General features: G+C 39.4%; 3 protein-coding genes and 1 long non-coding RNA gene across 6 annotated transcripts; 3 read left to right on the top strand and 1 right to left on the bottom strand.

The window, feature by feature from the left end:
• LOC110393251 lies at positions 12256-17095 on the top strand. The gene is made up of 3 exons (XR_002434907.1): positions 12256-12328; positions 15145-15205; positions 16899-17095. It is a non-coding gene; the product is annotated as an uncharacterized LOC110393251 (long non-coding RNA).
• ATP6V1H (ATPase H+ transporting V1 subunit H) lies at positions 26221-65428 on the top strand. Of its 3 annotated transcripts, none has more exons than XM_021387456.1 (14): positions 26221-26419; positions 27614-27740; positions 33745-33847; positions 34873-34962; positions 36894-37007; positions 39412-39516; positions 40414-40467; positions 43089-43186; positions 44736-44928; positions 48513-48691; positions 49265-49390; positions 52108-52209; positions 55901-56014; positions 64652-65428. In XM_021387456.1, exons 2-14 carry the CDS (start codon positions 27637-27639, stop codon positions 64710-64712), a joined length of 1443 nt encoding a protein of 480 aa, XP_021243131.1. In that variant the 5' UTR covers positions 26221-26419; positions 27614-27636; the 3' UTR covers positions 64713-65428. The 3 variants fall into 3 exon arrangements, with proteins under 3 accessions (XP_021243131.1, XP_021243132.1, XP_021243133.1); XM_021387457.1 differs by lacking the exon at positions 26221-26419 and adding an exon at positions 26529-26723; XM_021387458.1 differs by lacking the exon at positions 26221-26419 and adding an exon at positions 27019-27061.
• On the top strand, positions 68880-165966 carry OPRK1 (opioid receptor kappa 1). Its single transcript, XM_021387816.1, has 8 exons — positions 68880-68974; positions 100636-100840; positions 101232-101313; positions 113377-113509; positions 142136-143552; positions 144051-144377; positions 157615-157967; positions 164277-165966. Exons 6-8 carry the CDS (start codon positions 144118-144120, stop codon positions 164807-164809), a joined length of 1146 nt encoding a protein of 381 aa, XP_021243491.1. The 5' UTR covers positions 68880-68974; positions 100636-100840; positions 101232-101313; positions 113377-113509; positions 142136-143552; positions 144051-144117; the 3' UTR covers positions 164810-165966.
• Positions 223255-225308, bottom strand: NPBWR1 (neuropeptides B and W receptor 1). The gene is made up of 2 exons (XM_021388081.1): positions 225190-225308; positions 223255-224605 (listed from the first exon to the last, which is right to left on the bottom strand). Exon 2 carries the CDS (start codon positions 224562-224564, stop codon positions 223569-223571), a length of 996 nt encoding a protein of 331 aa, XP_021243756.1. The 5' UTR covers positions 224565-224605; positions 225190-225308; the 3' UTR covers positions 223255-223568.

Here is a 267862-nt window from a genome sequence, read left to right as displayed (position 1 = left end):
GGGCTGCCGGGGGAGGCAGAGCCCAGCGGCAACGCAGGAGGGCGGCGAGCGGGCAGCAGGGAGCCGTGCCGCCGGGGGCCGGCAGAGCCGCCAGAACCAGGGGGCCGAGGCGGGGCCCCGGGGCGTCCCGACGGGGCGCGCAGACGAAGCGCGGGCGGGGCCGGTGGGAGGGGAGCTGCGGGCGGAGGAAGGGGCTGGAGAGCAGCGCTGAGAGCGGGGAAAGGGGCCCGGCGGGCCGCGGGGGCTGCGGGGTGGCGGGGTGAGAGCGGGAGGGGGAGAGAGAGAGAGAAAGAGAGAGAAAAGACATGATAAAATAAACAGCATTGGGGGTCCCTTCCAGCTCAGGATGTTGTATGATTCTGTGACCCGCGTAACAGAAGAAAATAAAGCAATAAAATAAGCACAACAGAACCGTTAAAGCAGGAGTCACCGCGGCAGGACCCTGTCCAGGGTGCTGAACCCGCCCGGCTCCCGCTCGGGACTGGCCCGGCTGCTCAGCAAAGCCGCTCTTGTTTCCCAGCAGCAAATCAACGCGATTTTCCCCTTTCCCAGCCGAGTCGCATGGTCCCTGAGGGGAGGAAGGCACCCTGCTACAGTATGAGCCCAGAATCGGAGAATCGGAAGATGCAGAAATTACTCACGCCATTCAGATTCTGCCTCCCTTTTCTCTAGCTGCAATTTCTCTTCTCGAATTCTGGGCTCATTTTATTTGCAGCCTTTCTACCTTCCCTTTTTCTGGCCCACAGCCATTGTCTTGGCGTCAAAGAGATGGAGAGGAAGTGAGGCCTGCCTAGTGTGAAGACAGCCTTCCCTGCGGTGGTGTGCTCTCCCCCAAGGCCTACACCATTGTCACAACGCTGTTGGTGCGAGGAGAAGGGGCTTGCCTGAGTTGAGGCTGCAGGGAAGCTGCCATTCTGGCACACACGGAGCCTGCTGTTGCTTGGCAGCACAGGGAGCTCTCTTAGGTTTGCTCAGAGGGGCAAACTAGGAAGCCGAACAATGTTCCCAGGAGAGAGAAGACAACAAAAAGAACATTTCTACTGCCTGGTGGCGAGAAGCCCTACTGGAAATCTCTGCCCTTTTTGTTGTGGCACAAAGCACGTGACTGGGATGTTAAATACATTTCTGTATTGAATTACAGTTGTCAGGGCCTGGTCAGGACGTATGGAGATATCACAGGCTTGACAATTAGTATTACATGGCCCTGCCTCACTCCTTGGCAGAGAAAAGGGAAGAAAGACTCAGTGAGTGTGCCAGGGTAGTTCTTGTGTCCTGAGATCAACAGCAAGACACTTGCTAATACCAGTGGCCTCTGCCTCCAGCCCTGAGCCGTTCTACAGGGATGGGCTCAGGGCAGTGAGCTGGAGTGAGTCCCCTAAGCCCTCTCTAGACCATGGGCTCAGGTGGCTTGCTAAGCATCAGCAGGTGTGTTTCAACAAGGGCACAATGGAAGCCCTCCTTTGGGAGGTAAGGGCTTGCTCTGTTTCTCTTAGGTGGTCATGATCAACAGCATCTATTTAAAGATGGCCAGTTTCTTCAACATGAAGCGATAGCACATAGTCTCAACTTCAGAAGTTGAGATACATATAGATTCAGTCTCTGCCTAAAATGATGTGCTTGTATGAAGAAAGTTCCCTCAGACATCGGAGAAGCTTGAGCTGCATGTGCACTGCTGTGACTGCAGTCCCAGTCCCCACTGCTGCCTCACTTCTGCATATTAATTCAACTTCACTAGAACAGAGAGAAAGCAAAATGTGTACATGTTGTCAACCTATTTGTTAGTCCTGGGTCCAGGTCTTGGTTTTGTTCTGGGAAATATGTCATGGAAAATTGGCCGTTTACACATGAACTGTGTATTTAATAAAATTATCCTAATCCCACATAGTAGCACCTCTTTGTAACACACAAGGTAAATATTAAATCACAACTCAATTTCAATACTGATATCATCTATTACTATATAAGGCATTATACATAAATACATATTTATTAGACTCTCATGAACATTTGTGGAAATGAAGGAGCCTGTAATTATTATCACAAACCTGAACAGTAACTTTTTAAAAACTTGTTATCGTTGAAAATGTAAAGATCATGTTATAATAAAGGCAATATAGAATGTGCATCCGTCTTTTAATAACATTATTATATTTCAGCATTCTGTCAATCAGACTTAATGCCATATAATGACATAATGCCAAAAGGTTTTATTTATTGCCTTGCCTTGCTTTAAGGTTCTAGGACAGACTGTGGGCCTCACACCTCAACACCCACTCCTTGCCCAAAGAGAGCTTTTGCACATTTTCATGTGGAGGAACAGGTAGCCTGCTTGCTTTATACATACCAATCTATTTTGCTGTTTCCTGCTCACTTAGATTGTTAAGCAGAGATTTTCCAGACTGTTGAATGGAGCTGATTCATAGTACATTAGGGAGCAATTCAAACAGAGGTAAGGAGCCATGTTTGCCTGTTTTCATTGACGTGAAAGTGCCTTTGCCACAAATTACTTTGAGGCTTTGTTGGGAGAGGGGATATTCTCAGAAGTAAAATGACTTTACTTGAACTTCTTAGGTTTTTTTGTTTGATTATTTTTGTTTGTTTGTTAATATCAGCAATATTCTAATATTTGATATATTTTATTCATTAATGAAAACTTAAAATGTAAATACATATTTATAATCTTAAAAGATGCATTTGAAGTAACCGTAGTTCACTTGCAGTGAGCTTGTTGCAAATGACATTCTGGGAAACAGCTTTCTTGAACTTCTAGCTATTAGTGTTCTTTCAACATTAGTTACTTACAGGTGAAAGCAACTTTCCTTAATGGACCCATTAGTAGCTGATTTCAAACAGAAGACTTAGGATCAAGGCTGATGGGAGGCAGAATAAACCACAGTCTTCCAACTTGTAAAACAAGCTCTACAGCTGCATGGAGCAGTCCATAGAGAAAACTTATCCTACGTGCAGGGCCTGCATGTTAGTGCTTGATTTTTTCACAAACATTAATGGAAATGCATTCATTTTTCAGCCAAATTTATTCTGTGTTGTGAAATTCACACCGGGAAGAAGTTCCTCCTGTGGTTATTTCATTTACACTGCTGAAGTGTAACTGTTCAGTAGGAGATACGTAAAGCATAGAGTTTTACAGACTTATGCTGGTGCTGTACTAAAACTTGTGATTGCGTTGTTAGGTGACTGTTAACACTGTTAACTCATTCTTGAAAAGTTACTGTAATTGTTACACTTGCTTAGATCTCAGTGCAGCCAGAATTGTTTGCTATCAATGGCACTGCTGAGAACTTTGCTAATTATTACGGCTCCATAAGGTAGTTTTCCAGGGCGATGTACTGTCCCAAGGTTGGCTGAGCTTTGGTGTATGTTCTGCCAAAACTATCAGGCTCTATTTCTTTCTGTTACATAAGGATTATTTTTACATACTCTTCTGCCAAAATTGCAGCTCATTGCTTGAAGACGTGTCTCTGTATGCAGTTTACATCTGAATCCATAGTGACTGTTTTATTTTAGATAGTGGTGAAAAACATTTCTCCAGATACATCAGAGACACTCTTTGGAAACTAAAGAGTCAATCCACAGCTGGTGTGAATCACAGATCTGTTGAGTTCCGTGGATCTCTGAGTATTTCTATCAGTCAGCGCCTACTCTGAAGTCTCAGGAAGTCTGGAAATCAGCCTCTGCTGTCTCCACTCACAACCCTGCTCCTTTTCCACTCCTACATATCACATTTTTGTTATTTCTAAGGTTGAGGCAGCTTCAGGAGAAAAAAAAATCTTTGAGCCAGAATTGAATATTAGAAATAAGGAGTGGCTTTCCAGTAATAGGACTGAGAGCTGGGTTTTAGAGCATCAGTTAGCCCAGGGATGGCTCTGCTCCTGTTCTGGCTCCCATCCAGCTGATGCTTGCAAGCACCATAGGGTAGGGTGTGTGAGCCCTCCTACTGAGGTCTGGGGCACAGCCCATGTGCTGAAAACCCTTGTTGACTCAGAGTTGCTGGCAGATTGACAGGCAGACTACTCAGGGAGCCGGCAGCTTGGGCAAAGAGCATCTAATTAGAAATTGCAATATGACATGTACAAAAATGAAATTTCTGCTGAAAGGCTGCATTAAGAAACTATGCCATTCATTTAATTTGCTGTGTTAGGCCAACTGATGTCCCACTGTATTTTGTCTGACACTCTTCCCTTATCCGTGTGAATAAATAGTTAACAATGTCACGTTAACTGCATTTTTTTAAATCATGAGCTTAACATACATCTCTAATTCTATCCTATTTTTTTTTCCTTTGCATAAACATTTGAATTATTTGTAATCATTAAACCCTACATTCTGGAGCTGACTTTCGAGCAAAACTCTCCCATCAGGACGAAGTTCTGCTACTATATGTCCCAATGACATTAGGGAATGTGTGCCAAAGATCCGGCAAAACATCAGCTTCTACATATGAAATCTGTGAAGTTTTCAGATGATGGCAGCTGCTCAAGTAACGTTCATATCAAACTTCCAGAAGGTGTCACTGTGCACCTACGATTTGAATGGGGAACCTCACCAGTTGAGAATTAATAAGGTTATGTGCCAAAGCGCTATTCCTATTAGGGGTCGTCTTCTCTGCCCGTAATGCAAAGCAGCCAAACTAGATCTGGGAACACAAAATATTTTCCTACCTTCATGATTAGCAAAGGAACAAAAATAAGTATCAACATCACTCAAGAGATTCATATCCAGCCGTGACCTTCAGAAATGTTCCCAATATTCTGTGTCATATGTAAGTTAATTGTTATGCAGACTCCTTCCTACTCCTTCCTATTGATAAATACTAAATATAGTTAAATTATGGAAGAATCCAAAAGTGACATGACTGCAACTTTAAGGTCTGGAAAACTACAAAAGTACTTTGCAATTATATTCCAGAACAGATTCAGAAAGGAAGACTGATAGATTAATTTGGAACTAATGCTCCCAAACATCTTGGTTTTTCAGAGTACTTCAAAGTGCTTTTGGAAACCTGGTTGCACAAAGTGGCTGCAGAGTAATATTGTGCCTTCACAACAGTCCTGAGGAAGACACTGGGACTTGTGCTACTGACTTGTAATCAAATTTTGGGCCTTAGAAAATCTGGAGGGATTTGGAGAATCATGTAGACCTATGAAAAGACCAATAGGAGAAAATAACATTTACTTGCAGGATGTAGGGGAGAACATGAAAAGTCATAATGGCTAAAATACACCATAATTCCTTTGAAAAAGAAGAACAAAAGGAAAAAAAAGAGGGCAATAAGAGACTGCTAAAGAGTACGGGGTTAAAAGGAATAACATCACAAACTAGAATGTTCTTGGCTGATAGATGCTGGCACAAAGAGCAAATCCTGCATTTGCTTCATTGCAGACTAGTTTGAGGTGGTGACTAGCAGTGTTACTCCAGCACGATGTAGGTGGGCACATCCCTGTTCATTGCAGGAGAGTTGAATGAGATGAGCTTTAAAGGTCCCTTCCAACTCTAAGGATTCTATGATTCTATGATTCTACAGTATTGAAAAAGATCTTTGAATGATGATTTGAAGAAGGGGAGCAGATCTGATAGGAAGGATGGTGAGGAGCAGCCATGATTGTATTTGGGAAATGGGAATGCTTTAGATGGTATTTACTTCAGCATACTAAATTTTCAATGGCAGATAACAAGGACCAATTTGGAGAGGCCAGATTATCCCTATCGCATAGATATTCCTATGGAATCAAGAAGAAAGCCCTGTGGCTTCCTTGAAGAATCTCTTACTAATCTTTCTCAGAAATGCCCTATACCCACATAGGCATACATGCCTAGATTACACGAACTGTGACTTCAGATAGCACAAATTACTGCCTAAATGTCATGCTTGCTTTAGGCTTAGGAGCAGCCTCACAAATGGTGTCGGTTCCCAGGTGTTCTTTCATGCCATAAATACCGTTATGGACACAGAGGACGTGTTCTGAGCTTTTGGGGAATGTATGTGATTTTTCCCATGAAGCCACATTTCTCCCATCTGATGCTGAGAGAGACAGGCACTCCTTCCTGCAGGCCAGTCCTGTTCCCCTGGCCACCCCCCAGCTGTCTGCCACCTTTCCCCGTAATCACGATCAAAAACACAATACACTTTACTGTGAATGCTAGAACTGTTTTACGAGAGGGAGAACAGAAGTCCAGGTGGGTAGAAACTGGGACAAACCCAGTTTTATATCTCCCCTTTATGCATTGCTGTTCAAAGTAACTCATGAAGAGATTGGATTGGTGGCAGTTTCTCCGTGACACCGCTGTTTCTGAAGACCACCGCCTCCTCCTGGGCAGACAAAACATCCCTCCCAGTCTCCTTTCGGCAGTTCATTTCAAACCTGCCCAAACACTGAGAAGACAAAGTGTCCCCCAAATTGTCCTGCCTGCAACAGCCTGTACTTTCTTCTCTGATCCCTTACACCTTTATGTTATTTTCTACTAATGATTTGAAAAGGCTGCTAAAAATCCAGTGTAGTTTGGCTTTTCTTTCTGTTTAAAGGGTGCCTGCTTACCAGTCTGATACTCAAGGGAGCACAGATTTTTATGAGACTGAAACAATTTTGCAGTCTGAGCACTCTTGATCAGGTAAATCACCCAAGCAGATGCTGTTCTGTTACTTAAGTGAAGTGCATGCATTCATCTGCACAGGGCCTGCACCAACACAATGGGGAGTGCAGCAAGGAAGGCTGGTCTGCCATAAGAACAGCAATCATCCTTCAGAATCAGATATTTCAGTGAGCAGAAATAAATTCTAGTTTGAAGAAATGTCCTTGTCATTTAAGGCTGTGACTCCATTTATCAGTCTTTGACAGAGAACCAGCCTGCTATTCCATGCCAAACCATCCAGATGATCTGGATGAAAATGCAGAAACATTCCTTTCTGCTCTTATTTAGCACCATTTGTGTGAATTTGAATACAAGTTCCAAGTACCAGAAGCTACAAAGAGTGTGGGTGTCAGAGCTTATTTGTGATTCTCAACTCCAGGATTGGTAAGGAGTCCCTGAAAGGATATTCCTTTCCCCAGAGACATTCCCAATATTGTGTTTAAACCAATATGTTTGGTCATCGAATGAGAAGAGTATGTTTTTTATTTCAAAATTAAGTACTGCAGTGCAAGAAATTGGATACTTTAAAATATTATAACTCCCTACTTTTTGTAATAAATGCTGATTATTATTCAGTTCAAGAACAAATATTTTATCTTATCTCCAAGGCTGATCCATGGGTTCTATTCTTGTTATCCCGATTACCCCCAAAGCAAACAGGTAAGTTGAGAGAACCAGTAAGAGCTGCCTTTGCCTTTGTTGGGAAATCACAATCAGTCAGAAAGGAGGCACAGACCCACTAGGAGCCAGGCTTCCCCGCTGCACATGTTCACAGATCCTTTCAGTTTCACAGGTGGCAGCTTTCAGCACATCTTTTGGATGTGACTATTAGAAAAATAACATTCTGCCTTCCTCAGAGTTAAGTTATGCTTGTGATGAAACATACAGCTCCCTGTATAGTAGATCAACACAGTGCTCCTGTTCCCCGTGTGGACTCTGAGAGAAGTGTGATGGGCTCTTTCCTGCATATCCTGGCTTGGTAAGGGAACCCTAGCAACCTGGAGCTGGGCTTTGAAATTAGGGTGTTTGCAGTACAGTTTTATTGTTTCCTTTTGCATTTTGCTTTTGGCTGGACAAAGGTGACTTATAAAGAGATGTAACTAAAGGTGAGCAGAAATCTGCCCTGCTTCTGCAGGAAAGGGGTCAGAAAACATAGGGGTGGGTAAGATTTGAACAGACTGAAAGAAACATTTATCTGTCCCTGGAGTCTTTTAATTTTTTTGCAGAAAGAAACTGCTGTGAAAAAGCATATTTGTGATTCATGAAGGTTGTGTCTTTGCATCACTCGTGGCAAACAGGTCAGACAGTGTGCACTGTATGCAGATGGGGAAAGAATAAACTCCTCTTCATGCTCACTACACGTTCAGCAACTAATAACGGATTTAACCTGCAGGCAGGGATCTCTAAATTAAAAATGGGTTCTTAATAGTAGGAGCGTGAAGCAATGGAGCAGGCTGCCTAGACTGGGCGGTCTGTGTTAGTGAGATTTTAAAGAGCAGGTGAGAGAAATCCATATGAGGAAGGGCTTGAGGATCCTAGCAGTAAGGGTCAGGTGATGCTATCAAGCTCACACCCAGAACTGCCCTTGGCAGTACTGCACCTGTGCACTGGAAGGGTGTGTTAATTAAGGTGGATTGGCTGACACCTGTCACCCAAGCACAATTTATTCTGGCACACAGAGATTCCTGTGACACTCAGAAATCACTGACAGCTCTGAACTCAAAAAACCATAACCCACTGCTATTCCTCTTTCTTATTCCGTGTCACTGAACTTCTATTTTTATTTTCAAGTGGTGATCATTTAGTTTCATCCATCTGGGTGTGAGAGACACACAGAGGACTAAACATTAGTTCCTTCTGTCTCACAGACACCAAACTACCTGCCTTTTTAAGAAGCTACCTCCAAGGTCTTCCAGAAAGAAAGACCTGCTGTTTTTCGTCTGTATCTTTTAGCTAAACTGTTGATTCTTGCTGGTAGAAGGAGATCCTAAATTAGTGCATTTTTAACTACAAAGTTACCCGTACCTTGAATTGGTTCATTAACCCTCAGCTGAGCAGGTAAGATATTAGTCAGTGTGATATTTTGTTCCACTCAAAGCAGGTTGTCATGTATTAATGACAATAAACTGTAACTCAGGCCAGTCTAGGATTGCTTTGCTGACAAAATTCTAGAAGTATTGTAATGATTTGGCTTTTGTGATTGCTGAATTCTTTCTCTGACAGTAATATCCTACCAGCCCAGCCTTTGGCATTTTCCCTTTAGAAGGTGCACAGCTATAAAAGGAATTTTATTGTTATTTCACAGGTATGATATGTAAATCACTAAATTGGAAAAACACATGATTGCTAATTAGTACAAATTATCTCTGAGGACTGGAAAATTTGCACATCATTAATATGCAAGCAATCCACACATTAATGTGTAGTACATTATTATTTTGACAGCTTTTACAAAAGAATGCCCTCTGATTTTTGTCAGCACAGCAATTGCTGGCTTGCAGAGAGAACTGAACAATACAGATATCTGTTCTCTGAGCAGTGTTTATGGATGCAAAAGAAAAATCTCTTATAAAGTAAAAAACGATTATGCCAATTAGATTTAGTAATTACAGAATAGTTTAAAAGCAGTTTGTGATGAGCTCTTTGTTTCACGGAACAGTTGAAGCTGAGAGGAGGCTTCTGGAGGCTGTCTGGTCCAACCTTCTGCTCAAAGCAGTCACCCAGAGCAGTGCCACACAGGGACTGAACACCTCTAAGGATGGAGGCTCCACCACCCCTCTGGGCAACCCGTTCCTCTGTTCAACCATCCTCCCAGTAGTTAATAAACAATGGCTTCTGCCTGACGGAATAAGCCATGTTCATCAGTTCTTACACTTGTATATGGTGCTGAAGAGTAAAGTGTATTATTATTTTTCAGAGGAGTTACTTTTAATGGTTTGTGCTGCCTGGAACATAGAATCATAGAATCATAGAATCATAGAATCATAGAATCATAGAATCATAGAATCATAGAATCATAGAATCACAGAATGGCCTGGGTTGAAAAGGACCTCAAAGATCATCGAGTCTAAACCCCCCTGCTAAGTGCAGGGTCGCCAACCACTAGACCAGGCTGCCCAAAGCCACGTCCAGTCTGGCCTTGAATGCCTCCAGGGACGGGGCATCCACAACCTCCCTGGGCAACCTGTTCCAGTGCGTCACCACCCTCTGTGTGAAAAACTTCCTTCTAATATCTAACGTAAATCTCCCCTGTCTCAGCTTAAAACCATTCCCCCTTGTCCTATTGCTATCCACTCTCACAAACAATTGATCCCCCTCCTGTTTATACGCTCATACTGGTATGCTAAGGGTGTTCAGAGGAGAGATAGGAAGAAGGAAACTCCAAACCAAACATGAAGGATCTCTGCACAGGGCTAGCAAGCAAGCAGTGAAAATGAGCCCTATATGCTGAATGTTTTGAGGCACACAATTTGCAGCACAGCTCCCAAAAGGACCTGCTGGTCAGAGCTAGGCAGCAGGGCCTGCTCCCTCCTCATACATGGGCATCCAAGCATGCTATCCAGAAAGCCCCAAAGCACTGAGCAAGGAGCTGCCCCCTGGGGACAGAGGGAATTCCCACACACAGGAACAAATGTTTGTGCTGCATCTTTCAAAGGAAGTTATGAGTCTGATTTGACACTATAACTGCATCACCCTTCATTTGGGAGCCAGAGCTTCAGAGATCTCCCCAGCCCCTTCTCAGACCTACAAGCAGTTGTTAGCACATCTGCTGGCAGTACATGTACAGCTCCTTCCTTCACTGTGAATTTGCATGGGCTGATCACCCAGACTGGTGGCCTGGCTGTAAGAGGTGGCCTACAACAGCTTCTGCTTCCAAAAGGGCCCTCTCTGACTTGGACATGGCTAAAAATGGAGGTTGGGAGGATGACTTTCCACTCTGGCTGCAAGGGAATTCCCTACGGATTTTGGTTCAGGCTTACCGAATACCTGTTAAGAGGGAAAAGTGAATCTCAGATGTCTACTTGGTAAATGCTTTAAACACAGTAAAACGTCACCATACGCTTGTAGAATGAGGAATTAAATTCTGATTTGACAAAGAATGATTTCAGCAAAAGGGAAGGAAGGGATACCTGCTACCCTTCCCACAGATACACTGATGTTTGTATGTTGTTTCAAGTCATATCAGAGAAAGGTTTTCAACCTGGACTGCCCATAATTTGGGCAACAGCAGAAAGTACTGGGCTACCAAATGAGAAAGTGCTTCTCTGTCCTGTGTCAGGCCCAATTCCAGGAGTGTATCTGAGTCTGTGATTCACAAATGAATGGAGAGGCCTATCTCTAACATTATTTGGTGTTTATGCTGATGGCTACCTCTCCAGAAGAGTGTTTTTTTGAGTCTTGTTCCTATATATCCAGTTCTGCTCATCCATTACTGAGATAGCCAGTCCCTACCTTGAAACTATGGGCTTTAGTGGACCCCAATGCACTTACATACAGCAGCAGATCAGTTCTATACCTTCTGATTTCCAGTTATTAGTTTTAGTTCCCTCACTCAATACAGAAAACCGTAGGATCTTTACCTGACCTTCAAAGAAAAATCTCTTTGCCACAGTTGCGTGTTAAGATAGAATAACTCCCACTTCAGATAAATGTGCTGAAAGAGAGGACTCTCACCCTCCAAATGACTACTGCAGTCTTTTTCACAGCATGAGTGACCCTAATAACTGCTATAGACTTGGGAGTGAATAATGCTGAAACACTCCCAGAGTGCTTTTTGAATTCTGAAAGTGGCAATTAATGCAACAAGCGTTTCCCTGGAGGAATTCTCTTGCAAATGACAGTAAACATGGCCAGTTTCTACCTGACTTCTCTGTAGGGCTAGGGGGCTGGTGGGTCTTAATCTTCCTAATTGATCTGCTTAAGAGATGGACCCCAATATTTTGATGGACACTGCAGGTCTCAGAAGGATTGATAGTCTAAAAGTATGCAGAAGTAGCATTTCCTTAGTAAAAACACATCAGGGACATGATAAAACCTTCTTATAAAAGGTACATGTCAAGAGAACAAAATTGAACAGCACAGGCAATGGCACGTGATTTCACCTCATTATCTTACCCTTACCTATTGCTAGTCAGCAAAATAGCCCTTTTTTTCCCCTAAAAGAATAGTGTATCCTCAAATAAGTTGTCAGTAAGACTAGATAATCATAATTTGGTGGTGTCAACACCCTGTAATACTCCTATTTCCCTCCCAGAAGTCTGGCTCCAGTTGAAGCAATGCTGCTCATGAATAAAACAGAGCATCAAACATGTCTCAAATTTTACAGCTGCTATGTAAGAATAACTGTTTTGGCAAAGATGGAGAGTGTTAGCTGCCAAATGATTCAATCCACAGACATACAGTTAGCATCCCCTGCTCATCTCAAGCATAAGAATTAAATAAAATGTAACTATTAAACTATATTTCAGGCTATTTAACTAGGCATAATGCCTGTTCAAAAGAATAGCAATAATTCCTTCTTGGTATAAACGACCCTTTGGCTCGCTTCTAACAACTTGTGATGCAATCACAAGCTTTATGACATACAAGTGCTACTGTGACTAAGTGTGAAAAACTGACTTCACCAAATAAACTACTGGAATGAAAATCTACTCAGCAGAGATTATACTGACTGAAGAAGGTGAGTCTGTTTACCGATATTAGGGCTCAATGCTACTCTTATGAAAGACATGACAATATCTGACTTCAGCAGGACTGTTAACAGTAATTAATACAGCACTTATCACCTGAAGACACTAGAGTGTTTCACAGAAGAGTGCAATCATGAAAATGGCATGCTGTCTTTCACAAATTGAGTTTTTTATGATTTTTGACCTTTCTGGAGTTGTGAATGGATCCCTATTCCATCAAACAAATTATGATTCATAGCAGTTGCTGACTAATCTAGATGAGCTATGCATGGTCATGAGCAATTTCCACATTATGTGAAGTTCATAGAATTATGTTTGATATCTCCAAACCCAAAGGATGCTGCTCCAGTGTGCTTATGACCATTTCAGTTTCAGCCTGGTCTTGCACGCAGCTCAGGCTGGTGAGACTTGAGAAGAAGAAGGGCAGCACTACTGTAACCGGGGTGTCATCTGGGTGCTCATAAGGCCTCAGCCTACAGGTGGATGTTTGGAGAGGCTTGAGAGTTGCTCTCTGCCTTTCCTTGGCACACACCTCATTTACCAAAATGTTTTTCTTCTCCTCTCCTCACCTCTCTGCTCCATGACTTGGGGAACAGCAGATAGAAAGATCTTACTGGTAAGATAATCTCAGCAGAAGATTAAAAAGACAAAAAAAAGATTTTGCTTGTCAGGGAACAGCAAGACCAAGAGGGCTGCTCACTTGGAAAGTTTAGCTTGAAGCCAAGGAGAACCAGCAGCCAGCAGAACAAGCACCTCCCCTGCCACAGCCCATGCCACAGTACCTTGGCAAGGCAAACGGGACAGACATGGAGATGGTGGCCAGGTCCAAACAAGAATCCAGGCCATAAAGCAACATCATAATACCAGGGCAGGATGGAAGTCAGTCCTCAGGTCAGGGTTAATACCAGGTTCCACAGTCACCTGGCAAACCCAAACTGTCAGGGGACAACGAAGGTCAAGCCAGGAAGTTAGCCCAGGGGTTACGGTCTCAGCCAGGAGGCTCCAGTGCAACGTTAAATGGGACTGAAGCTTTGCCAGAGACCAGCGCTCCTCCTACACAGCTCTAGCAAGAAATAAGTGCCCAGGTTTGATCTCAAATAGAGCAGCTGGGCCCATGGGTGTGGGTGGAAGCCCAAGGTGAAGCTGGTCAGGGACACTTAGTCTTATTAGTGCCCTCAGAGACACTGACATCCCATCTGCACTTCTCCAATCACGTGTTGTCCATAGGCATACCATTTTTTTTGTAAAATCAATTGAATCTGTGGCCTATATACTTAAAAATAATAATTACACTATGTAAGTGAAATGTGTTCTATTCATACGTGACCTAGACATGAATGAAAATGCGGCATCTCTGTGGAGAACAGCCTCATTCTCTTCTGAGGAAGTGATGGCACTGAGCAGTGTTTAATAGGACTTTAGACAAATGTTATTATCAGGAAAATACTGTGACCAATTTGTATCCTCTCATTATATTCCTGCTCAGTGTAGTGTTTCTGGGCTGTTGTTAAGGTACACTGGGAGCACACTAGAATGTGTCCATGGTAGCTTTGGGTAAAATAACTCCTTGCATCTTTGTGCTGATTCTGGTAACATCGTTTATTTGCTTTTGCTTTTTAACACTTTTATAAAACAAGATGCAAACATGTCAGAGGGAAAGGTATTTTCAACAATGCAAATGAAGTTTAGAAATAACTAACTAAACTAATTTAAATGTCATGAAGAGAATTCAAAAGGCCTCTAAACTCTGCTTAACATTTTTCAAAAACATTTATCTGGTAATTCAGTGTTCCTTTGAAAGCACGTTCAAGAATAAAGAAGTCTAATCCAAGTGTTCTGTTAAAAGATTCTTTTTTTAGCCCAATTTATTTAATGTTTCAACATTTTGCCATGTTGAATTAGAAGGCAAGTTGCTCTCAGAAGCAGCTACCGCTGACATTCAGGGGCATCACATTCAAAACCTCATCTAAGGCTGAAGGGAACAACAGAATTAATGAGTAGTGTGGAATCAGTCTGATCAGAGTCTCTGTCAGTCACGCAAATATATGGGTCTAATGACATAGTCTGTCCACAGTGATCAGTGTCACATATAGAAACACTGTACTAGATGGAATCTGAACTTTCTACTGACTTCAATGTCACCATGAAAAAAGTTTTAATATTATCTTGTCTATTCTGGGAGTATAAGTGATAAACTCGTCTTGAATTTTACAAATTTCATTTCCTAAGACTGGGAAAATCATGCCAACCATTTGTGCTTTGGTTCTCTACCAGTAAAAACGGAAAGTATTGCTTTCCTGCATGAGGTAAGGCTTGCAATTTATTTTGTTTTCTCAGTCTTAGGGCAGTACACATTCCTAGGCAGGTATGTTTTGTAATTTCTGTCACAAACACAGCCCCTTTGGACACTTGGTAACTACTAGTAACAGTGCTCAGGTTGCATATGGAGTCTGAATCATTTGCTGGTATGATTTATGAAGTTGTGTAGGCATGTTCCCCCAGAACACACAGCCTCATACAAGACAGGTCAGAAATTTCACCACAGCTAAGCTCATGAAGCAGTTAAAGAGCAGTTCCCAGGCTGTCCCTGCTTCCAGAGATCAGAGCCATGCAGGTGGAGCTGCAGCATTTAGCAACATAAACACAAAGCAAAGTAAATGGGAGAGGTAGCCAGTGGGAGAAGGGAAGCTGGCAGCATTGGTGTTTAAAGAACTATGGACAGTAAACAACCCTGAGCCTCACAGTATCATTTAAGTCCCTCTGTAAACTTCTTTGCAGAGCAGTGAAATATGTTGTTCTCTGTTAGGTCCCTGACTCCATCCTGTTCACTGTGTTCTCAAAGATGCATCAACAAACTACAGTTTCAGGTGAGAGACAAGCTGAAAGGAACAGTTCACCTAGAATGAATAATAGGCCAGCTAAACAAGGCATGACTGGGGACATGAGCTGTGGAGAATACAGGGTTCCGGAAGCAGTGACTACCAAGAGTTATATTAAGAAGTGCCTGTGACAGAACTCCCATTGCCTTCAAGAAGGCCAAGAAGTCGCCAGGCTAAATGGACAGATAGCTAGGCAGAATGACATGAAATTTTGAAAGTACTTTGTTGATGATCAAGAACAGGTTCCTGACAGTGGCAAAGCAGGCTGAATATTTCCTCTCGGCAAAAGCATTGACTATCACTTAGGATTTCTGATGAGTGTATTCCTGTGTATAATTCAAGTGAAATGGCCTCCAGGAAACAGACGTGTGCAGGCTAAGGAGGTGGGATGGAGAAGCCAATTCTTGCTCTAACTTGAAAAGCCCTAGGGAATGGCTTCTTCTCCCTTCTTGCCTTTCATCAAAGAGATCTGCTCTTTTAACTGGTTACCTTAGTTTCTCTCTGCTCTGGTGATAAATTAATCTGAGAAAAAAAAAACAACAAACTAGGTTCTTTCAAAAGTGTCTTGAGTTTTCTGTTTCATTTTCTTCCCTACCATGCACCAGGGTGTGCTACTTCTGCATCAAAGTTTTAATAAGATAGTTTCTTACACCTGCCCCTCTTGCCCTGCTGAGCTGCACAGGAGCATGCTGTTTACCATAGATTATTTCAGTTCAGCCCTCAGACAGCTTTCAGGCTCTTGACAAAATCTAGAGGATAGATAACAGTTGTTTTTAATTAAGAAAATGTGTCATCTGTATGGGTTCCCTAGAGAAAATTTTCTATTAAATTCTAGTGGATTTTAGTATTAAACTATTTGATTTCTTTGAGATATCTTCTTTTGTTAACTGTCATTAAAAAACATCTGTGGTAGTATCAGTAAAAATGCAGATCTTCTCAGCATCTAAATGCCATGAAACAACATGTTTTCCCTCACCTTTTTACCACTGATAAGCTCCACGAGGTATGAATCATTTTTATGAGTTAGATGAATGTATTTAATTTGTTGTTTGAAAGCAGACTTAAAGGGAAGGCAGATCACCAGCTCCTTTGTCTTTGTGGTTGTAACACACAGAGGGCAGAGGGTGGGGCTCAGGAACAGAGGAAAGCTACTGATGTCTTGGCGACAAATAGTTTATAGCTGTTATATATCACATTCACACTTTCTTTCACCTTCTTTCCAGATAGAGCATTTCCCCGCATCATCCAGGACATTCAGAAACCCTGGATTTTGTGTTTGAATTAGAATAGTTCCATTGCAAGGGACATACAAAGATCATCGAGTCCAACTGCCTGATCACCTCAGGGCTAACAAAAAGTTAAAGCGTGTTTTTGAAGGCATTGGCCAAATGCCTTCTGAACTGTGACAGTTACGGAGCACCAAACACCTCTCTAGGAAGCCTGTTCCAGTGTATGGCCACTCTGATAGTAAAGAAATTTTTCCTAGAGCCCAGTCTGATCCTCCCTTGGTACAGCTTTGTGCTTGCTAGATGACCCAAATGTCCTCGTCCTCTCCTCATTGGACATGTCTCCCAGCCTTTTTATCACCTTTGTCTTCCTGCTCTGGATGCAACCTTTAAAAAGATCTTACCTTGAAAAGCTGCTGTACTGTTTTAATATCCTCTTCATTTTCATTTTGCAGGGCATCCTTTGCTTGACAATTGTCTGCATGGTAGCTGTGAGTCCTGAAGTAGAGAAGAAGTTGCCTCCACATCGAGAAATAAAAGGCTCTTCTTGAATTCAGCCTTGCAGTGACCTTTCTTGGAAAAGCACCAGTTTTATTTAACGATGAAACAAAACCAAATCCCAGACATTGGGCTGAATGACAACAACATAGAGGTGGCTCGTCCTTACACCAGCGGGCAAATGTCAGGGCCTCTCACAGCTTGCCAGCTCCTCCTGCGGTCCCCAACATTCTGGAGACAAACAGGATTATCTGCCCTCAGATATCTGCAGTGCCTCATCCCCTGAGCACTGCACCAGCTTAGAGATTAGATTTACTGTTCTGTAGGTTTTAGCAAGTTGAAAAGGAAGAAGGAGGGTGTATAGTGGTTGAATATCTGTCAGAGAAATGGGCTGTAACAACCATGAAACACATTCTATCACAAAGGAAGAAGCAATTCACCACATAGTTGTACTCTGCAGACAGTACCAAATGGAGATGCCTGTCTTAGGTCAGTGGTACCTGTCAATCACATTTTTTCTAACCGACTGAACAGATGGCCTAGCGGTAATCCTTCCAGCTCCAAGGAAAACACCACATTAGCAGCAGCCCTGTCTGCGGATAGAGACATACTAATTATAAAGACTAAGGCTCCAGGTAGATTATTAATAGTTTATTCTCTTAGCTTTGCAGGGGACTGTCAAGTCTTTGTCTCCTGTTTGTCAACATTCACTCAGATTCATTTTTTGTCCTTTTTGAAAAACAAATGGGAGAAACACAAAAAAGGTAGAAGTTCAGCAATGCTAAATTTTCATTCAAATATTAATTGCAACATCGTTTATAATTCTGTTTTAAAGAGAATTAAGGAAGTGATTGCATTCCCTGCATGGCAAAACTTAAAAAAAATTCTTATCCTTGGGACAGCAGAAAGTCAAAATCGCACATGTTAGTATGCACTGAAAATCATCAACTTTTTAATTTGTTCATCATTTCAAGATACTTGCAATTTTAATAATTTCCTATTTTAAGTTAGTGTTCCTATTATAATAACTTCCAAATGAGAATTTACTATAAACAGGGACCAAGAGATTTTCTATTTTGAGTGTTGGGTGGGATATTCCATCTATTTTGAAAATTTACTATATTCTTTTCAAGTTGAAAAAGATCATAGAATCACAGAACTGTTCAGGTTGGAGGGGACCTTGAAGACCATCTAGTTCCAATACCCCTGCCATGGGCAGGCTGCTCAGGGCTCCATCCAACTTGGTCTTGGACATCTCTAGAGATGGGGCATCCGCAACCTCTCTGGGCAGTCTGTGCCAGTGCCTCAACACTTTTTGAGTAAAAAAATTCTTCCTAACATCTAATGTAAATTTACCCTTGTTTAGTTTAAAGCCATTTATGTTTATAAGCTCCCTTCAAGTACTGGAAGGCTGCAATGAGGTCCCCTTGAAGCCTTATCTTCTCCAAGCTAAACAAGCCCAACTCCCTCAACCTATCTTCATAGGAGAGGTAACCCAGCCCTTTGATCATCTTTGCAGCCTCCTCTGGACCTGCTTCAACAGCTCCACATCTTTCTTGTACTGGAGGCCCCAGGCTTGGACACACTACTCCAGATGGGGCCTCACAAGGGCAGATAGATGGGGACAATCACTTCTTTCTCCCTGCTGGCCACCATCTTTTGAAGCAGCCCAGGATACTGTTGGCCTTCCAGGCTGCAAGTGCACACTGCTGGCTCTTGTCCACCTTTTTGTCCATCAGGACGCCCAAGTCCTTCTCTGCAGGGCTGTTCTCAAGGAGTTTTTCTCCCAGTCTGTACTCATATTTGGGATTGCCTCGACCCAAGTGCAATACCTTGCACTTGGTCATGTTAAACCTCCTTAAGATTTTCATGTGCTCACTTTTTGAGAGTGTCCAGGTCCCTCTGGATGGCATCCCTCCCTTCTGTTGTGTCAACCGCACCACTCAGCTTGCTGTCATCAGCAAACTTGCTGAGAGTACTCTCAGTCCCACTGTCTGTGTCATTGATAACAATGTTGAAGAGCACTGGTCCCAAGACAGACCTCCTGTGGGACACCACTTGTGACCAGCCTCCACCTGGACATAGAGCCATTGACAACAACTCTCTGGCTATGATGATCCAACCAAATCTTTATCCGCCTAACAGTCTAGCCCTCAGATCCATCTCTTTCCAATTTAGAGATAAGGATAGGGAGCAGGATCATGTCAAAGGCTTTGAACAAGTCCAGGTAGATGACACCAGTTGCCTTTCTTTTGTCCACTGATGCTGTCGTTAGTCAGCTATGATCTGCTCTTGGTGAAGCTGTGCTGGCTGTCTTGGATTACCTCCACATCTCTTATGTGCCTTAACAACTCTTCCAGGAGGATCTGCTCCATGATCTTCCCAGGCGCAGATGTGAGGCAACAATATTTTTCTGCTAAGACTAAAAAGCTTTGACAATTTAGCAGGTATACTGTAAGTATAATGCCACCTGCCCTTATACTGCCTTTTGTAAATATAAATGCCTTGGTCACACCTCTATCTTTGTTTTCAGAGAAATCCAGATAGTGCTGAGGAGAAAAATACAGAACGATGAGAAAATGCTGTTTACAGCATTTGGCTTAACAAGCAGAATTGCACTAGAAATCATTGCATAGAAAGAAAGCTGTTGTATAAGCTTTGGTAGTAAGCCTGACTTTGGCAGAGTTACTGCTGAGATTTAGGTAAGCACCCTCATTCCTGTTCTCTATACAGAGTTAACAGCAATAGCATCATGTAGCTCAGCATTTCCTTTTTCCGCCAAGAAGCTACTGCTCTGAGCTAGCTTTTTCTGTGAGGTAAGTTAAAGGATCTCTTGCTTTTTTATTACTATTTTATCCCAGAGGTAGGCTTCAGTTCAACCAGTGCTGCAGCACGTTCCCAGAGATGAGTGCTCCTTCCACGCGCTCAAGTGCCACCCACTTGTTCAGAGCTGCCATCAGCACAAAGCACATGAGACTGCAGCAGAGACTGATGGTAACAGAAGAGATACTGTAGGCTGTAAAGAGGTGCTGAAGAGTCCGAGATACTCCAGCTTTCAATACAGAATTGAATATTCATGGAACTGAAAGACACTTCTCCCTGATCTCCAAATAATGCACCCTTTTTTTAAACCTCAGCCGCATTTATTACTCAAGGCTTTAAATAGGTAGCTTTGCTCTGACCTTTATGTTCCTCTTTCTGCACAGTACTTCACTTTCAATTTTTGGACAATATAGCATTGTTCCAGTCTACTAAGGGAAAAATTGAAGATGTAGTCATTACAATAAAATGTTGTTTATTTTTATTTTGAAAACATGGTTCCTACTAAGGATATGTTTTGTACCCTAACTGAGCCTGCAGAATTTAATTTCAAAGAGGTTGTGGAGCAATCAGAAGATTTCTTGGTAAGAAATTTGCTAAATTGTGGTGCATTAGCTTTATCTGATTCTTTAGGCCAAGATCTGACTAATTTTAAAGTAAAATCAGCTAAGTCTAACCTAGAAGCCATATAATTGTGTACTGGTTACAGGAAGCATGGTTTACTCTTTTTTATTTTTTGTTCACAAAATAACAATCTCCCACAATGTCATAGACATAGAAGTGAAGATAAAATAAAAGTAGAAGACAAAGAACAAAACAAAAGAACAAAAGCAGTAAGGAAAAAGCTGAGGGCCAATCTTGCTATAATTACGCAGGAAAGAGCTTCAGTGAAACACTGCACATTCAAAACACTTCTGTGCTTGTGAATGGGAAGATCCTTCCATGACAACCCTCTGCTATCAGACAGGAGAGATAAGCATCTGGAGTGCCCCACCGTCCTGCCCCACAGGTCCTCCCTGATGCCTGTGGCATCTTACTGTAAGGCAAACACAAATTCTGCTGGGAGGGGTGGATTGAATGGGAAAATCATGAGATGAACATAGAGAGAAACCAGAATTGTAGAGTAAGTCAAGGTCACTTGAAAGTACAAATGTTGCAGCATTTTCTCTCCAGGACAAGGAGTCAGGTGTGTATCAGTGGGTCAACAAAAAATCGCTGGTATTTACTCCAGAATGGGAGGAATTTTTATGGTTCATTGCACTGTCAAATCATGCTAGATTTTTTATAGGCGATACAGGTATCTAAAGACATATTTTGATGTACAATGACATTTTTCAAAATGTGTTGTGCTCTTTTGTTCCATACCACTGAAAAGTCTAAAGGAGCACCTCAGATGTGAAGTTTCTTGACAAATGCACATTAAAAGAACTAAGAAAATAAGTGACTTTATCTCCTACTTATCTGTATCTGAAACATGAGGGCTGTTTCAAAAGTAATGCCTCCTGTTTTATTATATAAGCCTATGATGTCAGAGGCAGATTTTGGTGGTATGGCAGTAGGGGCTGAACTTTCCCACCAACATTCCTTTATATGCTGTTGCCATGTGACAGATAGCAGCAGAGGGGCAGTCTGACAAACAGGCATCTGACATGGAAGTGCGTGTTAAGGAAAAGTGTGTCACTGAATTCCTCCATGAGGAAAAAATTGCACCCACTGACATTCATCGATGCTTGCTGAACATTTATGGAGACTAAACAGTGAATGCGAGCACGGTGAGGCAGTGGGAGCTGTGTTTCAGCAGAGGCAACAGCAACATGAAAGATAAGTCACGTTCCAGACGGCCATGCAGATTTTTACGAGTGTGGCATGCAGGCCACTCGTTCATTGCTGGTGAAAATGCATAGCTAATGGTGGTGAGTATGCTGAAAAATAGCATTTTGTAGCTGAGAATTTGCTCTATCAAATAATGCTATTGTGCTCTTTGTGTGTGTTGTAGTTTCCAAGGAAATAAATAGAAAGCATTTCTTTCAGAGCCACTTAAGTATATACCTATATTATGTATATTTTAAGATTATAATTAAATAAAAGTTATAAAGTATATTATCTAAATATTATTTAACATTTTAAAACAATTAGCTCTATTTATTCTATCCCTAAATTTAGACAAAATGCCTTACAATTTCTTGAGTACATCCACCTGTAGAAAAGAAGAACGCATCACATCTTATGGGAGACAACTAGCAATCCTCTTCTTCAGGCATCAAGGCATAATGTACCAGATAATGTGCCAAAAGACATAAAGATAGACACATTCTGATACCCTTCTTCTCTTCTTGCAGTAAAGACAAATTATCCTAAGTTCATTTCTTTTCTGAAGCTTTGCCTTCCTCCATACAGCGGAGTACGGAAATGCTTTGGGGAAAGGAGTATTTTACATTTACATGCTATTTGCTTTAGTTTTTTGTACTCTCCATTCACGTGACCTTGATCTAATTTCTTCATATTTCCCTGTGCCTCAGTTTATCTAGAAAACTAAGTCTTTTCTTTTACATTAGTGTTAGTATAGACTTAGCTACTGATGCTGAAAATGCCTTCACATTTCATAGAAAAATTTTCATAGAAAATTTAGATCCCCTCTAACATTTTCCTCTTCCAATCAATAAGTATATCTGAATCTTAGTTATTTCTTCTCTGCTGTTCCCTCTCTCCTTCTGTAGAATCCCCTTCACCAAAAACAACAGGCTTAATACAGGGCCTGCTGACCAATTGCACCTGGCACTCAGATCTGTGATAGAAGAAGGATGTCCTCCAATGCAGCCATGGATGATTCATGCTTGAAGAACTCACGCTAAGAAGCCCATGCCTGTGGCTCTCCTCCCTCCCCCTCATGTGATGCACGTGCTGTTTTCTTTCCACTTGCCCTAGGGGATAGGTTTTAAGCTTTGGGAAAGTGGAAGCGTGAGCACTTATAAGACCTGGTCTGAAGTTCTGGACGACCTTAAGGTCAAATGAGGTGCTTGTTTTAGGAAAAGTTGCTTTTTGAAGGTGAGACTATCCTCTGTGCTTTTCAAGTGTATAGGTACCACTTCAAAAATGCACCCCTTTACAATTCTTGCCATCTTTTAAGTTTTTTCAAAAATAGTTTGTGGATTAAAGAAGTGTATTCATTTCTCATTACCTTCCAATTCTGTTTTAGCTGGATGAGCTTTCCAAGCCACTCCTATACATGTTAGAAACTTGTACAGACATACAAGAGACAGACAGATGATGCAGTAAATGCTGAGAGGTTAAATGACAGACGTGTAAAACACTTCCATAATTTGCAGAATATATGAGAGATGATGATACATTGTTTTTATTACAAGAAGGAAAAGGGAACAGAAAAATACCCTCACGATTCAACTGTTTATAGTCTTACTGTGAGGATGATTCATCTGCATCCATTTTGGTAGTATTAAAATATTTAACTTTTTTTTTTTCCAAAATATATTCTCCATGATCCAAGCAATTGGTGACTTTTATTCCTGCATGGTCATACTTAATTTTTCTCTATGTTTCACACATCAGTAAGGTCATCTAAATATAACAGCATGAGCTTTTAATGGATGTGATCAAAATTTGTTAAATGAGATTTGTTTTGCAGTACCAGAATCCTAAAGGCTGGATGCTTATGAGAAAGACAGAACATAGCCCTCTTTCAATCATAAGCTTTAGCAGCATCCAGTTCAGAGAATCAAGCAGCATGAATAGAGCACTATGAGGTGCTCTCCAAAGCTGATCATAGAATCATAGAATTGCTCAGGCTAGAAAAGACCTTCAAGATCATCAAGTCCAACTGCAACCTAACCATACTGCTCTAGCTCTAACAACCCACCACTAAATCATGTCCCTGAGCACCACATCCAAACGGTTTTTAAACACATTCAGGGATGGTGACTCAACCACCTCCCTGGGGAGCCTGTTTCAGTGCTTAACAACCCTTTCTGGAAAGAACTTTTTCCTGATATCCAACCTAAACCTCCCCAGGCGCAACTTGAGGCCATTTCCCCTTGTCCTGTTACCTGTCACCTGTGAGAAGAGACCAGCCCTGCTCTCACTGCAATCACCTTTCAGGTATTTGAAGAGAGCAATAAGGTCTCCCCTCAGCCTCCTCTTCCCCAGACTAAACTGATGCTATGGACTGGGGTTTTACTGATTGTTGAGACAGCATCTTGCTGCCTTTAATGACCATAGTGATTGAGAAACGCTTGAGACATGTTCCTGTAATTATTATAGAATGGTTTTATTTCTCAAAGCCCACCCTTGCAGTGCAGTGAAGTTCCTTAACACAAAATACCTCATAAGACTCATACTGAGTGAATTTTTTAGATGTGTCAAGGTGTTTGGCAGATGAGGGATGAATGCATGTCAATCTGTAGTAACCCAGTATCCTGTGGCAACCTGCCAAAGGAGTAAGACTATCATCTGAAAAATTTTCACTTCACTGTCTACCTCCTTTCTCAAATATTTCTGAGCAGCACAAACTCCAGCCAGATGCTTTTCGCGCTCTGTTGAAAACCCTTCTGCATGGTGAAAACTGCTTTTTTTTTCCTAGTCTCTGGTGTATACATACCATTCAAGAGTTAGTAATCGATACAGAAATCTTTCGTTTTAACACAGCAGAAGGCTTCTATTTTTTTTTTCCTTTTAAAATTACCTGTTGAATCTCACTAAATGCCTCTTGGAAATCCAAGTGGAGTGTATCAGCCAGATGGAGTATACTGTGACAACATTCTCCACACTCACAAAGAACTCCAACAGAAATGTGAGACCTGACTGTCCTTTGCAGAGCGGTTGTGACTTTTGGTTAATTATTTCCTTTTACATAGTGTAGAAAAATATGTACATAAAGTCTATTACTACACAAGTATATTGAAGAATAATTCATTGTTTGTGTTCTCTAATAGGGTGCACTGTATTCAATAATTTGACTCCTCTGATAGAGTCTATTAACTTGCCTAGTATAAACGTCCTGTTTACTGTTTGGTAGTTCTTTAAAAATGCCCTGGAATTCCTATTACAAAATTAATGTAATTAATTAATATTACAATTACTTCTCCTCTTTTTGCATTTCTCTTTCTGCTAATTCAGTAGATGCATACTTCCAGCCATTATGACTCATTCCAAAGTTACAAAAAAGCTATAGGAAAATATTTCTTTATTGTAGACTCTCAACAGCCTGTGAAATGAACAGTAAAGCTAGAATCTGCCACTTGTGACAAAATCAATGTGGCATATAACACCCTTTCAAAGTTCTTTACTGTAGAAAAATGACCATGTTTCTGCAGTACAAAATTTTAACTGCAAACAGCAAACTCTCTTTTTTCAGCCAGACTGAGTGGATGGTGCTAAACTCTTGCAGATGGTGCAGTTAGGAGAAAAACTGTCTGCTATGTAAAGGACCAATGACAACCTAATGTACATTCTAAATAAGAGATCACACTGGGCACCAAATTGAAGCTGTTAATTTGTTTTTCTCACATGAACACTTTTCTACAAAGCATTTGAAACAATAATATTACTAAGGAGTAGAGCTGAGAATCACAGTCCTATGTATATGTGTACACAGTACTCAGAGTACTTGGTTACTGGTGTTTGGGTTAAAGCCACAAGTGTGCTCAAGAGGTGGTGAGAAATCAGGGTTTTGGGCAGAAGTATGATTTTGGGTGACTGAGGAAATTTCAAGGAAGAAAACTTGAAGTAGCCCCAGGTTAGATGAGGGCTGAGCGGTAGTTTGTAGGATCACCCTATAGGCCTTTGATGCCTCCATAGAATCACAGAATATCCAGAGTTGCAAGGGACCCACAAGGACCATCAAGTTCAACAGCTGGGTCCACACAGGACCATCCCAAATTCAAACCCTACGTCTGAGAGTATTGTTCAAACACTCCTGGAACTCTGTCATCTTGGGGCCATGCCCACCATCCTCTGGTGCAGAACCTATCCCTAACCTTGTTGCTCCTCCCCTGACACAGCTCCATGCCGTTCCTCAACCCCTCCGCTCCCTGTGAGGAACTGCAGCTGCGATGAGGCCTCCCCACAGCTCCTCTGCTCTGGGCTGAGCAAACCCAGGGCCCTCAGCTGCTTCTTATACATCTTGCCCTCCAGACCCTTCATTCTGCAAGTCCGATTTTAAAAGCCTCAAGCGTTGTTCAGGTTGCCTTGTGAATCCTTTGTACTTCAGTTTATAAAATGGATAGAATCATATTTATCATCACTGGTAATGAGGTTGAAATGACAGTGGAAAAGGTGAATATGTTTATTATATACGTTTTAAGGTGAAACTAATGCCTGATGCCAGAAGCAAAAAGCACAAAGCGTAAAAAGGCAGAGAGGAAGCAGGAAATGCAGAACGCCTTACTGCAGAGGTTACAAGCACTCATAAAAGAGGAACTGGTCAAAGCAAGGCCTAACCCTGCCTTAGCCCTCTGTCCGCCAGAAGCAGACACTACCCCATTCAACCAACGGCGCTGGGGCGCCGTGCGCAAACCGCGCTGAGTTGGGCCTCGGCGGCCGCCGTCACCGTCAGCTGAGCGGCGTCACGTGGCGGCGGGCGCTGTGCAGAGCGGTGCTCCCCGGCGTTTCTCCAGCGGTCAGCGCTGCTGCCGGCCTGCCGGGGGTAAGTGGGCGCTGCCCGGGTCGTGCCGGTCACCGGGGTGCGTGTGCGGGGCTCCCGGGTGACGGTTGCTGGGACACGGATTCTTCAGCGGGATTCCGAGCGCCCCGGTCCGCTCGGGGGGCGGCCGTGCCTTCCTGCTCTGCCCCACGGCCTCTCAGCCCGCTCCGAGCCCACTCGGGGCAGCCCCGTCCTCCTTGCTGCACGAGGAGTGGCTCTGGCGGGGCCTCGTAGTGCTGGGACGCCTTTGGTGGTCGCTGAGAGACACGGTGAACGTTGCCGTATTTGCGGGTGTCTGACCATAGAGGTAGTTTCAAAGGGAAATCAGTTTCATTGCTTTTTTTTTTTTTTTCCTTTGCTTTTGTTAGCATCGTGTTTTCATTCAATAATGCGAAGGTGCTGTGCCTGTTAAGGGTGGGGCAAAAGGTGCCAGTTTGCTCTTAATAACGTCTGTAACGGGAACCAAAAATGCCCAGAGACAGGCTGCGTGGGGAGGCCTGGTCCGGTTCGGGCTGTAAATTCCTGCTCCAACCGGGCCCTAAGCCTCTGCAAACACACTTCTTGTTTTGGCATCAGAGTCAGATGGAGATTAAATCATAAGGGAAGGAGAAAGCAGAAGTGGTGAAGGTCATTCTCTTAGTCTATGTAAGATGGTTCTTACTTTATATAGGGCTTTTCTTTCTGCAACTGTAGTTAATGTGCTTGCATACTATTTTTATTTAACTAGTCTAATAATTGAAAGCAGTTCAACTAGATCAGTCCTGGAGTACAGTGGGGACGCTGGTGTGTGTGTGTGCACTGAATTGTCAGCCTTATTGTCAGTCCTGATTCGCAGGCAGCTCCTGTTGTCTGTAGAGCTATTAGAGCTTTGTAGAAAAGTAGTGTTCATTCACATGGTTTCTTTTGGTTGTCTGAGAATTAACAAGACTGGAAGTAATCTAATAATGGTTGTATCCTAACAACCTTGTGAATGGTTAGAGTTCATCGTATGGCATACTCTTGTTTGCTTCAGGGAAGGCATCATGTAGGTGCTGTGCAAAAATTTGGTTTCTCAGAAAGTACTGAATATAGTTTTAGGGAATAGGGCACTTGAAAACAGATTTTGTTTTGTTACTTTATTTTTTACTTGAAAGCATTGGACAGATGCTCTTCTTTAATACTTTAACAAAGGGCCTCAAATGTAACTTTTATTTCTAGGTGCATTCTAAATATCAGTTAAGATGGATATCCGAGGTGCTGTAGATGCTGCTGTCCCAACAAATATCATTGCTGCCAAAGCTGCCGAAGTTCGGGCAAACAAAGTAAACTGGCAATCCTACCTCCAGTAAGTAAAGTCTTTTCACAAATCATTGATTGATTTATTACTTATGTGTTAGACTTCTTGGGATTTGGGGTTATGCTGAAACACATTATGACGCAGGACAGTCTGTCATGGTGCCATTAGAAAAGTTGGAAAAACTCCAGGAAAACAAGCAAGTAAATCAAGGAGTGGTTGGAAGCAATCCTTCATTCTGAGGAGTGCTATGCTGCCATTTCAGATAAGATCAGAATTTACTTTGGAAGTAATAGCATTGGAAACTGAGAGAAATAAAGAGGACAGAGGAACAAGCATAGTAAAACAGATTTGTGTATGAGGTAGAGAGATAGGTAAAGAAATAGAATTTTGCTTGTTCTCTCCTTTCTGTAATCTGAAGTAAAATGCAGAGTTGTTGTATCCCTGCATTATTCTTGACTGATATTCTTGACTATGAGGAATATTAAGGAAGAGTGAATTGGTATCGTCTCTTGAGTGTCCAGGTATGGTAGCAAATTACTTCAGTGTTAGTTGCTTTGTAACTAAAGTAGCAGAAATCTTGATGATTTGAGAGGTACAAAGCATGCTGCTAGTGCTTTCTGATTATCCTTGCATCACTTCAGAAAAGGCAGGTGTTTTTCCGGATTACTGTGATACTTGTGTAAAAATGCGCTATGCATTAAAAAAGTAATACCACTGCAAAACTGTACACATGCAAGCTGAGAAATGCTTGTGCAGTGGAAACTCATGAATGACGACTGACTTGAGCGCTGTGCTGGGTAGCCCAGTCTTGCCTGTTCTATTTGTGATTTTTTTTTTTCCTCTTTATATGTCTGCATGGTAAACTGGATTAAGGAACTGATCTGTTGTGGAAACTTACTTTTTCTGGGTTATTTTTCAGATGGATTTGTTCCTGGTTCAGGTAGTAGTGGGTTACTACAGTGACTGTGCAGGCAAAAGTGCAAGGTTGGTGCTGTAACTTGAGAGCCACAGCTACCAAGCAGTTGTTGACAAGCCTAAATGGCTTTTGCTGTTACTGTGTATCTTTTTGTCTATCTGACAGAAAATGACAGGGAAAGCCTGGCAACTGTTTTGTTCTGTTGGCTAATGAACAGCTAATTTCCAGTTACTCAGGATGATAGTGGGAGTACAGTTGTTTGCTGTTGATCCCTTGACTATGGGATAGTATTTTTCATGGAGTCTGTAGTGGTTCAGGTTATCGGGCTGTTAGGATTGAGCTGTTGCTTTTGTCAGCATAGGGGATGGTTCTGTGTGGCATGGAGTTGCATTTGGGATATATATGGTATTAATTGCTTGACTGCGTTTAATGTGGTCTACCATTTATAATTTGCCTTCATTCTTGGGATCCTCCTTCTGTGGTTATGTATAAAGACTGGGCAGTTTTGTTTATTTGTCAGCAATTTCCTGTAAAACTTCTTTTGACCAGTAGGTAGAGCTGATGGTTCTTTTTCAGATCCCAAATGTAGAATTTGATTTTGTTTTGCTATGGACTCTACAAAAGAAGAATGTGCTAATTATTTACTTTCTGATGGATTTGGAGGGTAATGCACTGTGTCTGGCTGTCTGGCTAGTGATTGTATTGTGAGACTGCTTGGTGCTTGATGTCCTCTATAAGTCAATGACATTGTGTCCTGTTTATTATTACTCTTAAATATAAATATAATCTTTGTGCTTTATATTTAATGATAACAGCCTTGCTGGCTGGCTAAGGTAGCTTCAAGGATGAACGTGAGTGATGCTAGAGGGACTGAAAAGCATTATGAGGATAACTGGTTCTTCGGCTGAAGAGCTTCCTTATCATTAAATATTGAAAATTTTAGATAAAGTTTTGGGACTTCTAAAGAGGAAACAATTATTTCTGGTTTTGAACATGTCCCTTTTAGAACAGCAAGGGTTGGGCATGATAGTGTCTTTGAGGCTGGCTAGTGCTTTGAGTGATTTCTTGAGAAGTTGGTTATTGCTGCTGTATTGACTGGTCTTTCTAGAACTAAGCGCACTTTCATAGAATCATAGAATTGCTCAGGCTGGAAAAGACCTTCAAGATCATCAAGTCCAACCGCAACCTAACCATACTACCCTAACTCTAACAACCCACCACTAAATCATGTCCCTGAGCACCACATCCAAATGGTTTTTAAACACATTCAGGGATAGTGACTCAACCACCTCCCTGGGGAGCCTGTTTCAGTGCTTAACAACCCTTTCTGGAAAGAATTTTTTCCTGATATCCAACCTAAGCCTCTCCAGGCGCAACTTGAGGCCATTTCCCCTTGTCCTGTCACCTGTGAGAAGAGACCAGCCCTGCTCTCACTGCAATCACCTTTCAGGTATTTGAAGAGAGCAATAAGGTCTCCCCTCAGCCTCCTCTTCCCCAGACTAAACAGCCCCAGTTCCTTTAGTCTCTCCTTGTAGGGCATATTCTCCAAGCCCTTCACAAGCCTTGTTGCCCTTCTTTGGACCTGCTCCAGTACCTCAATGTCCTTTCTGTACTGAGGTGCCCAAAACTGAACACAGTACTCGAGGTGGGGCCTCACCAGTGCTGAGTACAGGGGCAGGATTACTTCCCTAGTCCTGCTCACCACACCATTCCTGATCCAAGCCAGGATGCCACTGGCCTTCTTGGCCACCTGGGCACACTGCTGGCTCATATTCAGCCGACTGTCCATCAGCACACCAAGGTCCCTTTCTGTCAGGCAGCTTTCCAGCCACCCCTCCCCAAGCCTGTAGGGTTGCCTGGGGTTGTTGTGAACTTGTGACTTTGACTGAGACCTGCTAGCTACTGATGACCTGTTAGCAGCGGGTCAGAGTGGTTTGTTCTGTCCTGGGGAGTAGAAGGAAGCTGGTGTGCTGATGGTTTTCAAGGACGCTTTTCTTTGTTTGCTTCTGAGCTGCTGTTTTGATGGTCTGCGCAGTTAGTAGTTTAAGCATCTGTATAAATGTATGTTTTTCTGAAGTTAACGCATCAACTTAAGCGTGACCTAATTTGTGTTTCATGAAGTGTGGATAGCATTTATTTAGCTGGAAGTAAAGAACTTCAGAAGTGATGTTTAAAAAAAAAAAAGAGAAATCTGTCTGTGACAGTTCCATAAAGATGATTTAAAGACTGCACTAGTCACAACTGCAGTGGAGTCTGGGTCCTGAAGGAAGGGCTTCTGAAGTTCTTTTCTGCAGTGCAGGAAGTTCCTCAGTGCAGAAGTAAAATGGCTTGCTAACAGGCTGCAGTAGACTGACTTCTTTTTTGGGATCAACTCAAGCTAAAGATTAACCAGAATATTGTTCATTTCATCTGAAGGTTATAACTGTAAACTTAATGTCAAATTACACTAACATAGCTGCTGACTTTTGATGTTTTCTGTGTATACTATTATCACACACCTAATACAATCATCATACCTAAATATTGTACCGACGTTTGCCACTGCTGACTTTTCCAAAATCAGGCTGTGGAAAAGAATTTTTCTTATTTATTACTGAAGCTTAGAAAATCAAGCTAGAATTCAACGCAGATCAAACATCGATGGGCGAAGGAATAAACAAACCTTGGAGCAGTAGAAGATGAACTATGAAGATGTAGTTACCTTTTGGAAACTAAATGTAGTTGAGGGTCCTTAGTTCTGTGCCTTCTGATTTTGAAACTCTGAGTAGGTTAGAGATGTTGATGCTGTTATCTGATTGAAAATATGGTACAGCACTGTTGTGTACTACGTGGTTGCTTTCAGCATTTGCCTCAGGGTATCATTGTCTTTATAGGGTACCTTGTCTTAAAGGAAATGCAGTTTTGCTTTTTAAAGGTAGTAAATGATTTTTTTTTTGGAGAAGTAAACTCTTTCTGGAAATTGCATCTTGCTGTACTGTAGGTTTCCTGTGTCTCTATATTAGTTGTCCAACAATTGAATCAGGTGAGTGCCCTTTAGGTGCATGTAAAGTAATGTAGATAACTGCATGAGAGGTCATGCCTTGACATCGTGGTAGGTAGTCCTAAAAATGAACCACGCATTTGGAGCGGATGTGCAAGAGTCCAGCATCGTTCAAAGAAAAAGAGGAAGAAAAGCTGCTGGAGAAAATGCATAATAATAATTAGGAGGAAAAAAAAAAAGGAATCATGAGTTTGTGAATCATCTTGACAGACCAAGAGGTTTTAAAAAGTGGTCTCACAAATCATGCTTCTCTCTTTTACCTATCACTATATCTATTTCCCCCAACTTTGCCGTCTAATGTAAGATGAAAGCAAAAACTTGAAAGCTTTCTTCTTTGAAGTTTGGCAGACATCTTCTAACAGCTTGCCTATAAACAATAACACTCTTCTCGGGCTAAGGGTTTCTCAGTCATTAAAGCTACAAATGAAGGATTCCCCTCAAGTTATCTCTGAAGCGCTTCCCAAGTGGCAGTATTCTTACTTTATATCGCTATCATCTAGGTGTCCCTGGCTTGGCCAGCATTAACTAAAACGTGAGTGGCTGCTAGTTTGTGGTAGTTATGGCCAATATTTGTGGTAAAAGGTTGGTCCTTCTTTTTCAACTTCTCGAACTATTTTAATAGGTGAGAAAGGAAACAATCTCAAAAGCATTGGTAGCAGAATGTTCATCACTGTGCAATTATTTTTTTCTCTATAATTACTTCAATTTTAGTAGAAATGACTGTGAGTCTTCCATCTAGGGAGTCTTAATTGCCTTTGCTCAGTGCAAATTAGAATATTTCTTAAAGCAACAAAATACAAGAATAGCACGTGATGTACTGAGCTGCTTATGTTCTTTGCTTGAAAATTAAGTAGGTAGAAGATGTCTTTGTAATGAGGCTATCCTCATTAAAGGAAAAATAAAATTGAGGACATTGTGTAGGTCTTATTTATGTTTTTGTAGTTCATGAACCCAGGTGAAATAAAAGAAAAAAAAAGGGAAAATTTTCTGTGAGTTTACCAAGATCTTAATGGAACATTTAGTTGAGGGATGTCTGGAAACCAGCCTGGAATATGAAAAAGAATCCATGTTGTGTGGCTTTGAAAAGTGGAAGAGGCGGCTGAGTCAGTGGAAATTTGAAGAAGAGATGCATCTTGGAAATACGGGAACAGAGCAATGTCTAATACTTACATATCCTATGATTTTTATACTGATGATGGTAATGTGCACAATTTTCTTCTTTCCTGAATCGGTCCTGGCATTAGCTAGTAAAGCTAGTCACCTAGTAGTCTTCGATTAATTTTTTTTTTTTCCAAGACTTCTTGATTTTAAACTCAAACTTCTTACCTGAAGAGTACCAGACTGTACAGTTCTGTTTGGTGTGAGGGTAAGTTTTGCATTGTAACAAACAAAAAAAGGCACAATATTCTATCAGCTCTACAACTGAGTCAACAGTTTTCTGAAATAGTGTGGATGATGGCACTGACCCCTTGAATACTAACTTATTTGTAGTTATTTGTTGTGATCAAAGAAAAGATCAGACAGATCAGTTAGTAAATTGCTGTGGGATAATTATAAGCTATCTCAAGCCCCCTTGGTATGTGTTTGGATGAGCTTGAACGCAGATCAACTTTTAAATTGCTGTGAAAAGCTGAAATGTCTTAGTTTATAAAAAAAATAAAAATTAAAATTAAAAATATATTAGGAATCAACTTCTCTCTACTTAAAATTCTCTTCAGTGCTTATGGCAAACTTAAAATAGCAGTTCATTTTTTCAGCACTTATTTCAGCTTGGGTTACTGTTATTTGTATTTTGTATTATAATATTGGGATAATGTGTATTTCAGTTCTTCTGACTGTTTTCACTGACCATTGCATTCAGCCTCTGGAAACTTAAGAATGGTTTAGAGAATGCTGCTGAACAGAGATGATGCATGGGGAAGGATTGGGGGAGATTGTTCTTTGGATGTGATACTAGTTGCGGAAAAGACCTCTTTATTTTCTGCTGTAGAGTGTAGGATTGGTAAAGTGGTACTGTTGAGATACCAAGCTGAAAGAAGGATGTTTTGAAATGATCTGCTTATGTGTTACTAATGGTTCTGTGTTTTGCTTTTCAGAGGGCAGATGATCTCAGGTGAAGACTGTGAATTTATTCAAAGATTTGAACAGAAAAGAAATCCAGAAGAGAAACAGGAGCTGTTGCAAACAGAAGGCAATCAAGTAACTTTCCTTTCTTTTAGTAATATCTTTTTAGAGGAGGAGGATGGAAGGAAACTTTTAAAATGAAGTTGACGATACAGTTGTTATGGAAGAAGTATAAAACCTGTATAAAAAGATACTTCTTTTTTTGCTAGTTATATACTCAGCACTCATTTAATGACCTGGTAAATTATTATTAAATGTTATCTGACTTTCAAGGACTTTGTGGGATGAGCTAACTTAAGTCTTTCGTTATTCCAGTTTACATAATTGTGTGTACTCAGACTTGACTCTCTTTTTTTTTTTGAACTCGTCTTACAGTGTATTGATGGGAGCTACTACCAGTGAGACTTTTGCTTAGTTAGCTGAGCAATTATAATGTAATTCCAGCAATAGATCCCACTGACTGCTAAGGTAAATTCAGTTAATTAAACGCAGGTGTCCAGTGTCATTTTTCGGCAACATAAGATGAGAGAACTGCATTAAACAGGGATAACATAAGATTGATAAGTGACTCTTGCCATTTGTCTTGATACCCAATGCCAGGCAAAGTGCCCTAAGATCCTTTAATGATATTTCAAGCAGTAGAATCTCAGCCTTAAAGTCAGAGACTCTAGCAGACATCAGACATCGAGGGGACTGGGGCAGGCAGGAGAGAGGGTGAAAACTGGGAGATAAGCTGAAGACATGCAGCTTTCTGTTTTTTTTTTTCTACCTTAGTTTTAGACTATTCTGTGTTTTTTTATTTTTTCCCCCAAGTTGTAGTGTTTGACAACTATGAAATAGGTAATAATATGCATAGTGACAAAAGCATATATAGTGAATGTCATATGCCACGCTAATTACAGTGCAGCAGTTCAGAGTTCCATATTCCATGTGACAGAAAATTTTCTTATAATGTAATGCCAAATGGTATCTCTATTGCAATTAATATGTTGGGATGCTCAGTGCCTATGTAAGACTTTACAGGATCTCATTAATTCACAATTTTACGTTATCAAAAGGAATGATGATGATTAGTAATGTTAATGTCTCTTATTTTCTAGTGTGCTAAAACATTTATAAACTTGATGACTCATATCTCCAAGGAGCAGACAGTTCAGTACATTCTGACTATGGTTGATGATATGCTACAAGTAGGTCAATAACCTTTCTTATTTTTAAGTCTTTAAATGAATGTTTGAATGCTTACTGAAGTCTCCTTCAAGCCTATAGAGGTTTCATATTCTATGATATTTGCAGATTTTGTCTTCAGAAAGAAGTTAAATGTCAGAACTAAAGCTGCATGGGTAATTTAGTCTTATATGTGTGTTCGTATTCTAAAAATAAATATGCCTGTATGTTTATCTGTCAGTTCTCAACCCTATTTGATGCAAAACTTGGATACTCAGGAATGATTTGTGACCTCAGCCATTTCCCCGTGTGTAAGTAGGATATGACAACTAACAAGAAGTTGTTGAAGCTTTTCCTATGAAGGTATCATTTTGGCCACCTTTTGCAAGAAGACATAGTTCTTGCAGCTTTGGGTTTCCAACACATGTTATACACTTTAGAGCAATATGTTCCGAAATTCTGCATAGTTAGAACTGGAGACTTATTTTTTGACTGAGAACATGTTGAAGTTGTGCTTTCCTGCTTTCAATTATGTCTCCTTTGTAGCTGCTGTAAAATGAACTCATTTTTGATCATTTTAGCTGGACTTCATGCAGCACAAGTGTGAAATCTAAGTGATCAAACTCATTTTTCATTAAACTAGTCGTCATGGAGCTGAGGCTGTTCACTAAGACACTATTCCTGAGACATTAGGATTGTCATTTTTTTGTTGTTCCATAGTTTGAACAGCAGACAGTAAGATATTTTTGTGTGCCTTTTGATACATGCCTTATAGAATACTAAACACTTGTATAATGAATCGAGATAAGAGTTATGAGTATCAGATAACTAGTGATACCTAGCCCTACCCAGTAAGTGAGCAAGATGCTCAGTGCAGTAACTTTGCTACCTTCAAGGAAGAGTTGGCTGCAACTCTGATGCTTGGTAAGATGCCAGTATTTGGATGCATTCAGCGCAAGGTGGGCTCCAATAAGTGGGCTTGCCTAGCTAATTTTTGGTCTGTAGTGTTGTTACTAGGGTGCTCTATCAGTGGAGGAAAGACCTTCAGTTAGTGGGATTGGATTAATTTCATGGGGTGGTGGAGACTGAGGTATTGTACTCACAAAGTTGCCCTATTACAGTGTTGTGAGCAGTTTTATCTTCCTTGATAGAGAGTTGTATACTTGTTTGTAGTAGCTTGACTTCAAAGGGGAAGCATCTCTTTAGACTAAAAGCATGTTATTCACAAGCTAGAAAGTTAGCGGAAATGGTGAGGAAAAACAGGAATCCAAATATTTCATTTTCTGGAAGAATATATTTAAAACTACTAGGAAATAAAGCTCTCCTTTCTGCTGTAGATTTTCATGTCTTCTCTGGTCTTCTTTAAGGTTGTAGCTGCTTTGCACAACTGTTATTAGACAAAACGCTAGAAGCAGCTTTGCACAGTGCCCTATTTCAGGTACTTGTGATATCTTGTGGTTTAGCCTAGAGGCTCTGCAGAACAGACTTGTAGTGTTTATGTCTTCTTGGTCCTCAGGTTGCCTGAGGTGACAGCTGAACCAGCTTTTGTGCGGAAGTAACAACACGTGGAAGACCTTGTATAGACTTTATTGAGGAACAGTGCTGTTCCTCTTCGAAAATGACATCGTTTAACTAGTCTGTCATTCTCTTATTCTGATATATATATATATATATATTTTTTTTTTTGCTGATGCAAGTAGTGGAGCACTGAGATACAACTAGGGTTTCCAAGTTCAAATCCACCCTTCCCAAATCTCTAACTTTGTTAGTTCTGAAATGGACTGTATCTGCAAGTAACTATTGAACTGAAAATTTTCCAGGGGCTGTTACAGTTGAGGATATGTTCTGGTAATGTATATTAGCTTATCAATATAATGAGGAGCAAAAATGTTTGTCTTCTGTTGAATGTTTTTACAGGTGCCTCATTTTTTTTCCACTCTCTTAATTTCTACAGGAAAATCATCAGCGTGTTTGTATCTTCTTTGATTATGCAAAACGTGGTAAAAACACTGCATGGTCCTACTTCCTGCCGATGTTGAATCGACAGGATCTTTTCACTGTGCACATGGTAAGCTTTCAATAAATCCATCTTGGTAGCTGGTACAGAAAAATGCTGGTTTTGAATTTCTGTTTGTGATTTTGGTGTCTGAAAATTAATCGACTGCTTAGACAGCAAAATTTCTCTCTTGCAGTCTAGTTGTGTCATTCTTAGTGTAAGCTGCACTTGACTATTTTTTTTTTGGAAGGAAAAGCTGTATTGTTTGTTGATGTTGTCTTTTTCTGGGAAACTAGAGCAGGTTTTAAGTATTCATAGAATCATAGAATCATAGAATGGCTTGGGTTGAAAAGGACCTCAAAGATCATCGAGTCTCAACCCCCCTGCCAAGTGCAGGGTCGCCAACCACTAGACCAGGCTGCCCAGAGCTGCGTCCAGTCTGGCCTTGAATGCCTCCAGGGACGGGGCATCCACAACCTCCCTGGGCAACCTGTTCCAGTGCGTCACCACCCTCTGTGTGGAAAAACTTCCTCCTAATATCTAACCTAAATCTCCCCTGTCTCAGCTTAAAACCATTCCCCCTTGTCCTATCGCTATCCACCCTCACAAACAATGGATCCCCCTCCTGTTTATACGCTCCCTTCAAGTACTGGAAGGCCACAATGAGGTCTTCCCGGAGCGTTCTCTTCTCCAAACTACACAAGCCCAGTTCCCTCAACCTTTCCTCATAGGAGAGGTGCTGCAGCCCTCTGATCATCTTGGTTGCCCTCTTCTGCACTCGTTCCAAGAGCTCCACGTCCTTCTTGTGCTGGGGGCCCCAGGCCTGGACACAGTACTCCAGATGGGGCCTCACAAGAGCCGAGTAAAGGGCGACCACCACCTCCCTCTCCCTGCTGACCACTCCTCTTTTAATGCAGCCCAGAACATAGCTGGCCCTCTGGGCTGCCAGTGCACACTGCTGGCTCATGTCCAGCTTCTCGTCCACCAGGACCCCCAAGTCCCTCTCCGCAGGGCTGCTTTCAAGTACTTCTTTCCCCAGGTTGTATAAATACCTGGGATTGCCCTGGCCCAAGCGCAGCACATTCAGAAAAGATCATATTCAGAAAAGAAAGGGCTTTAGAGTTAGGCACAGTGAGACAACTTTTGTGACAACTGTTAGTTAATGCTTGTCATGCTGTATGAATATTAGAATTTAAGTTCTAATCCATTGGTGGGAAATACCTTTATCTTGCTAAATATTATTCTAGCAAACTATAATAATGCTGCTTGAAGTCTGCTTACAGTGGTTTGTAAACGTACTGGTGAATAAACAGTGGTTACTGTTGAGGTGGGTTTACCCTGGCTGGCAGGAAGACTGATACTCAGTCATTTCCTCAGTCTTTCCCAGTGAGATGGGGAGGTATCGGAAGGGTGAAAGTGAGAAAAATAGTAATTTGCGATAATGACAGTTTAGTAGGTGAAGGGGGGAAGTAGAAGGGGAGATGATGAACAAAACAACACAGAACAATGAATGATGGATTCAGGGGTCTCAGGGGCATGGCAAAGTAGAGTATCTCATGCTTCAGAACTGAAGGATTTTTCAAGTGACTTGACTGTTCAGAAGTGGATTTCACATATTTCAGGATAGAGATCATTGTACTCTCACTTGTACTCCCTCCAGCAAGCAGCGGTAGTGCTGTGTATATCTGTATGCAGTACAGGGGAAAGGTGCATGAAATGGTGTTACCACTGCATCATGGAGCTGCATGCAGGCAAACTGACTGTTGCCTCAGTAACTTCTTATTTAGACTGCTTCTTTATATATAAATATTCTGTGATCACTATGATCTTTGAAATAGGTTCAAATATTTCTGTAGTGTAGAGTTATTTTGAAATAATTTGGAAAATCTGGTACAGGAATGCAGTCTTTTGGTTTGTTGTATGTGTTCTTGCACCACTTGATGAAAACTCTGATCCTGGCAACATTTTTGCCTCAACTTCGTTATTAATTTTCACGTTTCCTTTTGGTTTTCTGCTCTTCTTCTGGGCTGGAATTTTCTTCCATCTTGAAAATAATTTGCTTCAGCTTAAGGAAAAAAAATAAAAAAACTTGAATAGCTTGCAACCACCAAGCAGTTGTAGCATATACCAGTGCAGAAGTAAGCACAGTCATATATGTGTTAGATCATTAGGTGTCATAGGGCTGATGGATTTCTGACTGTAGTAGTATCCTACAACAGTTGGTAAACTCATTCTTCTTTGTAGCTTTTTGTGAGCTTTATCAGCTACAGTTATCTAATAACATTCTGAAAATATACCACTTACTAGGACGTAGGTGCAAAGTAAAGCAGAAGAACCCAAGTTAGTTGGAATAGAGATCCTCTTACATACGAAACAGGTGGATTTCTTTTGTTTAAACTTATTTTCCAGATGTCCTCTAACACTAAATCCTGGAACTGTTGCATCTGAAAAATCTTTCTATTGTGTTCTCTTTTAGGCAGCAAGAATTATTGCCAAACTGGCTGCTTGGGGGAGAGAACTTATGGAAGGCAGCGACTTGAATTACTATTTCAACTGGATTAAAACTCAGCTCAGTTCACAGGTTAAAACCTACTTCTGCTTAAATGTTGGAATGACTTTGGAAACACCAGTTCTTGAAATTTAAATTTAAAATTTTGAATCAAAAATAAGTAAACATTTTCTTTGCTTTTCCTATTGGTTAATGTTCATTCTCTTCTGAACACTGAGAAAGCATGAGTTTTTTTTGTCTCTTGGTATTGTTTTGCTTCTCATAGCTTGTTACTAAGAAGAAGAATCTCATGGCAGCAGGAAGTAAACATGGAAACGTTTTTCCAGTTTACTATACTAAGTCTTTTTAAATTTTTAATATAATTTTTTATTTTCCACTTGAAGCCATACAAATGCTGTCCAAATAAATCAAAATTTATTTAGCATTAGCTTAGTGTGGACTGGTTACTGCTGGCTTGTCCCTCAGATATGAATCTTTCTCCTTTGGATTCATTTATTGAGATTTTCCCAGCTCTTCGCCTCAATCCTTACCAAATCCTAGTGATCTGTCATTCTCTAAGGTAGTTTTGTAACAGAAGTGGATTACAGACAGTAGAAAAAACATAATTCAGTATATTTATTAAGTGTATTTTACAAATTGTAGGTTTATTAAAAGTTCTATGTTTTTATCTGGAAGAAAAATCTTAAAATTGGAATTTCTTCTAGAAAGATTCAAGGAAACAGCTTTTAAATTCTAGAATAAAGATGGAAAAAAAATTGAGTAAATCCACACAAACTAAAAACAAGTCATGATAAGGTGTTTGTGAAATAACTACATTATATTATCATAATATGTTGAGCAGAAAAAGTATCTAGTGGTCTTAGCTTTTTATAACTAGAGGGATGGGAGAATCAAAATGGTGTGGGGAACAACCCTTCTGTAAGGATGAAGGACAGCTCTTATTTTCAACTTCTGTATTTTTTTTACTAGAAGCTACGTGGTACAGGGGGTTCTGTGGAAACGGGAGCAGTCTCCACAAGTGATGTGAGTATTTCTTTACAATTTGTTAATTTGGTATTTTAAGCAAATGGTATCCACTCCTCAGATTAAGGTGCAGAAGTGTTCTGGTGTCAACAATTGAAAATGGAATTGGAACTGTATTACAGAGTGCCAGGCGATGGCGCCAAGGAATAAAAGTATTTTTGAAAACATTGTTTTCACAGAAAATACTGACAGTGAAAGTGTATATTTTACCAGTTGGATTGGGTTGTTAGAAACTGTGGATATGTCTATCCTCCTCATTGTTATAACTTGAAGAAGGGATGGGCAATTAATTTAACAATTGCACAATGTTGTTTAGCACTGAACTGTCTCACTAGTAGAAGACAAAGTATGAAGATTATGACTCTTATAATGTGCAGAACTTGAAAAGGCATATCAGATATTATAGCAAACATTGTCCTTCAAGTCTCTGTAGCATGAAATTACAAAGAGTGCTTTTGAAGCTATAATGCTGTTCATATTTGAATAGCCTGAATTCAGGGGAGAGTAGATTATCATTTTCTCATCAGTATTCATTTATACTGAGTTGCACGTAGCTATAATGAGTGTTGGGCTTAGAGATAAACTTTGGCAGTATAGCAAATGCATGTAATCATAACACTTGATTTTTGACTTTGCTGTGACGCAGAGAGACAGTTTATTGTGGCTCTTGAATGTTGAGTAGAATTCAGTGTGTCCTTTCCTCCCCCTTGCAACCTGAAAGTGTTCGTAGTCTTTCAGAAGTCTTAAATATGAACCCGGAATTTGTTTCTTTTTTAGAAAAGTAGTTATAGCCTTGAAGTGTTAGCCTCCTATAGAGAAAAGCCTTTTAAATTACCACCTGACCAGAATTTAAAACAGTGAAGATGAAAGACTGCTATATATCAACATGGGTAGGGGGGGAAATTACAGTCTGAGCATAGAAGCTGAAGTATTTCAGTGTTTGTGTGTAGTTCCGTGTTCCATACTGTTAGGTTCTGTCATAAGGCTGGATGACAGTAAATAGTTCTATTGCATGCCACACCATTCATTATAGAGCTGTTAGCTATTCCCTTGGCTAGAAATCTATATTGGCTGTGCTATAGGGCTGAGCAGATGTACCACTCCACGGTCTCAAAGCAGCAGAATCCTAGGTTAATTAAGTTGGGCAAGTTAGCTGTTGACTTCATTGCCATTATTTCTGATTTTAGATATGGCCTGTGCGAGATTTTCAATCAGGTCCTAATTTATTTCAAAGTAAATTAGGAATGCAGTTGTAACGTTTCAGGTAGGGAATGATGTCTGGGACTTATTAGGAAACTTCAATTATAATAGTGTTGGAAGAGAAAGCTTTTATGATAAGCACGTTAAAAAGTTTGGTGATACGTAAGTTGGTAATGCAGATAAATTAATAGATTATTTCAGGCAGACAGAATGTTTATAGTTGCTTTATTTACATGAGTGAATACCTACCTATCCAGTTAAATAAATGTTTGTTTTGAGTCTAGGTGTCCAGACTTAGTTTTTACATGAAGATCTTTATAAAGTCATTCTGTGACACTTATCAGATGTCAAGTTCTCTTCATTATTCCTTATCTTTTCTTTTCATATGGGATTGCCTAATTTCTTTCTCCAGTAAACACTGGAAAGGTTTGGCCTTGTATTGTGTAACTGATCTGCTTTTGAGACACTTAAAGAAAAAGGCTTATAGAAAAAAATAAAATATTTGCAGCATGTCTGAGTATTAATGAAGATAATACCAGAAACTGAGCATAGAGAGAATAAAATGCCTCTTCTGTAATATCTTGGGAGCCTTCTTTATGTTGACCATAACCCATTTCTGAACTTCAGTTGATCTTATGTTACCACACAAAAATTGCGTACTTCTAGTGATGAAAATCTGTTTAAAGATTCAGTCTGTGATAGTTCGTATAGGAACCTGGGTGGAAGTAGAGATCAGTGATGTATCTCACAACCTTTTCCTGATGGGAAAATTTTAGTCTTTTTCTTCTTTTCTTAGCACAGCATAATGTGCTAAGCTTTTAATGAATAGAGGAAAAAATTAAAATGTAAGGCTAAAGTTTGATGATGATTTTGCGTACTCATTGTCCTAATGGTATTTTTCTGTATAAATATACATCTCATTATGATGATTGTGGTTTGGTTTCTTCCCACATTCAATTCCTATCTTGATTTCTTTGGCTACAAAGACCTCCAGCAGACTTAACCAGGCTTGATTAAGAAGTTTGATGCATTTTCCAAAGTTTACTCAGTAGAGTAGCAATTGATTCTGTGGATCAAAGGCTTTGGCACTATAATCAAACAGAACGTAGCCTACGCATGTGCTGAAAGAATGCATCTTCAAATGAGCTATTAAAATCTCTTTCTCTAATGATAAAATGGTATTGCTTGCATGACACTTCTTTCCTGCTCAAAACTCTTTTCTGTTTGTATTTTGCTTTTCAACTTTGGTTTTCATTTTATTTTTAAATAGAAGCTTGTAAAATATGATAAAAGTGAGTCGTCTTAACTCTGAAATGTTGCTGAAGAAATATGTATTGAAACATGCTAGCAGAGCCTGGTTTGGAAAAGCTTTAACACTTTGCCTCTCTTGTAAGAAGTGATATGCTCTTCTTTTCCTCTAGAGTTCTCAGTATGTACAGTGTGTTGCTGGATGCCTGCAGCTGATGCTTAGAGTCAATGAGTATCGCTTTGCCTGGGTAGAAGCAGATGGGGTAAACTGGTGAGCATTTTTTTTTCACTTTATATGGATATACTTGACCTTACAATAGCATATTCTCAATGACCTATTTTGGAATGGAGCTCTGATACAAGAGACAGCATCTCTGAGTACAAAACCTGTTTGGAAACAGACATTCATTTTTCTGTTTGACAGTAATGAAACTTGCAGATATAGTACCAATGTGAGGCCTTGATACTGTTTTTCTCTTCATGAAGAACTTTAGATAAGTATCTAAAGCAGATTATAGCTGTTTGCCTTCAACTTTGTTTTTTACTTGATAGAACAAGGACTGAAGAAACAAATTTCTGCTCATTTTTGCTGTTCATTTTGGAGTCATTTTGTCTCAAAATATTAGTGAAAGGAGAAAATAAGTAACATGGCTTCAGCTAGATCTTTTAATACAAATTCTCTTCATAAAGGTCTGCATGAGGCTAAGATGTCACTCATCTTTTAAAACTATCTACGTATAACTTTTCTACCATGTGTATGTCTGTTGGGGACAGTGGCTGTACAATTTGTCAGCAATGCTTGCACTAAGACAAAGATTTTTCTGTCCCTCGTGCTGCCCTGCCAGTGAGGAACGGGGAGTACACAAGGGCTGGGAGGGATCAGAATGATGACAGCTGGCCTAAACTGCCCAAAGGGATATCCCAGACCATAAGGCATCATGCTGAAGAGGAAAACTGAGGGAGTTGGCTGGGGGAGCTGCTGATGCTTGGGGACTGACTGGGCATCAGAGGATTGTGAGCAATTGCATTGTACACCACTTGCTTTGTATGTATCTTTATCTTTTATAATTATTTTTCCCTTCACTTTCTGTCCTATTAAACTTTGTCTTTGTCAGCCTATGAGTTTTACCTTTTTTTCCAATCCTGTCCCCCATCCCACTGAGGGGGAGTGAGTGAACAACTGCCTGCTGGGTTAAACCACAACAACTTGTAAACTGCTTGCTTCATAAGCTCAGCTGAACAAAGTTTCTGCATAACTTCTTTTTCTTGCAAGTCTTGTGATACTTTTTCTTCTCCAGTTGTACTCTGTATATGTATCCCATCTCATATATGCTGTACCTGTGACATATCTTCTGAAAACTCACATGGTAACTAGTGACTACTTCAGCTCATTTCAGACGCTCACATGGAGAAATACAATTATGGGAACAAATCAAATCTGTGTAGGTTCTGTTCTGCCTTTATGTTCCTTTCTTAACTTTGGAAAAAGCAGCTCTGTTTCTCCTAGAATCACAAATAGTGCTTTAAACTTGCTACTGGTAAAAGAATTGCAGTGAACTTATGATGAATGCAGTACCACAGTACTTCACATTGGAAAAGCTTCTTTACGGCAGAGGAAGAAGTAACTATATTTTCAAAAGCTCACTTTCTGAACAAGGTACTCTTGTGATAGTAAATACTGGTGCAGGATGCTGTGAAGTGTTGTGTACTCAGCTCTTTTCAAAAAGTTCCTGTAAAACATTATGTGTCTCTGGGTATAAAAGTGCAATGTGTGCAATCATTATTTAAAGATTAAATGTATGCTGCTGTTAATTTTTCAGTATCATGGGCGTCTTGAGCAACAAATGCGGCTTCCAGCTTCAGTATCAGATGATTTTCTGTGTGTGGCTGCTGGCATTTAGCCCTCAAATGTGTGAATATCTACGTCGGTATAATATTGTTCCAGTGCTGTCAGATATTCTTCAGGAATCAGTCAAAGAGAAAGTAACTAGAATCATCCTTGCAGCATTTCGGGTGAGTGTCTGACTGCAATTGCACTGGACTCATCTCTCAGTTGATTAGATATCAGATGCTGCTGATGCACAGCGGTTTCTGTTAGGCATTATTAGGTGTCTTGGACTGAATGCTTAATTATCCCTCTTTTTATGTGATCTAAGCATTGCTTCATGTAGTAGATATGCTATTACAGGTAATAGATGCTTACTATTCAATATTGTCTTAAAATAAGGTTGACAAAAATTCTGTTAGTGTAGGCACTAGTAGTTTCCTGTCTTTAGTTCAAGGCTTTATCTACTAGTGCTAATATGAAAGACTGGAGTTTACTAACAACACATTTTGCCTTATGGATCAATTAACATTAAATGTAATTAAAATATTGAAAATAAAACATGAATTGAAATATTATTTTAACCAGGTGTATGGGAACTGCTGAGTCATGGCCTGAACCACTGATTGAGTACCTGGAGGAAAGACCCAGTCAGCCCTGGGAGCACAGGTGAAGGCAATTCACCTGTGCCACCAGAAGGGGTGGAGCCAGGTTGCACCCCTCTTAGGCCTCACTGAAGGGCTGACTGCCACTGAGGAAGGATCTCTTTCTGGAGATCCCTCTTTGGTGGAAGCTTTTCCCTGTGAACCCAGAATCTTCTGATATGGGTGAGCAATCTACTTCCCTTCTTTTGAAGCACCTTGCTGTTGTGCTGGTCCTTCCACCTCTTTTGTAATGCCTTTTTCATCGTGTTGGTTCTTCCGATCGCTATACCAGGTATCTCTTTAGCTGACTGACTTGGATTTTATCTACTAGTCCAAAATTCTTTTCATGGTCATTCTGTTAATATGAATGAGGATATCCATGTAAGAGTACTTAGTTGTATCTACACTACCTGAAGTTCTCAGGTCTTATTTAAGTTAATTTGGAGTAACTAAGCATTGAGGCTTAATGTTTTCATTGTGAGTACAAGTTTGTGTTTATAGCTGCTAACTGTGCAGGTACACATGCCTCTCAAGTGTCTGGTATGTGATACTGGACTAGTTATAAAAACTTTTAATCCTTGTGTCCTGAGTGGAAGAGGTACATCTTGGATACTGTTTATTTCTCTGGATGCTAATTGTGTTCTAGTAGTAGATGTTGAAAACAAATTTGAATGGGGAGAGATCAATTATTGCTTACCAACTTGCTGAGCAACAGTAACTAGCTGTGTGAAGGTGCTTCATCTGTGACTTAAGTGGTCTCAGTAACCAAAAGCATCCGCCACTTTGAAAAACTTCTGGATAAGGTAGATTATACAAAACATGCTATTTATCCTATAAAAAGAAGTCAATGGTGTAAGGTATGCAGTAGGACTATTCTTACTGTATGTATCTCTGTAGATGTTTTAATGTGCTTTAGGGTCTTAATGTTAGAGTTAAGTAAGATAGCTTTAAAATATAAGTTGAGGGACTCAGCAGCTTGTATTCAAATTCCAATTCTTGCAGTCATAAAAAGCAAGAGAAATAATTGCTAGTTCTTGGCATATTTTGCAAGATGAGACAAAAATCAAGACAAGTTATTTGTTAATAAAGACTGAGAAAGACTAAGATGGTTCTGTTACAAACTTCAGGGAAACGTACTTGGCAGTTTTCCCAACGTTAAAGAGTGGTGTTGGCATGAGAAGGAGGTTATAAAGTGGCAGTCAGGAAATACTGATTAGAAATTAGACATCAGAGCTGTGAGTTCTGAGGCGATATTAAAATAGACATTGGAGGCAAAATAGACCTTTCTCTTTGTGAGAGGCTACAGTTTTTTGTGGGAGGAGGAGGTGGGAAGAACGTGACATACAGAAAGAGCTGGGCTTGATGATTCCTTAAATCATGCCTGCTACCTGTGCAACACTGAAGGCATGCCACGAGGCTTAACAACTCACATACATCTTCTCTACCATCTGATTTCTCCCTTACTTGATCTGTTTTTGCTAAGTTAATTGTATGAAATATGATTTTTTTCTTTGTAAAGCAGCAGACATTGCATACTTCTGTCTACAGTTGCCTAATTGCTTTTTCTGTTTACTTATTAAATGTTTTCCTCTTTTTTTTCCATGTGTATTCCATTTTATTTTATGCTACTTCTTTGACTGTAACTCATTTTCTACATTAAGACTCTTTATCACTGAACAAACTGATCCATTCTATTTAGCCCGTGTGTTTCTGTTTTTATGTTCCTAATATATCCTTTCAATTTCACTGTGAAAAACTTGTAAACCTCTCTTTGGTTTGACTTATGTAATAGTATTTTGAGTAGCTTTCTGTGTATGTCTGTCTCATAAATAACTAGGAGTTCTTTTTGGAAACTTTTACCTACATGTTCCTTGAACTTCTTAGATTTTGTGATCTCCCAAGATCTGTGATTTGTTCTTTTGTTAGCACTTAGAACTCTAAGTAGGTAATTCAGCATTTCTTTCTGTGAATTATCTTCACTTACTGGAATAGAAATGTGTGGTTTTCTTCCATATTGTGGCCACGTAGAATTAACTTTAAAAGCAGTAATTTGACTTATTTTAAATAGGAATTTTTTAACATCCATTTGCAGTGTTCTAAGTAATAATGTAAGTATAGAGGTTCTGTGAGGTGAACAAAAGTGCTGTCCAATTCCTTCTGTGTGATTGCATGGCTTATTTCAGGTAGATATTAAGACTTATTTATATGAACACATGTCCTTTTCTTAAGGACCTAATCTTTTCTGCAGACTTCATGTTGTACTAGAATGTGTAGGTGGCTAGCTCTGAACAATATAATCTGAAGCTGGTTGGCTAGAAATGTAACGAATAAATAACATTGGAACTTGACTATTACATTCTGGGGTTGTAATTCCAGCAATAAGCCTATCTTTGAATAAAACTAGCTAGTTGGAATGTTCCCAATTCAAAAGAAGCTGATCTAATCTATCTAGATTAGATTAACTAGCTCTTGAGTTAGATGGCTACAGTTTTTTAAAGGCTTTCTTGCTTTATACTGTTGGTATACGGAAAGCTAAGATAATAGTCCTAGATGGAAGCAGTTGTTTGTGGCAGAGGCTCCAGGATTTGGAATATTTCATTGTGTCCTTTTCCTTTGCTTTTTCTTTGAATAGTCTTTCTAGTCAGTCCTATTTAACGTGGAAAATGATTAAAACAGGTAAATAAATGCTTCTCTACATTTAAGGTAGCATGCCATCTAGGAGGAAAATGGTCAAAGTGACCCAAGCTTGAATGCGGTGTTATTTGTGCTGCTCAGCATGCGTGTTTGCATTACTCTTACCTTGCAAGCTAGAGAACTGATTTTTTTTTTTACATTCCTCTTCATTTGCAGTAGTAACAAATATGAATACTCCTGTGTAGTACGGTCAGTCCTAGGCAGCTTGCACCGCAAAATACAGATGTAAAGCAGCTACTACTTGGTAATCATACTTCTTTGGAGACAGTATTTTAGGAAGTGCTCAATTCTGCCTAACAGTCACTTATTAAAATGTGCCAGTAAGAATTTGTTAGTGATGTTAGTCTTACAAAATAGTCTGTTCTTTTAAAAAAAACAAAACAAAACAAACAAAAAAACCACAAAAAAAACCCTTCAACTTTTTATTTCTCTAGAATTTGCTGGAGAAGTCTACTGAGAGAGAAACTCGCCAAGAGTATGCTCTTGCCATGATTCAGTGTAAAGTTTTAAAGCAGCTAGAGAATTTGGATCAGCAGAAATATGATGATGAAGACATAAGTGAAGATATCAAGTTTCTGCTGGACAAGCTTGGTGAGAGCGTGCAGGACCTTAGGTATGATTTAAGTGTGAACTTCCTGAGAAGCGCAATCCAACAAATGTTGGGTAAAAGCCTTCATTTTCTTTTTTAAAGCCATATAATGTGTGTAATTACAGCTCCTAAGTGATGGCTGATAAGGTTCTTGTACGTAAATAGAACTGCATTGCAATTCATATCAAAGGTTTTATTGTATGAAAGGCAAAGACGGAGGTCCTTGGTTGGGGAAATTAAATGTACAATCCATGCAAAACAGCTACAGAATTCCCAGAAAGCACAGGGTTGTGTCGGATTTTCTTTTTCCCCCCTCTCCAGGAATCCTGCTTTGAGATGGGTGGAGGGTATGTTTGAAGACAGTTGTGGTTTTTTTTTTTTTTTTCCCTCTTACCTTTCATGCTTTTTCTTTCTTTTGCAGCAGTGCTGAAGTCTAATGCAGGGAGCAGCTCTAATGCTCTGCAGAGAGCAGTCTTCTAGATGTGTCAAATGTGTCATAACAAATTGTGCTCCACCTTTCAGGAAATAAGCTTTGGCTTGCAATTCAGTATCCATGGAAGCATAGCCAATATGTCATTCAGGTCTTTTGTGCTGCAGCTCCTTCGATGAGTACAGTTCTGAGCTCAAGTCAGGAAGGCTGGAGTGGAGTCCTGTACATAAGTCTGAGAAATTTTGGCGGGAGAATGCTGTAAGATTAAATGAGAAGAATTATGAACTACTCAAGTAAGTTTTCAGTTCTTGAATCATGCAATTCTTCAGTTCAATATTTAAATGAACCTGTATCCAATACTTTATTTCAATGTGTGTGTCTAGAATTAGAAGTCAGAGTATCCTGCTGTTGTTGGAATGGATGGTCTTTGGTCTTTTTTTTACTTATAATGTATGGTACTTTTTTAAACTTATTTTCAAATGCTGAATTGTTTATTTGTTTTTACTGGTCAAAATGTTTTGATAATAGTTAAGCTAGAAATATTTTCTCTTAAATGCGTGCAGTTGAATCTTGTAATGCTTTCTTTTGGAAAGCAGTTATATACCTTAGTGTTAATTTCCTGTTGTGTGTTGTCATTGGTTTGAGTGAACATTTCTCTTGAATAATTAGGGGTTCAAAGCTGTGGTACTGTTTCAAGGAAAATTAAACTTGCTGTATGATATACTAGATTAGTGGGCATAGTGTTAATGGGTTGATGGTTGGACTATGTCATCTTGGTGGTCTTTTCCAACCTTAATGATTCTACGATTACATTCCAGTTTGTTTGATCTTGAGTCAGTCTGATAAAATTCAGCTTAATCTCACAATTTTCTAAGCTTATCTTTCCTATTGGAGTCAAGTACTTGTTTGCTGACTTCTGGAAGCATGCACTTAAGAGGTCTGGGTTTTAAATTGCTATGGGAGCTGTTGGTTATCTAATTGTGTTGTCATTAACTGCTAATATGGGGTGTTCTTCCTATGTGGTATTTACTAGTAAGTGCAGGACCTAACAGAAAGCAGGAGATCAAGTGAAGTGTATGTTATGTTGGAAGGAGTGATGAGCAAGCTGAGTCTGGGCTTTAGATGCGCTTCAGTCTGCCCTGAAATCGGTCTGATAAGCTCCTCTCTGAGACTACATTCCTAGATGCTTAGTATTACAGACAAAAAAATGTAGATGCTGCCAGCTGCAACGTGAAGATGATGTTGAGACTAATTTCCTGTTGCGACTGCAGTATTTTGCTGTGTTTACCTCTCCAGGTTTTGGGATAGTTCAGCAAATGTGTTGTGCTTGTGCTGCCACAAAGCCAATGATCTACAGTAGTTCCTTAAAACCAGACAAAAAAAATAAGCTCCACAAACAACATCATCCCTCAAAAAAGGTGGCAGAGAGATTCTTGTTCCTAAGAACTTCTCTTTGTTTGACAAATAACCCTCTCTTCACTTCAAGCCTCATCATTTTATTTCCTTCTATCTACCATTCTGCTTGTGTTCTAGCTCTAATATACCTCAACTACTGTTGAACAGACTGTTCTTTCTGCCTTCTACCATGATTGACTTCTTATGCAAGTGATGGCCTGGACTTATTTGCTCAACAATTTTTGTGTAGATCCTTTAGATGTCCTTTGATTAGTGTAATACTTCAAGTTTCTGCTCGTTCGTCTTGTCCAAATTGTTTAGTCTTAAAATGCAGAATTCTTCATCTGTCACTTTCTAGTCTTTAGGAAGTGGCTGTGGTATGTGAAGAAAAAAGGTAAAATTATTCCAATTGAATTTTTTACTTTCAACTTGTTACTAACTTTCTGTAATTAGAACACATTTGTAATCTTGCTAAGCATAGGTGAGTCTAATTTTCCAATGTTCTGTATGTTTAACATCTTAAAACTTATCACTGCCTGGCCTTCATATCCATGTCTTTTTTTTTTTTTTTCCCCTCCTCGTTACTGGGCAGTAAACAGTGTTTACTGGTGGCTGTGTTCCTCTAAAAGCAATTGAACTACTTTTTACCAAATGAAAACAATAGAACAAGTTGAGAAATTTTTTAATTCTTCCAGCTCTGTATTTCTGTTCATATTAGCAAAATAACTGATATATGAAAAGGCAATTGTTTGCAAAGTATTATTGTTATCTTCACAGTCTTTATCAGGCCAGACCTACTCATTAGACCGCAGCAGTTCACTATGTAATGAATATTTTTGAGATAAATTTAGTGATCTTGAACTGTGAGTTCACAACTGTGTAGACCGCACAACTCTTAGTGTAGGCTGCTTTTCTCTCAAGTGGGATGCTTTCTGATTTTTAAATACCACTTCATGACAGTATTCTGTGTAAATTTCTGCGCTGAGCTGAGGAAGGCTACTGTTGTAAGGTGTAGGGAGGAACAGGGTTGGGGAAATGCCAGGATGGCATTCTTGGTGTAGACCCTTGCTTTATCTTTAGCAATGGAGTCCTGTAGGTTCCTAAATCCATAGTGCTGGATCCTGAGCGCAGGAGCTGGGAACAGCATGCAAGTGTCACTGCATCCACCAAGTAATAGAAGGAGCAGTGGCTGCCTTGTGTGCATTGTTTTTGAGTCCTACCCTTATCCCAGTCTATACATTGGATAAGCACAGCTTACCTGGAACTCTTAAACTGATGGTCTTGAAGGCAACATACACAAATATGAAGGCATTTTGTAAATCTTGCTATAGCTGTTTGTTGGTGTGGCTTACTGGAGGGAATTTAGCAAATGCTTTTAATTCTGTTAATGAAGACAGAGTCGTCTTAGTTTTAAATGCAGCTGCATACTTGGAAAAAAACTTGCTGTTTGTGTGACTTTTTAGAATGTCATTTGTGTGGTTGCAAATCTAGTCTTAAGCAGATAACATAACAAAAATAAAAACCAAGGAAAGCTGCACACACACACACAAAATAAAACAACAACAACAAAACCCAACAAAAAATTGGGACTTCTTTGTTTCGAATCCTTTCCTAGAATCCTGACAAAGCTTCTGGAGGTTTCTGACGACCCACAAGTGCTTGCTGTAGCTGCTCATGATGTGGGAGAATATGTACGGCACTATCCCCGTGGGAAACGGTAAGAAAAATGCCACTATGCACTGGCGTATTTAACACTGTGTTTTTTCACAGTTGGCCACAGTATATACTTGACTGGATTCCTTTTTCTCTTGTATTAAAATATTCTACATAGGGATTGCTGGTGTTGGATAAGGGTAATTTACTGGAAGAGTGTTGCAGATGAGAAAATAAAAACTAGATCTTTGCCTCAATGTATTCTAGTGTCCCTTAATAGTGACAGGAACATATGTCTAAATCAGTCTTGAATAACTTTTTCAGTCTGAAACAGAAGACATGCATGGGAAGAAATTAGAATAGCTGGTAAGAATTTAATCACTGTATCATTTTTGCCATTTATAACTATTTGACTTAAAGTACTGATAAGCTATTTCAGTGACAAGTTTTTTTGTCTAAAACTACTGAGACTTCTGTCACAAACAACTTACATTGTAATTTCAGTAGTGCTAGTACAGATTCAGTTATCACTTCTAGTGTTTTCTTCTTGCTACACAAATACAAATTTTTAATTGAAAATGTTATCTGTTGTAAACATCAAAATATACAAACGTGACTATTTTTGCTTCGCTTTACTTTAAAAACTACAAGCAAATAAATTACTAGCTGAATAATTGCATCTCTAAAGAAAAGAGACTACTGAAGCAGAAAGGGGCCTTTTATTTTGCAGGAATAATGCTTGTCAATCAGTCACCCAAAGGGACACATGACAATTTCTGTAGCAAAGGAGTCTGTTTCTGGTTTTTGTATAGCGTTTAACTGGGAAGTTGGCTTTCTAGGCTAGTTAGAAGTGTCATGAACATGTCCTTTGTGTACTGCTGGACAGGATTCTACTACTATCAAGATAGTAGACCAAAACTTTGTTTGCTAAAAAGACTTGCTTACTCTAGAAAGACTCCCAGGCCTTGTAAATCTTGTAAGCAATTTGAACTGAAGGTATTTTTAGATTATTGGAGCAAATTAACTGTCTCTAACAGGTCTACCAAGAAGGATCAGAGGTGTACAAGCAGTACTTAGCGGTGGTGTATGTTTTCTGAATAGCTCCTGTGTCTTCCAAAGAGATTTATGACAAGTAGTATTTCAAGTGGAGGAAATGTATCTTCTTGTGTGGAAACTCATGCTGCCTTCAAGGAAGCAGAGCTGAAGGATTAATAGAGAATACTTCTGCTTCAAGCTGCCCTTTGAAACAATTTTATCAGATGGTTACTGTAATCCTTAAACAACTTGCCAATGTGTGCTCAAGTGTGGCATGATGATTGGTCTAATATGGCCCTGCAATTGCTGGTCTGAGGCTGTGAGGTCAAATGAATGGACAAACACAACCTGTATCCAAGGCAGTCAGCTTCATTTCATGTATATTCTGCAGTGGACTAGGGGATTGTGGTGTGCCAGGGGAAGTTCTAAAATCAAGGAAACCTCAGGACAAGGAGACAACTGACAGGATCCCCCAGTCCTTATGACAGCATATGAAGAGGTGTAGGTGGTTACAGGAGCGGTGGTGTAACCACTCCCCCCCCACATACATAGGTAGATAGATATAGGAAGTGTGAGTGACCAGTGTGAGCAAACAGGGCATGACACATCACTAGGGTAGTATTCTCCTGGTTGGTGACTAGAACCTGGGCAGAAGGAGGAGAATGGACCAGTTGAATGAATGGTTGTGTGTATGGTGCTGTAGTCAGGGTTTTGGTACTGTGATCTTGGATGCATCTTTTAGAGACCAGGCATGCTGACATGGGATGGAATGCAACTGACTAAGAGGGACAAGAATGTTCTGGGCAGCAAGCTGTCTGGACTGATTAGCTGAGCTTTAAACTAGATTTGATGGGGTAGGGAGGTATACTTCTGAGTGACAGAGAAGAGCCAGGGAATGCTGACACTCCAGGAAGCAGCAGGGGAAAACTTTGTATTGCTTCCAGGGGAATCTGGGAGGGCTCCTCCAAGAAGGTAACATAGCTGATAGCCTGGCTTAAGTGCTGCTACAGTAATGCATGCACTGTGGGAAGTAAGTCGGAGGAGTTGGAAACTGTGGTACAACAAGGAAACTATGACTAATTGCTGTCACAGAAACATAGTGGGATGAACCACGCAACTGGAATAACACAATTGAGGGCTACAAGGAATTATTTACTCAGAGGGTGGTGAGGCACTGGAATAGATTGTGCAGGGAAGTTGTGGATGCCTCATCCCTAGTGGTGTTCAAGGCCAAGCTGGATGGAGTCCTGGGCAACCTGGTCTGGTCGTGGTATGACCAGCCTGATCTGGTCTGATCAGCAGGAGGGTTGGAACTGGATGGTCTTTAATGTCCTTTCCAACCCAAGCCCATCTATCATTGCTGGGAAGAAAGTGAGGACCTCACCTCTGCTAAGCTGTTATACCTGGTGCTCCTTGGCTGTTAATCCTGTTCAGAAGTGTATTGTCCTTCAAAAGGAATGATCGCTGTGAAGTAACAAGTGTCCTCAATATTATTCTAACCCACATTCTTTCTTTTTAACAAATTCTAATGCATCATTTGTTTTTTTGTGCACAGCTCTGATTATTAATGTTTATAAGTGTCTTAAGTGTGGGGGACAAAGGGACATGGCCAACCTCTTTTCAGTGTGGGGACAGGTCAAGGGGAAACAGCCATAAACTTGAGCGTAGGAAGTTCTGCACCAATGTGTGAGGGAACTTCTTCACAGTGAGGGTGATGGAGCACTAAAACAGGCTGCCCAGGGAGGCTGTGGATTCTCCTTCTCTGGAGATATCCAAGACCTGCCTGGATGCCTACCTGTGCAGCCTGCTGCAGGGAGCCTGCTTTGCAGGGGAGTTGGACTCTGATCTCTAGAGGTCCCTTCCAGCCCTCTATAATTCTGTGATTATGTGACTTATTTAATTTTCTGTTCTGAAGGACAAACCAAATTTCCTCAGTATGATTTTTTAAGGAAATTCATTGTTATCTGGTTTATTCTTAAGTATGACTTAAGCAATTATAGGACTAAAGGATTAAAAAACGTAATGGCTATGTGTCTGTTCTCACAAGTCCATTTCTTAACATAATGGCTTTTCATCTATAACTATTTACTAATCCTATGCTTGGCTGGTGTTTCACACTTTTTTTACTTGTATTACTTGCTCTGAGAAGGGATGCTGTTCATTGGTTTAGAAGAGGAAAAAAAATCGAAGACATTTGAATTCTCTAAATGTTCCTCATCTCTTAAAAATGGATCATCCTTGAGTCTTTGAAAGTTTCAGTGGTTAATTAGAACCTGAAACATCATGAGTTTACCTTCTGCATGCAGCAGAGATTCAGAGTTCAAGTTCTCTCTAACCTTCTGCTTCGTATGATTAAATAAAAAATATTGTCTTCTCAAAGCGATATTGAGTTCTTTAGCAAGCTGAGTAAAGTAAATGACCCTTTCTGTGAAAAGGGTCATTGCTTGATGGTTAAAAATTACGGAAGTAGGTAGTGGCTAGAAAACTTTTAATGTTGTGAATTGTTTAATTAAAAAAAAGTAACTTATTCAGTAGGTAGTATTAAAAATTTGCATAGATAACATGTCAAATAAGAAGTATGTGTTAGGAAATAAATACTTTAATCAACTATTATTGGCATTTTATTCAACTTGAATGCCTTGAATATCAAATAGTTGGATAGGATAGCTACCCTCAAAGTGAAGTAATGTGGGGAAAAAACTTACTCTTCTCTCTTTCAGAGTGATTGAACAACTTGGAGGTAAACAGCTAGTAATGAACCATATGCATCATGAAGACCAACAAGTTCGTTATAATGCACTGCTGGCTGTGCAGAAGCTGATGGTTCACAACTGGTATGTAAAGCTTCTTTAACAGTAAGAAATGTTGGGCTAGAAAGAGATACCAATTTCTTAGTGTGTTTGTGTCACGGTATTGTCTAAGGGTCTGCGTCCGTGACAAGAGGGACAGGCCCGAAAGAAAAAAAAAAACGAGAGAAGAGGAAGGAAAGAAAAAAAAATTGCCGGCGATAAGAGCCAGCCCCCGGGCGGTCCGGCGGCTAAAGCGGCAGAGAAGCCGCGGAGCCGCAACCTGGGAAGAGGGGGACCCGTAGACGGATTTAACACAAAAACAGCGGCACCGATCTGAGGAGGAACAACTAATTTTACTAAATATATCAAAATGAGGCTAGTAGAATTATGATAGAGGGTTTACAGGCTGAAAATCTTACACAGTAAACTGCAGGAGGACCACGTGCTTTCTCCGCCGGGCTGGGAAGAACAGACCCCGTGTCTCCCACGTGGCTTCACCACCCCCTCTCACGCAAAGACCCCTGGGGAGTGCACCTCCTCCCCTCCCCCTCAGGGGGCCACACCAAAAAAGGTAGTTTACAGTAACCGGGGAATTAACTCTTTAACTGCCCGTACCTTACATGATGTAACGATGTGGAATACCGACAACAAAAAATCACAAAACCATAACAGTTTGTATGGAGCAGGAATCAAATTTTCATGTGGATAAGCTGCACTCATTAAATGGTAGCGTAATATGGATATTAGGAAAAAGTTCTTCACTGAGAGCGTGGTCAGACGCTGGGACAGGCTCTCCAGGGAGGTCACAGCCCTAAGCTGCCGTTGCTCAGGAAGTGTTGGGACAATGCTCATTCAAATAGGCTGTAGATTTTTGGGTTGTCCTGTGTGGAGCTAAGGAAAGGACTTAATCCTTGTGGGTCTGTCCCAGCTCAGGGTATTCTATGGTTCTGTGATGCCAGAGTTTGATTGTAGCTACATTCTCTATGCTTTTATGGCAGTTGAATTAAGTAGCTTGACCTTTATGGAACTGAAGTAATTCAGTAACGTGCTTACTTGAACTGTTAAATGCTTATTACGAGCTGCAATTCAGGCTTGCAAAACTGTAAAGTCTTGAAAATGGTAACAATATGTATAGGCATCCTAACAAACTTAATAGTCTTGGCTGAATGAAATGGTAAATTGATGTAGTTATGAATTGGTATTTCAAATACTGTAGCAGCAGTTTGCAAAACCAAGTGCATGTCTGACCATTGTCTTGCGCTGTTCATTGCTCTAATCATTTCCATCACACTACACTTGTATTTTCCTGTTTCCATTTTGAGGAGTGTTTGAAATTTTTCTTGAGTCTCCTGAAGCAGCAAAAACTTGTGGGTTGCTTGATTAGATGAAGCTGAAAATCACTCACTCATTTCTCTTCTATTACTTGCCCAGAATGGCATCTGAAGTGAGGCTTTTTATTTCATTGTTTGTTGACTAGTTCTCTAATAAAGCTCCAGAAGTCTTGAACTCTGTCATAAAAATGACTGGTGGGTCATATTGCCTTTCCAGTAGAGAGAGAATGGGACCTGTATAGATGGAAGTTGTGAAGGACTGGCATTGTGAAACACTTCAGTGTTCACATAGCTTCAGTATAACCTGTCATATTGAGTAGGTATGCTAACTGTACCTAATTTTATTTTTAAAACTAAAATGTTGGTTCTTTGAAGTACCTATAACTCTTGTCAGATATGGTTTTTTTGCTGCTTATACAGTGTGGTTTTCAGAAGGCTGATTAGTGGTGATGCTAACAGTGTGAAAGTGGTAGGAGCACCTTCTAGCAGGTTCTTTAAGTTATCTACTCTGTAGAAAACAGCCTATGGAGAGTGACAAAAGCCTCCTGACTCCCTTCCCCCATCTTTTCCTATTAAATAATGCTAATTTTACCCCTTTCTTTCTAAAGTACTTGGTTTTCTAACTCATGTACTTGTTATAACACTCACATTGCCTTGCTTCCTCTTTCATACCATGGTAGCCTTATCTAACAGCGAAATACACATCTAAATGATATAGAGTGAATGTTCTCTACCTGTAAGGAGGACTTGGATAAATAATGTTCGTTTTCTGTATGTGTGGAGTTGGAGACTAAATGTGTGGTGAGGCACAGCCTAGTCAGGGGAAGGATTGTGTATTGCACTCCACCTTCTTTCTCAGTTTGGTGATATTAAAACAACACAAAGAAAAAAAACAACCATGAGATGTTCTTGACATCATAAATTCTCTATTCCTTAATAGAGATGACAATGTGCAAGGCCTAGTTACTGAATTTTTCTTAAGGGGAAAGGCCTTACTTGCTATGTGTTTTAATGTCTTGAAAATCTGTTAGTAAAAATAGTAATCTTCCTTTCTCCTGCATGTTCCTCACTGGCAGTAAAAGTTTTTCCAGATGCCTAGCCTGACTTTTCTCATTTTCAGCTTATGTCTACTAATTTTAAATGTATCAAATCTGCTCTTCTAGGTTTGTCTTGGTTCTTTCTATAGTGTGAACATATCAGCCCATGCTTTTCTTTCATGGCTTCTGAACCTTTAGACTTGAGAATGGAGAGAGGAATTGCAGTTTAATCTAGTTTCAGATCTACAGAGATGTCAGTAAAAAGTTTGTTAGTGCCTTTTTCAAACTTGTATTGTTACCTCTATAGAGATTTTTTCATTAATACTTAGTGGAAGGAGTCTTTGGGACCCATTGTCCTTGTCAATCCTCAGAACTGCAAAAGAAGTGTTCTCTTGTAATGGAGTTCAGATAAGTGATGCATCATTACTTTAGCAAAAGCTAGTTGTAAGAAACTAAATCTGTCTTTATGTGGATCTGGCTTTTGATATGTATGAGCTGCTTTTCAGTTTCATGGCTTGTGTGGGGAGGAGAGAAAGCAGTCTCTTTAGGTGCTGCATAGTGCAGTTCAAGGCCTACCTTGTTTAGCTTTGTTTTGCCATAATATGAATTACTTGGCAAAGTCAACATTTTGCTTACCTTGATCTTCAGAGACAGAAAAATAAGTGTTTTCCCCTTGCTTCTTTGTATTTTGGAAATCCAGCTATTTCACTCGAGGCATCTGTTTTTCCTTGAATTTAATTGGTGTGGTAAAACCTTGCATTACTATCTGTTGTACACGTGTGACAGAGGCAATGAGGCTCTTCGTGCATCCTGGAGGTTAGCAGAGAAGGACAAGCAAATAAAGGCTTTCTCTGCCAGGCTAGAGTGAGGAAAACTTCTGGTACCAGAGTGAGGGACTGCCATGGAGCAGCTGAAGTGATGATCTGTTTAAAACTGCTCTGCATCTTTAGGCTGCTAATAAGTCAACTTGGAGACAATTAATTTCGAAGTAATTTGAGTAGTTCATTACATGCTGCTCAGCTGTCTTGTCTTTAAGGGATTTTGAGTCAGGGATAAATGGGAGGAAAGCAGACTATCAGGCGCTCTGTTTAATGGCAAAACTAGCTTGGCAAAGACAGCAACTGCTGACAGCTTTTTCAGATGAGGTAATTTAAGTGAAATATTCCATTTATGTTTGCATGTTAAATGATCATGCGTTTGAAGCAGGAAGTGAACATATCTTTTTTAGCATCACTTAATGTCTTTAAATGGTAACTTCCCCTCTGCTTTAATTTCACTTGAACTAAGAGCATGTTAGTTCTGGCACTACTGATGATAAAAACCTGTTACTGGCAGATGAGGGAGTTTGGCATGGAAATAATGGTGTAGGTTTTTTTTCTGCTGTCCTTTTTTTTTTCTGCTGTGCCTTTTGCATATGTGTGGGAAGCATCCTTGGCTTCGATGGTATTCAGAGGCAATGCCCAACTTGACTATTTTATTAGTAGGAACTGAATTTGGTAATCTAATGCTAGTTGGAGCAATGTTTTTGATGCAGAATTGAAAAGTATCAAATATTAAGTTCTAAAATTATTTTAAGGAACCTATGCTGGTTTGTACTGAATTGTTCTCCTACCTCTGCGGAAGGAAAGGTGGAGGGGTAAATTATGGTAACATGGATGTGCTGCTTATGACAAGGGAGTAACTGTCTTACTGAATTATTGTCAGCTGAGATGTGCAGAGGTGTATTATTTGTGCTGTTTGTTCGTGGAAGTGTATCATAAAATATGGTGGCTTAACCTCTATATATCAAAGGCTTTCAGTTTTCATTCAAGTGCTAAAACCATGGTGGATCTGGCTGCAAGTTCATTTTTCCTCTGGCTGAGTCAGGATAATGACTGAACTTGCAGCATCTTTAGCGATTGCTCACATTGACTGAAGTACTAGACCATGTTGTTGCATCTTTTTGCTTAAGCCTTAGCAGTGAGTTACTGTTAGTGAGGGATTGCAAACGTTACCTCTGGGCTCTGGTGTGATGCCTAGTTTCTGCAACATCCTTTCACCTGTGTGGGCTGTGAGCTAGAGACCTCCTTCAAATGAGTAGGCTTTTAGAATAAAATATAATTCAGTGAATAGGCATCGGTGTGCAGAGTATGTGTGAGTTGGAGGAAATTAACAATGGGAATTAGGATGCATCATTGATGCACATCTATTGTAAATAGAATTAATAAACGGCCTATTGAACAAAGCAACAATTTCAGATAAGCTTCAAATAAGCTTTTTTCAGAGAGTGTTTACCAGACAAAATTACTTGCTCTGCATAACTAGTCCTTTTAAAAGATGAAGAGACTTTTTTTAAAAAAAAAAAAAACAACAAAAAACCCCCCAAAACTGCCTATAATTTGTGATGTGGTATACTTAGAAGCTGTTGTTCTAGGCTTAATATTGAACAGTCAACACTTACTAGTCTTCTCTTTGGTATAAACATTGTTATCCAAAGCCTGTGCATCTCCTGAGCTTCTGAACCTTGCTGGCTCTTGTACGAAGAGATGCAGAATGTAATGATAGTAAACCAGCAGACATGAAGCCTGCCCCCACCCCGCATGTCAGATCTAATGCTTAAGACATCAGGCTTAAATCTAACGTTTATCTGATTTCTTGGTCTTCATTATCAATACTATTTCTTCTCAGTTGTTGTTAACTAACAAGAATTTAGCTAATTTAAAAACTCGAGGAAACAAATTCTAATTTAAATTTTCTTGAAGAGCGCAGTTGCTAGCTATAATGAGACAAATTAAGCAAAAATCCAATTAATCATAGGCACATTTGGTACCTAGCATTAGTGCTGTATCCTTTTATGCAGACATAAATGTGTCCTTGTACAGTTTCATTCAGTATCATTAGAGACTGTGGTTCGTATTGTGCTTGTGCTCTCCAGGATTTCACAGTGTATAATTATGTTTTTCTCTTGGGAGATCTGCACCATTTGTACAACGCACTTTATTTCTAGAGTTTCTGTTAATATGAGACAAATATCAACTATCCTGCTCAGTTGACATTTTATCTCTTTAAAGAAATGGTTTACTTTCAAGCACTATCCTGAATAACAGGAAAAATAATGTCACCAAAAAAATTTCTGATAGTTTCACTTCTGATTAGTGTTACTTTAAAGATGTGATATCCTCATATGTTTTGACTGCAAAAGTCGATTAACTGATCTATGGCTGTTCTGAGGTGTTATGTACAAGCTTGAAGCTCTTAGATGTTGAAAGCATTTTGCTTACAGTTCATTGTGGCAAGTAAATCACAAATACAAAGCCACTCCTGAACCAAATTGCATTATTTAGTCTAATTCTTTTTAATTCACTGAATGTTTCGGGGTGAGTGTTAGCTCATAACAAATCGCATAAGTGAAAAATGTCTTTTATCTTGTTTCCCTCATAGGAAGGAATATTGTTGAATTGAATTGCCTGGGGAAATCTAAAAATGTTTGAGTAATAGAGGCTCACTGATCTTCTATTTCATTGTAGCCTGTATGTAAAGTTGTGAAACGCTGGCATGTTTCTTCTGAAAAACAGGCAAAACCTCTCCGAAAGGAAACTGCTGAGTCAAAGTGATATTCTTCTTGCAATGCTCTTGAAGTAATTCAATGCAGTCTGAAGATGCACGTTAATCTTGCATTTCACATCATAAGGAAGGCTATCATCCATACAATGAATTATGTTTTTCATAATCAGGTGATACATTTTAGATTGCCTACTGATATTATTACATTACATATATCACATTACAGTCTCCAGGGCAGGAAGAAAAAAATCTTAACATTTATAACCTGTCTGCTTAACAGCTTGGTTTTGTTCAGTCTCTTGCCATTGAATGGAATCTGTTACAGTAAACATTTTTATTTTTTTTAAGATAATCTTGTTTTTAATTCTAATACACTGGAGGTAAGATTTAAAACAAATATTGGCATACAGGACAGAATAGGAAAACTTTACCCTTCATTTTTGCTATACTTCATCTACTTCTCTTTCATGCTTGCCAAAATGAAGAGTCTTCAGGTTTTCTATTGTGTCATTTTGTTCCTTAAGGAACAGGTAGATCTAACTAGGCTAGAAATAGGAGTATAACTCTCTAAGGAGTACCCACTGAACTCCAAAGCTTATTCATTTAACACCTGATTTCTGGAGGTCATGTGCTGTTTACCTTAAAAATTTTCCATCTCTCATAGGTTATTTGTTGTTGACAAGTCCTTGACTAAGTCTGAAAATTAGCATGAAATTTTGAGTTAGTTTGAAGATTGAAGATCTTAAATGCTTTGTAGGTAACAGCATGATGATAGATACCCATGCCCCAGCTTGGATGAAGACTGAAGCTTACAGTGATGTTTAATTTCATGATGTGATGAAATACGAATGCTTAAAAAAACCACCTTGAATCTTTATGTATTTTAATATTAATTTTAACAGGGAAAACAGATGGCTGCTGAAGCTAGGAAAAGTGTCAGGAAAGTGTCATAGCTGCCTGAATCTATACTGAGATTATCTTATCAGTCTACCCATCATCAGGTGTAGCTATTCAAGAACTTTTCATAGGTTAACCAATGAAACACATTTCAGAAATGATAATCAAACTGAAGAGTAACTGGTATTTCTAACAGCAGGTGGAAGGTGAGTACGCCTGAGTCACTGAGTGCTTAAACCATGCTTCTCTGCCTTTTCAACAGATATTGTTGCTGAATACAGTGTACCGTGGCTGGATTTCAGTATGCGTCAACTATAATTTCGAGACAATATAAACCATGCAATTTGTATTGTGGATTGTTAGCTTGATTGATTTTTTTCTGCTTCTGAATAATTTCATAGGAAACTCATGTTCTAAGTGGACCACATGTGTTTTGTGAACAAATAACTTGGCAGGCTTGTCATGCTGTGAGCAGATCCATGTGTCGTTGCTTTCAGGGCTTGAGTGTGAGCAAAGATGTACTAGAACTAGTACATGCACATTGGTGTGTGTGTGTGGTGGGGGGGGGGGGGAGAGCAGAAGGAAATTTGATTTTCTTGAAGCCCTTCCATACTTGCTGTAGTTTTTGTTGGCTGTCAAATTTCAATTATTTTAGTAGTACGATTTTGAGTATAGTGATTGCTTCCAACCCAAACTATTCTACGATGATTTCCTTCTTTGCCATCAGGAGTCTCTACTTTGAGGGTGGAAAACTACATAGTACAATCAAAAGTCATATAAAAATGCAGTGATCCTGCAGAAACACCTGATAAAACTGTGAAGGGAAGGTGCTAAAGCTATGCTATGGCTCAAGCATGCAAATTGTTTTTTTTATTGCTAGCTGAGTTTGAAGCTAGCACTGTACTTCATTAGCGTTCTGCTTTTCTAGCCATTTAGTTTTAAAACTGCCAAACTCTATTCTGCAGTAGAAATTATTATGCATAAGGAATAGCGGTTCAAGAAGACATTAGACTGAAAAGTAGTTTTTGGAATGTTCAGTAAGAACTGATCTTTTTTTCTTCTGGGTTTAAATTTTTATGAACTTGATTTTGAATAACAATTCTCTGAACTGCTTCTAATGTTTAACCTGTGTAAGTTAAACAGCAAAAGATGAGAAGACTTGAAAGAATTGTTCAGTGTTTTCCACAGAATTTGTGTATTCTTGCTCAGAGAAGTGGTCAGAGTTTGTTCCATTGGTGTGAGGACAGATACAAAATAACTGATTTAATAGATTTCAAAACAAGGTGAAGAAAACATTTTAAACTAAGTGCTTTTGTACAGCAGGCCTGGCTTGGATCTCCTTTCTCCCAGCTTGAAAACGAAGCTCCTCAGTGTCTCTTCAGCTGTGTGAAGATTTTGCTAGTGTATGGGCTAGAAAAACTGTCAGTATTTCCATCAGTATTACTTGTGCTCATGCAGCTGGTTTACATGAAGAGATCCTTTTCAATACTTTGCAATGGCCTTTAATATGCATATTCAGCAAGAAAAATCTGTGGGCTTAGTGGGTGTTTTGTAACGGTTGCTAGGACTAAGTATGACCATTGGGCCTTTTCTTTTTCTTGAGAGTTTTGGTGATGTTGAATTCATGTCTTATTTTTAGAGGGTTAGATGATGGATGCCTAAAGCTTAGGTACCTTTGTATTAAATAGTCAACTGAAGTTACTATTAGTAGACTTGATTTGAAGCTCAAAATGTAGCGTGAAAAATGTATTTGAATCTCTAAATGTAAATAACACTAAATGTAAAAACTTTTTTCTTTCTCTTTGTAATTCCCCCTACCATCCTATTCCTTTCTTTCCAGAACGTTTTTCAAGCTACTTTTTTTATTATTTCAGGGAGTACCTTGGGAAGCAATTGCAGTCAGAACAACCTCAAACGGCCACTGCACGGAGCTAAACACTTCCATCAGTGCATTACAGATCATGCTTCTATCTGGAGTATGTTTGTCTTTTAATATCGAGAAAATAGTGAAATCCATGTTCTTCGCCTGCTACTAGTGCATAAGCTTTCCAGCTTTCCTCCAGTGTTGTTGGCTTAGTAAAAATTTGTTCAACTAGTTCTGATGAATATGTCTATCTTCTTGTAATACTCTGAATGTATCTAAGTAAATATGGCTAATATGTTGCATTTGTTTGATGTATTTATTCTCATAATAAAGAATATTATTTTCATTCCATGTCACAATTAACCTAAGAAAAAATGTTCTGTTCTTTGAGTGAGTTATGTTTGCTTTTCCTGGAAAGTCAAAACACCAATAAGTCCCTATATATAATCTACAGAGAAATTAAGAGCCTTGACTTCGTGTTCTGTAGGGAATGTGACAGCATGAGAACTGTTGATTAACGGTACAAATAAATACTGAGTCTCAAAATAGTGTTAATATTGTAAATAAAAACAAATATGGGGGGGGGAATTTTGAGTGGGGGATTTTTCCTTTTCTGAGACAAAAAATGTGTACAAGACGGGCTGGGAGATGAGAGGAAGAAACTCATCTAATGCAAATGGATGTGGTAAAAATTATTAGTGGAGCTGTATAACATAAATGTTAAAATTATAGGTTGAAGATCAAGTAATTTATGCTCTTTAATAAAAAATGTTCGGTAACAGTTGAACTCGGAATTTCATGGAGTATTTTTGTTATTGAAAATATTTGTAAATGCTAGAGTTTTGGTGTCATTCTAAAATCCATTGTATTTTATTTGACATTAAGTGAAATTATCTGCCTGTCAAGTTTCAGTTTCCTAGCACATGACAGTGTAGATGATGCAAGCATAACTGAATTAAGGATTATTATTTGGCGTGCAAAAACAGTGTTGTTGCTTATGCAGGAACTTGGCTGCAGGCACTCAAAACACTAAGCAGTTAATATTCACATGATTCACTTTTAAAATGGAAAGAAATAAGAGAATGTGACTTCAGTCCTCTGTGTGGTGCAAGTTTCTGAGGAAGCATAGGATAGTTAAGTGGAAAACAAATTGGGGAAACTTCTTCCTCCTCAGTCTAGATTTTCATTGTAGGTAACTAAAATTTGACTGCCAACCAAGGGTGAGAGAGAGTATATCTCTGGATGATAATTTGTGATGATTTCTTGGATTAGAAGTGAATTTTATAGATTAATGATTGCCACTTGCTTATGCATATAAGAAACATAGGCGTTGATAACAAAGTTAGTGTCATGAGGACGGATGATGAGGTCTGAATAGAATTCAACTGATGTCAGTTTGAGGGTTATCTGGATGGATCTTCTCTCAGTGCTGCACATTCCCACAGTGAGGAGGAATGCTGGTTGTTCAGAAAGCTGTTGAAAAAATATGGGTCAGTGCTCTTGAAAATCAGTGTCTTCTCTGATTTTACACTTGAGTTGGCACCAAACAGGGGTGTTTGGGGCATGAATGTGGCTCTCCGATAAAGCTAAACTGCAGGATGTACATTGTGTGTGCCTTGGTTACTTGGCAAGTGTTCAGTCAGATGGACCAGGTAAGAGTTAGTTTGAAATAAGGCCTTCAGAATGCATCCAGGGTGAAGGACTGCATTCTTAGTGCCAACTCTTCCTCTACAAATGAGATTGCATCACACTTCTTGCTGATAAAAGTATAGCCCAAGAATTCCTTTGAAGATGATGTGGAAGTTGGTCCTGTGGTTACAGCACAAAGTGATAGAGCATTGATGGGGAGGGGACATACCCATGCCTGCAAAAGCAGAAGCTTGTGCTGTTTGTGGTTGTCCTCAAACATCTGAATATTGTTTGTCTATTATACAGACCTATTCTCCTCTCTGTTGCTTTGCTAATGTTACTATGTATGCATAGATGAGTGGTGCAGTTGAGACAGTAGAACTGAGGGATGCTATCCAGAGGGAGGTGATTGTCCCCCTCTAATCTGCCCTTGTGAGGCCCCATCTGGAGTACTGTGTGGAAGTCTTGTAGCCCCCAGGCTACAGGAAGGATGTGGAGCTGTTGGAATGAGTCCAGAGGAGAGCCACAAAGATGATCAGAGAGCTGGAGCACCTCTCTGATAAAGAAAAGTTGAGGGAGTTGGGCTTGTTTAGCTCAGAGAAGAGAGGGTTCTGGGGAGACCTCATTGCACCATAGTTTAGATGCTAGGAAGACATTTTTTACTCACTGGCACAGGCTGCCCAGAGAGGTTGGGATGCCCCATCTCTGGAGGCATTTGAGGCCAGGTTGGATGGGATCCTGGGCATCCTGATCTAGTGGTTGGCAACCCTACTCAAGGCAGGGGGCTGGAACTAGATAATCTTTAAGGTTCCCTCCAACCCAAGCCATTCTATGATTCTATCTTAATTATGCAGTCAGTTTCCAAGCTGTGAGATAGCTGGCACTTCCCCTCATTTTGCTGAGAAATTTGTTGATGGGAGATCATGCTTTAAAAAGTGATGTTTCATTTACAGCCAGGTGAAGTACTGATATCCTGGTACCTGTGAAACCTGCAAGCTCTGACACTTCCAGCCCTGATTTGCGTGGCCTAAGAGTTGTAATTTCAGTGAGTTTGTGTCATCAATTGTATAGTAGGAAGCCTAGGAGCTCAGCTGGCTATGGTGGAATGTTCTGTGTAGTCTCTAATCTGGACCAGGACTCTGAAATTCCTATGCCAGAGTTGGGATTTCTGCAGCAGTCAAGAGCACTTACCACATCTTGCAGTTCCTGGTTCTCCATCTTCCATCCTATGACAGGCCTATAACTGTAGGCTCTGGAAGGCCTTGGATTCACAGTTAGAAAACACAACAGAGTTGTCCTGTAGCTTTTAAACTTTAAAAGCCTTTAAATTTCAACTAACTTATAAAATGTTATACTGCATCAGCTTTGTCTGAAAAGTTCTGATTAGCTTTAGCTTTTAGTACTGAACAGTCTATCTAACAGCAATATGCACCTGTTAGCAGCTCACTTAACTTTTTCAGTCATCTTTTCCCAAAATCTGGCATATGGCTTGTAGGTAGATGCCAAGGTGGCAGGCGCAGTGCAGATTCAGGGCCCTGCAGTGACAGTGTGGGTACAGCTTGGTTTTGGGAAGAGAATCATGTGCCAGCAACTTCCTTCTCTTGCTCTGGTGAGTGGAGGTTTAGAGATTACCGGAGTTGAGCTTTTATGGACCAGATGGCTAGCTTACTCCTAATGTAAGGTGTTAAAATTTCTCTTGCTGTTCATGTTACATCTTCTCAAATGATTTTCTTAAAACTTTTGGTCCAGATTTGCAGTATGCAACAGCTATACAAAGAACTTAAACCTGTCACCATTCAAAGCAGAAGAGACAGAAGGGAAACATGTGAAAGAACAGTACTGACACCTGGGGCTGAGCCAAGGAAAAATGCTTTAATATGCTTAATGCATGTGTCTTGCTCCTGCAAGCCATTAGATATCTAGCCTAGATCAAGAAGCAGCCAGATCTCGGTCTGGGCTACAAACAAGTGCTGAGCAGGAGATTGGCTGCCTGGGCTCTGTATGTACCCTGGTGCTGCATTGAACCTTGCTTTAACAGCTCATCAGAATCATAAACTTGTCTTTGTGTGCCTGCATGAACAAATGAAAATTTACAGTTTATAGTACTTAGACCTGCTGGGTGAATACTTTTTTTCTGTGAGTTTACCATGCTAGTTTTAGCCTGGTGACAGAGTCTGAAACAACCCTGTTGATTCATCGTTTAGGCTTTGCCAACTTCTGCAGGGTCATTGTGAACAGTCTCTTTAGATCCAGGTGTTGCATCAAAGTTCAGAATGGCAGATGATCAGTTGTTATCACATTTTTTTTTAATAACTTGATCATTTTTGCTTCCCCATGGATTCCAAAATGAATATTAAAAAAGAAATCTGAATTGGCAATACCTGGCAAAGCATTCACAGGTAAGCCTGTAGTCACATGCAGAAAGAAGAGTCAAACTCACCCCACTAGTGAAGGGGCTCTCTGGCTGTGCAACACTCCTTCTCAGGAAGCACCTCAGGTCCAAGAGATGTCCTCCCTTCTGTGGCTGGCCCTTACATGAGCCCACGGTGGCTCCTCCCAGGTGTCCACCCCTTCTGGTCACCTGGGGAGCACAGGTGCAAACAATTTGCCTGTGCTCCCTGGGCCAGCCACAGCCCTTCACCAGGTGTTCAATCACCAGTTCAAGCCGTGGCCAAACAGATCCCCTACAGATTCTTTCCTTAAGGTATGAATATTGCATCTGTGCAGCTGTACTGAACATGAGTAGTGTGCTAAAAACAGTTAGCATCCTTATTTAAGAATATTTTTTGTGACCTGCTGCTTGGCCTTACTGTTGCTTGAAAGCAAAGTTACTCTATGGTAAGGAGCATAGTAGCAGAAATGGAACAATGGCTAGTTGTTATGCAGTGTTTCTGTTCTTTGGTTGTATTCAAGAAAATGTCAGTGCTCTGGGAACTTAATCTTTATTGAAGAGAACTTATTTTTTAAAAGCTCTTCATATAAATGTCGTCACTGGCACCACTTTTTTCTTTTCTAACCCACTAATATCACAGATTTTCCCAGATGTGCACAATTAGTCTCTCTGAGATAAAACTAAATCTGCAACAGAGAGCAATTCCATTTTTCATGAGTCATCTTGGTGTGCTTTGCATATTCATGATTTTTTTTTTTCCAAGGCTCTTCATTTAGTTTGCCTTGGCTGGATTCTGCATAGAGACAAAGCTTAAAAATTACATAACTTTTTCAGTGCAGTCATCACCTGTTTTAATAAAGCCCCACACATCTGGCTCAGCCATAAAATCAGTTAAGAAACCTGGTTGGTGGCTGTGGCGATGCAAGTTATAACGTATTGATTCAGGTATCACAGAACTGTTACATCTTTAGATTCTTTTGTGGCAGGGGAAGGCACTAAAGCTGCAGAACTGAAGGTGAGTGTTCTTTAGATAGTTTTTAATGGAAAGGAAGTGGTGTAAAATAAGATGTTTTTGTTATGTTTAGGTGGCTAAAATACAATTCAGATAATTAGTCAGCCAGTGTGGGGTTCACAGCTAATAGTTTGATTGGAGATGCATACAAATACAGGGCAAGATACTTCAGTTGTCAGTTAAAAAGGTGAAAAATATTTGACGTGAATACCAAGTGGAAAAATAGTTTTTAGAAGTGTTCTTTTCATTTTTAAGGCTCTTCAGTGTTGTGACACTTTTTGGCTAAGAGATCATAGGATGCTATAATCTCCAAGAACTGCTTTGTATTTGGCTTTCTAGCTAGAGCACGTGAATTGAGCTGTTTCTTTCCTATCCAGATACACAGGTATGAGAATACTGCTGTTTGATTTTTTGTGTGTTTGTTTGTTTTTTTGAACTGCTTTAAATTCTAGCTTTAACACTTGATGGAGAATTGCAGAACAGATTAGCAGGTTGGTTAATTTACAATTTCTAATGTTTTCTTCAATATTTTAAATAATTACCAAAAATGATCGCAGACATTCCAAAAGGTTGCGTGAGGAAGGTTAAGGAGGAATTAGTAGGGTGTTTAATCACAAAACTTGACATCATAATCAATGTCAGCAGATGATTAATCTGCCCTCTACTCGGCTCTTGTGAGGCCCCATCTGGAGTACTGTGTCCAGGCCTGGGGCCCCCAGCACAAGAAGGACGTGGAGCTCTTGGAAAGAGTGCAGAGGAGGGCAACCAAGATCATCAGAGGGTTGGAGCACCTCTCCTATGAGGAAAGGTTGAGGGAACTGGGCTTGTTTAGTTTGGAGAAGAGAAGGCTCCAGGGAGACCTCATTGTGGCCTTCCAATACTTGAAGGGAGCGTATAAACAGGAGGGGGATTGATTGTTTGTGAGGGCGGATAGCGATAGGACAAGGGGGAATGGTTTTAAGCTGAGACAGGGGAGATTTAGGTTAGATATTAGGAGGAAGTTTTTCACACAGAGGGTGGTGACGCACTGGAACAGGTTGCCCAGGGAGGTTGTGGATGCCCCGTCCCTGGAGGCATTCAAGGCCAGACTGGACGTGGCTCTGGGCAGCCTGGTCTAGTGGTTGGTGACCCTGCACTTGGCAGGGGCGTTGAGACTCAATGATCTTTGAGGTCCTTTTCAACCCAGGCCATTCTATGATTCTATGATTAAGAAACTGTAATACAGATGTCTTAAATTGATGAATTCCTTTTACAGGAGAAATCCTTTTTATTCCATTTCTATGGAGGTTTCCATATCCCTGCTTTGAATAGTCCATCTGAGTAGCCTTTAGCTTGGGTGAAATCTGAGCCGGAGGAAGCTTTGATGGTCCTATGGGGACTAGGTGCTGTAACTAGTTGGTAACAGCCTGTTGGTCCTCTTATGCCTCTGTGCCCTTTCTGGAGATGAAAGGAGCTTGGCTGAAGATGGCTGGAATCTTCCCTTCTATTGTTTCTTAGCCATATATAGTAGTTGCCAGTTTTGATGAGAGTTGTGAGGTGTAGCTTAGTATCAAGGATAAGGAGTGGATTATTCCGTCAAAGCCCTGAGATCCTTTTCATCCTCTGTTCTCCATCCTGCATCCATGTCCTCAACACATAGTCTGAATTTTCTGTTGCCTGGTTCATTGCATGGGAAGTCGTGCATCAGTCATGTACAAACATCCCAATCTCTTGTAATGGGATGGAACTGGCCTTGTCTGGCTTGCCTTTATCTTACATAATCTTCATTTGGATTTTTATTTTTTTAACCATTCTCTTTTATTTCTGCCTCCTTCTTCCTTGTTCTGAAAGTGTGGCAAGGTTGTTACTTTCTCCATCTGATGTCTTTTTGGTCTCACCTACTTTTATTTAGCTTGCAGATGCTAAGTTGACTGTTCTATCAAATTTATATATGAATTCCATTTCCAGACGCAAATCCAGTTTCCAGCTACCCAGTGCTTTGTACAAAAAAGTTCTTCATTGAGAGGCTGTTTGAAACAATTAAGCAGGCCTTCTGCTTTTAGCCATCTTTACTGGATCTTCACTGCTTCCTCAGGTGCCATTACTATCCTTATTTCTCTCTCTCTCTATTTTTGAGGAGTGAGGCCAGCTCATTTCTCATGTTTGAAAGTTACTCTTTCTGTCTAAAGCCACATTTTTTTTTCTGTTAACTTAGCAAGAAAACAAAAACATTTAAAATTGGCATCTTGCTTAATAGAAACTAGCAAAGCAATTTAGGTTTCTAGTGTGCATTTTGAAGATATAAAGATTTTTCTACAGTAATGGGATAGTGTAGCTTGAATTTTAGCTCTTCTATTGCTTAAGTGTTGTAGTGTAGGCAGATATGACAAATCATGATTTGGGCTAAAAAAGCCAATTTGTACTGTGGTATAGTCTTACACCACCTGTTACAGTAAATACACAGGATACTTGAAACCGGTAGGTTTTTAATATATTTTTCTCTAACTCCTGCCCCAAGATGGCATGAGAAACAAATGTCAGCAAATGATGATTCTGAAGACCATGTTCTTGAAGACCTTTCTTCATGCAGTGCTTGTAATAGAAATATTTTGTATTCTTCGTGGTTGTGGCTTACAAGGTGCAGGATCCATAGTATTAGCAACATGATACTTGAAAACTGATGGGTGTGTGTTGGCCTCCATATCCAGGCAGAATTAGGTAATGTATCCTCAAATTAAAGGAAAATTATGAAATGAAGTAATTAAAAATATTCCTTGTATTTTGTTTCTCATCAGTCCCCTTTTTACCATATATCAGTAATAATGAAATGTAAACCAGTTCTCAAGAAACATTCTGAAATTACCTCTGCTACAACTAGTGTAGCTGATATTAATAACGTATGCAAAAACAAGCTAAATCTTAGATTAAACTGCTTTGTGCCATCTACTCTTCCCTCTGCTCAGTGCCTCAGGCTGTATTTCATTTGAAATGCCCGTGGTATGCCATCTCAAGCTATTTGCTTCTGTCTTGTGCCTGGCCTGGATTCTACAGAAATAACTGAACTGGGGATGTTAATCAGGTTAGTGGATTCCAGAAGAGATCAGTAAGTGGAGGATGACTGCTCAAGCTGAACTGCTACTATTTACACTTTGTATAGGATAAGTTGTAAAGAACCGATATCAGTGACTTTTTCCACCTCTGTAGACAAAACTGATTCTTGCTTTCCTTTGGAAAAAGAACAATCAATGAACTCCCTTGAGAATATATGCTGAGGCATCATTGCAGTGCTCACTTTCCAATAAAGGCATTTCACCATACTTCCATACTGTGTCTTGAGGCAAATGCTGACTCCTAGGATGGTGAAGAATTGCTTGCTTTTCCCACTTAGCCTCCTAGAAAGCATGAAGGCTAGAAAAGAAATAGAGGGGGTTACGTGGCCTGTTCTGAGTATACCTTGTTGCTGCTGATTTCCTTCCTTCTGTACTTAGATATACAGCTTCCTTTTTCTTTCTTCCAACATGGCTGCAGGGAAACCTGTTTCCTCCCTTAAGGCAAAAACAGCAGGCAAGCCAGGAGAAGTCATATCTCTTCCTGTTGTAGTTCCACGCAACTTTTCTGGAGATGAGAGTTGTTTCTTCTTCTTTTAGAGATGTTTTTCATCTTTTCCTATTATGTGAAGCTGTTAGAAATTGCAGATGAAACATGTCATATTATGAAGTGACAGGCAAGCTATTTCCTATCTGAATTGCCTGGGGTGGGAGTGAAATAGAACCAGACCTCATAAAATGTTGCTTCCGAAACTTGCTCACAACTTGGTAATAGTCCTCCTGTCTTTCTGCCTCTGGGCTGAGAGAACATCATCTCATATTTGTGGGGCAGGATGCACTGGTTGGGCTCTGTAGGTGCAAAACCATCTTTCTGAGGCCCCAACAAGCTGGTTGAATTCCCGGTATCAGTCTTCAACTAATTTAACTGATGCCTTATATACCTGAAACACAACGTATAACAATTTGTTTTACTTTCAGAGGGACTCCTTAGTGATCATCAAAGGTTAAACCCTTTTTCACTGACCTTTTCACTGACTTTTCTGATATTTTGGGGACTCTGCTGCCAAACTGTGTAGCAATTCATCTGTCTATTTCACTGTTTCTTAGCTATGGTATTTTGGATTCAGTAACTGCCAAAGAAAGCTTTAGGCCTTTATAGTGGGGTCACAGAATCATAGAATCCTTAGAGTTGGAAGGGGCCTTTGAAGGCCATCTAGTCCAACTCCCTTGCAGTGAACAGGGACACCACAGCTAGATCAGGTTGCCCAGGGCGTTATCCAGCCTCGCCTTCAAAGTCTCCTGGGATGGGGCATCAACCACATCTATGGCCAACCTGTTCCAGTGCCTCACCATCCTCACTGTCACCATAAAAATTCTCTAAACATTTGGGAATTTGCTTACAGTAAACATTACAATGGAAAAAACATATGTCCTTTTCCCAACACTGTTGAAATGGCAAAATGGAAATGTGTCTGGTAAATATTAAGGGGGCAGATGGTGCTTTTCTCAGCGTAGTTTTTTTTTGCACCAGAAGGAAAAAATGAAAGTTACAGTATTATTGGGAGCTCCAGTGTTGCATAATTTAATGACACTTATTAATTAAACTCGTGCTCGGAAAAGTTATGGAATCACCGCTGTTGCAGAATAGGATTTAAAATAAGCCAAAAAGGCCAAACAAAAACAATTTGTGTTCTGATGCAATTTGTTATGAAAATAGCTGTTTTTATTCCAGTTGGTGAAGGGAGGTTCCCAGTTAGCGGGCCATGAAGCCTCCATTCTTGGACAGGGCATCAAGCAATCACTGCTTTGTGTTGAACAGCAAAGCGTTCATCAGAAGGGCCCAGCTCTTTGATGGGATGCCATGAGCAGTGTGTGGCCCTGCTAGGGATCCCTTGGCTCACCACAGCGAGCACTATGCTGACACACCTCAGGCCTCTGTGGGGGACCAGCTATCTCTTGCTGCACTGCTGGATTGCTCACAGCGCAAGAATTACTCCTGATTTCATCCCTTATAAAGCATATTTCCATGATCTTGTTCCCAAGGGCTGATCCTCATAGTGACCTCTCCTGAACTGTAGGATTAAGACTAGACCTTTGTGTCTACAATGATGATGCAGCACTGTGAGACACTCCGGAGTTTCCTCGTGTATTTTTCCCAGGGCTTATTGGGTTTCCATGAAGAGCTGCGAGTCTTTGAATTTGTGGATGCAGAGAGTCGTTTTGTGGCTGGAGGAAAGGTTCAGGAAAGATCAACGAAGGCCTGACTTAGTTCTAGTCTGCAGCTCTCACAGGCCACAACGTACAATGAATTGTTGATGCAACTCCTAGCATCAGTTGTTTCTTGTACTCTGTTTTCCTGCTGGAAGATTGGACCTTGCTTCCAGGCTCACTGAAGCTATAGCAAGGATATTACAACTTATTTTTGTGATGATATTTTCCTATATATGCTTACCCTCCTGTAGTGGTAACTGCCCCCACTAGACACCTCTCAAGATCATTTTGAGAGAAATCAACCAGAAACACCAAGAGCCTCTATTTCCAGTGAGACTTAACGGTATTGCAAAGTCTGTTTACTTCCTTGAGTCACAGTGGAAGAAAAACAACCAACCAAACAAATAAAACCATCTGAACCAAACAAAAACCACTTAAGTACACCATAGACTTGGTGTATGAGAGATTCTAGAAAGAGCTGGCATGAAACTCGTATATTAGAGGGAACTTGTTTATTAGACGTAGCCTGTATGTGTTATTTGTAATTGAGCTGATACCTCCTCACACAAACAATAATCCCATGCTTGAGAAGCATGCATAAAACTAATGAGCTGGTGAGTAACTACAGCCTTAGTTACCCAACTGGTTGGCTGTGTTTGTCTTTGGGTCAGATTTGTGGCTTTCTGGGGAAGGCTGTGGTATTGCGCCAAAGTTAAAATGAAAAAGAAAAAAAAAATTGTAGGCTGTTTAAACACACACAACTATTTTTTGCATTCTTCTGTAGAGGAGCGAGATAGCTTTTGTAAATGTGGCACTTCATCATTACCGTATGACTTAGTCTGCTGTTTGGACTTGTCTTTCACACAGAACGAACCGCCTTGTGGTATGACAATACACTTCCCATATGTTGATACCTGAATTTGTTTTTGTCTTGTATCTGAAGAATTATATGGTCAAATATGCTACTTCTCACTTTACTCTTACCGAAGTGACTTAGGATGGTTATTTATGATTGCATAACTCTATTTCTATGGTAATGTTCTCTTCTCGAAGAGAAAAGTCACTTCTGCTGTCTCAAGTTTTTCCCCACCAGAGTTGTTTTCCTTCTTTGAATAGTTTCTTTCTGATGCAACTCATTCAATGTTTTGCTAACATCACAGATGTATTCTTGTTTCATTGGTGCCTTTGCAGCTGTCTCATAACTTATTTAATGCACACAAAGTTGAAGATATGAAGGGAAGATGAAGATAGGTAGCATTAAGTAGGCTTAAATTTGAGACAGTTTTTTGCTACCTTACTTATTAATCATACAGTCCTTGATGTCACTGCCTTTCCTATGCTGACTCATTTCACGTTAAGTGTAACAGCTGTGCAACAGTGGGTCCTGCTTGCCCTCCCCCATCTCAGTTGTTCTTTCTGTTTGGTCTTCGCAGGCTGACAGCACAGAACACAGTCCTGTGTAACTCAATTCTTGATTACAGTAAATGAGCACCATCTGTGTTCCCAATGAGGGAAACTAGTATAATCCTGCAAAAGCTTGTCAGGCATTTAGAAGTTTATTGAATGTTAGGAGTGGGATATATTTTGTATGTGTTTGTATTGCTAATTTTGCTAGCAGAGAGGATGAAGTTCTGTTTTTTTCTCATCCTGGAGCTAAGAAGAGGTTAAAACCTGTTTGTGCTTGGCAAGGCTTAAAAGTATGGTAATATGTTTTCTTGAAATGAAGGATTTTTCTTGCATGCATGTAGCTATGTAGGAAGATCTGATTAAGAGGCTTTGCTGTCCTCTTCCTGAACTGAACTTCCCTAAAATATTTCTGAAGTTTAATGAGCTGACTGTTAATGTAGCATAAAATATTTTCACTGAAATGTGTTTGAATCATGAGTTCAGTAATTTGTTTATCTTAACTAAATTGCTTATGTACTATGGTATAGGTAACTACTCTGAGCATGATACCAACTTTCCTGTATGCTTACCTTGAAAGAAAATGCTAATTGCTGAAATAACGATGCCAACTTGAGACTCTCCAGAAGAATTAACAGAAGGCTGGAGGGTTCCTGGTCTGAAATTGTAGTCACCATCTTTGGAAGCCTTTAGAACATGTCTGGCTCTGAGTGAACGGTGGAGCTGATACTGGAAACACATCATCTCTTGGTGCATTACTCTCTACCACATACAGGACACTAAATATTGAGGCAGAGAGTAGGACAGAGTAGTCTGAGCACTTGCTTTAGGAACAGAAAGTGGAGGTTATATCTATCTCAATGAATCATGTGTACAAAACGAAGCTCCTGCAGCAAAGCAGGTGGAGAAGCTTTTTAAGAAGGCCAGGTTGGTGCTCCCAGCACCCTTGTGGAGACAGATAACTAGTTTCAAACTGGTATTTCAAATTAAGCAGCTGAGATATTTGAACATTAAAATTCACAACCTGAGCAATCAAACCTCTGTTTTGGGGCTTGCTGATTTTTCTATTTAGACCTAAGTTCCTTAAATAGCTTAAATGCTTCAGAGTTAATAGGAACTCTGAAGTATAATAGATAGAATGGAAATTAAATCCCACCAGGCAAACCTGATTTCATCTTATAGGGCAATATAAGTTAATCCACTTAACACCTGGATAGGAAATGGCTCTTGTGCACACAAAAGAGCTAATATAATACTGTCTTGGTTTTTAATGTGGTGGTTTATTGTTTCTCTCTGAACTTTGCTGTAACATTTCATCCACTTGAATAGAAGCAGTATTGAGTGGATAGATACAGAAGTTATTGAATTTGAGATGAAGTTTGTTTATAAAAATGCCCATGAGCACATTATGATTCCATCAGTGGTTTTTTGTTCTTTAATTTGACTTAATTTTCTGTTTAGAACTGGGTTTTGTTCCTCTCTGTGTTTTTGTTGGCAGCAGTTAAGTGATTAACTGATGCCATCAGTTTGAGCTTGATGAGCTGCTGTAATTATATAAGTCAAAATCTATCACTTATATATCTTGTGGGGCACAAACACCTTTATAATTAGGAGAAAAACTGGAGGCCACAGAATGGAGAGAAGGATTTGACTCTTGGGTAGCAGTAATAAATGAGGAGCATTGGGAAACTTATCTTAACCTAAGCATTATCTGAAATGTCAGCCCTAGACACAATGGTCTATTTTTATCTCTACTTTGAGTTCAGATATGAAATGCAATCTTCTTTTGCAAATTATTTATATTACAGTAGTTTCTCCCTGCCCCAGTGAAGGCTGTTGCCCTTTTCGCTATGCAGTGTGCACGCTTACAACACTGCACTTGTTTGCCTGAAACAGGGCCTGTCATGCCATATGTGCTGTACTAGCTGCAGAGCCTTAGTGGTTTAAATGCTAAGTACTATCACTTATAATTATCTCTTGAGTATGTGCAGTATTGTTTTCTTATTCTGGGAAGCAGACTTAAATCTGATTACATCCAAGATTGTCATTTATTACACAGCCTGCTTCTTTAGGTACTTAAACTACAGCACAAACAGAATTGTCAGAAGTTATGGGTGGTGACAAATGTGGATTTCTTGAATTGGTTTGGTAGGCAGAGGGCAGATCTTGGTATCAGGAGGGAAGAATACTTGTGATAATTTTTGGTCATGGCACACTTTTACCTGTGAGTAGCTGACAGCTGGGTCCTTGTGGGAAGAGGCATCACCTCTGCAGCCCTTCTGGTTACAAGATAATAATCCTTTATGAGAGATCCTTAACAGGCATTCTTTGCAAATCTGCAAGCTCTTTTCATGTTTTATGTTAAGAAACAGCAGCTTCTCCCCTATTCTGGCTGACTATGATTCAGGCCCAAGCAGAAGGACCTGATGCTCAACTTCTGAGCTTTGCTGGGAACCTTCATGAACTGAGGCAAACTCAGCAGGGAAGGTAGAAGAGGCCAGAGGTGCCAAATGCTGCCTCTCAATGGAAGAGAAGGTCTTGGGCCCGTAAACTGACTCTGTAGGTTACATCATCTTGGCTTCTCAGCTGTATTTTTGATTCAAAAATTTCTATCATTTCATGAGCTGAATTGCATGGATAAGGGAAAAAAAGTTATTTTTTTTTCTGCCAGATTTACTATGCCTGGTTTAAGCCATCCTTCTGGGGTATATTTGCAGCAGGCTTTCAAAAAGCAATAAGTTATGGCTGCCCAAGAAAATGGGTGGCTTTACAGCATCTTAAATCCTCAGATTTTCAGCAAGAGCTGTTGGAGCAGAGCTGCTGTTAGGCCATAGGAAGATTAACATCTGTGGAAACAGCAGGTGTTTTTCGCTATCTGAGGAACAGCCATCCAAAGGCAGACAATTGCATGTAAGAGCTCAGGTCAGAAGGGGAATTGAATCCTCTGCACGTATTTTCGGTGATAGCTTCATTTGCATTTGCCCCCATATATACATATATATATATGTACACTGAGCCGCATAATCTACTTATTTCAGGAGGACTGCAGTGTGGGTTGTTTTAATTCCTTTTATCTAGGTTTTTTATAAAATACAAAAAAAAAAAAAAAAAAAAAAACAGAGGTTTCCTGTGGCTCTTTGTTCAAGTGTTTTCCTCTATGATCTCTATTACAGGACAATATTTATTTCAAGTGATTTGTTATTTGTTGGGGTTCCAGTGCTTTTGAAACATGTGTATTCATGTTTTGTGTTTTTTTTTTTTTTAATCATTTGTTAATATGAATGAGTGCTCTAAAGCTTGTGCTTCATTTTCTGTGAAGGCTGACTGAAATAAGAGAAGAAAGTGGATCAGTTATTTGTGAGAAAGCAATCTCTTTGAATGTAAAAGGCTCTATAGTCTTCTTTCCTGAATTATGTTCTTCTTAAGCTTGGTTTTCCTATGGAATTAGTTAAAGTAAAAACTTGTAATTGATGGTCAGCCTAGAGCATTTAGATGTTGAAGATAGTCTGGAAATAGTTGTAAAATGGCAGAGATTTGATGAAAGAGAACTGCTTTGGTACTCATCTTCAAATAAGACAAGAAAGGGTGCTGATACATTCTCTTTACCTGGTTGGCTCACAGCTATTCTGTTTTTTGAAATGAAAGAATAACACATAGCTCTTTTTCTTGATTTAATCATGCTGAGGATAGAGCAACAGCAGTGAATAAACTGCCTAAGAAACTGCTTATCCAAACAAATCAGTTTTGTCTATTGTTTCCTCTCTCCCTCTTTTTTTTTCTACCTTTAAATAGAAAAACAAAAAAGGTTTAATGGAAGATTTAAATATATGCAGCATGTAAATTTTGAAAGGTGGTTTGGGATCTGAATTTTAATAATGAAGTAGGTTAGCATGTGAATACTACCAAAGAAGGATCATATATCACCATAAAAGTTATTTGGAAAGAAAAAAAAAAAAACCACCAGCAAACTACTAAGTTTTAACCTTCATGTTTTGTGCAATTCTTTTCCAATGTGATTTAAAGCCAGAGCACAGGTTACCAATCCTCTGCTATATTTTCATTCCTATCATCAAAGACACCTTCAACTCACAGTTGCCCAAAGCACAGTTCTCTACTGCTTACTTCACCTGAGGGTACGTATTCTTCACTTGCTGGCTATGGACTGCTGTGTACAGAAGGCGTGTGTTCTTGATATGCAGAGTTCAGCAAAAATCATAGAGGACAAAGCAGACCGAAGTCAACAGAATTATTTTATTGATAAAAAATCAACTAAATGAGATGTTGATATAAAGGCTGTAACAGTGAAGGCACAGCAAAACTCATAGAGGGCCTCACAGCCCTCTGAAGAATTTCCTCTAACATCTGCCTCAAATTGCTCCTCTTTTAGTTTAAAACCATTTTACTTTGACCTATCATTATCTGCTTTTCTAAAAAGTTGCTTTCCATCCTCTTTATAAACCCTCTTTAAGTACTGGAAGGCAGCTATAAGGTCCCCCTGGAGCCTTCCCTTCTCCAGTCTGAAGAGGCCCAGCTCCCTCAGACTTTCTTCATAACAGAGATGCTCCAACCCTCTGATCATCCTTGTGGCCTCCTCTGGACCAGCTCCAACAGCTCTGCATCTTTCTTGTGCTGGGAGTCCCAGGCCTGGACTTGTTGCCTCATCTGGAGTATGATGAGGGCAAAACAGAGGGGGACAGACTCCTCCCTCACTCTCTTTTGATGCAGCTTAGGGTACAGTTGGCCTTCTGGGCTGTATGTGGACACTGCTGGCTTATGCCAAGCTTTTAATCCACCAGAACTCCAAATCCTTCTCTGCAGGGCTGCTCTCAATGAATTCTTCTCCTAGTCTCTACAGATACTTGCCTCAACCCAAGTGCCACGTTAAACCTCAGTAGGTTCTCATGGGCCTACTTTTCAAGCCCTTCCTTCCATCATATCCACTGTACCACTCAGCTTGGTGTTGTCTGCAAGATGTCTGAGGGTGCACTTGATCATACTGATAAAGATATTAAAGAGCATCAATCTCAAGATGGATGCCTGGGAGACACCAATCACAACTGGCCTCCACCTGGACATAGAGCCATTGACCACAACTTTCTGGTTGTGACCATATAGCCAATTCCTTATCTACTGAATTACCCACCCTTTCTATCTTTTCAAATGAGAGATGAGGATGTTGTGTAGACCCATAGCAAAGACCTCTCAGAAATTTAAGTAGATGAGGTTTGTTAGTCCTCCCTTGTTGTCTGAAGAAGTTGCTCCATCATAGAGAGTCACCAGACTGGTCAGTCATGATCTGCTCTTGCTGAAGCCGTGCTGGCTGTCTTGGATCACTTTATTTTGCATGTCCCTTAATGTAGCTTCCAGGAGGATCTGTTCTATTATCGTCCCAGGCATAGAGGTTAGGCTCACTGATCTGTAGTTCCCTGGATCTTCCATTCTCTCTTTCTTAAAATTGAGAGTGATATTTCCTTTTTTCCAGTCACCAGGGACTTCACTACAGCCATGACTTTTCAAATATGATGGAGAGTGGTTTGATAACTACATCAGCAAGTTCCTTTAGGATCCTGGGATGAATGTCATTGGGCCCCATAGACTTTTTCATGTTTAGTTTCCACAGGTGGCCTTAATCTGCTTTCCACTTACAGTGGGAGGGATTTTGCACCCTTAACCCTCACCTAGAGATTCAGGGACTTGAAAAATGTCTATACAAACACTTAGGTGTTTGCATAGGGCAGGCTGTGCCAAAGGAGTGGAGGTAAGGAGTGAAGTGAGAGCAAAGTTAGTTCCTGGGGTGAAGCAGTGGCATGCGAATCAGTTGTGTACTGCCTGTGCCTTTTTGTTGCTTAGATAAAATAAAGTTCTCTCTTAATGTGTGCAGTTATTGGCTGTGATCAAGAAGCAGCAAGGACCCCGTGTCACAGATGGGGCAACAATCCAAACCCATATGTTTTAAAATGTAGAGGCATAATTTCTCATTTCCATGTTTTACACGGCTCCAAGTTAGGTGCAAATGAGAGAGTGAAAAGCATATCATCTCTTTCATGAGTTCAGGTTAGAAGAAATGTCCATGACATCAGAACTATGGTACTTCAAAGGATAGGTTTAACGAATGCTTGCTGGGCTGCTCTTCATCTGTCCAGTGGAGAGAGTACAATGATACTTGTGGGCTTTTTAAATGATGAAAGGTGTATTTGTGATTGAGCAGGTGCCAATTATTGAGAAGACGAAAAGAAGGCATACTAACAAAACTGACTTTTTTTTTTTTTTTTAGAAAAAAAGGAAAATTGAGATTTGAAGAGATTTCAGTTTTCTCTGCTCAACAACACATCAGTGGCTGGTAAAAGGTACAAGGTGAAATAAATACGGTAGTGATTGGATCACAATTATTTTGCTTACTAAGTAGATAGCAGGTAAACACCAGACTTGGATAACAGCTTTATACTTATGCACTGTGTAATGTCTACTGGAGTGCAGTGGGCAGCGAGCGTGCTGAAATCATCTTGGTAAGCATGAAATTGTTTCAGAGGAAGCTTCCCACTGTCTGTTCATCTTGGACCTGTCTGTGAATAGAGGAAGAAATATTGCCACTAAGATCTCTTCATGTCTGATTTTTGTCATATAGACCAGGTGTACATGAAAATAGCTCTTGTTATGAAGATGATCTCTTGTTATTGGGACTTCTGGTACCAAACACAGGAGTTGATCAGCTGAAGTTGGTAGGATGAATTGTATGGGAAATGATCTGGTGGCATTGCTGGATTGTACCTCTACATATCATGACTGCCTCTGTCACATAAAAATTTTAAGTATGCAGTTTGCAGGAAGAATACTGTTATAAATTTTTTTTTTTTTTGGATGAGAACAAAAAGGGTGCTTTTTCTTAGTACTAATCTGGAGGAAAACTTTCTCCATCAGAAAGGTACCTGCCAATCTCACCATGTTCATGGCAGAGTATGGGGTAAAATCAATCCCCGAGCAGATGGTTGACATACAGCTCTCTGTGGTACTGATGGCCATGAGCATAACAATAAACTAGTTTGGTGGCAATCTTTTACTTCTCTGCCAGGACTTGAGCAGGGAATATCTACCTTCAAGGTAGATAATAGCCTAGATAACACTTGAGTGTGTTGGAAAGCTAAATCAGTAAATGTTTGTAACTCACTGAATAGTTCTGTGGGTATTTTGAGCCCATTCTTTGGAGAAATAGCTGTGGGAAGATGACTGTGCTGTGAATAATTTGGGATATTATTTACATAAGGGCTCCTGGTAGTAGCATACCTTGGAAAAATGTGTTGCAAGTGTTCTTTTGTGTTTTCTGGGAAGTGAAGCTTTTTATCAGTGGAGCTTGACTCGCCTGGTTCGAGAATTTATGGTGTAATAACAAAACTGTGGTCTTATGGCTCCCTTACTGACTCACTTTACTCCCATAACGCTCTTTCTGTATTGAGTAGCCTTCCCAGTGTAGTAGTAGGTTGCTGGAATAGCAACACAGGGAGATTGTCTGTGGCACCAGGAGAAGCTCTATACTTGCAGAGGCCAAAAGTTCATTTGGCACAGGCAGAGCAGGCAGCCCCAGAATAGCAGGCACACTGGGAGGGCAGTATAGTCTTGATAATTTCCTGAAGTGTGTTGATGGAATCCAGTAAAGTTCACGGACTTCTTGTACCTGAGAGTTTTTTTTTTGTTTGTTTACAACAAAATATTTCTCCGGTAATTTCTAAACTTGTTTTGCACAAATTTATTCAGTGCCCTTTTGAACCCAACTCTCCATGTTTATAGCATCCCATGACAGAGTACTGCAGTCTAACACTAACACCTTTAGCACTAAGAAATTGTAACTGCAGAGGGGTTTATTTTATCTCCAGAACTGTTAGTGCCATGTAAACACAGATGTTTTTCTCCCTTTAGGGAGTCATCTTTATATTAGTATTATTGTATCCAGGGCAGACATTGACATGGAGCCTCCACACAGCCCAAAAAGCACAGCATGGAGACAATATTATTTCACGGAGTGTGAAACAATATGGTCATTCCAACCAGCTTTCCAGAGAACAATTTTTGCTGTTTTATCTTTGATCTGTTAGCATTTAGTTGGAAAGAAATTACACATTTGCTGCCCTTTCGTGAGGATGAAAGCAGAGACTCGGAGGTATTTTCCTTTCTAGCTCAGAAATCTTCCTCCTGGATTGAGTAAAAACACAGCTGTGTTGGTCATTGAGTAAATCCTTGTGAAGAACCATGAACATCTTCAAAAACATAAGTTTATTGGTTTTTAGGTCTTGAGAGGTACTACTAGTTGAAATCTCTAACTAGAAAGGCAGTGTTTCATACAAAGAAGAAAAGGAGAGCTTCATTGGATCCTTCAGTGAAAACTGGTTTTAAGCTGTCTGTTGGCTCTCCTAGAGAGCAGGATAGAGGGGCATTTGTCCAAGCATGAATTGGATTCTGTCTCATTTTCCTTGCATTTTGTGTTGTTGCTTCTGAATTTTCCAAAATATATTTTCAAAGCATAATAGAACACTGAATAATTTGCACTATAATTGCCAATATTTCATTAGCATTATTTTCTTGAAGCTTGCTCTTAACTGCAAATGTCTGTGAGCATAAACAGAGTGTCAGTAGTGTTGGCAGCTATAAAAGTGAAATCCAGTACAGTCATGGTAAAACAATTCTACCCACTGCCAAGTCATATTTTGAAGGTCTTTTGTTTTATTGATTTTTAAAATATGAAGCCTGAGTGCCACTGTCTGTGACAGAACGTTTAAATAATGTAACAGCAGAAAAAGATAAACAACGGCCGTAAAAACAGCAGTTGCCCAGCTCGAGAAATAAAATCAGTGTTTTGCCACTATACCTAGGGAAAAAGATCAACTTTTCCTCTCAAAAGAAGAGGTAAACAGGAAGGATTTTGTGATTTCTTTTTTTTATAATGTGCATTATTCTAGGAAGAGGGAGAAACAAATCCCCAAATGGAGACGATTTAGTGTAGACCATTCTCTTCATACACTTCTAGCTTTGCTAGCCAATTGATGGAAGTGATTGTCTCGCTCTGCTCTGCACTGAGGAGAATTTAACTTGGGCGCTTTTTGCAGTTGTGGGCATTACAGTATAAGAAGGACATAAAACTATTAGAGAGTGTCCAAAGTAGGACTGAGAAGATGGTGAAGGGTCTGGAGGGTGAGTCGTATGAGGAGCGGCTGAGCTCTCTTGGTTTGCTCAGCCCAGAGCAGAGGCACTGAGGGGAGGCCTCATGGCGGCTGCAGCTCCTCGCAAGGAGCAGAGGGGCAGCGCTGAGCTCTGCTCTCTGGCGTCAGCGACAGAGCCCGAGGGAACGGCATGGAGCTGTGTCAGGGGAGGGGCACCTGGGGATTAGGGACACGTTCTACACCAGAGCATGGTTGGCATGGAACAGGCTGCCCAGAGCAGTGGGCACAAGCTGACAGAGTTCAAAGAGCGTTTGGACAATGCTCTCAGACATAGGGTTTTTGGGATTTGGGGTTGTTGTATGGAGCCAGGAGATGGGCTGATCTTTATGGGTCTGTCAACGGTTTACGGGCGTTTGGCCCGGTTCCATAACAAATGGGACGGGGGACCCACGGGCCCGCACCCCGGGAAAAGGGAAAAGGGGAAAAGGGTAAGGAGATGGCCCTGAGAGCAAAGAACAGCGGCAACAATCTGAGGAGAAACAAACTAATTTACTAAATAAGATATCGAAATGCAAAACAACACACTATAATAGAATATAATTACAATTTAAGCTGATAAATCCAATACAGAGAGAGAGAATGTCCCAAAATCAAGGTAGGCCTTACTCTACTACCGACGATAAGACAGCTGGAGAGCAAGGTGCTACCAAGACGAGAGACGGCAGAAAAAAGGACAAGGTCTCATGATCTGCAAGTTTTTATACTGCGAGCTTTTATCTTTTCCCTCTGTCTGGAAATGGTAACAGAGGAGAAAAGTACCTTGGGAAATGTAGTGAATGTACCTGGTTCTCAGAAGAGAAGGACTACTACATGATGTTATGATGTGGAATACCAATAACCGAAAATCACAAAACCATGACAGGGTCCCTTCCAACTTGGGATATTCTGTGATTCTGTGATTTGTTATTTTATTTTTTCTAAATGAAGGGTATTGGTTTGCATTCTGTGGGCTCCTGAAAGGAGTTCATCCCCTCTGGATCTGTCTGAGACCTGGAGCTTTCTGAACAGGTCCCATGGCTGGCAGCACCGAAGATGTGGGAGCAGCCATCTTACACTTGAGGCACAGACATGTCTCAGCATTGGCATGCTGCATGTGGCTCAGTGAGCAGCTCCCAGGCCATACCTGAGCTCAAATAGACTGGGAGATCATAGATGCTAAGGTGTTTGGACTGAGCATGCACAGGCTTGGCAGTGTCTAACATACAAACAAACCCATCAGAGTGTACATAAAGAAGAATTTGCATTCTATGAACATCTTGTAAGCACAGATTTTTTTTTTTATTTTCTAAAGACAAAGCTGATGGATTCATCTGGGAGCTTTGCCACGAGTACAGCTCCAGTGGATGTAAAGGGTTGCTTGTATCAGCATGAACCCCACAGACTGGTAAAGATGTTGGCTAAGGGAAGTGGAAATGAAATAGAAAAAAACAGTTTGTGCCAAGTGCATTTTTAAAGCAGTTTGTCTTAATAACAATGTATGCACTCTACAGAAAAATAATTGTGATCTAGGAATTGAAAAACAAAATAACAACAAAAAAGCAAATTCCCCTCCTCCACCCCCCCAAAAAACCTGAAAAAACTAGAACCCCACAGAGTTAAATATTTGGTGAATATGTATATGCCGGCTGGGTGTTATGGGCTTGAAAATACTGCTGCCTGCAAGGAAGAAAACATCCTCTGCCTAGCTCTGACTACAAAGAATATGTCGTTGTAAAGAAAATACTTGTGTAAATTCTGAGCCACCCATGGTTAAGGAGAAATGACTTGCTGGCACGCCAGCTTGTTTCCCTGTGTCCATGAACACTGAAGATCCATGAACGCTGAAAATAAGTCTAATATCTTGATATTCACTTGTGGATAGATAGGCCACCATACACCTTCTCTGTTAATCTAGTGCCATCTTCAGCTTGCATTTGGACAACTAGGATCAGTAAGGCAAACGTACTGCGGTCTGAGGACAGGAGCCAGGGATGGCGATGGTGTAATCTCTATTGTCTTCTGGTGTCTTCAAATACTTTCCTTGTGAGAGGTCTGTTCTTTCTGTAAAACCTCTGTTTCTGCTTTGTAACATGTTTGCAGAAAAATGTCTAACCCAAGTGGGAAAGATTTGATCCAGTTCCACTAAAGTTGTGGAAGTTTTCCTGGTTCTATCTATGAACTTTGAGCTGAACTGTTGATAAATGCTGGTCTGGAGCTGAGTGTTCAGATGTGTACAGTGTCACAGTATATGAGAAAACTTGCAAGCTTTAGGTTATTCTATACCTGGAAGGAGTCTACAGCTTTTTTTCTTTTACAGTTCTTTTAGCTGCTTCTTTCAGCTATGCAAACAGTTTTGTGAACTTTGATAACAGTCCTCAGTGCATTAAAATATATTTGCTGTTGAAATGTTAAATCAAGCACCAACCTGAATATTTTTAAAGGTCAGAGTCACTGAAGAAAAACACATACTGCATACAGCTTTTTGAACTGTATTTTTGTAATGTGGAATCCTGCAGTATATAGACAGTGCTGTGACTGAAACACATAGAGCAAAGTCTAATTGTGTATTACAGGAATTAAAAAGAATGGTAAAAATCTTGTTTTAGAAAAAGTTCAAGGCATTTAGTAATCTACCTTTGCACTGTTTTCTCCATCCCTGTGAGGTCCAGGAGCATTTCTGGGTAAGTGCCCCTGTGACTTAAATGAAAGCTAGGGTCCGGGAGCACTGTTGTGCAATCAGGGCTGAATGCTGCAGTGGTTTTGCCAGCTGAGGCGCTGCAGCTCTGCGAGGCTCTGAAGAAGTGCTCTGGCTGCTACAGCAATAAAGCACATCAAACATTACATCAGATATGCAGGCATGCTCTGCAAAAATAATTATGTCATATTGGGAAGATTCAGTTGCATCTGATTACTGTTAATGTGTTAAATCTCATCTTAATTTGTTTCTTCTAGCTGTCAGCAAGATGTAAATTAAATATTCATAATATTGACAGTAGTTCTAAGCACTCATCTATTTATAAAATTGTGAACCAATGGAACTGCATGGAGTTTAATGCTGACACTTCTGGATATACTGTATTCTTCTAGTATACATTCATGATCAAGAATTACACACCCATATGGAAAAACTGATTCAGCAATAACATCAGAGGGATAATTGTCCTAAGTTTTGCTGCTCCAAGCAATAGATACAAAGCCTGAGAGAGGATCAGAGGGTTATAAAGCTTGTACTGATGTCAGGTCTTAGAGGCATAGGCAGGCATTCAGGGCATCAGCCTGGGGCAGTGCCAAGCTCTTGCCCGTGCCTGTGGGAGTTCAAATGTCCATAGCGTTTTGGTACATGGATCCATCAACATCATATCAAAAATTCAGGAGGATTATTTGGTCTTGTATTTAATGATGGTTAGCTCCTAGCTCATTAATTTTAAGACCAATCTGTCCATTTATTCTCTGTGCCTTACATTAGATGATTTTTTTTTCTCCCTTTTCCTTTCCCTTATTTGCTAATATTAAACACAGATGATAGTGCAATTATTTCCTTCAAGATAATTAATTCAGAACTTTAATAAAAGTACTTATCAGCTACAGTGGAAAAATCTAATGAGATCAAAAATAAAATCTTTTCCCCGCTCATGTTGGAGAAGATTCATATTTTTATGTTTGCCATAAAAAAATGAAATAACTTCATGTAGGTTAGGATTTAAACTGCATTACTTTTATTTCCCACAAACAATGGTGGTATACAATTATTTACTGTCAGCAGAGATTATAGTGTTGAGTTTCCCCAAAGGAAGCTGAGATTGGATGTTAAGAAAAATTTCTTCACAGAAAGGCTGGTCAAGCACTGGAATGAGGTGCCCAGGAAAGTAGTGGCATCTCTGGAATTGTTTAAGGGACATGTGAACATGGCAGTAAATGATGTTGTTTAATGATGGGACTTGGTAGGTCACGGTGGTTAGATTTGATGATCTTGAAGGCCTTTTCCAACCTCAGTGATTCTATGATTCTACTCCAGTCGCTGCTTTGAGTGGAAACTGTCCAGCAGAGTTGAGTTCTGCGAAGTGCTGGATGTCTTCTAGCTATCCTTTGCTCCTGCTACAAGGAGCACTCAGCACCTTATGCGCCTTGATCAAAATGGTTGTAATTAATGACTTAGGTCTGTGTCCTCCAAGACATTTAGCCATTTGTCCCCTATTGTTTTGTTTTGTTTTTTTCTACTTGAAGCAGGCCAACATGGAAAGGAAAAATGCTTGAACTGTGCCTAAAAGAAGAACACTTTGTGTTAGCCTTTGAATGTGTTATAAATCTGTCTACATGTCCTTTTCTGACATAATATTACTTATTGTTTCTGTGAGGAAGTCATTAACTTCCTTCTGCTCTGAGTCAACATCATTTTAAAAAAAGCTTTGTGGTGCCAGCGATAACTGGGTTATAATAGTTATAATTTATTGATTTCACAGACTCATCATCATCTAGGCAGTATTCAATCTTGTAATGAGAATCTCCACAGTGTAAGCATCTGGTAGCAACAGAGCATCAATATACATATGGCTCTAGATGCAAAGTGTTTCAGTAATTCCAAAGAAAGGGTGCCTAAGTCCTCTGTGAGGATGCTAGCGGAGGCAGTCAGGGAGAAAAACACCGTGTATTCCTACAGCTGTGAGGCTGTTCATTCCTCAGCATGTTTTTGCATTCTGGAAATACAGAAATTACGCATTCAAGTCTGAGTACCTCCATGACTCTTAAAACCATGTTTTGCACAATCTGGAGGTATGGATGCTCTACAGATATGTAAAGAATGATGTCATTTTAGGTGATTTAGGCATGATTGTGAACAGCAGGACTGGTTAACAAAAATTAACTGTGTGTGCTTTTAAATAGATGAAAAATGGGAAAGTTCTCTCAAAGTACTCATTTGCTTCGAATGAAAAAAATACAACAAAACAACCAAAAAGCAATGAAACATTCAGAAATACTCTAAAATCATTCCAATGAAAAGTAGAACACTGTGTGGCCTAATTAAAAACAAAACCAATTTTTCACCATGCTAATATTCATTAACTTGTCAGAGTGCTACAATCTGGACAACATCGAATTATCATAATTAGCACTTCTATGATGTCACTACTGGCAACAACACAGCCTCTGTGTTCTGACTCTTTCTCTCTTTCTGCATTCTCATTTGTTTCTTCTGCTGGTGAAGCCTTCCAGGTCATATGAATGTCCATTGGAGCTCACAACCCCCTAAATGTGATTATGCAATAACTTAAAATGACAGAAAGTCAGCGTGAGTGTCTCAAATGGTGCTATACTACACCAAAGTGTTATGAGTAGAGACACAGAGCCTTTTGTTCCAAACCTCTCATGTTTGATGTGGCAGCAAGACAAACTGTGTGAATTGCCTTCCCTCTGCCCTAGTTCTGCCCAATTTGTGCTGTTGCTGTTCTTTGGGGAGGTCATTGGAGAACCAGACCCTGCAGTGCTTGGCTGTGAATTTGCAGCTCTCTTCCAGGTACTATAAAGGAATGGAAAATCTCAGTGCTGTGCAGCAGAGCCTTGAATCTTCATATGCCCAATAGTCACATATTGCAACCACAGACTAAATCAACTCTCTGTAAAAACATGCAGGATGAAGTTCAATTTGCAAGGCAAAATATTTCAATTCCAGTTATCACTGGCTTAAGAGTTGTATGCAGGTACTGGGAGTACATGACTTTTCTGCAAGACGGGGCAGCCAGCTCTCCCTTAAACATTTACTTCTGTCATGAGAAAGATATTTTATGTCATCTTCTTCGTTGTGTCTTTTGAGCCATCCTGAAAGGCTGAATAATGCGTACTGCAATTGTTGCAGAAACCAGAATATCTCATTTAGGCAGGAAGCACAAAATGCTTTAGGATATTAAGGGCTTCTTCTAATGTTTTATTCATGAAAAAGAGCTAGCTTGGAGAGGAGAAAGAGAATGGGGTGGTGCTGGTGGAGAAATAAGAAGTAATGGGACTGGAGAAACGTCAGCAGACAACACAGAGACCCTTACGAAGGCTGTGGTCCACCCTTCGTTCTTAAGAGATGTGTATTTATGTGCCACAATCTTGATTAGCCTTGCATTTTTTTTAATCCATTTTGCATCCTTGACATCACATCTTTAAGAAAACATCTTATCCTGATGGGCTGAGGCACTGTGGCTGAAGATGCACTGGAGACCTTTTTCCTTTAGAACCCATCCCTCTGGGTGAGATACACGCTGTTTTCTGTTGGCACTGCAGGATCTGGATGTGCTGTATCACATGTGAGTGCTGCTTCACGTGCTTCTGTGCTCCAGCAGGCTGTCAGAGTGTCATTGTGGGCTGGGGACCTCGATTTGGAAACTGCCTTGCTCCCAGAGACCCAGGTGAAGAGAAGCAGGCACTAGACTGCCTTGGTACATCTTGTTGGCCACCTGCAAAACAACCCATCCCCAAAGTGCCAAGAGGTGGCTCAACCCAAACCCACAGGTGCACAGAGCAGAGCTCTCCAACCTCCTCTCCAGGCAAAGGAGAAATAGATATATGTAAGAATAAGCAGAGGGAAAAGGGGTTTTGCTGAGCTTTAAGAACATCTCAGTTTTCTGGGAGCTGAGCATTTTGTCAGCTTACTGAGCTCTTCAGCAGATGAATGGGTAGACAGCAAGATTAGTGTATTCACAAATTTCCCATCAGCTTCTGTCAAAATAAACATTATTTTGTTACCAGAAGAAGAGGCAATGTCTATGTATTGTACAGAAACATGACTGTTTTCCCTTTGTATTGCAACAACTTTGGGACAAAAAACATCAAATAGCAGAATCCACCTAATCGCACTCACACTAGTAACAAAAAGCAGTCTGTATTTTCATAGAAGCTTAGATGGCTTATGGATCTCAATGGCATACTTCTGTAACAGCGTAGCTATTATAAATGTTTCTTTGGAAAACAGGGGCACTTAGACTCCAAAACTACTTAAATGCTTTTAAAATTGTATTCAGTGATTTAAAGGTAGGTGATTTATGTGCAAACAATTCTGCAGTAAGTAGGGTTTCAGGGTAACTTTAAGATTATTCTGAGGTGTTTCTGAATCTTATAAGTTAGGTATCTAAGTTCATAATTGCACCCATGATTATCTTAATATGCTTACATACATACTCATTTTTAATTCACATCAGAGGCTGTTTTCAGTGTCCTTAATTAAAAATACTAGCTATGCTCTAGAAGTTTACTGTCACAGCTACTCTCTCCTACCACCACACACACCAGCACACATCATTCCACTCCATAAACTGCTTGGATTGCCACATAAAAACTTTCTTTACCTTTTAAAGATGAAGTGTGTTCTTATTCTTCACAGGAATGAACTCTTTCCTCTTCTTAGGAAGAAGCTGAAACCAGCCACTTCTAGCCTGTCCCAACGTGGTGCTCCTTTCAGCAGGGAAACTTTAGTGGGAATGGAGGAGCAGTCAAAAGATGTAAGGAGCGCAGTTTATATGGCAGCTCTGGATCAATCAGCTCAGAACGCTGGTTTGCCAGGACTAGACTCTACTTGCTATATTATTTTGAGAGCCTTTTAGATGTACCTACAAGAGCTGGAGCCAACGGCCAGTGTATAGATGCTGCTATTGCATTTGTGCTATAACTGCTGGGCAGACCTCAGCTGAGTGAAAGCTATCATGATGTCTTTTTCGGGGCTCTCTTGCTTGTGGAGACGTATCCTGTGTAAGAGCATATATTCTTTTACCTTTATAAAAAGTGATCCTAGCACATAATTTCTGGGATTATAAACCTGTATGTGTGTGTCCATTAGATCCTGGAAAACTGTGGATAAGATGCTTCTTAGGCTGGAGGGAAATCTTCCTCCACTCTGGTTGATTTTGAAGGAACTAAGGTCAGATTTGCATCCTAGGGAAGTAAAAAACTCCTGCACACTCCATAATCAGCCTTCTGTCTTTTCTTCTGGAACCGTCCCACCCACTGCAATGAGGAGGTGAACATAGATCTAGCACTTTCAAGGTGAGCACTTCAGCAAAAAGGCTTTTGAGAGAGGATCGTTTTCATCCTGGAAATGTTACACAACAATGCAGAGAGAGATGCAGTAATTCAGAAAAGACAAGGTGCTATTTTATATGAAATATGTCTGCCTGCAATCACTTTAACATTGAAATGAGGATAATGAATACTGCAAGAATATCTTACCTGAATACTCCAAAAATCCCTTTGCATATTCTGGATTATTATTAACTTTTGTCAAATATTACAAAGATAATATTTTTATAGACAAATATGATTTAAAAGGCAATTCTAAAAAAATGTTCTGGGTTAAAGGAAGCCCAGCTCAATGGCTTTCTCAGTCTTTACTCTGATATTCAACAGGAGAAATTTCTACACGTTTTTTCATACTCACTAATTGAAATGTCCATGATTCAGCAGTCCAGTAACCACAGGGAATTACACTTGTGACCATCTCTTACATATGCACAAATATCTTGTGATGAAATTTGTCTAATATTTCAGCAAGCTTTTATAGTGATTTTTTTTTTTTTGTTAGCATTCTGAGAGGAGTTAGAAGTACAAAGTAATTTTGTTCTTCTGATGGCTAGTTAATGAGAATTAAATGACTGAAGAGCTCTGCAGCCAGCGGCTCTCGCTGTGCTTTGTTTCTTCCCGTTCTAACAGACAATTCTGCTTGATGGCTGGCTGTTATTTTGGCTGCTTGTCTAGAAAGCTCACCTATAAATGTTTTTCTTTTGACAGTGTGTAAGTCAGTCTTAGATTTCTCAAAAATCTGCTAGTAGAGTGTAAAATTGACTTAAACTGCTCCATAGACATTCCAGTGTGTGGATGAGCGAGTGAGGGATGGCTTCAAAGCAAATAGCAATTGGGAACATCAGAGTTGCTGTATCCTGCTTTACTGTACAACAGCAGTTTTACATTAGTTATTACAGAGTAATTCTTATGTTAGTTATTACAGAGTAATTTTATGTTACTGATGATATAGAAGATGTTGCCACAAGATCTCATCATAAACAATGTGCATGTGCTTTTATTGAAGTAGAAGTCTGGAACTAGAAAGAAACTCTGCTGATTACAAATACTGAGGCTTCTGAAATGCTTACTGTAGCTCGTAAACTCCAGTATAACTATCAGTTGATAATTTTCAAAATGCAGTTAAACTTAACTTTATGGGAGGGGACATAGTAACGCCAACATATGGCTTCTTGGCTGTGTTGTTAGAGAAGAGTCCCGAGGGAGATGTAAGCCTGAGTTTGAGATTACAGCACTTTAGTTTCTGAACAACATAAGGAAAAAAGAAGGGGAAATAAACATGCTTAGGACTATGATTACATAGCCTGCTCAAGTGGGAACAAATTATCTAATCTCAGCAAGTATCTTGCCAAAAATAATGAGGCCAACCCACTGAAATCAAGGAGTGTTAATAGTGTTTTGTTGGAATTCAAAAATGGGGCAAAGAGAAAAACTGAAGAGCACGAAGCTGGAGTTAATGACTCTAAGTGTGGTTATTATGTACAGAACAGCAGCTCTGTAGGGTTTGGCCTGCAGTCAGCCTGCTGGAAAATGGTGTTGCCACTGAATAAGTGCGTTGCATCATGGGACATCATTTCTTCGCATCAGTTTTTGTTACCAAAGGCATTGATAACACATATTTGGGACTGCTTTTCAGTAAAGTTCAACTATGGATCAAGCCTTGACATGACAAGATTAAGCCAAATACCTTTTAAAAGGAGAAAGATGCAACTGTGTTTCTTTTTAATGGCAATGCAGCAGGATCCATTTCAAGCTTGGAAAGCCAAGAGGCACGGACAGTTTATACATGCAGAAGAAGTTGCTGTGAGCATTTGCAAGTGCTGAAGGAGGAAAAAAGCATCACTTACGCATTGATGAACAAGGCAAATATATATTGAATGTCTGTGATAGTTTATAACTCTTGCATTTTCCATGGGATAAATATCTCAAGAGTTTTTTTTGTTTGTTTGTTTGTTTTCCCTTCTCCTCCCAGAACTCTGTTATTTTTACTGTGGACTCAAAAAAAAGAAAAAAAAAAAAAGAGGGGGAGATCACTGTGAGTTTATAGATGGATACTTCTGCTGTGTATATGCTGAACCAGCTGGAGAGGCACAAAAGTAGCCAGATACAGGGTGTCTTCCACAAATCACTGTTTCCCACTCACATACCTAATAGCAGTAGCAGTGGTAAATCTATTCAAGCCTTTCCTCCCCCCCCGGTATGTCCAGTTTTCTTCTGAGGACATTTTTGAGTTCTAAAATGTCATTCTAAATGTTACCATCAGTCCTGGACTTACATCCTATTGAATTTTTGAAAACTGACTCACATAGATGACATTCATAGAAACTTCATATGAGTTGTCCAGTTCTGGTCTCACCTCATGTCACCCTTAAAAATATGTCACCTTAAAAATACAAACGTTCATCCTAAAGCTATCATCATTTGCCCACAGATGCTTTGGAGCAATTATCAGAGGTCACAGCATAGACAGCTAAGCCCTATTTTGCTGAATGCATCTATGTTCCAACTGTTATCAACAGGATGATTTTTGGCATGAGTTCTAGTAATGTTTATTCTGAGGTGAATGAACAATAATGGTGGCTCCTTAAAATACATGAGGCTCAGTCATATACACATCTCTACCACATTAAATCAAGTGGTTCCTACTGTACCTTTGAGTTTCTTCAGTCAAAAAGATTTCTGGTGGAAAACCTTCAGCTGTGCTCTGGGACATGAATAGATGGTAACAACGTGCCTTGTTAAGTAGCTGTGTTATAATTATTATAATAGTCTTTATGATGATTGAGCACAAAATAAATTCCTTCCCTTCTTGATCTCTGCTCATTCTATTCCAGGCTGTTAGACAAACAGCCTGACGTATTTCTCAGAAGATGTTTTTATCATCACCTATAGCCTCCATAACATAAATTACATGACGTTTCCTAAAAGCGGAGAAAAAAATTGAAGGCCATTTCCAAAATGTATTTTGAAAATGTAATATTTCCAAAGGGAAAGCTGTAATTTCCAGATCTTCTCCTCTGCAGTACACCAAGAGGCTTTGACACATGCTTGCGTGAGTTCCTTCTGCGGTGGGTACACAGGTATAACACAGTGAAAAGCACTGCACAATGCCTTGGCAACTTGTGACCTTCATTTAGCACCATGGGGGCTTGACCAAGGGTGGGATATCTGATAGTTACTAGCTAACCCTGAGCTGGTCTCAGCTCCAGACAAACTTCAATGAGAAAATAGGAGTGGGAAGCATGAGACATCTTTTTATTCAAAGACAGATGCTGAGCAATGAAATGATAGAAGACACCACCTGTAATTCTTATTGTGGTTTGATTTGAAGATTTCTGTAACAACCATCCAAGCAGGCTATCAAGTCAAACTGCTGGTTTTGATTCCCCTGGACAAGCTGTCCAAGATTTTTTCTGTACATTGCCCTTTCTTGACTGGACTTCTGCAGAATGAAACTCCATGTGCTGTTGAAATGTTTTGCCACTCTTTATCAAAAAATGAAGAAAAAATATGCACAGGCTAGAATGCTCTCTGCTCTAACGTCACACTTAAAACTAAGGGTTTTTTTTTTTTCTTTTTTCTTTTTTTTTTTTACAGCTTCTTCACTAGGAACATGGAAATAGCATGAAGTCCTGGCTGTGCAAATGACAAGTGTTTGCCTTTCTCACACTTCCAAGCTTGTTTAAAGCCAGCTCGCTGCCTTAAAGCAACTCCGTTTTAGTTTCCCCTCTATACCACGTGACCATTAAGATTGTTTTATGCTTTCTCTAGGTTTTCCTGCCTGAGATGTAGTCAGCCTGACAATCAGACTTCAGTGGCGTTAAAGAAAGCAATGTGGTAAAGCTGATTGCTCCTTTCCTGCCTTCCTCCCCCACACTTCTCCCCAGGTGGAATAACACATTTTATCTGGCTTTATATGAAGTGCTTCATTTTACACCCTGCAATACAACACTGTGCTTGCACTTTTTTTTTGGTCAGTACTGACAACCCCTCCCCTCAAGAGATTGTGCATAGCAAGCATGTCACAACCAAAGAAAGCTCAGGAGTGTGCAGAGTTCACGTGGTCCAAGATAGGCACCAGAGGATGCATATTTAATTGGGAAGCTCTCAGAGCAGCTGTTCTGCTTACAACGAGGCAGAATTGCTTCTGACAGGTTCTTGGTGGTACCAAGTAAAGTATTCACAGACAGACAAATAGTCACATACAGAAAGAAGGTTCAGACTCACCCAGTCAGTGAAGGGGCTCTCTAACTACACTACACTCCTTAAGAAGCAACCTAGGTCTAAAAGGGGTCCTCCTTTCTGTGGCTGGCCCTCATATGAGCCCAGGTTGACTCCACCCTGGGCCCACCCCTTCTGGTCACCTGGGGAGCACAGGTGCAAACAATTTGCCTGTGCTCCCTGGGCCAGCCCCAGCCCTTCACCAGGTGCTGAATCACCAGTTCAAGCCCTGACCTAACAGTTCCCCTACAGTAGCCTTGCTTCTGAGATAGGACCATATTACTGGTGCTAAAATGGCTGCAGCAATAGTTTTGTTGCCTGAGACTTGTAAATTTTCACTGCTATGAAAACAATTTTTTTTTTCTGAGCTGAATGAATTTCCAATCTCTTGTGCTTTTCAGTTGATTCTTTCTTCAGAAAGTTGTTCAAACATTAATTTGGCTACAGAATTAAAGCAAGCCCTATAGTATTTAGAAGAAACATTTCAATTGCCTTTAAATGTGAAATTGGAAAAGAAATGAGCATGGAGATAGAAACGAGTGGCTGGAGAACAGCCCTGCAGAAACGGACCTGGGGGTCCTAGTGGCAACAGCTCAGCACGACACACTGTGTAGCCCTGGCAGCCAAGGGAGCAAACTGCACTTGGGGTGCATTAAACACAGTGCAGCCATCTGGTCAAAAGAGGTGATTTTCTCCCCACATTTAGTATTGATGTGGCCTCACCTTGATTCCACAGTATAATAAGGATGTTAAGGTCCTTGAAAATATCCGGAGGAAGGCACCAAAGCTGGTAACGGGACTGAAGGCATATCCTGTGAGAAGAACATGAGGACATTGTGCTGTCTAGGCTGTAGAGAAGGAGGCCAAGAGGTGACCTCACTGCTCTCTGCAGTTCCCTGAGGAGGGGAAGCAGAGGGAGGCACCGGGCTCTGCTCCTGGAAACTGATAGCAGCATGGGAATGGCACAGTGCTGTGCCAGGGGAGGGTCAGACTGGGCATTAGGAAATATTTCTGTGCCATGAGGGTGGTAAAACGTGGGAACAGTCTTCCTAGAGGAGTGGCTGGTGCCCTGTGCCTGTTAGTGTTCCAGAGGCATTTGGACAATGCCCTTAATAATGTGCTTTAACTTTTGACTAACCTTCAAGGTCAGACAGCTGAACTAGATGGTTTTGTAGCTAATCTAAATCTATATATATTTTTTTAATTTTCATTTCAGGGGAAAACTCTTTCCTGAATCCTTGGTTTGTTCAGTTCTATTTTTTCATATACTTCTCTCATGCTGTTTGATGCTAAAAGCTTAATTTCATTGAAGAATTGTCCTGAAACTGCTCTGTGGACCAACCAGGGAGCATTAAAAGCTTGCTGGAAGAATCCTTCTTTTTGTAGATGCTCAGGGTATTTTTCTGTGGCATGTATTTTGCTAAACTTTGCATAGCCTTAGGATCAAAGGTCTGCAACCTTCTCCAACAGTACTTGTAACCTATTTCAGTCTGCATTGCATCATGTGTTTGTAGCCTAAGAATGGTCTTCTGCTCAGAATCTTTTATCTTGAGTGAATTTTAGAGCAGTGATATTCCTCTATCATGAGGGTCATTTCTGGTCTGAAAGACTTCAAGAAACTGTTCTCTGAAAAGAGTGCTGAACTACTTACAAAGAAAGCCAAAGTATCCTGATTTTCTTACGTAGGTATACGTGAGTGGGGTAGGTGGAAGGAAAGTAACAACATAAGCTTCAGTTAAATAAATGTTCAGAGTTCTTCCAAGTTTTCGCTCGTTGAAAGTCACTATGATATTGGAGCACTGGATGACACTTGGAACAGTTTAGCAATTCTCCCATTTGAAGAAAACTGAGAAATACATTTGTTGGGCACTCTTTTTACATATCTTTCTTGATGAGGGTTGGAAGGCAGAAACTTTGCCATCTGTGCTAGCCTATGCTTTATTGCAGGATTTCCTCCTGTAAGATGTCAGCATGCTTTGAAAGGACATGGCTGCACGACAACGGTCTGCAATAGCTATTCCTCAGTAGCCTTTTGAAAAGTTGACTTTTTTCAATGAAATTGAACAAAGGAGCCATTAGTGTGTCAAACCAGAATGGCAGCATTGGCAGGGAAGCTAGGTACTGATTGCTTAATGCACTTTCACACCTGAGTTGTTCTCTTTTTTTTTCCCCTCTTTTTTCTCTCTTTTTTTTTTCTTTCTTTTTCTTTCTCTCTCTTTTATTTTATTTTATTTTATTTTTTTCCTTCCCCTTAACAATAGCTTTCCTGGGTAGGCAGGGCTCCCTTTACTACCCCAGAGATGGCTGGTCTGAAAATCTTTAGGAAGTCACTGATGAGGATTGGGAATGGAAATAGGGCATTAAATAGCTGTCTCTGGAAAGCCTTTTCTATACCGTATGCTTCAGTCTGTGCCTGGAAACTTTACTCCTTTCCAACCTCTCCACCTCCTCATGACTGAAATAATATCAGAAACTGCCAACAAACCCTCTGTCCTTAGCATGCTATGGGAGCTCTCCCATCTTCTTACCTTAATGGATTTTATGTATGATAAATGCTTATGTTTATCTTCAAGTAGTTGAGACTTTATACACTCGTCTACTCATTGTCATCTGGCTTACCTTCTGTATTCCTTCAATTTTATGACTTAAAGAAAAAGTCCTCAGTATCTTGTAGCCAATAGAGCTTCCACGAATTCTGATCGTCCTAACCAAGTAGCACAGTCCATATTCTCTACACAGTCAGAGACTCCTCTTACAAGAACCAGAAAGCAGAAGAAAAGGAGGTATGCATGCATTTTAATTCTTCAAGTCATTCTTGGAAAATTAGCAGTGTGAATATTTGTTTTCAACTTTCTGTAGTGATGGAGACAACGTTGTTTAAATCCTCTCAGCACAATTTTGAGCATCCTCAAACCAGAGGAAGATAAACAAGACCAAGACAGAATCATATCCATTCTTGGGTTGATGCTGGTGACTGTCTGATTGGCCTGGAAGGAAGTACATAGGAACACACGGAACACTCCTGCATTGCTTACAGTCATGTCTTCAGCACTGCATAATACAGGTAAGTGACTCCTGGTAGCTTTTGTTTTCTTACCTGAATGTCTTCTCTGAGCCTCCTCTCGCATAGCAAAGTGGTTTTACTACTCATTTATTCCTTTAGTTATGATCTAAATAAAATCTCCTTTTGACAATATTTTCCTAAACCAAACCTAAACCAAGCATTCATTGCTACCTGCAGTGTAGAATCAAGTGTTTCTCCAGGCTTTAGAGACATCACATTTAGAGAGATAATGCCGGCTCCATGACAACACTGAACACTCACAGTCTCAGAGAGACTGACCTTGGTAATGCATCAGGCTCAGAAGGCAGCTGTGGCACAGCAGCAGAGAGCACTGTACACACCATATCTTCCTAGGTGTTTCACTGCCTAATACATTTTCTTTTCTCCCCAGTGGTGGGAAATTAATGCTGAGACAGTGTTGGGTACCATTCCCTGTTGCTGGCTATTGCAGGGGAGAAGCTCAACAGACCAAGGTGGGCGCTGCCTATGGGCATGTTCCTGTAGGGTCTGAGGGGAGTGGGGCAGGAGTGGTGACCCCACTTCTGCATGTTTGGAAAAGAAGCACCAAATCCCTCTGGTGCTGAGCAAGCGCTCTCTGTGCTGTCGTGTTGCTTTTTATGCTGAACAAGAGCAGCAATGCACATTCATGTATACACCAAAGTGCTGATGCATATTTCTGGATGACAGTGAAAGTTCTCTCTTGTTTTTTTTTTTTTTCTTTTTCGTTTGTCTTGAATGCCATGACTGTAAAGGCCTATTGGTTAAGATTTCCTTATGCACATTTTTATATTTATTTATTGTCTTTCCTTCTTTGAAAAAAAAGATGACAAAACCATCTAAAGAATGAGATTTTTTTATAAAGCTAATACTGAATGATGTTAGAATTTTGGAAGCATTGAATGCACAGAATCACAATACTGAAATGCTGCAAGCCCATGCAAAATTTATTGTTGCCTCACTCCTCTCTTACGGCACACAGGCAAAACCTCATAGCCCAAATATGGCTGAAACTGTATCCTTGGGTAACTTGGCTGTTTAGATAACCATGCTTTAAAAGACACGCTCGAAATAGTAACAGGAATTTATAATGCACCTCAAAGCACAGCATAATTCTATTTTAATTATAGAGGGTATTTCTTCAGAATGCTCAGAGAAAATTGTAAAACAAACCTGTAATTAAAGGGAATGCATATTAAATAAATAAATAAAGCCACACAACAAAACAGCACATAATCGTAACCTTGAATGAATGGCTGGGGAAATACTTTGTTTATTAAAAAATAGAAACAATTGAAACGCAAGGAATGAAGAAATGAAGAAATTACTTCTTGCATGAAATTAATTTATAAGATGACAATGTGATTGGATGTTGCCACATTTTTTTTAAGTGTCTGTTTTTCCCGTGTATCCTGCTTTTCCTTTTCCCTTTTTCTTTTTTTATATATTACCACTCTCCTATTCAGAAGGAACTGGAGTTAAACTGCTTCAATAACAGAGCCTTAAATTCATGAATTCCACATCAGTTCCCATGCAGTAGGAGGGTATCTTGCAGAAATGATATCTAACAGCTGTTTGTTGCCTTTAGAATGTAGAAGGAATGGTTAAGCAAACAGTGCTTTTAGCTAGTTTAGAGATTGGTTTTATTAATGTCCTTTCCTGTTTTCTGCAGATAAAGCATTGGCAGTTCACTATGGAATACCACTAAGTCTGAGTTTCTTACTTTCAAAAACAAAAAATGTTAGTGCTACGAACTGTAAAATACAATTTTCTTTTGGAGTATTTCTTAAACTTTTGATCAGCTCTTATACTCCTTCAGATTGTAGTGACTGTTTTTTTAATCACTTGTGAGCAGTACTGAGCAAGATACGATTGTGATCTTTCGTTAGTATCATTGTATGTAGGTTCACAGGGATACTGGCAAAACCAAATACTTTATTTTTAACTTCAGTGAACTGAAACTGTGGTAAGAAAAAAAAAGCCATTGCTCTGTCTTCCAGATTCGTTTATTATTATTTATTTATTAATTATTTATTATTCCTCTTTGTAGAAACTTTTCTAGGAACTTACAACCAATTGTGCAGTTGAGTATTTATTTTGTCTGATCTTAAATATGTTGTTTCAGAAGAATTTAGCTCTGTCTGGAAGGTAAATTAGACCGTCTGTAGAGCTCTTGTGTCTTTCTTTCCTTATTATATATATAGATAAAACCTTTCCCACAGAGACCTTGCACAGCAGACCTTGTAGAAATACTATGGATCAAGAATGTATCATCATTATAGTTCCAGCCAGTCAGATTGTAGCACAGACGCTGTAGTTAGCCTCAAAACAATTTCTTCATCTTGTTCACCAAATAAAGCAGACATCCCAAGGGGAATTCAGTTAAGTTACTTGAATACGTGCATGTGGTGACCAGGAGACCCACCTGGAGATGATGTAGATCATCTCATAGTTTTGGCATTTTTGATGTTAAATGTTTGGATTTGTATTTCCTAGTTATTCTATTATTGTGTTTATTATCATCAGTTGTCACTGAAGAAAAAAAACTCCCCGGGGTTAGTTTCTTTTTCTGTTGCCTTGAATAACTCTGACATGCAGGTAAGTACCAATATGTGGTGAGAATAACAAATGGACTGCTTGTACTTTGCATTTTTTTTAAGGGTTTTATAGGAAGAGTGAGCTGACAAAGTTTTCTCCCCATGTGATATCCCAGGTGAAGGCACTGGTTACAGTTGCAGGACTTGGTTTCCATCTCTTATCCATCACACTGAGCATTGTAGATATAGAAAATCACTATTGTTTCAGGTCTGTCATAGCTATAGTTGTGCTGGTACTTGCAGTACTTGAAGATCTTCCTCATGATTTAAGTTGCCTGAAATCAGTGACTTTTACGTTCCCCATGACAGCTGTGCATTTGCTTCTGTTTTTCCTGTGATGGTAATACAGAAAAATACAGAAAAATCCAATCTTTTCCCAGCACTCGTTTCATGGGGAAAATCTTTCGAAATTCTTGGGAAACTGTGGGCAGTTTTAATTAAAAACAAAAACAAAACAAGCCTAAATGGCACCAAATGTTAATTTGCTTTTAAAATATGTTCTATCTGTTGCTGATGGTGAACAGACTTCCCTAGTGAGGAATTCAGAGTTGCTAAGTTTTGCTTTTACAGCAAATTGGCCCTTTTCTCCTGAGAAGACAAAGCCAAGGAAGGTGAATTAATCTAGATTAAAATCGATATTTCTGGCTCTTCTGGATTAAGTGCTCTTATTCAAAATATTGAAAAATAAAAGTCATCAGCTGATATTTAGCCTAATGAATGTACTTAATAAAAATCCTTTATTTTGGGAGGCAGTATAAACTTTCATCTTCTTCCAGGAACATATTGAAAGTAAGGAGGAAAGGAATGCTTTTACCTTCCTTTAAATAATAACATAATAAAAATTATAAAAATAAAAAATAAAAAGATAGTAGTGCATATCCAGTACTCTTATTGTTTCTAAGCATTCCTGTGTGGGGATACAAGAAAGACTATTCAGAGTAGAGGCTGCAAGATAAACAGCGCAAGAAAGCAAGGCTGAGAACCAAGGAATATCTCCAGAAGAAGAGAAAAGCAAAAGGAACATCTCATGGCTCTGACTGGATAAGCACCTGCGTGCACGGTTAAGGAGTGTTTGTGGAATATTTTGTTGACATGTAGAAGTGGGTGGGAAAGATAGAAGAGAAAACTTGTGAATGTATATAAGGGATGTTAGAACCTGTAATAAATGATTTGGATCGTTCACGTCTGAGTCCGTGCCTCAGGCGCTGCATTCCTGTATGGCAATTAATTAATTAATCAATTTACTGATGCTTTGTGGGTCCTTGTTTCGTGTAGTAAATCTGTTGGTAGCATGCTGCTGGGCTAATCTATGTTATTGCCTTAAAGTTGCTTGCACTGGGGAAGACCTGTCTGCCACTGAGCAGAGGAACCATCAGATCAGTATGGCACCAGGGTGAGATCATAGAGTCATAGAATAATTAAGGTTGGAAAAGACCTCCTAAATCATCTAGTCCAACCGAAGCTGAGCACAGTACTCAAGGTGTGGCTACACCAGAGCTGAGTACAGGGGGACGATCGCTTCCCCAGTCAGAATAGCAGAATATAAAACAACCATTCCTCACAGGTACTTATCTGACAGAATCATAGAATTACCAAGGTTGGAAACGACCTCTAAGATCATCCAGTCCAACCATGCACCTATCACCAATAGTTCTCACTAAACCATGTCCCTCATTATGACATCTAAACATTCCTTGAACACCTCCAGGGCCAGTGACTCCACCACCTCCCTGGGCCGCCCATTCCAGCATCTGACCACTCTTTCAGAAAAGTAGTATTTCCTAACATCCAACCTGAATCTCCCCTGGTGCAACTTGAGGCCATTCCCTCTCGTCCTATTGCTAGTTACACAAGAGAAGAGGCCGATCCCCAGCTCACTACAGCCTCCCTTCAGGTAGTTATAGAGATCTTACAAGAAGAGCTTCATCTAGTCCTGCTTCAACAGTTTCACAAAAGTACGCTCCTGGTCACATATTTCATCAGCTAAACTTGACTCTCATTTAAACGACTTTGATCTAAGAGAGAGTTGAAAGGAGATTGTCCCTGGCAATTCCCATCAGCTGGTGTATACCATAAGGTGTCCAGGTACTCGCTTCAACACAAAGGCCTATATCCTTCAACTGTAACAATCATCTGCCTGCTTGTTCTAAGAGAACTTATAAGATGTGCTTCTTCTTTGCTCATGGTGAGGATTTTGAGTGTGGCAGGACCAAAATCTAAAGCATGCCACTCCCATACAACCTTCACAGCCCTGTGCCACAGAACCAGGTTCCTGGCAGTGAGCTGTTGGGGTCAGGCTATTGGTGGTGACCTTTTTGAGTTGGAAATGTAAGGAGTGATCACTACCAGATTTAGGCGATAGGCAGAAGCACCATTTGAAATACCCAGCTCTTTTTTTTACTTCTGGTGGGTATAACTGACCCTTGTTTCTGGACAGAAAATCTTATTTCCAATTTATAAGTCCCTAAAAATCACCTCAAAAATTTCCACTGTCTCTGCCTGGAGTCAGTGTTGTCAGAAGTTGATATTCAGATCTCAGTTTAAAACTTCCTCTCGATCCCAAAGCATCCTGCATAGAAAGATATTCTATTATTGATTCCTACAGCTTTGCAGTTCCTGTCCAGGTAAACCACCTTCTCATGACTGCCCTTCTGTTCAGCAAAGCACAGGTCCTGGGATGTAATGACTTCCTTCATTATGCTCTACTTTGTCATTTTCCTTCATCCGCATAACTCTCATGTAATCTTAACATTAAGGTTAGGTTCTTTTTTCACCAAGCTAATGGTAAAGTAGCTCCTTTATTCACATCATGACCATTACTAAAATTTAAAAGGACATAATTTGTGCAGAAAAACTTTCCAGTACAAAGACAAACTGTTCGTACGTTGAGAACCCAAAGACTTTGTTGAAGATAAGAGAAACCTTGAACTAGTCTAACTCCACATCAAGATGCAATATTCTTACATGAAATTATCTCTACATCTTTCAAATAAAAAGCACTTTTTTTTTTTTAATAACATCATATTTAGAATAGGACACTAAATTCTTGGTAAATCACATCCCTCTATCCTGAGTCTTTAATCAGAGTCCTATCATGCTTACCAGGCAAAATTATTGCATTTGTCATATCCATCTTCCAACCGCTGTCAGTAGCATTAATGCAAATCATTCAGAATCCCAGTATCTGATAAGCTGGTAAACGTTGCAAGACATAAATGAAAACTGATGCAGTGCATGAAATCTCTTGCTCTATGATTAAGTATAGCACACAGAACAGATCTTAACATCCTAAGTCATGCCTATTTTTAGTATCCAAAAAACAAGCCCCGATAAAAATTCTATCAGATAACTTCTGGATTTTCAAAGGGAGTCTCAGTAATTAAATTCTTTTGAAACTCAGATGCTTTAAGCACATGGAAAAAACTGTTTAAACATTTAGAATTAATAATATGAATTGTGTTGATGCTACAGATCTTGAGGGCATTATTACTCCTTTTATGATTAAAATATGTATATAAAATCAACTGCTGGTATTCTGCAGGGACTGCTGAAAAAAAAGTATACCTGTGCCATAGTCCTTGTCCTTGGGGCTAAGGCCACTTGGGGCAGTGGCTCACAGCCACAGCAGTTGTCCACACAAGCACAAATAAACTAGAGGGCAGGATGCAACTTTCAAGGGCCAGGCAGGGCACATTTCACAAAAATAAATCGGAGGTATGCTCTTTTGGACATGTAGTTATACATGAGTAAGATGAATAAAACAAGTAATGTCTCGCATAACTTCAGAGATAATTCACAAAAAATATTTTTTTGAAAGCTCATCACCAATTTTGAAATATTTGTTATTAAGATAAGTGAGTTTCCAGACTGAGCAGAGGAGCATGTACTGCAGAAACCTGGAGGGAACCCAAGAAATGTAGCTGGTTTATTTTATAGTTCACTCCAAGTAGGCATTTTTATAACTCATCATTTTCAAAGAATACAGAAGACTATTATTTATGTTGATACCTATAAAATATGTTATGTGGGACAAGATTTAAAGTGTTCATAAAATTTTCCATTGAAGCTTTTCAATTCAAAGGGAAGTTGGACATGACAACCATACAGACAGAGTGATGAGATTTTCCAGCCACAACAAAGCTCTTCTAGCGGTAGCTACCTGCACATTCAGAATTCTCTCAAGAACAGCAGTTCTGTAGCTGGGATAACTGTGGACATTGAGCAGCAGCATTTTGTCCACATTTTTTCTGCCTTGTCTGTCTCTGATAATTGGGTTCTACTGCCATAACTCATGGAGAATGGGAAGAACAAGCTGGGGTAGGCAGTGCAAAGAGAGGAGATGAAATCCAGAGGTCTCCTGCTGTGATTCTGCAGTGCCAGGTTTCACTGGATTCAACTCTATCCTCATTTATATTTGTTTCTCTCATTAAGATGAGTTATCATTCTGGAAGACCAAGTTCCAGGAAAATTCCCTGGATGTTGCAAAGCTAATTTAGTGCACCACCTCTGCACAAAACGAGCAGCTTGGGATGTACTGAGATATTGTTAAATTCCTCTTATCCCTGCCTATTGCACAGACACTGCTGTGTTGTCCTACAGCTGCAGGTACTGCAATCCAAATGATAAAACTCCTAGGGGAGAATTCTGCTGCACCTCTGAATTAATTTGGCCAAACCATCAAGAGAGGAACAGAAAGCCATCTTTAATTTCAGATCTCGCTCTAAACATCAAGCCAAGATGTGATGATGGATCAGATTCACAGAATGCAAAATGCTCTAAAAATCAGCCCCGATGAGTTTACACACACTTTGGTCTGGTTTGAATGGGATCCCACTTCCTAGGGAATATGGCCCTGCGTTGTCTTATGACAATAACAGGAAAGCCATATGAAGAAGATGGCAGGTAAAACCTTTGCAGCTTAGTTAATTTCAAGCACATTTGTTTGGAATAGGCTCCATATCACATGAAGGGTAGAGACTTCATCCATTTTAAAGCCACATACCAATTAAGTTCATCATATAGGCTGGACTGATGGGCTGAGGCCAATTGTACGAGCTTCAACAAGACCAAGTGCCGGGTCCTGCACTATGTCACAACAACCCCATGCATACAGGTTTGGGGCAGAGTGGCTGCAAAGCTGCATGAAGGAAAAGGATCAGGGAGTGTTGACAGCTGGCTGAATAGCCAGAAGTATGCCTAGGTAGCCAAGAAGACCAATGGCATCCTAGCTTGTATAAGAAATAATGCAACCAGCAGGAGCAGGGAAGAGATCATCCCTCTGCACTCAGCACTGGTGAGGCCACACCTCAAGTACTGTGTTCAGTTTTGGGCCCCTCACTGCAAGAAAGACATTGACGTCCTGGAGCATGTCCAGAGAAGAGCAGCAAAGCTGTAAGGGTTCTGGAGCACAAGTCTTATGGGGAGCAGCTGGGGGAGCTGGGATTGTTCTGTCTGGGGAAGAGGAGGCTCAGGGGAGATCTTATCGCTCTTTATAACTACCTGAAGGGAGGTTGCAGTGAGCTGGGGTAGGCCTCTTCTCCCAGGTAACAGTGACAGGACGAGAGCAAATGGCCTCAAGTTGTGCCAAGGGAGGTTCAAGTTGGATATTAAGAAAAATTTGTTCTCAGAAAGAGTGGTGAGGCGCTGGAATGGGCTGCCCAGGGAGGTGGTGAAATCACTGTCTCTGGAGGTGTTTAAAGGAAAGGGTAGATGTAATACTTAGGGACACAGGTTAGTGGGCAATATTGGTAGTAGGTGAATTGTTGGACTACATGATCTTTGAAATTTTTTCCAACTTTAATGATTCTATGAAATATTCCATATACAGATGAAGAAATATGGTTCCTTGAGCAATGTCACTGGTGTGCTTTCTGGGTCAAAGCTTTGGTGTGTTCTTCTGTCCATCTCTATTTCAGTCAGTGAAAAATTGCATCTAACAGTTACAACCCCAGCATTTGCATTGAAGGACATTCTAGACAAAACTCATCCATGCAACTAAACGGAGTCTCTAAAGGTCACTTCCTTCCATCAGTGTTCAGATGCTAACATTTTCAAGGTGAAAAACTTTTCTGGCATAACAGTAACAGAGACATACTCTACTCTTTATGCTGTATACTTATGACTGCTTTTCTTATTGACTTAAATTTATAAGAAAAGGATGTACAAAAGGATAAATCTACTAACTCTCAGTGCAGCAGGCTGCTTGTTCTACAGCAGTGACCAGGTGACAGAAAAGGAACATACTATTTTTAAAACAGAAAAGTGGCATTTATCTGCAGGATGTTAATATTGAATAGGTAGATCATCAAATCCTTCCTAATAGTTGCAGGAAACCTCCCAGTGAGGTGAGTCTTCAGGAACATCTCCATGCAAAGAGTCTCTCTAGAACTTAATCATTTAGCAGGTCAGATTAAAGCAGATGCTGAATATGAAAAGGGAAACAGTCTCCCTTCCTCAATGTAACATCTGTTCCTTTTTTTTTTTTTTTTTTACAGAAGCAGCTACTCCGCTGCTTCCCACAGCTAATAAAATCAGTTAAATCCACTGAAAAAGCCCACAGCTATTCTTTCAAATACATGCACTTCATAAAATTAAAACACTATGTGAATGAATGATGTGCTGAGAACTAATTTCTGAGTCCATATTTATCTGGAGGCTCAAATTTAAAATTCTAGTGTAAGACCTTGTTCGCAAAAAGAAATATGAGAGATCAGCAGCAAACCAGTCAGATGAGAACAGATAAATAATAACAATTTAAAAGAAAAATCTCTTGGTGAGCTAAGCTCAATGAACTAGCTCTTTGTACTGTGGAGTCCGTAAACAAGCAGTACTGCCCTTCCTTCTGTAATTACAGTCATTTGGGTTCTTTTTTTTCCCCACACTTTTTACAGGACTGTGTGTGGAAGCGCGTCCTTATGCATTTCTTCCAACGACAATGTTGACTGAAATTGGCAAATGGTTTGCAAATTCTTGTGAGAAACTGACCCAGCCACTAAGGCTCAGGAATATGTTTCTAAGAAATTGAGTCTTTCCCTGGCTAGGAAATCTTTGTTAGTTACAAAAACTGGGGAGTGTGTCATTTGTTATACCAAATTTCTAGCACTTGCACAGTGCTTCTGAACTGGAGACCTCTTAAAAAAGCTTAAAATGGGAGATCACTGTGATTTTTCTTATTAATAGCCCTTGAAGTTAAAGAAAGTGAAGGAATGGGACAACATGGAATTCAGCCACAAGACACCTGACCACAGTGAAATTCTCTGAAGTACACAACTACTCTGAACACCGATCCCATACACGTTTCTGCAAACAAGTTTTTAGACATATACATATAAGAAAACATCTTCAGTATATATAATACATATTGGTTATAAATTATTAATATTTAATATAAGAATGTGTGTATACTTGTATGTACATAGTTATGTTTTTTATATAAATATGTAGAAATGCAATTGAAGAATAAAAAAACCCCGTTTGTAGAGATTTAAGACATTTGAGATGTAAAGGAAAATTATATTCTCTCTGGCAAAGAAATGTGATACTCAATGAAAGCAAGAACACAAATTGATAATAAAAACTTCTGTTTATTTTTCACCAACCTGCTATATTTGTTAAATCAGAGTTACAGTAGTTCTAGAAAACAGCTACATTTTCCAGTTCAACATTGACAATGCAGTAGCATGACAAGACAGAATGCTGACTCTACTTTTTTTCTTCTCCTTCTCAAATATGGTAAATGTAATAAAATGAGATCAAACAGAACTATATTTATATTTGTCCCCTAAACTATCAGGTTTATTTATGGGAAATAGTCTTTTCCTCCAGACAGGTTCCTCTGAGAATCATAATCTACTTCTGGCTAAAGTATTGATTCACTGTATTTTACCCTATTAGTTTCTTGCTTTCATTGAAGTAGGATAACACAAGCAACAAGTAGGATAACAAGCAACTCTTCCTTTGATGCGTGCAATAACTGGCATTTTGAGATGTTGATGGTTTCCTTTCAGATTTTTTTTTCTGTTCTGTCTAATAGTGGAATGCCTTTGTGTTTTTTGTTATTTAATATGGAAACAGGGAAAAGTATCTTACTAGCACTGTACAGCTGGCTGGACTGTTACTTAATGAGCAGTTAGCAGAATCCATCTCAATGCTGCCTTCCATTGCATGTGGTTTTGTATTGTGCACCTTTGTATACAATTGGTGAAGAAGGGAAGGAATAGATTTGTGTTGCAATGTGGAAAAAAAATGCAAATCATAAGCTTCTTCCAGAAGATGATTGACATTTAAGAAGCTGGCTTGTGTGGAGAAGTCTACACAGCATTCCCTCAAAGCCCAGAGCCTGACAGTGACAGCCACAGAATTAAATGGAGAGATGTAAGGAATCAGTACAACCCCCAAATAAGTTGTTTACCTTTAATTCATTTTTTCCAAAATTATAGTAGGTAAACAAGGTCTACTGGAGATAAGGACTAGGCAAAATCATAGTAAAGTGATTGAGGAAGTGTCCAGTTGAGTGCCAGACCAACAGTCACCCAGAGAAGCACTAGTAATGCTGGGCAAAGGTTGGGAATTCTCCTTCAGAGACCCTGGAGGATGTCCAGAAGTGCATCTGGCCACTGATCAAGGAGTAGAAGGTGAAGACATTGGGGGAAGAGAAGTAGCAGGCATAGACCTGGTCAAAGGTAAGAAAAAAAAACCTGGGAGGTTGCCCTGGGTCAGGATTAGTAGCCCAGCATCACAGGCATGGTGTAGGGGAACTGTTAGGTCAGGGCTTGAACTGGTGATTCAGCACCTGGTGAAGGGCTGTGGCTGGCCCAGGGATCATAGGCAAATTGTTTGCACCTGTGCTCCCCATGTGACCAGAGGGGGTGGACACAGGGTGAAAGTGCGCTGGGCTCATATAAGAGCCAGCCATTGGCTCCTCTCTGGGAGGGAGTGTTGTATAGTTGGAGAGTCTGTTTGTGAGTTGGGTGAGTTTGAGGCTTCTTTGTGTTTATGCCTGTTGGCCTCTCTGGAAGTACTTGACCTGGTACTGCAAATAACCTGTCAGAAAAAAATTTCACTTCCTTGTAAATAGAACTCATGGGTACTTGCGTTTACGTGTCCTGTGTTGTGTCACTGAGTTATTCAGATTTGAAGAGACTTCTTAGATTTTTACTCCAACCCTTCTGCTCAGCCTGTTTCTTCATAAGCAGCAGTATGAAAAATGTGCCTGTGGGGACACAAGCATTCATAAAAGGAATTGTGGGTGGTGTTTTGTGCTCTCCCACAACAAGAGGGAAGCAACTTGAAAAATAGAAGGAGGTGATCTCAGAGACACTGCCATCTAGTTACATGAGAGACTTTTGCATTTGGCTGGGGCAGCTGGTGTTTGGTGTGCCAAGTGGTGAGTGGGATCTCACAAGCTGGCTTCTTCAGAGTTGCCACAGTGCACCTTAGATAAAATCCTAGCAGTGCAGAGTGACTTGAGCTGATAACGGGATGGGAGCGTACCTGCTCCCATCCTCAGTGACTGCTGAGCAGGAAGCTCAGAGTATGAAGGGGAGGCTGCAGACAGCAATGGGGATCGTCATTTTTCAGAAATGAATGCTTCTTAGCTCAGTGCAGACCAGGTGTTTCTGTAAACAAGCACTTGGAAATGTGTTTGTCCTAAGGCAAGAGCATTTTACTGAGCAGCTTCTAAATAAGCTAACACTTTTGCTTTATATTGATTTTTTTTTTCCAGGTTCCGGCTTATATCACATTCTCATCTGGAATAAATCACCCTCATTTCAAAGGAGCTACATACCCTGTAGATTCAGTTTCTTTCAAATAAGCAGCTTCAATTTACGCTCTAGCGCTGGCCTAGGGAATTAACACTTTCCAGTGATGTTAATGTAAACTCACTCGCTTGTTGTGTATGTGCTTTTGAGTGAGAACTATCTTTATTATCTTCTCTTCCAGCACTCTTCTGGCCAGAATCAAGTGGAAATAGCTCTGCAGAAGTGACAGACGTGGCTGTGAAACTGAATGTTGTAATCAGTAATAATGAAGGTAAAAGGAACAGAGTGACTGGTGAATTAATTCTGCTTGATAGGTAGGTATGGGACCTTAGAAGGAACGCCCTTGAGAAAATGTATTTTGGCAAGCTTCTGCCTCTTGGGAATTTACATACCACTATATTTCATATTTTGAAAGTAGTTCAGCTATCGTTATCACTTCAGCTTTGTGCATCAAAGTGCTGGTTTAAAAAAGCTTTTCAGAAGAAACTGCCACGTGGTAAGGGAAGCTTTGGAACAGGGATTTATCTCAACAGCTCTATTCCAGTTTTAGGTTATCAGAACACCTCAAGGTCCAAGTCAGCACACAGTTCTATCTGTTCAGACAAAAACCTCTTTTGATGAGTTATTCTCCTACACCTCTGGTTGAGAGATTCTTAGAACCATAGGAAGGTTTAGATTGGAAGGCATCTTAAATATCAGCTAGTTCCAACCTATCACCTCTGATCTACCCCTGAAATACTGGTTTTATGCAGCATGCGGTTGAGTGATTTGGAGACTTCATTGGCAAGAATCACTCCTAGGTAAGTAACCTCCTTATGACTCAGGGGGCTTTGCTGTTTCTTAAATTTGGCTCTTCCTGTGGCCTGAGAGGGCTGGTCTGAACAGCAGGATGCATGCCCCCATCCAGGGTGTATATAAATGTGTTTGTATGTACATACGTATGAACATATAGCCTTGTTATGTAACTTCTTAAAGCCATGTATGTGCATGAAGAATAAACAATTAACTTCCCATAAATGAACAGCATCTTATAAAATATTCATAACGAATGCTAAGTAATGCTCTAGGCCTAATGGAATGAGAACACTTAATTTCTGTTGACAGAGCTAATAGGTTGCAGCAATAGTGGAGCAGCAATAGGTTGCAGCAATGGAATTAACTTCATCTTTCCTCATCTTCCTTAAGCTCATATGAACAATTGTGGCCCAGGAATGTTCCTCTGATACCCCATGATCAGGATGTTTGTGTCAGTGTTTGTTGAGAGCAGTAGCTCTTGAGGAGACTACAGGCTGATGCTGTGCAAATCTTTGTTTCAGGATGTCTGCTGTGGATTCAGGAATGTGGTTTGACCATGTGGTTGACTGCAGTGTGCCTCTACTGCTAAGGACTCCTCTGCAGAAATCTTGGTTTCTGTAGTCAAATAAGTGTTGATCCAGTCACAAACTGGGGAATGTGGCATTGATTTTTGCCTCTTTTCTAAGGCAGAGATGCAGTAAAATTCATAGGAAAAAAAAATCACACTCGTACGAAGCCTAAGCATCAATTTATGTGACTGCAAGCTGATGGGTGACACAGCTGAAGTGACTTAGTTTAGTAAGCTCCAAAGGCACTTGGTTGCTTTAATATCCCTTTTCTTTCTGGTCTGATGTATTAAATCTGTTATGGGAGACCTTAACATTTAAGTTATTTAAGATGCTGGAACGACATTCCTAAGCCTTGGAATCTGCTAGATTGGGGAAGATAAGAAAAAGGGCAGTCAATCTCCTGTTTTTTTAAAAGCGTGTTAATCTATATACATATGCAGATGTATAGTTAAATACAGTGTTATACCTTACCACAGGGAAAAAGTGCTTCTAACAAGAGCATGTTTGCAACATAGTCACATGAGTGACAGAACGCAAAAGCCATTCAGATCAAAAGAATAGCTCTTCTGCCCAGACAGATTAGAACTGGTGACAAAACACTGTAAAATCACATTCAAATTGAAAAAATGGAAATTAGGGTGGGAGGGAGGTTGGAAAGTTCCAGACTAGGTACAAACATTGAAAAATATAATGTCAGCTTGAGGTGACAGTGGGCAGCTGATCATCTATAAATGATGATATTCTTAACCCTTTGTAACCCTGTGATGATTGCTTGTTAGAAAAGAGATACAGAGGAAAACAGACACGGTTCTGCTGATCTGCAGGCACAGGAAAATACTGTTGAGGGGTATTGAGGTTTTCACCACTTACCAGAGCTGCAAATGCAGTGTGCTTGACTCTCCAATTGAATAGTTTTATTTGCAAGTACAAACAATCTTCATTACAGCATGTGTAGCTAAGCTTGTTCTTAAACTTTCTGATAGTTTTATTTCAATTAAAATTGGATTTCTTCGTTTTATGGAGGTAAAAATGCAAATACCATCTGTGGTTTGACTGCTTATGCACTGCATTGTTTGTGATAGAACATGATGATTATTTTAATATAGGCTGCAGCATGTTTTTAGCTGTCAGCATCTCAGATATTTATAATGGCAGCATGGAAGTATGATTGGAGATGGGAAATGCCTGCTTCAGCGGTACTTCCTTCTAAAATTTACAGAGGTTTTTATTCTGGGTCTCAGCAACCTGGAGTGTAGGGGCAAAGAGCAGTTATGTTGTATTGTGGCTCTGGGAAAGCAGCACTTCCAGGGAACAGGGCAGAGATGGTGTGCTCTTAATTTGATTCTCAAGTTGACTTCAACTGCGGAGTGGGAGGGTAACTCTGAGTATGAAGAAAAGTTATGGAGTAGCTCCAGGACCCAAACACACTGGTTTTGGTTCTACATACAGATTTAAGTAAGAAGGGTAGAATTTTGCCTACTGCACATAAAAATGCATCTTAGATCTTGAAAAAACACTATGCAGTAGAAACTGCATTGCTCAGGCATCTAAAGTCAGTACAGGACAGTAGTGCAGAGAATTCTCCTGGATGAGAAACTGCTAGGTCAATGAATTACTGCTTGATTGATTTTTTTTTTTTTGTGAATAAAGAGTTGTAGTATCCACATTTAATCTAAGCATTAAAAAGGAAAGCCCTGAGCGGAAGAGTACTGAAATAAATCAGTGCAAATTAGGAACTGAAGTTCTACAATGATGAATAGAGCTGGTCTTTTTGAGGGGTTTTGATGTGAGTTAAATAACAAGAAAAATGTTGGGTGGTAGGGTAAGCTGTTCTCTTCCAAGGAAGTCATTAAGCTTGTAACATGTTTATAAAGCTTAAACACATACTTATAAGCATTTTTAATGCACTCTACAATATCAAAGGAATGTACATGTTATCAGTATATAGTACTTCCAGAAGGTATTGTGTGCGGTAAGCTTGATACTGCCCTGTTGTGAAATAAGGAGGGAATCATCTGTTGAAACAGTATTTGAGCCAAAAAGTTGTTGCTCTCTTTAACTGGTGATCTGATGTTCCCTAGGATGAATTCCTTTTGGCCAAAGGTAACTGTTATTCTTGTAACACCCTTGGTGATTCAGCTCTCATGCTTCACTGACAGCTGCGGAGACAGCCATAGCTATTTTCTTTTTCTCTTTCCTTTAACTTCCTGGGGAAATTTGGTCTTTTAAAGCAGAAAAGACCAGCAGCAGAAATAGCCCAACTATCCCATAGGATTCAGACTAATATGTCTTTCTATTCTGTTCCTGAGATACAGCTTAGTGGCATTTTATGATTGTTGATTCCCTGTACGATCTCCCATGGTTTATTGGTCATTATTTTCTTTTTTTTTTTTTGGTCTAAATGTCCACTTTATTTTTTGGAGCCATGAGCACTCAGATTGACTGGTACAATGTGAATAGTCTCATGTGAACAAACAAGATTTTTTTTTTTCTGTGTAATATCTGCAAAGTGCAGTTAATCTGGCAAGAAAACCAAGTTAAGCAAAATCTTACAGACTGGGATAACCAAAGGTCCTGTACTATTCACAGAGGAGTGCTGCTTCATTATTTCTCTGACAAGTGTTTCCCTGGCACTGCTAAGCCTTACAAGCTGCCTGCATGGATGGGCTCAGAGTGTGGTGGTTAATGAGTTGTATTCTACCTGGAGGATGGTGAGAAGCAGAGTACCGGAGGGGTTATCCTGCAGCTTGCCCTGTTTTACATATTTGTCAGTGTTATGGAGGAACTGATAGTGCAACATCACTGGATGAACAGTGGACAACAAATTGAGGATACCAGTCAGTATGCTCAAAAGCAGGGATGCCATCCAGTTTGAGTTGGAGAGGCAAGAGGAACCAGAGAACAGTAAATCTATGAAATTCAGTAAGGGCGACTGCAAAGACCTACTCCTGGGAAGAAGTAATGGCTGGCAGTGATGCAGGCTGAGGATGGACTGGTGGGGAGTAGCTCTGTTGGACTGACCCTAGGGGCTGCAGCAGCCAGCAAAGTGCACATGAGTTTAGTGGAAAGAAGGCCAATGGCATCCAGGGTGGTATCAACAGCAAAGCAACACAGGTCAAGCAAAACGATGTTCTCCCTTTATTAAACATTCATTAAGCCACATTTAGAGCATTTAGTTTTTAGGTCCCCCAGTTTAAAAAAAAAAAACAACAAACAAAAAACAAAAAAAAACCTGATCAACTGGAGTGAGTTCACCAGAAGGCCATTGAAATGGTTGGGGCGTGTCTCCTGTGAGGAGAGACTGCACAACTGGGGCTTGTTTGGCCTCTTGCTGAGAAAGCTTTTTGGGCATCTAATAGTAGCTCCCCAGAATTTATGAGGAAATCACAGGGAAGAGAAAGCCAGGCACTTCACAATAGGGTGTGGCAAGAGGAGGAGAGACACCAGGCACAGACTAAGAGAAGAAAGGTTCAGGCTGAACAAAAGGGAAAACTTTTCCCCATGAAGATAGTAAGGCTGCCCAGAGCAGTTGTGCAGTTCCTATCTTTGGAGTTTTTCCCTGGCTAGATAAAGCCCTGAGCAACTTGGGCTGTCCTCATGGATCAAAATAGTTTGAGAGGGCGGCTGGACCCCCATGGTCTCTTCCAACCTGAATTTTCCTGTGCTCTGGTGGAGAGATGGTGCCTGTTACAAAGCAATTTGCAATATAAATTGAGACTGAGGATGACCGCAGGGGATCATATGAGAGATGCAAATAAATAAATAAAATGGTTAAGCAATCCTGATCAGATAGGGGTCAGTAGCTTTGGGTTCTAGTTGTCTTAATATTTTGAAAAGTAGGCTAAACATAAAGTGTGGAAAAGCAGAAAATCTTGATAACAGTGACTGTGACCTATAAAGACTGTACATGGCCTTATCTTGACAAAACTCAAACCAGTTCCACCTGACGGAGTATTGACTACACTGGTGCCTCTGCTGTATATGGATGACTTCCTATCAGGAAGATGTCAGTGAGAAAAATGGATCACCACTGCTTTCCTCAAAGTTTGTTGCTTTTAGAGGCCAGGAGGAAAACATAATGTGGGATATATATATTTCAGTTCACCTTTTTCCTGACTTTTTAATAATGCAGATTAACCTGGAGTGCTTAATGCACATTCCTATTAATTACATTACTCTGTGTCTTAATTATACATTCCTGTGTCTGGGTTCTCTAGTCTGCGGACTCGTGCTCTGTTATAAAATTATGGTTAGCAGTGATTATGATGATATGATTATGATTAGCAGTGATTACATACAGCCTACACAATGAATTTGATTGCTGCAAGTGCTTTATAGAATACTGTAGGCATTAAAAAAGGAAAATTGTCCATTGGTATATGTAGTATCCATGTACACAACATTTTGACTCATCCCTTAGTCAGAAATATTTTGTCCATTAAAAAGGATTTAAAATTACACTTATTCTTTCTATTACAGCCATCAGTTACCATTTCCCTTCAAAATTGTAATGTGGAACAAAAATCACAATTGCTCATCTCATTGTTTGTCATCTGACTGTCTCCACATTTATTTTGCACTTTCTCAAAGTGCAAAAGATGTGCCCAAAGCTGTTAACAGAAAATGTATTAACTTCTCTTGCTTCTGTGAAATATAATCGCTGTCATAGAAATCATCTGTTATGTTTAATTCATAACTCGAGTTTTTAATCTGCTCATTTGACCTTTTTGATATACTGTCAATAACACTGGTGCTTGAATAATGAATTTTATCTGTTCTAACCGTTAGGCTGATTTACTGCCTTCTCAGTGGGTTTTGAGAAGTGTCATGTCATCTAGGTGGTACTAAAAGCAAATTATGCGGTGTGATGGAGTAAGATGGCAAATACCGCCTTTAGCAAATGCCAAAGATATTGGAGCAAATACAGTTACAAAAAGATTCGCAAAATGCTTCTCTCTGTTCTGTAAACTATTACAGTTCTTTAGAACTTTTTTTTGAGAACTTCACGCTGTTTAAAGAATCCTCAGTTTCTCTACTCGTGCATGCATTGGAATGAGAGATTCCTCAAAGTTTTAACATGTTTATGACAATGCCTTAGCTCAGTCCGCTGTTCAAACAGAGCTGAAAAGATGCAAGAAAGTCTATGAGACTATACTGGGCTTATGTGGCAAAGTTTTGGTGATGGTATGCTCTGTTCTTATCTTGACCCATGGGCTTTTCTGTGTTATTTTCTCCCCTCGTCCTGGTGAGGAGGGATTGAGAAAACAGCTAGGAGGTGCTCTGGCAGCCAGCTGAAGTCAACCCACCACAGAAGCATTTGGCATATGGACACCATTTAAGAACCACTTGGGGCAGAGGAGAACAATAGACCAAAATTTAGACAAATACAAATTCATCCTGGTTTTGAAGTATGGAATTTCTGATCTGAGCAAAGTCAGTTTGAGTAGATGTGGTATGTCTGATGAATACATTAACAGTTCTTTCACCCTTCTTCCCAGCTGCAGAGATAAGCAGTTGTGAGAATTGATAAATTAAAGAGTCTGTGATCAGAGGCATTTTATATGTACCCTTAATCTCAGGATGGAGAGAGATGTTCCACACAGCTTATTTTCACCCAGCACTGAATTAAGACTTCATTTTCTTTTACAACTTCTCATACTATCACAAGTGATATGTTCTTCAGCTGAGCCTAAACTTGTCATTTTAATGCTGAGGAGTATTGCTGCCCTTGCATAAACAAATGTGATACCCAACAGGATCGGCTCAGGGTCACAAAGCAAACTGGGACAGATAAAACTGGAACCTGAGTTCCTGCAGGATCCTGGAACTGCAGTATCCGTGGTGAGGTGTTTAGTGCCAATTTGTGCTTATTGTGGCACATAAAGCTGTGGTTATCTCTTTACCACATCTCTCAGCTGAATGTGTTCCCTGTGTGAAGCAGAAATCCTGAAAGTAATCAAACATTTAATCTACTTTAAAATCTCCATGGTAATGCACATACTCAGGAGGGATTGCTGTGCAAATAAAACCAAGCTAGAGCCAAACATTTCTCCCTCTGCCTTTTCCCTCTCCTCCATGCTCAGCCTGGGGAGCTCCCCACAATAAAAATGCTACTCTTAAGTACCCTGCAAGCATGTGGTAGCTCAAGATAAATTTTGTTGCCTCAGTAACATGAAAAGTGCTAAGAGAAATATGCTTAAGTCAATTTTTACAGTTCTATATTTACATATTTGGTATGTATATTGACATATGAACCCACAGAGAAATGCATGCATTTATAGACAATATTATGCATTTGCATAAGATGTTGTGAGATTAGCTCAGGTCAAATATACTTAATCAAAGATTTAACCACTAATAAATATGCCATTATTTGGCAAATAACATTTGAAAGAACACTTTAATACCAATATAAATAATAAAAATGCTATAAAATTACTACAAATTGGATCGGGTTTGAGGATTATTGTGAAGAAACTCTTTTTTGTTGTGAATATATATTCACATTGCAACATAGACAACATCATTCTGGTTTACTACTCTGCTTTTTGTTGATTGGAATAAAGAAATGCTGTGACAGGTTCTGTGGAAGTATTCAAGCATTTGTTTTAATTGAAATTGTTTTGGAGAAGATACAATCTAGAATTTTTTATGTATTTTTAAAGAAAAGTCAGTTCTCAATTTGGACTTGAGTTTTAAGTCCCAGTGAGATCTCAAGAATAATCCGCATGTGAAGAAACCTGGTTAACTAGTTCTGGAAGCATTTTTGTAGTGATAAGAGCACTGACATTAATACATATTGTCTTACTGGACTGGTGACTTTCTTGTTTTATGCCAAGAAACTGTGGTTGATAGGAATTCTGGATATTAATGCAGAACCAAAGGTTACAGCTGACATTACTGACGGTAAAGCTTAAAAGTAGTAGGAAAAAGAAAATCACCAGCACATCCTTAAAACTCTCATCCTCGCTGCCTTGATTTTTTTTTTTTTTTTTTTTGATACCTAGCCATCTCTGCAGCTTTATGGTATGTGTAAATCATGCTCAGCTCTGTACAAAACTAAATCCCACCCTTCTGTCCCCTGGAGCATCACAGAGCTAAGGCAGCGCACAGTCCTATATGTTGCCGGTGAAGGTCCTGCTGGCTGCGCTGAGGGGAAATGTGCTCTGACTATGAAGTCTTCAGACCATTATCACAGGGGAGTAAGTGCTCCTGCTGGCATTACAGAAACAGTAAAGGGCTTAAGATTTTACAGTCCTTGTGTGTTTGAACTCATCCTTTTTCATTTTTTCAATGTAGAAGCAAAACATCTTTCCAAGTCCTGGTGGACAACCAACTGGATGTTAAGGAGCAGTGTGAGGTCTGTTTGTGCTGTAGACATCTTGTTTTCACAGTTAGAAAGCATAGCTGTGCTATACTGAGAAGAAGGTGTTTATAGAGGGGATCACAAAACAGCATTTCCCTGAAGCTCTTGTTATCTACTTGAAAAATTGCTGTCATTCTTCATAGGCTGGAACAGGGGCAGAAGTGAGGCAATGGCTGGCAATTTTGGATACAAACAGATATAGTGAGGCCAGGATTAGAACTCCAGACATTCCTATCAGAAATAAAATGTCTATTAATTGAAACACTTTATTAAAGAATGATAAAATCTATCTTGTCCACATGGTAGATAGTGACAGCTGTATGAAAACAGATTTGCTGTTTATAGTTAGTTTTGTAGTTCTCAGAAATCCGCCTTGTTAGAGAACCCAAGGCAAGCTTTGATCAAATGAAATAACTTTTTGATCATATTTCAAAAACCCAGGGACTCTTAGGGTAAACCTTGATCAAGTGAAATATTTTTTTGATCATGATTCAAAGTGTGTCTCTTTTTATTCTAGCAAAGGACCAGTTAGTGCCACAGTAAAGAAATCTGATCTGATGTGGTACATACCCTCTGACGAGCTGATGAATCTCATTGTACAATGTATGATGGTGTAACAGCTGTTTCCAAAAGCAGATAGTAAAGACATGGGAATTACTGAACTATAACCAAGGGTAAGATTTCATCTTAAGAATGTTTATTCCTGTTCCAAAGAAAAAAAGAATATAAACTCATCCGACTTTTCCAGTTTTGTTGTCTCCAATGCACAGGTGGTTAGAAAACTGCCATCAATTGATGTGTGCTTTACTGAGACACAATTATCATGAAAATCAATAGTGCTATTCTTGCTTTATCAACTGGAGGTGTACTCCAAATATAGTGAAAGGAAGAAACTGTGTGGATATATTCTATGTCTTTTATCTCCCAGCAAAAAAATAATTTTAATTCAAAATGCCACTTTTTACATTCAACTGTAGATATGTACAGATGTTCTGGAGAAGTAAAATGTTATGACAATTTCAAAGTACATTTTGTTTCTCAAGATAGATTTTCAGGGAAAATAAGCAGAAACGAGAATTTTTCTGTGCAGTTAAATAGGTATATTAAGAGTGGGATTTAACACAGTTAATTTTAAGGTCAGCAGACCTTCCTTCACTCTCTTCAGATAGAATATATCCAGCTGGAGGAGGGATGAAAATAGCTGTCTGTGAAATGCCAATAATGTTTTAGTATCCTGGAGGACAATAATCTCCTCGGAGCAGTGAATATACTCTTAATTTTTTATACGTGGCACCAGAGTCTAACGTGTACTGAACAGATGTGTATTCCTCAGGAGAAAGGAATTTCAGTTCTCAATAATTTTCCTTCTATATTAAAAGTAACTAATATCAAACTAGAGAATAACACCAGGAGTCTACAGGCATGAAGTACTTGTCTGATCAAATAGAACAAACCATCTGAACTATGATTGTTAAAACTGACTATTAACATTTTAAAGGAAACAAGAAATAAAGCACTGATTTGTTTACAGTGGCCATATGCTAATTTATTCATCAAGAACTAATAGAAATCCCTAAACATATAATATTTTTACTGTCCCCTAGCTACAGAAGTATGGTTCAGTTAGGCACTCTTTGGAGACCAATTGACTGTACACTGTGTGTAACAACAATACTTTGTTCTAGAAAAGTTAGTATCAGTTATACTATTTATAGCCTGGGCTTTTCTTCAAAATGATTTAATGATTGAACTGATTTCTTCTCTGAAGTGCAGCCTTTCAGTGAACTACGTGATTTCATGTAGAATCATAAAATGGTTTGGGTTGGAAGGAACCTTAAAGTGCAGCTAAAGTTCCAAATCCCTGCCGTGGACACAGACATCTCTCACTAGACCAGGTTGCTCAAAGTCCCATCCAACCTGGACTTGAACACTTCAAGGCATGAGGCATACACAACTTCTCTGGGCAATCTGCTCATGATTTATTGCTGAAGATTTAAGAAAATTAACCAGTGACTTCCTGATCTAGTAGCCATCTTCATCACCTGGTCAGACAGCCTTGCTGGTGTCTAAATTCAGGATTTCTGCCACCAGCTGTGGAGGAATTATGGAGGACTAACTCTGAGTAGACAGCAAATGCTCAGTGCACTGAAGTGCCCCAGCCCGAGGTGGGCTTCAGGATCTTTTCAGTAAGGAATTTGGAACAGTTGTAGTGTAGAGAGCTCAGACAAAAAGAATCTTCATTTTGGGCTGTGCTAAGTTGTCTGCAAATGAGCACTGGTGCCATGATGTAAATGGAATATAAACCTAGTGATGTCCACAATACTCTTCTGAACTAGACTCATGTAGCAGTTTTCATTGTGGTTGCTGACTTTGTTGGTGGTGCTGAAAACATGTATGACTGTGAGCCACTACCTGCCACAAGTTTTCTGTGGCACTTCAGTTTTATAGGACAGGCTTTGGTACCTAAATCTCATTTGGAACTGAAATTTGGGAATTATTTAATTTCTCTGTGCTGGGGAGAGAGAGTGGCTCAGTGACTGTGCTGTACAGAGGTAGCATGTGCTAGAAGGAGATAACAAATTTTCTTGCTGCCCATGTATCGGCAGGGGGTATTTATGGATGTTAAATGCTTCTCATTGCACTTCACTATTAATTGAAAATTTGCAATATGGAAGAAAAATCAGCACAAAGTAAATTTTGAAGTTCCTGGCACATAAATGTCAGAGGAGAGATCTAAAATGTTAGAGACTTTGATTAAGAAAACCAAACCAATGGGATTAATTGATAATGGGTGACAATAATACAGCAAGTAACTGGGTTATGCAGAAGTAAAGTTCCTGTCATTTATACAGCTGGCTTTAGTGTGTGTCTTACCACTAAGAGCAGGAAAAGTAGTTTGTGGGTATAGACAAGTATTCTTCATCTTCCCATTAGCTTCCAATTCAGTCATTAGGGCCATGATGTAGCTGATGCCTAACATGTCTAGAGCCACCTAAATATAACGTCGCTGTAAGTCCCAGGCTTCAAGGCTGGCAGCTGTGCTCCTGCCCTGCAAGTAGGGAATGGGCTGGGCTCTGCCTGATGCTGCTTGCAGACAAGGGGTGTCTCTGGGGTCTCTGGTGTGAGCCCTTTCTGGTCTCTTTGATCAGCTACTCAAGAAGCAACTGTTAGCACCAGGACCAGATGTGCCTGATTCAAGACTCGAAAGTGTCCTGAGTTAATTTTAGTGATTTATTTTTTAAAGTAATTGTGCTTACTTCATAATTTATATTAAGAGCTAGAGTCTGTCACTGCAATTTGCTTTCCAGAATATTTCATAGGATTTATTTTCTCTTTTTAATTTTGCATGCATTACCCTTTACAAATGATACTTTCAGTGCATGTCTGTCATCACTCTTCAAGATTGCTCCCTTTCCCCTGTGATTTAAGATTGTCCCAAGACTTCTGCTAGCTTTAGAAATGTTTGTAAAAAAAGTCCTCAGTCTATATTCGCTTCCACAAACAGAAAAGCATCTATAACTAATCAATAAACTGTTATTGATGATAGTTTTAGCAATACTGGACAAGGAAAAGAACTGTAATATACGTTTGCCAAAATGATCTCTTTGTTTTAAATCCTTGATTCCAATTTCCAATTGACGTTGAAACTGAATTTTCGAAAGTAACGTAGGTATAATGCAGCACTTCTGTATTATTAAGTATTTTTGTAAAACCTCTCAGAAATTTAGTACAAATAAGGTTTCATAAATGTAACTAAATTAAGAAGTAGATGGTAATTATCATCAGTACTGTAAAAGGTAGAATTATGACAAAGAATGCAAAGCTAATGAGGTAGGACTGAAAAACCATGAATTTTAGTTAACATATATTTAAAAAAAATTAAGAAGTTAATTAATTGAGGCTTAAACAGGGAAGAAAATGTAACAATTACTAAGCAGAAAGCAATCAACATGATACTGTTTTATGAAGATATGAGTAAGAATGAGTAAGATATGCCTTTTTTTAGAAATTGATATGCTCTGAAGAAACTTTTAGATAAGTTCTAAGTTGCAAGTTGTTTGCTACAGTTTTTAAAGTTTATTTTAAAACCGAGGTAACACTGATGGTCGGATAATGTAATAGTTTTTCATGCTGTCAAAATTCCATTTTGAATGACCAGTGGCTGACATATGAACTAAATGGTCACCGTTTGCAAAATGGATGCCAAGGATAAGTCATACGTACTTTTCTTAGGAAGTTTAGTGGCTTTCCATGGCAGCAAAAAGGCCACCAGCTTCTTCAGCGTTTCCTCATCAACTTTTACTTACAACAAAAAAGGTTTCAGATCTGTGGGATTTCAGCCCTCCAGAGGGGTGTTAAAAATTTTTCGAGAAAATGAATAAACAATTCTCTCAGTCATTTCTTTTCTTCCCTGAGGCTGTATCATATCAGCTGATGCAGAAAGGGAGCAAGAAACTAAACAAGGTGCAGGAGCTTTTTGACCGTTTTGTTGGGCCAAGCACGTGTGTGACAGGATTGCAGGAAATCTTCATTCTCAAAGGCAGCAGGTTTGGATGAAGAGTAGGAGATGCCTCCTGGCTTTGTGCCCCAGAATTAGACCTTGTTGGCTTGTTAATGAAATAACATGTTCTGTGCTGTAATGGAGCAGTGGATGTTTCATGTTCTTGGGATTTCTGTGAACTATTCTGGGTCAACAAAAGGAAAACTCACTGTAGGGTCCATGCAGCAGCAAAGATGCTTCCCACAACTAATTTCTCTAAGTTTTCTTCATGCAGACCATTCAAATCTGCAGCCAACATTGAAGGAAAATATAACCCACTTCCTTGGTTTTCACAGGCAGCTTTTATAAGTGAATTGAGCTACCAACTGTATAAGTTCTAAAAGTTAGTAGCTGGCTAATAGTATAACGCGCCTTTTAAGGTATGACTATCTTTGTAAATTCAGCTCCTCTCATTAGCAGCTTAAATGGTAGTCCAAATAAGAAGCTGGCAAAAGAATGAGTCGATAAATGCTTAGGAAGATATATACTCCAATAGCTTACTCTAAGTGATGATAAATGAAAATTCTAGCCTCAGAAATGGCTATCAATCAGTCAGTCTTGTTCTTCTGTCTTAAAAATGGAGGTGAGGTTTCTTATTCTGTTTTCTCATCTACTTCAAATCATTCAACTCTGTGACATAGCTCATTGCTCATTCCCAGCTGCAGAGAGCAAAAGCATTCTCATTATTGTACTTCCTGCTCCTTTCAATTAAACCTTTTCCAGGAGGAAAAAAAAAAATCTGTTTCTGAAAGCCTGGTCTTTTCCATTTGTTTAGTGTTTCTTTTCTCTATAATTTTGGCCTATTCACAATTAGCCAGCATCTCTTTTCCTTCATTGAATGGAGACTGGCTGTTCTTCAGTGCCCTTGCTTCATTTCAAGGTAGCTGCAGCAGTGAGGAAAGGATCTCATTTTTTGGTAACCACAAATGAAGCCTGGGTGCAATAAAATTCATTTCTTTCTAATATATATTTTCATTTTTTGAACCACCTTCTGGTTTTCTTCCTTCTTCTGAAAAAGATTTTTCTAATGTACTTGTTGCTTATAAAGATCTTCACTGGCTATGTTTTCATTTCAAAAAACCTCTATTTATCTTGAAGAAGTAGTTTCCATTATTGAAATAGCCCTGGGTGGGATAAAAGCCCAGCTGTTGTCACATATAGCTAATTACTGTCTATTTGTTTTTCATTACATCTGCTCACCTTTGAAGGCTGTATTCATTCCACGTTTCTTCTCTTTTTCTCAGTGACTCTCCATTTCCATCTCCCGTGTTCAAACATTCTTCATCTGTTGTGCCAGGCATCTTCCTCTTCTGGCAGGCAGAAGCGGTGAATCAGCATTTATGTTGCACACTGTCACTAGCTTACACTTATGAAGAAAACAGATTTTCCAGTCATTGCTGGAAGACAGAATCACAGAATAATGGAATGATAGAATATCTCAAATTGGAAGGGACCCTCAAGGATCGTTGAGTCCAACTCCTAGTTCCATGCAAAACTCAGACCATGTGTCTGAGAATGTTGTTCAGATGCTTCTTGAACTCCAGAAGCTTGGGGCTGTGACCACTGCCCTGGGGAGCCTGCTCCAGTGCCTGGCCACCCTCTGGTGAAGAGCCTTTTCCTGATATCCAGCCTGCCCCTCTCCTGACACAGCTCCATGCCATTCCCTCGGGCCCTGTCTCTGACACCAGAGGGCAGAGCTCAGCGCTGCCCCTCTGCTCCCTGTGAGGAGCTGCAGCTGCCATGAGGCCTCCCCTCAGCCTCCATTGCTCCAGGCTGAGCAAACGAAGGGACCTCAGCTTCTTTTGTTCTGCTGTTGCTGCAACTCAGATCTCCAGTGAATTCCACTGTAAGGACTTCTTTCTCATGAAATAGGAGAAATTTCTATGCATTTTAACCTCTTTGAGACCAATTGCTACTTACAAAACGTGACTCAGTTGGAACCGGATAGTAGTACACCACCACTTTCAGAATGCTATCTTCTTTTACGTCGCAGCCGCGTACAACTGATTAATTGTGAAACTATGTCATGAGTGGTGGTGCTATATTCTTATTTTGCTACAGATTGTCTGCAATGCAGAAGGTATCAGATTGAACTAATAGCTTTTAGGTAAAAAAAGAAAAAAAATTAGATGTCCCTCTCCCTGTCTCTCCTAGTGACTTTTAAATGCATTGGACAGTTTTAACGCTGCTTGTCAAAAAAAAGAAAAATAAAAAAAATAATTAGAAGTGAACGTCTGAAATTAGACTGTTAAACGGAGAAGAGAGCACAAATTAGGAGCCACATAGGTGTTCTCACTTAGGAAGCCAAAAAAGGAGTTTTCACACAGATAAGGAACTGTTTCAGTACTACTAGGACAGCTTATTTTATATATAGTGATGAGATTTTAAAAGTCTCCATGATGACCACTGACCTGACTTGGCTTAGATTTGTTATCTGGGGCATAGTGCCCTCTTTATTATTATATCGTGAAAGTAGTAGACAGAAGTAGGTATGCCTAATTCCTTCTGAAGTAAGTACACTTAAAAATGCACTGTATGATTAAGCATTTAATAAATCTGTGCTTTCCAAATGTTGGTTTGAGCATCATTTATCCACTTGGAACAGTGCGTATTTGCCAATCCATTACTGCTTCTAAGTCTGTGATAGAGTGGTTCTCTGGGAATAACATGTTGATTAACTTCAGCATCAACATCTTGCTCTGCATTTTTCTCTAGACTGGGAATATGTCATCTCTGTAGAACAGCTATAAACTATGTGAGCTACTCCAAACATAATGCCTCCTATTTTATTATATTGTCTCACAATGTCAGAGATGTATGTTGGTGTTATGGCATTAGAGGTTGAACATTCCCATCAATATTCTGTTGCATTTTGTTGCTGTGTGACAGATGGTAGCAGAGGGGCAGTCTGGCAGAATGGCTTCTGACATGGAAATGTGTATGAAGCAAAGGCGTGTCATTGAATTCCTCTGTGCAGAAAACATTGCAGCCATTGACGTTCATCGATATTTGCTGAACTTCTATGGAGACCAAGCAGTGGAAGTGAGCACAGTGAGGTGGTGGGTGGTGCACTTCAGCAGTGGTGACAGCGACAGTGGATCACCTCCCTGGTGCAGATTTTTACGAGTGTGGCATGCAGGCTCTTGTTCATCGCCGCATAGCTAATGGAAGTGACTACACTGAAGAGTGTTTTGTAGCTGGGAATTTGCTCTATCAAATACTATTATTGTGCTCTTTATGTTCTGTTGTAGTTTCCATGGAAATAAATAGGAGCCATTACTTTTTGAGCGACCTATATAGATATGGATACTACGTTGGTTTATAGCTTTGCATTCTAGATTAGGCATGAATGTTAAGTTAGCCTTATTACAAAATAAATATACATACATTTTTTTTGGTATTAAAAGATACCACTGGATATCCATCCTTGTTCTTCCTTTTAAACATTAAATACTGTATTTAATCAGACAAACATAATAGTCTTTAAAATTAAAAACAATATGAATTTGTACAAAATTATTTTCCATAGAGAGCTATGAATAGTTGTTATTTTTTGTAGGTTTAAATATAAGCACACAAATGTCAGTGTAAGTGTCCTTCCAAGCAATTCACCAAACTCTTCTTGTGGAAACTTAAATGTGAGGTTGTCCATATAAGAGCTAGATTAAATGCTGCCTAAAATTATTATATTAAAAAAAAAGCAGGGTATGCAGTTAAGGAATAATTAAGTGTAGAAAATTTCCATCTTTCACATATTATACTTTTTCTTTTCTATATTTTCTGAAACCCATAAATAATGGAAATTGCAGATTAATACAGACACAGTCATGATGGTGAAGCAGCCAGTGGGTGTTTTTCCATTAACTGGAAAGTTTTGAAATTTTCCATCTCTTTTACCTTAGCTTTCCTCACCTCAGTTTCACTAATTCTGTACTGGAACTATGTATCCAGTTTGTGAGTAGTGACTGTTCTTTTCTCCAAATACCTTGTTGGACCAAAAACTGCAGGATCCTGAGGGGAAAAACAAGTGGAAGGGCAAGCCCAGAGGGAAGGGAAACAAGCCTTCAATCCAGGTTAGATTTCCTGAACAAATCTTTGTTTTGCTAATGCCAAAAAACGAGTTTATTTCAATAACAAAATGATGCCACTGGGTAACCAGGATAGTATTGGTCACACTGTTGAGTACCTGCAGGCACCAGGGCAGCAAAATCAGTAAGAAGTATAGGACTTGAGAGGATCATTTTTTTCAAGTCTAATTTCAATTTTTTACAAGGTTTTTCTTTAAAGCATCTTTATAATAAACCTATAAAATATTTTTATAAAATAGGTTAATTTGCTCATCTGCTTTGCAGTCAGGTGGAAAATAATATAATCTATAAACTTCTGAACTAAAAAGGGAACATGAATGTGATTATTGAATGTTTTTTCCTTGTGAGTTGTCCTGCTGGACAATACTTGTTGAAGAAAAGGCTAGATAGACTGTAAAATGGTTTAACAGAAGAGAAAAAGAGTAAGTACCCAGTAAATTTACCAAGGAAATTTACCAAGACCAGAGAGAATTGTAGGCTGTGTTAATAACGCCAGATGAGTATGAAAGCCCTGATTACAGACGTAGCTTGTGCAGGAGTTTAAATCTTCAGATCTTTTTCTATGTCTGACAGTTACTCCAACCTTGCGGTCTTTTCTGCCTATACCTATCAAATTCACATAAGTTCCTTTTTAGACTCTTTCCAACACTGACTGTGATTGCATCCTTTCCTTATTCTCCAGAAACAGCTCTTAGCTGTGTCTGGAATCATTTAATCTGTCCCTGTATCTTCCAGTCCACTTCCAGTTCATCTGTTTGACCACTTTACTTCAGCTAAATCTTCACCCTAAATGTGTATTTTTCCTACAGAACCACCCAACCCCTGGATCTTTTCTCTTCCCTCTTGTCTGATTTGGAAAGCTTTAGGACTTGGGTTACTCCATGCCAGATGAACCAAAACTTCTGAAAAGTCCCGTCTTATATTTGGATTTTGGAAAATCTTGGGGAGATATGCAAACCTTTGCATCTTTAGTTAGATTTATTCTACGTTATTCAATTATTGTGTGCTAAGTGACTACTGAAAATAAGGAAATACTAAGAAAGAAATCCTGAAGTTGAATAGGTAGGAAAAAGTATTTAAGTGATCATAACTGTTATCTTTATTCCCCCTGTTCACAGTCCAAAAAATCAAAGCTGTTTTCCTAGACTGCAATCTCTCTCAAGATATTATCATTAGAAATAAGTTTTTCCCTGTACTTTCTGCAGTGTTACTTCTTATTTTAAGCAAAGGCAAACAGTCAGGTGCTTTTGTCAGCCTCTGTCTCCTTGTTTGTCCAGCCTATCCAGCCTGATACCCCTCCTTCTCTTCCTTTCCCTATTTCTCCTCAGTTGCCTTGAGCTGATCTGCTCAGGTCTAACAGGTTCTATGGCGATATCACCTTCCCCATTCTGACAAGTCTCCTCAAGGCATTTCCTCAGTGAGATTTTAAACAGTTTTCCACATAGCACTCTTTCGAGAAATTTCCATGTGAGCTATACTCTCTTAGCTCAAGGGGACACCTTCTCAAAATGTTTGAAGTCTTTCTTCTGGAAGTCTGGAGTGCCTTAGCAAGAAGCCAAGGTATAAACAAATGGCTCAACCTTGTTTTCTGAAGTGGTTTAAGTACTTCTATGCCAATTTACCTCAAAAGCTGAAGGTAGAAAGTTTGCATGAATAAGCAAACAAAGTTAGTATTAAAATTTGGTCAGAAAACTGAAAGATAATGTCTCAGGTAGGACACATGTTGGGAATCTCTATGTGCTGCAGCAGTGACTTTGTAAAGCCTGATTTTAAACTATCTGGAAAAAGCCTTTCACTGGGGGATATGGAAGGGATTTGAGGAGACTCCCTACTGCCCTGCATGTTGCAGAGGGAGTTTGCTCATTTTTTCTCCAGGGATTGCTGCTGATGCTATTTTGTAGAGTAAGGTCGGTGAGAGCACAGATCTGTGCTTATTTGGCTGAACTTGGTGATTCAGCAAAATGACCCGAGTCTGCCAAATAATTTAAACCATCAAAGTAATTAGGAACAATTAAATGGGGAGGGACTTTTTATAAGAGCATGTAAAGACAAGATGAGGAGAAATGTCTTTAAACTGGAAGAGGGTAGATTTAGACTGGATATTAGAAAGAAATTCTTTGCTGTGAGGGTAGTGAGGCACTGGAACAGGTTGCCCAGAGAGGTTGTGGATACTTACACCCTGGAGGCATTCAAGTCCAGGCTGGATGGGGCTTTGAGCACCCTGGTCTAGAGGGAGGTGTCCCTGCCTATAGTGGAGGGGGGGGGTGTGGAACTAGGTTATCTTAAAGGTCCCTTCCAACCCAAACCATTCTATGATTTTATGAAATGTGTCAGGCTTTCTTATTTTCTGGTTTTCTAATTTCTTGGTTACATGAAAAGTCTCCCAAGGCTAAAACACTTTGAGGATTTGCCATCTCTCATGTATCAGTTCATAATTTCTAAGAGATCTTTCTCCAACTTTAAAGATGTGTAAAGACTTACCAAAAGGTAGGTTTGGTAAGACCATGTGCAATTCATGGGAAGTAACATGAAAACTAGAACGACAAATTACATTTTTTTATAGTTGTTGTAATTAGTTGTTATTCAAGGCCAGGCTGGACATGGCTCTGGGCAGCCTGGTCTAGTGGTTGGCAACCCTGCACTCAGCAGGGAGGTTGAAACTCAATGATGTTTGAGGTCGTTTTCAACCCAGGCCATTCTATGATTCTATGATTTATATGTTTCAATGGGAAATAGCAATACACGTACTAATTATCAACTATATATATGTATTTTTTATTTACGGAAAAAAAAAATTAAGACAGGCACTTATGGCACTGTAAGCTGTTAGTACTGCTATTGCTAAATTTCTGAAGTTATCCTCATACATAATGATCAGTAAATCCTTCTGTCGTAAAGTTGTGGAACAAAGAGGCCATGGTTTTTATACCAGTGAAATTTCCATCAGTGTGTAGTTTAACACGTTATTCACATCATCCCTTTCAGTGAGGGTCGTGAGGCACTGGAACAGGTTACCCAGAGATGTGGTGGAAGCCCTGTTCCTGGGGACATTCAAAGTCAGGCTGGACGGGGCTCAGGAACCTGATGTAGCTGTAGGCGTCTCTGTTCATTGCAGGGGAGATAGACAAGATAGGCTTTAAATGTCCTTTCCACTTCTAAAGATTCTATGATTCTATCCCCCTGCATGGAAAAGAGACATGTTCAGACTATGGAAGTATTTGTTGAATCTGCATGTAGTGTGAAATAGTAAGTATAAATATTTCCACGAGGTATGGTATTAGGTATGGTTTTACTTTCCATCCTTCTTACTGATCTGGAATCAGAGAAAAATAACGCAATATCTAAAGGTCTGTCTTGTAAAGCCTTACTTATAGGGCTAGTTCATTCTCTGAGGCCAAGTCCTACCAACCTGAAGTGGAAGTATTTTGATAGAGATGGACTGTTTGACTCACAGAATGTTTGCAGGCCAGATACATAGTTAACCATAGCTAGGTTCAAAAATGTTGAACCGAGATCTTTTCCCAGAAACACCTTCTGTTTAGAAAGATTTATTAACCTGAAAACAGTTAAGTTCCTACACTTTCAAGTGATAAAATCTACAAAAGAATAATGCTAAATAAAACTGCTCTTCAATTTGTTGAAATAAATTCTAGAAGAAACTGTCTCTGTAGAAAGTAAATGAGTAAATGTTACCTAGATAAGATTACTATTTAATCTGATGATCAGTATGTTACCTTAGATACACAGAAGTGATTGAGTTATCACAGTTTATCAATAAATATTTATTGTATTCCATTATTTCTTCCTTTAGAAACAAGTGCTTGGTATAACACACTAACCTATGGCATAAAGTCACAGCTGCAGAGTAGGAATGACAGGGACAACAGGTGACCCAGGAAAGCCAGTAGTCTGAATGTAGAACTAATATGCCAAGGGAACCATGGGCACGCAATGTGAGGGTCATCTGCAACACACCACAAGTCTTCAGATTTATGACAGTGCTGAGGGACTGTAGGCTTTTTGAGCCAAACTGTCAGCTGGTAATTGCACAGTAAAGGCTTATCATAGCAGAGTTACTAAGAAGCTTCCATGGCAACGTCTACAAAAGAAAACCTTCACCTACAACCCAGTGTGTGTGTGTGTGTGAAGCACTTCTGAGGGTGCCAAAATTAATCTGTCCAGCAAGGCTGGGCTAAGCACCAGCGATGTCCATGAACTACCAAGATCCTTGGTTATTTTTGTTGCCATAGACACACACACACACACACACACAAATCTAATTCTAAGAACTAGTTATCAGATTTTTTTCCCCCAAGACACAGACGTTCAGGGATGTAACTCTTTCCTGCAGTCTTGAGTTCTCACTGTTTTGTTATTTTTTTCCCCAGGGAAAACAAAGGTACAAGGACAGTGACCTTTACCTGAGTTTTTCTGCTTTCAAATGGTTCATTCTTGTATTGTCCAGGCTATATACAACATTTAGAATATCACCTCACCTGTAGAAGGATGGCTCTTCACTCTTCTTTCATCGTGTTCTTTTCCTAAAAGGTGGTTTGGAATTTTCAGGACAATTGATATTTCAAATAACGGAGGAGAAGTTGACAAGAAGTAACCTTAGCTTTCTGTTGAGCAGAAAGGAGAATGCCTCATTCTGATTCTTGATATTCAGTAGACCTGTCTGTGAAACCTAGACCCTCATTTTCTTGGAACCAGGATTTATCTCTGCAGTTGTCAAAGTCTCTGAAACTCTGTTCTGAGATGATGTTTTGATTTCTGAAATAATGCTGTGTGGCTCACACATGCAGCATAGAAGGACATAGATTTTGTGATGTTGCAGTATTTTTTAAAAATTTATTTATCAATTTCCCCTAAGAAAAGAAAATGTTCTTCCATTAACTGAATTATCTGAGGTCATAATTTTGATTTTAAAAAGTTGTTGTATTCTGATATGAAGAAGAAATGGAAATGTTCTAGGTGAGAATAAATGCATTACTGGTAGCACACAGTAAGAACAGGCTCACCTAAATGGACTGATAGGCTTCTAGCTAAAGCATTTGACTAGTACGTGGGAGAGCAAGACAGTCAATATATTTGCACGGCACAAGGAGGTGAACTCAGCTTTCTACATATCTATCACGAGTTTCAGCTATTAGACTAGGGAGCTACCTATTATTCTCTGAATATTTGTTTATCCACAATGGACTGGCTCCAAGAGGAAAGGCTAACGCCTAAAGATGTAATTTCTGTGACCCTAACCACCAAGCCATTTGCTGAGCCCCCTCTCTCTCTCCCACTCTCCCTGTATGTGTATATCTGCGTCTGTCTTCCATCTTTTACAGTAATAAAGTGTCATTGAAATAGATATTTTCTGCAGGAATGGGCTCAAGAAACTTGGAAGTCTCTAACAGGCTATTAACAGATGTTGAGCTTTTCTGGCACAAGGAAGAGCTTTTGTTACACAAGGTATGGTCTTTGCTAGCTGATCACGGGACAGTCTCAGGGAGTTTGTTGTGCAAAATTGCTTAGATACATCCATAACTTTTATGTTATTCTTAACTGTAAGTAATTTTTTAGGGCTAACGCTGATTATAGTTATGTTTATAGATATCTGTAGATGCAGTTTTTCTTAGAAACAGTGCATATCCTTATATTGTCCTTCTCACAAGAAGAGTCTGGGCTCATTCCTTCTAAGGTGAGTACTTCTTGGAAGAGTTCTTGTTTTAGGATGCAAATGAACCAAAGGGTTAATGTTGTCAGGATCATTACAGGCCCACATGAGGTATACCTGTCATGTTTTCTAAAGTTATTCGATGATTATTTTGTGTCAGTTGAAATAAGCACTTATCTGCTGTTTAATTCCTTGTGCTTTGGTAGCCTGTGGAGATAAAACCCATTTTGCTCCAGCAGAAACTGCTGGCTGTGCAAAATGCCCGACTTACCAACTCTCCCCACTGGCAGGAAGAAGCAGTTTCTGTCATTCCAATGATGTAAATAGGAAGTCTCAGACAGTAACACCACATTGGTGTCTTCTGTGAGAGCATGCTCTTGAAACAATGAAATGAAAACTATTGGGCACTTAAGTACTTTGTACTCCTGAGGTTTCAAAAGATCTTTGCATTTGCTAATAATAAGCAAGCAATTAGCAATCTTCTTTTATTACAATTGAAAAGTACTTTTGCGAATTAGGTGGTATGGGATTATAACTTATTCAAATAAAAAAGAACTTCCTTGGCACCATGTACTTTGTGAATACTGATAATTTGTAATAATAGGCAATTATAATAAAAAAGGTGAAATGGAAAAGAGGTGAAGACAACCAAGTCGTGTAGTTGTTCTCAGCGTAGTGCCTCAGCCTCTGTTCATTTTCTTTATTCCTCTGCCAAAGTCTTAATTTACAGTGATGTTTCTTTTTTGGTGCCATTTGCTTGCCCTAATGCTATCTGCACAGCGCTTTCTCCTTCTGTACATTCTATTCAGCTTGGACTGCCCTTTAAATTTTCTGTGTTATAAATCCAGTGAGATTTTGCTCTTCTCTCCCCTTCTCCTCATCTTTCACAAAAGAAATTTTCAGCTTGATACTTTTACTCCATAACCCATATTACTGTGTTTAATAGCACTACATGCAGCAAATAATGGCAACAAAATTGGGCTTTGATATTTTATGGGACCCATTTAGTACTCTTCGAAGCGAAGCACGAGTTTTCCAGCTTGGTAATCAGCTGGGCTGTAAGCAACTGATCACAGACACATTTCCTTCTTGTGTCATTTATTTAAGCAAACGTCTCACGCGCTGTGCTTCCATATGCTGCAAAGCATCAGCACGAGTTTTCAGCTTCATTTCCACAATTAGTAAGCTACGATTTAGTAACAGCACCAAAAAACACACGTTTGTGCTCTTTATGACATACTCTGAGACCTAAAGCGTCTTTTAGTCTTCATGTCCTAAGAAAGGTGGTTGTTTCACACGTTGAGGAAGAGGCTTGAAGTATGTGCTTTTCTCCGGCTTGATAACAACGAGTGCTAATAATGACGATGATAATACATAATAGTAGTAGTACCTAAGGGAAAAACGAATGCCCGTGCTGGCATTGTCAGGCGGAGAGGTGGTGGGGGAGCGCCGCGGGGCCGCCCGCTCCCCTCAGCTGCAGAAGCGGGGCGGGCACGGGGTCGGGCCGGTGGGCAGCGGGGCTGCGGAGCGGGGCACCGACACCCTCTGCTGTTGCTTCAGAAAACAGCGCTCAGCGCCAGAACCGGCAGCGCCTTGGGGGTGACACAGCAGCAGGAGGAGACGGTAGCACCGCTGTGGCTTGGCTGTGCACGCAGTCGGTATCGGATAAAATTCAGGAGCTTTGCGATATTTCAATGGCTCTCTGTTCTTGTAGACACGACAACCTTCTCTGCACGTGGCTCGCTTCCTCAAGCACTGCCGTTCTCCCAGCGCGGTGCTCAACCCCTGTTGTTTTCCATGTGTCCTCCCAGACAGCTGGGCTGTTGGTGCCCTTCTATGGCTTTGGGCTTCCCCCAGGGCCTCGCATTTGAGGAACTGCTTGCCAGCGCTTAACCCTTTGCTCGGTGATACTCAAATAATAATAAACCCTCAAGCAATTCAGGGTTTGTTTTGGATCACTGTATGTGCTTTAAATGTTCCCTCTTTCCCTTCACTCCTGCTCCTGTGTGGCTTTGCCCTCCGTGCCTGATTTTTCCATGATGCTCATTGCTCTCAGCGTCACTCTTGGTATACTCTTCACCGCTACAGGCTCAAGCAGGAGCTCTGTGCTATCAGCTGGGTGATGAACAGAATCCAATAGGCAGGAAGAAGGGAACTGGGGATGCTTTGCCTTCCCTACTCTGTCCCGGAGTCAGCAGAGACTGGCTTAGTCAGCTGGTGCTGGCTCAGCCTCTTATTCTGAGAGCTAAATTCATCCCTCTTTTATTGCAGTGTTTAAACAATTAATTATGTGGGAATTAAGATGTCAGAGGAGGTGGGAGAGGCAAGGTTCTGGGGTTATGTATGTGAAATTTGCTTTACTTGCTTTTCTTCAGCTGCATCTTTGATTTCAGTCTGATTCGTACTTCTGCTAGGCATTTGAAAAACTGAAAAGAAACAATTCAAATTCTGTTGCAAAAAGGATTAAGACTTGGATATTAGGAAAAATATCTTCTCAGAAGGTGTGGTTTAGGACTAGCACAGGCTGTCCAGGGGCATGGTGGAGTCACCATCCCTGGAGGTGTTCCAGAAACACATAGATGCGGCACTGAGGGACATGGGTTAGTGGGCATGGTGGGGATGGGTTGATAGTTGGACTAGATGTTCTTATTGATCTTTTCCAACCTTAATGATTCAATGATTCATATAATCGATATGTAGTTCTTACTTTTGGGAAATTAATCATTTTTTTTTCTTGTTGGAAAAAAAAAAATCTGTCCAGGATCTTGAACCAGTATTTATCCGACACAATCCAATGGCATCATCCTCAAAAAACCACCAATCTAATCTTAAAGTGACTTCTATTTATTCCCATAAAGCTTATCAATGGCATCAACAGCTTCTCATGCCTCACAGCCGAAGTCTGGGTTGCGCTAGCTGATCCTCATTCCTTTCACAGAGCCATGTGCCAGCTACCGGCACTTCAGTGTGCCAAATGATTAACTGATAGTGATCTACAGACAGGAGGAGTAATTGTAAACGATCATTAGATAAACAACAATTAGATAGACATTAAGAATTAAGGTTTTTATTTTATTTTTATTTTTTAAGTAAGAGCTGGAATACAGACACTTCTGAAATACTACAGTTATTTCTTAAGAAGAGCAATATAGCGGCAGCCTGCTCCGGACAAGCGGGAAGACAGCACACTTTTAGTTAGAGATCTTGATTACGCAAAATGCAAGGAAGATGGCCAAGGGATCACAGATTTCTGCCATCTGAAAGTAAGAACCAAAGCACGAATCATATGCGGAATATTTACAGTCTCTAGGACTAAAATATAGGTATGGAAGTTGTTTAGGAGGAGGTTTTCCGTACACTTTCCTGCGTCTCTTTTTCCCCTTCCTCTGCCTTGCCAGTCTCTGAAGAGGATGGATGAAATGCAACATTTCCTGAGATGGGGGCTCACGCAGCCAGACGGCATTTCTGGATACATGCAGACAGGAGAACTTTGTTTCCCTGGCAACTGGAGCTGCAGAAAAGCTCTTCCAGCATCTCCTCCCTTTGTTCAGGTTCACCATGGTTGTATCCATTGGTCAGTCAGGTTGTAAAAACAATTATGGACTAAAAAAAGCATTCTGATAGCCTGCTCCACTTAACTCATCTTGCCTCCCTCACAATTTCTAGAATAAAAAGAGACCTCTTCACATGATCTCAAAGTATCTGGTGTTAACAGTTCATGGCTGGACTTCAAGGTCTGCCCCATTCTGAAAATTCACCTTAAACCTGGAGTGTGTCACGATCTTCAGGGAGACAGTGTTGGAAGCTCAGCAGCTTTCACACAGCACCCAAAACCTGCATGCTGCTGTGGTCCCTGAGTCGTGCCAGTGACTCAGTGAGCTTTGTTCTTACCTCTGAGTCAGGGCTGCATTAATGTCCCAGTGCATTACGATGATTTTGGAGCACTGTGCTGATAGTGGTGGTTCTTTTAACAGTAAAATATTTTGGGAATAAAAAACCCAAAGACAGTTTGGAAGCCCTTCCCACCTGCTATTGTTAAACATCACGCATATCCCTCCCCTTAATGTTCTTTATTCATTCAAATAAGTTCACTAGGATTGCAAAAGAAAACACTTTACAGCTACAAAATTCCCAGTTTATGTTTTTTCTTTAGCTTAAACGTAACAATATTGTGTAGTTTACCTAAGAATGAAGTGCAGAACCCATGTGTTCTGCTGCCTGGCTATCAGATAACTGGCTGTGGTATTTCTTTACCTCTGAAGACCGGCATTCATGACTTAAATAGTGTTTCTTAAATATCAGATTTCATGTAAGGTTTTCTATTTTTAATGAAAAACAAGTCCAGTTTCTTTCTCTTCTCCCTCCTAAAGTCCTGTGAGGTGAACACTGAATCTACAGCACTGTAGGAAGAAAAAAATTGAGGGCATTTGGGCCACAGATATGCAAAGTCCGAGCTAGAGGCAAGCTGTAGCCGAGTGTTTGAGACTGTGCTTTTACGCTGTTATCCTTCCCCAAATCTTTCCTTGCTTTCCCTGGGAAGAATAAGGTCTTTTGTCCAGTGGGGTCCCTTAGGGAAACAGGGACTTCTTGCAAAAGTCTTGGTGTAGACCGGTTGGGCTGAACTCCTGCCAGCCCTTTCTTTCTCTTCCTTTGTGACTTTGGGGCACTCCTGTCCTTTTCTGCAGGACTGCTGGAAAGGGCGCAGTGGCACTGAACAGTTTCGTGCTGGGGAGAGGGAGATCGTGACTGAGTGTGGTTCTTCCTCTGTCCTCGGGCTTCCTTTAGCCACCACTGCAGATGTTTCTAGGACATGCAGTGAGGCTAGTTATTCCTGATAATCCAGCTGTTAAAGTTTTCATCAGAAAAGCAAACACATAAAAGGGAAAAAATATTTCTAACAGTTTACCTGAATTTGTCTTAACTTGCAGAAGAAAAGGCATTTCTTTACTCCCGGTGCTTTCTTTCTGCTGAATTGCAAAGGCCTGCAACAACCAATAGCTAGAATAGAGCCCCTAAAGTGGAGCACCTACAGATAGAAAGCTCCGGGCAAATGAAATGTTGCCCCTGGCTCACCATACAGCTAGCAGTGTCATGGCTGAGCTCCACCTCATTCCAGTCTCATACAGCTGTAATGTACACTTACTCCATTAAGGGTCAGTGACTGTAGCTGTTAGCACATATTTTAGTGTGTGTGTGCTGACTCTAAGATGACTGAAGAGTTTCAGCACAGAGTTTAGGTAGAGAAAGAAGAGCTTACTGTCCATCCACTGATGCTTGAATATTCTTTGTCTGCTATTAATTAATCTTACTGTATTTTTCACATGACCTTTGCTTTAGATGTACACGGAGCAATAATAAGCTTTTCTTCTCCATAGAGATGTTTCTGATCCAACTGTAGTGATAACAGAATGACAAACTGTTGCTTCTTCCTCCGTATCACCAGCCTAACCCTTAGTGTTCATTTTATTATTTTGCGTCTGTATGTGCTCATATTTCAGATGCTTACAAAAAAACCCCCACAAAAAGCAAACAAACAAACAAAAAAATGCAACAAACAATTGTTCATAAGAGATAGTTTAGCAACGAATGCTAAATGATTGCTATCTTGTGGCTCTCCTGTGTTTTTTAATTACAGAATGTGGAGAAGTCCAGTGAAGATGTTCACAAGAAGTTAAAAATCCCCAAATAAAGAGGAGGAGAAGCAGCAGTAATAATTCCCTTTAGTACAATTGTGTAAGCCCATGGATTGCAAAGGGAAAAAGAAGGACCGGGGGCATTTTATGTTAGGATCTCACTTTGTCTTCCAAGGAATGATTATTGTCCCAGGCCATTTTTCCACCTTTAAAATGTATTTGGCTCAGGGGAGTTACTGTCATGTGTTTGTTGCCTCACACTTTTTGATGTCTTCATCAAGGGTGAAGCTTCCAGACAGCTCCATGCAGATGGCAGTGAGCTGATGCTGATGCTCTCAAGGAACCAGTGAGCACGGTCAGAGCCATCACCATGCTTGAATGAGCCTCTACCACTGAGAAAGGGGATTCTGTACCTTTTAAAACTCCTTCGTGACTTTCAACTCTATGGCTGCCGTCATTTCTCATCTTGATTATAGGTTCAGAAAAAAAAATGTTTTAAAAATAGAAACGTCAGCCTGATCACAGAAGTCCTATGAGAGGAACCTGGAGTAAAGTTTTATAAGGACAAAGGAAACTCACAACCCCTTTCCTGACCATCTGAACTTCACAAAGCATCTGGAGAAGCATGACACCCTGCAGATACCTGCTGTCCTGCTGGGAGCTCTGGGGCACAGCCAGCCTGGCCATTTTCTGCTCCTTCCAAGGTAGAGGCCACTTACTCAAGCTCTTGGCTCACATCTCCAATTTGACATTTAGAAGGAACTCTGGTCAGGATTTCAAGGGGTATCCCAAGCTTGGATTAGTGTGTTTCCAGCCCTGCAGGATGGAGTGTTTAAGGGATTAGGCCTGAGCAATTTGATTTCTGCACACTCCTCCTCTCCATCCCTGACCACAGCAGGGGTCTGGGGTGAGCAGACCCTCAGCAGCACATCAGGATGTACTTGGCCTCTCATGGTGTGGTACAGCTTGAATAAGCAAAGGACAGCAATCAGGCTGCTCTGGGATGTTCCTGCCTCTCTGTGCTGTAGGATCCAGCTTCTGGCAATACCCCAGGTTACAGGCATAAGGGAAGAGGGGCACAGCCACTCAGTGAGAAGCATTTGGGATCCACAGCTGTGAAGCTGAGGCAGGAAAAGGCTGACAGGCCAGGCAAGGAATCAAAACTGAAAAATCCTTTTTTATTCAGCATCTACCAGCCTGTAAATGCATGCAGAATTCAGTAAGGCAGAGGAGTCATTGCTTGAGGCCTGGGTGTGTGAGGGCAATGAGAAAAGTTGATTTGGAAAAGTGTGCAAAAACAAGCACCCACTCACAGGAGAAGTTATTTCTTTTATTTTGTCTGCCTCTGAGCGCTTAGGCAGAAGTCATGTGAGCTTCTGAGCTGCAGGGACAGAAGCAGAGGAGAACGCATACATCAGAGCAGCGTGCTGCTGGAGCACTGACAGGGGGAGAGGGAAGCAGAGAGAGCCTGGGAGGGAAAAGGCGAAGTGGTAGGAGCTGGAACAGCAGCAACTGCTGCTACTACGCCGTAGCTCATGCCCAGGAGTCAGCTCTGCTGCTAGCATGCATCTATGAGGGCTCAGGTGCCTTGGGTTCAAAAGTCCTAGAAGATCTGTGGCACTCCCGGGAGCCAAGTGGATGCTTTTTTTTCCTGTGAAGATCTGTCTGAGGACTCTGCTCCTTCTCCCGGATTGAGAGGTATTTTTTGTCATTAATTTGTCTCTTGTTTAGAAGCAGGTATGGGATCTAGAAAAAGATAAGGCAGGGCTTATGTCAAAGCAGATGTACAGAGAGGTAGTAGATTTCTCTTCTCCTTGGGTATAGTAGAGTTTAGGGAGCAAGAAGCCCCTGTCAATAGGATGCTGTTTAACTTAAAAGATGGAGGATGGGAGAGATAGGGTTAAAGCGTGGGGGTGGATCTATGCTTCTTCCCATCTGATTTGTTTCTCTGTGTAATTTCTGAAAGTGGAGGAAAACTTTCCTTGTGCACCTGGAGGAGAAGCACTTACCTATTACATACCGAGATGTAGAACTTGCATTTATTTACTTTGAAGGTGGTTTATTTAAATCCCTGCCTAGCAAACTACAGTTCTTGCCACAGCAGTGTTCCCCTTACCAGGTACAAATTTTACAGCTCTTAATATCCAGAGGCTGTGATAGCACCTCTGTCTCATTCCCTCTCTTTCCCTTTTCCAGCATCCTTCCTCCTGCAGTCTGCGCTCTCTTCCCAGTCTCTCTCCTGTCTGTGGGGGCCGTGGCCTCTATGGATGCCCCTGTACAGATTTTCCGTGAGGAGCTGGACTCCACCTGCATGCCGGGGCCCTGTCGCCCCCCCAGCACCAGCACCAGCTGGCCCCTGGGCTGGGCAGACTATGACAGCAATGCCACCGGGACCTTCGGGGACACCCAGCACAACCACACCAGCATCTCCCCCTCCATTCCCATCATCATCACCGCTGTCTACTCGGTGGTCTTCGTTGTTGGCTTGGTTGGAAACTCTCTGGTGATGTTCGTCATCATAAGGTAAGGGGCTTTGCTCGGAAGAGATGCAAATGCCTGTCCTGAAATTTGACAGCTCAGGGGGAATTTATGGAAGCTCTCTGGGTCTGCATATATCAGGAGGAGTTGGATAAAAAGTAGCCAGAATGACCCCAAATCTTTTCAGTCACAGAGTCTGCCTGGAAGTGCAGTTACAGAGAGAAGGGAGAAGCTGGATAAAGGTGATGAATCCTGCAGCCTGTGGGAAAGGTGCTTGGTGCCCCTGAGATGCGTTCATCGGGTGCCCTCTAGGGATGAGAGGCTGCCCTTGACTGAGAGATAGTGGGAGAAGGAAACTTGTGCAAGGTACCTTCTTTTGCGTTTTTATTTTTTTCTCCTTCTCTGAGGAATCCTCTAGACATGGCTTATGTGTCCAGTTGTGTGGACACTGATATTTTGCTGCCTTGTCAGCTAGTAGCCTGCTTAATGAGGTAGGAAAAAAGGAAACAATAAGAATCAAATGCGTTTAATGTTAGCCAAGGGATGTTGTTTCTCTGCTTAGTGGTGTTTAACTCCAGTTGTTGGCACTGCCTTGAAGAAAACAAAGCAGATGCAGAGAGGGGTCTACTTTTCCTGTAGTTTTTCAAGAAACAGGAGAAAACTGTATGTCTGTGTCAAATAGTTTTTCATATTGAAATACTTCTTGAAATGCACCAGTACTTACACTTGTGCATTGTTATATATTTTTGCCTGCACTACAATTTCTCTCTCTTTTTGCTCTTTCCGTTTGTAATTTATCATAATTCCTGGACAGTGCACCTCAGCAGGGTGATAATGACCAACCAAGGAAATTGAGATCATGAAACTTTTCAGTCTCTTGCTTCATATTCTATATGAATCTTGCAAAAAACTCTGGATTATTTATTTATTTATTTATTTGTGTGCGTGTGTATGGAGTATTTAGTCCATAAATTAAATCACCTTGAACACAGGAAATAAAATGGTGGGATTGCAAGGGATCTTGTTAACAAAGTGTGCATGATAAAGGTCAAGCAATTGCAGAATGATGAAATAACTCTATCAGACTTGGTATGGGGGGAGTTAACTGGAAACAGTGAAGTTATTGATGATGTAGTTTATGAAAGATGTCTTAAAACAAAGTGAATATCTTTGAAAAATCAAAGTAAAATCTCATTTAAAAGTCGGTCCAAGAAATAAAGATTCCCATGGTCAATGCAGGGTAACGGGTTTGCTCCATCTTTGTGATGCTGTAGTTTTTATACTTCATCAAGCTATTTTACCCTCCATTCAGAGTAATGATTTAATTTATTTTTGCACTTATCTTGCAAGAAGAGAGAATCCATACTCAACACGCACAGTGTCAAAGCCAGAGTTTTTCTAAGCCATCAGTCATTTAACAGTACAGTGTTGATTTGCTGGTCTGGGCAATGGAAGTAAATTTAAATTTATTCAGAGCCCTGAAAGTCAGCATGTATGGATTATATTGATTAGTATGTATTTCCTTTTTTTCTCTTCTTCTGTTACCCTCCTAAGGTTATTTTTGTGAAGGTCTACATAGCTTTGGCTCCCTCTCCACCAGATCCTACTTTAGTCTTCAATACATTGTAATTACATTACAAATTTGATTGTATTCAATATGGAACATTTAAAGATTCCAAATGTTCATTCAAGAGTGCATTTTTTTCTTCATTTTTGACCTAATCTCTCATATCCCTTTCTCTTTCCTTCTCATCCTCCCTCTTCATGAGTGCGTCTCAAGATAGGTTTTCATGACCCACTGGAAAATGCAGATTGCACTGATGCTTTATGTGGAAAGCCAAGGTCTGTGATGACAAAGCAGGAAGAGGGGGATCCTGCCCCCTAGCCATCCCAAATTGCTTTTCCTCCAGCTACCACAAATTTCAAGATGGAGCGATGGCTTGTCTTTACCACCAGGAACACTGGGTTTGTGGGATTCTTCTCTTTACTGTTTCTCATGTCTCCAAACCCCAAACCCTTCCTCCTGACACCTATCGGACTGACAGGCGGCACAGGCCTGGCTCCTACTCCCTTTGCTCCTTTTGACTAACACCTGCTACTGTCACATGAATTTTCTGTTGTGGTAAGGAAGCAAATTGTGTAATTACATGGCTTAGTAAAGATGAAAAGGATTCTTTCAAATAGCCGAAGTATGCTTCCTTCCTATGTGACTGTAACAGCTCATTTATTGGAGGGATGGGCTGTGTCACAGACCTTTGGTCTTTCCTGGGTTGAAGAGCTGGTGTCCATATACATCCAGGAATGAGGGAGGAGCGAGATTTTTGTCTCCTCTGTGATGAGGAGGAGACAACCCTCATGGTGATGCTGCAGCCTTCCTGAGACAAACGAGTATGTGTTCTACTTCAATGGGTGCAGAAGTGGAAGCAGGAAGAAAACAGAAAAAAAGTGTTGAAAAGACAAGAAGAGGAAGACATACAGGTATGGGAGGTAGAGCTAAAAAGAAAGGGATAAGTTGAGACAGAAGCAGGCACATCTTTCCAACACTTGAATGATGCAGAGAGAGAATATGCATTGGAGAAAATTGGAAATAGCATTGTTATGAAATCTCTTTAATGTGTTAAGAAATCCCTGTGATAGGGAAACATTAGAGCCGAAATAGGGTAATAGAGACATTTTTCACTGCTCCTCAGGTACTGTGTATTTGTCACCTCATGTTGGTGCCCAATCATTGCAGCTCTTGTAGAGATCAGTATTGAAAGCATAGTGGGAGTAGTACATTAGTACTGTGGCGCCAGTATGACCTGTAAACCATGACTCAGGAAACCTGGATTCTTCCCTTGGTTTTACTACAGGGATACAAAGCATTGTTCTTACCTACCAAAGTGATCAAGGTCACTTTGTGGCCTTGCGGCTTAGTTTCCTCATGTAAAATGTAATCATTGGTATTTACTGCCTTTAAGCAAAGAACAACTGTTAGATTTATAAGCCCAAACCCAAACACTAAACATCCTAACAGAACAAGACCAAGGCTATTGTAAGCACTCCAGACTCCACAGACACACTGAAAAAGTGTACTTTTAATATGCTGAAAGAAGAGTGAAACCTGCACCCTTGGCACTCTCCTTGCAGTTGATACTAGTGCTGTGGATGGTTTGCAGGAGCAGTCCCTGTGTTCAGATCAGCTGTATGGTCCTTGTGTAACTACCAAGGGTCTGCTGTCAGACCAACAGCCAGCAGACCACAGGGGATGTAATGCTCACCTGAAGCTGCTTCTTTTCACTGGGAGACAGTAAGAAAGGAACAGGGAATCATGTCGCCTGCTGCGCTGGTGGGAAGTGCAGAAGCTATGTGGGAAGCACAGTATGGAGGAGAAGAGAAGGCAAGAAATGGGTTTGTAGAAACCGGATAAAATTATCTGAGCTCATCTGAGTAAAGTTATATGGCTTTGTGTGTCTTGACGTGGTCAGAGTCTATCTCAAACCCTCAGAGGTCTTAATCTCTGGAAGTAAAATAGTTGGCCAATGTTGACAAATAAAATTGCTTGTCCTTGGAAACATGATAATCCTTTTCCTTTCTTCCCCTCTTTCTCCCTCTCCCCTCCTCCTGACTTTATTTCTCTAAAATTTAGTTCTAGCTTTAAATAACATGGTGCTTTCTTGTGACAGTTGAATGGGAAGAAAAGTCCTCTGAATGAAAGCTGAGTTACAGCTTTAATAATGGATTTGCTCTTACGAAAACCATAAACATACTCCAGTAAAACCTCTGTGGGAGCCATGTGGCTGTCTCTTACCCAATTCTGATTCACTTTTTGCATGTGTCTTACCTCCATTGTTCCTGAAGTCATTTACTGAGAACAGTTGCTATAATCTAATTCTTAAATAGCCAATCCTGTTGTTTCTTTTAAAATTATCATTGAAGCTTCCAGTGAACTGAATAATTTTCTGCATACAAAAACAGTTTTAACAAGAGGCTGTGTCACAGATATGTATATTCATTCCTAAGGGAATAGAGAAAGCTTGTATTCTTCTGCTTAGTCTAATGTTTAAGAAAAAAGAATAGTTAGTAATGCATTTCTGTTGTGATATTCGTAGAATTGAGTGGCATCTTATGCAACAGGAAGAGTTTATGAAGAAATGTCAGCTAAAATCAACTCCTTTCTGGATTGTTTCTAAATCTTCTCCATCATTCATTCCAAACAGTAATGAAAATATTAATATATATATATTAATGATTGATTCAGTGTACAAGTTTAAATTAATATTAGATTTTGACAACACCAAAATAGTACATGTTAATTTACTTTAAATTATTGTCCACATTTTACTGAATTACATTTCGAAATAATATTCTGAGATGAAAAATGAAGCTGCAGAAGAGTCAACCTAACTGAATTGCCTGTTCTCTTTTAGTTGTGGTCAACATTTCATTCTTTAATGAAATTATGGAATTGGCTGCTAAAAGTAAAGACCTAGCTGCAGCATACTTTGCAAAGTTTGTGGCTTTTAACCTATTTTTACTTGAAAAACAGGCAACATCTTACTATTTGCACAGAAGTATCACATGGATTGATAGCAGTTCATCACGGGATCTGAAGGAACATCTGGCCTCACCTTGCAGAGTGGAGGTTCTTTTGGTGGATTCTGCAGGATCTGGCCTAACACGGCACCATTTTCATAAAGTCTTTGATTACTAATCACTATTGCCAGCTTTTACAGATGCCACAAAGACCAGGGTAGCAGAAAGAGAACAGGTTTATAAATGAAAATATTGGTAGTTTGAAAAGTATCACTAATTTAAACAAAATCTGAATGTTTTTAATATATTTAATACCCTACCAGACAATAAGTGAGACCTGGGATTTATAAGCAGATAAGAAACTCAACATGAGTTCCCAAAAAGATGCCATGATAAGAAGAACTGATACTGAGAAACGAGAGAGAACACAGGAAGGGGTTGGAAGGAATATTTATTAGAGAGAATATTAGAGGGAGGCTATAGCTTATAGTGTGTAATCTGTTTGGCCTGTGGAAAGAAATTTGTTATCTTTTCAGACGCTTCCACTGGGCTACCAGCCAGGTAGTCATTTATTTCAGAGAAAGGCGTAACTGGAATTAATGACTAGAGCAAGAAAAATTATGGGGAGTCCTTTTTAGCTGACAGAAAATGAAAACACATACGAACACTTTCCAGTTTGGCTGCTGGTGAGACAACAAGCTTGAGACAGATTGTCAGTCCTCAGCAAAGAGAATGCAGGGCACGACCATGTCCCTGGCCGGCATGTAGGGACAGGCTGTCTTAGCCCTTGGTGAGGAGGCAGAGAGAGGGAAGAGTGGGGACCCTTCATTTTGGTTTTCCCAAGAGAAGATTTGGAATTTGCTGGAAGGGTGTTGTTAAGGAAATCCTTAACCTAGTGACTTTGATCTGGGATGTGCTAAGGGTAAGGAGGGATAATCTTTACTGGCTATTTACTCTCACTGTCTCTTCAAACTGTGATTAGTTAGTCCCTATCTGAAGTTCTCTGACACAGGTGAGTTGCCAAGGGTAAATTTAATTTCAGTTATGTACTGCTGTCCAAAGGAATAGCAACCAGGAAAACTTTGATAAAATCTACTTCTAGGAAGATTACCTCACGTTTATCTTTTGGTCCTCCCATCTTAAGAACCAGATAAGTCTCAAAATGCCGACCCTGTGCTCTACTCTTGAAGGCAGACTTTGTACTTTGATCATTGCTATTCTCCTTTGTGGCATCTGAGAGGCATTAGGAAACGCAAGTATGAATGTCATCTTGTCTACTGGTTGGCATGAGTGCGCAAACTGAATTAACTTTGGAGAAGGAGTGTGTACAGATGGAGAGAGGACATACAAAAGGAGTGTCTGACCAGTGCTGGCATTCTGCAAACTATAAAATAGATATAAATAAGGAATATATAAAGGTGCACAGCATTTTTATGATCCCATTGGGAAGTTTGCATGCTAGTCTGTGTATCATCTTTGAAATATTTAATTATCCTGAAGCTAGAGGGTTCAGATCTCATTAGACTCAGCTTCTAATCCCTAGAGAAGTGAAAATTAATTCTAGGAAGTTTGCTATTTTCAATTTTCAAGACATTGTTTATAATGAAAGCTCTTTTCTTTTTCTTTCCTCTACGTGAATATTAGAGCCTAACATATTTTTCTTCAGTGCATGAGTTTCCATTAATACATGGCAAGAGCGTGTGGAGAACCTTTCTGTTTTCTCCATCTGCCAAACCACCAATGCAACAAACAGCACTCTGGCTGGCTGCTCTTTGCTACAGAAGCTAGTGCCACTCTGTAGCACATCGTGAGCAAACACCTAGGGTTCCCAAACCTAGCTACCCTGCACCTGGAAGACAGAGGATTTTATATTTGCTGATTAACTACATAGATAAATCCATTTCCCACTGCATTGTCAGTAGGCTATCCACAGAGTTTTAATATAGGGCAATTAAGAAAGCTCTCGTTGAGAAATGGCAATGAGAACCTGCATGTTAGAATTAGTTCAGTTAAGCTATTCGGTACATTAATTTACTGTTCGCACACAGAATTTTTTTACCATGCTACTGGCTGACAGACAGCACTGCATCTTAATCTTAGATATGGCTTTCAGAATTATTGGTTTGTTAAGGTGCATTGGAAAAAAATATTTTCAACATGGGAGCTCTCAGCCGTGCTTTTCAGTTGACTGTCTTAATGCTTCCTGTATTTCACTTGCCTTATCTCCTATGGAAAAGTATGTGCTCAGCTGGTCTGCGCAGTATTCATTCCCAGCATCCCTATGTGAGAGGCTTCTGAATTCTTTATTTCTTACCTGCAGAAACACCTACTTAGGAGAAAATGTTCAACAGCATCTGACTGCTTCCAGTCAATGTCTGCATACATAGCTACCTATGTAGCAGGAAAGAAAGACACTGAAAAATCTGCTATCCCTGCTATCCTTGTCCTCCTGAGCAATGCGATTTGTTCTCTTTGCCAGCCGATCTCTGTCCTACAGCAAGAAAACTCACTTCATAGAATTACAGAACCATAGAATCATTAAGATTGGAAAAGGCCACAAAGATCACCAAGTCCAACCATCAATCCATCACCACCATGCCCAGTACTCAGTGCCACATCTGTATCATTCTTGAACACCTCAAGGGATGGTGACTCAACCACTTCCCTGGACAGCCTGTTCCAATAACTTCCCTCTCTCATAAACATATAAGAAGCCTTTTTCTATGCTTTGGGGGCTCATGAAGTCCTTACTGAGTAACATATCCCTTCAAGATGTTAAAAGCAATGGGAAAAGTGGTCACTACCAGAGATGGAAACTCTGGAAGAACAAATTTCAGAGTATTGGTATTTCTAACACTAATCATATTTGTCTAAAAAAGATACTCCTCTAAAAAGATGCTCTTGAACTCACACAAAACTATTAAAAGCCCAGAAAGAGAAAAAAATATTCATTCTTGTTAAGTACTGAGAACTTTTCTTCATTTTTACCAGGATATATGTAAACTTTACTTTTCCCTTCCCTAATTCAGAAGCTGGCTCTTGGGCTCGAGAAGGAAATCTTCCACATCTAGATCGGGATGATCTTATTCTGGCTCAGCCTGTGGCTAGTTCAGAGGAATAATGGTAGCAGTAACTTTTAAGGATTTTAATTGTATCTTCTGACCTTCAGGTAGATGATGCTCCCTGAGGGGAGCTTGAAAGCCAAGATCATCTGCTTCTTTAAGCTGCCTAAAAATAGGCACCTGCAGGTGTTTATAAATAAACACAATTCCGCTTTAGGATGCGATTTTGAAGGCAGTATCTACAACCTTTCGTAGGCTTCTATTGATTTTGATATTAAAGACAGGCAACATTTGAATATGTGCGATAACAACATTTGCCTTTACTTAAAGTGTTTTTCTGACGCCCTCTCCACTGCTAACTTCTGTCTGTCATTCAAAAAGTAATAATAACATGCGAGCATGGAAACTACAGCATATTGATTTTTGTGTTCTTCAAATGATCTCAGTCTTAGGTTCATATTATCATAAATCTCTTACATTGAGCTTGAAGATCCAAAAGATGGCTGAGTCATCCTTTTGAATTAATATGTTTGGAATATATCCTCCTCCTGTTTTTTTGGTTTTTTTTTTCCCTCTTGTTCTGATGCAATATGATATTGAGCGTGCCCTGAATACAGCCTTGAGATTTAGAGCTTTCAAGAATAAGCTTTTCAGCCGCTTGATCTCCATACACATCACCCAAAGGAACCTAGTGGAACAGAGCCTGCTTCCTGGTGATAGGTGGTTTTGCAATTTGCTTTTAGACATGCTTAGCCTTTCATTTACATTCACTGACTCAGGTATCTGCCAAAAATATGGTTTTATACCTTGTATTTCATGCTTTTGTACTTTAATTCTGGTATTGCAGCATGTTGTTGTAGTATACTTGTTAGACTTGCCCCCCTTCTCCACCCCTCATTTCCTACCACAGGGAACATTTCAGCCTATTACAGCTTTATGACAAATCTTCTACCAGAGTCTCCTTTTCAGCTCGTTTTAACTTTATTAGTGTTATGCTATACGTTAGCATGTACATTCCTCTCTTCTACTTGAGATAATGCCTTTAAGGGGCTCTTCTAGTAGATTTACTTATGCATTTTTATTTTTTTTCTGAAAGCACACCAACTTCTTTCTAGTATGCTTCCTCCTTCCATAACCACAATTTTACTGATAAGCTTGGATTGGAGGTGCAATTTTTTTCCTATTTAGTGTCTTAAAAAGATGTGCAAAGTAAATTCTGCTCCAAGAGGAAAAGTTCAGCAATGATGGCTCAAGTGAGAGATGGGGGAAATTTTCTCAAGGTCGATCTAAAGTCAGCATCAGAGAAGTTTTCACTTTTGGAAAATGTACTTAGGCTTAGCTGTGATAGTTTAGAGAAATTTTCTTATGATATTTATGTAGATATCATTTTAATGTTGCTTCTTAAAAAACATTATCATATATCCATCCAAAAATTACATGTAAAGCAGAATTTTCTTTCTCATCTCAACTATTTTTCTGCAGGGTTTTTATATATTTACTGATTATTTAAAGCGTATAGAGGCTTGAGTTCTCCTGATAGCTTAACCAGCAATCTCAAAATCTACCTATTAGCTTAAGTCACTGAAGGATTGTCTGCTTCTTGAAATAAGATGCTAGCACCTGATTTAGCTGTGAGACCTTCCATTCTTATGTTGTATTACTCTCATTTGCTCTGCTAGACTAATTTGAGTCACAGTATTTTCCCCTTAAAGAACATTCAACTATTTGAATCAATAATTTTATTTTTGTAAATATGACTCCCTTACTCCATCACTATTTTCACCTTCTTCAAGTGCAGATTTGGGTGTAGGGGGAATGCTCAAACCACACAGAGTACTGCCTTCTGTATTTCAGTGCAATAGAAAAGTGTTGTAGAAAAGCAGTCAAATGTCTCATCTTGAATTAGACTCTATCAGGGTCCACTTCAAAGTCTGACAGACAGTTCTCACTCCATTACTTTAGCTGGACTTTTGATTAAGCCAGCAAACACATATCTTCAGAGGCATCTAAGCATTTAATATTTTTTGGATGTTTCATTCCAAAAATTCAAAAGGAGTTTGGATGATTGAGTCCAGACTCTCAAATGATTTACTGAATTTATGAACTCCTAAATTAATGTATGATTTAATCCATATTGCCTAACAGCTTTAAAGGCCAATATCTTATTGAAGTGAAGGCCAATGCTTCAAGCTCCTTACGCTGTTATGGTGACATAAAAGAGATTTAAGGTGACATCAGTAAAATGTGCTTGTACTTAGCATTACTGAGGTTAACTGGTGAACCTGAGTTAGGTACCCATCATTGCTTGGCTGTGCCTGGAAGAATTGATCGCCTAAATGTAATAAAGTATTAATTGGAGCAGTATTTATTAGTCTCCCTCCTCCTTGTTCAAAGTCTGATGGGGAAGGGTTCAAAGTCTTTCAATCAAGTGCCATGTTCTGACTGAGAGCAAATGGTGCAAGCAGTACCTGCCTGTGGTCTCTGAACTGGGAGGGAATTGATCAAAGCCAACTGGTCATGGGCCTGCCAGGGTGGTGAGCTGTGGGGAAGCACTGGGCACACAGGAGGTAAGGCTATCAAAGCCAGCACTATTATGTGCATGAGCCAAGGAAATGAAGCAAAGCCTTTCACAGAATTTTGTAAGTCAAATGGCACACTGTTTTATATGTGTGTATGTGCATATAGATTTGATTTGCTTATATTGGAGGTTGTATAAATGCTGATGCTTGGATGACTCTGAATTTCTTACTACCTGTACACAGCAAGACATCCTTATTGCTGGATCAGTGCAGTGAGGAATATTGTTTTACTTATATGTACACATAATGCATAGTCTAAAAAATTAAAATTGCTCACTTTACATATGTATACAGAGAACATCATTCATGTTGCAGATTCAAAATTTTGAATGTTGTAGTTACCTAAAAAATTAATTCTATTTTACAGAGGATCTTTCCCAGTGCAAGGGTGAGGTTGAGGGGTAAAGAGTACTGGGAAAATAAAATATACATTGACACATAATTAAACCGTGTCACACACACATACAAAAATGAATTAAGGTTGCAAGGAACAGGAAATGTTAGATATAGAGGCTTTCTGATATTTGATTTTTCAAGGCTAATAAAGTCCTCTTAGACATTTTTCATTAACATTTTCTGATTTTCTTTAAAGGGTAAAGATCAAAGAATTTCTTCTGTTTTGTGAAAGCAAACTTTTCCTATCCAAATGCTTGGGGGAATTTTTAAAGATCCACAGAAGTAGTGATTCAGAAGACCTAACAGTAATTTCACCTCTGCTTACCACAGGCTATTGCATTTCATTTAAATATTCCTGTACTGAGCCTAGTAACTTGTCTTCAACTGAAGCACAGCTACTTGAAAAACTGCAGACATTTATTTGAAGACATAAAAGATGGAAAAATTACTCCTTTTTTTGTTTAATTTCTTCCCGATAGTAATCATTTTAGTTGTTGAGATAAATCTGTCATTGTTTATAAGCCTAGTTTCTTTGGCTGTGACTCTTATGTATTTGTTCTGGTTACACTTTTCTTTCCAGTCTGAAAGAGCTCTTCATTCCTTGCTACTTTCTCCTTGTGAAGAACTCCAGACATCCAATCAAGTTACTTCTCAGTGTTCTTTTTGATCAACAACATGTTTTGATCTCTTTATGTTAAACATAGTAAGAATTTTCTCCACTTAATTGACTTACTTTTTGTGGTACCTTAAGGTGTGCTTTTCATATTTTCATAATCTTTTCTTCTTTTAACCGTGAACCAGGCAACAATTCCAAATTTCTGTTTTCAGTGATGTCTTCAGAAGTGAAATCACTGTTCTACTACTCCTTCACGGACATTGACAGGAAATCAGTCCATTTTAGCACAGATTTGCTATCTGAGTGTTTGGTGAGCTTTTCTACAGTCTTACAACTGAGCTACATTCAGAAGTGCTTTTTTTTTTTTTCCTCCAGGGGGAAAATTCCTAGTCTGATAATATGTCTTGTATTTGTTTCTTCTCACCTTGTCTTCTCATATTTGTGTTTCCACGGTGTCTTATGGGCTGTAATATGGCCTACAAGACAAATGGCCTCCTCTGCTGGAGGACATGTTGTGGAGGTTGGTCTGGAGGTTGTAGAGAAGCCCAGCTCTGGCTGGTAGGTTCTTCCCCATCTTCATTCTACCTTTGATCTTGGAGAATCTCAAACAAGTGCAGAGGGATACTAGAGCATGGGGTGGAGCACTCATCATGGCTGTAGAGCATTTTCCCAGGAAACAAGTACTAAGAATCTTTGCAGTCACATCAGGCAGTTGCTATAGACTGTTGGCATCTCAGTGGGAAGGATTTTTACCTTCTTTTCCTATTCAGTTCTTGTTTCTCTGCTTTGAACCAGCAATTTTTCTTTATTTTCACAATGAATTCTAATTAGAGTGATGTAGAAGAATGAATGCTATTTTTCACACTTCATGTTGGTCATTAAATTACATATTGGCCCATATTTTAATTAATATTTAACTTACTATCTGGGCACATTTTGTACTTTGAAGCTCTGTATTTTTTCAAATTAATTTTGATTTTACATGTCACAGTTTTAGAGGCAAATAGACGCATTAACCAACATGTTCATTAGCTGAACTGATTAAATCTAGTGTTTCCTTTGTAAGTTCATTAATGATGCGTAGAAAAATCTAGCTGGATGTGTTTCTGTGTGCGTTGAATGTATACCTTTTAGTTTGGACACACATTCAAAATATGTGGGTGAAACAGTTTTAAGAAGGAAAATCTGTCATTGAATCTCATAATAAATTGACAGCAATGAGCAAAAATAACTACATGGTGTAGGGGGAAAGCATTTCAGAGAGGAGAGTTAATTATATTCCTGTGTTAATAATGGAAATGAGAGAGGCTGTCCTTCATGCCGTGTGTCCATAGCAGAGCTGGCAGCGGTCCTCTCCACCCTGGTACAGAGCCTGTGCCCGCAGAGTTAGACTGTCATCATGCAGAACAGAGCAGGGTCCTGTCTGAGATCATATTTCTCTGTGTAGATTAAGGTTCTCACCACATGGAAAAAACAAGTGCTTTGTTTTGGTGAAATTAAAGGATGCAGAGAAAACATTACTATGATGTTTTTTTTCCATTGAGATATCCTGCTTACATAGTCATCATCTTTTATACTAGAAGTCATGGAAGTGGGGACAGGGAAAAAGCTAGAGATAAGAAAGGAGGAGAAATTGGAAATGTAGGAGCAGAGAGGAGAAATTGCTAGAACTTGTAGAAGATGGCAGTCTGGCCCAGCAAATGTAACTATAGGAGAATGAAATATCTATTGCTTCTACAAAACAAACCCGGAAAATTTGTAAACACTGACAGTTAACAATAAGAAAAGGAAACACAAAACAACTTTGTCACTTGCAAATGTAATAATGATATTTGCTTGTAGAGGTATTTGAGAAGAGAGCATGCAAATCAGCATTTGAATAATTAGGTTAATTTTATTCATTATCTGGTTTACCTGTAGTGGATAGCTGTAACTGATAAAGCAGGTGCTGAGAGACTGAAGGGTGTTTACTGTTACTTCAGGGGTCCTGAGTGTGCGCACTTCTGTCACAAATTAGAAATAATAGCAAAAAAATAGCAATGGCAGACTGACTGAAAAATTGTTACGTATTTGAATGTACTCAGTCATATAAGCCTTACTTTTTTGCCTTTCAGATACACAAAGATGAAGACAGCGACCAACATCTACATTTTCAACCTGGCTATGGCAGATGCGCTAGTTACCACGACTATGCCTTTCCAAAGCACAGAGTACCTGATGAACTCTTGGCCATTTGGGGATGTGCTGTGTAAAATAGTTATTTCGATTGACTATTATAACATGTTTACCAGCATATTCACACTGACCATGATGAGTGTTGATCGATACATTGCTGTATGTCACCCTGTGAAGGCTCTGGACTTCCGTACTCCCCTTAAGGCGAAGATAATCAACATCTGTATCTGGCTGTTGTCCTCATCTGTTGGCATATCTGCCATAGTTCTTGGAGGTACCAAGGTCAGAGAAGGTGAGTGTGAGCATTCAAAACTGAGACTTTTTTTATTTGAATGACATAAAATGTAGCTTGGAGTGTTGACAAAACCTCATTGATTTCGACTTCATTAATTTGTGCATACTTTACACATAGAAGATCATCCACATTCCTTGTTTCAAAAAGTATGCCTAAATTTCTGACATTTTGAAATATGACATATAAATAATTTAAGCACAGATGCCCTTGCCAACTTAAAGAACAAAATGCACTTTGAAACATTATTTATGCTAGATTGAGACCATAAGAAAATAACAACAGACAGCGGGGGGAAGTTGTCAGGAATTTGAACATGGCTGAGAGTTCAAAGACCAGATGAAACTTGAAATGTAGGCTGAGAATTCTTTTTGTAGGCATTGTAAGAATAGTTTGGATGAAGTTTCAAGAGCAGAAACTAGATTGCTTCTCGTTAGCATTAATATTAAATCTTGGGAGCTTTTTCTCAGCAGCCATTTCACAGAACTTGAAGATTTGGTGAAAAAAAAGAAGAAAGACAGTAGCTGGAGAGAAAAAAAAGTAAGCTAAATGCTAAGAAAATAAGCATGTTGAAATTCTTATTTAAAAAGGAATGAGGACATGTATAGGGACTTGGAAAGGCTGAGAATAAGCATCAACAGAGGAACCAGGAATACAGAGCATGGCAGGGAAGCAACCACAAGAACATCAAGTCAATGAATCTGTCCATGGAGCACCTGTAGATTCTACTTGAAATTTATAATCTGTGAAGGACTGCAGATTTAGCCCCTTTATCCAGTGACTCGTTATTAAATCTGTCCTGCTTGGGAGTTAATCTTATTCTGAAATCCTTGAGAAGGAAAGGGGATATATATACTTCATACCCACAGGTATAGCAGCAGTGCAGGTGCAACACTGTGTCTTCAAAAGGCTCAAAGCCTCTAATGTACACCCTGGTGTTGAGGACATCCTTTTATGGATGGCTCTATGAAATACAAGGCATACATATTTATTCGGTAGTAGTGTTGTCTGGGATGTAACTTATCTTTTGATGAATGATCAATAAGTTGCTGATTTAGCTGCCTTTTCTAGTAGAAAGTTTTCAGTCCTCCCAGGAGAATTGGTAAACTTTACATATGGCACGGTTTTATCTGGAAGAGAAAATAAATGCAGTGTGTTTAACTGTTTGGCATCGATCAATGCAAACAAACCAATGATGTTCAGTCACAGCTGCTCAAGGGCTATTTTATTTGATTGAGGATATACAAATTATTTTTTTTTCTGTTGGTCTTGCAGTGGGTAGGTGAGAGGAGAGTGTCTCTGGAAACATCTTTCAGACATTTGGGAGTTCAAGTGTCCCGATTTGCTGTGCTGTAATTCTTCTTCTCAGTCAAGTTCTTACAGCCTCTATTAAGCCATGCGCAGCTCAGGAAAAAAATCATTTCAGAGCATCTCCATGTAGGAAGAATGATTGTCTGACTACTTATGAAATTCTGAAGATTATGAAACAGTGGCCAAGTGTTTTGTTTGAAGCATGCTTAACTAGCAGAATGTTCTTTTCATTTATTTTAAGCATCACATTTAGATCAAGGGGCTGCTCTGAGGCAGAAACAGTTATTATAATGCCTTTTTCACACCTTGTGGCAGGTGGATATTTTTTCCCCCTGAAATAGCTATTAGAAATACAGCTGGACCAAATGAGGTTGGAAATCATTGGTAAATGCTTGTCAGCCCCTACTATTCATCCCTGCTTGTCTGATCTACAGTGCCTCTTGAGCATTTACTACCAGTTATCTGGTCTGGTGTGTTCATAAATTGTGCTGATACAGGGTAAAGGGGAAAATACTAAGATCCTCCTGAAAGCTGGAGCTCAGGTCAGAAACTTTATTTTACATAGGTGACAATAGTTGCTGTTTGTATGCTAAAGGGCCTCTGTTGGGTTCAGATTTAAACAACTCAACATCAAACAGAAAATGATTATATTTAAAATTCCAAGCCCATGCTCAGTTAGTCCCTTTTACTCTCACAGTGTAGGATTTCTCCCTGGGATATCCTTCCAGATGAATTTTCCTTATATCTGTATAAATTTTCCCTCTCTGGTCTTAATGGAGCCTTTATTGCTGAAGAAGCATTTGCTTTTTTTTTTTTTTAAAAAAAAAAAAGAAGAAAAGAAAACAAAGGCTCCAATTTGACAACTCAGTTGAGTAGAGAGGAGTACAGATGCCTGAAGGTGAGATATTACTAAGATATCTAACAGAAATAGATTTCCTGTACAAGGATTGAGATGAATTTTAAGTGGTAGCTTATCAAACATTTGAATATGTGTTTACACCAAAATGCCATCTGAAGTGCAGTATTTGTCTTTAAATATATAGATATGTTGGAATAGCTGGCTTCGGGGTGGGACTAGACACTATAAATCTTAAATCTTTGTGACACTGTACTGTATTTAGTTCTGCACTTTTTCAGGGAAAAAGCACTTAAAAAAATACTGGATTTTATTATTTCAAAGTTCCTGAAGATTATTATGATATCGTATGTCTCTGACAGGGATATTTGTTGGTCACTGATGTAAACCATGAAAAACAAGAAGGATTCCATATGCCATCCATATCATTGTGAAAGACAACATTAATGAATTTAGGATAAGATTTTATTTATAAAGTAAATTGCTATGACGTCAAAAAAAACTATTACATTTGTATTCAATAATTTGGGCTTTTGAAATACCATTGTCATTTACAAAATTATATAAAGTGTAGCAAGCATGACTGTATTTAACGGTCATGGACCTGCAGGGAGGGTACAGAGAGAATGAAGTCAGGCTCCTTTCCATGCTGCCCAGGCTAAGAGGCAATGGGCACAAAATGGGCACAGGAGGTTCCCTCAGAACACAAGGAGCACTTCTGTGCTGTGCAGGTGACGGAGCACTGGCACAGGCTGCCCAGCGGCTGTGTGCAGTGTCTGCTCCTTGGAGACCCTCAGCAGCCGCCTGGACATGGGCATGGGCCCCTGCTCTGGGGTCCCTGCTGCAGTAGGGGTTGGGCCTGATGGACCCAGAGGGCCCTGCCAGCCTCAGCCATCCTGAAGCTATAATCTACATTTTAAGTTATTTTTGAAAATTGCTCTGACTTTCACTAGAATATGCTGGGAAAACATGTATAAAGTACGCATGTATTTTTGTCTTTTTCTAAGATAAATACAATTTCTGTCTTTTTTATGTATCACATTCAAGTATCACAATATCGCTTTGATTCAAATCCAGTTCCATTTTTTAAGTTAAAGCATTCTATCTACATGACAATTTTGTGGCCAAAAGAAATGTCATTGTTTATTCACCGCTATTGAGTAACTAATGTAAAATATAATTTAGAATTAAGACACTCCAATTACTGTTAATGAACTTCTGTGTAGTTAGTGAAGTTTATTAATATTTGTAATATTTAATCAATGAATGTAACTTCATTATCTGATTAATTTAATAACTTAGGGATGTCACCTGTTTGTTATTTGGCTTTTTTTTTTAAAACATTTTCGTTCTAGAAGACTTCCAGCCTTAGATTAGAACTGAGGCGTCTCCAAATGGCACCTTAAAATTTACGTACATCAAATTTACATGTAAAGCAGAAGAAAGAAGGTTATATGATTACTGTGATTACACAATTCTAAGAGATTTCTAAGAAGATATTCAGGGTTCAACTAGTATTTTGTGGGCAATAAGATGATTTTGGATTTTTTTTCTGCGAAGGAGATAAAGCATTCCTTTTGAGAATATTCTCATTAAAAAAGCTTCCAGAATAAAAATTAAGTCTAGTACACTAATGTTTTTTTTAACCTTCTGAGAGTATACTTACGCCTATATTTTATTTTTGAATACCTTCAATTTAACATTGTTATATTAGTACTTATTAGAACTTATTTAGTATATTAGTACTTATTTTTAATATTAAAATATTTGTTCATATTATATTATTAATTACACATTTTTATCTCAATAACTAAGTGCATTTAAAATATCTTTCAGTGTAAAATTAAAAGGAAATAATTTTTTTAATGAAAAGTAATATTAAAATTATCTGTTCAAATTTGCAGAATGTAAAACACTGTATTTTTTTTCCAGATGGCTTTCATCAGTATGGAATAATGTTGATTCATTAACATTTCTAAGTCATTTCTGACCTTTCCTTTTCTATTGCTGGAAGTGTTGCCTGAATTCTGAGGCCTTTGCTGGGGAATGGTGGCTGCACTGAACTTGCTCTTCCACCTGCAGCTAAAAGTTCCATGCTTTCAGCATGACTCCAGATGTTCAGCAACAACTACCCTCTCAAAAGCGGCAGCAAAATACATGGATTCCTGTGGCTTTCTCAGGAAGATTTGATTGGAATAAGCATTTTAATCAGCAGGAGCTTTTTCTAACCTAATAATTTTGATAAATACCTGAAATTATCTCAGTAGACCTGAAGAGGGAGAGAGTTTCAGTGAGTGAATGGATGTGGCCTAGAGCAGTCATCCCTGATCAATCACAGCTCACATTTATCTCAGCTGCACATCTGGCTGCAGCTTACTGGCCAAGATGTTGTACCTGCATCCTGCTTTGATTGCTGCTGCTAGGCCGTGGTCTACTACAAATAACAGTAATCAATATGTAAATAATCTGGAAGATAATTGTTAAAGTTTCTAGAATAAAATTACGTAGAGCATCTTACTGTATCAAAATAGAATCACAGAGTGCTTAGAAAAGTTGATTGAAAGTTGCAGGCCTATGAAGTCATACTTGTGCTGTCAGTTTATCATTCTGCATTGGGCCTGGAAGATGTCTTTTCACTTTTCAGCTTTCAGAATCATCCATTAGTTATACTCTCTAAAATAAAATTTCAAAATATTTAGCTTCATTTTCAACTTTTTATTGGTATGTTTTAGAATTTAACATCATCCAGTGACACCTTTCTGATATCTAACCATTGAAATTTCTATATGATATGATAATGATAACTTCACACACAAGCACACACACACACAGCCATTTTACACAACGCTATCAGCTACAATATCAGCTTGATTTGTGAAGCATTTTGTTAGCAAGCAAATATAGTTTGATGGACTAGTTCTTTTTCTGACTAGTTCTTCTGGAGACATATGAAAAAGTGATACGCAACAGTGTATTCAAGCTTTCTGCCCTTAGGTCTGATTCAATATACCCAATACATACCAATTTCCTGAGGAATGATGAATTCCATAGGGAAAAAAAAAAACACAAAAAAAATGCACAAAAAAACAAAGCCAAACTGAAGAATAATGCAGTTTTTGAGAGGATAAAATACAATTCAGAGTGAAAAATCCCTGTGTTACTTTGACTTGTCTTTGGTGGAGTTTAACTGCTGATAGTAGTTATAAATTTACCCCTTGTCTTGCTTTGCTATTTATCTTATTTCTTGTTTTAGTATGTGGTTTAAGTGCTGGAAGGTGGCCACAAGGTCAGCAAATGAAACCTCAAATATTTCACGCCTTAGCAGCCTCCTGTCAGACAGAGTATTTCTGGGACGTAAAATAATGCGACAGCCTATGACTTTGAATCCTGGCATGGGCAAGGAGTAAGGGAGTGGGATGGCTGCAGTGGATCAAATTCCATGGTCGCAGCGCAGTCTGAATTTTCAGTGATGTGATCTGCAAAAAAAGCAGCTTCCATTTCATTCTGCACACACACTTATTTTGTTTGCTTCTATTTGAATGAAAAGAATCTGTTGCCAGGAAATAACTTTTCTGAATGCAAGAAGTTACTTGTATTCCATTTACTCTGAAGGAGACACATGGGAAAAGATTATGACACAGTTATCGTACATTGGCAAAATCTTCTACAATCGAAAGCTCATTCTATTGCCACCATTCATGATATGAGAAATCTGCCTCCTTACACGCACAAAAACTTGTATAGTTTGATAATAATTATGAGTTTTCCACTCCATTAAACCTGGTACTCTTTCTGGCTTTAAATCTCAGTGAGACTCAAATGGAAAAAATTGTTCAGCCTATTTTATGAATTTTTATTTTTGCGCCTGTGTTTTTAGCTCCTCCTGTGGGAAATTAGATTTATACAATGTTATGCATTTAAAAAAAAAAATCTCTTAGTAATTTCCAGAGAAAGCTGTGTAAAACCAATTTCAGTGGTAATGTAAAGCTTTTCATCAAGTGATTTAATGATAACTCCATTTATTAGTATCACAATACAAGATAATCACTTTATCTAGTTTATACCATGATAATTATATTGTTTAGAATATCTAATAATAAAGCAATTTTCTTCTTTCTTCTTCTTGCTTCTTTCTTTCCTAGATACTGCTAGCACTGAATGCTCCTTGCAGTTCCCAGACAGAGATTATGTATGGTGGGACATCTTCATGAAAATCTGTGTCTTTGTCTTTGCATTTGTTATTCCAGTACTCATTATAATTGTTTGCTATACTCTGATGATCCTGCGCCTTAAAAGCGTACGACTTCTCTCAGGGTCTCGAGAAAAAGATCGAAACCTGCGCCGCATCACCAGGTTGGTTCTTGTGGTAGTGGCAGTTTTTATTATCTGTTGGACTCCTATTCACATTTTTGTGCTGGTTGAAGCATTAGGGGATGTGTCCCACAGTACTGCTGCTGTATCCAGCTATTATTTCTGTATTGCTTTGGGATACACCAACAGCAGCCTCAATCCTATCCTTTACGCCTTTTTGGATGAAAACTTCAAGAGATGTTTCAAAGACTTCTGCTTCCCCTTTAAGATGAGGATGGACAGGCAGAGCACCAGTAGAGTTCGAAACACCGTGGAAGACCCAGCTTACATGAGGGAAGCAGATGGGACAAACAAACCTGTATGACTAGTCGTGGAAATGTCGTCTTACTGTCCGCAAGAGAGAGAAGAGTCCAACGATCTTGGACTGACACAGATTACCACTGCAGTTTGAACTAGACTCACTCAGACAGACATTTCTGGAATATTTAAGAAGTCCTAGTAGTTTGAACTAAACCAAGTTACTGACATACAAGGACATCCTGAAAATAAGTTCAAATGTAGAGGACCTGATTAGTGGTCAGACTTCGGCACCATAATTACTGTAGTTGAGCGGGACCTACTACACATTTCTGGGGAGAGAGGAGATGCTTATTGTTGTGCTAGATAAAGAAAGCTCTGGGTTTTCTCTTTAAACTACAAGATTATCTTAAGTGACTTTAGGTTATAACACTGAGTTATTCCAAAAGCATAGATTTGCCCAAATATTGATTACTTCTGAAGTATATAGTTTGACAACATGATTTGTCATATTATTTTACAGTGAAGAGTGTTATTTATGTTTCAGCAGAACACTACCAGTACTAAAATCACTATTCCCCTCAACTAATGTGTTTGTGACATTTGTCTGTTCTGTGAAAATGCAGCTTAAGCATGAACTGCCTACATATCAAAACAATTTTATTGTGTCTGTGTATGGTAAAGCATTGCAGTGCTTAAAAATACTGGGACTTAAGGAAAATTGTTAGTGTATCTTTTGCATGTGTTTAATCACCTGTCTGTAATGTTTTCTATGTGTGGTTTTCCAAGATGTTTGTATACTTAAGAGTATGGATAATATAATACTCATTTTCAGAGTGTATTTTCATCAAGAGAGTAGAAAACTTCACATTCTTCACTTGTTACAAGTCTGATGAAAAACTGTGCCACATTCTTTATATGGGAATAAATAGTTTAATTCCATTTTTAGTAAAGGGAACATACATAAAATAGTGCTGTACTCATTTTCCTGAACAATTTGTTAGCAGACTAAAAATAAGTATTCTAAGAGCTTTTAAAACCTAGTGATTAGCAAATGGATTAACTGAATTGCTACAAAGCAAATGAAGACTAAATATATTGTCTGATTTCTCATAGAATCACAGAATAATTTGAGTTGGAAAGGACCCCTACAGGTCGTCTAATCCAACTCCCCTAGAATGAACAGGGACACTTACAGCTACATCAGGTTGCTCAGAGCCCTGTCCAGCCTGACCTGGATGTCTCCAGGGATGGGGCATTCACATCTCTGGGCAACTTGTTCCAGTGCCTCACCACTCTTACTGTGAAAAACTTCTTCCTTATATCCAATCTAAATCTCCCCTCCATTAGTTTGAAACCATTTCTCCTTCTTCTGTCCAATCACAACAGACCCTGCTTAAGAGTCTGTCCCCCTCTTTCTTATAGCTCCCATTAGACACTGAAAGGCCACTATCAGGTCACCTCGCAGCCTTCTCTTCTCCGGGCTAAACAGCCCCACTCTCTCAGTCTGTCCTTGTAGGATAGGTGTTCCATCCCTTGGACCATTTTTGTGGCCCTCCTCTGGATGCGCTCCAACAGGTCCATGTCTCTCCTGTACTGAGGACTCCACATCTGGATGCAGTACTCTAGGTGAGGCCTCACCAGCACAGAGCAGAGAGGCAGGATCACCTCCCTCGACCTGCTGGCCATCCTTCTTTTGATGCAGACCATCCTTCTTTTGATAGTTCCCATTTTCTTGATAATTATTTATTTTCTTTGATGCAGTCCTATGAATTCAGTATATGTATTTGTTTTCCTGTGAAGATGGAGAAGCTAAAGCACAACAAAACAAATTACTGGCCTGCTGAAGGTAAATTTGTGGCAAAACTGAACCTAAACTTCAACTTGTAGTTTTTCATCTTGGCCACCAGACATCCTTCTGGCACCTTTATTCCTTATGCATAATCATGTCCAGTGTGGGTGTCTTCATTGCATGGCAAATTTTCTCAGAAGCACAGACTGATTTGGTCCTACTGGAGCAACCAACCAAAAATCCTTTATGCACACAGATACCAAAAATGAAATTTGATCTTGTAGCTGGCAGTACAGTGGAAATTTAATCCTCTGGATAACTTCATCATCTTTTACTATTAATTCAGTCATGTATGTAAAATACTTTTGGTATCAGGTAGATAAGTGTAGTAGTTCTTTCTACATTCATCTAGCATTACCAAACCAGTGCTGAACAGTCACTGATGTCTACAGCACTCCCATGCTGCTGCCCTGGGAAGCAGAAGCATGAAATTCTGGCTTTGGAGTTTAGTACTTGGGAATTAACTGCACTCATGCAATTATCTTTGTTAACAAAAACAGTGAAGATAATTACTTCTGGACAAGTCTAGCACTTTCTGACAGTGTATGCATAATAAGTGAAAAGCTGACCTCAGGATACTTGATTTGCCTGAGGAAATGAATGATGCTCACAAATCTGATTGTATAACTCTATCTTCCTACTCTATCTCCATCTTCATTTTGTTTCTGTTTTTATTTTTGATACCTTTCTCTGCAACATGCATACACATTAATAAATAAAGTTCTGACACCAAAAAAGATGCAAAAAAGGAATGCTTGGAGTAAAAATTGACTGTTGGAGGTATTTATCAAGTTAGCAGTAAATGTACTGTGAGAGAACTAAGCTCTAATGAATTATTTGCGCTCCAAATCACACGTATTTTTTATCATATTCTACTATTGTGCTGCATGCGTATATCTGTATTACAATAGGATTATTGCTCTACACATTATGTACAGTGCTCTGCATTGTAATGAAAAATCAATGTTCTTAACATGTAAGAAAAGAGCATTCTAATTGTTGATTTTTTTATGATTATATTTTGAGTAGTAAGAGTATCTTCCCTATAATGGAGGAAAGAATGAGATCCTAACATTTTTTCTGTCTTGTGGATATACTAGGCTTTGAAATTTATATGACTGCGTTCTAAAGATTTCTTTCCATGGAACATTAACAGTCAAATTAGTCCAGATGCAGCAGAATGGAGTTTTGGAGAATTTATTGTAAAATCAGGTGCTGTTCATTGAACAGCGATGGAAAGCTGCCCAAGATTTCTTCCTTTCTTTTTTTTTTTTAAATAGATACAATTGATGAGAAAAGATATAAGAAATAGAATAATATTATGGTTTTGCTCACTGGACCTGCTTCCAGATGATTAAATTCCCATTTTTCAGTCAGCAGTTCTCAGACTGGAATGACCAACTGACAAAAACAATTATTCTCCCAGGGACACGCATGCTGACTTTGGAAAGCTGTATTTAAGCCTTGTAAAATACCTTACTTTCTGTGTAATCCTGGATGAATGTTTTGCCTTCACTGTTGTGTAGTCTCCTATTTCCAGCCCTTGTGCTGGGCAAGGGGCAGGGCAACAGGGATGGGCTGTGCTGTCTCACAGCTCCTGGAGGAAGGTGACATGGGGCAGATGTATGCAGGCAGCCTGACAATCAGCCTTTCCCTCAGCAGCTGGCCTCAACTCTCTTCCTTAACAGCTTCCAAAAATTTGGTGTTGCAAATGTATAGTACAAGGTCATTTGACCTTATAGTGGGGTCATCTCCCCATCATCTAGAGAAAGTATTAGGGACTCACCTTTTCTATTCCTTGATTCTTTCTATTCCAAAGTCTTCTACGTGAGAAATAGTATTTTTGTTCAGTGTTTATGTCAGTGCTTTAGAAAGAACAGCAAAAGAGCATTACCGCTGAGTTACTGAATCTTTAAACCAAGTGTCTTCTCCATAATCTCAGATTTCTGCTCTGTAGAAGCAGTGGATTAGAGTGGATGGCTGTTTCAGTCTCACCTCTCTTTCCACTGCAAATTTAGCTAAGATTTAGATGCTGTGCAGTTGCCACTAGACAAGCCCTGTAGTTAAATTTTTCTATCTTTTAATGTAGGTTGAAAAGATGTTAAAAATAACTAGAATTCTTACTCAAATGTCTCTGATCCTTGGGATTTAACTGAGTTCTCAGATGTTGATGTATTAGAATTCTACCACAAGGAAGAACAGTGGTTGTATTCTGCTGTTATTTATTTATTTAAGCCCAGTAAAATCCTTGTGTGTCGAATGTCCTTCACTTTTCTTAGTGCTAAATATCTTCTACACATTGAAAATGTCTTTGTTCAAATGTGAAAGCTATTGCCTAGATTTGACATTACCCTCTAAAAACTGAGGTGGTCACAAGGTGTTCTCTCAGCTACAGCTCAGTAATTCATTGTTTATTATTGTAGAAGATTATATTATATCAGGTTTTTTTTGTTTGTTTTGTTTAATGCAGGTCATGGTTTACTCATAACCAAGTGAAAAGACACAGAAAGAGAGGCAAAATATGTAACTAATTTCCATGAGAGAGACAGCCTAGAGATTGAAAGAAAGTATGATTACTGCCATGTAGAGGCAGATTTTACCTATGGTGGTGACAACATAAAGGATGGGATGTTTGTCTAAATGAGAAATAATTTTCCATTGCATGTGCACACTCGTGTATGAGGAAAATTGTTCATTGTCTCACTGCCACATTCAGCACGCTTCAAATAGAAAAGAAAATAAATGTTCCTCATATGGTTTTCTATCTACATGGATAAATGAAATATTTGAAGATTATGTATCATTACTACAAAACAAAAAAGGAGATGTTCTGCTGCTGAATGTGAAGACAAACATTTAACACTTCAGGCAGTTACTGTTCTAGACTGAAGTGATTAATGCTGAATCTTGTTTTGGATTGCACTTAAACTTTTTTTTTGGTTTAGCATCTGCTAAACCAAAAAATAGTATCTAACTTAAGCTGCCACTCACACTGTCTTACATTGAAAAACTGGTCAGAGAAGGAATCTTCAGATTTGCATAAATTGCGCTCATTTCCGTATTTTTTGGTGCCGATACCAGATGGGACCAAAAGAGCAAGCTTAACATACTATGAGAATAGTATTATTTCCAGTACACTCGGAGAAAAAGTTGTGATCTGTGTTGCTCACTGTCACAAATCTAAGACAATTGACTGTTAAGTGTCCTGGGGCAACAAAGTTGTTGTACAACCTATGTCCCAAGGGTCAAGGAAAATGCTTTCAAAAATATTCATGCAATGATGTATACAGCTTTTAGTAGGCCTTGGATATCTTATTTCATTTGTGCCTTTACATACCTCTTCCCTACAGTGATGTAGCACTTTATTTTAAAGATACTCGCTGGTAATTAATTCAAGGGAAGACAGGGTCCATTAATTTTTTTTTAAAAAAATCTTAGACTTGGAAAAACAAAGATGTCAATGCAGTGTCATTAACACAGATAGAGAAGCAGCTCCTGATTTGATGTCTGACATACCAAACTGCTTTCCGAGTTCAAAGAGAATGTCCTTTAAAAGCAGTCACCTGTCAGGGAACAGAACTTTCCCTAGAACTTCAGACCTGTTTGGTTCTGCCAAGTTATGGTCAATGTGAACAGATCATTACTGAAATGATACAATTGCTTGTTACAGCATGTTTGATAGACTCCATATGAAAATACTGAAATGACTTTTTTTCTGCTTGCAGCTGTTGTAATCAGCTATAAAACTTCTACACATCAACTTTTAGCTTGACATATTGTTTTCTTCTTAAGCAACCTTGACCATGGAAGAAAGGATAGTAACAAATTTTTGAGGGATTGTGAACTGTGGAAACAATGGAAAAAAACTGGCAGCAAAGCTAATTTATCTCACTGAATATTGAAGAGAGATAAACAAGAAAAAAAAAAGAGTGAATGAATATAGGCAGCAAGGCAGGCAGGAAGGGGGGAAGGAAGAAAAGATACAATTAATCTTTTATTTCTATTCTCTTTTTTGCGAAAAATGCAGGAAAAAATTGTATATAATTTTAAAAATTATAAAAGTGGAACGTCATCAATAAAGAAAAAATATTCTGCTCCATAAATTTCAAAGTGCTGGTATGAAGGCTGGTTTACTGTTGCTTTTTGAGATGATTTTTTACTAATTAGACACGCTAATAAAAGGCTCGATGGATACAGAAATGACCATCAATGAAAATCCCCTTATTTTCTCTGTCCCACCTCCTCTCAGAGATGTGATATGTCTGCACTGCTAGAATTCTGTTCCATAGAATCATAGAATGGCTTAGGTTGGAGGGAACATTAAACATCAGCCAGTTCGAACCTCTTGCCATGGGCAGGGCTGCCCGCCACCAGCTCAGGCTGCTCAGGGCCCCATCCAACCTGGCCTTGAGTGCCTCCGAGGACAGGGCACCCTCAACCTCTCTTTGCAGCCTGTTCTAGCACCTTGCCACCCTCTGAATAAAAAATTTCTTCCTAACGTCTAACCGAATTTTCCCCTCTTTTAGTTTAAAGCCATTTCCCCTTGTCCTGTCACTGTCAGTCTATGTGAAAAGTCAGTCCCCTGTCTGTTTATAAGCTCCCTTCAAGTACTGGAAGGCTGCAGTGAGGTCTCCCAGAGCCTTCTCTTCTCCAAGCTGAACAAGCCCAACTCCCTCAACCTTTCTTCATAGGAGAGGTGCTCCAGCTTTCTGATCATCTTGGTGGCCTCCTCTGGACCCACTCTATCAGCTACAGATCCCTCCTGTACCATCTCTAAGTACTTTTGATGCCACCTAGACAGTAGAGCTCCAAGCTGAAGCCTGTGTGCTAACAAGATGGTACAGTGCAAGCTGTTTGAAATGTATGAATATTTTTTTTTAAATCCAGAGAAATAACATTGAGGTGTTGACAAATTCCAGGCTCAGTGGTCGTGCTATTTATATGCCAAGATTTTCAGAAGAAAATCTACAGGGCAAGTATTGTCCCTTGAAAGCCATTGATAAAACCTCTCACTAATTTGAGCCAAGGTTTCCCTTTGTGCAGGTAAGCGAATGTAGTCCTTGCCAAGAACAGAGTCAGAGGATTATGCTGGGATAATTTTTTAATTGCTTACCAACTCTTAATCAATACAACCATTGTAATTTTGTTGATTGTTTTTCCACTGAGGTATTTTCTTCAGAAACTGTAGAATCAGCAGAACTTATTAAGCTTGTGATAACTTACCTAACCTTTCAAATAAATACATTCTTTTTGCCTGGATGAATCAAAGTGCTTCATTTCTAACTGTATCTTGCAAGTGTATAGTACATTACAGTGAGAGCATCACTTAATTGCCATAGTTAGAGATGCAAAGCAGATGTTCCTGTTGGTTGAAAAAATGATTTTGTCTTGTTTTGTTTCTTAAAAACTCCTGGAAGTTTGACTTCTTGTCTTGACCGAGAATCAAAGAGAAAGTTTCAGAATTTCCCACAGAACAGAGAATTTGCTCTTTCATTATAGTCTTTACGCTATCTCTGCCCTTCAAGAAGATCTGGGTGTGATATGTGTGATAGATGCCAACAGCAGAAGAATGTGGAGCAGGCAACCTGGTGAGAAGAAGACCTTCCTGAGTAGACCGGAACCTGTCTGGGTATAAATACAGAACAGCTGTAGCTGTATAATCCTGCCCAAAGAGCAGAGCTTAGTGCAATATCATCATGGCACTGCCAACCAAAAAATAATGTGCAGGTTGTATTTTGTAATGTACGATTTTTTTCAGCTTGAGTTTCCATTAGCTAAGTACAGGTTGCTAAGAAAGTGAGCTGAAGGGTTTCCACTATGCAGAAATGATAATGGACATTGAGAGGTAGTAATGACCTGTCGCCATAGTACAAGAGTAAAGATATGGGTTTTGAGACTGAAAGTAAGTTGAAAACTCATGAAGAAAGCTACTTTTATACATAAAGAATACATTGCCAGTGTAACATTAAAGTAAAACCCATGGCTGAGACATGGTCCAAAACAATTATTTATGTAGTTGAATCTGAAAGTTAGGAGGATGTTTGACATTAAGCCAATATGAAGCTGGCCAGGGATATAACACAAATTCTGGTTTATAGGATACATAACAGGTGCTACCACCAGGGAAGCTGGTGTCCAGCTTTATGTGCTCAGAACATCAGGGCATTTTGATGGATGTCTCTCTGTGAAGGATATCCAGGAATTTTAGGCTGAGCCACAGTGTGTGATGGGAAAGGAAACTAGCTTAAGAAGCAGCTTGTCCATAAGACTGAAAAATTAGAATTTTAAAATGGAATCATTTTGGTCTACACCCAAAATTTAAACATTTTCTTACCTTAATGTCAATATTCTACTGTATGTGAAATGGTCTAATTTTTGAAAAACAGAAGAGATGAAAGATGAAAACCATGTTTTCTTCTTCATTATCTGAAACAGTGCTCTGCATATGTGACACTAGGGTAATAAACAAAATAATTCTGTTTTCAGAAACCACACATTTTGTCTACATCTCCAAAATCAATGCAAATACTTGTCTTAAAGTACCCATGACTCATTATAAGGTAACTGGGAAAGTAAACACTTTCCTCCCTTCTGCTGTGTTTATACCACATGCAAACAGGGTGTGTTGTTCAGCATTACTTAATGCCATATTTCAGGAATTATCTCTAGAGGCAAATCTGTTTTATATTGTGATCACAAGTGAAAAGCTAAAGATGAAACTTTCTCAGAAAGCATGTAGTTAGAAAAGATTATATGAAGGAGGAAAAAAAAATTTTTTTCAAAATCTGAATGATTGGTTGTAATTTCAGATTGATTGTATTTAGAAATTCTGGGAACTTTGCCTCCTATGGCTCCTAAATGGCAATCTGTCAGCTTTGAGCATATCCTTGGAGTAGATCAGAACTGTGTGACAGCTGGTAATTAGAAAGCTGAGAAGTAACATCATCTTCAGAGTCTTACGCCCATTGTAGCATTTGGTCTCTTAGACCTTCTACTTTTTTAAGAAGGTAGTAAATATTCACTTCTGAAAGGAAATATAAAATTTTGAGCCAATATACAGCAGTTTTGGTAATTCATAGATGTAGAGGTATATTTCTTCATAAATGATTTGTTGTGGGGGCAAGTATCTGTGTTCATTAGTGATTTAATTTTGTGAAAACTTGGAATTATTGGTTGTGTGAGTGTGTATGTATCTATGTGTGGATGTATAAGATCTCTCCTTTTTTTTCCCTCTGTCTATTTTACAAAGGTTACTTCAAAGAAACAGCTGAATTTCTCATTTGTTTCTTCTCAGAAACGAAGCATTCCACAAGACTCCAGAATTAAACACAGATTTAATTTTGGTCTAGCCTAAATAAGAAGACTGAAGGTAGATCCAGATTTCACAAATCATGGAAGTTAAAATGTGTTCAGTTTTCACGGGGTGAAATTGAATTTTCTTCTCCTAATGCTTGTTATACATACTTAGTTTTAGATTTAGTATATGGCAGCTTGATTGCCTAGTCACCTTAAAGTGAGATTCTGTGAATATGGTAATGGGGAGACATAGAACCCTGTGAGATGTGATGTGGTCAGAAAGACGCAGAATTTAAAAAGAGAGTTTGGAAACTTCAGTGAAATACTGGAGAATTTCTTGGAAGAGGTCATTGTGTCTTGGGGGGCTGCTTATTATTGCTGATGCATTTTGTTCCAGACTGTTTCCTGTCAAAGCAAATACTTAACTGTCTCTCTCCAAAGAAGACATGACCTTTCTTTGAGTATTTTACTGTATTAGAAGGTTTTCAAAAAGCAACCAGAAAGCAGTCATGAAGGCAGTTTGATGATAGACCTGGGTTAGTCTTTAGCTATTGCTGCTTACTATGGACAAGAACTCTGCTGAATGTATTTATTTTCTGTTTCTAAAGAATTCAGCATTGACATTCTCTGTCGGTTGGACAATTGGTTGATTGATTTGTGAAAATACTTTTGTACAGTGAAATTGTAATGTACTTGACAAAAGGATTGTCAGTCTATCAGCCAAGGAAATGTCAGGAAGCATTTTAGGGGTGCTTACACACATCCCTTCTGTGTTTCCTTTCATCCAGAAGAATTTTGAATGGCCAAAAATACCTTTATTTAAAAATGACCCTATTCAACTCAAAACCAGCATTAATACGCTGTCTTCTGTAGCCAATAACCTGCTGTTTTGTGCTCTCAGGCACCGCTTCCCCCTCAGCCTGGAGATGCTTCTTATCTCCAGCTTGTGTCAGAGTTCGAGAAGCATCCAGAACAGGAGAGGGAGAAGCACAGGCTGTGTGACACTCAGCGATGGGCCACCACGCCAACTGACAGGGGTGCTGCTGGTCCTGCCACAAGGATTTGGTTTACCTTGTGTATCTTACCACTCCTGATCCACTTTCTGGCTTTGTCTTCTTGGCAATTTCTTTAGAAATTTTATGCTTAGGCATAGAACTGCTATGTGTACATCATTAGCTTTGTGTTTCCTTTTTTTTTTTTAGTTACTATTATTTATATTATTAATTTTCAATTTTTCTGATCTTAACAACTTCTTTAGGTCCCCCCAAACTCAGTGATAACCTGCAGTTATATTTGTCATCAAAAATATAGTGTTTTGGCCCCTATGTGAAACATGGCAGATGGGAACTTCTGCCCAAAGTGTGAATGCACACACAAAGTTTTCCCCTGGCAGCTGCTTCCTTTCCAACAAGGCAAAGTGAAATTTAATCACTCTACTGTACCCTGGAGATATCAAGAACATATAATGGGATAGATGATTTTTACATGCATTTGTGTTTTCTTTAAAAATGTTTATTTAGTGTTATTGCCACGACCCAGAAATACTTACACATTGATTCCTCAGTTTGGCAGCCATAAGAATGAGTAACAACAGTAATAATAATAGTATAATAAATTATTCATACAAAATATTATGAAGGTAATTGAAATTCTTCTTGATAAAATGAAACATTTTGTTACATTGCATTCAGTGAATGAAAAAATGCATGTAATATCTCTGAGATCACAGAGATAACAGAAGAAGTCCTCATCCCAGGAGAACTCTTCAATTCTGACCACTGTTTTATTATTATTATTATTATTATTATTATTATTATTATTATTATTATTATACAGCAGATAAGGTTTGTTTTTCCTCCCTATAAAGCTTTCTACAACTTTCACTGTCAGCAAATTTTGAAAACTCCTCTATGTTCCGAGTGCATTTTTGGGGCTCTGTCAGCTGTGATACAAGCGTGAACTTCACGAGCTGGATTTCAGCACAGTGTGGAGTGCCATCTTACTCCAGTGTTATTTTCACATGTTTGAACACTGGATTGTGACAGCTACAACTGCACTTTAGGTTGAACTTGAATAGGCACATGGAAGACATTTCCAAGCTGCAACTGTCAGGCAAAGGCATGATCTAGGCAGGGAGTTGCTTGGCTTGGGCACAGCGTATACAAAGTAAAAATCCGGATGTGCAGAAACATTCAAGAGAACACATAAGACTGTAGATTTCTGCAGAGTTAGATGGCAGCTAACTGTAGAGTTAGAGGGCAAGATATCTCAAATACGCTGTTAATGTATAAAATTCTGTTAAATTCCACTTATTCTTTAAAGCGGATTTTTCTCTTCTCGGGCTTTCTATTGAAAATAACTGTTCCATGTGTGACAAAAATCACATTTCTGATTTCAGTCTGATAAGTGGTTTTTAAGCAGAAAATAGAATACAATTAGGTCACACAGACCTAATGGTAACCTCATGAACATCAGAGCTGCAACTCAGACCTCATTAGTATCAGATGACTAAGATAGAACCCTTTTTATCACCTTACAAGCTTACCTATGTGTACCAGGTCTGGGCAGGAGCAAAGAAATGTTGAATGCACAAGGATTTTGAATATCTTTTATTCAAATAATGTTAATGGTGTTGTGTCTGCCACATTTCAGGTAGGATTTCCTTTGTACAACAAATGTGCAGCTATTTGTGTTCATTTCTTAACTGGGGTTGGAAAAGATACAAGGATTTTTATATAGGGATATTTATCATTTATATGGCTTGAAAAAATAAATCAGTCAGGATAAGCGTCATGTTGTTCTGTGGGAGACATTTTTGTGTAGTCTCATCAAACAGCACTGATCTGGAAATAAAATAATAAAACTGTATCTTTTTATAGCCCATTTCATTTGCAGGAATCCCAAGGTACTTTACAAAATATATGCAATGAATAAAAGTATCTTCTCTACAGAAGAAATGCAGCAGTCTCTTTAGTTATGGTGAGAAGCAGGAAGATCTTTTCCTTTAAATGCCTGTTTCAAAAAAAAGCTATGGTTTTGCAGAATCACTGAACTGTAGGGGTTGGAAGGGACCTCTGGAGATCACCTTGTCCAACATCCTGCAAAAGCAGGTTCCCTATATTAGGTCACACAGGAAGGCATCCAGACAAGTTTTGAATATCTCCAGAGAAGGAGACTCCACAGCCTCTCTAGGAAGCCTATTCCAGTGCTCTGTCACCCTCAAAGCAAAAAAGTTCTTCCATATGTTCAGAGGAAACCTCCTATGCCCGTTGCCCTTTGTCCTGTCACTGGGCACCACTGAAAAGAACCCAGCCCCATCCACTTGATTCCCAGCCTTTAAATATTTATAAGCCTGATAAGATACCCTCTCAGTCTTCTCTGGGATGAACAGTCCCATGTCTCTCAGCCTTTCCTCACACGGATGGTGCTCCGGGCCCCTAATCCTCTGTGTAGCCCTCCACTGGACTCTCTCCAGAAGTTCCCTGTCTTTCTGATGTTCTTTACAGCAGAGAAGTCTCCAAAGGGCAAACAGTCGCTGACAGCAAGGGAAAGCAATTGATTTAACTAAGTATAAGAATGCACACAGGAGACAGGGCTGGAGGTAGCGCTGGATGAAAGGCATGAAAAGAGCTCACAGAGAAGAACCACCGTCAGCACCTGCAGCTCCAAAGCAGGACTTACCTTCACAGGGTATCACCCATCTGAACAACAAAAGCTGTTGTCAGAAGATATTTATTCCCTCAGTTGGTACTTTGAGGTCATTCAGTTTTACAAAATAACAGTATTTTGCTAAGAAAATTCAAAGGCTGATGCACCGGGTATTGCTGGAGTGGCACCTTCTGGCCCTGTAACATAAGAGGGAATGCAATGAAAAGTTTTGGTTTGCACTTCTTCCTTCTTATAAAAGCTTTAATTCTTACTCTCTACCTCAGCAAGGATAACTTTGAAAAAGCTGAAATTAGGAACACCTTGGGTGAATAAATGTTGCCATTCTCAGGTGAGAATACAGAATAACACCACTTGTATCCTAACTGTCCAAGCCCTTTTGCCAGCCTTAGTACAGATTTGTTCATTAGTTGTGATACGTTAATCTACCTTGTCTTCTCCTTTGCCACCATGTTGTTCATAGATGCCATAAATCTGGTTTTAAGCTCACTTAATTACAAGAAGGAAGGATGTATTTTTTTCTGTTAGGGAAGGGAAATTAGAGATATCACGTTTTTAGCTGATCCAATCTGACAGCACATGCTATAGTCAGAGTAGCTGGACATTAACACCCCCCAGCAACTTCTACTTTCCTATTTTTTCTATTTTATTGCAGTCTAACAAACTTTCTGTCATCTCATGACAAGATACAAATGATGTGTAACACACTCAGAAAAACTGTGCTGCCTCAGCATGCACTTTGAGAAATTCAGTCAGATAACTTAAAAATGCTCCTCATAAGCTAAGAATTGTGACACCACCACTTTTAATAATTTCCCAAAATTCTACTCTTTTAGCAGACACTTAGAAGTCTCTTCCCAGATATCTTCTTACTCTTTTCACCTTTTCTCTGATTTCCTCCCAGAACAAGTTGTATGTTATACCTTCGCAAATGTGCCTTGAAAAAAGAGAAAAAACTTACTTTAAACTTTTTTTTTCTCTAATTTCTCTATTTTTTCCAGTTATATTAACAGCTTTCTATGTAATTTGCAAACTGTGGAACTTGTGGCTTGGCTTGATGCGAACATGTCACACATGCTGGGTGCTTCAGCCTTAGAGGAACCCTATGAGGTATAAGAAAAAAAGAAAGAAATTGGAATTTGCTGTTTAGTAGGCAACAAGTTGTTAGATAGAGGAAGCTGCCATGTTTATTAATACAACTATTTCGAATATGGAATTCATTTTGCAAAAACATTATGGCAGATTGGGGAAAACAGGAGATGAAAACAGAGCCTTTTTTCTTCTTTTCTGGGGAGAAACACCATACTGCATGTGGCCTGCCAATCTCATCACCAGCTTGTGACAGGCAACTAATAGCTGCTAAAGGAGCTGAACTGACATCCTGAGCAGCTTTTTGCTTGTGGCACCTGGCAGTGGCCTAAGGGCACAAGCTTTTTTGTTAGTTCATGGGCAAAGCTTAGGTAAGCAGCTTGAATTTTAAAATTTGTGGCTTTTGCAAGGTAAGGTGAGTGCTAGAATGCTACATTTGATTTACATTCTGTGTTAGTTTCTGCATATTGCATTTACAGTACTTATAAAGAGAGGAGAAACTAAAAGAGCTGTTCAGCCCAGAGAAAATGAGGCTCAGGAGGATCTCATCAATGTGGATAAATACCCGAAGGGAGGATACAAAGATGATGGCACTTTTGTTCTCCTTGACCTTCCCTTGCTTTTCTCACAGATCCTTCCAGCTGCTGGCTGTTAATTCTTGGGCAGCTGTAGCTGGTGGGAAGTATTCACCCTGTTATTTTGTCCTTCAGAGTGATACCCATCCTCAGTGTACCTCTGGGAATTTTCAATTTTGCCAGTATGGTCAGAATTAAATCTGTGAAGCCACATGATCTTGCCTTGGAGGAGCTGCAATATTATTTTGAGGGATGGAGAGGAGCAGACATGCTAGCAGGGTGTGGGTTAGATAGATTATTGCTCTTCTCCCTGCTGCTGTTTTCCATGAGTATTACACTCACACTGCCAACAGAAATTTTACTACTTAAGTAATTTTTCTTTATGTAGTTACTCTGGCATGAATTTGCCTCCTTGCTTTAGGCTTTCATGCAGACTCATGTATTACTTTGTGAGGAAAATTTACCTACTGTAGTTTGGTGAAGGCTGCTAGAGTAATAATAAAAAAAGAATTAAAGCTGTTTGAGTAGTTATCTTTTAGAATGATCTTGCTGACTTTCAATTCAAGATTTCCAAACACTTCATCTTCTAATCACAAACATCAGCTGCAGACAGCTCACCAACAACGAGCAGACCTTTTTCATGGGTTGAGATCCATGTTCACTTGTAAGTACACATCTATGTTTTCTATAAGCTAATGTCACTGTGTCTAATGTTTCTATGGGCCGGACTGCACCCTCACAGAAATTGCATACAGCTCCCCAGAAGAAGCTGCATGGTATACCCCTGGCACCTGAGGGTGGCTGTAATGAGGGGCTTCCTGGGTATGTGATGGGAGGGCTTCTCTAGGCCTCTGCACCATCTCTCCAGTATTCCTCTGGAACCCCTTCTCCCTCACCTCAGGGCAGGTATGCCTTGTTCTGTTCCTGCTACGCCTCTGCAATAAGAAAGGGAAAGTCATGTATCCCTGAGGTGGCACTAGTTTGCTTTCATCTGCATCGTTATTTTTGATCTTTATGTCTATTCTTCACATGCCCTAATGCCCTCAGTTTGATGGCTCATTTTAACTGTTTTTCTCAGTAACACATTCTTGTTGTAATTACACACGCTAGAAAAACAGTATCAGATATCACGTTTAAAAACATTTTTCGGTGGTATTAAAAATCAGTGAGAACCTAGGAGGTTAAATGCAAGTGTGATACATAGCTGTTCTGTTTAGCCTGGATTGAGATGCATTATGTATTTCCCTCTGCAGAATCATCTGTCTGTGCTGTAGAAGTACCCTGATCTTGCTAGAGTAACAGACACAGCTGAGATGGTGAATCCTGCAAATTTTTGTGCCTTATTGATTGTCTTTCCCCCTTCAGCATTCTTACTTTTCATTGCCATCAGTGGAGACAGAAGCACTTGAGTAACAAGTGAAATGTGAATTTCCTCTGTAGATATGCAGAAGGGGAAAAATTAGGAAGGACTTCTACAAACTCTTTCTAGAAATTTCCAGTAAACAAGATTAAATAGATTTTTTTTTTTAATCTTCCTGCAGATTCCTGTGATACTTTTCCCCTTGTCAGCTAATCTCTTCCCTTCCCTCTCTCTCAACAGATACCTCTGTTTGTTTCCAATCCACATACATTGGTTGTACAGAGTAAAACCAAACCTTGCTTCACACGTGCTTAAATGCTATGCTTATTTTCAAGTCTGATAAATGCTCTCACTTTGATTTTCAATTTTCTGGTTGACGGCTTTCCAGAAGCTTTCTTCAGTGAACACTAACTTACTGCTAATTATGACAGCTGACAAGAAAAGTTCATGCCTATGCCTTCATTACTGTAAACAGTGAACAAAGCTCATCACATCCCAGTAGTCAGCATACATTGATGCATCAGCTGGGACATAACCATGGTAGCTGTACTTATCACTAGAAGTATTATTTTAGCAAACCCAAAATTCTCTGTAGATCTGTTTTTTTTTTTCTGATAAAACTTTTCTAGGGGAGATGTCATAAGGCAGAGCATAATTTTTAGTGAAAACAAACACATCATCCTTCAGAAGGGCTGCAGTTCAGGTGCTGCTTGTGTGCTGAGTGTGGGGGATTGAGTTCAGTACACCTGAAAAGAGAGGCTCTGCATGGGGGTTCCCAGACAAGCTACGTTATCAGGAGGAACTGTGAAGGATAGAATGCCCTACTTTTTAGCTGGTCTTCGAAAGTAAATTGTGCGAGGCTGTTGATGGCTCATTTTAACTGTTTTTCTCAGTAACACATTCTTGTTGTAGTTACACACGCTAGAATTCAATTTTCGGTGGTATTAAAAATCAGTGAGAACCTAGGAGGTTAAATGCAAGTGTGATACATAGCTGTTCTGTTTAGCCTGGATTGAGATGCATTATGTAAAAAAATTGAATTCTTGTCTTTCTGACAGCCTGAGCAGCTGCTCTCAGTTAAAAGTGTTCTCCTCTCTTTTCCAGTTCTTCATTCCCTTTCTTGTTACTAAGAGTTCATGTGGGTAACATTTTGGTTGATTTGAGATTTTGTCAGGTTTGGGCCTTTGTATGCCAAAGCACAGAGAGTGTTGGGTACCGTGAAAGCACAGGTGCCAGATCAGTTCCACACCACATTGCTAAGATGTTTTCAACAAGTGGAGCTAAGTAGTATCCATGGGAAACTTGTTTTGCTGGAAACTGGCTTCCCAGAAAGGTTGTGGATGCCCCATCCCTGGAGGCATTCAAGGCCAGGTTGGATGGGGCCCTGGGCAGCCTGATCTGATGGGTGGCAGCCCTGCCCATGGCAGGGGTCTGGAACTGGATTATCTTTAAGGTCCCTTACAAGCAAAGCCATTCTGTGATTCTGTGAAATGCAGCTGAGACCGTATGCATTTCATTAACATCTGGAATAGAAACAGTGCCTGAAAATAAAACCAACTTACTTAATTTTGGTAAAAGTTCAAGAAAAAGCAACACAAATATATTTTTATTACTTCTAAGAAAATACAGAAATAAACTGACAGTGTATTTAACATGGAAGTTAATTACCTTGATATTTGTTTTAAATGCAGAAGACACACATCTTCCCAAAGGCTTCTTCTAGTTTTTAATTTTTTTATTTTATTTTGCTGCTGTTACATGACTTTGACAGGTTTTCAGGTTTTCTGCCAAATATTGTAGGATCACAAAAATATTCATATAGAAAATATCTGACATCCTCAAACTTCCCAGTCACCGAGATGGCCCTGGGTATATCCTATGTTACCTTGAAGAATTCTGCAGGCATGCTGTGAACATTCACTCTTAAGTTTTGATATCAACTCTTGCCCTTGGCTCTTCTTTTTATCTGTTCCCAACTTGGTCGCTATTTTTTTCATGATCTTCACCATCAATATCTTCCTGGTTTTTTATTCCTCCATGCAGAAAAAAATGGCACCTACTGACATTCATTGATGCTTGTTGAATGGTTATGGAGTCGAAAGCAGTGGACGTGAGCACAGTGAGAGCTGAGTGGTGCATTTCAGCAGTGGCAAGAATGAAAGTGTGCCCCCTCCGCTGGTGCATATTTTTATGAGGGTGGCATGCAGGCTCTTGCTCATTGCTGGCAATAATGCATAGCTAATGGTGGTGACTATATTGAAAAAAAAATGTTTTGCTCTATCCAAGAGTGTTTTTGTGCTCTTTGTATCTGTTGTAGTTTCCATGGAAATAAATAGTAGGCGTTACTCTTGGTGCAACCCGTGCACGTAAATGTACTACATTCCTGCTGAAAATTGGTATATCTGTGCAAATACAAAAGTAAGAGACTATGTAGGTCAGTGCCACACAGAAGACTAAGAAGCTTCATGAACAAAATAGGTATGCTTCAGGGTGGTAAATTAGCCGGAGCTCAAATTTTCACCACTTTGATAAAGGGGTTGAAATCCTGAACTCTGCTCGGGTTGGCTTTCTTGGTAGCTGTATGCTTTTGTCACCTTCGTGATTGATGTGTGGATATGTTTTCAGTGTTGAATTTAGCCTTTAGTTAAAGATGATATGGAAAGAAATCAGGTTGGTCTACTTACTGCTAATTATTTGCAGAGCTAGAGACATTATTTGTTTTGCATATCAATGTGTTTAATTTACATTGCATCAATGAATACAAAGCCGCACAGAACTAACTATGCTATAAGGCTTCAGAAAAAAATGTAATTAAAAGTTAGACAACCAAATTATTGGTTTTGCTGTCAGCAGTTGCCTTGGAATGGACTTTTGGAAAGGGCTTAATCTGGTAAGGAAAAATTTAAAACCATTTTCCCATACTTAAGAAGCTATTGGAATGAGGCATGGATGATGGGGTTCACCATAATTTGCATGAATGGAGACCAGGATCCACACTGTTTGTCTTTTGTCTATTTGGGCTCGCTGCCTCCAGTTCCCACAGGAGACAGTGGAGCCAGGGGCACTCAGACCCATCTTGGAGAGAAACTTACCTCCCTCCTTTGCCTCCAAGAGCAAAGAAAAGAAGAAAATGATTAAGTGCAAGCTGTCAGAACCAATATTAATGGAGAATTTTTAATGTCCCAAGCAGTTATGCAGGTTGCCTGGGTAATTTTCAGTTATTAAATGTATAAGAACAGCTGGTGCCTCACTGAAATAAAATATTTCATTTTAAATTGTGTTTCTTTTTATTAAAACCAAGAAACTATGAGTGAGAAAACATACTTTTATCAAGCCCTGAGTAAAAAAAAAGTTCTTAGAAAAAAACTGAACATGAGGGAAAAAAAAAAAGCTGAGCATAGTTTTCTCAGCCAAGTGCATTAGTTTCCCTTTCTCTCTCTCTTTCCCTTTCTCTCTCTCTTTCCCTTTCTCTCTCTCTTTCCCTTTCTCTCTCTCTTTCCCTTTCTCTCTCTCTTTCCCTTTCTCTCTTTCTTTTTGATAAGGAAAATATCTCAAGAACAGAGCGTAGAAAAGGAAGAAAGTCTTCCACTGTTAAACATAAGGTACACCAGATAATTCTAATAACTTTCAGCTGCAGTGCTGTGGTTTAATGTTTAGGGCCAGTACATTTTGCTGCATGCGTGCAAAATGAGAGGTATAAGTAAAAAGCCTTTGATAGCAGCGCTAATGAGTTATTGATCCCTCCAAGACTAACGGTAATGGCATTGATGTTACTGTAATTGGTTTGCTGAAACACTTCTTCACATTTAATATACTTCTACCTGGGCAATTTGATATCTGTACTTCTAACTTTCTAACTACCACAAAAGTTAGAAATTTGTTTACTAAACTCAAATATAACTAAATACCATAAGCTTTTCTGGGAGAAAAAATTAGTTGATTTTCAATTTAACAATTGCATATCCATCTTTTCTGTTGTAATAGAAAAAAAATGTGTGTGAGTGTGACAAAGTGCATAGAACTAGCTCATGCTTTTTCTGAAGAAAAGTGGAATTTTCTAAACAATTGTAATTTTATTCTTACAATATTTGAATATGAAGAATCCTTGCATAAGAAAAATAAAACAAAAAATCATATTCTGAATGGATTTTTTCCTAGCTCTTGTTCCAAAATGAAACAATTACATATGTGAATATTTCCCACATTTGAGCACACATCACTAACAAAGTCCAAGGTGGAAAATGACAGCCTCAGAGGCTTCCCTGAAGAAAGTTTTACAGGAGTAGTGAGTCACTCACACTACTTCACTCAGTGATGTCATGGTATTGTAAAAACCCTGATACCACCCAAACTAACTCTCTTCCTCCAGTGGTGGTTAAGTTTCTGCTGAGGACAGGGTCCAGTTTTGGACCAAGGAAGATGTGAGCCAACAGAAACAAGCCCCGGTAATAGTGTAAGGAGATGTTCTACAAAATAAAATCATTGAATTAATTTCATTTGTTCACACTAAGAAGAAAGACTGGGAAATGTAACAGTATTAGCATTTGTATGAGGCTTCAAAAAGAAAATGAAATATTTTATGTGAACTTTGTAACTGTAAGGGAAATATTTGAGCTGTGGTAGGAAGTCGGGGGAGGATGTGGAGCACCAAACATTGGACTTCTTGAGGAACAAGCATTCAGTGAGCAGTGACCTACTTCCCACTTGCTCCTGCCCCACAGAGAAAGCCATTCCCAGTTTATTATTCAATGATTTCTATACAGCAAACTGTGTTATGTGTTATGCAACATTACAGCTTTTGAATTTCATAGTTTCACACTGAATTTACAGAAAAGCTAGGAGGATACTTATCTGTTAAAAATGGAAGCACATTAGAGCTGTATTGATTTACAGGAGGAAATGATAAAAAGAATTATACTTTAAAAAGTACCAAGTACAATTCATTGTAATTTTTTTTAGACAAGAAATTGATCAAACACTGCCAGACTAGCATAAGTGGTTAGTTTGCAACGTTTGACAGTTCTCTGCTCTGTTCTCTATGCTCTTAATGCACGATGTAAACCTCTCTTGTTAAATTTTTCTTGTTAAACTGATTTACACACTAACAGAAAATTTTTTCTCAACTTCCATTTCTGAGTGATTCACTTGTGAGTATGCTAATTATCCGTAAGAACCTTCTGACATACTGGATTAGCGTTTGTTACATTACTGACAAGTCAGTCTGACTCTAATCTCACCTGAAGTACTGTAAATAGACTTTGTTATTGTGCACTAGTATAAGAGAAATAAAAATCAGTTGTATGGCTTTGTGTATTCAATGGCTTATTAAAATACTCAAACATCTAAAGAATGAAGTGAGTAAAGGGAAGGTAAAGTTCTCCAGGGAAAGCTGTTTGTCTGCTTTTTATTTTCCTTCTTATTTTAATGAAAGACTAGGGTAGAAAAATAATAGGTAAAAGGCTGTATTCCATCTAATTTTAACTACTAATAAATAGACACGTATTTGCCAGAACTGCTGTCTTCATAATTCTGAGACTTTTGCTTCTGAATCATTTTATTAGCTGATAATCTTTATTTTATTTGTCAATATGGAGAGAAATTGTTGCAAAAGTTTATGTTTTCCTCTGGAAAAGAAAAATCATAAGTCAAATATACTTCATGATTTTTGTTCTGATTTATTAATTTGTTGGGAATTTGCCTTGAGGTTTTTCATACATTATTACAATTCTTTCTAGGTTCATTCAGGCAAGTCCAGAGAATAAAACAGAAGCTGACACTAAGAAAGTAGCTTTTGAATTAGATTGCTTAAATGACAAAGAACACCTACAACACTTTTGTTTCTATTTACTTTTGTTGGAACTGAGACATAATTTAGTTGTACTTAGTTCATTTTAAAAATGAATTATTCCACACTATATCGATTTCAATTCAATTTTGAATGAAACTGTCCACTCAGATATTTAATTCTGTTTAATTAATGTATTTAAACTTGTAGTTAATTTATCCAACTCAGATATCCCGAGTTTCTTTATGTAGACGAACTCCATTTAAAGCTGACTGTGGAAAGTTAGCAAATATTTCTTCAGAAATTACTAAGCATACTGCATATTCATATATTCTCTTAGAGGACCTTGGGAAAGCTTTGTTATATCTAGTACTTGCTGTGATATCTGCAAACTTCATTTTGTTAGCTTTCATCCTTTTTTCTAGTGTGAATAGCATTTACCTTGACAGGAACGTGAATTACAATGTTTATTGCCAATGCATTATGTTCTTATGAAGCTGATAGACACAAGCACTCTTTGTAGTCCCTGACCTCTTTTGTGGCTGCGATGAGTTGTAGGAAAAACAAGATACATTTATTTCTATAGTCTATTTGTCTTCTAGACTTCTTCGAGGTTTTTTTCATCTTTTCCTTCATTTTTATCTCTCGTAGATGAATTTTATTTTCCTGCAGCTTATTGTTTTACACTGAATTATGCTGAGTAATAAGCACTCAGAACTCCACCTTTATTTTGTCCACTTTATTTCACCATCTCCTTAAGGACTCCTCCAGGTCCTTAAACAGGTCTCATAAATCCCAAACATGGAATCATAGAATGACTTAGGTTGGGGAGAACCCTAAATATAATCCAGTTCCAACCCCTTGCCGTGGGCGGGGCTGCTCCCCACCAGCTCAGGCTGCCCAGGGCCCCATCCAACTTGGCCTTGAGTGCCTCCAGGGATGGAGCATCCACAGCTTCTCTGGGCAGCCTGTGCCAGTGACTCACCACCCTCTGTGTAAAAAATTTCTTCCTAACATCTAACCTAAATCTCCTCTCTTTTAGTTTGAAGCCATTCCCGCTTGTCTTATCACTATCTGACTGTGCACAAAATTGGTCCCCTTCCTGCTTGTAAGCTCTTTTCAAATATTGAAAGGCTGCAATGAGGTCTTCCCAGAACCCTTTCGTCTCCAAGCTGAAGTCCAACTCCCTCAACCTTTCTTCATAGGAGAGGTGCTCCAGCCCTCTGAGCATCTTGATGGCCTTCCTCTGGACCTGCCCTGACAGCCCCATGTTCCTCCTATACTGTGGGCCCCAGACTTAGATGCAGTACTCTGGATGGGGCCTCATAAGGGCAGAGTAGATGGGGACAGTACCCTCTCTCTCCCTGCTGGCCACCCCTCTTTTGAAGCAGCCCAGGATACTGTTGGCCTTCCAGGCTGCAAACACACACTGCTGGCTCACGTCCAGTTTCTTGTCCACCAGGGCCCCCAAGTCCTCTGCAGGGCTGCTCTCAATGAGCTCTTCTCCCAGTCTGTACTTGTACCTGGGATTGCCCTGACCCAAACGCAACACCTTGCACTTGGCCTTTTTAAATCTTGTTAGATTCTCATGTGCATACTTCTCAGGCATGTCCACATCCCTCTGGATGGCATCCCTCCCGTCTATTGTGCCATAACCTTGATTATGCTCAATAGCTCCAAATGCAAAACTCATCTTGTATTTCGCTCCTGAAATGCCTCTTTGCAAAAGCAAAGTCTGTTTTTGTGTGGACCTCTGTAAGTGTCGTTATTTATTTCTGTGTGCTAAACAGGGCAGTAAACTCCAAAATTTTCAGGAGTTACATTTAATTGTGAAAATTCAGCTGGCAGGGGCCCCCACGGAGCTGACACCAGCACGATGACTGCCATACTGGAGAGCCTCTGCTGCCAACAGTCATTCCTGTCTTCACTCACATTGCCTGAAAGCTTCTAAGTGAATTACTAGATTTTCAGTGTTATGCAAACCCATTGCAAAGAGAATTCTGTGGAAAATAAAAACAAGTCCTTTGCTCTAAGCCTAGTATTTAGTACATTGTGTTCTCAGCAGTGTTAAGAGCTTGCAGTCATTCTCAAATGCTGCTCTGTCTTCAAGGCTAGAGCAATAGTGAGGGTCTTAAAAAATTGTCTACCATGCTTTTCTCAGACGGATGTGCAGCCAGGCTGAACTGAGAGATGTTTAAAAGCACCATTAACAACATATGAGGGTAACTGTTGGTGGCAGAAATCTTTGCTTGTAAAGAAGTAAATGATCTCGTTTCTGTGTGCATCTGTATTCATCCTCTGCTGTCTGCACAATCTTCTAAAGCTTTATATTCCATGTTAAGAGAAAAGCAGAAGCTAGCCAATGTTCATTAGGATTTCTTCATTAAGCTCCATTCTAGACTTAAGACATTCAGCAACTTTGCAATAGAATGTCAGTCTGGCTCAGCAAGCCTAAATTTTGGCCCATCCTCTGAAATTAATATTATGAAAAGCGAAGTGCACCAACTCTTTTTAGAAGAGGATCCTTTAAATACAGTCAACAGGTGATCTCCTAGCTGTTTTTTTAAGGAAGGCACCACAGGCCTCTAAGCTACCACATCTGATTTATAACCTACTCAAGATTTTTTTTTCATATGTCATTTCTTGGGCATCTGAAAAGGGGCTTGGGCACTGCAAGGCTGAGCCTTGCATACATTATTTTCACCTTGCAAGTTGAAACCTCAAGTCCTGGGGAGGACATCTATCATTATGTTGTGAATTGAAAGGTGAGTGGAAAAAAATCAGCCACAAGAAAAACCTTTGATTGGGAAGAAGTTTAAAGTCCCTCCTCTCTAGAACACAAATATCTAAACCTGGGCTCCATGAGCTTGGTAAACTTTTGTTAAACCTCCTTCAGATGAAGGTCCAAGTCAATTTATTTTCAGGAAAGTACTATTATTATAGACTATTATAGGGGTGCAAGTATTTACCTATAAAGTAGAACTCCCAGTTTTACACTTTGCTGTTGTCTGTGGGGTCTGAAACTGCTCTCATCTCTTAAGATAATGCAATAAACAGTAAGACATACAGATACATTTTCAGTTAATGGTTGAGTAATACAGGAGCAGAAATAAACTTTAAAATATGGATGCAAAAGAGGATTTTCACTTTTACAAGGAAGCTGTCTAATAAGTAATGATAGTCACGTTGCTTTCCTTTTATTTTTCCTGACCCTTTCTGAGAGCATCTTTAAAGCATAATAGCTTTGGTTTTGTTTGGGTAGAGAAAAACCCAGCTGCACTTTGAGGTCTCTGATCAGAAGGCTGTTGAAGAAAATTTATGGGAAGAGAGTGCCATTCTGTGTGAAAGCCAGTACTTCCTCTCTCCTTGAAGACAACTATAACCATCTGTTTTTCAAGTGAACTGCTAAGGTGGGCTGGCAATTTGAACCCTCTTCAATAGATGTCTCAGTTGAAAGCATGAGGTAGCAGCTGAGCAGTAAAGTGTGGTAAACTTCTGGGCATGTTCACAAGCAGTGCTTGCACACTTAGGTGACTTACCTATCAAGGCAAAAGCTCTGATGACTGGGCTGGTTTACACTTCAGTGTCTAAATTGTGGTTACTTTGATTGTTGGAACCCATCTGTGAATATTAGAGCTCACCTAATATGCAAAGCTTGAGAAGGTAATGCAATACAAACACTAATAAATACAAGATGTAGCTTCTCTGCTGGTGATTTTTCTCTCCTTTAACTTGCTGCCTTACCTCATGAAATCTGTGGAAATTTCATATGCTTGGGAAGCCAATCGTTCTGACAATTTTGATTGACATTTTGTCACAGAGTTTAAAAGCCATTACTAAGAAATTATATTCAGAGGCGCATACACGTGATTTCCTCCCTTTCTTGGGATATCATGACTGGAAAAAATGCAAGTCTTCTGATCTGTCTTCTAACAAATGAATAATGGTAAAAGACTGTGTTCTGTAGTTAACCCAAGATCTTCAACAGCAAGTCCAAGAGAAAGCATCTGCAAATATGAAAGATGCTTCATAGAAGATATGCATGACTATTAAATACATTTTTCTTTCAATTCGGAGTTTTTATCAGGAAAAAAAGAAAAGAATAGTGTTTCAGCTAAATGCACTCAAAGTTGCACTTATAGCTGAGGTACTCAATGACTGGATGTACTAATAATGGCACTTGAGACCATTAGGATCCATGTAAAATAGGATGATTGGCAGCTAATGAAAGAGAGAATACAGTAAGATAAGAGACTACAGTCTAAGAATAATGGAGGGCTGAAATGAACAATGTGTAACAGTAATGAAAAGAGCCACAGTGTTCGTCTCCTAATAAAGACACAAAAGAGTGACCTCACATCTAGCAGAAATGAATAAGCTGTAATCTGAAGTTGGCCTCCTATCATCAGTTTGGAAAATGTCTTAATGTAAGTATAGGTGTGATGATAATGAGAAAGGTTCCAGGGAGACAGGAAGAAAATAGTTGCTCGTACATTAATGTACAGACAAAATTACAGTTAATAACTACGAGAATGTCCTGAATTCCTGATTGGACTGTGGGAACTGGCAAGTTTGGAACAGGAAGAGAGAGAAAATAAAACAGCACAATTTAAATACTTAGTAGCATATATATGGAGAATTCAGTGCATTTCTTTTTTCCCTCACACTTACAAATTGGACTTCAAATAAGCAGTTTTGGCAAGTTGATGCTTTGCAGAATCTCATGCAGCAAACAACACAAGGGAAGCAAAAAGTGAAATCTGACTTCTACCTTTGAAACACAGCACAGTGGGTCTGAATTCCTCCAGCCAAAGCACCACCACTCAGAGATACTTTGTGGTGATTCATCTAAATTTAAATATTCCAAACCTTGATGAAGACATTTGCCCCATAATATTCTGGTTATTTATCTTTAAGTTCCCCTTGTATTTGGTAGATAGAAGGAAGGTGCTTGGGTTCTCTGACTTATAGGCTGGATATATCACAGTCCTCAGAGAAAGAGGACAGTGAAATCTGACTTCTACCCTTAGTAAGTATGTCCTTGGATTTCTGAGTGTCTTCTGCAACATCTCAACTGGACTGATTATATTTTCTGAGAAAAAATGTTTTCGAAAGTGAAGGAACTTACACAAGCTCTAATCTATACATTGTATATATATGTATTTTCTTTCCTGTTTGTTTTTTGACTTTTTTTTTCCTGTATTTATTCCTATACTTTCAGGAAAGGTCATTTCTGCTAAGAATGATACAGATGGTAGGATCAAGTAAATGGATCCTGACATGCGTGGTTTAGAAATGCCAAGTGTCAGTTCAAGACTGACAATGCTCAATTTCTGATGTACTGCATAAAAAATCATCACCTGTCAAGTTTCCAAGATTTGTTCTGATGTGAAACGCAGTTGCATGCCTGCTATGGTTATCCTTAGTAACTACAATTGAATACAGACAACTCCAGTTAAAATGTCTTCTATCTGTAACCACTTAACAATGTACATAGAGCAAAGACTAAACATGATTAAAAAAAGCTTTTAAACCTCTTAACAAATTACATTGCAGCTTTTCAACAATTCAATAGGAATGCACATAGAAGGGAAATTAGAAAAAAAATCTTCTGACAGATATCAAACCAGATTATTACTCTGTTGCACATAATGTATTTATAAGAATATTACAAATTATTTCTGTTATTATATACTGGATGGATAGATAATTAAAGCATTTTCCTCTGGGGCTTATGCTATCCCAAATAGGTATATTTTGAGATGGAGTAGTTGTTCAAGCAATTCCCTAGAGAATAATAGCCATTCCATGCTGTTATCATTTTCCATGCAGCCTTGAATAATATGGCTGATACTGTGTAGGCTGTTTAGCTCTTTCCTTCCTCACAATGAGTTGATGGGGGGGCTGGTTGTGGCTGTTCTAAAAATGTGGGACTATGTGGGCCCTAGTATAAATATGTCTTACATGTGGAGATGGGAGTGAAAGTGGCAGTTCCCCAGGAGTACTTTCCAGCTCCTTTGGGCAGTAAAGGTATAAATAGGTTAAGGCTGTTTGTACTTAGTTTGCCTCTTATGTATTCACAAAGAAAGAAAACTTGCAATGTGGCTGTCTTCCGATTTCTGTAAGAACACATGCATTAATCAAATATCACAGTCTAATACTGTCATGATCTAAATGGTAAATACATGTAACATGTATTTACATGTAACATGTAAATACATGTTAGGACATTCTTGAAGGGTTCAGAGCTATTGCAGCTGTCATTCCCCCTGTCCTGGGTAGGTGTGAAGAGCAGATGGCCAAGGTCACACCAATTGCAGGAGGATGCTATCAAGAGAAGACGGAACTGATGGGTGGTGGAAGCCTACAGGCAACTTTGCAGCTCAGTATTGATCCCACAGGGTTTGTCTCTATCACTTTTGTCCTCCTACTGTTCAGACCTACCCACACACTGTCGGCTACAATTAAATATATATGCCTGGCATGACAAACAGACAGGGTTTATCACACTATGTGAGAAACAGATTTTGTGTACTGTCTTCAAGTAACTGAATTACTGGAGGCACAATAAGCCATGTAATACCGTGGTCTGATATAAATAAATGAAAAGTCACTTGCAAAGCAATAAATTTTACACCAGCAAATCTCACAATCTCCAGTAAACTGGATCCTGACACAAAGGGTCTAGAAATGCAACATGTCACAAGTCAGGAATGAGAGATGAATTTTTGATGTATTACATAAAAGTGACCAACATCCAAGTTTTCAGGCTTGGGCCTGCTTCCAAATGCAGTTGGGCAACTGCTGAGCAGCTGGGAAGGACTGAAGTTAGAAGATTTTGTCACTTTGAGAAAATTGGTCTAGTAAAAAAAAAATGATGACATTGTTTACATTTTAGGTCACCTTGGTGAAGTTGAGTTAATAAAATAAGTTAAGACTCATTTTTTTTCCTATGTTATATTAATTAGAACAACAACAACAAAAATGAAGTTCAGATATCAATTGTTTCTACAGCCTCTTTGTTTTTAGAGTGAGACTTTAAAGCAGTTGCTGTGACATTAATGAATATTTTAGGACCAAGCCTAAATCTCTAGTGTTTCACTATCTGCACTGAGCTCAAATTTCATGCAGAAACAGAGACAAGACTTTTTGTTTTTGATTGATTCAAGGGTGTTGAGCTCTGAGATTATGTTTCTGGAGTAAGACTAGAAGGAGAAATTTGCTACACAACAGAAAAAAACGGGCAAACCCTGCCTGCTGCAAACTAATCTGCAGGAGGAGCACATGCAGGATAGATCCTGCTTCCTGTCTTTTATTAATCATTCCATAATAAGAATTTAAAAAAATCCTAAATAATCCAGGGATATAAATTAATTGAGTGAATTTTAGAAGTTACATTTAATACAAAAGTTTAATACAAAAGTTACAAAATTCTGATCTGCTTCTGTAATGAATAACAGTATAGCATTTTACTTGGAAGGACAAACTTTGCACAACCAGTTGTCCTAGCGATCCTAAGAGTTTTATTTGATATGGCATTCTACCGAATGCTTTAAATGAAAAAAATAAAAAATTCTCACAGATGTTCTATATTTTCCTTCTGGCAAAGATATTCTGCAATGAGAAATCCTAAAATTGCATACCTTCTGTTTCCACTGATTTAGGGAGGCTCTCTCAGAAGTTTGTGCAATCCAAGAGCAAACAGGCTCAATTTGTAGACTAAAGACCATTTAAGTTAAAAGCCCATTAGAGTTAAAGCTATGGTAATACATAGGTCAAATAGAGAAATCCTGGAAAAAAAAAATCAAATGTTACATATTTGGGAAGGACCTAATGATTTTAGAATCCGAAATATTGCAAATGTACTGAGATCAAAATGGCAAACATGTCTTGGACTTCGGCAAAGTAAAAATTTTGTTTTACCCTTATCATTTGTGTGCTTTTCTAAAGATATCAGGGATTCACAAGAGGTTTCTGAAGATGCGAGAGACAGAATTGAATGGAGTGAATGTTAGACACCACTTTTCTGAAATGTAAAGTGTTTACAGGGTGAAGATAAAGCAGAGAAAGGGAGAAAAACAAAACAGAAGCCCAAAGAGGTGAAATGTATACTTTAAAAGCCATGGTAAGCAAACAACAAACCATTACTTGTGCTATTTAGGAGTACTGCCAGGAAAAAGTCCTTTTGGTGAGCAGAAGAGGAATGGCTTGGTGTTTTGAGCAAATATTAAATGCTGCTCAAATGAAAAAAAAAACAAGATAACACAATGTTGAGATACCTTTTAATTGTGGTATTTGAAAATAACAGATGGAAAAGATTTGGAAGAGAATTCTTAATTGTCTTCACGGAAAATGTTTAGAGGAATTATACTGGTTTTGAATGGACTGCTGAATGGGTCATAAAATTATTAATGATATGTTTAAAATTAAAATCAAAGTAGTAAGCTTTATGTTTATATTTTTATTTGCTTTTAAGAATGACTTCTTAATTTTCTTGAATTCCAGTGCAAATAGTGTTGTACACAGCAATTTAAATTTGTCTGAAATGACTAATCTCTAGAAACTTTCTTAATATTTATTTATTTAAGAACAGCTCTTTTGTGAATTGAACAACTTATTTGCTAATACTGGAGTAGCGTTCAGTGGCATGAAACTGATACAGCTTTCTGTTTCAAAATCTCATGTTTACTTGTACCTGGAAGAGGTCAGCTTGTTCTCTCAAAGTTTCATCTTCTCCAACTATAGAAACAAAATTTTTTGTTGAATTTCATGGGATCATGGGAGGATCAAATGACATTAGTGACAGAGAAACCATACATATCCTTTAGATTCACTTTCATTAATTCCCTCTCTGCCATACTTCTGACCTATTAAAAAAAAAAAAAACTCCTACTCTGCTTTAATCCTGACTGACTTGCTTCCCATTCACAAGTTCATCTTCCTTACTCTCCTTCCTCTCCTTCCTTTTTCTCAATCCTGTTTCACTCCCACTGGTTTCTCTCTTCTCAGGCAGATGTTTTACTTGACATTACTAGCAAGGTCTATTTATCCAAGAAAAATACTTCCTTCTTTACATACTCTTCCCCTTCATTTCAGAACGATCCTAAGCATGTTGTGACGTTTTTTCTCCTCTAACTACCGTTCTTCAGTTTCAAGGAAAGGAAGTAGAATTGCTACTGCCATTGACAAATAAATATTAATGGCATCTACCCCCTATCTAGTTTATAATTCCAGGTCCTTGGCCCAGAAAGACTTCTGCTACAATGAAAATTCCAGAAATGAATAAAAAATCAGATAGGGACTGAAGGCATATAAACTTATTGCAGATCGGATGAACAACCAAATCTTTTTACTTTTCGTTCAAATGCACAGAGATCTCTCATGTCCGTTCATACTGGATAGTCATTTTTAGGATTTGGAACAGTACTTCCATTTCAGAAAAGTTTAAGATGTTCTCTGATACATTTTTATTGCAAGGCAAAAGCGATAGCCTGAAGGTAATACACATGATATAGGAGACAGATCTTCTTAATACTACTGATATAAAGACCCATTCAGCAGTTTTGAGATCATAGTTTATTAGCCTTGCTTTTGGCATGCTGTGATAATGCAGTGCAATAAGTTACTCATTTCAAATGAAGGTAGTTGAACTCCTTTTTTTGTTAAAGTCCAGAAATCAAATGCATATCAGAAAGAAGATATTTTTTAGTGAAGAACTGTTTGTCCCACTCACTGGGAGTTGAGAGTAATTATTTAAAACTATATTAGTAGACAAAATAAATCTTCAGCATTGTTTTGCTATCACAGTGGGAGTGTATCTGAAAACCTTCTGGCTATAATGTTCAGTATTTCAATATAACTACAAAAAAAAAAAAGGTTAGTTGTACATAGTTTTGAAAAGAACATTTTTTAAAGAATATTTTTCTTTGTTTCTACATAGTTTTATACATTAAATGTTTAAGCTGGGTCTATTGGTTATTTATAATGAAGGAGCTGAAATAGAGTTTGGATTCAGGCTTTGTTGACCATATTAGTTCAACTACTGAAATTAGATTGTTTGGAAGTTTCCCTCCTTCTGCTTATTTTCCTTTTTCTGGTATAGCCTTTATTTTTCTTAAGCCATTAGCAGTACTCTCTTTAGAATTCACTTATTCTACCAAAGCTTCTTTCTTTATAACCTTTAAAAATAAAAACAGTTAAAGATTAGGGAGACTAAATCTCTGTAACATCTTTTAATATTCATTGAGTTCACTGAAGGATAAACCATTCTGGCCCTTCAGATTAACACTGCAGTAACACCCTGTGGGCAAGCTGAAGAATGCATTGTCTAAAACCAATTAGTAAAGCACAAATGGTATCAGCATCTGTCAAACAGCTATTCTATTTTTTGACACCTTTGGAGATATTAATTGTTTTAAGACAGGGTTGTGACTGTTTGAGGAGATACATGTTAATATCTGCTGGGCATTTTAAGTACACCAGGTTTCAAGCTGCCTGTAACAAAGGCTTTCTCCCAGGCTAAGAACAAAGGAAATAGCTGAGCTTTTCTGCTCAGGATATCTACTTTAGAATGACCAGGGCATGGCAGTGTTAAAATAAGCTTTGTCTTATTTGGGTAAAAAGGACAAGCTGTATAAAATAAAATAAAATAAATAAAATAAAATAATAAATTTTTTAAGGGGAAAAAGTTTAAGCAGTAAATACAAAAATCATTATGGCATTTTTATGGTCAGAATATGAAGGGAGAATAAAAAAAATGCAGTGAATAGATGAGGCAGGAAATGCTCTGTCATAGAAGAGCAGCTACAGTTTGTTGGAAGTTTATACAGGTGATACTGTTTGGTATCAGTAATATGGAATTATAGTAACATATCTGAACTGAGCTAGTTCTCATGGCAATTCAGTTGTAGATGGGTGAATAACGTTTTCATTTTATGACAACCACATCGTGTTGAGGAAAAGAACCTGCTATTATTACAATAAGCATTTTGAAAGAGATTGTAAATAGGGACTTCTATAGTCTATGACAAATTATTCCATCTACAGAAAAAAACTGATTCCATCAATTTCCAGTGATTGATGCCACTGTGCAAAAGACAGCTCTCCTAAATGATGGGGATTTCTAAAGATTATGCTCTCCTTTCCTCTTTAACTTTGTTGAGAAAATGTTTTAAATCTGGGGAGAGATAGGGCTCCCAGAAAGAACAGGACATGAAACTGAGTGATATCAGTTAGATATTTAAAGAAATTATTCTTTAAGTGAGAACAAGATATTTTGTTGTGATTAATATAACCATGAGCAACCTCCACAATTTTCTCAAATTAGTGTCCCAAGCTACCGTCAGGATGAATGCAATCTGTGTGTATCATGAACACCAGTATACTTGGCTGATCCAGGTTCAAGAGTGTACAAACAAGCACCTTGCCCTTGGTCTCATTTGGGTCAATTCTCCCTCCAGTGGCTGCAGGTGAGGAGCCTTAGCACCCTGCCTGCCAACAAGGTACCTAACATGCTGCTGGTCTTGCTCTTCCCCCCACGGCATTACCCTGGTAACAGAACTACACTGCTAGCAATGTGTGCAGCTTATGTTGCCTAGATGGAAAGAGGAAAGAATTTTAATGTGCCTGATATTACTGTTGTATGCATCTGTGTATGATGAGAGACTTTGAAACCTCTGCAGGAATGGTTTATTCTGTTGGTTCCAATTATAAACTGTTATTTTGCACTGCATACAGAAATCCTTTCAAAAGACCCAAGCCTTCCCCTTGCTTCTAGCTTCTTGCTTCTCCCTCACTCTTGTGAGCATGCAACAGAAGTAGAAATGCAGCAGTGAGGAGGCAAAACAGCAGTAAACTCAGGGTGGATCTGTGCCAGGGAATAATAATAATGGCATAAGTAAGCAAACAGAAAGCCCCATCCCAGAACAGGTCTGCTTTGCTCTGCTGTGTAATTTAAAAAAGAAAAATGACCCAGGAGGTCCATTTTGCAGAGATTACATATTCAATAATAACAAGCGATGACTCCAGCGGTTTTACTAATAGACTATAGTAGTTTTCAGCCTCAAAAGACAAACGGAAGGCACGGATGGATTTGCCCAGGGAGAGGAAAGCTAGCATTAGGACCTTTAGCTTCCTCTGCCAGGTAACAGGAGAGGCGTGCCTTGTCCTAACCTCAGGTGCTGTTTCTCTAGCAATCAGGTGAGAACACAGTCTTCCTTTGAGAAGGAAGATGGAATTTTGTTAAAGCAGAGAGCTACTAGTGTAAAGTATTAAGCTTGTGCCTTCTAAGCCCATCAGTTTGGGAAAAAGAAGCAACTGCAAAGTAAAATAGAAACAGAAAAGTCAACATGATGAAAGACAACTATTTCATTAAACTAGAGAAAAGTCAGCAGTGCTTTTCAAGATTAAAATGGTTAAAACGAATTTCAATCTGCAAATGAACTGTGAATTCTAAATGTAATACTCTATTTTAAGTGAGTAGTAGTTTATAACCCATCATAATAATGATGTTATTTAGAAAATGGGGATGAGAATGAGATGTAATTAATTGTTAACAAACTAACTTATTTGATGATCACCGAGATTTTTACTTTTTTATTTCTCTTCCTATTTCCTTATTGGGGCAGTACAAATATGTGAAATTTTGTGGCATTTCATGGCTCAACAAGAGGAAAAATTAGTGGGTTAAAAATATTGTTCTAACTGAAAATAAAAATTGAGTTAAATTTTATTTTTGAACAGTGTATGGGAACTGCTGAATCATGGCCTGAACCACTGATTGAGTACCAGGAGGAAAGACCCAGTCAGCCCTGGGAGCACAGGTGAGGCAATTCAGTTCTCTTAGGCCTCATTGAAGGGCTTACTGCCACTGAGGAAGGGTCTCCTTCCTTGGTGGAAGCTTTTCCCTGCGAACCCAGAATCTTCTGCTATGGGTGAGTGATCTACTTCCCTTCTTTTGCAGCACCTTGCTGTTGTGCTGGTCTTTCCACCTCTTTTGTAATACCTGTTCCATTGTGTTGATCTTTCCAATTGCTACAAGCAGAAACTGCCACTTTAGAAATATTTATAGATATTTAGATTATCTTAAAGAAAAAGCAAAGTTTTCATAATGGCAATAATATTTGGGTTTGGGTAATTTTTTTTCAGTTGAAATTGTTTGATTAAGGTAGTGTGAATTTGTTATAATTTCTAGTCACTGCAATATACCTCACCAATGAATTTATTTTTGCCCATAATTATTCTCATATCACTTAAAGACCTGTTATATGAGATAGTTTGAGAAAATTGAAATTGTTACCAGAAGTGTTTAGTATCCTCAGGCTCACTGCGTAGTTTGAAAGTTGCAGGAGGGAGGTAGAAAGCCTTAAAACCAACTTTCTGTGTTTGTATGTGAACATGGGTGTGCAAACAATGAAAGCAATGGAACTAACATGACACCTGAATTTTGCTCAGTGCATTCGGTATTCCCAACATAAATGCAACAGTGTCGTGTATTCTGCCCAACACTGCACTTTATGCTCCCACACAATGAAAATGGTGAGGAGTGCCTTGAAAAGCTCAGGAACAAAGTGTGCGGGAGTGCTCAGAAGATTGGATTGAAACAGCGTGCAGGAAAGGAAAGAAAGCACAGAAGGGTAAAATTGTCACGGTGCCTTCCTTCAGTCAGAAGTGCTGCTTCTCTGAGTCACTGCTGTCACATGACCTCGTTACCTATTGCAGCAATTTCACAGGCAGCAGGAGTTTCTAGGTATGGGAAAAGAGAGATTCTTGCCTGTCAAATGGGTATAGTGTCTTTTCTGGCAAAATACAGTGTTGGAATAAAGTTATAGCAGAGACGAAAGGAAAAGATGCGTGTCTTACCATTGGCCAACACTTTCAACAGATGCTTCAGCAACAAGTCAGAATATGCAAAAGCTTGTATAGAAAGATGAATTTCTGAGACATTTTTGCACCAAAGTGAAATTCAAAAAGTTAAGTGAGAGAACAAAATGAGGCCAGCACTGATGGGCTGTTATAGAGATGGGAACCTATCAACATTAACTAAATATACACTGAACTTTCAGGACTACACATTATAACCCATGAGTGCTATCTTTAAAATATTTGTATAGGAGATAAATTATAACTGAATTTAGATTGGGAAGATTATGCTACCCTTACATAGATTTATTTCTGCTTGTTTTGTGAAGCTGATGAAATCATTGCTTTCAAAAGCACCAAACTGAAAGTACCTTCCACTTTGTGGATTTGGCAAAATTATTGTTGCAACTGCTGAAGAGCACCATCTTCCCACAAAGGACAATATCCAGAGCACTGAGACATTTTTGGGTGTGGACAGACACATTATATGTTGACCTTCATGTTCTTGAAGTTGAATCCTTTGAGGATTTCTAAGGCTGTAATTCTGAGCAACGGTCCTCATAATGAGATTTAAACACAATGCAGGTAACAATATCTGCATTGGCACATAGTGAGGCACAACAAAAATAGTTCATGGAGTGCAATGGCAATGAATGCCTATACTTGTACAGCATAGTATAGTTCCTAGAGTGTAAGCATGGTACACAGACTAGCTCTAGACTAGGGAATCCACTATCACTCTTAAATGTGCTCCTTACCTTCATCTGAAGGGGATACAGCTGACAAGTGCTGAGATTGCACTATGAACTTAAGCCTGGTAAATGCAGACAACCAGGAGATTAGTTTCAAAACTGAAACTAATTACCCAGTAATGGGTAACTTTGCTATTTTGGTATAGAAAAGGTATTGCCCATTGCAATGAACCTGTAAAAACTGCTGAAGTTGTGGAAAAGTTTCGTTAAATCTGGCTAGCTGAACAAAAGTTTCTGGCCACCGCTGAGGCTTTTATGTCCGCTTTTTTCAATATAGGTGAGCCATGGAATTATTTAAGAACATTTATTTTGATCTTTCAATATATGCAGTTATTTTGCTATGTCAGGCCTGATTTTCTAAAGGAATAAATCAGGTTCACCACATAAAAAGCTGTCATTTATGATGTATCAGTTTATTGGCAAAGGCTGGCTTTGTGAAGAAGGCTTCGTAGTCACATTTTTTCCATGTTAAATTTGCTGGTTATTTTGTTTGATTGTATGCTTCTTTTTCTCAGTATCTATTGGCAGGTCATACTTGCAAGCAGATCACATAGTAGAAATACCAGCTGTCTAGTAACTCAGAAATTGGTCCTGTGATAATATTTAGTGATTTCCTCATAATAAATGAGGCTTTATTTGGGCTTAGAGGAAAACTGAGCTTGAAGTGCTAACAGAGAAAAATCTCATATCTTTAAAACGCTGAATCTTTCTAGCACTTCACGCTGGGGTGCTTGATCTGAGTACTGAACTGATGACTTGCTGTGATGGCAAGAGTCACTTCCTAGCCAGTCTCACATCATATTCATAGTATATGCATTACACATTTTGTTCACAAATCCTCATTAATTTTCACAGCAGACAGCCTGAGGTGAATCTCGTGAATTTCCTTGGTGGTGTGCAGATGGGGAATTAGTCAGACAGGGCATGCATATTGAAGGTGTGACGCTACCAGTCTGATACTTTCAGAAAGGGATTAATTTAATGCACACTTGCAGTTGGACTGGGCTATGTGCATGGTGATGTGTAAGTGTGAATATTAAGCTCAGGAGTGGTCATCTATGTTGCTGAAGATGTACTATATTTCCTACCCAGCTAGACAGATTGGGCGTCACTGGTCATTGTAAATATTTTCCATTTTGCTGTCATTTCACAGAATCACAGAATCAATCATGAAATCATAGAATCATACAATTCAATTATAGAATGGCTTGGGTTGGAAGGGACCTTAAAGATCAGGGGGTTGGAACTAGATGATCTTAAAGATCCCTTCCAACCCAGACTATTCTATGATTCTGTGATCATCTAGTTCCAACTCCTCTGCCATGGGCAGAGTTATCACCCACTAGATCAGGTTGACCAGGGCACCATCCAATCTGGCCTAGAACATCTCCAGGGATGGGACAATCACAGCTTCTCTCAGAAACTGTCCTAGTGTTTCACCACTCACACAGTAAATAATTTCTTCCTAATATCTAATCTAAATCTACCCTCTCTTAACTGTTTCTTGTACCTGAAGAACTTTGAGCTTGTATGAGCTGTGGTAAAATTCTCCAACTTGTATATAGCATAGCCAGGTCAGCAGGGAACACTGTGTATGCCACAAATGATTTTAAAAGTTGTTTAAGTACTCCCACTGGTAGCTTGTGCCAAGAAAGTACTTGTGCTGAGCAAACACTGGATTTCTTTTGGAGATACTGTTGTGTTATCTACCTCCACAGTGGAGCAGTTAAGATTTGCATACAATTCCTGGGAGAAATTTGATTACAAATGCAGCCTTCCTGTGGGCTGGAGGGCTTATCACCTTCATAAATGTGCGAAGAACTTTACGGAGAAACATTTTGCTAAAAATCATTTCAATTTGTCAGTATATCTTCTCTTTGTTCCTTCAGTTGTTCAAATAGGTGTTTGACAAGTAATTTGTATTTGAATAACGTGTATTCACATATAATGATGGCTTTATGTATGTCTGGAAGTCATACAAGTGGGTGCATTGGCAATATCTAGGAATTCTAAAACCATCTTTGGTGGAATACATGATAATTATCAACTGAAAATTCTCCAACCTCCCATCTGCGGCAAGCAGCTGTCCCTTCTCTGCAGTGAGACTGATCTATTGGCTTTTCAGTAGGGAGGGTTTGGACTTTGTACTGATCCTCTTGGAATTTTGTTTCCCTTTTGTTCAGGAAAAGGATACCTTTACCTTAAAGACTGTGACCTGTGGGGAAGACAAAGAGCAGACTTTTTTTAGTATGACTTTTTGCAGGAACCAGCCGATTGCAAGATGTAGCAACAGGGCATCTCTCTGAGATGCCTCTCTGATCTTACATGGATCATGTAGCAAATGCCAGAAGTAACATGAGCTCCAGATGCTGGGAACCCATCAGGCATGTGGTGCATTTGTCCAGCTGTGTGTCCATGTTCTTTTGAATGTCTGGTTTTAATATCAGGAAAAGTTCAGTTTTAATATCAGAAAAAGGTTCAGACTTGACTATCAAGAGAAGGTTCTTCGCCAGAGTGGTCAGGGATTGGAACAACCTCCCCAGTGTAATGGTCAGGGCACCGAGCTTGCCAGAGTTCAAGAAATGTCTGGACAACTCAATTGTATGGTCTGATATTTGAGTGGTCCTGTGTGAAGCCAGGAGTTGGACTTGATGGTTGTTATGGGTCCCTTACAACTCTGGATATTCTGTGAATATGTACCTATGCAGTTTGGCATTCATTCCGGTACCCTGGAGAAGAACAAAAGTGCTGAGAAATATAACACTTGCTTTGGTAAGGGACAGTTGTTCATTTGGAGATCAGAAGACATGCATGCCATCTTTTTATATTCCATTCATTGTGGTGCTTGGTAAAGATCTGCAGTGATCATTATGGAGAACTCCCAGATTCCACAGAATCATCAAGTTTGGAAGAGAACGCTGGAGATCATCTAGTCTAACCCTCCTGCTAAAGCAGGTTCCCTGCAGTAGGTTACACAGGAAAGCATTCAGGTGGGTTTTGATTATCCCCAGAGAAGGGGACTACACAATCTCTCTAGCCAGCCTGTTCATGTTTCTCATTTTCAGATGGAACTTTCTGTGTTCCAGTCTGTGCCCATTGCCTCTTGTCCTGTCATTGGACTCCACTGAAAAGAGCCTGTCCTCCATACATTTGACTCCTTTTTCTTCAGATATTTATGGACATTGATAAGACCTTCCCTCAATCTTCCCTTCTCCAGGCTAAAGTGACCCATGTCTCTCAGCCTTTCCTGGTACAGAAGGTGCTCCTGGTCCTTAATCATCTTTGTGGCCCTCCGCTGGACTCTCTCTAGAGGTTCCCTGTCTTTCTTGAACTTGGAAGCCTAGAACTGGACACACTCCGTCAACCTACTGGCCATGCTCTTTTTAATGAACTACAAAGGCACTCTTGGAGAATTCCTAACAAAGTCAAATACCTAATAAAGTTTCTTGGGTGTTGGAAGGGTGAATATGGGTTTTGCTATAACTTCTGAGATCTGAAAGTACTGTCCTCTGCTGCTGTTTGGACTAGTTCTCTCCCTCTAATGCAGCAGGACAACTTCTTATCAGGGGAAAGAGATGTTCTAAAGCTGAGGAACCAGAACTCAGTGTTGGTCCTCTGAGTGGATTTATGAGATTGCAGGGAAGGCTGCACTACTGAAGACCGCTTATGTGCTGGGGAAAATAATTCTCTCAGATCAGAATTTCCAGGCTGCTTATAAGAGATTTTGCCTTCAAGGAGAAATGGATATCCCTCTCTCTTTTACAGTGACATCTTTAGGGTCTTCCTATCTCTGATTTCTGGGTATACAAGACTATGAGGCTCTGTTTTCAGAAGATGTAAGGACTAAAGTCCTCAAATCTATAGCAATTCCCTTTGCCACGAGGGAGGATTGTTAGATTCTTATACAATGGAAATCACTGGACAGAGTAAAAGCACATTTGCAATATATAAGCAACACACTTCCTATTGGTGGCAAGAGGAGGACACTCCAATGGACTGCTGGACTGTGAAGCAGAGCCCTATAGCCTTCTCTGGGAAAAAGGGTTTGGCCTCATCTTGACTTTGGAAACTATGAACTGTTAGCTGATGTTAGCTGATCTTATTGAGCTATGAACTGAAAAGTGTGAGAGTTCCCTTCCAGTGGACCAGAGTAAGCACTATGTTCCCTTTTCCTCAAAGGCTTACATTAGTGTCACAGTCCCATCTTCTGTGTATTGCCAGATCTGGCTATGAATGTGTAGGGAATCCCTGTGTGTAACCAGATTTCCTGAAGGATGAGAAATGTAAAGGCCAAGTGTAGCAATAATGAGCATAAAGTCCCATCAAGATCTAACTTCAGGCTGGCTTAACACAAGTACTGTTGACATCAATAAGATTTGAATGAAAGCTTAAGGGGTGCCTCTTCAAATTTATGAGTGTCGTGGATTAAGCCAAACAGAACAACTGAGGCAAATTTACAGTGGGATCAGGTTATTGGTGTATGAAAAATACGCAGGATTTCTTCCTTTTCTTTAAACGCCTGGTTTGTGGTAGTGTAGAACTACCTCTGTTTACTTAACTCTAGCTTTGCCTGTCTTTCATAAAGGGTATTTATGAAAATATGAATATATTATCTGAGCCAAGAAAAGTGGAACTTTATTTTATTATCTGACAGTTGAGACTGCAGAACTCGAGATTGAAGGATGAGTGAGTCTTATGTTTCCACTGTATTTAGTTCAATTTTCCTGTCAAACTGAAAAAATTATTTTCCTTGGAGAGTCAAAAATATTTTTTTTTCCTCTTCACTTTCAACTAAAAAAAAAAAAAAGAAAGCCAAGATGTTTTACTTCTGTGATTCTTGGGAAAATGAAAAAATACCAATTAATCTGTAATTTCAACTCACAGCTGTCTTTCAATGCCAATGAAAAAGGTAATATCAAAACCACTCTATGGCATTTAGCTATCTTGAAATTTTGAACTGTGCATAGCACTTGTTTGTACTTCATAGCTTGTCTGTCTGCCACATTTAGTTGAAAATAAGCTAAATGTAAATTGTATGAATCTGTGTTTTTCCAATCTCTTTGCAAACAAAATTATTCAGTGCCTCGCTATATCAATAGAAAGACTTTCAGGACAAATTTAATCACAGTTTTAGCCTTTTGTTCTGATTTATAAACAGCTTTTCAAGTCTCTGAATATGCAATATATATGTATATGTAAATATCACATTGAGAAACAGATTGTGTGCATTGGCTAGGCACAAATTTAATATTTATCTACTGGCTTCAATCCAAGAATTCATTTAACTTACTCATGTGCTTATGACTAGATAAGTGTTTAGTGGATTGGGGCCTAGAAAGGGAATGTATTTTTTAATTTCTTTTTCTTCCTTATTTTTTTTCCCAGTCCTAAACTTACAGTACTTGCCTAGTTTTTATATGTCTGAAAGTTGTGTCAGGAAATTTAATTTACCTTATAATTTTTTTCTTTGCTCAGAGGAGCAGGACAAAGCAGTAAAAATAAAAACATGGTACAGATAGTAAGACAAAGCTAAATTAATTATGAAAAATACAATTCAGCTGCTTAGGAGGCATTTTTTCTCATTGAAGAAAAGAAAGGAAAGAAAAAAAATTCTGGTTAGGATCTCCCAAGATAGCTAAACAGAATTTATTTAATGCAACATGAAAAAAATAAAAAATCAGACCAACCTGATCTGAACCTGCCAGTGTACTCCATCCTTCCATACACAGCCATTAGAAAGTTTTGAGTTGACAGATGATTTCTGAAGAGATGATTGTTTGATGTTCCTTAAGTGCATTTTAAATAATAAAACCCAAGAACGATTATTAGAGTCTCCTACCTCCGTTTTCTCCCTTTCTACAGCTTGCTTTCTTTATGTGTATAGTGCTATTGTTAACCTCTTGTCTCCAGTTTTACCAGGCAATACAGGGATATCTAAGTCTCTCAAAAGGATGGGACAAAATGTAAAACTGGAGCCAACCATGATCTTGTTTCCTGTTTCTGCATCTACTTTTTCAGATGGCTAAATTTTGAGACAGAGACATCTGTGTCCTGTATCTTGTTAGAGAGCTATTAGGGTTGAAATGATCCTAAAACATAGAATTGTAAATTGGCTTGGATTGGAAGGGACATTTAAGATCACTTAGTTCTAACCCCCTGCCATGGGCAGCACTGCCACCCACCAGATCAGGCTGCCCAGGGCCCCATCCAACCTGGCCTTGAGCACCTCTGGGAATGGGGCACACACTGGAAGGTTGCACACGTTCCAAATGCTATATAAATGTATGAGAACAACATGCAAAACTAAAGTAAAGGAAAATGTGACTACTGGCAAATTACAACAGTTAAAACAAATTAAACAGTCACTGATTGGCATTTTGCACTAATTTTTTTTTTCAGCTGAAAAGAGGCAGGGTTTACTGATGGGCTTTCCTTCAGGGTTCCCTTGGCTTGAAGAGGTAAGGATCAGCGGCAATGAGTTCTGTATGGGCATCCTTTCTCATCCAGGGTGAAAATGGCTTAGGAAGCCTACCATTTTGTGTCATTTCACTTTTTGTGTGTGTGAAAAGGAACTATGTATGGATGAATGAAATCTGTAATTCCTCCCCATTTCTGCAGTCACACTAGTGGTTTCCATAGCAACTCGCATACAGTTTAGAAGGAGGTGCACAGCCTGTCTCTGGGAGAAAGTTGAAAGGTGGTATGGTTCATCAGCATGAGTGTAGCTGCAATGATAGCTGTAATCTCAGCGTGTCTTTTAAAAAATTACATACCTATTTTCTTTTTTTTTTTTTAATGTCATAGTCATCTCTGTATCCTGAAACACATAGCATGAAGTAGTCTTTGCTTTTCTTAGGCTTTTAATTCTCACCTCTTCCCTGTAGTCTGCAGTGTGTGAAGACTTCTTATCCCCTTTCCCTGCAGCTTGGGCTCAGGGAAGAGCCCTGCCAGGATCAGGTCCCAGTTGTCTTGGTGCCTTGTCCTCTCCTGTTCCTGAACAAGCTCTGAGGGCTTTCAATGGGGGCATTACAGCCACTGGCATGTCTAAGTGAATTGAACACCTGCTGACACATATGCCCTAGTACTTGAGGGTTTGTCTGTACTTAATTGTAATTTTACTATTTTGTCAAAAACTTTCAGTTAAAGAGAGGAGTGGATGAACAGCAGAGGAGTGTTGTGCAGGGTGCTCTGTAGTGCAAGCCCAGAATGCAAGATTTGTGAGGAAGCACTGGAAGTGTACACAGTCAGAATGGCAGGAAAGGAATTCACATGTCCTAAAGGCAGGATTTCAAAACTACAGTCCCTGTGCTGTAGCCTCCAGCTTTGTTTAGGAAAAAGACCTGAAGTCCAAAACTGTGGTCACTGGGCATTTTTCATACACAAGCCTTTCATCTTTGTATACATATGTATATATTTATGAGGGCATCTTTTTCAACACTGTTTATTTTGAACTTAGATCTGATGTACTTTGTTTTAGATTCTAGATTTAATTGATCAAATACACTGCTGAAGCCTTCAAAAAAAAGTAGATTTTCTAACTGGGAAAACCAAACTCAAACAAAAGAAAACAGAAAATCCCCCCTGGAAGTAACCTTGAGAAATGCCAAGTTTCTTCTTGTCACCAAGAAGCAGTTGCTGATCATGATGAGGTCACAGAGGACACAGTTTTCAGTACTTTTCAAAACATAAAATGTAGAAAAAATGAGAGATTTAGAGTGTTAGATTTTTCCTCTTGCAGGAAAAGATATACGCAATGCAATGAAAAAGTTGAAAATACTCTTCTAAGTGGAAAGAGTGACCTTGTTCATTTGCCTTTTTTGCAGGACTGATCATAGAGGTTGGGCAAAAAGAAAAGTTAGAGACAGATCTGTAAGTCTAATTATTTAAAAAATGATTGAGTAGAAATTGAAACGAAATTCAGTCCATGAGTTTCCCAATAAAAAGCTATTAAAACAATGTCTCACACAGATTAGCTATATTATGTCCTGTGAAGGATGCCATATTTATCCATGACAAGTTAACCAAATAATATAATGTATCCTGTACCTTTGGTGAGGTAAGAAACGATACCCACAGATTAATGATTGTATCTCAGCCTGAAATCTCATCACTGGTGCTGGCTGTTCTACAAGTTAAAGCTTAACATCAGATATGGTCTCCACAGTGCAGTAAAAGGAATTGTAGTATGTGTTACTCATGGCTAAGGATATGGTTTGAATTTCATATGTCAAGATCCTCAAAAATATGACCCTTTTTTAAAAGATTTGTTCTCAGAAATGGATGCTGAATATACCCAAATGGAGAGATTAATTTACGCATATGCCATTGGAGAGTTTGCAAAGGACACAGGTACGGTCCTGAAGTGAAAACTGAAATGAAAGTACAGATCCCACTTGCTTACCTGACTCTACAAATAGAGCTGTGTTTCCAGACCTCCATCCCCAGTAATTACTGCCATTAAACTAAAAGCTCCCTTTGGCACATTTGTTTTGCTCACTGTCGTTGGTTGCTTGATAAAGAGCAGGCCGCTAATTTGTTTTCAAGGATATTTTTGCAAAGTCTTGGTTAAAAACTCTTCCTAAACTGGGTGTTATCATTATGAAAGCAGAACCAAATGTACGCCTGAGGTCTAAATACCTGGGAGCATTTGTATGTGGAAGAGGGAGGAAGAGAAATGACAGCACACTTCAGAATACCCCAAAATGATTTTCATGTTTGTTCCTTCTCCAGAAATTTCTCAGCCACCTGTACTGCCTCTGTCAAGCCCTGATGCTTGCTGCGCTTCTCCTCTACCAGCCCCATTCTGGAGCAGGGCCTCCTCTCTGCTGCACAAGACACCCTGTTTTCTCCTGCCCCTGGCACAGCAGAGCTGGCAAAACTCATGTATTTCTGCAGCTCTCTCCCACTCTCTGCTTTTCCAGGCTCCATCTCTCCACAGTACTTGTTATGGCTTTGGCAGCACAGTCCCCACTCAGCAGGTTTACTTCTGGTACTGGAAGAGAACAGGGTTCTCTGTGGAATAGAAACATTCACTGCAATATTGCGCTGTGGGCTGTTTCATTTATCTTCTTGGTAATTTTTCTGTAATTAATGGGGTGAAACTATCTGAGATTGCATTTTACAAGATTTCAATTTCCATTAGTAATGAACATTAAAGATATGGAGCAGTATGCTGTATGTGTATGCACAACTATTTCCTGTACTTATGGTATTATTACTGTATCTTCTTTATTAGCTTTTTATTAGAGCTAAATCCAACAACAGAAATAAGTATCATCTTTTAGATGAGTTAATCTTAGGGAAACTCATCTTTTATCTTTTCATGCATTTTTTTTTTAATCCTAGCCTGAAAACCTATCTCTTGCAGTTTAACCAGGCTCAGCGCCACACAGCCAGTCACTTACTTTCCCTAAGTGGGATGAGGTAGAGAGTCGAAAATGTAGAAGTGCAAAAATTCATGGATGGAGATAAAGACGGTTTAATTGGTGAAGCAAAAGCTGCATGCATAAGCAAAGCAAAACAGGGAATTAATTCACGACTGCCCATTGGCAGGCAGATATTCAGCACTCCCAGGAAAGTGGGGCTCATCATGCATAATGGTGTCTTGGAAGTCCAGCATCATCAGCCTGAATGTCTTTCCCTTCCTTCTTCTTTACTCCAGCTTTTATTGCTGAGTGTGACGTGATGGGGTACAAAGTATCTCTTTGGTGAGTTTGGGTCAGCTGTCCTCCTTCTGTCCTCTCCCAGCTCCTTGTGCACCCCCCACCTCCTTGGTTGGCAGGGCAGCGTGAGAAGCTGCAAAGTCCCCAATTTAGCATAAGTACAACTAAAACATCAGTGTGTTATCAATGCTATTTTCATCAGAAATCTAAAACTAGCACCATACAAGCCTTTATGAAGAAAATTAACTCTATTCCAGCCAAAACAGAGGTTGACGCAGCCTTCAAGCTTCCAGTGGTGACCACAAGCGGGAATTTGATGGCAGCATGAGGATCACATCTGTGTCTCCTTTCCAGGAGTCACCAGAATAAATTTGAATTATGGAGCAACAGAAGACATAAAATAGAAGACATTAGTCAATGAAAGCTCATAGATGGCTGTATGTGAAGTTTGGTCGCTACGAAGTTACAGAACAGTGTAATAAATATAAAAATCAGATTTTTGAAATATGGACAGTACTCCCATGGAAGTCATTAACACTTCAATTTAAAACAAGAACATTATTTTGCAGGTCTGTTTTGCATGTTTGGATAATGTCTTCTGTTTCAGAGTGTCTTATTATGGGGCTGTTAACTGGACAGCTGACCTCATCTCTAGGTCTGCATGACTGCAAAATGATCTGATACGAAACAAAATGTTTATAATATCTGTATCCTACAGAGCATTAGCTACTATTAAAATGTCAATTTAGTTTGAGCAAGGCACCGTTTGTTTTTCCCTAACAAAAAACTGTTCCCAACACCCAGCTGCCTGGATAAAATGCTGTCTCTTGAAAACCTCAATGAGAAAACAGCTTATCCTGAAGGTGAACATCCTGACACAAATGGTGAGTAATGTACTTGAAATAGTCAAAATGTGACCCAAAATGTCTTTCTGACAGTGCACATACCATTTTCTCCCCCTCTGGGTTTTTGAAGGGTCATCTAACAGCTTTTATCTCAGAACAGTACCATCACAGACCTTTCCATCCCCAGCTCAGCTGAGGCAGGTTGCCAGAATCCAGTCAGATCACTGTGCTTTCAGTCGGGTTGAACTCCCTCCTGAGGAGTTTGTTGATGGGCTCGGGAATTGGACATACCTCAGTCAAAATGTGGCAGTAATCCTTTATATTTATTTATTTCCACTTCACCAACCCTGAACAACAGTTCTCCTTTGAAGCATGCTTCACTGGAGTTCTGGTTGTACAGTGTATGCTGCAGTAGATTTTCTGGTGTGCATAACTCCATTCCCACCTCGTACATTTTTGACTGTGGATCCCTTATAATTAGGGTAATAAAAATCACTTGTTAGACTGCATCCTGGGGAAAAAAAAAAACTATGTGTTATATCTCCTGTTCAGCTATTTTAAAGGTGTCTGATCTGTGCTGGAGGAAAAAATCAATACATAGTTTGACTAGAGAAGTATGTAAGATCAGACAGCAATGTTTACTTCCTATTCAGAGAATTCAGGTGCTTTTTGTAGTAAGTAATTAAGCTGTTCCTAATAGTACCACAGTACATCTTGAAAGATTTTTTGAGCTGACATTGCTTTGGAGAAAAAAAACAGTAATGCACGTATATATGCTACGCTTGCTTTTGTTTCTGGTAGTTCATTTATGTTTTATCTAGTTTATTTTGACAACAGCTGCCTGAGTAGGCTACCTATATGTACTTTTGTTGTGAAAAGAGTAAGCCATGCAATAGCATTGTAAGACAAGGCTGTGTTCTTTCAGGAAACTCCTCGTCAGAAGTGACAAGCGATGGTGCTGTAGGGAGTTTACTGAATTAACTGTTTTTCAAAGCATATGTTGCCATTCATTATGACCTGACTTCTGAAAAGATCTGACTTCTGTCACTACAGTCATGAGACACCTATCAAGCTCACTGTGCTTGTTCTTGCACAGCTTTTCTCTTAGAGGGATTCATCTCTCTCCACGATGCTTTGTGCTTTGGGCTGGCTGTTCAGACCCATTGCCAGGTTGTGTTTCTCTTTATGACAATATATTGGTAAACAGTCAAATCCATAAGGTATAACACGGTTATGTGGCTCTATCTGTTAACATGTTGACGAATAGTAAGAAAAAGATTTACTTTCAAAAATTCCTTGGCAGATATAGTTGGAAATACTCTGTCAAAATGATTTCACAATAAGTGTAGGTTTGTTAAGACTGAGTTTCTTCACTTAGGCAAGCTGCAGTGAGAGCATGGAAGATTTAGAACCAAATTCTGGGACATCTGGTTAGTACAGGAAAGATCCATTGGCAGCCCAAGAAATCATTGGTTTTGTGGTAGATAACCATAGTTCTTGGTGGAGAGGACACGGCAAAGATTTTTATAAGTGCATCCCTCCTGCAAGCAGTCTGTGCTGGGTGAACTCCCACTGAGTTTGGCTTAGGCAGCCTTTGGCCAGATAACATAGAGTAACTGGAAAGCGGGACCCCAGCTGCATGTTTGCTTCCTTACTCCTGTTGTTTTTAAACAAAACAACGTTTATTCCTTTGAAGGTACAAAGCAAATGTGAAAATTTAAAACCAAGTACCCCTATTTTTGCTTCTCTCCTCACTTTTTGCCTACATTCATCACTCTTACTGACAAAATTATGTCTTGTTGCTCTCCATTCGCCATTCCTCTGAAGAACGGATTTTTTTTTTCTCCTGATTCTAACCTTAGTGCTGGAAAGAGCAATTATCCTTTACCTAGCTGCAGTGAAGTAGCTTCTGCCAGATAAACACGGGCAAGAGTTGCACCTGTGATTTTAAGGTCCTGGGCTTTTTCTTCCAAACCACAGGGATTTTCTGGAGAAAAGGAGGCTGAGAGGCAACCTCACTGCTCTCTGCAGTTCCATGGGGTGGGGAAGCAGTGGGAGGTGCTGGGCTCTTCTCCAGGGAACCAATGGCAGCATGGGAATGGCACAAAGCTGTGCCAGGGGAGGGTCAGACTGGGCATTAGAAAATCATTTCTGTGCCGTGGTGGTGTCAGGCACCAAAATAAGTTTCTTAGAGAGGTGGTTGATGCCTTGTGACTCTCAGAGTTCAAGAGACATTTGGACAATGCCCTCGGTAATGTGCTTAACTATTGGTTAGGTCTGAAGAGGTCAGGCAGTTGGCCTTAATGATCTTTGCAGATCCCTTCCAACTGAACTATTCTGTTTTAAAGGATAGAACACGCTGAACAGAATTGATTCAATTTTCTAACACTGAGGTGCTCTAGGAAGCCTTCAGAAACCAATTTTTTAAAATACGTTTTCATAATGTAAAAACTTTTCTGATTTCTTGTCTATTTCTTTCTCAATCATAAGTTTTTAATGAGCTGTATAGATCCCTACTGATGACCCAAGTGATTTTCTGTATCATAGAAGATATTTTCATTTTATTTAAATGACTCCCTATTCTTATTCTCGAATATAAAAGTGCATGTAAACAGTTCCTGGAAATTTTTGCCCTAGCAAAACAAATAGCAAAGCTCTAGAATAATCTTCCCTTTGGAAAACCTACTAACATGTTGTGAAACAAAAGAATAAGTCATCTTATATGAAACAATATCTAAAATAAGAGGGAAGAAAATGAAAAGCATGCTAATTATCATAAAGTTGATAATTTTACTTCCAGCACTTTTTAATTAGTGCACACATTTCTCAGATATCTGCAATTTGTCTTGATTTTTTTGAAGCAGACTTCTAAGCATATGATAAACTCATTTTTATTTATAGTTTTTACTTGCACATAGTAACATGCAATGGAAACACAAAACCTGAAAAGTAGATTTTTTTTTGTTTATGAACAACTGTAATTATAGCATATTAATGAAATATTTTATGGTTATGTTTTGTGTTAGAAACAGAATAAAAGTGGAGTACAAGCCCTGCAATTTAATTTTGTAACAATTTAATGTAGTGTCATATGAACACAGTAAAAGGTACAATTGTTGGACCCAGTCATTGCAGTAAGGTTGGTGGTAAAGTGGTTGGAAATTTTTTTATAATTATTTGAATTACTTTCATTAGTTCAGTAAATAATTTAAGTTGGCCGGTGCAGCTTGGTATTATGTTTAGTATTCAGCCATAATTTTTGTTTTTAGGTCCTTTTTTTTTCCCTCAGGAGTTTTGAAAAATAATAGAAAAGTTACAAATTTAAATCAGATGTTATTCTTTTCAAGCAAAGCTTAACTGGGATCCTCTTTGCCTTAAATCCCCTTTGCCATCAAAACAAATAGTGTAAGATACATTCAGGTCTTCAGATCTTTGGAGTGGGGCAATGGTGAGATGTGTTGGCATCAGAAAGGAGCAGTGTCCCTTTAATAGTTTTAACACAGCTTTACAGTCTTGGCTGGCTCATCCCTGGCTTGTCTCCTCTCCTGGCCACCTTCCCTCCCCTCCCTTCCCAGCCACCCTCTGTGGGCTGTTCCACACATGCCCAACCAGATCCCCGCTGTCTCAGGAGAACCTAGTTGGGCAACTTCTCCAACCCTTTTCGCCCTGATCTCCTTGACCTCACAGCCTTTGACGCTGTCTCCCATGGTATTCTCCTGGAGAAGCTGGCAGCCTGTGGCTTGGACAGGTGCACTCTTTGCTAGGTAAGGAGCTGGCTGGAGGGCCGGTCCCAGAGAGTGGTGGTGAAAGGAGTTAAATCCAGCTGGCGAACGGTCACAAGTGGTGTTCCCCAGGGATCAGTGCTGGAGCCTGTCCTTTTCAATATCTTTATTGATGACCTGGATGTGGGCATTGAGAGCACCCTCAGTAAGTTTGCAGACAACACCAAGCTGGCAGGAAATGTTGATCTGCCTGTGGGTAGCAAGGCCCATACAGAGAGATCTGGACAGGCTGGATCTCTGGGCTGAAGCCAGTGGGATGAGGTTCAACAAGACCAAGTGCCGGGTCCTGCACTTTGGCCACAATACCCCCAGGCAATGCTTACAGGCTTGGGGCAGAGTGGCTGGAAGACTGTGTAGAGGAAACAGACCTGGAGGTATTGGTCAATGCTTAGCCAAACATGAGCCAGCAGTGTGCCCATGTGGCTAAGAAGGCCAATGGCATCCTGGCTTGTATCAGGAACAGTGTTGCCAGCAGGAGTAGGGAAGTCATTGTCCCTCTGTACTCAGCCCTGGTGAGGCCTCACCTTGAGTACTGTGTTCGGTTTTGGGCCCCTCACTGTGAGAAAGACATTGAGGCCAGGGAATGGCCTCAAGCTGTGCCGGTGAGATTCAGGCTGGACATTAGGAAATACTCCTTCTCTGAGAGAGTGGTCAGGCGCTGGAATGGGCTGCCCAGGGAGGTGGTTGAGTCACCGTCCCTGGAGGTGTTCAAGGAATGTTTAGATGTTGTGTTGAGGGAAATGGTTTAGTGGGGCTATACTGGTGGTAGGTGGATGGTTGGACTGGATGATCTTGTAGGTCTTTTCCAACCTTGGTGATTCTATGATTCCATCAGTGTGGTGCTGCCCACAAACTGCAAGACCTGCAGCCAGGCCAATGGCCCCACATCACCTTTTTGAGGAACTTTGTGGACCTCTGTCCTTTTGGTCCTGCAGTTAATGTGCTGGTGCTTCACTGTTGTCAAGTTGCTGGAATTAAGCTCACACTGTGAGAATAAGTATTCCTAGTGTGCTGAGCAGGTAGCAATACAGGAACTGGAAAAGCATAGTGAGACATCTGATATTCAGCTGCAATATTCTCTGGTTTTGACATATATAGTTTGACAATTATAGCTTAGAAGTTTGCTGAACTACAGGCTGCATTTTAGACATCCTGTTTAGCAGCCATTGGCTGTAGACTGTCTACGATCTTTGTTTGAACCTGGCTTTATTTCCAGCCTATAAAACATTTTGTGGCAAGCAGTTTCACAACATGAATCTGTGTAGAAATAACTTGTATACAAGCATGTATATATTATACTCCATGCTAATGGGATCTATCAGTAGCGTACCAATATCAGCAGAGATGCTATTGTCATCACTGCTCTCGTCCCCACAAGTCAGTAAGCATAAGAGCATTTTGGTGTTTAATTTTTTGGTTCTGTTAAGGAGTAGTTTGCTGAGCATAAAGAAACTATAATTTGAAGGAAAAACTATCATTTTATGTGCAAATATAATAATACTCTCAAATAAAAAAGCTCTGACAATTTTGCAAATGTTGAATTTTTTTAACTGTTCAGTAGCGTTTCTTTAAGGACAATGCAGATGAAAGCTGGTAACACAAATCTATGCTTGTAGTAAATTACATAGAAATACTTCTCAATTTATTAGTCAGATGTCTTTAAGGAGTTTCTACTTTTCTACATGTAATTCTGGCTGTAGGCCACATGCATACTATAAATACTGCTGGAGAAAGACTACTTGGAAAAAAGGATTGATAGTTCAGTTGTTTTTCTTGAATACTTCTAGCTGCAGTGATGTGACTCAATGGTAGCAGTTCTTCAAAACTGGAAATTGGCCACCTCAACTTTAACAAGGCTTGAATGAGAATCTAGTAATCAATGCAGCAAAAATTAATAGGTAGAAGATGGTTGTTAGCAATGGTATGGACTATTAAAATTATTTCTGCATTGATCTTTCTGTCTTATGTTTAGGCTTGGTTTCTTTAACTTTGTTCTCAGTTATTTATACAAGGATTAATTTCACTGGATAACATTTCTTGATGCCTTTTTTATTGTAACAGATTTTAAGTAAGCATTAGCAGAATGCTTCATCACACTGGAAAAATTGTCAACAGGGATTAAGTTTCCTCCAAGCTTTTTGAGAGCTGAAGATTTTGGTAAGACTTCTAACCTTTTGGTTGTTTCTATACTTCATATTACCTGTTTGAATGAACAAGTATATTAGATGAGTAAGACAGCCTTAGAAGAAAGATTTCTGTACTCTTTTGAATATTTTCTTTTTAATCCTGCAACACTACTTAGAGGATTGGTTTTATTTTCTTTTTTTTTCCCAATATGGTCAAGGTATCTTCAAAAGATGACAGCGAGCTGCCTTCTCCTTTGATATGAAGTTTTCGTATTCAGTTTTCCAAAGTTCCCATCGTGTATTGTACCACCAGAAATCAAAAATGACCTATTGCTCTAGCTCTTGATGATGCTTGAGTAGTGTTCTTATCAAAGAGAACAAATGTCAAACTGTAGAGCTCGTCAGATGTGAAGACAATAGCTTCTATAGACACCTGATATAAAGCACATTAAAGTTTTAGATAGCATGTTGCTGCTGAGTTACTATGCCAACCAGAAATTAGCTTTGCTATTTCTTCAGCTGAAGATCCCTTTTGGAACACAGACTTGGTGACTGAGGCATAAAAGCCCACATGCAATATTTCAAAGGTGAACTTAATACACAAGTGAAATATAGACCTTGGAAAATGCATGTTTCTTTTGAGAGGAGCAGAAACCTAGATATCCATTACAGAATCTAAGGGGACTGTAGGAACATCTTATCCTGTAATGAATTACAAGAACAGATTACATGGTTGGTAATTTGTGTATCCAATCCCACTGTATTACTTACAGCTCCCCTGAATTCTGCAAGATATATAAATGATTACACTCCTTATCAAAACGTAATTTTTTCTTAATATGCACATTAAAAAAAAGATTTGAGGCATATTTCCTGTAAATAAAATCATTTTTCGGTAAGGACTTGTGAATTTTGTTGAGATACTCTTTCCTTTTTGATATGCATAATGTCTGAAGTGAGAACTTGAATTTGGGAGCAGAAAGGGGTTTTAATCTAAATTTAACTAGATGATCCTTAAGACCTATTCCAACCCAAGCAGTTCTACCATTTAAGCTAAATCAGTTCTAAGTTCTACTATTTCAGCAAGCTTTGTTCAGCCATTTAAACAACATCCATTGAAAAGTACTAACCTCCAGAAATGTTAAAGGTCTATGGCTATCGGTCATGAACATGTGGAGGGGGACATCTTGTCACAATATTGTATTTGAAAGTAATAAAATCTGCTCTGTTGATGTTCTGCTCTGGTTCAATATGCTGCTTTTACAACATTTATTTCCCTGACTTGCCTAAACTGTGTCCAAGGGTAAAAGTGCATTTACTAGCCCAATCTGCTGTACCACTGAACATAGCCTCAGCCCCATCAAAGCTTTCGCCATTCTCCTGCAGCCACATGGAACAGCCAGGACATCTCCCTGGGTATGGGGAGCTGAATCCAACCTGCCTGACAGCACACGTACTGATGAAGGAAACAATGCTGCTCTCCTCCTTCAGCCCCCTCGTGTGTATTTGTGCCACTTCATGTATAATTTATAGCAAAAATCCAAGTATTTTGTTTCCTTAATGACAGGCTAATTTGCATTAGTTTGGGCATCTCCTGTAGCTCTTGGAATCAGTTTTGCAGTTTTCAAATCTGGTTTAGGAAAATATAACTGCTTCTCAGTGATAAATCAGTGCCACCTAGGGGCTGAGAGCTGGAAGGAGATTCGGTGTGCAAACTGCTAATTGCAGCCAGGGGACTACAGGAACGAGGGACTGGAAAAAACTGAAATAGTGGGCAAATCTGGCTGATGAAATTAGTGGGAAGCACAGTATGAAGATACAGAAATCCTTGCCCTGAGACATCTTGGCTTTCTCCTGGCTCATGGAGTGGGAGGGAGGAACGGTGATCTCTCTGTGTGACACTGCCTTTGCTTTGTGAATTAAGCTTCGCAGGAGGTGGGCTCCTGACGGCCAATTCACCCGTGGGGCAGGCTTACTGGGAATGGGAATGTGCAGAAGGAGATGACTGCCCAGCTGCATCCAGACATTTGCGGCTCTTGGTATTCAAAAGTGCTATACTTTCAAAGAGCATGCTTACAAAGAAACAAAAAATATTGAGCAGCTTTGGGATCACAGCTCTAGAAAATTATGACCTAAGCTCAATAATTTTTCCTCTATATTTTTGATCCATTTCTTAAAACCATTTTATTATCCTACTTCTATTATGCTTGTGAGCAAAATCTGGGGAAAGAGAATTTACATAGAAAATGCATGCTCTGCGTCAGGAATAACAGCAGGAACTGGAGTCCCAACTCAGTGCCTTTCTAAATAACTTGTCTTTTCACTCCCTCTGGTGGTGTAAATGCTTTGTGAGCAGATTCAAGTTCTGTGAGTACTCAACGTGATCTTAGCAATGAGTTGATAGTTTGTGGGTATAGAAGGAAACAGGAAAAAAGGAAAATCTCTAACAAGTATGCAGAGGGTTTTGTTTTTCTTTTCCATTGAAGGAAAAAGAAGTTGCTGGTTTTCTCTTACTCTAGAGACAAATTCTAAATAATTGCCTTTGTTTGCAATTATGCTTTATCACAGAATCACAGTATCTCAGGGGCTGGAAGGGACTCAAGAAATCATTGAGTCCAACCCTCCTACTAAAGCAGGTACCCTGCAGCAAGTCACACAGGTAGGCATCCAGACAGGTCTTGAATATCTCCATAGAAGGAGATTCCACAACCTCTCTGGGCAGCAAATAGCACAGTTATACAGCTTTCTCTATTGGCCACTGTGAAACTGCTTTTAAAGAAGGTGGAAAGATTGAGAGGGTTAGGGACCTCTCTGACTGGCATGGGCTGGTCTGCCATGAGCTGTTCTTATTATGCTTGCTGTCAATACAGACAGAGCCCAGGGTATTCCTTTCCTGGACTCAGACACAGGAGTTGGTGAAGCCTGCAGCTGTGTGGGTCTCCTCCTAACTACCTGCAATATCAGCTGCAGGTCACACAAGAAATAGTACTGTGTGGAAAACTGATTTATTTTATATTTTACTTATTGACATAAATATGTCTTTACATTAACTATTCTGTATCAGGATGTGACATTACTGAATTTCATTATAGCTGGTTAAGCATAGGCTGAACAGGAGCATAAATCCTTCCCCTGGAAAAGGAGTGCAAAGATTTATGGGGTGCAAATTTTGCTGAGATATTGTCCTCTACTGCTGCTGTGGGAGTCAAAGGTTAACTTCTATAGAGCACCAAATTTCCTTACTGACAAGCAGAGCTAAATATCTGACCTCTCCCTCTGCTGCTAAATGCTAGTTTTCATGATGGAGGACTCCTCCAGGATGTTCTGTTTCCCATTAAAACAGGGCACACAGTAGAAGAAAATATTTGTATTGCTTGCTTTAATGTTGATGCTCTGCAAATCAGTGGAGGCCTTACTTACCCTTTGGCATTTCCCAGGCTGTCCAGCCTCACCTTACTCCTATACGCAGCTGCCAAACTGCAGTGCCTGAAGCAGGATGAAGGACAGGGCCCAGTCCCCACTTCCAGACGTGCCATGTGCACTGGAGAGTCCTTCCCGATACACCAGTTTGAGCTGAGCACCGACAACACTGCTGGGCTGTTGCTGAGTCTCAGGCATCTCTGTGTCACAGGGAAACCCCGGGCACTTGAGCAAACACTGAATTCTTCTCAGATGGTCAATCTGCTATGAAGAACGGGTAAGGATGAGAAAGAATTTATGGAGGGACTGTGTTTACCACAGGTGATGCTATGTTTGCGTTTTTCTGTTCTTGATGAAAAAAGGCAAGCAGCACAAGACAGTGGAAAATACAAGAAACATGGTAATATGTGGCACTTCCCGTATTGTTACATGTGGGAAAACAGGAACTGAGTATGAGGAAGACAAAGAGGCTGACTATTAGTATCAACTGACCATCTCGGAAATGCATTAATATGTGTATGCAGTTCAAGTTTTGCAGAAACACGCTAAAAAACAACTTAATTGTCAGTAACATTTCTATAGTCAACAGAAGTTCCAACTGGTGATAAGACAAACATGTAGCAACTTTATCAACATTTTCATGTGATGGATATCAGGAGCAATGCTAAATCTGTGCCACTCCCTCTAAGGTGACTGTTTTGCCAAAAAGAACACATGCACACACACAAAACAAATAGCCCGCAAACATATTTCACCTGCATTCTTCAATTTTCAGGGAAGGATCAGCAAGCAATGAAAGCACAGTCATCTTGAAAAATATCTTTTCATTGAACAATGTGGTTTAGTTTCAAAACTGCATGCAAAGTTTACACACGTAATGTTGCAGACATGACAGGAGTGAAGTGTGTGCACAGGCTGCTAGCCTGAATGAAGACAGACTTTGTTACTTGGTCCATGCAGCAAAACATGCCAGAAAGTGCATCAGGTAGAGGAAAATGCTGAGATACACAGACCTTCCTGCACAGCAAGTGATTGACCAAAGAGAGACATCATTATGATTTACAAGCACAGTGAAACAATGGGCAGCTGGGGGGGGGGGGGGAAGATAATTACCTTTCTTATCAGGCAGCAAGATGAAGCCAGTTCCTGCAGCATGCTTCAGTACGTTCGTTCTCAACACTTTCTGGACTTGCTCTTTCAAAGGACAGCTTCTCTGCCTGATGGAAATCAATCACGTGCTCCACACTGGCTTCAGTGGAGTTGAATTAGATGCAATTGTTCCCCAAAGAAATCCTTCCATTTCCATTACAGCTGGTATGAGTGTTGAAATTAGCACTGGCTGCTTCACAGAACATTAGTGATTTGTAAGAGGAAATGATTTAATCATCAACGCAGTTCCATGACATTATAATGTATCAGAGTTTGTAAAATTGCTACAATCAAAGTAAAATTCTTGTTTGGGGTCTTTTTGGAAGGATGTGATAAAAGGAACTTTTCACACATCTGCTGCAGAGCATTAGGCTGCAGCAGTGGGAAGGGACCTGCTGCAAGGACTGTCAGGAGGCTTCTGAAAATCTGAGCATGAGCCACACGGATCCTTATGCACCTCCTGAAACCCATCCTCCTTTCCCAAGTAAATGAAAATGCAAGACTTTAGCTGCATTTCTCTGCCTTTCTGTACTCAGTGGAGGGGGAAATATGAAAAAAAAAATGTTACTCTCCTAGATAAAAGTACAAGGAAGACCACTATGATGAGAAAATGCTAAGAGATTGCAACTATTTTCACAGTATTCCGTATTTTTATACAGTTTTCCTTGGAGGGCTAACATAGGACAAAAGAGAAAAAAGCCTCTTCATGCAATGCCTTTCATGCAATTTCCACTGATCCTTTCTCCCCTCCTCCTTACTGTTAGAAGTAATCTAAGATCTACTCATTTATCTTTTGTAGGAAAGAAGTCAGAATCTTCCCACATCGCAGTTGGGCCAATTTGTGTAAAAAAACCTTCATTTTATAGGACCAAAAAATAATGATGTGCAAGAAGGTGATTGCCCAGAAATATATGATGAATAATAAAGTAAACATCAATTCTGGAGCAAAAAAAGCTGAAATTTTTACTAAGTACAGCCATGAACTACCCTGTTTTCCATAGGAAGTGGTTCTAAACCCACATCTGGCTATTTTTATTGACCAGTGACAGATTGCTCATTCTTAATGCCAGGCCGAAGTCATTCTTGCCTGTTCTCATGGATTTGTGCTACCTTCTCTCAGTTTCCTGTGAAATGAAATAACCTTAGTGTCTTGGTTTATTCCCTACCCAGTGCCTTGGTTTATTGTTTATCCTTCGCAGCTGTGCCTTTTTCAGTACTGGTAAGTTTGTGAGAGTTTTGGTAAGCAGGTAAGGAGGATATGAAGGAGGCTGAGGAATCATTAAGCAAGACACTTAACAACACACCTTTATTTGGCTTTGCAGATCTCCAGTGACAGTCATACGGCTTAAGCTCACAATGCAACAAATTTTAAAATGGAAAAGGGATTGGCTGCAGCAAACACTAGGGAAAAAGATGGAAAGCAATGCTGAGGAAATAGGTGCTAGAAAGTTGAGAATAACCCATCTGTCCCCAGTTTGAGTTTTGGGCAGTGAGACAATCTGAAGCACTGTGCACCATCACAGGGAGGCTGGAGCAAAAGCATTCTCTGGGCTCAAGACCCTCAAGACAGCAGTGAGAAGGACATAAAAGGGAGTACAGTGTTGGCTCTATGAGGTGGTTCTGCAGTCCATCAGTTTGCGAAAACTCCTCCGGAAACTGTCATCCAGAAAGGCGTACAAGAAAGGGTTGAAACAGCTGTTCGCATAACTCAAGCTAGTGATAAAGTAGGAAATCCCAACAATCTGAGGAGTTTGTGGGATGTCTGTGGTGAGGGCCACCACTGTGCTAAGGTGATAGGGTGTCCAGCAGAACAGACACACAGCCAGGATGACAACCACCATCAGCGTCACTTTTTTTTTGGCTTTATCCAGAGCTTTTGCATTGCTATGAAGGTGCACACGTCTCAATCTGCACAACATGACGGTGTAGAGGATGCAGATGGTGGACACTGGGATAGCAAAGCCTAAGATAAGGGTGTAGATCCGACTGCCTTTCCACCACATGCTCTCAGGATGAGGGAACACGAAGACACACTGGGAGCGCCCCTGCTCCTTGTGTATTTTAGCAAAAACAGTGAAGGGCAGGATAATGACCGTGACGAAGGACCAGATGCAGAGACTCACAATCTTGGCGGCTCGGTAGGTGCGGTAAGACATCTTCCTGGACTTGGTGGTGGCCACTACAACAAGGTAGCGGTCAACACTCATAACGGTGAGGAAGTAGATGCTAGAGAAGATGTTGTACTGGTCTATGGAGATGATGAGCTTGCACATGAACTCTCCAAAGGGCCATTGTAGGAGCAGGTAGTCAGCAATGTTGATGGGCAGCACCAAAGTAAAAAGCTCATCAGCAATGGCTAAATTGAGGATGAAGATGTTGGTGACTGTCTTCATCTTTGGGGCTTTGAGGATTACATAGATGACAGCAGTGTTACCTGTCAGTCCCACGGCACAGATGATGGAATAGATGACAGGCATCGTGATGTAGGAGCTGGGGCTTGGTGGGGGAGTGGGAATATTCAGCTCTGCTTCTGCTCTTCTTGCACAGTCTGTGTGCCCAGCCACACATGAGGAATTGGGCTCAGAGAGAGAGGTATTTTCCATGGTCACAGCAGAGGGACCAGACCTGCTGGTGGTGAGAAGGACTTGGAAGTGGGAGAGAAAGGCAAGTAACCTGGTTATTCTCAGGCTTGCTTTCTCCAAAGGATCCCACCACTGGTGTCTTCCCTCCTGCTCCCATATGCCTCCCACCATAGATGACCTGCTGGGAGCAAGGGGACATCACTGAGGGCTCAGCTGCTGGCAGAAGGTCCCACCATCCCATTGCAGCAGGGGCAGTCCCATCTGGTTCCCCTTGACCTCTGCCTATGCTGATGGGTTGGGGGTGAAGAAGGCAGTGCTGAGTTCTGCACCACCTTAAGGTGACCCCTTGCCAGAGGGGTCCCTCTCCAAAGTCCCCTTCACACCCAGACTCAGGGTGACTCTCCCAGGCAGAAGTGCCAAGACATGAGCTCAAAAGAGGGGGTCTGGTGTCTCTAGGATGCTCAGGGTTGACAGGTGGGAAGCAGAGAGCCCCAGGGCCAAACTAGCAGGATGTGGGATGATTGCTGAAGTTTGGTGTTTGAAAGGGGGGGTTACGTCTCCAAGCTTGCTCCGGCCTCGAAAATAATCCACCCCACTCTCTCCCCCGGGACTGAGCTCGCTGGAAGCAGAGGAAGAGCTAGCTCACCTTTCCCCGGCGGCCGTGGGCAGGAGCCAGAGGGAGCCCCGGGTGCGCTGATGCCGTTTCTGGCCGGATCCTAAGCACAGCCGGGAATTAAACGCGTGTCTATCTCGATCTAGGAACAACGGACAGGCAGGGGTAACCGCGGAGAGGAGCGTGCAAAACTCAGGAGCTGGAGCTTTCCCAGGAGGAAAAAAAAAAAAAAAAAAAAGAGAGGAGTTTGGGGGGCGATTACCTCAAGTCGCATCTCCTCCCGACGGCGGCGGATCGCAGCACAGGGAAGGTGGGAGAAATCCGAGCTCTAGGTGGCATCTGTCCGTGGTGCGGGGTCCGGGAGCGCCGCATCCCCCCGCCCAGTCCCGGGGTGTCCGCGGCAGCGCTCCTTCAGGCGGTGCTGCGCCCGTCGCCCCGATCCCACGGGGTGCGGAGTGAAGCGGGATGCACCGAGGGGAGCTCTTATACCTTCGCACTTTCCCTCTCATGCTGAGATAATGGCAGACTTGTATGGACCCCCGCGGGAGGCAATCTTTTTTAGAGGGTAATTCAGAGCTCTTGATTACCTTGTTTTCCCAGAAAGAACACGGAGTATCTGTCTATCTGGCTTCAGCTTTATCTGTTTTGCTGCTTAAAGGAGATTGAATTTCGTGGGCTCGTAGTACATCTGATAAAATTTCGCATCTCTTACACCAGAAATGAAAACAATGTATTTTGTGGTGTGACCAACAGTATTGACTGCATACGTGAAGCTAATATTGTAGTTCATGCTTTCTTTAGCCAAATAGTTTGGCAAAATTCTTCAGTATCTCTGAGCTAATGCCACGGAAAGAAACACAGCTCTGACTGTCCCATGCCCTGATACACAAATACCTAGATCTCTGGGATTTCACAAATATGAAAATTCAAGCAAATAAATTAATCAGTCAATGGATTTAAAATATATAACCATTGAAAATTGGCCATCTTTTATTACATACTGCTTGCAGCTACAAAACAAATGATACCTTGCGTTACAGAGTACACTGTACACCCTGTGACTCTTGCCTTCCTTAAGAGAAATGGAAAGCTGTTCATACACTTATGAGCTCCCATGAGGGTGACATCAAAACTATGTTGCAGGTCTGCCATGGTTTTTTGATCCCTTTTCTGCATACTTCATACTTCAACAATCCAAGAAAAGAAAACATCACCTTTGCACCTTTCTGTCATAATTGTATTGTTAATGTTGGATGCAATCACAGCTCCTGGTGATCATCTTTTCTTTTGGTCTTTGATTTGGTCTAGAGGGAGGTGTCCCTGCCTATAGTGGGGGGGTTGGAACTAGATGATCTTAAAGGTCCCTTCCAACCCAAATCATTCTATTATTCTATGATTTTATGATTTCCAGTGATTTAGTACAGACAGTACCATGAGCCCCCTCTTCACCTTTTTATTTATCTGTGTTACCCAATTACAAAATACAAATTGAATCATGTTTAAACTGATATATTTTTCCACCGTTTTCAACTATGTTTCTTTGAAGAAGCTTTGTGATCCTCTTCTGTTGTTTCAGAGCTGTTTTGCCTCATCAGAGACTGAAATAGGAATTCTTACTGAAATCTAGCAAAACCTTTATTAATATTTCAGCTTTGTTTCAACATTAGCCAGTGCAAACAGGAGACAAATGCTGAGCAACATTGTACTAGTACCAATTAAGGGTCTATGATTCACTTTCTGTTACTCTAGACTGGCAGAAACTTTTTGCAGGCATGTTGTTGGAGGATCTCAGCCACAGTGGGTGCTTGTTGCAGTAATGTAGTAGCTAACCTAAATAAATGAAATATGTGTCCTTCTGCTCATGGTGACTGGGGAACATCCCTGATGACTACAGAAGGCATGCCATACTCATCTGCAGACAAAGCAAGGAAGACAGTCCAGGGAACTACAGACTAGTTAGTCTCACACCAATCCTAAAAGACATTTCCAGGAATATGAAGAATAAGAAAGTGATTTGGAGCACCTGTTGATTCTGTTGTGAGAAGGCATCGCTCACTCAAAATCAGAGAAGACTGTGGATTATGAGAGAATGGTGGCTGTCATTTAACTGGACTTTTAACAAGGTCTTCAGCACAGTTTCCCGTAAGCAAATGGTGGGCTCAAGGAGTAGCAGTCAGCAATTCAGTATCTGATAGGTGGTTGCTTATTAGTAGCAGTTGTCAATGATCAGTACTGAGGTTGAAACTATTTAGTATGTTTGGGGACCTGTATGCTTGGATGAGGTACACATTCAGAAAGTTAATGGATGATACCAAATTGGGGTATCAAATCTGGGAGGTATCTTCCTGCACATGAGGTATAGATAACACACACTGAAGTATAGGTTGGGTACTGCCTCACTAGGAAGAAGTTTTTCAGTAAACAATGTAAACCAGGTCAAAAGAATCAGTTATTCCCATTTCTTTTGCAGTTTTGATACCATGCTGTGTCATGTTTTGGTCTCCCAGATACAAACAAAGAAGACATTGATAAAGTGCAGCAAAATCCAGTGGAGTGTCATTGCAATGGTTTGGAGGCACACTACAGGTGAGGAGATATTGAGGGAACTGGATTTGTTCTGCCTCAAGAAGAGAAGGCTTGTGAGTGGAGGAATCTAATTGCTGTCTCCAGACAAATGAATGTGGGTTATGGCAAAAGCAGAGTAAAAGTCTTCTTGAAGCTCAAAAACAGTAGTGTGACAGCAGTTGCAAATTACATCAAGGTAAGTTCTGACTAGATATAAAGAACAAAATTCTTCACTGTGAGAAGGATTGACTTTCTGAATGCTTCTCCTTACCTGGAGATACTCAGAACTTGACTGGACATGGCCCCAAACAACCTGATCTAGTTTTGAAGCTGACATTAATTTGAACAGGGAATTGGGTTAGATGATCTTCAGAAGGCCATCTAAATTATTCTGTGATTCTGTGGTTCTACAACATTCAAATAATATTTTAAGCCTTGAAAATCAGACGCCACCTGACAAATCACAGTCATTAAAAAAAAAAGGTTTTTAGAGGAAACTACAAGTTTTTGATGCAGTTGAATAATATAAAATGACCAAAAATGATAAACTGTGTCACAGCTCTGTAGAAAAGAAACTTCCTTTGAGAGAGCACAGAACACCTGTTGAATAATTTACGTCTAAACAAACCACTCAACAGCGCTGAGAGGCAATGTTTACTACAGGGTTACATTCATAACATGATCACTGTGAATGAGCTTACGCTTACAATGCTATGTGTTTCTGAGATCTACACTTTGATAGAATTCTTTTGGTGGTTTATTTAGTCTCAGTGTTTTCTTGTTTTGTAACTGGTCCCATTTTGTTGAAATAGCTACGAGGGTTAGGTACGTGGGAAGGAAATCTTTGAGAAAGAAGTAGAGGAAAAAAGTTCCCTTTATGTTTTATGTAAAGAAAAGCCTAATAATTGTTATATTCTAACATTCTTTAGCTGTCCTTATGGAGCACAGAGGCTGAACACTCAATGCATCAAAAAACTTATTTAATGTCCTAGAAAGTGTATTGCACATTCATTTTTGTCCTACATACAAAACGTTTGAAGGTTATTTCTGTATTAACTAGCAATTTTTTATTACATATATCTTAATATTTAATATCATGCCTTAATCTTAATATAATAAAAATTAATTCAGATTCATTTAGAACCATGATAATCTTCCCTATTTACTTTAGGAGTTTGTCATCAATATGCAAGTTGTATTAATATAAGTCAGCAAGATAAGGCTAGGAGTGCTAAATATTTATATTCCTGCTTACCCTACAGGCTTACTACATGTCAAAATTAACTAAACTGTAAATCATAGAATCATAGAATCACCAAGGTTGGAAAAGACCTACAAGATCATCCAGTCCAACCATCCACCTACCACCAATAACCCCACTAAACCTCTCAACGCTATATCTAAATGTTTCTTGAACACCTCCAGGGATGGTAACTCAACCACCTCCCTGGGCAGCCCATTCCAGTGCCTGACCGCTCTTTCAGAAATGTAGTATTTCCTAATGTCCAGCCTAAATCTCCCCTGGCACAACTTGAGGCCATTCCCCCTCGTCCTATCACTAGTTACAAGAGAGAAGAGGCTGACCCCCAGCTCACTAAAGCCTCCCTTCAGGTAGTTATAGAGAGTGATAAGGTCACCCCTGAGCCTCCTCTTCTCCAGACTGAACAATCCCAGCTCCCTCAGCCGCTCCTCATAAGGCCTGTGCTCCAGACCCCTCACCAGCTTCGTTGGCCTCCTCTGAACACACTCCAAGGCCTCAATGTCTTTCTTGCAGTGAGGGGCCCAAAACTGGACACAGTACTCGAGGTGGGGCCTCACTAGTGCCGAGTGCAGAGGGACAATGACTTCCCTACTCCTACTGGCAACACTGTTTCTGATACAAGCCAGGATGCCATTGGCCTTCTTAGCCACCTGGGCACACTGCTGGCTCATGCTCAGCCGAGCATCGACCAATACCCCCAGGTCCGTTTCCTCCACTCAACCATCCAGCCACTCTGCCCCAGGCCTGTAGCATTGCCTGGGGCAAATTGGTGTAATTCATAGAGGCATTACTATTTGATTTTGATTGTTATTCCACAGCAGAGAAGTTGCATTGACAGAGTTGGTTTTTTTGAATGCTACTCTGACAAGCAGAGCTGCTGTCACATATAAGTAGAATAAGAGAATTCTTGCAGTTGGAAAAGATTACTAAGATCCTCTACATCATCCCATCACCAACCTTGCCCACTAAACCATGTGTGTGTACATTGCAGACCAGAGCTGTTTGCATCTGCTAGTAAGGTACTCATTCTTATTCTACATCACTTATTTGTCAATCCAGCCAATTATTTTTCAGGTTTTTCTTTTTTAACTCCTGTGATTTGATGTCCACTGATGACTTAAAAACTTCTCTGTGTAATATAGGTGAGAGTGCAAGACAGTTTTATTTTACCGGTCTTGTTTCTGCCTTTTAAGTCAAAGTTCTTCTTAAGTGCTTTTTTTTTTTTTTTTGATTTGGTTTTTTTTTTTTTTTTTTTTTTTTTTTTCTTTTGAGGAAGCTGGTTGAGTTGCTACAAGCCTTGAGAAAGAAGAGCTAATTGTAACAATCGGTACTGGAGACCTGATTATGAAGACAGGAAGAAGAGGTTAAAGAGGTTCAGATAATCTGTGACTCGTTTTAAAGGTGGCTCACAGTCAAGGGAATGTTGTGGAAACTTAATACTATGAGCTAGCTTTTTCTGCAGGATTGTTGATTGATATCTGAGGCGGCAAATACGCCTTGGATTAGTCCACTGAATTATGCATATCGTTCTGTGCTCTGTTACATGGTTAAAGGTAAATTTAAAGAGAGGTTGAAATGGGAAAGTGAGGAAAAACAAGAAATAATCCAGAGACTTTAATGTGAACCTTTATTGCTGACTTCTATAAACTTAGAAACTCTGTACTTTTGTTCTTGTGGATATGTCCAGGCCACAGCATGTGTCTCAATGGCTCAGCAGGTGCACTGAGCATCTTTCACTCAGCTGAAAGTGAAGATAAATGAGCAATGTTAGGAATAACCCAATAAGCCCTGTAAGTTAAGACTCTCAGGATTTGTAAGTGTAGTTTAATAATCAGAGCAGGTCCTCAGGAAGACATTGAAACCTGTAGACCAAATCTAGCTCTTGGTCAATGAAGTATGACTCCATTATGGCTGGTGGAGTTATGCCTGCTGACAACTGTAGTGCCAGCCAGTCGTTAGGCATGTTAATGTTGTATGTTCATGCTATGAGAAAACACTAATTTGTAATCATTATCTGTGAATATAGAATATCTCTAGCTGTGCTTTCTTCTGAATACTTAAAGTAGCTCATGCTGTCCAAGTTGAGGGCTAAAGAAAAGAAAAGTCAGGGGTACTTTTTTGGGGCATAATTACTTCTTTATGAAACTATGGTATCATTATTTGCTGACCTAGACAAATAGCAGACAAATAAATAATTTAATGAATTACCACTAAGGGAACTGTGGTTTCTTCATAATGAGTCTGCAAATCTTGTATCTCTTCCATTCAATTAGTTCATGTCTGAATTTCGGAATGTATCCCTTCCTCCTGCTGTCCAAAGTCATGAGAGGCAGATCCCTCCCACTGGTAACTGAGTCAGTCTTTAAGAACTTTAGTGATCTGAAGTGGGAAGAAAAAAAGCCACATAAGGCACTCCTGCAAAGTGAAGTTAAAAGTCAGTGCAGAAGGTATCTCGGCAGTGGAGCTACGGTGCAGCTTCTGAAATAATAAAGCATATTCGTTTTCTACCTTTGAGACTTACTATAAAGTATACTTTATTGTATTAGCAACTCAAGGAAGGGGAAGAATACAAAAATGTTCAAGTGAGAATATTTTTCTGACTCCTGTTGTCTTGGATGGAAAACAATACATTAATAAATCTATCTATTATGTGCTGAGGAATAAACTTGCCTGAATGCCAAGTGAAATGAAGATCAGCCTATCCTTTAAAAAGCACTCCGCGATGGCAAATTCACAGCTTCCCCAGATAATTTGCTCAATGCAGTCTATTCACATAGTTTTTTTGCTATGATTTTAAATACATCGGTTATTTTCCTGCCCCAAAGTAGATGCTGAAAACATCATTTTCTGCTGTGATGAGCTCTTTCATGTCTGAATACTGTAATACTGTTTCCATAGACTTCAAAACTGAAGTTGTGTATCAGTAAATGAAGCCTGTGTCAAACTTCCAGGTCATCTTGGTCTAGATCAGGGTTGGCAGGCTTCTACACACTCAAGATTTGAAGAAATAAAGAGTAGAATTAATTAGGGAATGTGGGAGGAGAGCAGGGAAAATGTTATGAGGATACATGGATGGTTTCTTTTGTCTTACATTAACCACATCCATCAGGTCATCTTGGAGTGCTGTTGAATTGAAACATAGGTAATAGGAGAGAAGCAAAAGCAGTAGTAGCTGAGTAAAAAGGGAAAAATAATCCAGAAGTAATGTCTGTGTGCTAGTTCTCCTGTACTTTTGTTTGTCTGTTTTGGCATTCTAAAATTTACTGAACTTGAAGGTGTTTGTCACCTTTCTTGGTCTTAATGTTCTGTGTATGTGTGAATGAGGCTGTCCTGCTTCATCAGCCTGGCAAACACTTTGCAATGGTTTTAAATTCCTTGACTTTGAGAGGTTCTCAGGAACTTAAGGGCTTAAACTAAACAGTGTACTTATTGTCCTATTAAAGATTAGTTCCATAAATCCCTCAATGGCCTTCATGTTTTAACATGAGAATTTGAAAAACATAACTAGGGTGTTAGGGGGAAAAATAATCCAAGTCCAAGATAAAACTATAATAAAAATAGAACAAAACTATGTCAGTTAAAATTTTCTGAATAAACTAGAGGGTTTGCTTGTAAAAAGTACTGCATCAGGGTACACTGAAGGAAAGAAAAATATCATGGATCAATCAGGGACTCAGACTGGATTATGACTGCTCCTGGCTGGGGTTGCTTTGCTTGTGGAATTTGAGAATGACTTTTGATCCCTTGAAGCTTGGCTAACTAGGGTATCAGAATTTGTTCCTTAACTTTAGGAAATATGATTATGACCCCATGAGTATGGGGTTTTATTCCATGGCTGTAACATCTACAGTGAAGCTTTAAAACTTGACTTGCAGAATGCAGAAAGAAGAAAGGTAGGAAGGGAGAAAAATTTCAGTCCAAACTAGGTTTCAACATTTTTTTTGTATTAACTTTCATATTTCTCCTTACTTTCCTTCGCTGACTGAATGCTCATGCATAACTACCTGTGAAATAAACCAGAAATAAACCAGGAAAGGTGCATGCACTGTGAAATTCACCTTGTTCTGTGAATAATTCTTAAGGAGAAAAAGATCTGATGGCATCAGATGTGACATGAAATAACATCTAATGCCACAGTCCTGTGAGAAGAAATCTTAATTTGTTTTTCTAAAACATGACAAAGGGACCCTGGAAGAACAGTCATTCTCCCTTCCCTTCACCAATCAAAAAAACCCCAAACATATAATACATAATATAGACATCTTATCCTCCTTATCATGCGTAAGTCTCATAAAACTGCAGAATTCAGAGTAGAAGAGACATTTAGAGCTCATCTCTGTTTTTTTTTTGTTTTTTTTTTAAAGGAGGAAAAAAAAAAAAGCCTGCTTTGAAATTAGATCAGGTTGATCAGCACCTTGCCCTGAGTTTTGAATATCTCAGGGATGAAGGTTCCACAGCCTTGCTTGGCATCTGTTCCACTGCTCAGTCACCTTCACTGTGAGTGATTCTTCCCTTATATCTCATTGAGATACTTTGTTACCTGTTGTATTTTGCATCCCATTCTTCTACTGTGTACCTCTCTCAAGGCTTACAGATGCCACAGCAAGATTAGGGACTAAATTGGTCGTGCATGTGTCTTTTCCTTATCTATCCTGTTAATAGTTTTTGTTGGTCATTTTTTATCAGATCTGGAATACCTGGGTTAAGGTTCTGTTGTTCAGTTTCTGCTCCTTATCAGTGTGAGATGAATTTAGAGATGCAGAAATTTTGATATCTTAATCTTGACTGGAACTATGTAGAAAGCCTCATTCTGCCTTTCAATCACACTTTATTTTTCTAGAAACGCATACAAGTGGTCTTGTACTCTGATATATTGAATATATATGTCAGTACATTATTTTTACTGTGCCATTTTATGCTAATGTGATCCCTATGAAGATGCCAGAAAGAAAGTTGCCTCTATTCTGTTTCATAGCAATGAAAAGCCTTCCTTCAGTGTAGTCATTTCGCTTTCTTTCATGAAGCAAGTACAACCCTTCACTTACTGGAACTCTTGTGCAAGCTCCAAAGAACTAGGTTAAATTTCTAGCTTTGCCAGGTGAGATGTCGTAGTCAAGTTATACTATTGACTTTTACTGTTTTCAGAATGAAAGCTCCCTGGGTAAGCTGTCTGAACTTTAGATACTGAGCTCTTTGAGATTTCTGTCCTCTGTCTACCACATAGCAACCTTCCTTTTTGCTGACAGGAACAGTCACATTCTTTTGCTTTTTCTTTCCATCAAACTTATCATCACCTACAAGCTCACTCTCTTAAACTCTTTCTCATTTGCTGCTGGTTTGGCTAGCTCACTATTAAAACTGCCAACTATTTTAATTATAGGACTGAATGAGAATGTAATCATCTCTTAAACTTCATCATTATCCTAAGATAAATTTTATTACTGAGATATAGTAATAATCTGGTAATATTAGAGGGAAAAGGCTATAAACTTCTTAAAAAGAAGCATCAGCACTTACAAAAGTGTAACCTATTAGTTGATAACATACCACACTTTTTCAATATGTCCATAAATTTATGTAGCATGCTGTTTGTGTTGAGTCATCTCATATCTTTCCCAGATGGTGCCTTCAGTTTAGGTTTTCACACATCTTCTTGCTTTTTATTTTTGCCTTTATTCCAAGAATTCAGTTAATGCAGATGAGTTTGATATGGTACATTTGAATGTATTCTGCACTTCTGCTCTAGAGGTTTCCTTAAGAAACTCTGGGGACAGTGGTAGAGGTGAGGCAAGATTTTTGCCTAGAGCAGCTGCTGAGCAGTGGGTATTGCGGACTGCGGCAGCACCCACAGCTATGGGGAGAATGTCTTTGCTATTGTCCCTTCTAGTTCATACCCTCAGCCTGATAAAGGTGAACTTTGTCTCTGCCTAGGTGATAGGATGCACATCTGTAACAGTCAGGTCAACCCTTTTAATGGGGGACACAAGAAGTTAACTGTGATCTGCTGTAACTCTTTGGTGCTCTGGTAACTAGTTTCCCGAAAATCTGGTGACCTCCTTCTCCACCATAGATCTATTTGCTTTGAGATCTTGGAGTGTCTCAGTAAGCACATGCTTAATTGTTCCTGTGTATGTACTGAAGTATTTCAGTGAAACTGTTTCGGTGATCCCTTCCATGTGATTTGGAATTTGAGAGTATAGTGTCTAATAATGTTTTTCCTTTACAGCCTTTTTCTTTTATACTGAACAGTAATAAAAAATGATTAAAACAGTAGTCATGGTGATGAGATAGTGTTATAAGCCCGTGAATGAGCAGCTACTTGGTCATTGTCAAATAGAGTCTTCCACTGAGACAGACTATAAAGATCTGCTTATTGTCGCATGACTCATAATTATTAAAACCACTAAGCCAAGGTTATATTTTAGCATATTTATAAGTGATATTTCTTAACATGTCAAGGTTTATTCACAATGCAATTTACTCACTGGCCACTTAACACATGTACCCAGCTTTTTTTGCATACTCCTATGCTTTATATCTGCCTGATGACAGAAACAAATAACTTTTACTATAATTTAGGTGGGGAAAGGTGAAGGAGACTGCCTATTCTTGCTTGTTAACATGACTAATGGAGCTAATCTCAAAATACAATACCAATCTCTTCACTCCATCTCACTCTTCATTTAAAAAATCGAAAGGTCTGAGACTCAAAATATCAGTGTAAAATCCTATTGACAGAAAATCAATGCTGATTTTCATCAGCTTGAATATTTTTTTTCTATTCAAATAAATACTTCTCAGGACAATGTTTTGAATCAAATGTTTTAACCGGTACAATCTAAGAACAGATTTATTTCCTCTACCTTTTTGGAAAGGAGAGGTAACTTGGTGGACACTATTTAGCTGCATCAAGTTGTTACATAGTGCTGCTCCACATCAGTCTTTTCTTTATAGTATAGACACGCTGTCTTTAGAGGTGTCTGTTGCCCACCCTGAAGCCTGAAACACTTGCGACCATACATTCCCCTTCCACTATGAAAGTGTGGGAACACTTCTTCTCAGGGGGACTATGCTGAAGAAAACCAGGGCTCAACATCTACCTTGTTTTGAAGCCTGTGCCTCATCAGATCAAGACAAGATTATTAAAAAGAAAGCAAAACATGCATTTATCTTGTTTTGCAAATAACACACAAATACTTGAAGAAATTTGGATAATTTTCTTTCTCATTTTTGAACTTAAAATACATTCCTTCTGTCCTTTTCTAGTTTTTCCCTCTTTTTTTCCCCCACATAGCAAATGGTAAATGTAAAACCAACACTTTTTTTTTTGTCTCCCAAGCTTAAAGTGTACTGCCTTTATAAGACACCATCCTGTATTGTTTCTGCCTTTCCAGGCAGAGAAAGTAAAAATAAAACAAGTAGTGACAGCAGTATCTGTCTTTAAAATAAGTGTGCAAAAATGAATAAATCTACCCTGCCAGCCCTAAAATATTGCTGGGAGCATGATGATGTAATTAACTGCTCAGAGGAGGCTCTGAGGTAGAGCAATCAGTACACATCACTTTACAGAGCACACAGCTGTGTTTCTGAGAGGTTTATTGTGCTACTGTGTGCCTCCTTTTCTGGCAATATTGTAGTACAGATTCTGCAGCCTCTAATCTCCTTATATTTAGCCACTGGGAGAACTGGTCAGTTATCTGTTGGGCCCTTATTTAGACAATGGATAAATTAATAATTATAGACACAGAACAACCAAAAAACTCCTTTGTTGCCTAATTTTAGATATTGCTGAGCTTGTTTGTTTGCTATTATATTCACACTACTGTCTATTATAGAGAGAACTAATTGGGCTGCTATTACTGAGTTTGCCCATGCATTTTGGAAATTTCTAATTTCTATCACCTGTGTTGAGACTGCATTTCCATACTTCATTTAATGTCTGTTTTCTGTGTGGTAGGTATCTGAATACACTAAACTACATTTAGTGAGGGAGACTCTGGAAGCACTAAGGGAAAGAGAGTATGTGGTCAGGTTCCCTTAAGTGAGAGCCCCAAAGCCTCTTCAGGCCCTTCTGCTGCTACACCTCCAGAAATCATTTTGCTGCCAGACTTTGTCCCCACTGTTTGAAACAAAGGAGGCACAGTAGAGGCTGTGAATTCTTGATGTAGCTGTGTGCAGGCAGAAAGATGCTCCATCTACTACAGCGAAGTGCAGCTACAGCCTTTTGTGCTCAGTGCACTGTAGGTGGTTCAGACACTTTCTTATGAGGGATATGAAATATAAGTGAATTAATGCAAATATCTCTGGAAGGCCACTTTATAGTTCCAGAGCCTCAGCTGTTGCAAAAGGATCAATATCCAATAGAGTTTTACCAGTTTCCATGAATTTGTAACCTCAGTCAATCTGTAAGCCTAACCAAAATGCGTCTGTAGGAGAACATATTGTTTAAATTCAAGCCTGTGTGGAGAAAAATACTCTTAATTATAAATAATTGTAGAGATGTTTTGAATTTAATGAACTCTTAGATTTTTTCAAGTCTTCTTTTCTTGGAGCTGTATGCAGTCAGGTGCTCTCTGTTGTGCACCCCTCCACACCATAAAGTGGAATGTTCTACCAGTGCTCCAGATATCTGTCAGTGAATGTTTATATTATTTCTACACCTGTCTGCTTCCCTCACAAGGTAGCAAATGTCCTGTGTTTGTCCCTGGACAAAGCTGAAGTCTCAGAGAAAGGCAGAAGTAAAGGCAGTAATTGGAGGAAGGAGATTGATAAGGAAAACTAGAGTGAGGCCTATATCTTGCCCAGTATACGAAAACTGTAATGGTGTATGTAGCATGACCCCAGCCTGTGCAGTCCTCAGACTGGAGATCAAAATGTTGCACGGCTAAGCATTGTAATAGCTGGAGAATATTTATTTTAAATAAATAAACAATCTGTGACTGTTTGGGCCTGAAGATGAGTAAAATCTTCCTACTGCAGAAAACTTCATTGATGTGAAACTCAGGGAGTTGGGCAGAACAGCAAATATCACTTACTGCATGCTGTGATGAAGCAACTTTGTGTGTGATTTTCTTTTTTCTTTGCTTGATGTAGCCAAGTTACCACTCTGGGAGAGATTGCTGAGCCCTTCATGCCTTCCCCTTGCCTCCACTTTTCTATTGCTTTCCCCTTGTCAAAATGTTCAAATGAAATACTTTCAAGCTTTTTTCAGTCTGTGAACCAGCAACATCTGGCATTTGGTGAAGAAAATTTTTTGTTCCCCTTCCAGAGGCAAAACCCATCATCTGTTCTGGGGCCTGGCCAGCTCTAGCCTTGGGGCTGCTGCTTGGCCTTCATCTCCCATAGCCACAATGTGTTTATCACTGTGTTCAGGCTGCTGCTCAAATCAGGAGGCATGAAGTATTTGCTTACATACTTCTAAGTCAAGACACTGGCTATTTAAGGACAGAATCTCCCCTCCCCCATCCCCCCATGTTGTTTTTTCCTACTTTTATCGGGAAACCCAAGCTCAGAGATGCTGAAAACAACCCAGAGACTTATTCTTTGAAAAAATCAGTGTATGGGCAAACAGGAATGGAAAAGACCAGGTGCGAACAGGACTATGAAGACAAATTATCACCCAGAGTCTGATTTTTATCAGCGGACTTTTGTAAAGAACATCTACTAACAGGTCTTTAAGGAGTGAAAAAAAAAAACAGAAGAAAAAGCTAGAACTTCTGCTAAAATAAAGTGGGAGTGTAAATAAGGAGGAAAATATTTTGCACTTTTTATGTGTAGGAATTTATATATATTTATATACATGTGTACATTTATATATGTGTATTTCCTCTGTTTGCTAACTCTGTGCTGGCTAATGGAAGATTTCTGTATGTGAGCTGAAATACAAAAGCTGACTGGCACTTGACATGGAAAACAAAATTTTTCTTCTTAGCTCTTCATGCAAACTTTGAGTTTTGTGCAACACAAGTAACAACCACAGCACTCAGTGTTTCATGCCTCACTTCTGCATAAGCTATGTTTCCAAGAGCATTTCTGAAGTTATGGGATGCTATTAACTATTTTGTGAATTGAAATGCTCTTCCTAATGAAAACTTTGTATTGCTTCTTGACTCCAGTTTCTTCTCTTGTTTGTGGATGCTTATTTCCAGCCAAGTAGACATAAGCTTGATTGCTGTAATAAATAAACTTATGGCCTCAGGCCATTCTGTAGGATCTAGGATCTGGGATCATTTTCCACATTTTGACCGATTGTGGCCCATGCTAAAGATAGAAGCTGACTGTTCTACAGCTTGATGTATCATAGAATGGCTTGGGATGGAAGATCATCTAGTTTCAACCCCTCTGCTGTGAGCAGGGTTGCCACCCACTAGATCAGGCTGCCCATATATTGAAGAACAATTTGCATTCCCAGTTGTTGAAAACTAGACAAAAACAGATTTTTTTGTATGTCACTGTCTTTAGGTAGACTGTAATCTATATAGCATACATCATTTCAGCATGCCTTTGTTCTCATCACACGTACATACAGAGCAGTGTATGTACTTGTCTAATATGGCTAAACTGCCAGGTGGACTAACCCAGCCTAGCAGTACTGCTGGCTTCAGTGTTCTCTGACGGGACATATGTCTAATTTTTTCTTGTTTCCTCTTTTGTTGCTTATTTGAAGACAATCAATGAAATAAGGAACATCTACTCGATTTGGCTGTAAAACTTTTATTTAAGTGAAACTGGACTATTTTCAAGATGGGAGATATTTGATATTATGAAAGCAGAAATAATATTAAGGAGCCAGCATAGTAGATTTGAAGTTTTGATCCTTTCTCAGAGGGCCTGCCTCAGTGTTCCAGGAGATAAGTCAGTCAACTTGGACACCATGACATCAAGATTCTGACAAACCCGTGTGTTGCTCTTTCTACTGAGAGCACTATATACAGTTAGAGGAAAGAGACAATTCAGGCACTTTCTGCTCTAATCATGGCAGCACTAACACAGAGGGAGCTTTCCAAAACAGCTTTTGAAAAAAGCTTCTTTTTTTTCCTTGAGAAACTCATAACATCTTCAACTCAATCTGGATAGCACCAGGCAGCCAGAAATTCTGGAATGAATAGCTCACTGCTAACAAGCATAGAATGAATTTTAATCTTTTCTCAGGACCTGTGGTAGTGCCAGGCAGTATAAAGAGGAAAAAAACCCAAGACTTATAAAAGTGGTTGCATAATTAACTTCTGACTTGCAGCAGAACTAAGCATCCAGCATTTTATGCCTCATTGTGAGTGCTGTGGTATGCTGTAATTCTCTTTAAATTCTCTTTTGTTTTTCCTTTCCTTGATATCTTCAGGTGTCTTTCCCTTACAGCCTCTGCCAGCTTGTTCTTAACTCATTCTTCATTGGACTGTTCCTCTTCAGCATCTCATCCCACAGGAAAAAAAAAAAAGACTAAGCTTCAGATTCTGACAAGGAAAAACGTACCTGAAATCATAGTGTGTTTTTCTGTTTTCATCTGTGTTTTGCCTGTTTCACCCACAACTTCCTTGTGTCTCAAGAAAACTTAACCCTAATGTTAGAACTACACGCTGTATGGAAGGTTTTGTTCCTGGTAAGGACCTGGACAGCAGCAGCAGTGTTGTGGAGGAAACTGTAGCTGACGGAAGAATCTTGGCTCCTGCACCAGACACACTTTCCACCAGTAAGAACTGTAGCTTGGAGCATTTTAATACCTTAGTGCCTCTCCCTGTCTCCAAGTATAAAACGATCCAAAAGAAAGTGAGGATATCTAACCGAGTATGTTATTCCTACTTATCTCACTATTTTCCCCACTTAAGAGCAGCAAAAGATGTGCAAACAAAACTAATTTCAGATAGGAAGTAATGTCTATATCAGTATTCAGAAAATTAACTGTTTTCTGGACATTTTAACTATTTTCCAGACACTGAAGCCAGAAGACACGAACAGTCTACATCGCTAGTGTTAAATCATGCCCCCAGATCATGGTGGCTTGAGGAGAACTGGCCACCAGGAATGCCTCTGACCTTTCCTCGGCTATGACAAGAAGCTGTCATTTATATGGTTGGCATAAGTGGATGTTGTGCTGGGAAACACTGATAGTGAGAATGAAGATGTCACTGACGGAATTATTTGGCCTCCCAGAAGGGTGACATGACGGTGTTCCTGGGCATCATTTAGCTTAGATGTGTGTGAAGCTGTAGTGTCTGGTGTTTATACCTGTCAACACCAACCATAAGTCAAGAATTTGATACTGCCAATCCTGGCTTTTTGCCATTGGAACTACTGGCTCTTTCTTGCAAATATTGATGGGCCACTTATTTCAGCCACTGGATCTGGGTGGCTTCTATGCCTGGAATAAAACCATGCCACTGAGAAACATGCAATGTGAACTTTTCCATAAAGGAAAACATAGTAATAATACTAATCAAGGTGCATTTAATGATACATTGATTATATAACTGTAATATCAAAATACTTGTTGAACTTCCTTCCTTGACAAAGATGCTTGAGTGAGCAGCCTGAAAATCATCAAGCAGACAGTAAATGAGTGCTGCCCAAACACTGAAGAGCCAGGCTGGTCACAGTGCAGGAAGCAGAAGGAGTTGTAGAAGAATTGGTCTGGTGGCTTTTTGTACCATCTATGTGTTTGCATTCCCCCCGCCAAACGTGAAGGGAGCTGTTGATCAGAAGGCAGCATAGTTAGCAGAGAGGCTCAGGCCCTAACTAAGGTGCGGATGCAATGCAGTGAGCTGCATGACCAGGCAGGCAGTAGTACTCACTTCAGGTCCTGCTGTCCAGTGCATGTATGGCTGTTCTCAGTCTCACTTGCTCATCTCCTGTATGAAATCTGGATCAAGAGTCCATGGAAACAGGAAATTGAGTTTGACTGTGAAGCTAAGGCTCAGTGGAAGTGTTGCCTTCACTCTCAGTTCTGGGCATCTGCTCATCTTCCTTCCCTGATTTTTATTTTAGCACTTTTTTTTTTTCCCTATGTGGTGGGAGGCTTTCTGTTTACAAGTATCACATTTTTATACAAGTTCTAAAACTTTGCTCTAGTCTGTTCCAGGAGATGCTAGGTAGGGTCTTCTCTACTCCACCCCCATAGCATCACCATAAGAAATTCCTTCTCATGTTCTTTGGCTGATACTGTTCCAACAGTAAAATACACTTTCTCCTTCTGAAATTTCACCAGAAGCAAAAAGTAACCTAGAGGCCAGGCAGGCGTTTGCTCTATGATGCAGTGAAACTGCTTCAGACAATTTCTTCACAAGACCATGCAAAACTTTGTTGGGAATACCAATGCTTGTGTATATAGGAGAAAGGTTGACTCACCCAACTGGCAATGAGGGTCTCTGGCTGAGAAACACTCTTTCTAATGAAGTGATCTTTGTCCAGGAGATGCTCTCCCTTCAGAGGCTGGCCCTTAAATGTGCTCAGGGTCCACCCCTCCTGATCACATGGAATTGCCAGCCAGATCCCTTCACCAGGTGCTCAATCATCAGTTCAGTCTGTGATATAACAGTTACCATACAGAAAGCCTTTGAGATCTATCTGATTCTTGGTGAAAGAATACTGACATAAATATTTAAGTTGTTCATTTCTGTCACTTTTTAGCAAAGTTTCCAAAGAACCCTAGCTTAGCTTTTTATCCTGATAGAGTCTGAATTGAAGTTCCATAGAGAAGACCTTCTTCACTGTGTACCTTTTAACAAGTGAAAACAGTGCATTGCATAGAAGTGTTTTCATGTTGGGATGGCTGGTTGCGTACATAGTGAGCATCAGTGCTTTGTGTTCTGATGCTACAGAATGTGGTCTTGTACAATTTATTTTTTGCACATTGTACTTGTGGTTTTGCATAGATTTTCTCAAGTGCCTATCCTACAGAGCTACAGGTTAAATGATAGCTGATGAACTAACATTTTCCTAAGCGAAGGAAGGCAGAAAGGTACTTGGGTTGAGGTCTGGAAGGAAAAAAAGAAAATGTTCACTTTGGGTGAAGTCGGAGAATTACTTCTACAATAAATTTCCTCTTGGAAGAGGAAAATTAAGCTAAGGCAGTAGATGTCAAGAATTTTCTCCATTTCAAGGTTGTACTTCTTTTTTCCAGGGTCAGGATGCCCAGTTCTCAACAAGTCTTCAAAGAAGATTGTTACTTAATGTATCCACTGGGATATCAATAGTATCACACAGAAGTAGATTAATAAACCTTTTTTTTCCCCACTTTTTTTGTCAGATTCACTATGAAAATACATATATTCCATAATAATTATCAGCTATGACACATTTTCTATGTTTGAATTTGCCAGCTGCAGGAGGAGAACACAAGCAAATAATCATTTTGTTGTCTGATTTCCCCAGTGTATCAGTAAATTACAGCTCCTTTGGGAGAGCACGAAGGTGAAGAGACAAAAACCTGCGGTTTAGTTTATTTTCATGCAAAAAGAACCCAAACAAAACAAATTAATTTCTGTGGCTTGAGTGGGGCACAGATGATGAGATGAAAATAATCTCCCTGTCTATCAGCAGCTAGGCAAGTACACAATTTTTTCATCTATCAACCAAAGCAGAGACCCCAACATAAGCTGGTAGCAACACTTAGGCCAACACAGACTCTTCTAGTGGAATCTGATAACTAATTAGCATATACTTGAGAAGCATAAAGCCATTAGCAGCTGAAAAAATTATTAATGAGCATTAGACAGCATGTCCTTAACAACAACAACAAAAAGTAGAACTTTTGGAGCTTAGTCCTAACAATCTGCAATAATTCAAAGCTCTTTGACAAGCTCAATCTCTATTCTTTCTTCTTGGGTTTCTATTCTTACTCTTGCCAGGCTTTAAAAATAAGTGCCAGGATGAATTTATACAATCACCAGGCAAGGGAAATAAGGAACTGAGTGATCTTTAATACTTGTGGGACTGCTGACTAGTTGTTAAGGGTTTTCCTGTCTTGTGGTTTTGAAGGAATAATGCTATAAAGTACAGCAAGCCAGGGTCTGAGAAGTAAAACCACAATGATAGATTCATCTTTACTTATAGTACAGTAACATGTCATTTGAGATGGAACTGTTAATACTGTGATTTCCCTGGAGATAAATGACTTGGCTGCATTCTTTTCTTTTGCTAGAAAAGAGACTCCTTTACCAAAGGAACTAAGGACCAAGACTATTTGATAAATGGGCTATAAAAATGCTTTTAAGTTTAAATGGCACATATTTGGATAGCACTTCTTGTGCACAAGAAGCTTTGCCAAACAGCAAAAGACAGATGGAAGTAAATGTTCTTAAAGTTCACTTATTTCATACAAAAGAAATAAAGTGGCTCTTTACTACCTTTTTCTTTCACAATTTTGTAATGGTGATCATTCCCAAAGGAAAAGAAAAAGAAAAGACATTAAAAGAACATTCAAACAAAAAGCAAAACAAAAAAACAACAACAAAACAAGAAGTGTCCATTACTTCATTCCATCTCTCCAAAAATGAGGAACCGGCTCAGGAGAGATTCTTAGTTGGACTTATCTTCCCTCCTTGTTAACAATGTTCAGTTTCCAATTCTGTAGTGAATTTCCACAGGGAAATCATTAGAACTCTGGCTCTTCACCTGTATTGTCAGTTTTCTGATGTCTTTTCCCCTGGCTTGAGTATCATACTAGAAACTGTTCAGAGCAATAACCAACACTGCATGTGTGTAAAGTCCTAAAATTACAAGATCCCTTGGAGTGGCAGCAAGGGAGTAGAGTTGACCTCAAGTGCTTGGGGAAGCACATAAATGCTGTAAGCTTTACCAATGTCAAAAGTTGAATAAGATACAGTATTTATGAAATTCCTAAAATCTGCCATTTAGTGCCTTGAATCACAGCAGATTGCAAATTGAACTAAGTGTTTGACCTCTTCTAGCTGTAGAACACTGTAAGCCAGGTCTTACTTCAGTCTTGCAGACTTACTGTGGGTGATGTGGGCTACCCATGTGTAGCGGAAATGCTAAGTCAAGGCCTGAACAAGTGATTGAGCACCTGCTGGGAAGGCAGGGCCAACCCAGGGAAGCTCAGGTGCATGCAATGCACTTGAGTGACCAGAAGGGGTGGAGCCAGGATCCACCCCCTTCCCAGACCTCATTTAAGGGTTGGCAGTGGAGGTGAGGTTATCTTGCTGGAGGTCCCTACCTACCTGAGGCCTTCTAAAGGTCAGCAGAATATTTTCTTTATTTTTGTGTCTGTGGCTGCCTTGTTTGATCATGTCCTCACTTGCTGCTGCCTAGGACTTCGCTACTTTGCTGTTATTGCTATGCTTTCCATCGTATTACAGTGTTATGCTGTGATCTCCTGGGCTCTGAAATTACTGTTTTCTAGTGCTGTATACATGCTCCACAGAGTTACGAAAACACAGAAAACTATAGCAAACCATTCTGGCTGGGATGCCTTTATCTGCTTCATAAAAAATACTACACTGTACTAAAGGAAAAGAATGTGGTTGTGAAAGAAACCGTCACTGTAAAGTTATCAGGTTCCTTTCTGTGCAGTATTCTGTACCAGTAATGTTAAAGCATTTAAAGTCAGTGTGATAGTTGAAATGAAAATGAAAGATGGGAGCATCAAAGTGAGAACATGCTGCATACAGATTTTTATACTCCAGTCTGTAAAATGTCAGTGACTTGATTATTTTATAAAAGAAGGTCCTTAGGGGAGAGAGCAGCAAATTATAGTGAGATTTAGCTAATCTTCCACAGGACAGTTTTCTTATTCCAAACAAGAGAAGTATTTTTCCAGCTATTCCTCACAGAAAGGAAAAATTGTAAGAAAGGAACCTTGTTTCTACCTAAATCTAGGTATCACAGGGTCTGGAAGGGACCTCAAGAGATCACTGAGTCCCAACCCCTTGCTTGAGCAGGTGCCCTACAATAGGTTGCACAGGTAGACATTCAGACTTCATTCTGATTAATAATGAAGTGTAAGCCATATAAGAATATTACTGAGTGGTGGTGATCTCTCAAACTGCTGAAATTTTCTTGTTTGTTTCAGACAATGTGAGTTCCTAAGATTCAACTACGATTACTCTATGAAGATGGGTACTGACTGGTGAGCACATCTTCTCAAGGGGTAGAAGACCCTTAATATTTCAGGGAGCATCTTGCAGAGCAGTGCCATTGTACAGCAATTTCTATATCAGGAAACTGGCATTCAGTGCACCATGCTGGCCAGAGCCAATAAAGTTCCGAAGGAGAACATCGGACATTGTTAGTGTAATTACTAAATATACACATCTTCAGAAGATAGGTATTATATTGACTGATTAGAAGCTTAGTAGCTATGAGAGTCTTGATTTTAATTTAAAACAAGACAAAACAAATATACTCGTAGGAAAACCTATTAAAAAATTAGAATTATGTTGTTTGAAATTTGAACTGTAATTTGGAACAGCAAACAAATCAAAAATCTTTCAAAACATTACTTTCTATTCCATTAAACATAAAACAAACACTTAACAAACAAAGCTCAAAATCTTTATTTTGGGAATAGCAATTCTATGCACCTTTTAAAATCTGTAGAGAATCTTAAGTTTCATATGGCTATTGAACCCAAGTTTGTTTTATTCATAATGAAACAAGAGATGGAGTCCATTCTTTCCCCAGCTTTCTGCCATCAGTTTTCCCTGAACTGTGTGCAGTTTGTTGTGTCCATTCTTAACACCTTGCATGTGGACTGATGGAGTGTTTCTAGAGTTGCCTTCCAGTATACTATTAATCCAGGAGAACAGTCAGATGCAATGTCCATCATGTATAGTGATTTCTGGTGGCATTTGTTCTTTATATTACTGAGGTCTTTTTAATGTTCTGTTATTTGATTTTCTGTGGTTTTGGATTTCTTTTTTCCAAGTATTCTCTGCTCTTTTTTTGTTAAGTAATACTTTAGTTTAGTCTCCTTGATGTATGTTTTCTGCAGAAGAAAACGTACAGTAACACAGACTTTAATGGCTTCACTGAGTTTTGAGCAGAGTTAGTCTCAGATATAGAAAATCAAAGACACTCAGGGCTTTCAAACTTTCCTCATTTATTCTTCATTCACTACACACAGATGCTACTCAAGTGTGTTTTATTTTCTATAACTAATGTGATGGAAGTGAAGTTGTCTTGTCTCTGTTTGTACTGTGATGTAAAAGGCTGTATGTAGCCAGTAAAGCAGATAAAGTTGTCTGTGGAAATGCATTTGCATGAATCAGCTGTCCACAGGCTGTATGCTGAGATTGGTATTTCCAGTGTAGGAAAAGTAGGTGAGTCATTGTGCAGAAGTGCACTGTGAAACACACCCTTGGCACAAAGCAGCATGAGACTTGCCTTTTAAAAATTCACTTTACGGTTCATTTTGTTTTCCTAATTCTTCATACATCTGATTTTTGGCCTTTTGTGAATAAAATAACAAAGGAGTCACAGCACTGACTCATGCCCAAACATGGTGTTGTTTACTCGTTGCCTACAGGTTCTACTTTTTCAGTTGGCTAATATGTACCAGCAATAAATAATTCTCTTGTACTGAAAATGCTGCCGGGGAAACTTTCAGCTGCTAAAAACTGTGTTATTCTTTGGCTGGAAGCAAATTTCTAAAATTACTTGCTGCTCTCAAATACAATGTACTGGGATAAGTCTGATCCTGCATTCAGTGTAGTGGGGGTTTAGAGATCTGGCCACCATGTAGATTTACTATTCTGCAGTTGGCCTCTTTGGTTGGACCTCTTTGCTTTTTAAACATTGCTGAATGCCTCTGTTTTGCCAGCCCACTTACTATAGGAAAGGCTTGGCAGCTGAAAATCCTAACTCAGAGTACAGAGTAGCTCTAGCTATATCTGCTGCATTGTCATACGCACTGTACACTTCTTCCTGCCTTTTTTCCCATCTAACTTAGAAGATCCCATAGGCACATATATACTCAAGAGGTAGTCTTGGAGAACTGCCTTTGGGACTCAGTTTGCCCATATTCATATCCTTGATTTTATCTTCTAATTTTTGAAAAACAAAGTTTTGTTTACTTTATCTGTCTTCTATGGGCAGCATGGGATGGAAACTTGCTTGTCAGTACAGCAGCTTGAGACACAACGCTGTGGTGTCCTCTGGAGCAGAGCGGGTATCACTGGGATGTTGTTAGATTCCCCGTTAACATCACTGAATTGTATTAGGAAGCAACTTGATTTATGCTGAGATTTCAGAAATCCCACTGCAACAATGTGCATCTTTAAGTAACTGTTTGCAAACTAATGATAATTTTCATAGGGAAGATTTGTTAAAGACAGTTGCCAAATGATAGAAAGAACTTGAAATTCTACCCCTCATACACCTGAGTGTTTTGCTAGTGACTATACTGTAAAAATAATTTATTCTTGATTTCTTTAGGCTAAGGAAAAGGTAAGGATTTTGTTTTCTCTCCAAGAAACAGAAACTTATCAGATAATTTACGCATTTGCCTAAAATTAAGGCTCCTAAATCATACGATGGCTTAGGTTGGAAGAGACCTTAAAGACCATCCAGTCCCAACCCCCACCCACCAGATCAGGCTGCCCAGGACCCCATCCAGCCTGACCTCCAGGGATGGAGCCTTCACAGTCTCACTGAGCAGCCTGTGCCAGTGCCTCACCACCTTCTGAGTCAAAAATTTTTTTTCCAAACATCGCTCCTAAATTTCCCCTCTTTTGAATTAAAGCCATTCACCCTTGTTCTATCACAATTAGACTATGTAAAGTGTTGGTGCCTCTTCTGCTTATGAGCTGTCTTCAAGTATTGGAAGGTCGCAATGAGTTATTTCCAGAGCCTTCTCCAAGCTAAACAAGCCCAAATACATTGTATGATTAGCAGATTTCCATGGTGACCAGCAATTTCCCATTCTTTGTTCTCAATTCTCACTTCAGAGGAAGTAAAATAATGACTGACTATTTTGCCTAATGGCTATTTTTTTTAACAAGATAAACTGCAAAATGTCAGAACTGATTTATAATTCAGTTGGCAAAAGTATTAGCTAAACTCTGGCAAACCACCATCTTCAATCTTATTGATGTCATTACTTCATTCAAAATAAAAAATAAGGTATTATAAGGTATTGTTTAGGAAAAGGTAAGTTCCCTCATGTCTGTTTGAAATCAGAAAAGACTGAATCCCAGAGTCACCACAAGATGAAAAAAATATCTACGTGAATGTCTGAAGTTTTCTCACTTTTGCTGCAGAGGTTGTTGCAAAACGTAGTGACAGTAGATCTGAATTATGCTTTTATCCCCTCTGACTCCTGGTATCCCCAAACCAGTGCTTGGAACAGTAGCATAAAATATCAAGTTCATGTTAATATTTTCCAATTGAAATTATATTTGTGCAAATGTTATTTTACAATACTGTTTTTCTTTCTGTGAGAAACGCAGGTTCTCATTTTCTCACTGCAGTTTCTGTTGATATTTTTAAGTCTCACACGCACTTTTAAAGCACGAAGATAATCAGCAGATGGGAGTTGGATGTCTTTCCTCCATGCTGCACCACTAATGTGTACAGAGAACTCTTTAGGCAACAGCAGTTAAATACAAGGAGAAATAAACTATACTATTTTTAACTGAAGAGAAGTAAATCCTGGAACAAATTGCTAGGAGTTGAAAGACTTTGATGCTTTAAGGTTTTGCACAGACATCAAAGCCCTCTGAATTATATGTTATGGTTAAATTGCAACAAATTAAGAAAATTCTCCCTGTCTTGAACTTTGAGGAGCAAATGCACCCAGTAAGATATACTGAGAGGATTTGTATGAGTTGTTCATTCGCCCTCTTCACATAAATACCCAAGAGGCTGGTCTCCTATTTTCTAGCTAAAGCTAGTCTCTGGCTAACTATCTCCCAGTGGCTAATGGCCATAGATGAAGATAGGTTTCCATGCTGAAGGAACCTCTGGCCTGGGGTCTAAGCTGTTCTTATACTCTTCCATGTTTAAATATTCAGCTATATAAGCAAAACAGCCTCAGCAAATCAGTGGATCTGAAATATTCTGCAGAATCATGTAACCATATTCATAATTTATTAGTTAATATAGATCATCATTTAACCATTGCTTCACAACTTTCTGATTTAAAAGAGTAGATTGCAGTTCTAAAATTTATGTACTGTCAAAGAAAAGGGAACTTCCACATCTTACATTTTCTCACTCATTATGTATAAAGTTAACCCTTGCACTAATGCTGTGCTTTTGTAGTAAATAGTTGTAAGATTTGAGGAAGGTTTGCTGTTCTTGGCTTGCAGTGGACTGGACATAGAAGAAGAGAACACAAGGAGCTGTTGCTTAAACAGCTTGAGAAAACATTTGGGTTTAAAATCTATAACGGTCTGTCTTGATATTTAAAACATTTTTGCTTCCAGTCACCTGCAACATATTTCCACTTTGTATACACAGTATTGTTTTGAATTTGTTTGTTTTACCCTTGCTCAAAGGAACAAATTTTTACATAGCTTTTTGTATGAACTATTGCATAGTCCTAAATCCTGAAGAAAACTGAGACTGATGTACCATTCATACCACAGCTTTGAAGATTTCTAAAAAAAGAGAACTTAAGTTATATAATTTTTATTCTTCCCATTTAAAAAAAAAAGGCCAGTGTTGATAACGTCTGATGAGAATACATCACTTCTGTGTCATTGGATGTAGAGAAGATAAAGTTATGAATTACCTTGATATTTTTGGTCTCAAGTTGTGCCAGGGGAGATTCAGGTTGTATGTTAGGAGATACTACTTCTCCAAGAGAGTGGTCAGGCGCTTAAATGGGCTGCGCAGGGAGGTGGTGGAGTCACTGTCCCTGGAGGTGTTCAAGAAACTTAGATGTGCTAAGGGACATGGTTAGTGGGGAACACTGGAGATAGGTGGAAGATCAGACTGGATGATCTTGTAGGTCTCTTCCAACCCTGGTGATTCTATGACTATGATTTTAATATTTCAACACAGAAGACATTGGCATAGAACAGCTGTCAGTAGCAATTAGGGTTTTTTATTTGAATTATTCATCCTCTGGAATTTAAAGAAACTTTTCTGTAAACTGAAAATGAAAAAGTGAGGAGCAAATACTGCTGTCCTTGGCAGAGCCTAGAAATAGGACTGTGTATTGAAGTCGGTCTTGCAGTCTGACCAGTGCAGTCAGCCTTTAAACTGCAAAAGGTACATCACTGGCAAACAAACACTGCTAAGACTGCACTGTCTGGCGACCTGGCTAGTGACTCTGAAGTCAATGCCCGCTTTTACATAAATAGCGAAATTAGAACTATTTGTAACCACACAGACATAGGTTTCTAGCAAGATATATTGCTAAATAAAACCCTTTCAAATTGTTTTTCAAGTAAAATGAGTGCATTTCAAATCTGCAAAAGCTAGACAAGAAAATTGGAATACAGGTCTGTTAAAATCCAGACACCAGTCTTTTAGCATAGGATTTCCCCCTCTGCACTTACCTTACTATCTTCAGAAGCCACTTGTTATGGGACATTTCAATCTGATTTTTGAATGTAAGTAATTTAATCCCCTGCATATTTCAGCTGCACAGAAAATGAATGGTCGTCATCTTAAGTTTTTCATTAGCTCTACAGCAAAGTATTTGCAGGTATTCTCATTTTCTCCTACTTCTCAACTAACTTTTCATGGAAAATTGTGACACTGGTAACAATGGTTCTTCAGACTTTTCAGTGCTCTCCTGTTGGATACTCATAGTACTATACATCATTTTACAGGAAATCATAGTGGCCTTTCTATAGGAAAGAAGGAGACAGACTCTGCTAAAGAGCCTTTGTAATAGGACAAGGGGAAATAGTTTCAAATTAAAAGAGGGGAGATTTAGATTGGATATAAGGAATAAGTTCTTTACAGTAAGGGTGGTGAAGCACAAGAACATGTTGCCCAGAGAGGTGGTGGAAGCCCTGTCCCTGGAGACATTCAAGGTCGGGCTGGACCAGGCTCTGAGCAAACTGACCAAGCTGTGGATGTCTCTGTTCATTGCAGGGGAGTTGAACTAGGTGACCTTTAAAGGTCCCTTCCAACTCTAAGGATTCTATGATTCTATGACCTGTTGTTAACTGTGTTCTCTGTGCATTATTTATAGTTTGATTTTACTCAAAGTATGTGAAAAGCAAGGAAAGAGATGCTTTGTAAAGTAGTGCTTTGCTGTTTTGTGGGCAGGAAGTTATCAATATAATTATGGAGCTGCATGGGAAACAAAATTCTTTCTTTATGTCTTCAGATAACAACTGCTTGGCAAAAATGAATAGTAAGTACTGAAAATGAAACACTGGAAAGCAGAAAGGAGTTGAAAAGTTCAATGCACAAACTGGTCTGTGAATAAAAATGAAGACTCTTTTCTTCTTCCAGTGTTCTGTGCTGTGATGTGGATTTAAAGACAAGAGACCCTTTTATGAGGTGTCAATACTTCCGCTTGTTTTTTTCCCAGATATGATATGTTCAGAATCTGAGTGGCAGCACCCAGCGGTGAGGTTATTGAAGGAAGCTCCTGTTCCACACACAAATATCCACGCTGATGGAATGGTTTGGTGTTTGAGAGATGATGGAGATGGTTCCAGGTTGGTTTGGTTCATGCTTTAATAGTGTTCTTGTCCTTCCTTTTCCTCCTCGTGGCCCCTGAGGGAAATCAAAAGTCTGCAACGTGTATAAACAGCAAATTTATGTGATGACTTTTCCTCAAAACATGTTAACAACAAAAAAAACAGCAAAGCTTTTTACTTAGGATGAAGGGGAGAATATTGGGATACCTGAAGTGAATGAATAGCATATTTTTGTCCTCAGACCTAGGAGTCAGAACACTAAGACTGACTCATTCTTACATCATTTGTCGGGTCTAATCTTCCATTTGTTGAAATAAAATACTTTTTAAAATCCAATTAAGTCCAAAAAATGAAAAACACTTGACAGAAAGGACCATTAGTTTATCATACTAAATGCTGGAGCTTTAGGAATGTGGAAATACATATCTTTATTTAATCAAGGAGCTGAACTTGATACTGAAGAATTGCTCTGAGCCCTGTGGGAAGGCTGGTAGCAGGTGTATGCTAGCAGAGCAATGCTGAATTTTTCCTTTAGCTTCAATATATTAATCACCTAAGTGTTTTATCTAAGGAGCATTATATTGATAGTTAGGCTATAGCATCTCTGTACTTGGTGTGGGAGTAGAAAAGACTGAGGATCTAGATTGTATATGAATAATGTGACTGCAAACAGACCACTAAGTCTGGTTGGTTTGGGAAGTGCAGTGGGAGTTAAGGCTTGCAGCCAACTTGGCACTGGGTGGCCTCTTTCATTAGAATTAGTGCTATTCTCCAGGGAACACCTGGCTTACTGCAATTAAGCTTTACAGTGCTTATTAGCTGCATGGTTTAGTTATGGCTTGAATCATTATGCTCTATAATGATCCACACTAATCTATTTATGTGTTTTTCTATTCCATTCATCCTTCGGTTGTCAACCTTTATAATTACACCTTTTCTTTGTATCAAAGATACTTCCATTATGATAAACACACTCTAGTCAGTGTGACTGCAGCCTTCACATATTTTCTCAGGCATTGGCTTTGGTGTGGAGCAGTTAGGATAAACAGATTTTTCATTCTGACTTGAAGAAAGAAATTGTACTAGATGGTTTGAAGAAAAAATCTCTAAAATATGAACTAGTTTTGCTTCTAAGCTGGAATTAAAGCTTCTGGTGAAAAGTATCACCAATTGTAGCACTGAAATCTATTGCATTATCCTCAGATGATCTGGAGGAGATTGAAGAACTCTCATCTTGGTGCTCAAAGTGCAGTCACCAAACAGTATCTTCATTGATTGCATCAGCGAGCCTATCTGCCGCGGCTTTAGCTTTAAAGTTAGGCCTGCTTTGAGCTGGGAGTTGGTCAAGATTATCTCCAGCAGACTTTTGGGAGCGCAGCATGCAGCTCTTGTTCATTGCTGGTGAAAGTGTGTAGCTAGAGGTGGTGGCTGTTGAAAAATAATGTTTTGTAGCTGAGAATTTGCTCCATCAAATGGTGTTATTGAGCTCTTTGTACCTGTTGCAGTTTCCATGGAAATAAATAGGTTGCATTACTTCTGGAGCTACCTATGTTCAGAGATATATACGTTTAAATAATTAACTTTTTCCTGCAGTAAACCTTTTTTGATTTTGTTTCTTAGATCTGTAACTTACAGGTAATGACTTCTGATTCACTTATAATCTTTCCATAATTCCTGCTTTGACATTCCCTTCATCAGATTTTTTTCTCTTTTTTTGGAGTAATTTCATCAAAATGAAAACAGCTTAGGTAGATGGTGGCACAAAACTGAAGACAGAGTTTAAAAAATACATAAGTCTCTTAATGCTGATGTTCTAAGAGCACAGGTTGTCATTCTTTTAATATGAAAGAAAGTATTAAAAGAATTGAAGAAAAGAAACATGGATGACAGTTATGAGTTAGCGGAAATGTTAAATTTCAAATGGAATTTTTCCAACAACACCATATTTTTTTTGTTGCCTACTGTTTTTATTGATCTGTTACCGAATCTCTTGAGGCCTAAGTCTTAACTGAAAAATAAAAATCAAAGCAACTCATTAGGCTCTTTGCTGTTGCTTATGATTTCAACATCACACAACTTTTGGTAAACAAGTTTTTGTGGGAACTGCTGAGATGAGGGAGAAAACTCTACTCTCCTAAAGCAATTCAATAATTTTCTTAGAAGAAAGGTGTATGTAATCTTTCACAGGAGTAAGGTGTAGCAACTGATGAGAGAGGAAAAACTAATACAGGTGAGTGCTAGGAACTTTCCAGGCATAGGAGTAGGTCTGGATGTCCTTACTGTTCTGGAGCATTTCCTGCATTTGCAGTAATCTGCTTCTTACAGACTGTTTTTCATCTGTGCTGTTGTCAAAGGCTTTGTTACATCACTTGTCCTTTCTCCAAACTCTGGAGGTATCAAGCCCAGACTGGTCAGTCAAAAAATCAAAAATATTTTCATTTATACTGCTGCGCTGGTACTGGTTTGTCTGGCAAATGGTAGTTTTATACCGAGTGGTGAGGAGGCTGACTTTACTTCTTCGAGAGCCTAGCTCTGATCTTATTGCTATGCTCAAGCTGTTAGTAATTGATGTCATCCTGGTGTAAGAGAAGTGTTTTCACTAAGTAATATCCACATTTATAAATGAAAAAGAAATGAAGGGATGGAATTAGATTTTTCCTTATGGTTTGATATTGTGTTCTTTCTTCAGCTGATGCCATTGTATTTCACTCCCTGTTGCTTTCTTGAAGATCAGATTAATAATTGTGACAACATTTTTTGAAGACATCCTGTTGCCTCAGAATGAGGATCTGTCTATTTTATTTCTGCTTGATGAAGGATATGGAGTAAATCATAACTATTTTTTTGCAGTGAAAGCATATCAAAGAATCATAAAATATCCCAAGTGTAAACTGGCCGAAGAGATATCCCATACCACATGGTGTCATGCTTAGAAACAAATCTGGTGGAAAGAAGGAGGAAAGGTTGACGTTCCAACAAGTCACATGTGATCTGGGCCCTGCTTTCCTGGAAGTGGAACATCTGCTTGCTAATAGGAAGTAGTGAATTAATTCCTTGTTTTGCTTAGCTTGCACGCACAACTTCTGCTTTACTAATAGATTATCTCAATCCCTGAGTTCTGGCACTTCTACAATTCTGATTCTCTCACCCATCTCACTTGGGGAGAGTGAGTGAGCAGCTGAGAAGTGCTGAGCTGCTGCTCGAGTTACACCACATTACTGTATCTGAATTCTTGCATAAGCCCAAGGCTATCTGCTCCACCAAATAAATGTGATCTTAAGCACATGAAATTTTTTTTGTGGTCTGATTATGCTGGAGAGGAAATAGTGTAGAAGTCATGAACTACAATATTTATGACAAATTTTGAATAGCTTTAGAAGTTAAAATGCTGAATTTTGCATGAAGTCCAAGATGCTTTATCATTTTTGTTATTTTTTTAATGCAAGATTTTCCCTGTGGAACCATAATTCTCACATTTCTGGTAGAAAATCTTTGTTTCCAAGAAAGCATTCTGATCAATAACCTCATTGCTAGATGGTATCATTATTATAAAAGTATTCCCTTGCTTGCTGCTGCTTTGGAGACTTTCCTAATCTTTTTGGTGATGAAATGATGTAAGAAATTTCACTTTCCATCATTCCTAAACTAATATTTTAAAACTGAGGGCAATTGTTAAGAAACAGGAAGTTATAGTTTTGATTTAGCAGTCCCATTTTTTCCAATTACTTCTGCAGTGGTTTTTGTCATTATTTTAGATGCTCTTTTATGAAGTTCTCCAGCTGCACTGACAAAGCTTCTAATGAGGTCAATAAAAAGTGATTTTTCATCATACAAAAGATCTTCAGATTTCTCTGCCTGTCTCAGCAGAGAGACAAACCTTGAAAAAGCTTTGCAGTACGGACCTCCAGGCTGAGCAGAGCTTTGAAGCACAGCAAAAAGATCTTCTTCCAAAGAAGATTCAAAATTCATTTCTTAGAGAACCTAGTTACTCACAAATTACTAAAGCTGGTACCCCATGGTGCAGCCAGCTTAAGCACAAACCAGCACTGCCTGTGAGGTTCTTCTCAGAGTCACAAAGCAGCTGCAAATAAATCAAGGACAAGATTCACCTGGTAGGAAGAAGCTAGCATAAAGAGAATCACAGGTTTAAATTCATTTTATCTGCCACTTTGGTGGGCCTAACATATTCAGTCCCTCCTCACACATGAGATTCACTCTCATCCTGGAAAAAGAGAATTTCCATGATGCCTGATCCTTTGCAAAATTTTTACAAACAGCTAATTTGGATTTTATAGTCTCTGGTTTCTGTAAGAGGTGTCCTACAATACTGAGTGCAGATATTCTAGCTGAAGAAGAGAGCTGGTACCAAATCTGTTTGGTGTATTTTTTTAGGTAATGTCTCATGCATAGAATCTACCAAGTCTTCTCTCTTGACTGGCTCTCCAGCTTTCATGAGTACTCTGAACAATATTCTGCATTGCCCTACAGCAAAATGATGGGGGCAGAGGTGGGAGAGTGAGTGGTGTTGGGAGTTTTTTATATTCATTCCTGTAGAGGAGTGAATAACTCTGAGTTGATTAATGTCTTGACAGCGGAGTTAATTAGTGTTCACATTTATTTACAAAAAATTAGATTCAAATTCTTAAAAACACATCCTGAAGTAAGATCACCCTGCGATGGAATTATGTAATGGACTTGCATTGTGTAGAGTATCCTGCTAGGAGTGGCCTAAATAAAAGTAAGGTGTTAAATACTTACTAAAGGAAGTCTTACTTTAGTCTTACTAAAGCACTCTGCTGACACTATGCAGAGAAAGAAACAGTTGCTAAAGCATGTTGGGTTGTTCCTATACTCAAAGCAAAAATTTTCAGTTCAGCAAAATGTAAATAGAAAAATTTATTTCAACTGTGCGGTGTCAATTGTAAATACTTAGGATGTCCAATGAGTCCTTCTGTTCCCAGAGGTGCTGTGTCTTCACTGCAAATACCTCTTCTGAGGGAGCATCCAGACCTCAGCTATCAGAACACAGCTGAATTTTCATACATTTTTAGTACACTTTAATTTCACTGGTCATTTTCAGTAAAATTTTAAAGTGCTTCAAATGTATTTGGTTCTTAGAGCTTTTAGGAAAATGATAGAAGAAATATGGAGGAGTCACTGAAAGAGAAGTCTGTTGCTTAGCTTTGGAATATATGAATCAAGTTCCCTGAGTAGTTCTTTCAATGCTGAAAATTGTAAGTTAGGTGGTTATGAGGTTCTGCATTTTTTCTGAAGAGTTTTATCTCTGGAAGGAATTCTTGAGTAAAATGGCTGCAACTTTCTTTCATTTGTTTTACTGTGTTAATATGATAGGACATTGAATTATCTAAGTGATATCACTCCAGTTCAACAATACATCATTTTGGCACAGGCTTGTAGAGGTTATGGGTTTCAAGAATTTAAATGGAATATATAGTTTTACTTCTGGCCTATCACTGCTGCATGAAGAATTCTATGTGTTCACAGATTGAATTGGATGTGTGCTACAAACCAAGTCCGGAAAGATCACGTGGTAATCTATGAAACAGGATAAAGAGTTCATGGTGGGGAAACATACAACAAGTGGGCAAGCAGCTTAGCCCATCTACATTTTCTTCGTTTCTGAGAGAACAGGAAAGGGAAGGTAGGACAGACAAAGGACTCAGAGTATGGTATGTTTTTCATGAGTAACTGAATGAGAAACTAATAGTTTAATAGCGTATTGATTGAAGTTTATTACACTTCTTTTGGTAACTTCTTTGTTGCCATAAATTCATGTGACTGTCTTCATGCATTAATTCAGAGAATGGGAAAAAGGCAAATAGAATATTTTGACAGAACTTCCTCTCCCTTGCAAAAGGTATTCTTGCTGTATGCTTGTATTTTTTTCTGCTTCTATATTTATTGTTTAACAGAATTCAAAAGAAAAAGAAAAAATCTAATTTAATGTCATTTGTGATCTGTACTACTGTTCTTGAGGGTTTGTTCCAGGCTAATTTTCTTAGCTTAAGGCTACCAAAATAACTATTCATTCTACAGTACCACATTATGCAGAATATATTGACTAATATTATGGAGCAATGATGATGCCATCACATAGCATGTGATATGAGAAGCACTGAACTTGATGAATAGCATTGTCTGCAAGTACTTTCTGGCTGTGTTGTAAAGGAGTTTTTGACAAAACATAGTACGTCTTTTACAGCTAGCACTCAATGTGAGATAACTTGAAAGTTAACACAGAGATCGTAGTTTCAAATACAGTGTTAAAACCTTGCAGAATTCATTTATAGGTCCATGCAGATATTCTCAGTTACGGGGTCAGTAAATCACTTGAAGAAGACTTTGCTCTGATGATGCAACTAAAGTTAGCCTTTAAGTCTTATTGCTACTTACAGTTGCTATGAGCATACGTTTTAACTGAATTGAGTGGGTTAATCTTTACTAATATCTTTGATACGTATGGAGTCACTACATTTTCTTGTTTTTTTTTTTTTCTTGAAAGAGTAAATATTGGCTAGAAGCGCAATGCATTTAGTACAATACAAACCATATCACAGCCTGTGGATTGTGTATAAAAATTCTGGGTTTGCCTGTAATGTCATTCTGCACTGGTTCTCTTTGCTGGTCTTTTTTCCATTCCATGTTACATAATTAAATAATCTACCATTGTTCTACCTTGGCCTTCAGCTACACATTAGTGAATATTTGAAAAGCCTTTTTTTTTCTCTTCTGATGTAGAAAGGAAATGAAAGATATAATCTGGTTTTGAGTAGTTCTCAGACTGAATTTTTCACCTTCTTAACCCTCCCAGCAGGGATCAGTGTGATGGTATGAACACATACCGTTTGGAAGGTCCAAGTTTCTCACACCAGCACCTTCTCCTGTAATAGCTCTCCAAATTATTTAAATGAAACTGTTACAAATGTTTAGAACTCCAGGTCTCTCTTGCTGTTCCCTCCAGGTTTTTTTCTAATGTCCTTAGTCAATAAGCAGCTTGTAGACAAGCCTATTTAGAATTGTTTTTTCTTTCAGAAAAATATCGTCAAAGATAAGGTCTGCCACTAAGCCTTCACTGACACATTTTATTTTTCCTTCAGTGTATGATCAGGTGCCTGACAGGAGTGTGTTCAAGACTGATGTAGACCTGAGGTTGCAAACACTACAGAGAAAGCATTAGAAAGTGAGGATAAGCTTGATTTGACTGAGCAGAATGCTAAACATTTATCAGACATAGAATTTAAATTGCCTATCGAGAACTGGCAGCACTGAAGAAAAAAACCTTGGAATATAAACTAGGTTAGTGTGTAAAATGCTGGTGAAAGGATTGTCTCTTATATCCTCTTTGATATCTCACCTATTCTGGGATGATATCTGACAACAGAGGTCTAGGCTGTGTTTAGATCAGAAGTGGCCAAAATGCCAAGTTCAAATCTGTGGCAATTTTTTTTTTTCCCCCACAGGACAGTCTTCTAAAATATGGAGGTTTCTCTGTAGGATGATCATGATTTTCCTTTCATGAGTTTTCTTTGATTATTTTAAACTGGTGAGAATACACATTTGTTTCAGAGAAACTGACAGTTAAATAGGGCACACTACACAGAAGTAAATATTCACTGTAACTTCTAAATGGAACTGCTGAAGAGTTTTTCTTGTGTAAAACTACAGCTAGTTTTTGCTTTATCTGTCTTTCTTCACATAGCTAGTCAGGAACTTCATTTGTTCTGAGGCCAAGTAGCAGTCAATATTTAGTGTTTATTAAGGATCCAATTCACATGAAGATGATAGCCATTGCCTCTATATCCTTGTCCTATCTGACAGTGTGCCTGTCAGATAGGAATGAGTGAAGTATGTAGATAACAGACACAGGATTCCTTGAATCTAGAAGCAAATTTTTGTTGTTGTACGTGGATAATTCAAAAAAGAAATGAATCTCCAGGGAAAATCTTTTACACACAATGGACATTGAAGTAGATCTGAGAAGCATTTTATTACAGAGGCTCTGTGAAATATAGTTTGATGGCTTCACAATGTAGCTCTGAGTACTAGCTCAGACTGCTTCCTGCCTCAAAGGTTCAGTAAACTATCCCGATGCTATTATGCTATTAGAAAAACTTTCTGACACAAACTTGAGGTTTTCCAAAGGCAACAAGCTGCTATAAAATACCATTGTTCAGAAGACATGTACTACCTTTGTTTTATTTTCTTATACAACTCACAATAAGTTAATATATCCTAGAGAATCAAATTTCCCAATGCTGTAGGCAACAATAAAATCTCAAGATGTGATTCTGGGAGACTGTTTCTTAGCTGTCTGCTATAAACTTTGAATACTTTTCTTTAAAGATCTCTGCTTAAAGAAAACAAACAATCACAATAAATAAAAATAAAAAGATAAAATTTAAAAAAAAAACAGCAAAAGGTTTTTCAAACTCTTCTGGGGGAGATATAGAAAGATAGAGACTGGTTACCTTTTTAGTCAATTTATAATCATTTTCAGAGGGAATACCCACACACTGAAAATCTTGATTTTCTTGAATTGTAGAAGTAGTATTTTTATATAACTTAGATCCTCAGTGCAAAGGTCCACCTAATAAAATGTGTAATAAAATGAAATGAGCAGTGATATCTAAAAATATGGTCTGAATTTTACAGGGACTCATTGGAAAACCTAGTAGTTATTTAACAGGAATGATGAACAGTGATAGTTACAATCAAAGTCAACAAGAACAGTGCCACAGATCACCAAGTAACCACACAAGGAGTGGTACTATGGAAAGGTTAGTTCTTAGTCCTCACCAAGCAAGTGAGGAGTTTTTCATGCTTTTGATATGTACCAATGTACTTCCTAATCTCTCTTAATATCAGTTAATACTTTTGCATTGTATTTGGTCATTCAAATGCACATTATATTTTGCTCTTAGTATCCCTCTAACTCTGCAGGAGCAACTTGAGATAATGTCTGCCTTTCTTCATAAGTAGACTGTGATCAAGCCTTGAGTTAGAGATTACCTACCACACCTAGGTTCTTGTCTTTTTCAGTTTTTCCAACTGATTGGCATTTACAGCACCAACAAAAATATAATTATACATCAACTGCCTTCCATATTCCTACAGAATATTTCTGTTTTATTCTGTGTTGACAGTGCTCCTTGCCTAGTGTTATCGGCAGATATCACTGACCTTAAATCACTTAATGCACTTTTTGTGCAAAGATTCTGATGAAAATACTAAGATCTCATCCAATTTCCATCCCTCAAAAATTCTGGTAGTGAATTCTCTTCAAGCAAATACCTCTTTTTCAACTGTCTCTTCCACCCTATAAAATAATTTCTTAGCCAGTCACTGTCAATCCATACCCTTGCTGGTTCCCTCCCTATTTTACACTTCTTTCATATTTCATCATCTTCCTTTCTCTTTGGGAAAGCTATTCTTTGTGCAAAATACGGATTTTCCTTCAAAAAAACAAATAAAAGAAACATATCACGTTGAAAAGAAAGAGTTTTCCAGTTGGCTCCTGTTCTTTCCAAGTTGCCATATCTTGCTGGAACACCAAAAATGAAAAAGAACCTTTGAAAAAGCTTAAATGAGAGAAAGTTTTCAACTCTTGTCACACTGAGAAATATTTCTGTTTAATTTTTCTACATATTTATTTTCATTGATAACCTATCCCAAAGATTTTGAGTTTGTAAATGTTCCATTTGTTCCCTGGAAAGCTAAGATCTTAAATGAGCACTGGAAAATTTGAATGATGATACTGGTAATTTCTAACAGAGCAAAAAATAATGATGTGAAAAACAACGTATTCAAAAGAATACTGATCAATAAAAAACTAGAGTTGTTTAAGCAAATTGCTTGATGAAAAACACAATGTTCAGCAGTTATGATGGGAAGATTCATCTGTTCACTGAAGAGCTGCCCTCTCAATATCTGAGAGAGACAAAATCTCTTTTTTACTTCACCAAATCAGTGTTAAAATGTTGAAGTTAAAGGATATGTAAATTAAGAGTAAATATGAAGAAAATAATTTTTAAGTACAACTGTGTGGGAGATATGGATGTACATGAGACAGAGTAGAGAGATATTGCAGTTTTCAATTCTAGGATGAAATAATACATCCAAATATTTTATCCTATTTTCCTTTTTAAGCATCCTACTGTAGGTAACTTTAAAAGCACTGTCTATAATATGACAATCTATAACATCTTTTGTTTTTACTGGGCAAAGTTGAAAAGGCATGAAAAAATTTGTGATGCTATTTAATATTTGTTGGAAAATGTACCAGAAAGAAGATTTAACATTTTTCCATGTGTCTGCTTTGAAATTCAAATTCATTTCCATAAAGACTACATAGTAAGGTTGGCTACAGAAATTCATAGGAGATATGAAAATAAGCACATATTAGGATAAAAATTTACAGTTTTAAATGTAAAATCTGTGTCAGGTTCTCTCTGATTATGTGGTAACAAAACTCCCTAGATACTTTCCTAATAGTCATCTTTCTTTTTTTTTTTTTTCCCTGATGAATAAATAACCTTCTGTAAAGTTTTGAGTTGCTGAAGATTCAAATGCAGTAATGTCTTAGTTCAGCTGTAATTATTAAGCTATTAAAGCTACATTATTATGTTAAAACTACCTCTTTTATGACAATCTGAATCTCTCAATTGCATACATAATGTTTCTTGTCATCTAGGTCTGTTCCAAAGCTATAAAGATCCTATTGTATGTATGACATACTAACGTGGGTCTACATCAGTCTTGAACTTAAAAACCAAGCCTTCTGTGCAGAGTGCAGTGCAGATAAATGCCTCTGCTGAGGAGCTGTGTTGTTAAAGATTTTTGAATAAAGGTTAGATAACAGTATCTGAGAAGTGTGAAGGGGAAAGGAGAAGTGCCTTTTTCCATCCTAGCTAATGGCCTTTGTAAATACAAAAATAATGGATGGGAACATTTTTTTTCCTGGGCAACTGCTGAGCCCTCAAGCCTGAAATCTATTATTTGGAGAAGTGTTCTGTAAAATGGAAAGTTCAATTGGAAAGTGTGACGTGAGTATGGTCATATTAGATCATATCTAATTGTTTGCTTCCTTGAGTAAGAGAAGTACAGTCATTGGGATATCTGCTTGGGAAGGCTGACTACTTCTGTTCTGCTGCCTTGGGAGTGTGATTATTCCTTAGATACTGACAAACTAGAAATGATTTGTCTGGAAATTCAGGTTGACTTTGGCCCACAGGTCAGAGAAACAAACAACAGCAGCAGCAAAACAGCAATATTTAAGGTTAATAATGATCAAGTTTTGGTTTTGAGAATTTCTCAATAGCTATTTTATTAGATGGAAGTGTAATTTCTGTGCTGCAGAAAGCACCACACTTGTATGTAATTTCAGCCTGTGGGCTTACTGTTTTCCTGATTCAAATACCATCATCCCAGATAGATGAAATGTATTACTATGTGAAGCTGTCCTCAGGAAACAGGGACAAAAATAATATATGGTGCCCTTATACCTTTTAGATGCATTCTAAATTCCAGCTTCCTCTCTGTGCATGGTGACTCTAGCCTTACAGCATTTTACAAGTGAAGAACACCAACAGGCTTGGCACCACAACAACTTCCAGGGGATCCTGTTCCAGTGCCTGACCAGCCTCTCAGTGAGGAACCCTTTCCTAATATACTATTTGAACTTCCCTTGATGCAGCTTTAAGCCACTCTCTTACATCCTATCACAAAAAGTCAGCACCTCCCTCTTCACTTCTTCTTGCGAGGAAGTTGTAGACAGCAATGGGGTCACCCCTCAGCGTCCTCTTTTCAAATCTAAATAAACCCTGTATCCTCACCCTCTCAAGTCATGCCCTCTATTCATTTCACTGCATTTGTAGGACACATTCTAATGTTTGTATGTCATTCTTATATTTTGCTGCCCAAAACTGCACACTATACTTAGAGTGGGGCTACACCAATGCTGAGTACCTCAGCGTTAACTTCTTTCACGTTAAAAATTCTTAATCTGGTGTCCCAATCTATTACTATAGATTATATTGCTACAAAACTTTTCAATATTTGCTGAAAAAGATTACTATATCTCAGCTAAACTGCGAAACTAGAATGTTTTGCTAACGTCCATTCATGTATGGAAGACCATAAGCTGTGATATGTAAATTAGGGCTGCATGGACTCTTCTGTAACCTGGGAGACCACAAGCGGTGCAGGTTTGATACTTTTGCCTAAATAAGTCATTGAGCCAACATCACATCAGTACGACAATGTACTGATGGAGCTGCAAGAAAACGTCAGCTTCTGGAGAACGTCTGTACACTGCATCTACAAGGAGGGCAGCACTGAGCTAAACTGAGATGAGATTGGAAATCTCCATCTGAAGATTGCAAAAACAGTCATTAATAAAAATTAAAGCAATACAGTGCATGTTACAGCAGATCAGACCTACCTGTGACCAGCCGGGTCCTACTTGTATGCAGTGACTGTTTGTAAAGGACTTCTGAATATCAAGCTGTTTACTTAGGATTTGCCAGATGGGCACTGCAGCTCGCTCTTTCTCTGTTCTTGACCCTCTTCTCTTCCTCTCTGCTTGGTAAAGCTGCATTCGACAATAATAAGGTAAAACTTCTGCAGACTTGCTCTAAAAATGAAACATTCTGAGTTAATTGTCATTATTTAAATGCCTTCCCTTAACTTTTCTATATGAAAAGTGAATTTCATAAGGCAGATTTGGTTCAGTAATTACAGTCTGTTGAAGTTCGTGGAAATTCTGGTGGAGAAAAGAGTTACTGAGCAGTATGTAAATGAAAGAGAATCAGTATACGGTTATTAAATGACTACATGTACCATTAAAGAGAAAAAGCTGTTGGTAGTTATAAAAGCTTATAATTATCACTGCTGAAAAAAAATGGAATAAAGTGCAGTTTAGGCTAAATGTTAGAAAAATGCACAATGGTAAGATCAATCAAACTCTATAATAGCTCACTAAGTAATGGGAGCAACTTTCAGTTGTTACGCTGGACCAGATAAAGCACTGAAATATGCTTTAGGAGCTTATTCTGAAATCGTGATCTGGATAAGAGATAGAGAGCTTTTCAGAATCTCTGTTTTATTTTTTATTTTTTCAAAAATCTTGTTAACCAGACTCTAGGTTTGGACAGTATGTTTCTTTTTGGTTAAACATTTCAAATTATGGGTCGAGGTGAAGGGAAACATGTAACTAAGAAAATATTACCCTGGGTATGTAAAAGTTAATAATTTTTCAGATTTCTTTCAAAAGTAGAAAGAAACAAAGGAGCTCAAAAGTTACAGAAGAAATCTAAACCAAAATTCCACGTCAAATTGAGAAAGATGTAAGCTCATACACTGCAAAACTAATGTTAAATTGGGAAGTAGGAGAATGGGAACAGGCTAAGCTGTATTTAATTCCCTAATGGTTTCTATAAGACCTCTGTTTCCTTGAAAACAAGAATAAAAGAAGGCAAAGCAAGTAGGATGCAGTTTCTGCACTCTCATGCTCATGGGTAGGGGCCCAGGAAGCCTATGTGTAACTTAGCTATGTACTATTATATGAATGCATATAATGTTAATGAGTCCTCTTTGTTAAAATATCTCAGGCATATTTCTTTCAAGTCCTGTACATCTAGTAAGTGACAGCTCTGTGGCAGCTTACCTCAGCCACATCAGATCTCAGATCTCACAACACAGGGCAGCCGGGGCATGAGAGCCGCATGGGATGGCAGCACTGGACACCACTCAGGTCAGACGCAACTCGATCAGAGATGGACAAGATGGCAGCCTCCTGGCACATGCAGAGTGGTGGTCCAGGACAGGAGCCATGATGCCACATTGCAGATCAGTGAAGAATGGCTCATGGATGAGCAGAGGGCAGGAAACAGCTGTTTTTCAAAAGTTGTACAAGCCTTGATAGACTTGGAGATTATATTTGAAACAGTGACTCTGAGTGTGATTTTGACTAGTATATTTGACTATATATACTATAGTATATTTGACTATGTAGCCATAGTGCAACATTGTGTTTATTAAGGTTTATAGTCTGGAGTGCTCAAAAAGTGTAACAGGATTTTTAAGAATGACAGTATCAACAGAAAGATTGGTATGGTGGATAAACGAAAAGTAATACAGATGGCTGTATAAATAATCACAAATTGCAACTAATGTATATTACATTTACTGGGGAAAATGAGGGGGCTGGAGCACCTCTCCCATGAAGGCAGGCTGAAGGAGCTCAGCTTGTTCAGTCTGGAGAAGAGAAGGCTGCAGAGAGTCCTCAATATCATCATCTAATATTTAAAGGGAGATTATAAACAGGAGGGAAATCAACTATTTTCACAGGTAGATAGTGATAGAACAAAGGGGAATTGTTTTATACTAAAGGAAGGGAGATTTAGATTAGATGTTAGAGGAAAGTTTTTCACTGAGAGGGTGGTGAAGCATTGGCACAGGCTGCCCAGAGAAGTTGTGGATGCCCCATCCCTGGAGGTGTTCAAGGCCTGGTTGGATGGGGCCTTGGCAACTGGATCTAGTACTTGATCTAGCAATTAGTAACCGTGCCTATGGTTGCCTCTCTTCCAACCCAAGACATTCTATGAAAATAAATGGTCAATCATATATTCTGATAAACATATCATGACTTAATTCCAGTGTCTAAAACAATATCAATTCATGTACTATTCTCTTTTATGGTAAGTAAATATATAGTTGTATATGAGATTAATCTTTCTTTGTGAACTAAAAGACCTTGAGGTTAGTAAAAGTGTACACAGTGTGATTGAGATCCACTCCTCATGCAGTTGAGGTGCCACAAATGGACTAAGCCTCTTCTCTGAACCTGTTCTGTGGTAAGTGAATACAAAGTTCTCTGCAGGGTAGGAAGAAAACATGAAAAAGACAGGACTGCATTTTTGTTGGCTGGGAGCTGAATGAGGTGGACTCATTTCACTTTCTTAAGGTTTTTTAATCCAGGATATGTTCTTTAGCTTTGATACAAATCTCTCAACAATGCTTGAACAATGGAAAAGAATCAAATAGAGGCACCTGTTGAGAAGGATGTGGTGGTGTGCTGTTGCCATGCAACCCGCAGCAGGAGCACTTTGATAATCTGCCTGTCTCTTTGGACATGCTGATCTGGGCTTGGAATGACGAGGTTAGAGATAGGCTTTGAAAAAACATCTATGATTACAGTATGCAGTAATTAGCAAGTAACTTTATTGAAGCTGGCTGGAATGTTTTGGGGAAATTCTGTGCATGTCCTAGCTGTACTTTGGAAAGTCATAAAAATCCTTTGCTG

The sequence above is a fragment of the Numida meleagris genome, chromosome 2 (assembly GCF_002078875.1).
Source record: "Numida meleagris isolate 19003 breed g44 Domestic line chromosome 2, NumMel1.0, whole genome shotgun sequence".
NCBI classification, from domain to species: domain Eukaryota; kingdom Metazoa; phylum Chordata; class Aves; order Galliformes; family Numididae; genus Numida; species Numida meleagris.
This window is presented reverse-complemented; position numbering and strand designations above follow the sequence as displayed.

Bases quoted from the DNA above. Each gene is read 5' to 3' on its own strand.
- NPBWR1 (XM_021388081.1), bottom strand. From the start codon at position 224,564: ATGGAAAATACCTCTCTCTCTGAGCCCAATTCCTCATGTGTGGCTGGG.
- OPRK1 (XM_021387816.1), top strand. From the start codon at position 144,118: ATGGATGCCCCTGTACAGATTTTCCGTGAGGAGCTGGACTCCACCTGC. The intron at 144,378-157,614 runs GTAAGGGGCTTT...TTTGCCTTTCAG, and splicing joins GTGATGTTCGTCATCATAAG to ATACACAAAGATGAAGACAG. The intron at 157,968-164,276 runs GTGAGTGTGAGC...TTTCTTTCCTAG, and splicing joins AGGTACCAAGGTCAGAGAAG to ATACTGCTAGCACTGAATGC.
- ATP6V1H (XM_021387456.1), top strand. From the start codon at position 27,637: ATGGATATCCGAGGTGCTGTAGATGCTGCTGTCCCAACAAATATCATT. The intron at 44,929-48,512 runs GTGAGTGTCTGA...TTATTTCTCTAG, and splicing joins TCATCCTTGCAGCATTTCGG to AATTTGCTGGAGAAGTCTAC. The intron at 52,210-55,900 runs GTAAGAAAAATG...TCTCTCTTTCAG, and splicing joins CACTATCCCCGTGGGAAACG to AGTGATTGAACAACTTGGAG.